This window comes from Xiphophorus couchianus, chromosome 12, assembly GCF_001444195.1.
Source record: "Xiphophorus couchianus chromosome 12, X_couchianus-1.0, whole genome shotgun sequence".
NCBI classification, from domain to species: Eukaryota; Metazoa; Chordata; class Actinopteri; order Cyprinodontiformes; family Poeciliidae; genus Xiphophorus; species Xiphophorus couchianus.
In genome coordinates, this window is record NC_040239.1 from 19,318,989 (window position 1) to 19,603,346 (window position 284,358).

The 284,358-nt window shown below is 38.4% G+C and overlaps 1 protein-coding gene, 3 long non-coding RNA genes and 1 other non-coding gene across 14 annotated transcripts; 2 read left to right on the top strand and 3 right to left on the bottom strand.

Moving 5' to 3' along the window:
• Nucleotides 1–7,417: 7,417 nt before the first annotated feature.
• Nucleotides 7,418–48,646, bottom strand: LOC114155147 (uncharacterized). 2 transcript variants are annotated; one of them, XR_003597676.1, is made up of 5 exons: nt 48,195–48,646; nt 44,170–44,177; nt 33,257–33,355; nt 11,650–11,727; nt 7,418–7,707 (listed from the first exon to the last, which is right to left on the bottom strand). It is a non-coding gene; the product is annotated as an uncharacterized LOC114155147 (long non-coding RNA). The 2 variants fall into 2 exon arrangements; XR_003597675.1 differs by lacking the exon at nt 44,170–44,177 and having other exon boundaries at nt 48,195–48,639.
• A 955-nt stretch (nt 48,647–49,601) lies between these two features.
• Nucleotides 49,602–57,906, top strand: LOC114155148 (uncharacterized). Its single transcript, XR_003597677.1, has 2 exons — nt 49,602–50,039; nt 52,223–57,906. It is a non-coding gene; the product is annotated as an uncharacterized LOC114155148 (long non-coding RNA).
• mef2cb (myocyte enhancer factor 2cb) lies at nt 56,285–139,138 on the bottom strand. 9 transcript variants are annotated; one of them, XM_028034898.1, is made up of 11 exons: nt 138,868–139,138; nt 130,046–130,155; nt 101,949–102,197; nt 88,939–89,142; nt 72,846–72,983; nt 70,460–70,637; nt 69,642–69,689; nt 63,091–63,263; nt 61,256–61,385; nt 59,440–59,575; nt 56,285–59,151 (listed from the first exon to the last, which is right to left on the bottom strand). In XM_028034898.1, exons 3-11 carry the CDS (start codon nt 102,000–102,002, stop codon nt 58,803–58,805), a joined length of 1,410 nt encoding a protein of 469 aa, XP_027890699.1. In that variant the 5' UTR covers nt 102,003–102,197; nt 130,046–130,155; nt 138,868–139,138; the 3' UTR covers nt 56,285–58,802. The 9 variants fall into 9 exon arrangements, with proteins under 9 accessions (XP_027890699.1, XP_027890697.1, XP_027890701.1 ...); XM_028034896.1 differs by having other exon boundaries at nt 70,460–70,640; XM_028034900.1 differs by lacking the exon at nt 72,846–72,983 and adding an exon at nt 73,167–73,310 and having other exon boundaries at nt 56,285–59,055; nt 138,868–139,137.
• A 34,375-nt stretch (nt 139,139–173,513) lies between these two features.
• On the bottom strand, nt 173,514–236,564 carry LOC114154158 (uncharacterized). The gene is made up of 3 exons (XR_003597506.1): nt 235,886–236,564; nt 225,936–226,038; nt 173,514–173,751 (listed from the first exon to the last, which is right to left on the bottom strand). It is a non-coding gene; the product is annotated as an uncharacterized LOC114154158 (long non-coding RNA).
• A 40,253-nt stretch (nt 236,565–276,817) lies between these two features.
• Nucleotides 276,818–276,889, top strand: trnad-guc (transfer RNA aspartic acid (anticodon GUC)). Its single transcript has one exon. It is a non-coding gene; the product is annotated as a tRNA-Asp (tRNA).
• Nucleotides 276,890–284,358: the final 7,469 nt, after the last annotated feature.

A 284,358-nucleotide genomic window follows, 5' to 3' on the forward strand; every position in this document is an offset into this window, starting at 1 on the left:
CCAGAACTTTTTCCATATTCAAAAATACGGCAATTATTTGGTGACCATACTATCCTACATTGTCAACATTATTTTCCTGTGGGTGTTTCTTCCAGTGCCATATAAATAAAAGTCAGATATTACTGTGATATCTGTTTACAAAATACTAAATTCAGTGTCAGGATCTTGTCTTTATATCCTTAATTCCTAATTATTTATCATATAACCTCAGAAGGATTTTGATTTAGCCTTGTTGAATTATATCTTCTACAGTGTATTCGTAATCAGTTCCGTATTTGTTTGTTCATGGTACATTTCATAAAAAATTTTGATTGAGCTACTTGTTAAAAGAAAAACAATTTCTTGGCTTATTGTAGAACACTAAAGCCATCTATGGTTTCCTAGATTTACCGAGAGAGTAAGCAGAAAAATAGTGTAGTTTCAGTAACCCTTCATTTTTCTTTGTGTAAACTTTGCAGACTCACTTCTGTATCTTGTCGTCTGTTGAGATCATGGGGTGGATGCAACTACTGAATCTTCCCCCAAACAAAAAAAGATAACACAAAGTCCTGCTATCTGTAGATAAAAGTGAAATAGTATGCAGTCTTGAGGGAAAGAAAAAAATTATATAAAGAGGAGGAAGGCACAGAAGGGTACAAAACATTTCTAACACATAATTGAGTTGAGAAGTTCTTCTCACTTTTACCTGAATGCAACTACCAAGGTCATGCTCATGGACAAAACAGAACATTTTAACAAAGGTGTTCTCTTACTCGATTCACATTAAACTTCAGTTTGAATGGAACATGTTTCATCAGAGGTTAAAATCATACTCTCATGCTTCACATCAGATTGCTTCACCTTGATAGTATCAATATACAGGTTTACGCAGGAAAATAAATCTGAGAAAGGAAAAGATAAATCCCCCTGCTCTGCTTCAAGAACCTGAAAAAGGAAAATAATTATAACTTTGTCCAATGTTGATTATGACTTGAGTGAGTGAACTGATCTCCGACTGTTTCTGGGAGAAGTGTGAAATGTGTAGATACCATAATGGGAAAGATTAACTTCTTGCACAACAGTTCTTTAACCTATGGAGGATTAAAGGTGTTACTGCTTGTCAGAGTCAGGTCCCTGATAAAATGTCAATACTTTAAGATTTAAATTATATAATTCAAATATATATATAGAATTTAGAATCTAAATTCTAATGTATACATAAAAACAAGTTGTTAGATTGTATGAAATGACAACTGTGAAAAAGTTATGTTCTATAATCTAAACAGTGCCTATATATTCTAAAATACTTTAGATTTGTTTTATTTTGTTTTAGCAAAAATAATGAATTCTACCACAAACTGCAAGGATTCATTCATTCATTCATTCATCAATAATTTAATTAGATTCATAGAACATGGTTTGTTTATGGCTAGCAGGTTGGGATGAAAGGCAATGCATTTTTAAAGGACAAATCCATCCACATCTATGTTTGTCTCATGTTTTAGTATTTCCCTGTCATGGACTGGATAAATGTTTAAAGAATACCTTGTTGACCACTGGGATAAACTCCAACACCACCACTATAACATGAACACGAGAAAGCAGTGTCTGATAGGAATATGCTTTCACTGTTTTAAAAGTTGGCCAAAATTAAATGATAATAGATTCTGAAGAGGTGAAGTGACCAGCACTCACATTTAAGTGGTTTCAGAACCTTCTCTTAACTTTAAATGCATTGTTTAGGCTGTGGAAGGAAGTTGGAATATACAAGTACCATAAACTCAAGGAGATTATAAAAAGCCAGATGTAGTTGTAACAAAGCAATTTGATCCTTTTAAGATATTTGCTTGAAGTCAACCTTATATCACAGAACTATGGGAAATACCCTTTTTGCTAAATCGGCTTCAGAGGTAGAAATATAAGTATGAGACCAAAGCAAAAGTTGTTGACACAAACTTATGCTCTCGTTCTTCCTTTCTTTCACAGTTGGCACGTGCTTTTGTTTAATGTGACAGATATTTTCTTTCTCAGTCGGCACACTCTGTCCATGGCTCAGCTGAAGAATCTGATTTCTGGGGTAGGAGGCAATCCTGGCCAGGCAGAACATTTGTAAAATGTTACCCCAAGAGACCTGGTTTTGAACTCCATGTACAAATGTTCCACTCTCAAAAAATTCTGTTTTTGTGCTATGCTACCACTGATACCACCATGCTGCATTTCAATGTGGTCTGGGTGAGGGTTTTATGCTCTACCCATGTCTGATCGGTTCTCCCTGGTAACTTGCATTTCTTTTCGTTGTTTTAAACATACAGTACATCTCAGGTTTATTGAAAATCTTTTATAAACAAGTTTTGTTGTTTCATATCTGGTTTAAGAAAAATCTGTTGTGACTGAAAAAGTAGTTGAAACTAGCCAGATGTACTGTTTTTATGTGAGACAACCTATGTCCACAAAAGAGAATTCTCTCTTTTTTAGATTTGTCTTTTATTCCTTGTTACTGTTTTTTCCATAATTTTTTTCCCCTATGCTTTACTGTATATTGCACTTCTTTGTACTTGAATAATCAAGCTCAGTTTTAAATGAAATCTGGCTGTTCTATATGCCTCGTTGGTGTGATTGAGATGAAGCATCGTAGCAACAAGATGATACAGTTTCCTTAGATTAGTTTTTACCTTTTGACATTGAATGACAAACTGAATTAGACATTATATTTTGGACTACAGTGGACTTCATGTATTTGGATCTAAATCTGACTATAACATATGGTTGTAGTGGCATAAACTGGTTTTATTTGAACTGAATATGAGTTGGATCTTAGAAAAACAGCTCAAAATCACACAGTTGGTTTGTTAGAAATATGTGAATAAACAAAACTCAGCTGATGAAAATTCATTGAATGAATCAAACAGAATGAAACTCAAATAAGCAGAATTAGATTGAGCTGAAACACATTCAGCTAAATTGAAGCAGAATATGTTGAACTGAATTGGGTTGAATTAAACTGAAATTAAAATGAACTAAATTCCTAAGCACATTTCTCCCGATCATTTAGTTAGCTGTTTATGAATTAAATACCTGTACTTTGTCCTAGGTGCACTACACATCTCACAGGCCATTACAACATGTAGAGACATGTGGTGACTAAAACGTTGTTGTAAATTCTTGAAGGGTCAATTTTGATCATAAATAACATCGTAATGACACAAGAAATTCATTATTTCAGCCAAATGTAAGCTGTAAAATACATTCCTTGTTGTCTACAGAAGATATACAATGGATTTTGATTGCCGATTACATATCTAAACATATCAGCAAAAACTGAATCTGCAAACTTTCATGTCTCATCACCTGAGATGTAAAAAAATATAAATACTGTATAAATACTTTTTCTTTTTTTTTTAATCCAGCCTCCTATTGTGTGACTTCATTCTACCCTTCTGTGGACATAAAAGTCAATGATATACCTCTTTTTTTCTTTATTTCTATAACTTTGTAGGGGGAAAGAAAAAGGCTTTCACCCAACTGATGTGAAGGAAGCTGAGCTTTTTTAACACTCTCCAGACACTTTGTGTTGGTGTTTGCTTTATTTTGATGGTTACCTGCAGATTTGACACTATAGCTCCGAGGCATCCTTTGTCTCCTAACAAAAGCCCCTGGCAGTTAAAACAAACATCACTGGACACCCCTGCAACACACACCAACTCACCTGTCATAGCTATAACAACCCCATCAGCATTTTGGTGCAAACATGAGGGGCAGAAATGTTCACAGAGACAGCCATCAACTTGGATCCATGTCCCATATGACCACTGACGTGTGTGAGCGCAGTTTTGTAGTGCGTATGTGTGTGCGGCTGGTGGAGGGGATAGGTGGAGACCATATTTCATCTCTGGCTGTGATCTGGTGTTCTACATTATATGATATGATGATACAGGCCCTATTAGAGGGACAGGACTGTGTGAAAAAGATGATGACTAGGCAAGTGGAAGACTGGACTGGGAACTGACATATGAGCGGGGAAGAAATTCAAGGAGGGTGGGGCTGGTGAAAGAGTGGAAGAGACGGAAAAGAATAGGTTTAAGGTTGGGGGTGAAGGAGGGCTGTAGGAAAGATTGGAAGAGTGATGCTGGTAAAGGAAATGAAGGAAGAATGAGAGATATCTATGCATGTTAAATCAAGAGGAAAAAATGGAATTAACACAAAAAAGTTGAAAAAGAGACAATGGGGAAGCACTTATTTTATTCAACTTCATAAATATAAATACAATAAATGAGCATGCAAAACTATGGTCAAGAGATGAGTTCAGTTATAGAAAAATAGCATAAAATATAGAATTGAACATTACAGATGCAACCACATCAACATGTTTCAGTTGCTTTAGTTGTTAATACTCTCTGAAATACGTTTTCTTATAGTTTGTGATTTTTGCCTGGATAAACTACAACTGTGTCAGGTGTACAATGTTGATCCAGATGCACTAATGCTTTGATCAACCTGCCAGCTTTTATCAGCTTTCATGCTCTTTCCAAAGCCAAAAGGGACCCAATTATGTCAGGCATACTGTTCTTTATGCCAGCAGTACCAAAATGTTGCTCAGGGAGGATGAAAACAACTCTCACCCAAAACATTGCTTAAATGAAAGGAAATCTTTATTTACCTGTCAAAAAATTGACTCTATAATCCCAGTCATTTCTACATGAATCATTTATTAATGAGAGAAATGTTTTTCATTGCATTTCAGGAGATTTTGTTCTGTGAAAAATAGACTTATTCCTGTTAGAGCAAGGGGAATTTTTGTTCTTTTGTATTTTCAGTTTGATCAACAATTAACAATCATTTCTGAGCGATTGACTAGTTAGTTGTAAAGTCACTTTCTGAGAACTACTTTATATACTCAGCCTTAGACAATTTTTTGCATTTTTTCGTTTTGCCTCAGAAATGGCATGTTTGAAGTCACTTCACAAGTTTTCTGTTGAATTAATGTCCCGGGATTGGGCTATGTATTTTGTAACTATAGTTTTATTTGTCTAGAACCAAAATGCAGCTCAGTTTAATGGTGTGTTGGACCATGTTGTGTTGTTAAAATACTAATTCTAATGGCATTTCAATTTAGACATGATCAAACAGGACATCCTCAAGTACTCTAATGTATTTATACCATGTTCCAATTTATTGTGCAAGTGATATTTTTTCAGATTTTTGTAAATGGTCAATGCAAATGATGTTCAGTATAAATTTCAAGTCATGAACATTTAGGGTATAAATCAAATTTTATTCAACAAACCTTCCAGTGACTACAGGATTTTTTCAAAAATAAAAAAACTCCAATGCACTGTTCCAAATTATTTTGCACAACAGGTTTTAAAAACATTTTATGGATTATAAAGAACTGCAAACGGTCATTCTTTGAATGTGCAGCATTAAGTGGTCACATGTACTAAAATTAAAAGCTATTTCAATCAAAAACATCTTAACAGACCGAGTTACATGTTAACAATAGGAGCCCTTCTTTGATATCACCTGCACAATTCTTGCATCCATTGAACTTGTGAGTTTGTGGAAAGTTTCTGCTTGAATTTCTTTGCAGGGTGTCAGAATACCTTCCCAGAGCTGCTGTTTTGATGTGAACTGAGTCCCACCCTTATAGATCTTTTGCTTGAGGAAACTCCAAAGGTTCTCCATAGGGTTGAGGTCAGAGGAGGATGGTGACCACACCATGAGTTTCTCCCCTTTTATGCCTATAGCAGCCAATGACACAGTGGTATTCCTTCCTTAACCCTTTCATGCATAGTGGTCACTACAGTGGACAGCTATCTAAAAGCCATTTTCTTGTGCTTCCTGTGGATTTTTATGTTATAAATGCACACAGACAACTGAAGTGGACACTAATGCATCAAAAAATATACCATCAACTACTGGCCATCAGCTGCAAATGCAAGAAATTATTTTTGTTAAACACAATATGGCCGACAGACAAAAAAGTATGAGAACCATCCCGGTCCCTCCTTCTACTGTAGACGACTCTTGCAAGTAAAAAAAATATTGTGACATCAGATAACCCCAAATAACAACTTTGTATTTGGACAAAATTACAATTGATCACATAAAAATATATATATATATATTTTTTTTTACAAAAAGAATTTCCTACCTTAAGAAAAAAATTTTTAAAAAATGGAAAACAAATTCTGACACAAAGGATCATAATTCATCCATGAAAGGGTTAATGATTGTCATGCATGAAGATGATTTTGCTACTGAAGGTACGGCTCTTCTTTTTGAACCACAAAAGAAAGTGATCAGTCAGAAAGTCCATATACTTTGCTGAGGTCATTTTCAGACCTTCAGGGACTCTGAAGGGGCCGACCAATGATTCTCTCCCCATGATTTCAGCCCAAAAAGGACTCCACCACCTCCTTGCTGACGTCACAGCCGTGTTGGGATGTGGTGGCCATCCACCACCAATCCACTACTGCGTCCATCTGGACCATCCAGGGTTGTACAGCAGTCATCAGTGAACAAGTCTGTTTGAAAATTAATCTTCATGTACGACTGGGCCCACTGCGACCATTTCTGCTTTTGACCACTGACTAGAGGTGACCAAATAGAAGGTTTAACAGCAAGCCTCTGGAGGATCCTCCACCTTGAGGTTTGTGGGACTCAAGAGGCACCAGCAGCTTCAAATAGCTGTTTGCTGCTTTGTAATAGCAAAGCAGCAAACAAGCTGTTCTCTTAATTCAATGAATTTGTCTAACAGAAACCTTCTTCAACATGCCTTTATCTGCACGAATCCATCTGTGCTCTGAATCAGCCACAAATCTCTTCACAGTACAATGATCACGCTTCAGTTTTTGTGAAATATCTAATGTTTTCATTCCTTTTTCAAGGCACTACACTATCTGATGCTTTATTGGCACCAGAGAGATCCTTGCTCTTTCCCATATTGCTTGAAACCTGGGCCTGTTTTAATGTGGAAAATCTTTCTTAAGTAGTTTTCCTTTAATTGAGCTCACCTGTCAAACTAATCAGCACAGGTGACTGAGATTAGTTATACAGTGACTCAAAAAGCCCTGAGACACAATACTATCTATGAGTTTAATAGAACAACAAAAAATTACATTTTTGACTCTTAAATCCAATTTGCATAATAATTCGGGATGTGGTGTAAACTGATGTACTTTGGCTTAAATTCAGTATTTTGGGTTCGTCTGACAAACCTTCTGTGTGCTCTAGATCCAACAAAAAAGTTATTTTCATCAGTCCAGAAAATTTTGCGCCGTTTTTCTTTTGGCCGATAAACATGCTCCTCTTTAGCCTATATTGTTTTTTCAACGTGTTTTTAAGGGGAATTCTTGTTGAGGCTTTACATCTCTATATCATCTTCTAATTGCCCCAGTGCTCACACCAAACTGTCCACATTTTTTGACCACTCTATGACTATCATTTTGTGAATGTAACTTTTATTTCATGGTATAGCTACAAACATTTAGCAGCACATGTATGTCATTACTTTTGGGTCTGGTGTTGTTCTATTACACTACTCAACCTATTCGTGAATCTTTTGGCTTGTAAAAATTTCCTCTCAAACAAAAGCCTTGCTTGATTGTTCGGTGATGCTGAACTGGATCAATGTCCTGCTATTTTGATGCAAAATGAGTCCAGTGAATCTCAAATCTTCCTCTTGTGGAACATCAGCCTCCTCTCTTCTTCCTTTGAATAACTCTCCACCTGAAAGAAACAATTGTTGCAAAACAAATTAGTTCTCCCTAAATAGTCCATATATTTATTTTTACTGGAACAATAACTGTTACAACTCTGTGGACAAAAATAGTGAGATCTATGGTAAATGCTATGATCAGTTCTCTTTTAGACTTTCACTCAAAGACAAAAAAAGATACGCTCTGCTCTCACGGACTTATTCATCACTGAAGTATAAGGAACATCACTTGCTGGAGAATTTCATCACACCCCAGATCACGAGCCCTGAATGAAAGAAATAACGTTAGCTGTGAGTTTCCAGGGTACTCGAAGGCAACAAAGGCCTCAGCAATATCCACTGACACTAGTCCCCCTCATATCACACTGCACTTTCCGCCCATTGTTCACTCTGCACTTCTCACATGTATTGTCTTACACGATATTCTTAGAACCTGATAAGAAACCCAGCAAAGGTTTTCTTGCAGCTGAGGACACAAGCCTGGGAGTGTCTCAGGGTTACAGCTGCTTATTATTTTCTCATTGAGAAAACTGGAAAGCTTTAAGGTCGACAGAACACTTTATTGGATCCTCTGTAAATGCGAAGTATGACATGGGTCACCTGCACCTCGAGTTGTTCCTGGTATATTTGACCCTTGTCTGCTTCTGGAGGTTTTACAGCACTATGTTCTCTGTATTAGATTTCACCATAACTAAAATAATTACAAGGACTTGCAAAAGTATTCATACCCGTTGAACTTGTATATGTTTTTTTTAACAACACAGCCAAAGATTGCTGTATTTAACTGGACTTTTTTGTTAAATATCAGCACTAAGATAATAAAAAATAAAAAAAGGCCATGGTTTTTATGTTTTATACAAATAAAGGTATAAATACTGTGGAAGGTATTTGTATTCAGCAGCTTTTTTATCTGATACACCTAAATAAAGTCTAGTATGAGCAATTACCTTCCTTCAACTACTTTGTATAAGGAGTCTGCCTCTGTGTAATCTAATCCAAGTATAAATTTAACTGTTTCGTGAAGGTCTCTGAGGTTTATTAGAGAATATTCATGAATAAACAGCATTATAAAGACCAAAGAGCACAACAGAAAAGTCAGGGATAAAGTTGTGGAGAGGTTTAAGGAAAAGTCGTGTTACAATCCAACATTCAACACATTAAACAACAGAAGCTGCCAATAGTTCTTTGCTAAATGGAGGAGCTGCAGAGTTCCACAGCTCAAGAGGGAGAATTTGTTAAAATGACAAATATCACTCATGCCCTACACAAATCTGGTGTCTTAAATAGAAATGGAGAAAGAAAAAACAAGGCAATGTTAAAATAAAGTCATGCAAAAGTCCAGTTGAAAGTTTGCCACAATTAATTTAGGGGACATAACAAATACATGGAAGAAGGTGGTCTCTGTTCAGATTAAACATTTCTGCCTACATGCAAAAAAGAAAATGTAAACTAAGACATAATGAACATGTCATTGTTAGAGATTAGGTTAGTGGTTGTAACATTGTGATTTGGGTATGCTTTTAATCAGCAATGACAGGGATGCTACTCATAGTTGATGCAAAAATTGATGGACCTAAACACATGCCAGTCCAACAATAAAACAGCAAATGTAGAGAAAGTTTACCTTCCAGCAGGACAATGGTCTTAAATGTATACCCAGGTCAACATGGAATTAGATGGTATGGTTCAAATATATTCAATGTCAAAGTGGCCCAGTCAAAGTACAGATTTATATCCAATTGACAATTTGTGGCAAAACTTGAACATTGCTGTTTATAATTGTCATCTATCCAGTCTGGCAGAGCTCAATCTCCAGATACATAAAGCTGGAAGAATCCAGCTAGAACAAACTTCCAGCAGTAATTGTGGTTAAAAGTGACTTTAGAAAGTATGGAGGGAAGCTGAATAAAAATGCAAGTCACATTTGTAAAAAAAAATCTTAAAACCCCAAAATCAATTTGCTTCCACATGCTAGTAAGATAATACACTGAATAAGTCTATTCCAAAAAATCTCAATAAAACACATTGAACATTTTGTTTCTACTGAGGTCTAAAAATTCAATATTTTTTGTAATGTATTTGTGTGGCTCTTCAGTCTAATATAATCAAATGAGTTACACAAAACAATAAGGGCATTTGAGTTGCTCAGTTAAATGGTCAAACCTTTCAGCTGTTGATTGCATCACATAGCAATAATAGAGCAGCATACAAAGCCAGGGTCTTCTTGTTTCAGCAGGGGCATAACCAATATCTTTTAGCTGATCTGACTCGTCAGACATTTGGAATGCTTTAAAAATTGATGACTCCTTTAAAGAGTGGTGTTTTAAACAAGAATTCCACAAAGTTTTTTGGAGGGAAATTCAGAAAACACAGATGCACTTTACAGGCTCTTTACATGAACCAATTTCTCTGACGTTTTAGCGGAGAGTACTGAAGTGCTGGCAGGGGGTCCCTGGGCCACAGACAGCCAAATTCAGGACAACTTACAAAGATAAAGGGAGGTGGATTCAGACATTTCAATAAAAAAAGCTACTCACAGCTGCTTAAAAACTCATGCTGCCTGCCTTCACAGTTTGTGACAGTTGATTGGAATAACAACTGCATGTGCTTTTCTAAACAAAAGCGTTTTTTTTTTTTTTTTTGCTGACTTTGCAATTTTACATCTTTGTACAGTATGGGGTGTACATGGACAGTAGAAATCTTTAAGTAAACCAGGACAAAAATAAGTGGTAGTTGAACAAATCGTACAGAAGATGCTTTAAGAAGAATTAGAAGACCAAGAAGTAAGTATGGGTAATCTGTCAATTTCTGATAATGAAGGTGAAAAAATGAGCCACATCACAAAAAAGATTTAGGCATGTCCACGTTTTGGGGGAAATATTAGGGAAGAGCAAAATCATTAGGCCATCTTGGCCTAAACATAGCCAATTTTCAATTCAAAAACTATGGGCTTGACAAGCAACTTCTACATTTAACAGGCCGAGTTACATTTTGTTTCTTATAAAAATTTCTACAATGATCATAATGAAATTAAGTTTAATTTATTCAGAAATATTTCTTTAACAGGCTTATTAGCAGGCATTACCAATGGCCATTAATTTCTCTGTAAGCTTCTTTGTTTTCACAACAATCAGTTTGGTGTATTCTCTATTTGATATTTCACAGTGTCTTACATTTGCTATCAGTATGGTTGTACTTCTTAGTAGTGTTTTACATTTTAAAGTGAAGTTACATAAAATGTCGGAAGCAGTCAAAATATTTTTGCAGCGGGAAACTCCACCACGTTATGCGATTAGCTGCTCCTAATGCTGATGTTTGTCAGCTGGTCAAAATGGGGGCATTAAAGCAGACCTAAATATAAACACCACGCCATGATATACTCAAACATGTCTCTCCAGCAAGGCCTTCCCTACCGTTCCTTTCACTTTCCATTTCTGTCTAGGCTTCTGAACCTTGGAAGGACATTTGTTGTTGTTTTATTTATTTTTTTATTTGTCTGTATAGATGGAAACAGACATGCTGGAAAACGCACAACAATGGCCTCACCAGTACCAAGAAGGCTCTATGTTTTGTATGCTTGAAGCACTGCATTATCTTCTAAGTGTCTGGCAACCAGAGCATGGTAAATTATGGATAACCCATCTTCCTTCTGAAAAACCCCTCTTTCACTTTAGGGACCAGTCACGGTTTACCTGTGTAAATGCCCTTTCTGCGTCTCCAGAGAAATGGATGGGACAGTAATATGTGGGTCAGAGGAATTCATTAGAGCTGTATTTTTTATTGTCTTCCACAATCTGCAGTTTGACAGAAACAATCGGTCTCAAACTATCCTACTGACACTGAGATATACTACTGATTGAAAAACAATGCAGCTACTGCTGGTTCACAGAAGGAAACTTCTATCTATATGACTTGAAGACCAAGAGAGTAGAGTTTTAAGAGAGACAACTCACCTTAGAAATTGCATGCATGTTCTTTATGTCTTCAGTGTTGAGGGTTTGGTCACTTAAGGCTCATGATGGTCAAGCAACCTAAAAACAAACAAAAGTCAAAAGTAGTGTTAACATGTTTCATGACCTAAGAATTGATAAATAACAAGGAATCTTCCTCTCACAGCTAAATAAAAACAGTAAGTCGGATTAAGCTGGAGTATGGTGTGCCACCGCATGGTCTCTCAGGTCTCCCTCCCTCGTTTATTCTGAGGTTACACTGAAAGAGTTTCAACTATTGTGAATTATTTACTGGATTCACCATCCAGCCCTTTAACCCTTCAGAAAATAGTCAGGTGGTGAGGGTTAAAAATATACTCCCACAGGATCCCAGTTTGGTTCTATCCATCCATGTGTGAATGTGTGTGTGTGTGTCTGTGTAGAAGTGCATGATTTAAAATGTACAAACAGCATATAGCCCAAGTCTCATGAAACAACTTCATCCCTCTGTTTTTCGCTCTCTTGCTCACTCGGTGGCACAAATAAAAACGTATCAGAGCTTCCTTTTGTGGTTACTTTCAGTGGGTCAAGCCAGCACATCCCAAACGGGATCCTGCTTAGACAACTTCTTCCGCTTTGCAGGAGTGAGAACAGCCAAGACTTTGCATGACTGCATGTCTCAGTAAATGCATGTTTATTGTGCTGTACAAACTGTTGGATCATTTCCTCAACTAAACATTGGGTCAAAAATTTTAATCAAATCTGTGGTGTAAGCGGGTGCCTCATCGTTATGTCGCCTCTCCTAGCTACCCAAACCCCATCTGAACTCTGAACCCCAACTAAAAAATAAAAAAGGATGGTCACGTGGTAAATTGCATGTAGCAAAATTGATGGGCGGGAACAAAATATGCACTTTTGATGGATTAATTGTGATAAAACAATCTCAAAGAATACATCTTCTAAATGTTGTTGCATTATCAGAAGCCAATGCTATGAAACTGGTCACATAATAATGAAAATATAAAAAGATAATTATAATGAAAGTCCTGCCATTTACACTCATTTTAAAATTTTTAAGGCACACACTCCAGTCAGAACCTGTGCCCTCGCAATGCTTTAAATTCATTCAGCATTATGCAATGTCATATGTTAAAAAATGTTTATGTTGCAAATTTGCTGATAAACTCTAATATCTATCAGGTTGTAGAAAACTAAATATATTTTACTTCATATTCACAAGTTATAAAGCACTTTAAATTTGAATATGAATTTCTTTTTTGCTCAACCTTAGGTGTGCTTGCATGCTTCTCTGTTCTGGTTCCACCTTGTTTGTCACCTAACAAGCCCTGGAAATTGGCACCATCCTCCTGCACACCATTTTCAACAAGCCCTTTAATGACCCTTCCATTAGACATTACTTTAACACATATTTATTGTTAAAAAAATAAAGAAATAACCCAGGTTTGTATTTGACCCAAGACTGGGTTAGTAAAATAACCCAGATTGGGCTGTTCTTTTGTAACCCACCAGTCTTAGGAGAGTGGTGAGAAAATTACTTTTTACCTGAGTAAATACTAAGGTGCTTCTCTTTGTGTCTGTGACACTATCAAATATAAAATATTATCATTATTAAGATGATGTCTGACAATTAGGAAAGCTTTCTCTATAAACACAGCGGACAGGTCAGTAATATGGAAAAGTAAAGAAGTCAAACACATATATATGTAACCTCAGCCACACAAAAGCAATATTAATATCATCAAGATATATGCCCTCCTCAGTGTCTACACACATACACAGGTGGACCTACATCAACTTTCCTTGGCCATGTTGCCGTGGTGTATCCCTGCATGCAGTAAGGTTGTCATGGATACACTTAGACACATCCGCCATCCCAGAAGCGGGGGGATGCTGAGTGCTTCAGAGGGGCTGGCGCCAAGGCTTTCCCCCCAAACCCTCTGCCCCCTTCTTTTTGCCCCCTTCCCCCAAAATGTATCCCAGTTTCTCCTTTTCCCTGAATACTGGCGCGTCCTTAAAACAGCTCCCATGTTGTCAGACGTGATGCCGTGGAAAACATGCATCAGAACATGACTCTTCCTTGCTCTGAAATTAGATAGATTATAATCTGACACATGATGAAAGAGTGAAGTGCCAGATACAGCCAAAATAAAAGCATGCTACAGCAAGAGGAGCTGAAGACAAACAAACATAGAGGTAGAGTACATCAGGTAAAAGCAGTGTAGTTGTAGGTAATTGTTTTAGCCTCAGGATTGTGTTTAATCCTGAACAGTATTTTTTTTTTCAGTAGAAATCTTTAGTAATTCAACAAAGAATTCACTTTGGTGGTTTCTTATGGACAACTACCCAATTTGTGCACATCTATTTAGGTGACATGTTTGCAAACTTACAAATGACACAATGAATGTAGTCATAGAGTTCAAAGGTAAATACAATAATAATAAAAATAATGATTCTAAACTATGATACATATTTTTTTAATTTAGGAAGCAAATAATTTTTTCTTTTTCCATACAAAACGTTGGTTTTATTACTACACATGAATCTATATTTTCAGTAAAAGGCACCAACCTCTTTTAGATCTTCTGTGGAAATCAAAGGGTTAATCTTCTATGACGTGCCCCCTCTTTCTTCCCTACACTCTGTTCCCTCCCTTTCATATTCTCCAGCATGGCAGCACTCACTGCCTGCACATATGCTGAGAAAAATAATCCTCTTTGATTGGAGGGCTAATTTGAAGTGTCAATTATTCTTATGCAAATGAAGGTACAGTTTCTCTTGTCTGAAATGGGTTGAGGGCACAGATGTGAGCATACGGGAGTGTGGATGTGTGCGTGCCCAAATCCCCCTGCCAAAAAAAAAGAAATACATACAATAAAAAAAAAAAAACAGCCTTCTCTTTCAACTCTTTCCTCGAGAGCTGAAATACAAAGAAAGCCTGTATAATGTGAAATGGTTATTTACATGTGAATTGTCTGCAAATGAACAGCAAACAGATCATAAATTGTGATTGCAGTATCAAAACACCATGTTACTTAAAAGACTGGACAATGCTGCCCCATTGTTGTGTCTCGTAATGTAAATCATAAAGTTGCATTGTGTAAACAGGGAAACAGCAATAGCTCTATTAATGGTATTTTGCGTGAATAAATCAATTTTGAAAGGTTCCCAATTACAGAATTGTAGAGTATTTTCTGTTCTTTTTATGCTATTCTAGAGGTTCAAGTTATGAAAGTAATCACACAATTGCCTGACTGAAGTGCTAGAACATCAAGTGCAAAAATTAATACAAACAAGAAGTGAATCATTTCATCAAGTGATTCAAATGACTTGATTGAAGAAAATCCTCAAAAAAGTATTTGACTATGCTTCTTTTATCTCACATGGCTTCTGTTCAGCAGTAGCAATCTTTCACAGGATATAATAACTATGGTTGTGCAATATCCTTCAGTTTACATTAAAATGACTTCCAGCTGTATTAGCCTGCCTCATGTTCTTTCCACCAGGATAATTTTCATCCAACCCTTAAAAAACAGTAACATATCATTGTCAATATTGTTTTTAAATAACTTAAAAAGTTCACTCCATTCCTATTTTTGATTAAAATGACCAGTTTTATTAACAAGTGCTATTGACACTTATTAATAGTTGTTCACAGCCAAACCAAACCTATTGTTACACAGCACTGTGATATGACTTCTTCCTTCTATGGTTTACGGCGCTATTGCTAACAATAACGTGCCAAAATCAAAGTTCAAAAAGTACAAATTATCCTTATAGGTCTTATGAAGAAAATACAGACTAGAGAATAATGGAGAGAAAAAGAAAAATGACTAAAGTTTGGAATCATGTTAAAGAGAAATGGGAGAAGATAAACTCAACAGGAAACATGTTTTTTTTGTACTGAATTAGCTCAACGCAAAAAAAGTGCTAACAATAACAGAACTTTGATGATGCCGGAGCTCACTATCATGAAGCTACTGCTAGCAAGAGCAGATTATGAGCCACTAATATCCTGTTTTCCATAACTTTTCCTGACAAATAAACCAAACACGCCATTTTACATGGAAAAAAAAAACAAAAAAATGCATCTTGCAAGCACAACTATGGTCTGTAGCTTACAACATGGTTTGCTTCAACTCTTGGTTACACAAGATACAAATTATTTATCCAACTCAAGTCACAGATCACAAGTTTAGTTAAATCTCCACTTGGACTTGAGTCCAAGACTAACCTAAAAAAATAAAATGGATAGCACTAGAATAAAATCAAGGATGGAGACAAACAGAGTCTGCAAACATGGTCTCCTGCTGAAGGACCCTTACAGCTGATGTGGCAGTTCAAGCAAAAAAGAAAAAGAAAAAGCCTTTTCTGGCTCAACATGGGATCAAACAACACTCTGTAGAGTCCAGTTGCAACCCAACAATGGCCTACATTCATGTTCAGCTTCAACACTTAAGCTTTTACCTCAAAGAGAGAAGAGAGAGAGGGAGAGTGAGGCTTGGAGGCTGGGCTTCTGCAGGTATGGAAGGGAGTATAGTGATATCTTAGACGATAATGATGTTCAACAGATTAGATGGTATCGACCTATCCTATGTTTGTTTTCAATTCCCAGCTTCTGGAGCTCTTCTGAGATTCACAGCCAACCCTGCAGGCACTCCTAGTCTCACGGAAACCTTGAGATATGTCAGGGAACTTTAAGTATGCGGGGAGACAGCATAAAACATTTCACATTGGTGAAAGAGTCAGCAAGAGAAATGGGTATATCTGAGGGTGTTCTATATGTTCTAAGATTGAACATGATTGAATATGATTGAAAACCAGTTATTGTCTGTTGAGCTTAAACTGAAGATGTGCTGGACTTTTAATTCACTGGTGAATGAACTCTGGTCTTTATCCTGGAAACATATCAGATCTCCACAGACACCAACAAGCCAGCTACAAAAGCTTCCATTTAAACTGAAGACTGTTTGTATAATCACTGTTTAGCTCCTGAAACTCTGTTTCTGAAGCACTGAACAGTAGCACTGGCAGTTAGTGTTTGTTTTGCACTGGCTCAGTGGTTCTGGAAGAAAATTAGTATGCAGTCAGCGATAGGAGGGCTTGTCAAGATCAGGAAGAACTCTCTACCCACCCACTGGGGAGAGTTTTACATTTATGAACAAGGTTGACAAGAAAGCTGACTAGTGTAAAGACAAGAAGCAAATAAAATGGTGAAGAACACCCTGAATATTCTTTTTCATATGAGTGCACTGAGAACACCTTCACAGACAGGCCTGCTCTCCCTCTGCCTCAACTGTCTGTTCATCTGTCAAGACATCAACTCTCCCTCTTTTCTTCCCCCCTTCCCTCGCACCCTCCATCTCCTCTACGCTTCTTGAAAAACTATATGTCATGCACGTCAAAATGCCCAGGCCAGTCCTTTTGAGGGTGTTCTGCTGGACCATGGAGCGAATAAACATCCATGTCAGGCGAGAACGATCTGGGGCCCTGCTCTCACTGAGCCTGGGTTCTCCTGGGAAACACACGGCTTGCACAATGGATAGAGGAGGCCTTTTGTTGAGTCTCTGGGAGCTGCAGGGCTAGCTCTGGATCAAACAAGGTTGGTGTAAGTGTGTGTGTGTGAGGAGTGTGGGTGCATTTTGGCTATTCTGTCCCCCTCCCCACACACACACATGCAGAAACTACAATGACACGTGCACACCTTTGCCCCCCCAATGCAGAATTAGAGGCTTTCCTCATCTCCCTAAATTCACTGTGACTAAGTAAACTCCTTCATCCTTTTGCAATCGTCACAGAGGGCACAAAGATGAATTTGAAACAGCCAGAAATAAAAAGGCGAAGAGACAAAGAGAAGAAAGGTGACACGAATCACTGTTTGGACTGATTTAAACTGGTTTAAAGTCACTCTAAAGGAGCTTTCTGTTGTACTGTAAACAGATTCTAGCTCAAAGGTTGTGGCTGGAGTCCCTCCTGGGGTCCTCTGCACGTCTCCAGGGACACATCTAATGCTTTGTGGTAGTCTGTGTTTTTGTGTAGTGCAGAAAAGTTTTATTTATTTCATACAATTTTGAGCTGTACACAGTTCAGTGTGAAAGTGTTCATACCTCCTTTCAAATTTCCTTTCACAATCGAACCACAAACTTCACTATTTTATTGTAATTGTACATGATTGACCAATACAATGTAATGCATGAATATAAAGCAGAAGTAGAAATATTCTCAGTGTAATTGAAGTAGGGACTTAGGTGAGTCTGTTGTAAAATTCAGATATGCTTTGATCTAAACCATTCCATTGAGTCCTTGTTGTACTGGAAGTCTAAAGTCTTTTGAAGCCCCTGATGGATGTCCCTGTAACATTTTCCTGTTTCTATTCCCATCAACTCTGATCAGCTTTTCCATCCCTGGGGATAATATCATTCCTAATGCACCAAGCTGCCACTACCATGTTTTAAGATGTTAAAAGATGTAGTGGCATGTGGTACTTTCTCTCTACACAAAATATTTTAAAATATAGACAAAAAGGGGCAAATTTGATGTCATCTGACTAATGCACCTACCCTCACATGTTTGCTGTGACCACTTGTTGAAAATGTGTGCCTTTATATCCACAGTGGCTTTCTTCTTGACACCTTTCCTTAAATTTCAGATTCACGGAGTGGAGAACTAACAGTTGTTCATCCAACATAATCTTCCACCTGAGTTGTTGATCTCTGCAGCTCCTCCAGAGATACCATGCACAGTGTATCTGATTAATGATGTTTCGCCTGGTCTGTCAGTTCAAATGGACAAACATATTTTGCTATGTTTCCAGTTGTGCCAGACTCTGTTTTTAGATGATTAAACGAACACTTCTCTGAAAAGCTTCATACATTAATATTATTTTAGAACATCACTGTGCTAAAAACTTTTCCATAGCTTTCTTGGCCTTCATGATGCTGTTTGTTCACTAATGTTTTCTAAAACATTAGAAAACATTAGTTTTCTAAAATCTTGTATTAAACTATACACAGACTGTTTGAATTAATTAAATGACACATGTAGGGAGCTGGTTGAACTGCATTTTATTTACCAGAAAAAAAGGAGTCTGAATAAAAATGAAAGCAATACTTTTCAGAACAAAACAGTTTTTTAATTATTTATACTTTCCCTTTTACTACATAATTATGGAGTTTTGTGTGTTGCTCTATCACATACAATACAAATAACATGAGTCAAGGTTTGAAGTTGTAAAGGAACAGAATACAAATATAGTTTCAAAAGGCATTATTTGCCATTGCACCAATCCCCCATACACTAAGCTTATCCTAAAATAAAATGTTCTGAAACATCCTTTATGTGTAAACCACACTTTGCACCAGAATGCACTTTAATGCATTTGTAGTTCTTACTGTTACCTTGCTTCTGGCTGTGTGCCTCGAGAGTGGGATTTCTCCTTAGTGACATGAACTCACATCCCCAAACTATTCAATCCCAATGACTGCACGTTCTCTGGAGCTTCCCTTTCCCAGTCACCCTATTTCCTACAGACCACCTTACTTGAATCTCCCTCTCGGGCTTTGCATTCTCCATTTCTCCCTACCTTCCCAAGCACCCCCACCCCGTCCACTTCCCCTTACCAAGCCTCTGCTTTGCTTTCAACCGCTTTCAACCCCAATTTTGGGCACAATGAAGTTGTTCTGGCTGACAGTTTGGGCAGTAGAATAAGTGTTGTTTGAGCCTGCTGTGTGGCTCTGTAGTGGCCCCATTCTCCCTCGCGCCAGCTCAGTTACTGAGAGCCTTGTTGGTGGGACACTGTGGACATCCATCCCCACACTTCCAATATGATCTCAACAATTTGTCTTACAACTGCAGCCAGGCTCACCTTCACCTTCTCTCTCTTTGATTCCCAGCACAATTATTTGGATGAATACACACAGAACCGAAATGCAAAGTTGCTTGTTGTGTCTTCTTCATAAGGAATATAAAAAGCCTTTGCCATAAATTCTGAGGGTACACAAAGACTGTAAACCCTTTCTCCTTCACATCCTAAATCCAGAATTGTGGTATCCATCTGTTGTGGTGAGGTCATTGCCAAATCAAAGCCGAGTTGGCCTGATTTACTCAGTTACTCCATGTCTTGTAGGACGTGCCAGGATGGATTGTGTATTGGGGTCGGCTGTAAAGACAAAGCCCGCAGCCCTCGCTCCTCTGTCGCTTTCAGTAAGCATCAAGCAGCTTCTCTTTACTCGCATCCCCTCGATCCCCTACATTCTCTCCAAAACCCCTCTTTCTCTCCTCTGTTTTTTTGCTCTTCTCTGTGAATTAACAAAGAAAATTAGATAATTGTGAACTACATATTCCTTCTATTTGTATTCCCTTTGTAATTTTCTCACACACAGACTTTGGACATGTGAAAGTGACTTGGAGAGGCCCTGATGGGGGGACCATATGTCCAAGCGTTGTATATCAGTCAGCTCACCCCCAGCGCTCCGCCAGACCACCATAACTTAGTTTGTCTTCAGCACAAAGTTTGGTCCAGGCTTGGCTGGGTTCATTAGGAACCTATTCTCTGGAACCAATGAAGCTTACCGGACCTCCAACAAAGGGGCTAATCAAACCCACTGCAGCATCCACCTCTCTTCTTTCCAGTCTAAAAATCTTTGCCTGTATCATTTTTGCCACCAAGCACAAACCCCCATATGCAAGTAATGTGTTGATGCCCAACAGCGGTAACACCAACAATCATATGCCCGCCATTCTTTTCTGCCCTGACAAACTGCGGCACGAAACACACACAGATAATTATGTCTCTGCCTTGCGTTCACACTTGTATTTGTTTTGTATATCTGAGTGGAGGAAAGTAGTGTCATTTTCAAACCAGATGGGCACTTTCCTGTCAGATGTGTGCTCTTTTAAATGCTATGTTTGGAATGAATGTCTGCCCACAATGTCTTGTTTGCAAATTCGAGAACATGGGTGAGCTGAAGGATGTGCTGCACTGACAATGGAGCGCCCCGGGGTGCAAAATACTTGAAATGACCTTGAACCTCAGCATTCTCCATTCCCATGGCTGCAGGGACGCTGAGTATTTCTGTGGATTTGCACATGTGTGTCTGTTTGTTAGAGAAGAGCAGCAGTAAGGTGATGAATTTGTTTGTTTGGTTTTGTATTATATTTCTCTTCAATTTGTCAATAATAATATAGAAGTATTTTAGAAGATTACAAAGGCATAAAATAATATCTTGGGTTTTCTAATGTGTATTAAAGCATTGTATTCTCTATTAAAACCTTTTAAATAATGTGATAAAAGTTACATTTCAATGTAGTGTAAGCAGCTCCATATAAACACATTTCAGACTGTTGTGTCAATGTAATGTTTCTGGGGGTTATTTTAGTTCAAAGCACAATATATTTAGGCTCTTATTGTTAAGATGAAGGGGGAAAAAACTAAAATAGCCTTACTCACAGAGTGTGATGTAGAACATTTGGTCATAGTAATCATTAAAACCAGTAATCATAACAGATAAATGTGCATCACAATCTGATTTGACCATTTTCAAAACAGGTTGTTTTTTTTATTCTTCACTAAGTTGCTTTTTCAAAGACAACATCATATTTAAATAATATCTAAGTGAGCTATGATCGTTCACATTAGCTCATGTTTGCACCCACTTCTCCTCCCTGTCACCCAGCAAGCAGAGGGGTTGTATTTGCTCACCTTGCTTTTTACAAAGAAAGCCTCTTCAAACTTACTACATCCCCTTGCGTGAACACAGGCCAGAGTAAAGAATGAAAATTTAGGCATGACCAGTAAGATGATCCTAAAGCTTGCGGATGCCCACATACAAATGCAAAACGTACACATGAAGAGAACTTGGTGGCAGGGGTTCTTTGGATAAGGGGAGAACCAGCAAGGGGTGATAAAGGCCATGCCATCAGCCTCTGCTTGGACACAAATGTCACCAGCATGACTACCTGTACACAGGGACCCAGCAGTGATATAAAACACATGCTGAAGGAATAAGATATAAAGCGGAAAGAAGATGCTCTGACCCCCCTGCAAAGATGGAGCACGGGGAAATGTGCATAATTATGAAGATAAGTGCAGACAGGGTTTTACAAGGATTCAAGCTGTTTGTTCTTAATCATTTCTGGGGTTTCTATATGATATCCAAAAGGGATCAATGTCTATGAAAATATGACACTGCTAATGTTTTGCAACCATTTCCTCTTATTACACAAAACATAATCAATATCCATGCCTGGATCGTGCAGGCCCTACATATCTATAAGATGTAGTGTTTCAGAGTCTTTAAAGTTGCATTTTCTCTCAATCTTTATGGTGTCTCTCTTCATCACTTTCATTTACTGCTGCTCATATTGAAGCTCTCAGAGGGAAGACATAGAACCAAATGTCCTCTGCACAACTAAAACGACAGAATGCATTTGAATACAGAATATATTAACTATGTATTTTATGATGCTATTTCTTGGATCATACTCTTCACACATGCCTTTCTATGTATTTCCATTTACACTTATTTTATTCTGTTTCAGACGGATGACATAGATGCAATATTGCCTATTCCTACCTGTGACCTCTTATACATTGCTAACAGTTTGCGCAGATTAATAACTTGAGACACTTATGAGATAGTGTTCAGCAGCATATTCAACATAACATCATGTAGACCAGTTTAAAGACCGTAAGAGACCGTTTTGGCCCTTTTTGCGCCAGCTTTTAGCTTCTGCATATTTTACGTCCATTGGTAATACCATGAGACAATACTTTACTGAACTACTGATGTCTTTTAGTGGAACCTATGTTCTAAAATTATGCTCTACAACTATATGTAAACCAAGTTAAACTGTAAACTTTTTTATTCTCATTTCTTATCCAAGCCACTCATGCATTAATTACCTTGTTTATATTACCTTGTATGAAATGTCTGTCTGTCTGTCTGTCCGGTAGAAAACACAAGGCAATTTTGTGCTCACAGTGCATCCCCAAAACTGTGCTGCCCTGGGAAGTGAGCCATGCTGCCCACTTTAAAAGCCTCCCAATGCTGCAATCTTTACTGTGTAACTGCCACGGCTTTCTGCTGTTTTTGCCTATGAACAACAAGAGACCCTCTGAAACCAAACATTGAAATCATGTTTCTCTTAGTAGGCCTCGTCTATGCAAACACACAAAAACTTAATACACTTTTTTTCTTCCCCACAAGCTTCTTCATTTCCTATTGTTTCCACATTTTCAGCTCCATACTGGCATCATAGCAAAGTTCCTCAGCAGAAGAGTAGTGGTTTGAGTCTGTGTTAAGGCAGAAATACTCCTGGCCTTTTCTCACAATACAGATTGCTGCTATTATCTGAAGCTATTCCTCCGGATGACAGAAAGAGAAGGAAGAAAACACGGAGGGGAAGAGGGCGAAGGAATTTCAGCCAGCTTGCTGTATGATATGCTGATAGAACCTGAGTGACAATTTCGTATGCAATTGTCAGTGTCACTCACAGATACATTGTGATGGCTGATTTCCTTCTGGCAGAGCCCACTCCTAGTGGGTGCTGTGTGGTATCACTGCATAGTTTTTCTTTTAGGTACATCAGCTGGGGACTAAATTTTGGAGATTATCTGTGGCTCTCTCTCTGTTCCTTTTCACACAGTTTCAGATATGTATACAAGTCCAGGCCAGGTCTTTTCATTGTGTCCAAACCTGGGTAATTTTAGTCAATGAGGAGAGAATTGCAGCATAAATGCAAATTCTGACTTGCGTTCCTGTACACTGAGAAATGAAATAAAATCCGTTGTGGCCACTGAGAATCCAGGATGGGAAAAAAAAATCCTTTGGTCTCTCATTTGGGCCGTGAAAAACCCCAGTAGCCATGCAGCAATGATAGCGTGCCACTGTGTGCAACTGGTACAACTAACGAGAGCAAATTTCATTCTGTTGTGAGCATCTTCTGGCCAAGTTTATTAGGCCAATAAGCAGCGTGATCGTTCCTTTTTGTTTTTTCTCCTTTCTCTTCTCTTCTTCTCCCATTCTTTTGTTGTATCATCTTTCCTTCTTCTTTCTGTCTGGCAAAGGATAGGAAATGTGATACGAATGTGGTATGACAGGTAAAACATTCTTGATGCAAAGAAAGCAGCGAACAAAGGGCAAGTGGATGGGGAAAATTAAATGGGTGGCAGGTTGGTAAAAGGCAGAATCATCAATGTAGGGATGACAGAAACAGATTGGGGGAAAACATTTAAGATAGGGAAATTTAATGGAAGACAAGGAAGTAGAAAAAAAGATACAATTGAGGAGTGACAAAAAAAGCACCTTTTGCTGTTTTGCTGTACCACTCGTTTCTTCTGCTCATCCACCTACTCTTCCTTCTCTTTCTCACAAATTCCCACTTGCTCAGACACTCTTCCAAGAAAGTCTTTCCTTTTCATTTTTACCCTCTAATTTTTTCTTGCTCCCCCACTCACGTTCCTCACTTTTTCTTGTGACCACCTCTCTGATTCGTCCCCTAATGAGAGCTGTCAGGACAATGGCTGCATTATTAAGCGTATTTGGAAAACCGGGCGGAAACAACTGCAGTTTTTCCGGAATTGTGGACCTTCCTATCTTCATCACAGATAGGCCAAAGGTTGATAATGTCTGTCCTGTGAGTAACTGCAATGATCCTGACGTGAGACTCATCCAGCTCTCTCCGCCTGTTCAGTCATAACTGTTTCTAGTAGCTGGCCATCCCTCTCATTTACATATTCATCTCCAGTAACCAAGGAAATCCCATTTGCCATAGAAGTTGGATAAAAAGGCATACAGATTCAGCAAAAGCAAAGGGGAAACACAGAAGATGTGATATGAATGTCAAAGCAAGATAATCTGCTAAATCTGATCTATTTTCAAGAATGACCTTTATAATATAGGACAAGGTTGACTTATTTATTAAAATTTTCCAATTGAGTTTAAAATGCTGCAGGCAGTAAAAATACGACTGACTGTAAGAAACAACACAAAGCTTTCTTTCAATAATGATCTCAAATAATAATAGTATCCAGTTGCGGTAGTGGCAGACATTCTGAATGAGTGGATTGAAAGCCTTTTCACTCATCCACATCCGACTGCTTTGCAGTCTGTAACGGACATATGCTATCAGTGCTATATGCAAAACACCCGCATGAATATGCGTAATTAGGTGGGACTGGTATAATTTTTCTGGGTTATGGGATGTGACATTTGTGGGGCAGGAGCATACATCAGCGTAAGCACGACTGACAAAATGCAAATCCATTTCTCTGCAAAAATCCCACTTCACACTTTGGGAAACAAAATAAGCTGTTTACCTTCCAACATTTTTCACATGCAACAGCAAACTAGAGAGCTCTGGAAAACCTGTTCAAGAATTAATTTTGTTTTTGTTTCGTTACAACCTCAAACTTCAAAAGGTTTTAGTGAGATTTTATATGAGCTCAAGACCAACACAAAGCAGTGCATAGTTGTGCGGTGGAATGGTTTTCACCATAATCACATGTAAAACTTGAAAAGCCTACTGTGTATATTCAGATCCCTTTACTCTGTTAACTCTAAATAAAAACGTCCAAAATTAAATAATATAAAAAGAAGAAAAAGAAATTAGTAAATAGAGTCCTCCTGTCTGTTATTTAATCTCACTATAAATGTAAGTCAACAAACTGCATCATGAAGCCTAGAAAGGACATTAGTAAAAGTTATGGAAGTTTAAAGCAGGACTATCCAGAAAAACACATGGCAGTGTCAGCATCATGTTGTGGGTATGCTTTTCTTCACATGGCCAGAGTTGATGGTAAGATAGACTGAGGAAAATGCAAGGCAATCTCACAATGCAACTTGTTACAGCCTAAGAAAAGATTTGACACTGAGGATGAAGTCCTTAGATATATAGCTAAACCTTTATTAGCGTTTTGACCAAAACCTTATTTCTTGTGTAAAAATAACACTGCAAATCATCCAGAATACATAATTTTCATGGTCAAAGGTAGCATCAGCATGATGGTGTGTGTAAGTTTTACTCCAACCCCAGAAAGTAAAACTAAATACTAAAAAGGGTATCCATTATTAAAACCTGTTACAGGCAATAAAAAGACTCGAGACTTTGGTAAAAATTAGTCTTCCAGCAGTACAACAGCTCTAAACTCACAGCTATGATCAGATGGCTTAGATCAAAACACATTCATATACTGGAATTGACTATTCAAAGGTATACATCCTTACAGTCAAGCATGGACAGATAATAAATACATCAATACTAAAGATTCAAGAAGCCCTTTTTTCTAAAAAGCCACAAAGCATCAAAATCATAAAGTCATTTTTATTACATGGAAATACGTTCAAGGCACAACATACACAAGGATTATTAACAAACACAGGAAATAAAAATATCAAATATTGCTTCTCAAGGAAGGATGCACAATGGTGCCAATCATCAACATCCACCACCAGCTTATATGAACAAACATATAGCAGCAAGTTAAATAGGTTTGTTTCAAATAAGCTTTGGTAATCTTTTGTCAGCTTGCACAAAATACTCTGTCCAACATCTTCAATCTTCACTGCTTTTGTTGGGTAGAGTGGTCTTCTGGCTCTTTTACATATAACTGCATCATAGGTAACAGAGTATATTGTGTGCTTTGTTTCTCTTTCATGGTATTCAGATGAACTGTACCACCAAAACGCATGCACAACAATTCACAAATGAGGGCAACAACATAGCCATGGCCACAGCGCTAAATGCATCTAGTAATAATTGTATCATATTCTTTGCAACCGTAATCATACATAGGTACATGCCAGTCCAACACAGTCACAGCCCCCTCCCTTCATCTTTTCTTCCATTCATCCTTTCATAAACTTAAGAGACACAAAAACACACGAGAAACACACCAAGACGCAGAACACACTACCATAATCCTGCACTGTGCCACACGTACTGAGGGGGTAGGACACATCCCTCATAGCACCCAGGAAATTAACTTGACATTTGATGGAAACAGGAAAAAAAAACATATTTAGGAAGGGGGAAGGAGAGAAGAAAAAAAAAGTGTACCACAGCAGACATAGCCGAAACCCATCCCCTCATTCACCCATCTCTACACCTACCCCCCTTTAAGCCCAGGGACGCATTCGGGGGGGATTTCAGCGATCTGCAATGCAGACACCACTGGGTGCCCAGGAAAAAATGAGCTTCATCTTCTGCCTGTCCTTGTCAGAATATATGCTGTCTGTCTCTCTTTGTTTGCCTTTATGGAGAATCTATTTTCATATTCTCATCACACCCCCCAGGTTTGTACATGTCTATTCGGAAGGACCTTGGAAAAAAGTGGAGGTTTAGTTAGTGTTGAGCAGATTTAAATATTCACTCCCTGTTAATTGTGTGTGAATACAACAGTTTGCAATGATAGTTTTGCCATTGCTCTTTCATCTGTTTGGTATTTTCTTGAGTCTTCCAAAATGTGATATTTTAATGTGCAGGTCTGAGGAAATATTGCACATTTAGCATCAGATTATAAAAATAATTATGATAAAATAAGCAGATATTTTTTTTATATGGCGTCATGGACAGGTCCACTCAGGTTATGCTGCACTAGCAAACATACATACAAAAAAGTAAAATGTGAGCTTCCACGAAGATTAACAATCACATCGAATGCCTATTAGTAACCTCAACAAGGAGCCTTGAACACCCGGACTGAATTCATCCCACAATTAATACATCATTATGCTCTGGTCTTAGACCTACACTGACACGCACACACACGCCTACACACCCCCATCGTGCAGAAAGACAGCAGACCAGCTAGTGTCTGTCTAAATATCCCCTGCATTAGACATGCAGGAATGCTAACATTATTATGCACAATTGTGAGCGTCTGTCTGTGTGCGCCTTCCCCCTCTTTTCTCCTCTACCACATTGTGTCTGCAGGTCTCTCTTGCCTCTGTGTGTGTGTGTGTGTGTGTGTGTGTGTGTGTGTGTGTGTGTGTGTGAGCTTGTGTGTTTAAGTGCCACGGAAAGAGGTTGGTGGGCGGTGTTTATTTAAATGTGATTTATTTCTTTTTTGTATGCAGTCTAATACAAATCACAGATTCCTGCAAGACGTTGAGACTCTCTGGGTGTTATATTGGCAACCAGCATGCACATTGATATTAGCTGGTTGTCTCAACGCTTGAATTAATTTTCTGTGAAGAATATATACTTTGTTTTTTTCTCAGTAATTTGATATTTTTTATCTCAAAATAGGCTTAGCAACACTGCGTGAATTTGTAAGGAAAAACAGTAATAAATGCTTTACCCCAGACCTATTTAAAATAATTTGCAAGCTACCTTTTGATATTCAGTCTAAAACATAAAGTGACTTTTATATTCCATGTACAAGAGTCAATCTGAAATGATGTAGCAATCCTGTGAGAGCTTTAAATTTTGATAGGTTGAGCTAGAGTAACTATCAAGGACTATGGAACAAGCATATAATTCTTTTTTAGAATGAGAGGAAAGCGACCTATGCTGTCATTACCTAATCATTGCGGTAACCTCATGAAAATGTCTGGCATGATAAAGTTGAGCTGCGACTGTCATTAGCGCGTGTCACTAATATCAGCTCGGTGTTCGTCTGGGGCGGCGCCATCAAAATATTGCATCATCCCAACGCATATGCACACACTTCTTAACTGGGTGCTGTTTGCAGGCATTGTCTGTCACATTTGCATTCACTGCATTTTAGAGTCTTCTCTGAATGGTGTGCAGTTTCTTGCATCATAATAAATAGAATTTAATTCTTAGCAAAGAATAAATAAAGAAAGCAGACATGCCGAGATCCACATTCCACGAGCATTGTGGGTAAACAGATCTAACCGGCATTCATGTGGAGGCAGTCGTCTCCAGGAGAGATGCAGAATTATATTCAAGTCCAACATCTTTATCTTTGAAGTTATGTATATTTTTGAGAAAAAAAGTCTCTAAGCATGTGCTATGTACCAAGTCCTTTGCATTCCTCGTTGCTTGTACAAACTCCCTTCCTACCACACACACCGCTATTTCTCGCCCCCGGCAATTTGCATGTATTTGCATGATTTTCAGCATGTGCATATCCTTTGTTCTGACTGTAGGATGATGCAGGAAAAAACCCTCCCTCTGGATCTCTGTTACCTACCCAAATCAAAGCTTTTTGGCTATTAGATGCAAAAAATCTTTTAGTTATGATTTCAAAAAGAAAGAACTGATTTATGGTATTATAGTGAAATGAAATGCAAAAAGAGCTGAGTTAGGTGTGGAATTGTAGAACAAGAAAAAGACATATTGTATTATCGGCATATGTGTCTGCAATAAGTTGCAAAGCATTGCTTCCAAGCATAAAATATGGAAAATATGACAAACAGGAAATAGGAAAATTACAGATGGAAACTAAATCACTCAAAAGACCCGTTCACATATCTTGCAATATTTTTCTAAATAGTTTACCTTTTCTTCATTCAAGTGCCTCTGGATTTTTTTTTTTTACAGGTTAAAATTGTTTGCTCTTGTATCATCTAATCAAACAGAAGCCTTTTAATTTACCTCCACAATACAAGTAAAAAAATTTACATCTTTTCCTTTTCACTTATTGCTTTATCATTGCAGATCAGACACTGTGCATGCATCTAACGCATATTTCAGCTCACCTTAATCCTACAGACACATTCAGATGACATTATTAATTTCTGTTAGCTAGCACTTCTGGCAGAGGGGCCAGCCTCTGTGAAGGTTTGAGGGTTTATATTCAGAACGTGGGGGCCTCATTATAAAGACTTACTCCCGACGGTACCGTAACACTAAGCAGCCATAGCACCAATAGCATGTCTGATAGATGATTACAACTGTAGCGCAGTAAAATGTAGAAAAGTATTATGAGCAAGCTATACTTTGAGGTAAACATTCTGTGTTTTTTATGGTTTTATTACTGGGCATAGCAGACTAAAGAATAATTTACAGTGAAAATACTTTTGTATTCCTTCAGTTGTGAAATTTATTACGTAATATGGTGTGTATGCATATGTATGCGCAATATGTGTAGGCATATAAAAAGGGGTTTAAAAAGTTTGAGAGATAAATAAATCCATGAGTTGTTTTTCTTTGCATTTCCACAAAGATGGTGAGATGACCTGATTTCTGGGTTCAGCTCATGCCACAGTGGGTGGGCAAGATGTTCTTGTCAAACAAAAAGCTTATCCATAACTAAATAATGTAAAATCATATATTTATGCCCTCTGAGCCTAAAACACACTGACGCTTGGGGACTTAGAGAGCGTGTGCTTTATCCCATGCAATGTTTTTTTTATATCTTTCAGATAATTTATCACCAAGATGTTCAACAACGTTTGCTTTACATGCATCTTATTGATTCAGATATAAAGTACCAAAGGTAAGAAATTTTGAAAGTATGTGCTTAGTAATATTTGACACTGTGAGCTCATCTGTGAGGGTGTCAGAAAGCCCTGGCAGGCCCCAGGTATGGGCAGTCTTTGCAAATTTTTCAGTTCTTCTAGTTTTATGGGGGCCCAGCAAAGTGCCCTCCTTCCAAATAATCAATTGGAATAAGAGAATGATGTAAACTGCTTTTAAGGAGCTTATGGTGTTTGCTTAAAATTCTAATACAGTTTACCAGGTTTAGGATTTTTAATGTATTAATGGTCTAGTCCAGTGGTTCTCAAACTTTTTTCAGTGATGTACCCCCTTAAAAATATATTTTTAGTCAAGTACCCCCTGACACGGGCAAAACATTATTAGAATAAAACAGAGGTACAGTGCTGTAAGTACCCTGTAAATACTGAATATAAAATTCAGTGCATGAACACACATTTATATTTTATCGAACTTTTTACAAAATAATTTTTCCCAAGACTTATTATGAGGAGCCTACTGATTTTTTAAAGATATTTTGAAAAGCTTCACGTACCCCCTGCAGTACCTCCACGTACCCGCAGGGGTACGTGTACCCCCATTTGAGAACCACTGGTCTAGTCTATGCAGAGGTCCTTAAATTATTTCATTCTAGCCTGAAGTGTACAAAAACAGAACAGATGCCGCCAAGTTACTCTATATTAAACAAAGATGTCTAAATAAAATCAAATGTGTTTTTGGTAAATGGAAACTATATTTATATTTTTTAAAATTGGGTAAAATGTGAGGATTTAAGTACTGTAAATGCCAATTAGAATTTACGGAGGTGTATTTGTACAAAGCGTATATGTTCTTAGTGACTTTTTGTCTCTTTATCTGATGAAAAAACAGACTTTTTGGTCTTTAGTAATATCACAATGATTATTATTATGTGTGTTATGGTTCGTCATGCCTTGTCCTTGTAATTTAAATGAGTCCCCTGAGTCACAGTGCCAAAGGTTTCTGCAGGTTTGATGCACAGAAAGCCTTGAGGATTTTATTCCTGCTTATAGTTGGACCTTTTAAGCTTATTTTTAACTGGTTAAATAAAATATCCAGTTGGTTTTCTTCGACCACAGAGCCAGCTCAGTGCCATTTTATCACTGTAAACATCTCAGACAGTGAATGTTTGATCCCCACTCAGTTTATATTATTAAAATTTTTGTAATTGAGATAAGGCGTGGGGAGATATCTTAACTACAACATCACACTATTCACATTATTCAGTATACCTGCAAGGATTGTTTTATATAACCAGTTTAATTTATTTGTTTTAAAACAATAAGTTCATCAAAGTTTTGCATATACCATAATTTTAATCAATACCAGCAGACTTGAAATAAAATATCTGAACATATTAAAAGACCAAAGCTGTTTGGGAACTGCGTGTAAAATTATACTCACAGATGTAGCAGAAAATATCAGCTGTAACTGAGGTTTTGTGTGACACAATAACTAACTAACTTAAGCTCTGTGAGGGGTGAGAAATAAAAAGTGGGAAGATTAGAGACAGAGAGCTATTTTATTATATTACAGGTCTGACTTTCTAGTACTACTTTTTGTTGGGGGTTTTTGTGTGAAATTAGGTTTAGCAAAAATTAATTTCTAAAATTTAAAAACATGCCATTCGAAAAATTTTGAGTCTGATTCCAATTGCTAACAAAACCTATTCCAGCACTCAGCTGGAACTGAGATCAAACCGGTTCATCATAGCTGTAGTTGGTACTTGTTTAAAAGGTTTGGGGGACACAAAAAGCTGGTGCAAAGCAAACAGAATCAGGTGAGCACTAGAAACCTCATCCCCAATCAAAACCACACACAGTGAGGGTTTAAAAATGCCCATGAGTAAATTATCAAATGTTATGTTATCACATTCAATATTTAAGCATCTTTCAACTTAACTAAAGAAACTGAGGAGAAAACTTAGCAAAATTACGCAAAAGACGGAGTATGAAAATAATACTAAACCCCAAAACACTAAATTGAATTAACTATTCATTTCCAAAAAAAATGGTTGGAATAAAAGGACTATCAAGTCCTGTGTTGAGCACCTTATGTTGCTCTTTAGCTCTTTAGAATAAAAATGGAACCTAAATATTGAGCAGAAAGGAAAAATAATATTTTTCAAATTAGCATTTTATCTGACTTATGTGATTCTTAAAGAAAACATGTTTGGCACAGTTCAGCTTTTAAATTATCTGACTGTGAAAGTGATTGGAAATTGAATGTTCATTTTGCTGTTCTAGCTTTGCTCCTGCTTTTAACTGATTATTGAAGACAATATCAACTCCGACTGAATATGAGCTTTAAAATCAGCCAAGTCCAATGCCTTTGTTCTGAATGTTCTGCAGAATTTTCTCTGTGGAAACGACTAGATGGCTATTTCTACTCAGTGACCTTCCCTTCTCTTCTAATTGGACCTTTTGAGAAGTTCACCAAAAGTGTAGGAGAACTGGGAGTAATTAAAGGCAGTTAAACTACAGTACACTAAACCCCAGGGGTGCTGACGTGCCACTTCATCTCATCAGCCTATAACTTTTTCTCTTCTCAGTAATTTTTAATTTCTTTAGAACTGACAGAGAATAAACTTTTGATTATTAGGACTCATAATATGTATATATATTTGTTTCCAGGTGTGTAGGTTCTATCCAATCACATTGCTGCACTTGATTATCTCAAGAGGTCACATTTAAAATAAGCAAAGCAGTAGAATCTGCTTTGCTAACATACAGTTAGCATCTTTTTTCTTTCAAATGCTTTTCTGCTCAATATATTGTTTGCTTGTGTTCTAGTTGTAAGATGCCACTTATAATTTCAGTGGAAAAGAAAAAGTAAATCTGCAGGTCTGAAGGTGGGACCTAACATTGTACACATAAAGGACACACACACATACACGCACACACACTGTGTCTTTCTATCTTCCATTCAGTTCCCATTCATCCCTATAGCCTAATACTTACACTTACTCATTACCAGTAGCTACATGCTTAATCTTAATCCTAAACTAAACTCAATTCACACTTTAGTCCTGAGCCTAACTCCTTAGCCAAAAAAGCACTTCTTCCTACGAGGCCCAAGAGCAGTATGTCCACCCAATGTAGTATTTGTTGAAAGGAATAGGCCTTACAAGTTAAGAAATGCTAAAACACAAATAGACAAATATTAATATTGGCCATCAACCACATCTTACCTCATACAGATCCAGTGGCAATCAAAATTCCTGAGATTCTGTGATTGCTTCCTCTTTCTGCATCCTGCAGCTGCCTGTTGCTCCATTTCTCCATTACTGCTGCAACAAAACACACACAAAGTTGAACAGCTTCTCCATTGCAAATCACAATTAACTTGTCTCCACTAAAAAGATTTAAAGAAGAAAGTGATAGCAGCAACTACTATGTTTATTTTGAGAAATTCAAATTTTCAATAACTTTGTGCAAATATCTCCCCAACCTTTACACTTTGCCTCAAATCAGCTATTTAAACGCAGGACTTCTGCAGAACCTGAAGAGAATGTCAAAGCTTGTTTTAATACTTACATATTCCACAAATACAAGTTTAACAGTCAACCTGGAAGGGAACAGCTGCATCACTTCTTCCTAAACTATCATACAATTATGATAAATGCCCTGTTGCCTTTTGTAGCTAACTCTTCTCCAGTATTTCTACCACAACACAAGTGACTTCCACTCTGCCTCCTATCCCAGGGGTCAGCTACCTGCAGCTCCTAAGCACATGTGGCTCCTTAGGCCTTAATAACTTTGGCCAGAACTGATGAGTGCCAAACAGGTTTTTATTTAGATAATATAAGGCTTTCTTTTTATTTTACTAGGTTTACCAAGATTTGGATGCAATATTGTTATAGAAAATCTTCAACAGAATGACACTAAAAGGACAAGGAATCAATTTTTGCTGTTCTCTCACTTGTCATTGGATCACTGGCAACGTTTATTGAAATGTAACCATTCACTCTTTGGAAAATTGTATTTCTTGTATTGCTTCAAATCCTAAAAACAGTTATTAAGTCAAATTTCTTTAATCGAAAAGCAAAACAAAAAAAGTCTACTTTGATGGTTAAAAAAAAGTTGATAAGCTATGTTCATTTGAAAGGGAAGGTATTGTGGCTTTACATTTGCATTTTTTGTTGACCAGATTAAATAAAATTTTCTTGCTATTGTTTAGATTGTACTGATTGATTTACTGTTGACTTAATGAGTTGAATATTGCTTCAGTTTTTGTGTAGTAATAAACTTTGATTTAACTTTAGATGCAACTGTTGACATTCACCCATGCCCCACTGGTTGAAGACACTAAGGTGAAACCCTGGTCACATGCCAATAACAATAAAAATAAATGACAAGGTTTGTACTCTTAAAATAACATTTGAGATTGCTTTGCTTCACATCTAAAAGAGGGTACATTTATCCTAATCTTTCAAAATCTGCAAAAATATACAGATGTAAAGCATATGCAGTTTGCTTTTCTGTCCCTGGTGATTGTCTGACTCCTCTGATATGTCAGTATCAAACTGACAGGTGCCACGTTTTATTAGAGCTCTCAGCTAACATCCATCAGGGCAAACCCACACTGGCACAAACACATTCTCAGCGTCATGTAAGTCTGTAGTCGATAACAAAGCACAACAAGAGTCGTTTAAATTAGTTGATTTGTTTTCAGGATTTTATTTCACCACACACTTGGTACAAAAATGCATCACTGGCCACACAGGATATGAATAGAGCATTGTTTTACACATCTTAAAGCATCCTTGTGGTTTTGTGCCAAATCAGTGTGCATATGTGTATTTCAAGCCCTACGGCACAGTTTAGGACACGATAGAGCGCTCCTCCCCCTTTACCTTCACTTTGTTCCCTTTGCGGCTTGTGTGGCTTGTCTCATCCTATCTCCCTCTAGCACCCATCTCTTCCTAGCGCCACACTCTTAGGATATATGTGGAAGGTGGCTGGGTTGGGGGATGGATAGTGGCGATGAGAGAAAATATGGAGATAGTGAGGGGGCAGGGGGTGCCATGGTTATTGTTTCTCTAGAATTACATAGTGCCAATGCACAAGTTGTTGTAATCAAAATTTCCTACAAACGTTAGCTGCACCGATTTATAAACATTGCATATGTTGCAATGCCCTTGCAATTGTGTGTATCTCTGAGTGTGTCACTCCTTTATACCTATAGGACAAAAGGAAGTAGGCACAGAAGAAAAGTGTCTCCTTTCTTTATAGGTAAGGTGTGTCTTCTCTATATACCCCAGGCAGCTTTCAGTGTTTCATTATCCAGAGTGAAGGCACTGTTTTGCCACCCGGCTCACCCCATGCTGCCTGCTTCATTTCCTCTCGATAATAATCCATTAGCCGACGCCGGGCTAAAACTCACAGCCGTTTAATTATTCTCAATTCTTCAGCAGCACGCCGGGCCGTACCACTCATCAGAGGGAACAGAGAGGCGATAGACTATCCGCGCATAATAAAAGGCCGACAACAGGATAACTGTACAAGGAAGGGGATAATTTCACATGCCTGCTCTGACAATTGTAGAATATAAGAAAAATAAATAAGTAACCCACAGAAATTCACATGCCAATAAATGTAATGCAGGCCATAAATATTGGCATGCACAAATTCCAAAGTTGAAATGGGAAAACAAAAAAAAAAGCACATTTTGTGTCTGTATCTCACTGAACAATGTGTTTATAGGCCCAACCCTCCTAAGCATATTAATGAAAATTAACAGATGGTAGAGGTCAGCTACAGTTTGTGTTTTGGATTTTTGTTACACAGGTAAAGAATGACACTAGGGAAGATTTTAATTTGCATCAAAGACTTAAAATCAGTCCTTCTCTCTCTTGCTGCAGTGGCATATTAAGTTTACAATAACTGCTTAATAAAAGTAAAATCTGCACAATTTGACAACATTTTTGCAGAAATGACATAAATACACAATACATCTCAGAATTTTATTATTTTTTAAAATTAAAGCTGTTTTTTATGTTTGGCTTATAGAACTGGAATAAACTGATGGGTCATGTGTGTGTATCTCTGTTTGTTTCTTCCAGGAGGCTCTGCTAGGGGACACCAGAAGGAAACTGCTTGTAATTAATTGTGGGGTGGCACCAGCTATACAAAAAGCCAGGATTTTTATTTAGGTGTGCTGCAATGTGGAATGGATAGTGGCGATGAGAGAAAACTTGAACTTTAAATAAAAAAAAAAAAAGAAAATCCAGATCCGTCTTAGAATTTTTGAAGGCTTTAAATTGGATTATTTTTAGATGCTGTATCATTATTATTATTATTATTATTATTATTATTATTATTATTATTATTATTATTATTATTGTTGTTGTTGTTGTTGTTGTGGTTGTTACTTTTATTATATATTTTTTGTTTTAGATTTTCAATAAATGTTTTTTTATTTAACTAAACAAATAATATGCTATTGATTTGTTTTCAATTATGTATACAACAAAAATCAGCTGATTTGACAAATTAGACCATGCTTTTTGTGTAATGTTCCTTTAAAAATTCTTTAATTCCTGATTTCAGATGTAAATATGTGAACCTTATATAATTTGGCAGCAGAGCCTAAATGAACTTCATATGGGGGTAAATTAGACGGACAAAACATAGAGCACTTGAATATAGATATGCACTGCAATTTATCAACGCTTACTCTTTTGCTTCTGAAATTCAAGGGGTTGGGGATGGGCCAACAAATTTGAGGAGGGGAAATTACCCACTCTCGGTACCCCCTTGGTGGTGCCGTTGGACATTACCATTGGACCTGGCAATAAATTGTCAGCTCAGATTAAAAAAAAGTCAGACCAACAAACAGAAAACCAAATATTAATAAATAAAATACCAGCTTAGATTTAACATCGTTCGTGGCAGCATTATCGTTCAATTAGTGGCAAGTGTTAGAAAACTAAACAAAGCTTGATTTGGTACACAGTGATAGTAATCAAAGGATTTAATGGATGCAAATGTGATTCTTAGCATGCAAGACTCTGGCGACCGTGACTAAAATAAAATTGCCTTTGGGACCTCGATTCTGCCTAAATACGCAAAAAAAATAAATAAATAAAAAAATTGCAATCGCTAATGTGTATGCGTGTGCATGTGTGTGCCAGCGGACATTTTAGGTCTACCCTCCCCACACTCTCACTACTGCCAAACGCCTTAAGATGGTGGCACCTTGAGGCAGAGAGACACTCATACAGAAAGCCAATCTCCTCCTCCCTTTTACCCTTTCCTCTACCTCAGGTCTTCACGACAACACAAGTCTGACTCTGTCTCCCCTCCCCTTCTCTAACCCTTGGTACCCCCCTAATAAATATTTAATTTGCCTCTCTCTAATAAGGATATTAGGCAAGTATACCCCAGCTCCTGTCATATATGCATGAGTCCTCTCTCATCAAATTTACATAAAAGGGCCAGATGCTAATGCAAGCATAGCAACGGCTCCTCACTATTCTATCTATGCACTGGTCTTGGCTCCCTGGTCCAAGCGGCTATATAATTTAATTGCCACACAGCATATATTTTTCAAATGATTCGCATTACTCTGATTGTACGCGGGCCTCTGAACAACATGATTTACAGAGACCAGAAATATGGGCTGTTCTAAATGTGCCTTTATGCATTCTCAATGTTTCCAAAGCCCCTCCTCCCATACATAACAGGCCGCTTTATGCATAACACAAAAAAGAAAATATCTCAGACAGTGAATAGAGAAGCGTTCTGTATTTATCAACCAAAAAACGTGTTGTTGACTAAACTAAGCTTGTACTGTTTAGCCTAATTACGATAAAAATGAAAGTGAATACTGCGACAGACTGGCGACCTGTCCAGGGTGTACCCCGCCTCCCGCCTGGAACGTAGCTGGAGATAGGCACCAGCAACCCTCCCGACCCCATTAGGGACAAGGGTGAACAGAAAATGGATGGATGGATGGATGAAAGTGAATACTTCCCATTTCTATTTAGTGGCAGGCACCTTGGCAATCCCTGAGTACAGATTTACCTACTGCCCTCCAGGCAATAGAAAACAGCACCTAAAAGCAATGAAATTTAGTCAAACGAACAGCACGAAAAATGTGGCTGGTTGTTGCAATTAATTGCGGATGAATAATGCAGTGACACAAAATACATTATTTACACCCTTTCATCTTCAAGGAGGAGGCACATTTCATATGCGGTGTACTCATTCGCCTCTAATGCTGTGGTGCCGACACTTGCATAATCGAAAGCCAAGCAGAAGCACAGATACTCTGGAACACAAGCTGCTGACAGCCACCTTTGTAGTTTTGGAGCGAAAAATAGCATTTGTGCACGCAGCCTTGTTATGCACAGCTGTTGTCACAATGATGCTCTATAATCATGCAGATATAAAGCTAAAAGTATATAGTACAAGTAAGATGCCGAGATAAATTTAATTTAGCAAACAGTAGACTGCATTAAATCAAACATGAATTTGCAGTTGCATAAATGTTATTTATCTTGCACATATAATCCTATATCATGTTATTTATGCAGCTATTTATATACAGTACTCATGCAAACATACATGATGGAAGACTGGTTATTTTGGCAAAATTGTAATTTTTTGTTTTTAATTAAATAGGAATAAAGAAAAACTGCTGTGTTGTTGAAGACTTTTAGCATTTTTAGGGTTAGGAACAGGGAAAGCTAAAGTAAGATCTACTCCCAAATTACACATTATGACTGTCACCAAAGCAAAATATTTTAGGTATATTTACACAAAATATTTACACAAAATATGTTTTCTCCTTTTTTGACATTACAATGCACTTCAAAAAGCAAATAGCTCAAAGTTAACACCGGAAATATGTTATGAAATTAATCCAATGCAACAGAGACATACACATATATTCAAATTCAAATCCACACAGTTCTATGTGAATAACAGAGGTTTTTAAGCATCTGCAACAGAAAACAACTGGAGCTCAGAGTGTCAGAGGTTTAAGATATTAATCGTGCACTTTTTCTGTTGTTCATGAAGACATTTCAATTCATGCAAGAGTACTGCCATTATGCCATAATGACACAAATCTTCCTAAATATGAATCTGTTACTTTGAAACACTGTCTGCTTATTATTACATCTAGAACATGTACATAAACACACTGTTAGGCATGGAGCAAAACCATGCAGTTCAGCATAACCCAGCATGCCTGCTGCTCCCCACAAGACACTCAAGTGGCCATGCATGATGTCATTAAAAAGGGCCGAGCCATGACATTCCTCATTGGATTATTGGGAGTTTATGGCTGGACGTCTGGGTACTGAGCATAGGTTAATCAGTGCACTGTCAATTGGAAATGACACCTTCTAGGTGTCTGTGCATATTTAAATACTTTACCACTCTGGTTTATAGGTAACTAACATGGAAAGGTAAAGTAAATCAAATACCAAGTGCACAAGTTTTTTACTTCATGAGCATGATAATGCGTGTGCACGATGAGCCTCAGAGACATGGGGGTGGGTGACATTCGGGGTTTCCACACAAGAACAAACACCCAACCACTCACAGGAAACCAGGAACCTGTCCCGCATCAGCAGGGACCGATGCTGCCATGCGCAAGGTGATCTCACCTACCGTTGCTGTGGCAACACCAACCAGAGGGAAAAGCCTTACTGTGTGTGCGCGCATGCGTCCGCTTCTGCATGCATGCGAGTGTGTGTGAGAGAGTGTGAATGCGCAGCAGTGATTGTGATAGAAGCTCGAGCTGAAAGAGGAGAGTGTAGAAATAGTAGGAGGGCCTTCAGGAATTCACATTGTGCCCGGTTTGTTCAAGGTTCATGCCTCGTTCATTTATGACCCTTTATCAGGGGAAATACCGAGCCGGCGGTTTCAATTATCAAAGGCCAGCATGGCTATGTTGGTACAATAACAACTCGGTGTTTTATCAGACGTATGGTGAGCAAATGAATGCTTTTCCAATTACTACAAGTTAGTCATAGTGAGACAAAGACGACATGAAAGCATAGCCGGTTCCGTGCATGCAAACTAAGATAGCGACGCGCACGGGGATGCTTTCTGCAAACATGTGCATGAAAGCTACACGTTCATCTGTGGGAAAATAGCCAAAATAAAGTCCCTCTCCTACCAGCTGGTTGTGCTGAATTCTATTAGTGATGAAGAGCTAACTCAGACTATAAGGGTCATCTGCTTATCAATGGGTGGTGGTGGCCTAGGTCTGCACTGCAGCCATGAATGCCCTGAATTCATTACCCCTAGTACACAGATGGTGTCTGGCTGCTCTGTCTCAAGTTCAAGTTCACGTCCTGGAGACACGCACACACACAAACACAGAGCGGGGCATGGCTCAGCCCAGAAAAGCAGACGTAGTTGACTGAGCCATTGTTCTCTCTCATCATCATGATTGTGAAAGCTTCACTAGCTATCCAGGATGCCTGGGTCAGTTAATCACATGGACAAACACACGAAGGAAGGGTACACGCATGCAGAGACATACATATGTAGATGCACATGGAGCCTTTTGCCCTCTCGGAAACTCCAGCAAAGTAACAAGCATGCTGTGTCAAACTGGACACAATAGTTTTAACTGTACCTGGAGACAAGCTCTAAGTGGAAAAATATTGCTATAGCAAAACAACATGAAAGAGAAACAACATATTAAAAAGAGACACAACCATGCTAAACAAATATGTCAATGAACGCCACCTGTGCTGGATCTAAGAGAGGAGTGAGTCACCGAGTAAGAGCAGATTCTGGTGTTCTATCTGTACAAGTTTCTTTTACAAATTATAATGTTGATTAGTTTGGAACACATCAAGTTCTGAGCTTCAGACCAGAAAAAAGACAATTTAAGGATCATTGTTTCCACCCCAAAAAATCTAATTATAGATAGATAGATAGATAGATAGATAGATAGATAGATAGATAGATAGATAGATAGATAGATAGATAGATAGATAGATAGATAGATAGATAGATAGATAGATAGATAGATAGATAGATAGATAGATAGATAGATAGATAGATAGATAGATAGATAGATAGATAGATAGGATTTTGTTCTACTGCAAATCGTTACATCAATATTCACAAGCAGAAACACGGCAGATGCAGGACACAGTATGTGTTACACAAATATACAGGCTTAGTATTCATTCATTCATTCATTCATTCATTCATTCATTCATTCATTCATTCATCCATCCGTCCATCCATCCATCAAAAGAAAAGCTATTTTAGTTAGCTCATGAAAAAAAAATTCAGTCATATTTCTAGGGGCAGAATATTTATGAAAAAGGAAACCTAGCACTGTGTATAATGTGATTGTAAGTCAGTAAAAAATACTTCTTGTTTATTGCAACAGAGTTGGTATACTTAATAAAAAACCTGTTTATCAGAACCACATTATTAAATCAGACATTTGAGAAACACCATGCAAAACTCTGCAAGTGAGGCTTTCAGGTTCCCTCATGCACCTCAGGATGGCATGTGGTTATACATCAAGGATTGGAATTAGGAGACTGTAGGCCTCAGGCTAGAGTCAGTTTTCTTGCCCTACCTACACAAGTTTCTTTTCGCTTTTGTAAATTAAGCTACATTTATAGTGTGTACTCAACTTTGAGGTCCATAGACCTTAGAAATATTCACACAGACTGTGAAATCATCTTTGTATTTGTCTAGTCTAAAATGTTTACAAAAAGCTTGACATCTTTCCAAGTAAGAAGGCTGACCCAAAATGTTAGATTAACAATGCCTGACCGGCCGGGCACTCAATGAAATATATCAAAGCAAAGAAGGGGTTCAGTCAATGGCACCATTGTTTTAAAAATATACAATACTGGTTAGCCACACAAAGATCCAGCAAAAATAATGCACTTCACCAGATAAATGACAATAAGGTTTTCAAAGATGAAATGTTCTTTTGAAAGATCCATTAAATTGTCCTCCCTTCCCCAAAATCTGAGGACCCCAATGCCACTGCCTCTGTAAGCCCCTTCTAAAGTCTGGCCTGGTTTCAGCTGCCAGAGACCCTTCAGTGATTCTCTGCTTGAGAGAAGCACAATTTCATTCAACTTTTTATTTATCTTTTACAGTAAATAAAACAATTATAAATACAACATTGTTGATACTAAGGTTAAAAGTGGAAAGAATGGAAAAAATGATTAGATGGTGGAAGAGTCACAGACTGCTTCCCTCCCTTCTTCTTTGACATTCACTGTGCTCCCCTCAACAGCCCTAAAACAATGCTTTCTTTCATAACGAAAGAAAACAACTTCAATCGACTTAACCAAGGATAATAAGACTTGTTTCATTCATCAGTGCTTGGCCTAAATCGAGGTCTCAGATTTCTTTCTGGCAAGATTTGCTGTATGCCGTTTCTGACATGGTTTGGAACAAAAGACACCAGTTTTGTCTGATGGTGTGAGAAAGTCTCTATGTAATAGGGGGTTTTTTTCAGCAAAGGCAGTTCTGAATTTAGCCATTCTGGGTCTTCTTGCCACAGCATACAGGAAGGACACTTTGTTGTAAAATTACAAATTTGTTGGCATGCTTCTCTTGGCCTTTTAACGTTTAAATTTTATTTTTAAAAATAAAGAAATGCATAAAAATAAACACATGAATTTTTATTCTTCCTTTAGTAAATAAGAAAGTGTGTTTGAAACATGTAATATTTGCCATGGGCCGGTACAAGGTTTTTCCAGAATGTGAACCTTGATTTACAACACAATGGTTTAACACAAAATCAAGATAACCATAGTAACATGATGGCTTTTATTTTAAACAACAAAACAATGGCAGCTTCTGTACTGACATAAACTACTGACTATAATAGGTACTGTATATCTATGTTATTTATACAGTTTGCCAGGACATATTTCCACACAGCTGATCTTGTCTTTGATGTAATTAGCCTTCTTTCAACCAGCTCACCAGCAGTGCACAGCAATAGGCTGGGGAGGGGAAGTGCTAAGGGATGAATTTAAGATGATTTTAGTCCTGGGCTAGAGCCATTGTTTCATTTGCTGCTCACAAGTTTTGAAGGTAAATTTAGCATGAATTGGCTTTAAGATTTTTAGGTTTCAGTGCACAACCATCCATCCATCCATCCATCCATCCATCCATCCATCCATCCATCCATCCATAGGGGATCTAACTCACTTTATGGAGTACACAAAAAACAAAGGAGTCATGGGATATGTGAAAAAAAAGTTGCTACTTGTACATCTGCCCAGCTTAGAGGGGGGGTTGGTTAAGAATAATAGTGCTGTTATTTTATTAGATTTTTTTCCTTCAAATAGTTGCATGTTAGTTAACTCCTTCAAAATCCAATTAAAACAGCACATGTCTCGTGTAATTATCTTTATGTTTTAAAAATTCTTGTTTGAAAATTTCACTAATACAAAAATAAAATTAATACGCCCGTAGTAAGAATTGGCTCTGTCTGTAATCTGATGCTAAGATTGTAGTGTTTTGATACTTTCTCTGGCATCATATTACTGTATTAAATGTATAAGACAAAATATTAGAGGTTCGACCAATCATACATTTCTTAACATCTTGATACCAGTAACTGGTCCTTTCCTAAAAGGTCTACAATGGAAACAACCTTTCAAGTAATTCACATGATGCAGCCTATCAATCTACCACATTAGCACAATTTTAGTGAATCCCCAAACTAAAACTGCTAGTGTAGACACGTTTATTGTAGCACTGCTTTTCTAACACCAAAAATGATGCTCCCTTTGTTAATTATGACTAAAGCAGGTTTAGTAACTTTTCAGCAAATGTGAGGTTGGCACCATCTGGCCAACCTCTGTTTCACCTGTGACATCTAATGCTTCTCTGTTCAGATTTCCATTTACTTAATTAGGACGCAGTTTATGTTGAATTTCAGACATAGTGGTGTAAGTTGTCGTTTGTTCAAATGTCCTATATATAACAATGTCTGCATTGATTCTCAAGTGGGGGCCACGCCGGATTACAGAGTTGCACCACGTCACATTCACATTCATATAAAAGCATAGTTTTTTTTTAAGCTAATGACCCAGAATCCTCATTATCAACTCAACTGGCGAGATGGGAACGCGGACAAGACCGTTACTGCTCGCGAGTTTGGAACCGCCGCGTCAGCTTGAGGCTGGGAAACCTCGCCCCTTTCTTTGGGGATGCAGATGAGTCTGGTGCACTTGACGTCTTTTCATGACCCCTGTCGCTCCCCCTCTTCCACCAATATTCCCATACCCCCCACCCACCCACACACCGCACACCAGGCCCCTCTAGGCCCTCACGACGCTGTCTGTCATAGTGGGCCCGGGCACGGCATTGCCACTTGCCCCACCGAGCGTGGGAATGGGATCGTCCAGTCGTTCACATCTCCTGCACTGCGGTTAACGGAATCAATTAAGCAGACCCGACCCAACACCCACCCACACACACACACACCAGCCTCTCCCCAATACCCCCCTCACTACCCCTCCTTCTCTACCTCCCTCCTTTCCCTAACCCTGTCCCTACGTCCTTCTCTCTTTCTCTCCATTTTTTGTCAGCTCTGTCTGTATACATCCTAATCATCACTACCATTTGGAATGCCGGTGATGTTTGCAGGCCAAACCCCAGAACGTTGAAATGAGGGTGCACGTGGATTTCTACAGTAGCCCCCAGAATGTGACTCTTCCATGCACCCAGTGGGCCTGTGCAGAAACCTCATGCATTTTAAATAACATAAATCATGCAATATTATGAAAATCAAGAGGACTATAAATATTAACATGCAATATGTGACCTGAAAAGAACCAGGGTGTGTGTGGAGGTGCGCGTGTATGTGTGTGTGTATGCATTTTAAAGTTGGACATAATGCACAAGAGAGCAGTTGTAAAATCTGACTGTCAAAGCTGCATGTTCTTCGTACAGTCCTATCAAATACACATATATTCACACTGTGGGAGAAAATACAACATAAATTACAGAACAGAGACAAAAATACAGCCAGTTTCTGTTGACATAAGTGATATTTGCAGGCTTTAGTCCGTGGGGAAATCAAAGTGTGCGTCCGTCCAAAATGTCCTCGATGAGTCTGGAAGTAGTTTTTACTTTCGGTTATCTAGCTTTATGACGAGCAGAACACTCATACAGCTAGATAACCAAAGATAACAACCCACTCCACTGTCTTCTACAGTAATCCACAATCCATGTTTCACCTTCTGGGCTCCAAAGTTTTCAATTTTTACAACTTAAGTATTCTTGGCAAAATACAGTCATATCATATCCTTTATATTCCCTTTTACTGTAGCTGCAGATGGCCAACCAGAATTGTTTAACACTCAGGAGTTAAAGGTGATAATTCTTCAAGGGAAAAAAGGATTATATATTCCCAATGTTAATGTCAAATTCACTTGACATTAACCAGTATTACTGGGTTGAAGTAGGCCTTGGAAATCGGTGGTAAAGTGCAGTCATCCTTGCACACGGGGCCCTAATTTGCAATGCAAATTGCCTCAATCCCACAAAGGCTCTTTCGCCTCTATTAAGTCGTAGTGGCAGCAGCAATAGAAGATCTTGCAAGGCCGGGTGGTGAAGAAAAATCCAGGTTTCCCGTGGAAAGCGCAATAAGCGACAGGGAATTAGGACGCAAATGTTTCGGATTGAGGAGATTATGTTTGCTTCTTTTTTCTTTCTTTTTTTTTTTTGGCAAAAGACTGCCAAGTTCTCCGTTTGCGTCCTGTTTGTTTGGGGATCGAAAACCTGCGATGACGGTCCATTCAGCAGGCTGGATTGGAAGAAAGTGGTAGTGTGCTGAAATAGGGGACAATCCCCTTCCACTGACAGAAATCGGGGGCAAAGGGCTGGCCAAAATATGGACCAGCCCGGAGGAGGTCAAAGGCCTCGCGGACCGGGAGAGTGGAACTGCGGTGATGTCACGAAAAAATTCGCAAATGCGCCCTCCTTTCAGATGCACGATCTCCTCATCCATTTACACAGATCGCGCTGCGTGGAGCGAGTCCGCCGCGCATGCAGCGAGCAGCTCCGCCGCTCCTCCTTTCTCACACACAGCAGCACAGGGAAGGAAAACGGAGAGCAAAGGAAATGCTTGTTTTCCTATTTTATGAACCGCAGCTCGGGAGCCATTCGGAAGCTTTCTTTTTCCCCCTCTCTTTTAATGGAAGATGAGAGCAGAAAATAAAGCATGACACGCGAAATAAGACAGCGACGAGCATCGCGGAGCTGCCTCCTCTGCACAGACCAGGTTTAATATCCTCAGTAGCATGATCTCCGTCTGCTTATTGCTGCTCTCCTGTTCTCTCCAGATGCAACTGTAGGAGTTAAATCGCTCTCTCTTGCTCGATTTGTGCGTCGAAAATCCGTAAGAGGCTCTTGTTGGTTTTTTTGTTTTGTTTTTGTTTTTTTCGCGACTGTCGCATCCGATGGGTAAGGTAGAGACCATATATTCTGGTCGCCTCGCACCAACTGAACCCCCCCCCCACCCCCCACCCCCCCCACCCCACCCACCACCTCCCTGCACTCTCGGATGTTAACCCCCCTCCACTTTTCCTTAGAGAAAATGCAAGTGGATGACAACTCAAATATAAGATCTTTGTAAGTGTGAGTTAGCCATCAACAATGTAGCGGGACGCGCGATGGCTCATGCGCAGGAGGAGAATGTAGCTCCACAGTACCCTGCGCTGGCTTGTGTACAACTTCTGATTCTGTTCGGACGATAAAACCCGCTCCCGCCCCCCCCCCCCCCCCCTTACACTCCACACACGCACACAGTACAGAGGTGGGGGGGGGGGAAGGAGTCTCAGGCAGTGATTGACTCGGTTTGTCTGAGTGAGTGGAATGATTAAAGCTTTAAAAAGTTTGGATTTGTGTAACCTCCACCTGTGTTGCTGTAATTTTAGACCTGACCCCTAAGTTTTTCTTCTCGTATGGCCCCGACTCTGCATTTCAATCAGGGATTCCTGTGCGCATGTTTTCAGTCACAACCATCACATCCAGTAACTCTAAGCACACTGTCTCCGCAGTAAAAATAAAAAAAATATAAAATAAAAAGTCAAAAAAATTTACATATTGTATCAAAATATATACTTGGAATAAAACTCTTTATCACTCATTTGCCTTCTTAATTTCTTTGTTTTCAGCTGTTTTTATATCCAGCACAAGCATTTTGACCTGATTATTGATGGCAACGTGTGTGAGGCCAGCTCCGGATCAGCCTGACTAACTTTTCAATGATCACCTGATTAGAATGCAAGAAGCTTTAGGCCGGGCCTTCCCACTCAGAGGCCGTGATTTAATTACAGCACAGTCGATTCTACGCACAACCTGCTGATCCCTCCAACATGCACTGAATTGAAACTGAGAAATTCCATAATGGATGCCATCTGTCAAATGGATATTTTTTTTGGTATTAAGCGCAGTAACAACGTAGCGGAGCTGTAGTTAGTGTGAGGGCTTTGTTTTTAAGAGACCGCATGACAATTTTGGTGACGTTACATGCAGACAGTAGTGGGTTCTTTTTTTTATTATTATTATTGTTTCAGCGCGGCACCGGAGCTCGTTTCATAAACAAGAGTCATTACAGATTTGCTTTGCTTTTGCATTTAAATCAGTCCGTATTGGACTCAAGCAATGTACTGATCACGTATCTCAAATTATATTTAGTCAGCCTTAACTTGAGCAACAAACAGCGCGTTTTCTATTTAAAAGAGGCGTTTTTTTAAAAAAAAACTTATAATAGTGTGACTTATTTTTATCCAACTGTTGCGAACGCAAATAATAATAATCCCATTTTAGCTCAAGCCTCCACGATAACTCATATGCAAACTTGGCAGACTGCACAGCGCATTCTGCAATAAAGTGCCATGTGACAATTATAGCCTAACTTAAATACACGATTTCAATTATAGAACAAATCTTCCCCGTCTTATATGTTAACTTCAAACGGTGTAGGGAGATGAAAGCGATCTAAAACATCGGAATTAACTTAGGCACGAACAACTTCCCCGCATTAAGCTCTAAGACAATATGAGTTACCTGTGCATACATTCTTGTACGTTTTAACTTTTTGCGCACCAGAGTGCAAGCGCATCCCTCAAACCAGCCACTAAAAGTTGAACTTACTTTCTCACGGTCCAGCCAGATGACTGCCAGGGAATCAGAAAGTGTCCAAGGCGGCAGAAGCAGAAGAACAACGACGTCCGTGTGTATCGTGGTATGATGTGTAGGTAAATGTTCCTCTTGGAGGTGGGAGGGGGGCGGGGGGAGTAACTAAAAATCCCAGGCGTTTAAACATGCCGGGTTGGTGGGTAGTTGGTCGGTTTGTTGGTTGCTTAAGAGGGGGGGGAGACTTTAAAACTGGTGCTGCCACTTTGTAACCCGCATTAGGCGGCGCGCAACGGCCGCTCTGTGCCAAAAGCATGAGCACATCCCAGGCACATGACAGACGCAGAGACCGGCAGGGGAAAAAAAGAGGGGAGGGATGAGGAGAGGGAGAGACAACTTTCCCATAAAGCAGCAAATAGAAAAGTGCATGCACAGTTGAGCTCTCAGAGAGTGTGCAAGTTTTTTTTTTTTTTTGTCTTGTTCTCTCTCACCCCCTTACCAATCCCACCACCACCACCCCCTGTTGATAATGGGGTTCGGATGAGGAGAGAAGAGGGGGGGGGGGAGAGAGGGGGGCGGTGGGTGGTGATGATGAAGGTGATGATGATGAGGAGGGGTGGGTGTAAAGTCCATCCTTCTCTGTGAGTAGAGGACGTGCTCTGAAATCCAAAACAAGTTCCCTCGGTTCTTTTGTTGCACGCACGAACTGAGGGAGCATTGTTCGGACCCCACTCCCCTTTCCTCTCCCCCCCGCCCCCCTCTGACCAGGTTGCGATCTGAGCCTCGCAGTCGGGGTGGTAATGAATTTGCTGCGGGCGCTACTCTAACACGCTTTGACAAACGGAACGCATTTATTGCGGTTTTGCAGACAAAATATGGGGGAATAATTTTGCAACGTGCAATACCAAAAAAAAAAAAAAAAAAAACTAAGTCTGTGACTAAAGTCAAAAGTAGAAAAGAAGAGAAAAAATTTTGGGAGAGACACACTTTGACTGAAGTGTACCAGAAGTCACACTACTGCAAGTGTCCTGGGAAGGATAGCCAAAGTCCAGAAATTGGACACACACTCATACACACAGTTTGAGGAAAGAGTAGACATTTTAAAAGCAATTTTCACTCAACAAAAGTTCAAATGAGGTCAGTACAATAGATTGTCCTTCTGTCGATGTTTATCTTTATAGAAAAACATGTTTACTTTTATTTTTTATTTCTAATACAACTTCTCCCGAGCTTCCTTGCAAAAAAGAATTTGTTGAATTTTCACATTTTATCCTGGAAAATACCCATGTTAATAATAATAATAATAATAATAATAATAATAATAATAATAATAATAATAATAATAATAATAAATACCAAAACAAAGAGCTAATATTGTCTCATTTTCACCCTCCCCCCTCTTCTTTGCCTAATTGCAGGCGTATCCATTAGCATCCGCCGCCTGGATTCACGTTTTAGTTAAACTGCGAGGGCACGTTCAGTGACGTAGACGAGCATATCAGCTGCGTGCAGCCATATTTAAATACATCAAGGCAATTAGCCCATCAAAATATGCAAATCCCCCTCCTTACTACATTGCCAGTGCAGCACGGCCGCAGTCGGAGGATAATTTGTACACCCACTACAGCGTGCGTGTGTTTTTTAATGACTGCCGTTTTGAAAGAGCGACCACTGCGTTTGTTTTGTTCCAACAAGAAGGCATATAAAGCGAGCGGGACGGAAAGAGGAAGGCATGAAGAAGAGAAGAAGAAATGGAACCGGGAGACTGCTGCTGCTGCTGCTGCGTGGAAAAAACGCCCATGCGTAATGAGACCATCCGCGCCGACTATTCTATCTTAATTCCTCGACGCCGTTGGCTCTGGTGTGCGTATTGTTTTTCATATTGATGCATATTCAGTGCTTAGATTTGCATTGTATATATATAAATATATATATGGCTGACCTCTTTTGCATGAATATGACTATTCAATAGTATGCAATGTGGCGGCGATTAGTTTAATTTTAACCTTATTTTTGTTATTTATCCTGAAAAAGATGGTACAAATAGTGATGTGTGGTCTTCCAATCTAAAAAAAAGCGTCTCCGTGCAAATTGACGATGCATATGCAGCATGCATGAACAAAGAGCTTCCCGGTGGCTGGATAAACAATAGAAGGGGAGCAGAGGTAGCTCTGCCTTTTCTTTAGACAGACGCAGAAAACTGCACACTCTGTGCAAAAACTAATAACCCACAAAAAGTCCCGTGGTCAGACTGTAAAAAAAAAAAACAGCAGTGACGCAGCGTTGACATTTACGATCCAATTGCTCGGGCTGTCTAAAGCGTTGCCATGCACGCGCACACGGACGCCAGGGGAAGAGCGCGCAAATCCAAGTGCGGCATTTTATGAGAGAAAAGATCCAAAATAATAATTGTGTGTGATCTTAACATTTAGTATAATTGTTATTTTTGGGTTTTTTTTTTTTTTTTTTTACTTTTCTATATTTATGTTCTTCCCTCTTTAGTTTTTTTCCTCCTTGTCCCAATCGTATCTCATTTTGCATGTTTCCAGTCTTGTCTAAATTTACAAAACGCTCCAACTTACCTCCAGTTAACAAAAATCCGACGCTTCTGTAGCTCTGACTTGTCTGCTTTTAGCGACACCGTAGATCAACTTGATATAGGCCGCTTTTGATGGATGGAGTGTAAACTTTTCCTCTTGCTGCCATAGGCAGAAGCAGTCCCCCTGTAGGTTACTCCCCTTCCTCACTGAACCTTGCTCTTCAAATGCTCAAAAGCTCAGCACCAGTGGTCAGACAGACTGGCTCACGTAAACACCTCCAGAGCCACAGGAATCTGGATAACCCCACATGTGCAAAGAAAAATAAAAGCTTGTTTCTTGTTCTCAAATATTGTAGGAGCAGCTGATTCGAATGTCGCTTTATGGGAGTTTAAATTGAGAATTTGTTGTTTTAAAGCTAAAATAATCCCAACTTCAGATTAAGGCTGAAGGGGTTGTATTTTTTCTTTTCTTTCAAATTTTCTGGAATCGCCTACACAAGTCGAAGAAAAAAGCGTAATGATGGTGACAAATATTCAAGTAAGAAAACTGAACAAAGGCAACAATGTCAATTTCATTCAGTTGTTTAGCATTGGCTTGATAATGAGAGGCAGTTCAGGTCATTAAAACTTTACTATTTTTTGTAACAAGTCATTATTATCCCGCTAAATCTAAAAAGATACCACTAACTTGCATTTAAAGGAAATAAATGAGGATGTGAGCCTCCAAACTCTGCAATAGGTGCTGACATACAGAGGCAGACGGAACTAAATTCAAATATCCGCATCGAAAACGATTTTGTTGCAAAGTTATTAACACACCTATTGTTCGAACCGAGTTATTATTCCTTAAAGATGAGAGAGTGAATTTGAAAAAAAACAAAAAAAGATAAAATGACGCACTGCTTTAACAGATGCTCGTCTGAGTTTGAGAAAAAGAAACCAGACGCTATAATTTGACGTCTATTTAGGGTTTCTTTTTAAATAATAATTGAAAAAGAGAATAGTACGTGTGCGCACATTTACATTTGTAGGCGGTTTTTAATGTCTCAGTACATGAGCCTTCGGAGTAATCTGTGACACTGGGGAGAGCGTAGGACTCAGGATGTTGTTTTTCATTAAAATAAATGGTGTACTAAAATAGTCTAACTACTCAAATACAGTCAACCGACTATATTTGAGAAGAATACCTGAGATGGAGGAAATAATGTACACGAATAACCTTCACTCCTACCACCACAAAACCACACACACCTTTAGGATAACAGTCCATGAGCAATTCCAAAAATCACATTATTATTATTATTATTATTATTATTATTATTATTATTATTATTACTACTACTACTACTAATTAGTAGAATGGAGAGTATGCTTACAAATGACTTTCAAATTATCTGGGACTCTTGTTCATATTTCACTCTCAGCTTCTTCTCTAAGCATGTCTTGCTTTTACGTCTACCGTATGAAGCGCATAAAGTTTTTTTTTTTCTTTTTTTTTTTTTTTAAGTTCTTGGGAACATGCAACGCCTCTGGACGATGAAGATGACGACCATGAGGATTAAACAGGGTCGGCGTCGATGAAAATTACTAAATGGTGAATGGTGACATCTAGTGGTAAACTTGGAGAATGCGCTCTGTGGAGGAAGAGTAGTGGTTTACCAGCTTCCACGACTCGTGCAGCTTGAATAATCCTGACTGTTGATAGAAAAAGAAGAAATATTTAATGCATTCGTGCATTCGTCGTCTTAGCCCCAATTAGTTCATGATTTTTAGCTTTAAAAAGTTCACTCTGCTCTACCAATGAAGCAAGTAGGCGGAAGGTTGGGCAAATTAATGCGATTTGGATCGAGATGGACTTTGTTAGATGCGCGCGTCTTGTTCTTTGTAACAGTTAATTTTTAATTTTCGTAGTCTCTTAATAGTCGATTGATATTTTTTCCTTTGCGTCAGTGCTCGTCTTTGATAGACTCTGATCTACTCAATCGAATCCACCCGGTCCACGAATGACTCGATTTCGTTAAATTGCAGCAGCGAATTATATACAGCTCTGATAAAAGCTGCATTTTTTTTCTTAAAAAATTAAGAAACCACTTAAAATGATCGTTTTATCCGATTTTACTTTTTATGTGTGTTTGAGTAAAATGAACATTGTTCGTTTATTCTATAAACTACTGACAACGTGCCTCCGAAATTCCAAGCAAAAAATGTAGTATTTATTTGCAGAAAATGAGAAATGGTCAAAATAACGAAAGAGATGCATTGCTTTCAGACGTCAAATAATGCGAAGGAAAAACGTTCATATTCAATTAGAAAGAACAATACTAATGTTTTAACCCAGGAAGAGTTCAGAAATCATTATTTGGAATAACCATGAGGATTTCAATGCTGTTCAGAATGTTGAGATCATTTTACATTGCATTACATACTTACATGCAAATATGACGTGGAACAATAAACTATCCATTAAAACTGCACTTGAAATTAATTAATGCAATCATTTTGTCAGTAATATTTGTTGTGATTGTACTATTTAGCTTATTGGATTTTTAGCGACTTACTTTTTGTTCATGTTTAGATTATTTAGATAAATAATGAATGTTTTTTCTTTTTCCTGTCTGTCATTTTTGCTGCTTACATCAGTCTAATAGAAACTCAAATAGGCCACCAGCTAAATCTTTGCTGCGCTGCATGCACTATGTAGCTCGATTTGAAGTTCGAACTATTATGCAAAGACTCGAAAAATCAAACTAAATTGCGACACGACGTTATTTTTTAGAGCGTTCCAGCGGTTTAATGTGACCAATGGAAACCGATAAGGATTCACCAGCGATCAACACACGAAGTATACTGTAAAGATAATAATACATAGCGCTATAGCGCTATGTATTATTATCTTTCCCTTTAAAAAAAAAACAAGATTCATGAGAAAATGAATCTGTTTATGCGCACCACTGAGCATTTAATAACACAACTGAGATAATTCCAATGAATTGCAATTTATTAGTTTACTTGACATGAAATAGGATGAATAGAAACTGATAGATTTTGTACTTTGCGTTTTGTCTTTATATGCAATGAATGAAAAAAGACTTAGATAATGTTTAAAGCAAGTGGCGTATTTCCTTGTAGACGGAATTTGTTCAACCCTTGTTTATGAAGGGATGAACAAATAGAGACAGGGTCTAACATATCTTTGTTCTGTTTTATGTCTTTATTTCTAATATTTCATGTTTTCCCTTTTTCTTGTCACTGACGTAGCTGTAAGGTCATCCCATCAATCTAATCAGTTGTCCTGATTGGCCCAAATGTATTGTAAGATCACAAATACGCCATGAAGTGACGTCAACGTTGCAGGTTTTTCATAATGAAGCTATTTTTCAGCTAGGCCCTTTATTTTTTTATTTACCTATTACGAAAAGATGACTATCGACTTAACACGGCCCTACTTTGATGATTTTTTTAGTTGATTTATTAAGTCTTTTACTGTCTTTTTTAGTGCGTTCTTTCATCGTCATCACAGCAGTTTTGAACAGTTCTCTTTATTAGGCCTATTATAATGTAAGCTCAAAAAGCGCCATCCAATGACGTCAAAAATGGCAGATTTTTCACAATAAAGCCGTAGCGCAGCGAAACCTGTGAATTTACTTAATTTGTACAAGTCAAAAAAAGTAAAAAAAAAAAAGAAAATAGGAGAAACGTATAAGTGAATATTGGCATTTTTTTTAACCTATACTGTTTTCTGACTATATTGAAGATCAAATGAGCTCTACCAGCTTCTGTGAGTTTCCATGTGGTGATGAAACTAATTCTGAATATTGAAATAAAGTGTGGATTTTACGTTTTACCACTATTTAATATTAACCATCCTAATGACAAAGGTTCACCTAAAATTTATTATATTCTAGATTTTAGGGAATTGAGAGAAAATGAGAGCTGAAGGCTCAAGTGCATCTTATTTTCATTTGGTTTTCTTTTTTAAACTTTATTTCTTGAAGGACGTCTTGGTAACATTTTCACATTATTATTAAGCAACTCTCCGGATTATGCCTGTTCTATTTTAAGCTCACAAATGAGAAATACAGTAATTTGAAAATTATAGATATCCACAATAAGAACCCATATGAGCTAACCTCATTGATTGCTTTATTTTCAGCTATGTGTTGATCATTTGCATGAGCAAAAAACAATGGGAACAAATATCGAGATGACATATATTTCCCTGTATAATCGGTTATCTTTTATGCTTTAATATTTTCATTATTTTTATTTAGAATCCAATGAGCCAATCATGGTTTGAGCAACAGTTTGAGCAACACAAACTGTGTTCACTTTTTTCCATGTACTGTTTCTTCTACCTGATGGAGAACACGTGTCTGTTCTTTGATTTGCAAGATACCTTTTTCACTAATAAAATATATAACCACTGTAATTATAAGTGTGAGAAAAAATATATACGTTTTTCATTAAATTGTTTAATGTATGTTTAAATAAAAAGAAATGCAGTCTCTCTTTCCGTTGTTGAGTGTTAAGCAGTTGACATTGTTATTCAGAAAATCCCAGAGAATACTGTCTTATTGATGTGTTGTTCTAAATGGGACGAATAACTGCTTAGACAAGCATGTATAGAAACAAATCCAACACAATAAAATCACACTGAGTCACATCAGGATAACTAGGAAAGCCAGTAACTTTACTGAAATCTCTGCAAAATACAAATAGCCTTTCCCTCAAGCAGAGGAGACTTGGACTCCATCCCCACACGTTTTTTTTATTTTTTATTTTACTACATACAGCTGAAACAAGTCCCTTGAGTTACAGAGATGTGATTTAATTTAAAACCATCTTAGTCTCAAGTGGCGACAAAGGCCAGCTTATGCCGCTGAAAGCCGCTCTCTTGCGTTCCAGAAAAAAAACAAAAAAAACAAAACAAAAAACATTACTTCCCAACTTTCTCCCATTTTTTTCAGGTTTATACAAGCTACATTGATACTAAAGACTGACTTTGAAGTATTTTTTATTTTTATTTTTTTATACCATATTACACTTTAAAAAAATCTTTTTTTTTTTTACGTTTTGAGCACAACTTAAATAAACCACAAACACAGTGGAGCAACAAAGAGTCCTGTGTAAATGCCAGGACATTTAGCATTTGTAAGTTAATACACATGGCTGTACAGGTGTATGGTCTCCCCTTTGCACTGCAGGTTACTTTATCAAAAATCAGCTGAGGTACTGCTTAGGTCAATTTTGAGGTACCGACACTTACACCAGACGTGTTCAAATAAAAAGGCAACACTACAAATTTTCTCCGTCTTTGGTAAAAATTATTAAAACTAGAGCAGGGAGTAGTGACAGGTCTGGATGAATTTCTTGATTCTGAGCAAAAACCCAATTTTATTTTGCTAATATGAACCTTTTGCAATGCAATACACAGAGAGAGGAAAGAAAAGAAGAGCGATCAAACAGAGAAACTGTTCAAGCAGATTAACAAAAAAAACCCCAAAAAACAAAAAAACCTGAAGCTACACCCAACTAACTATGATTGAAATGTGAAAAAAACAATTGTACATTTGAGCAAATTCTTTTATTATCTTTTTTTCAATGCTTGCAAAAAAGAAAATGGATGTGAAAATAAAAGTTGATTTTACAATACAGAAATGCCACTGGCTTTGGTTTCTCCACACTTTATGCTGCCTGAAACATCATATTTATTTATTTTTCCAACTGTATTTTTTTTTGTTTGTTTTTTTTTGTATTGAAGTTTTAAAAAATAAAAGAAAGAACACCGTTACAGAGGCTCTGCCCCATTTGACTACACAGACTGTATACAGTAACAACATTGTGAACCTGCATGAAATATGCACACAGAAATAGTATAACACTTAAGTGACAGCAGATACGGGAGTGGGAGGCAGAGAGAGATATGTGGCTAGTTTCATTGTTTAAAATCAAAAGAAGAAAAAGAAAATCCAAAACAACTATTTATCTAAAATTAACAAATTGTGCTTTTCCCATACCAGCATGATCAGTTTCTTCCTTTTTGCTGAACTGTCAATGGCCTCAAGTGGAAATGCATTTTGAAGACTGGAACATGAGCGGAGACCGCAAGGAGAAGAATCAGCTGAGGTTGATAAATGATAATGATGATCAATGGGAATTCATCATGATGCATTTGCAAAGTTACATTAGGTAAATATGATTCGAAAGGAAACAGTCCAGTTCGGGTGAGCTTTGTCAAACATCTAGAACACACGATTGGAGAAGACCTGAGATTTCAATATAATGTCAAAACACTGCTTTATGAGATTATTGGGATTAAATTAGATCATTTTTAAATCCCTATGATTCATCTAAATTTATACAAACGCAACCAGTTTCCCATCATATGTATTTTTGTGTGAGATGAGCAGAATACATCAAGCCTTTTATTTCTATTCATCTCCAGTTTCAGTCTTCTGACATTTTCCACAAGCACACTGTTTTTGTGATTTTTTTTTTTTTTCAGCATTCAGCATTCAGGCCCCATGTCCTCTGTGTTGCACAAATCCAGCTGGTTTCTAAAGTTAGTCTAAATACAAACCCCTTCAACAGCACTGTTCAGAGTTCAAATGAAACAAAAACCAGACAACATGTGCAACTGCACATAGAAACTTCACTAAGAAACAAACAAAAAAAAATTATTATATATATTCATATATTAGAACGCTATACACAAGCATGTTAATTTCACAGATTTTTTTTAAAGATTCTTAATATTACCATTATTATATATAATAATTAGAAATACACGTTTAAAAACAAACCTCTACAAAGATAAAACAGTTCAGCAAAGCATTGGATCTCAATCTGTTTTTCATGGCTTAGGGCGTGAAAGCCCAATCATCCCCCCAACCCTCTCTCTTTCTCTGGGTGAACTATCCCTCTTTCATTAGCAAAGCTATCAAAAACACATTCTGGCTTATAGAAACTACAAAAAGCCACAAAATGCTTTGCATTGTATTCCTTTCATATGAAAATATAAGCAAGTGTATCGTACAATTGTTGTTTTTTTGTCATTTTTTTCGTCTTTTTTTTTTTTTTTTTTGTTCATCAATACTGAGAAGTTAATACTAGAACCCGAGTTTTCATGATTACACCAATGCAGCTCTTAGATCAAAGGGTGGTCCTCACTCCGTCCTCTAACCAGAGTCCAAAAAAAAAAAAAAAAAAAAATCAACACCTAGCATTGGGTTCCTGCATGTTTACCTGTACAATCCTTCAAATGTTGCATAATAGCTTTTTCATTTATTGAGTTCATAAATCTTGAAATGTCTGGCAACTTTTTAACCCCTTGCCTGCAACACCCCTCCCCCCACCTGTTAATCCACTATTTACATAAATACGTTGAACCTGCAACATGACATCATCTAATGTTAACACGTTTTTGCAAGGGAGGACTGCGGAGAAGGAGTATAAGCAATGAAACAGATACTGTACAAATGTACTTTTTGTCCAACTCAAGTGCAAGGTGTTTTTTTCCCTCCCCTCTGGACACACTCACTCTCATGTTAATCTTTTTTTTTTATTATTCATTTTTTGTTTCTAGTTAATGATACATCACTGAGGCAAATTGTAAGTACGTTGTTTTATGAGACGGAGTACCTGACTACTTCTTTTTATATGCTGATACACATAAATACGTGTAGATATATATGCATGTGATTCTTTTATCCACACACAATACATTTTATGCATAGTTCCCCAGCATAAATCCCCCATCCAAACCAACACCCGCCCCCCCAAAATCCCATTACAACACCCTCACTGGTTTATATAATGTAAATAAGTAAAGCACACACACACGCACGCACACATTTAACAAAAATAAGTAAATAATAATAATTAAAAAGAGAAAGAAATTACAAAACATTTTTTGAAAAGGGTTGTCCCTTTTCTTTCCTTCATCTTTAAAGAGATAAAAGGAGAGAGGCTGTGGGGTCGGGTGGTGCGTGACAAGGAAATGGGAGCTGACTTTGGGGGCATCGAAATGCTGCATTGTCAGGGTCTCCGGGCAACTTGGGGCACAGCCAGGGGTGTCGGCAGAGCTATCATGTCGCCCATCCCTCTGACAACCGCACCCGTTTGATGGAGGGGCTCTCTCGCTCATCCAGGGCAGCCCGGGCCAGTCCTAGGGGCGAGTGGAACTCATTCCTGTGCTCGTCGCGGTCACTGCCCTCGTGGGAGCTGCTACAACTGCTCAGGCTATCGACAGGGGAGCGTCCCGAGTCCTGGCGGGACTGGGGGTTCTGACTGGATGGCACCCCGCCGCCGTAGCCCCCTGGTGTGCTGCTGGTGCGATCTCTAGGAGGAGAAACAGGTTCGGACTTGATGTGCAGGCTTTGAGCAGAGGGCAGGGATAGATTTGAACCCTGACATAAGTGAGAGCTAGAGCAATTTCTGTTGGAAGGAAAAAGGAAAGGCAAAGGGGTTACAGAGTTACAGAGCAAGAGACAAGGTGATTGTAAAGTCAAGTCTGTACACACAAGCATGCAGTCAGCACTCCCGCGCGCACACATGTGAAAACAGTGAGGTGTCACTTATTGTTTGACCTAACAAGTGAAGATGTAGAACAGTGAAGAAGTCTTAGCGTGGCAACTCAAACAAAAATCTCTGTTAATTGTCTATGCGTTATCATGCATTTTCCCAAAAACACAAACACCTTAACAGTAAGTTTCCTGCACTCACCCGAGCTGGCTGAGGGCTGAATGCTGCATGTTCTGAAGATGCTGTTGCTGCCAGCCACTCATGGAGCCGAGGTGCAGGGAGCTGCCACTGTTGAAGCCAGACAACGAGGACAGGTCTGCACTGTTCAGGGAATACTCTGTACACAAACATACGAGGGAGAAAAGAAAGAGTAGGATGAAAACCACAAAAACTTAAAGTTGCAAAAAGTGAGCAGCTCCGGTAGAAAATGTGAAGCCTATTCCCTGACGATTAGTAGTGCTATAGCACCCTCTGCTGTTCAAAAGTTATATTACAACTGAACATTTGGAGAGCTTCAAAGTGTAACTTAATTCTGAAAATGTAAAATATTTTATTATTATGCAATTCTAAAAATAGGAATCAAATGTCATATACACATGCACATTAAGCACATAGGTACATTTCAGAATATTATTTCTGGTTATATTGATAAATGTGTCTCATAACTTATGAAAACTTGCTTCCCAGAAAATGATAATATTACATAAAATTAACACAGTGGCACAGTTGGTAGCACTGTTGCTTTGCAGCAAGAAGGTCCTGGGTTCGATTCCCAGCCCGGGGTCTTTCTGCATGCAGTTTGCATATTCTCCTTGTGAATGCGTGGGTTCTCTCCGGGTACTCCGGCTTCCTCCCACAGTCCAAAAACATGACTATTAGGTAAATTGGACTCTCTCTCTAATTTCTCCCTAGGTGTGAGTGTGTGTGTGCATGGTTGTTTGTCCTGTCTGTCTCTGTGTTGCCCTGCGACAGACTGGCGATCTGTCCAGGGTGAACCCTGCCTCTCACCAGGAACGTTAGCTGGAGATAAGCAGCAGCAGCCCTCCCATCCCCACTAGGGACCAGGGAGTTAGAAAATGGATGGATGGAACAAAAAAAATGCCTTTTTATTTTAAAAGGTTATGTCTGCATAATCTTACTGACTGACAATTGTACAACAGGCACTTATGCCATCCACATGGAAGGTAAACTATAAACGGTCATTACTGATGAAGCTCGCTGTTCAAATAGTGCTGTATCCAGGCATATGAAGAGGACATACAATAGAAGGAATATGGCCAGAAAAAGGCACACAAGCAGCATACAGTGTTAAAGAAATGTCCTTTCAAATTTGGGGGAGATTAACAAAGTGTGGACACAGGTGTATCTATTACATGGGCAACAGCAAAGTCGTCAGAATCATTTTACTAAAGAGAAGAAGTGCTGGACTGTTGCTCAGTGTTAATCTTTTCAGATGCAAGAAAATTCTTCATTTTATTTGGAAAATCACAGCAATGCAGTCTGAATGAAAAGTGAAGAGACACATACTGCTACATGTTAGAGGTCAAAGGGGAAGTTTCCACGAGTAATAATGATTTATAGAGATGTCAAATGCTGCTTTTGGTTCAGTGAGATTTATTGAGTTCAAAGTCAATGCAACTATCTACCAAGATTTTGTGCTTCAATCTGTTGAGAACTGTTTTAGAGATGCTGATTTGATTTTCCAGCAGTTGACACATGCCCACGCCGCCTTGCGTTAATTATCATGGTACGACTGTACCCGATTCAGCACCAGATCCACCTGATTTAAACCCTGGACAGAAATTACACCTCATACATACAGTATATACATATATACACTCCTGAGTTGTTCATTCTCAGGAGATTTATATATGTATGATAAAGTTTATGTTTTTAAATTTGAGTCATTTGACTAAAGTGTAAAGTAACTTAAGTAATATTAATAATGTAAAATAAACATTATTAGATAGTGTTACTGAAAAAAACAAGAGGAGAGGGAACACAGTGAAGTACTTACCGGTACCATAAGAGGTAGAGATGGCAGATGGGTAGCCGCCCATGCCTTGTCCTGGTAAAGTGGGAGTTGCTACTGAAACCACAGGAGTGGCCAGCGACTGAGCAGACTGCGAGTTGTTAATTCTCTGGTTCTGTGACAGAAATGGAAAAAGAAACAAGACACAAGAGAAGCTTGAGAGCATGAACTGAACTTCTGTGGGAAACAAAGAAAAAAAAAGTAGCCAACATTTTATCATGTGTAATTTCTTTCTCTATGCCAGCAGACGCTGAGAGATCAGATGTGGTACCAACTTCAGGGGAAATTAATCATTTGACAAGAGGCTCGGTTGAACTCTGCCAACCCCATCATTTACCTCTCTTTTTTTATTTTACAAGGGGCTGCTGTCGCTATAGTAACACCATGGGTTTCCATAGCAACGTATGGTGCCAACTGCAAGGGAAAGCCTTTCATGGAGGGAGAGGCAGAAAACAACAGAGGTTTGATGAAAAAAGGAAGTGTCTGGTGTTTTTTGTGTGGACATTTAGAGGTTTAAAATCTGTATGGAAGTTGTTTTTAACCCTCTGGAAGCTGGTAAAAGAAACACATGAAGAGTGAAGGGAGGAGGAGATACAGCTGGGCTTGTGGCAGTAAAGTGGTTGGGTTGTTTTTACTTAAACACACCACTGGATGGCACTATGCACCCTCACAATATGTCATCAGCAGAAATAGGGGGAAAAAGTTGGCCATTATAAGTTAGGAGTTGCTCTTCTTAAACAGAGAAAAGAAAAACATATCCCACAATAAAAGGTACAGCTGTTGGTATACTAAGGCACAATGTGCTCACTTGAACTACAGAGGTGGTTTATTATAATAAAAAACGGTTTTGACTACTTTGAGGTTGTCTCGTTTTCTAAATTTGAGTGGCAATCTGACTTACCAACAGCAGGTCAACATCCTCAGACTGATGGCATTGAAAGGGGAGGGTAATACATTCAAATTAGTGCACATGATTGAGCACATTAAGGGAGCTCATAGGGATGTAACTAAGTGAGGACTGAACCAATGAAACCAAAACTAATTGGGAAAAAAAGCATATACGTAAAAGCTAGTGAACCTGTACTAACTAAAACTAAAAACAGATTGAAAAGAGATGAGGCAAAACTGCCAGATCACACAGTTTAAGTGCCGGCGCGCAGAGACACAGCGGAATCTATGGTGGGTATCTGACAAAATATCAGTCTTGGGCCAAGTTTTTGAAAAGATTTGTCAAAAAGGTAAAGATATTGTTTTGAACAGGATTTCTGCAAACTTTAGGAGGTAAATTCCTTTAGAGACTCATTTAAAATTAAGACATATGAAAAACAAGTTAAATTAATTATTTACTTACTAAAAGCAAATTCAACAAACTAAACCGACAGCAGTAATTTTCTGCCAAAAAGCAAAATAATAAATAAAATAAAATAAAATAATAAAATAAAAAAGATAAATAAAAACAAGAAAAATACAAAAACCAAAGGAAGAGCCAATAAAAACACAAGCATATATAGAAATTTTACACATTTCTAAAGGTATTTTAAGATTTTTTTTCAGAAAATCTGGATGTATTTAAGACAGTTTAGGCCCTGAACTGATTTAAAACTTGTTTAGGACTTTTTTTTTTAGCTCTCTGCAGAAACCCTGTTCCCATAACAATAAATCAATCAACCCAAGTCTGATAAGAAGAGATAAAAGCAGCAATGAGAGAAAGAAAAAGAAAATAAACAATAAGAGACCCAGATACAGGTCATATCACATACAATGGGGAAAGCAGATGAGGAGAGAAAGGATGTCAAATGAAGGATGCAGAGATTACTCACAATGGAGGGCATGTTGTTCTTGGCCCCAGGGGGGATGAGCACGCGTAGGTCGGGTTTGCGGTTGTTCATGCCCAGGTTCATGGGTGGGGGGGACTTTGCCTGCATGTTCTTGTTCATTCCACCTGAGGAAACTAGCAGGCCAGGAGAGTTGCGGTGGTTCCCGTAGCCATTTCCTGACAGAACAAAACACACATGGAAAAACATTAAAAATGCTCCTTTTCTGACCTGATATTTAACAAAAACAATTGAGGTGTTGTCTTTTTAAACCTGTTTTGAAAAGTTTAGCAAAACTCTATCCCCTGCTGACTGTCATATGCCTAATTAGGGAATACATGAATTCATTTTCTCCCTTTAGTCACTTTTAGGTGTTTCTGTCTCCTTTCCCCAACCCTATGGTAAGAATTTTATTGGGACACTTATAGTAGACAGGGACTCATAGAAAAGTGCACCCACAGACCCACAGTCAAACAGATTATCACAACAGTAACAGTCATTTGTTAGGAAGTCATATGATGAACACACCCTTTACCTCAGTCACTGTCAACAAAGACTTTATGTCTCAGTCACAACGAATTAACCTAGTAAAAACATCTAATTATGGGTCACAAGACCACAGAAGAATGAGGTCAATAAATAAATCAAAATAAAGCAGAACTAAGCCATCGTTCCGCACAAAAAAACTACTCTGTTGCTGCTTAAGATCCACTTTCTCCTACACAAGAAAAATGGTGGGGTGAAATCCTACCAACATCATTAAAAAAGTCTGAGCGTAGAGAACACTGCCAGGCAACAGAGTCTTTGTTTCTAACTTCGTACCGTGGGCTGTTTTTCCCCTTACTTCCCCATTCGATCTTCCAAAGGGGTAGAACGCAGGGCGCAGTGTGGACGTTCCCACTTGAAAGACGGGCAGGAATTATACGTTAGACATAAATGAATTTCCTAATCATATACTCCGGGGGAAAAATGAGACGCAGATGTCTTCCTGGGCAATTTCCCTCGCTGATCTTTGTTTAATTTGAGAGCGAGGTTTGTTTTTTTTTTGTTGTTGTTTGGAAATGAAAAGTCTCAAAAGCTCAATTTGAACAATTTGAAGAGTAAACGGCCGCTGGCGGTGAGAGAAAACGAGGCCGGCAAGAAAACAAGAAAAACAGCATGTCGCTCTTGGTGTGAGTGTCATTGCTGAAAAGTGTGATTTATAAGCATGTTTAAGCTTTTGTTAACATTAAGTTTTTGTGCCATTTTGTGTATGTTTTATAATAATTTTTTGTAGGCAGTTCGGCTTGTGTGTAAATCTGGAGACCTTCTTATAAATGGCACATGTAATATTTTGTAAAATGTTTCACTCCCCTTGAATCTTTCCACATTTTGTCATGTTACACAACAAGATAAAACATATTTTCTTGTGATTTAATGTACAGTTCATAAATGCTTTAACAATGAAAAGTTTATAAATTATGGAATACATTAATAATAAGCTCCAGTGAGTCGATTCTAGAGTGTAAAACCAGCACGTTTTTGGCTGTATTTCTTGACCAGCTTTGCACATATACAGATTATTGCCCATTCTTAACAGCAGAATAGCTCAAGCTTAGTCGCATTAGATAGAGAGCATCTGTGAGCATCTTGAGTCTTGCCACAGATTAGATTTAGATCTGTGCTTCCAACGGGCAAGCATACAAATATGCTTTCATTTAAAGTATTATCTTGCAGCACCTGCATTGATGTTTAGCGCTGTTGTCTTGCTGGAAAGAGAACATCCTCATCACCCTAAGATTTTCTTGCAGGAATGCCCTGTATTTAGCTCCATCCATCTTCTAATAACTTTTGCAAACTCTTCTGTTCCCACTGAATAAAAGCATTCCCACAATATGAGTTTGCCACCATCGTTTTCCTTAGCAGTGATGTAGTGTTCAGGCTGATGTGCAAAGATAGTTTTCCATCACAAAGTGGTTTTCATGAAAGTCACAAAGTACTATTTAGCTCTGATCTGAAAAGTGCACCTTTTTTTTACACTTTAGCTGTATTCCACACATGACCTGTGGAAAACTACAAACAAGACGTCTTACATCCTTTTTGTCTTTCCGCTTTAGAATGACTATATGTGAGGACTGCATGACAAAAACTTGCCCTGTTGACAGATTCTTCCACCTGAGGTGTGGATCTCTGCAGCTCCACAAGGGGTAACAAAGGTCTCTTGACTCCTTCTCTGAATAATGCTTTTCTCATCTGGCTCGCCAGTTGACGTGGACAGTAGTTGTGCCATAATCCTTTCATTTTCAGATGATGGATTGAACACTGCACTGTGAGATGTTGAAAGCTTGGAACATTTATAATCTAAAACTGCTTCAAAACTCTCCACAAGGTCATTTCTGACCTGCTGTGTTCCTTAGTCTTCGTGATGCTGTCTGTTCACAGAATAGCTGGTTTCATGCTGACATTAAATTACAGACAGGTAGTCTATTTACTAAATAGGTTACTTCTGGGACTTTATTTTGGCCAATTACTAAGGATCTCACAGATACTACACACATCGAATAAAATAAATTGAAATTTGTGGTTGGAACGTGACAAATTTACAAAGCCCTATAAGCACAAGTTGCCCAGCATGGCATAAGGGTGCTTCCAGGCCTTGCATATGATTGCACATGTGTTTTTGTGTCGGACCCCTCTTAGCCCCAATGTCTTTCTCACACTTGTAAAGAGGCAGCTGCCTCTTCAGCCCTGCCGCTTTCTCATTCTCATGGCGGGCCCTTTATGAGACTGAGTGGGTGCATGTGGAGATGGATGAATGAGACCTCACTCGCACACAAAGCACACCACGCAACACATACACATATACTTTGGTAAATAACCCAGCAGGAAGTACATCAGTGTTTCTCTACAGATGAGTAAAATAGACGCCACACTGTAGAGAGACGTTAATACACACTTTGGTCAAGAAGACATGGATTTCATCACGGTGCCAGTTAATCAGACATCTGTGTGTTCCCGCCCTGTAGAGATGGCTGCAGTCCAGTCAATTATATGCTGGATGACTGTAATCATGAGTGGCAGAGGCCAGTCCTTAAGCACTTCAAAAGTAAAATCACCGACCAATTACACTAATGAAGCAAGAACTGTGACTCAAATCTCTCTATTCTGCAGCTGTTTTGAGGGTGGTAGCATTCAACATAGACTGAATCCCTACATCAGCTGAAGACATGATATCCAGAGTTCATTTCTATCCTCCTCCTCCTACTCCTTTTATGCTACTTTGCAAACCGGAGCTGCACGCAGGCTGGCGTCACCTATTTAGAGGAAGTACCAAAATTGAATACAGCTTATCAAGTAGCCCCTGTTTTTCTGTTGCTATGTTAGACATTCAGACTGAGCACAAAATCTGATCTGAGATTGAGATAAACAGCTTCATGCTATTTCTGCTATTTATAAGTGTGCATGTGTGGGGGTCAACTTTAATTTAGCTCTATGGCTACATAGGGCATGTGTTTGACAAGGCCCCTCCAGTGTCTTCATTCACCCTTTTCTTTCCCTCTTACACACGTCGCTCACGCTCACACACACAAAAAAAGAGAGGTGTGGTTAAACTCTTGTACATTTAACTGTTACTGAACAAATTTCTGATGTCCTGTTGTGGTCTAACAGGCGTGCTCCATTCTATTCCCCATGCTCACACACTCTTCCGTTGCGGTTTGGCCAAATGTGCATTCAACCCCGAATTCTCCAACTGAACCAAGGTGTCACATTCAAGCTCACAATTTGCACAGTTGGTGCAAGGTGCTGCTCAGACCGAGGAAAGACATTGTTTAAGCAGTTGAAGGCCACTTTTTGCCAGTTACCATGTGCAGTCTACTATTCATCCAGCTCCACGTGTAACAGACTTAAGGGAGTGAATGGTGTATGATAAAGTTGGGAGGTAAGAAGAGAGATTCTTGCAGAACTTTAGTGAGGAGGGTGCTGATTGGAATGTGGATCATGGGTAATTAGTTTTGCTCATGGCAGTCGTTAGGATCTCACAAGCTGGGGCCTTAAGCCGGAGTTCTGCTCAACGGGTCTCTTACTCTCCTGTTCTGTCCCTTTCACCACCTCGTACTCTCTCCCAGCCGGCTAAGGGAATGACAGATTGAAAATATACTGCATAAATAAGCAAACATGCACATGTGCACCCCCACCGCCTGCAATATTTCCATAGAAAAGACATGATGACTAAGCCTTTCAGTGACATGCCCCATTTACACTAGACTAGAATTACCTGGGGACCTTTAGTGATTTTGAATACACCCCCACATCTGGGTTTCATGTACCATATTTGCACAAGATGAGAAAAAAGGGTGTTTTGGTTAACATTGCAAGTCAATTCTCCAAAGAATTGGTCCCAGATATGATTGAAACAGTGTTTTACAACTAGTCTTGCAAAGAAACTGAACTCTTGCAGAAAGTGCCACAAAGCGGGTGTTTACGTGCATATCTGAAAGGCATCCATCTAAAAGGTTTTGGTTTCATATAGACATATCTAAGACAGTGCAAATGTGAATTTTGCTTATTTAAACACAGTGAAAAGATCACGGGCATCAAAAGGCTCTTTATGGTGCAACAGTGTTTGAAACACCTTGACTGCCCTGCAAAAGTATTCATGCTCCTTCGAAAGTGTTGACATTTTTCAACCATATGCAATTTTATTGGGATTTTATGTGATAAACCAACACAGTTGCAAGTCTTTTGGGGTATGTCGCTAGCAGCTTTGAACAGCTAAAGATGGAAGATTTTGATTTTTCTTGGTAAAATAGCTCAAACCCATGTAGGCTGAATAGGTTTAATATGTGGTCATACATTTTCTTACCAGATTGTCAAGAAAATTTAGGTCTGGACTTTAACTGGTCCATTCTTACACACACTTTCTTCTAAATCACCTAAGCTGTGGATCTCTGTAGATCCTCCAGAGCATGGGCCTCTTGTCTGCTTCTCTGAATAATTCTCTCCATGCCATTTTGCCTGTTTAGATGGAAAGTCGCAACATAGTAATTTTGTAGCTGACCCATAGTCTTTTTGTATTTTGAATAATCATCTGAACAGTGCTCCGTAAAATGTTCAAAACTTGGGATTTAGTTTAATAACCTAACACTGCTTTAAGCATTTCCATAACTTTATTCCTGGCCCATCTGTCACATCCCTTGATCTAAATGAAATTGTTTGTTCACTAATATTCTCTAGAAAAGTTGTATTTTTGCTGAGAATAAATTAAACAGCAAGTGACTTGGGAAGGCATTCCTTGTACAATTTTATTTTAGGCATACAAGTAAAGGAGACTGAGTACTAAAGCACATTTTTTTATTTTAATTGGAATCAATAAATTGAACAGTTATTCTTCTACTTCACAATTATGCACAACTTTCTGGCGGTATGTCAAATAAAATCCCAATAAAATACATTAAAGCTTCCGGTTATAAGGTGACAAAAGGAGACAAAGTTCAAGCGGCATGAATACTTAAGAAAGGGACTGTAACTCTAATGAAGTTCGTAGGAACATCATTAAAACGGGTGACCAAGTTAGTAGAACACTTCCATCTGTGTTCCCCTACTGTTTTTCATTCGCACACATGCTTCCACCATCAGTGGATATTTATCACCGGGGTCTCCCCCCTCCAACCCTACCAAGACACTCTTTCTACCCCCCTTTACCCTCACTCAAATGAGATTTAAGAGAGTACTGAATGGAATCTTTCAGCTTCAACATGACCCTCTCTCTCCACGTTGTGTTTTTCACGGCTGCTGAGCGACGCAGAGCCCTTCACAGAGTTCCTCTGTTCCCCCCCAGTGAAGGCAACACAAAGGCTGCGTTTGAGGCACGCACTGCGGAACGCCGTCAATGGAACGTACGCCACAACAAATGGCCCTGTTGTTGCGCGCACTCGTGTTTGTTGTGTGCGACGGGTGACCAGACAGAGAGCCAGGCGTTGACCCCTGATGGCAGGGCCTTGGGAGTGTGTGTTAGACAAGGCTACCCAGCTGTGCCCGACCAACGCCCCCAATTCCCCATTTTTACACTCAGGACTGCAAGCCGTAAAATTTAACCATTGAAATGGGAGTCCCTTTCCTATAAACTTGAGCTGATCATGTCCTTGGGGGCACACTGGTGGACAAACAAAACCTCATAAGATTTCATCAACATGCTTCTCCACTGGCATTGCTTAATAAATTAAGATTTATTTTACAGAAATAATAAACTTCGTTCTTTTGAAAACGTAAAATGTAACCAGAGATTCAGGGCCTAGCTTCTGCATACGGTGCAATTTTTAGCTTCTGTTTCCCCCCCACTTGTTTTACCATTTTATAGCTGAAAGCGGGCAGGATGTGTCACAGCCGAGGCACTGAGCAAACATTCCCATATGAACTTCACGACCACTAACTTCAACACATCATGGACCAAATCTTCACTTGGGTTTGGGTTAGTGTTAGTCATGCGTTTTATGGCCCCAAGTGGGTGAGTGGGTGACATAGATGTGTGTTTGTGTGTCTGCAAGCAGACATGTGTGAGAAGAGGAGGCCATTCTTACCAGCACTGGTGCCTGCGCCAGTGGTGAGGTCAGCACCCATGAGGCCACCTGTAAGATGAAATAACGAGCAAAGCAGAGGAGAAAAAACCATTAGAGGATAGACACCCACACAGCATCCATTCCGCCTCCCTGTCTCTCCCACTTTAATCACAACGTGTGTCGGTCCGACGCGAGAAGCAAGGCTTCCTCCCACTTAAACCCTTAGCACACTGAGCAACTGGACGACACTGCGGATGCACGAAGGTGCTGTCCAAGAAAAATGACACATTATTATTTTTAAAACATGCGAGGTGGAAGAGTGGGAGGGTTGAGAATGTTTTTTGCTCTGGATGCGGTGAGCGCCAAAGCTCATATTTAGTTTGTGCTCTGCGTTTCAGACATCCAGTCGTAATGACAGGGTTGAGGGTGTGGGCAACAGCCTTTTGGGCTACAGGGACAGAAAAAGGACTTTGGACAACAATAACAAACCAACAGGCTCAACTGCTTATAAGTAGCACCAGAGTCTCACAATAAATAACTGTGGGTTGGGATTTAATATTGTTTTACATCATTTTGCTGTTACCTTTGACAAAACAGTGAAGCAGGGAATATGTGATTATATGTGGGAGGGAAAAAAAAACTCCAGCTTCATTCACCGCCTTTAGGTGGAACATTGTGGGTAGCTGTCATGAATTAAATTACACGTTTTGATGTGTCTGGCTCTATTAGCATGACAGACAAGTTCACACGCATGCTCGAAAAGACAGACAGATGGGATAACCGCATGCTTTGGGGTCGGGGGGGGTGCATGGGTGCACATGGGGCACTACCTGCGTTACCTGCACTGGGGGGTCTATGTGTCACGCCTGGAGACATGCTGTTTCTCTGTAGACCATGGTGTGCTAGTGGCAACAGATTGTGGTTGCCTAGGGACCCGCCAGGATGGCTGTAGATTAAATTGTTCTGGTTGCTTGTGGGGATAGAGACGGGCATGTCGTAGTTCGATGGGGGCACAGCCTGCTGGGAAAGAGATGAGAAAAATAAATAAAAATGACAAAGATTAGACTAAAGGTAACAACCATTCAGGTGAGTAAATGAAAGATTAGGGCTTTTAGTAAAGAGTGGATAAAAAGAGACAGAATGATGATTCAGAAACACTCCAGGAGTGCAGAATAAAGACAGAATTGCTGAAGAGTACAGATGACATAAAAAGACATCAAATTTCAAAAGGGATGAATGTGAAAAAAGAAAAAAAAAGTGGACGGGACATGTACAGAAAATTTTAAAAATCCAAACAAGAGAGCAGTAAAGAAAGAATAAGTAGGACTAGAAAAGATTGTCAACAAAGAACAAAGAATTCTCTTGTTAGTAACTCTGGCCATGGAAACCCTTTAGCATTTCGGTTTGATTTAGCATGACTTAGCATCTAAACAAAAAATTCCTAAGAATGGCATGACTGAAAACATTTTGTTTTACTTTCCCACATCTTGAGATCAGAAACGGACTCATGACTGATCTGAGTATTTTTATGGACTATTACAAAATAGCCCAAAATAAATTCTATGAGTTACCTGGATAAAGAAATGGCATTTGGCATTTTTCCTAAGAAGGCCAAAATAAAATATAATAGATTTACCTTCTAAATAGTAGTTCCTGAATGTGTTTTCTTTTAGATGAAATTAAGAATTATTTTCCTTTCTGCGTCACTGAGCCGACACCAGGTGTTTAAACGGTTGGCGCAGATCAGCCAGCAGCTCAATCAGGAACACGAGTCAAGCTAACCCGACAGCCCTGAGGCATCCAGTTTGTCATATTTATTGTGTCATTTGGCAGAACCTTGGGAGTGCCCTGGAAGTGGTTGATCCTTTATGTTAGCTTTAGGAAGTAGAAAATAGGCCTCTAAATTACTGCCATGTGTCTTCTAGTTGCGGCGGGAGTGTATCGTGAGAGCATCGGCCTGCTGTACATGGAAACCGGCTTGGTGCCTTACCATTGCCTCAACTTCTATGATATTTTTCCCTCTACATTGCTATGGACAAATATTATTCCAACATACAAACAATGGTTATTTCTACCATTTTTCATTGTGAGCTTTTGTACGCTTCACTGTAACTGCCAATCCAGTCACCCGCCCAGTCCGCCATTTCTTCCACTTTAGAGTCCTCACTGGACTTTCAGAGCTTATCATTGCCTTCTTTGTAGTGGGAGCTGTCTATGTCCCCCATTACTGGGAGCAAAGGGCCCCGTTTGTGAACTGTCTTCTAGCTGGTGCCATCCTTCCTGTTTTCACTCATCTTCCTCCCTTGCCTTTCCCCACAGCTCCCCCACCCCCTGCCAACAGTCCCCTGCAATCCAGAGGCCCAGTGCTTGGCAGCCGCTCTGACCACACGCTGAACTGCCACTTGTTGTGTGCAGAGTCCACCCTTCAACTCAGCAACCCCTGCCTTTTTTCTAACCACATCGCCTCCTGCTCCACGTGGGCTAGATATTACTGTTCTCCTCTTACTAATATGCTGTGGAATTATGTCTCTCTATGCAAGTGCCAAAGAGCTAACCATTCCAATATGGCACATTCTGAATGAGGAACAGGGGTCAGTTTAAATGGAAAAGAAGACCCTATTCTGTGGTTTGTGTCAGCTTACTTTGCAAAATTAACATCATAAATCTTGCAGACGCTACCTTGACATGTGTCCACTAAGAAGCCCTCAATAATTTCAGGTTTGTGAAGAACATGGAACATCTGCTACAGTTTCTCTGCCATGCTGCCTGCCACCTCCCCCCACCACTGCTCCCTCTAACCCCAAACCCCTGATGTTGCAGGTGACTGAGCGCTGTTTTGGTGCAGGCAGCAAAAGGACAAACACATGCACACCACACTCCCCCCGGGACACAGGCAACAGTAGTGCGGGCGGAATGAGTTCAAGGTGGGAAAGTCAGATAATTTTTTTTTTTTCTTGAGAGAAAGTCTGCAATTAATAGAGGAAAACGCCTGTGAGCTGCGGTCACTCTTCTGTCAGATTAGAGGGCTGTTCCTCAAATGTAAGCAAGCAAGTTTAAAGAACTGTAATTTCTTCATTGTAAATAAACACTGTAATCGCACTTTGAGCTTACTCTCACTCTCTTTGTGCAATTAGTCCAGTTAAAAACAACTGTGGTTAGCTGGGTTAGCTCAACAGTTGCCATTGAAAAGCTGCTGAGCGAAGGGGTTGCTCCCTCAGTACTTACAGGGATCTTATGAGTTTTTATCATGTGATCAAACTCCTCATTAATCTGTTTGTATTTCTCCTCAGTGCGTGGAGTGAGGATGAGAGCAGACTCGAGCTCCGGGCTCTCACTGCCCTTGTTCTCCTTCTTGTTCAATGCCTGGCCAGGTTCCACAATCACAGAAAAAGGAGGTGGGGGAAACATGAAGACATGAAGGTACGGAATGATGGCGGGGACATGGAGATGAAGAGACAGACACAGGGGGAGAAAAAAAACAGGGACAAGGGGAGAGAGGAAAAGAAAGGTGAGAGCAAGGCTCTGGGGTTAATGACAAGTACTTACACACAGTCTCTGTCTGCTGATCATCAGATCAATGTCCTCGTTTATTTTCCTGTACTTGTCCTCGGACTCGGGGCTGTGGCCCACCGAGTCATCTGCATCTGGGTCTGGGCTGTCACAGCCGTTTAGGCCCTTCTTTCTCAACGTCTGAAATCAGAGCAGTTGCACAACATAGTTGAAGGGGTTTTTGGGTAGGTAGCCAAGGATCCCAATTAAAATACCTTAGCCTTTATTTTTATTTTAAAAAATGAACTGTTAAAGTACATTTGTTGTTTTAAAGAACTGCTCCATGACAAGTGTATTTTTTTTTTTACCATTTTGGAAATCTCTAACCTGTTAACATTGAGAGAAAGAGCATTAGTTGTTTTTTAAACACGCTTACATTCAACTTACCATTCAGAATGGCACAGATATTTTAATCACAAGCGACAGCACAATGCCACATATAATCATAGACTTGAAGAATTAAAAATAGTACAAGACTTTGAAAAAAACCCAAAACAATAAAGAGGAGGTGTGGGGTTGTGGTATTCAATGCCTTGTAAATGTAGAAATCTTTTACTGCAATTACAGCTGCAACTACTTTATGGTATGTCTCTTTGAACTTGACACTAACATTTTTGCCCTTTCTTCTTCACAGCACAGCTCAGTCATAACGTTGATTTATTTCCCTTAGGATAATCCTGTATTTACATGGGAACCGGCTTGGTGCATTGCCTCAACTTCTATGATCTTTATTCCTTCTACATTCCCATTCCCTTGTGAAGACAAAAATCCACATACCATAATGCTGCCACCACCATGTTTCACCAATGGGGATGTTGTGGAAACCTGACTTTCTAGAGCTTTCTTTCAGCAGTAATAGATCATAGCTTGTACTTGTATAACACTTTATCAAGTGCAGAGGACCCCAAAGTGCTTTACACACAATCAGTCTTTCAGCCATTCACGCACACATGGGTGAATTACACGCCGATTGTGGTAAGACACATTGAGGCCACAGCTGTGCTGGGGCAGTCTGACATGACATGTTGTTATGCACTGGTGCCATCAGGCCCACCAGCAATCTCAAGAACCCGAGTGAGACAGACAGCATTGGGATTGAACCAGCAATCCACCGGTTATAGGACGGACTCCACCACCGTCGCCACCATCAACCAACAATAATAGCCTTATTCTCATTACTTTCCATAAAGAACAGATTTGTGGAATGCACAACTATAATAATTGCATGATTAAATTACACACAATTGGCCTCATTTCACTAATAAGGTGATGTCTGAAGGCTGTCAGTTGTACTTTAGACCTGTCAAAGTAAAGGAGGTGGATACACATGTACACTGGGGTATGGGTGGTGTAATAAACATTACAATTCATCACTTCACTTTATTAGTCTGTTACAAAAATAACAGTAACATCACAAAACTGCTACTTCAAGGCAGTATATATGTGCTATAAGGAAGGCAGTTTCTTGTTTTGGCCACCTGATGGCCACCTGCCCCTATTAGAGTGGGCAGCAAAACAGCAGAAAACCACTCACTGGCTTACCACTCCCTCTAACTGGAGGAGCAACTAAGACAAAGAAAGCTTTAAAGGAGGTGAGGGAGAGCCACATCTGTCCTTTTTTTTCTTTTAAAGAAATTGTTGACATCCTCAACAACAAAGATGAGTTTCACAGTACATTACTTTGCATGATAGCATGAGAGTCTGCCTGCCTTGCAACGATAGGTGCTGTGTTCATTTGCCTCGCAAAGTGGGGAGACAAAGACAGAGCAGGAGAGCAGAAAAGTACAGTAGCTGACAGTTACAGATCTCATCAAAGACACCCCCTCCTCCCACTCTTCTCCATCCACCCCCCTTTCCATTCCCTCTCTCCTTCTGGCTTTAATAAAGGGAGATTAGTCTACAGGAGGAATATCATGGGCCTGCTCCTGTCTGTGCAGTCGTTGCTTCGCACCGCGCTCTCCTACTTTCATCTGAAGCTCCATATCAGACAGACGTAATTAAATTTACTTTAGCACACCCTGTATTTGATGCTGATCAAGTGTGTGTATGTATGTGGGAGGGGAAAGAAGGGGAATGAATCTGTGTTTGCGTGTGCAGGGGTGGGTGTGTGAGAGTAGGTGTTTGAGTCAAGCAAAAGAAAAAAAAAAAGAAAGAAAGAAAAAGCGACCGAGCAGGAGAAAGGAAAGGAGATGGATGCTAAGATAAGTTAATCTCTGTGAACTTCTTCCTCTCATTTGTTTCTCTCCGCCAGTTCTCACTCACAGAAGCGATACAAGTGCGAGCAACTCCATCACAAGCAGCTGCAGAAATGACAGGAGTGATCTGCCTGCTTAGAAAACAAATAACAATCCAGTTATCTCTTATGTCAGCACAACAAAGGCCTGTTTAGAGTGTGGTTTTAGTGAACTTAGAGGGCCGCTTTTGTGTGTGTGTGAGATAACTGTTTGATTCTTGAAGCGTCTCGTGGCTGAGGCATCTACTGTAAGTGTGTCAACATTTGCTGGCTCTCCGAATCCTCCCTCGGCCCCTAGAGTGGAAATCTGGAATTCTGAATTTAAAAGCGTCTCTCATATCTTTTGACAGTCTTCAGGAAATCACACCAAACAAATCAGCTGAGGCGATACAGAAGACCTGCAGTGAATCAGGCCCTCTTGCTCTATTAGAGCACTCTACGCAGAAAGAACAAAGGGGTGACAGAGGTTCAGCACGCTGCATTCTTGTTTATAAGAAAAGGCGTCAGATGTAAAAAAGTTTCGATTTCTCCTGCCGAGCTTCCTCCGTGATCTTGGCAATGCATCACATCATGCTGACAAGAGCTGAACCGCTGGCCTTTCCTTGGTTCACATGAGAACACACGCAAGTACCAGTAACTTTTCTTCCCACCAGCACAGATTTCCACCTACTGCCACCAGCGTGGAGAGCACTAGGGATTCAATTCCATTCTTGGAGAAACAGCAGTGTAGCGAAGCGGGAGGACGAGAGCAAAGGCTGGGCCAAAAGTGTCACCCATATGGGGTAACTGAGCTGGCTGTCCTGCAGAGGGTTGGGCAATGGTTGCATTGGGTGTCGATGGAGTGCAGGCGGCCAGGACAGGAGTGTTACATGACTACGAAGCATGTGGCCTAGGCTTAGCTCTCCAGCAGGACTCGACATATTTAGGGTAGGGATCAAGGATGCTATGTCACCTATCCCAGTTATGCTCACCTGTTCAGTGGCATCACATCTGTTGCCAAAGACTGACAAACAGCCCAGCAACCAATAGGATCATCTGTAGCCATAAATGGACCTCTCACTCTTGTAGCCTTCTTTTGCCATCCTATGCTTTTTAATGTTATTTTCTAACTTGTTCATATGTTTTATTTATTTATCTATTTTTTTATTTTAAGGAGACTTCAATTCTTGTTAGGGGGTAAGAGTTACTTATTAATTTGACAAGGCAACAAACAAAAATAACTTATTACTTATAAGTGTATGGTCGAACAACCTCTCACTAAAATGGAGTCCTCAGGGAATGTTGGGCCAGTATTAGATTCTACAAGTATATTTTATGATAACCACTTTATGATACTGTAGTTGCATAGTATCAAAGTATTTACCCACTTTTTTATTCTAAACAGAAATGCAGCAATAGTTCAAATTGCTGCTAAAACAATGTAAAGACAGTATTCTTATACAATAGTTAAGAAAGTCACTATCAATTGGACATTTTTCTTTGATTGCCTCTGTTTGACTGGTTAAATAATGACAAATCAGATTTTTTTTTTCCTCCGGTCATTAAACACTTTTGAAAACAGTCAAAAACTGGGAACTTCCAACCAAAAGAAAACTCTCGGATGGACTATCCTGTAAACCAAAGACAGGAAGTGAACCAATGAGAGAGGCAACATGTCGAATTGTGTGTTGCTTCGCTTACTGTTCATACTTGGCAACATCTTGTAGAAGAACATCTTGGTTAGAACACCATGATAAAAGCAGAAACACCAGGTCTGTAAATATTTGGCATTCTGCCACTGCATGTTTTTTGTTGTGAACAAGCTGAGGGGGGTGTTTCTGCTTTTGGTTAGTACTAGTTTGGTTAGTGCTAGTTTTTAGTAATGCCAGATATTGGCAGATATTGTAACTGCAAGGTGCTGTAAAAATATTTTGATCCACTTTCAAAAGTGCAGTGCAAAAGTGAATCAAGCCAAAGAAAAGAGGGACATTTCTGGCAAGTCCCCAGTACTATCCTGAGAGTTTATTGTTTTTCAACTACATTAGTGTCACTAAGTATTCCTTCTAACTGCCCTCTTTTCACACCTTCTCTGCTACGTTCTCAAAAGGACAGAACAATAAGACCATATTTGACCAAAGTGTGAAATGAGAAGTAGGTGAGTAAGAAGTGAGTAGGAGAGGATGATGACTTCAGACACCAAACAAAAACCACAGAATGTGTCTAAGAATACACTGATCACGTACTTTGCTGTGTACAATATGGACAAAGTCCAGTAAATGTGCAAGATCGGGGGCCGGAAATGAGGGTTATATGGTTTAAAAAATGGCATAAAAGCTGTTTCTTCTTGCTTCGCTCAGTGTCTTTCTCCATGGCCCCTTTGGAGGCTTGCTCCTAATTAAACTCCTTCTTCATGACGCTCCCTTATGACTCCACTCACAGGGCTTGTGTGAAGCAGGCACAGCATAGACAAGGTGTCCTACATACTTGAGACGCAGCGTCTCAGTGGTATCCCGTAGCTTTGCACCTTCAGCCAAGCTGGCCTAGACTGCGGTGGTAGAAGAGAAACCATCGGACAACATTGAGAAAACTGAGTGAGGTGACCAGAGCTAGAAAGAATCAGAAGCATGCTTGTTCAGTAAATACACATATTCGCAATGTCACATGCTTTGAGTTCTGTAATGTTTTAATAACAGCAAAAAGAGCTAAATTTCATAGTTTGGGTTGTGGGTGCCAACTTAGTGTCGCTCTCAAGCAAAACAGCAGAGGGTATTTGGGTGTGAATTCTGAGTGGCCCCAGGGGGTCTGCTAGGGACAGATGACGCCTGCCCAGAGCTCCCGTCATACCAGGATCCGTCTGCTCGGCAGTCTGCCACCCTGCTCACCCTCTCTGTCCCTCTATCCGTCTTTCTGCCCCCATGTCTCAGTCTCAGTCTGCTCCTCAGTCTGTCTTGGTCTCGCCTTCGCTGTCCTGCGCCTCACATTTTCTGCACTTCAACCATTTCTCGAACAGAGTCAAAACACTGTTGGCTTGATGGGTACGTCTTTATTTCTGATCTACTCTGGCTAGTTGATGGGTTGTGTTTGGAAAGAGTTCCAGTACTGACCATTTCCCCTCTGCAGTTATCTTGGCAGTGGCTGAAGGGTCTGACATGTTCAATATTGTGTTTATGGCTATTGGTGACAGCCAGGCCAGTGAATGTTTTTCAATGTCCTCAACCCATTGACTGACAGCACCAGTGCAAAAACATGTAAGAAAAACAACCCATTGATAGAAACTCTTTTCACATGTGGTAAATGGTAAGATCGTTCCTGGAGACACTTTTGAAACAAAACCAAGACAGAGGATAAGAACTAATTATCCATGTAATGGAGTTATTAAAAGGTTTAATGGCAGGTTCATTTTAAAAGCATTAAACTTAGCCAAATTTTCACAGAACAGATGTATGAAAAACAACAATGTCTCTGTCTATAGTTGGTTGTGGTTCTATTAGCCAATCACCAATGTTTTGAATTTATCATTATTAACTCTGAGTTGGGAAGCTGTTGTTTTGAGAAATACAGTAGTTAATTCTTTAGCAAATGTGTGATGACCTAGAGGTATTTAAATAAACATATACACCGTTTAAAGACTTATCTGTAACATGAACAATGTAATCACGTTGTTAATCAATTAACAACTTAGTCTCTTTTGAAACAGTGAAATTCAAGCATTAACAAAGAGGTAATGAAGAACTTCAGGATAAAAAAATATATACTTATTTTCTTTACAACAAAAAAAACATAGGGAGTGTATAGTAAATTTCAGCTGAAATATATTACCAACCCAAAATTAAATTTTGATTAAAATCAAGGGGAAAGTTTTGAAAGACCACCAGGAGCATGCTTTATTTAACCATCTGACAAACTTCATTGAGTAAGAGCATGCTGGTAAGGTGTAATGTGGTTTAATGTTTGTAAGGTTGAGGCAAGTAAGAGAAACACTGTCTCTTCCCATTACAAATGCAATGGAGGTAAGTCTGAAGTGGAAAAGTTGTGGATTAAGAGCTTCCAGCACCGGCGTACCATAAGCACAATCAGGGTGGCCTTACCGTCAGCAGGGAAGAAGTAATAATATGTTTGAGATGTGCTTTTATTCCCTATATTTCTATTTCATTTTGGGCCTGTTTGGTCTTATTCTTACTTGCTCTATTTCTCTCTCTCTCTCTCTTGCTGTCTCACACTCTTTCTCTCTCTGGCTCACTCTTTAGGTTCTGTGCTTTTCAAAGCAAAGGGAACATCAGAGGAATCAGGCTGGCTTAGTTTATTGGAAGCAGATGGCAGACCAAAGGGAAGAGGGCCACAGTTTCATGAAGCGTAGTTTGAACATGCCAGGACCATGTCGAGGGGCATGCCCATGGATGGCGGCGGCATGGTGTGTGTATCTGCATGAGCGATTTTGGGCTAGATAGCTGATTTAGTAGGTTACCAGTCTGAGAAGTGGGACCCCTAATCACAGTGTGTCCCTGTGTGTGTGTATGTGTGTGTGTTTCTTATTATTCTTCAGTGCACCCAGTAGTCACTGGGTAAGGTCACTATTGGTTTAGCTACTTTTGAGAGATTCTGTGCCTTTTAAAGTTCCTATTTATTGTGTCTTGCTGTATTGTAATCAGAAATCTAAGGCTATTTTCTGAGTTTTCTCATGCTTGAGCAAAGTTTTGATATTTCTAGTAATTAACAACAGAGTGTATGTTCTTTCTGTCTGTAGAGAGGACTCCTAGACTGTCCTAAAAATGGAGTGAAGAAAGTAATAAGTAAAATGTTTGTAGAGGTGAGGGAAGTGAACGGTTATTCACATTTCCTCAAACTATGTCTATGCTAAAACTGATACTAAGATGAGCACACTCAAACACACACACACACAATTTTAGCTAGCCAGTACACAGCAGAATACCAGATGGTGCAGTGTTTCCCATATGGAAGACACACACACTTAGCACATGTCAGAATCCAACACTGTTTGCTGCAGCAGCATCCCAGCTTCAGGAACAAAGTGGTCATTCAGACTTGTCACTACACTGTATGACACACAATGCCAGCTCAGTGGAACTGCATAAAGAGGGCACTTGTGTGTTCACCCTTAGCCTGGCCATCTTTCATCCTCATCTACACTCCAGCTGTAAAATACTTCTCTATTCAAATGAGAACAAATCTATAAGAGCTTCTGATGAAAAGCAGAAAATTGATCGGCCAAGGGTAAAACTGTGTGTTTTCCTCTCAAGTGTAGATTTACATACTTTGTATAGGTAGTAATGGGATATGAGCAGTTTATGTCAGAGATGCTACTCCAGATGTGATACAATCATATCAATACAGCTCTAAATTACAGACTCAAAAGTGATATGTAGTGACAGTGTAGCCGAGTAACTTCAGCTGTCTTCGGATGAAGATCTCAAGTCACGTTCGAGCTGCTCTTTGTTCCTACTTTGTGGTCCCCTCCAGCATCACTAATCTTCACTTAGCGTCTTTTGTCTCTCCGTCTCTTATCGCGTGGCAACATAGCAGGAAAAGGGAGCTGGAGGGGGGCCTCGAGTAACAATGACCGGCCTGCTGACCTCTATACCATGACCTTGAGTTTCCACACTCAAGAGGGGAAAGAAAAGGGGAAGAGGTGGGAGGGTACTCCAGGCAGGGCAGGGAATGCCATCTTTAAAAATAGATCTTCATTATTCTAAAATTTTTTTCCATAAATAGTTTCAAAGCACAGGGCATCATTTCATCTTAATGACTGGCGTGAATTGTTTTAGGCTGTGCAGTGGAAAAGCCTTGCCTTTTTGGCAGCGTGGCCTCAGAAGTGGCCTGCCTTTTGCGCTGCTGCCTCACCACAGGGACCACATATTGGCACATTTCAAACAGTCTATTTTTAAAACCTCCTTTTTGTTGTTGTGTGAGTACCTCAGACTTCCGCTTTGGTATTGACCCTAAAAAACACCTCTCACAGAGATCCAAGTGGTATAATTTCTTGACTGAGGTTCTGCTTTTCTGGTCAGCGGGCATCTGATGTGGAAAAAAGTGCTGAGCCTGTAGGTCACACATATTATCTAACATCTTGTTTAACTTTTCTGTAGTCAGAAAAAGCGTACAGGCAATAAAACAGGAACTCAGTAAACGTCTGACGCCGACGCCTCCGTTTTTGTCACTTTTATCTTAACAAATGCTTGAACGTACTGACAAAGTTGAAATAACATTCTACAAATGAATCTTCTCTGTAACAAGAAGACTTTTGAAAATAACCAGTCAGGGACAGTCTCTTTGGTGAAGTATGGGAGAGAGAGAGACCACGAGAGAGAGGGAGAGGGCAACATTGGAGACAAATAATAGACTTATTTATTCAGGGGATCAAATGTTTCAAGGCACCGCAAGGTCTCATACCAAGGGCCTTCTGGATGCGGTAGCCGAGGGGCAAATCTTCTCTGTTGATCTTTGAAAAGTGAAGGGGGAAGTGAGAGGGAGAAAGACGCTGAGACAGAGGGCTGGATGAATACCCTCACACTTTGCTTACTCACTCCTCTGCCTAAACACCCCCAACCTACCCAGCCTAAAACACAAGGAGGGGGCAATTAAAAAGAAAGAGAGAGAGCGACAGAGAGAGAGGGAGAGATTGAAAGCAACCCAAGTTCTATTCTTCTATCCCTTCCTGACAAAACACAGACAGCTATATTTAGCTTCATCACATTCTATTTTTAGACCGCTTCCACTTTTTTAACGTTTATTAGAAGGAGAATACTTCAAATAAAGTGCCGCTGTTCTGGGGGTGGTACGTTTTGTGGTCATATCAATTTGTGTTGTCAGTTCTGTGACTGTGAAGCATACTTATAGGGGAGCAAATAAATCTCCATTTAAAGAGTCTATTTAAAAGTTGAAATGAGCTGGAACAGAGAGCGTTGTGCAACTCAATACCTCCACATTGTGTTCTTAAAAGTGAAATCTCATAACATTTAGTTTGTGGTGTATTTTAGCTTTGGGGTAACTTGGATAAATGTCAGTACCTTAGAGAGTGTTGAAAAAGTGAACCTCGATCTTCACCACATTTTGTCATGTTCCAATCACAAACACTTCTGTTTGCAGAAACTTCAAGAAAGGGTAGAGTGTAATGCAATATTCCAGGTATTGTTCAATTTCTCATTTGAAAAATGAAGTATGGAACAACTGCAGCTCCCCCCACCAATTGCGAACCTGTGGCAGAACTTGAGATGTTATGTTTACAGATTCAGCCTTATTAACGTTTGAGTTATTTTGCAAAAGTGAATGGAAAATGTCACTCTTTAGATGTGCATGGTACTGGGTTACCTCATAAAATGTGCACATACTTAAAGCGAAAGGTTGTTTAACAAACTACTGACTCAGTATGGCTGACTACAAATCTACAATACACATCAGATTTTAATTTGCAAAAAAGTTTAAGAGCTATTTTCTTAGTTCCAATATGTTTAGAATCATAATGACAATGAATTCAACTTGATCCAGCAGTTAGTGACTATCTGCCCCCTTCTTTTAATCACTCTGTGATGCCATGTGCAAAATCTGCCATCCAAATCTTTGTTTTTAGCAAACGGCGATACTCTTAGCTAGCCAATGCCACAAGGTTAATTTACTTAGTTCGTCAAAGTAGCTTCAGCTCTTAATCCTCGTCTCACCAGCAAAAACAAGCCGTGTTGTCGATTGCTAGTAAACACTGAGGCACTGTGAATGCCGGGACAACCACACCCCTCACCTCCACCCCATGTTACGCCACATGTGCCCTATTCTGAAACCGCAGAATGGCTGCACACAAAATTACAGTGGACAACTGAAAAGGACTGAAGATATGATATGACCCCCGCTGTTTCTCTTGGATGCTGACACATGTAAAAGTAATGGAGGATAAATTACATTCAAGTCCAAGTAATTATACAGTCTTTGAGAGCCATGAGAAGCAGCCATTCAGTGAAGCCGATCAACACAGAAAACTCCCCAAGGCTAATGTTCTCCACGCTGTTTAGAAACTAAATAAGCACACAGAATAGCATACACGCTGGAAAATATTTTCACAAGAGTGCGGCAGAACACGAGCACACTGGCAGCTCAGATGAGGAGATCACATGTCGTGTTGACTTGCAGGAATTTTATGAGAAAATAGAGAAAAGGGGACAGAATTAACAAAAAAGGCATTTTTGAGGTTACCAAGTCGATCCAAATGAGACTTTGTACTATTTTGAAAGTGTTAAAAAACCACCGCCTGTTGCAATGTGAACTGAGCTGGTGTAGATGCGCTGTCTCCTAGAAATACCTGGCTTGATGGGCTTTCTCTTTATGTTTCTTCATTTGCACTCCCCCACAGCACCGCCCCCTTCCTCACACTCTTCCCCCTTCTCCGATGGACTGTCACTGGGATGAAATCACACCTGTGCTTCTCACACGTCTTGGTACACGGGTGAAACATACGCAGGGTGAAACATGGTGAGGGAGCTTTGCTGAATCTCATTAGCCAAGCAGGTAGTCATTAACAGAATGACCTTTGGAAATAATTACCAGCCTTTCTTCCTCCATCCCTCTTTCCCTCCCTCCTTCTCTTCTAGCACTCATCTATCCCTCTGTCCCTTTCCGTTTCCATCCCTTACTCAGTAGTTCCTTCTTAGAGAAAATGTAGGCAGAAGAAATGTGGGGGAAAAAAGCTGAGGTTAGGGTGTGGGAGTCAATTCGTGCTGCTGCTGTTTAAGATTACAGGGTGATCTGAACTTTCAGATTAGGTTAATCTGCTGGGAATGGGATTGGCCAGTGGCCCTCCTCTGGCAGGCAGGTCACCTAAGTTCCAAGCTCCATGTGCTGCTCCATGTGATACTTCAGCACAGATACAGGCGTGTGCAGGTTCTGTTGGAGGTCACCACAGCACTCAGCGCAAGGTATCCATGTAGCAAACATGCAGTCAAATACACGATCTCCAACACACTAAGAGGACAATGGCTCACACTGTACAGCTGAATACAACTGATACCAGCATTACATCCATTGAGGTTGTTTTCCCAGCATAGAGGACACATGGCCCCATTTACCACAACAGGAACTAACCCTTTAGTTGCATCACAAACCTGCATTCTTTGTTTCAGCAGTAGGAAGGACAAGCACATTGTGGTGCAGGGATTTGGCAAAGCCCATCAGAGTTGTTAGATTTGGTGGTTTTTCAATCTCAGCATGATCCAGCCAACTCTGCTTTGGTTTGGGCTATGGGAGCTATCATCAGTAGAGGAAACAGAAAGGACTCTGTCAATGTGCTGTGGCAATTACTCCCCACTCCCTCCCAAACATCCCCTTCTCCCCCAGAAAAAGAAATCACCAATAACGATGGGAAGAGTGATTGTTCTTAAGTGTGAACAGCATAAGACTAAAAAAAGAGAAATGGCACTTTTATCTCATCTTTTCCAAGTACAGCTCTAATGCTCTTCACATGTCCAGGAAGCCAGTCTGGCGAACAGTGAGTATGGGAAATCTATCTATGTGTATATCTGTTTCATCTGCAGCCAGACTCAGAGTGAGACGTGGACCTGCCAGCAGGACACACTTGAACCCTCCGCCGACATCCAGAGATGATGGATCAGTGTCTGTGTTTGCTTTCATCAAGCTGTGAGAGTCGAGATGAGCTCAGGTGTCTCTTTGAACACTTATTGTTAATTAAGAGGACCTCCCCTCTTGTTTAGCCAAGGCGTGATAGCTCTACATTGAAAAGTTTAGTACAGTCACAAGAGGAGTATCAGGGAGTTAGAATATCATGGTAAAAAAAAAGAAGATCAAACAGAGTTATTAAAATATACATCTCAGTTTGTTTAAAATTTCAGAAAAATCTTTTAAACTGTTTTTTTTTATTTGTGACTTCCTTTCTAATTTCCATGGAGAATCGGCAATGCCAGAGTTGCATCCAAGGTGCTCCCCTCTTTCTCCAAACAACCATATTTTAAAGGGAGGGAGGGTATTTTGTAAAATCAACATTTTTGAGCTTTGCATCATAATGTTATTCTCTCATCAAAAACATACCTTAAGTATTGCTTTGATTCTTTCATTTATGCTTGTGAAATCCTTGAATCTCCCATGACATCTATTCTGGGGTGCCTAAGCACTTGATCATACATAGTGCCACCTATTTCCACAGAAATAGATGCAGTTTCCAGCTGAGGGAGGGGCCTTAAAGAGCGCCCCTCCCCCACAACTCGCCCACTCAGCTCCTCCAAACTAGTGTCAGTAGCAATTAGCAAACAACTCTTGGAACTGTGCAACTGCTGAGCTTATCATACAAACTACTTCTCAGTCCAACGCTCCTAGGAGTGGTTGTAAATGTCATATTGGAAAAAAGTGTTGGAAAGAACAGGAGCTTCTTAAAGAGACACAGGCCAATTTCAAGGCATCAGATTGCAAAGTCAAATTTCTTTTAAGTTATGTTTGATATATACAACATTTTTATGACATCTGAAAGTAACATAGTTACTTGATTGTGCGATAAAATGGCCTTGTGCCTAGAATATAAACGATAACGCCCCTTTAAGCTTTGAGAAAACTAAGACATGCAATTTTTCTTAGTTTGCAAACAGTGTATCATAATATGGTAATATGGACTTTTTTGTCTGTTTAAATATGAAAGACACTCCCATCAAAAAAATAACCTTTGTGGCGAGCAATACGTCCAATTTTAAAACTCACAATTGTTCTATGGTTAGCTAGTTGTTGCTTCCACATACAACTATATAAGTGTTCTTCAAGATGAAAATGTTTTCAAAATGAGTCAGCAAGACAGTTTGTCCTGTTTTTTTTCTTATATTCTAAACCTACCACTGGTTTCAAACATATATATATTTGACATATATATATTTGTTGACCCTTAGAATAAAGTAATAAAAACACACCTAGAGAAGCTGTATGGTCAATAGAAAACTGAACTCAAAAGAAAAAGAATAAAAGGAGGAAGAGAGATCAGCCCTCGAGCCTCTTGTAAACATGCTGTTGCTAGAGAGGCAGTGCAACGTTCTTAGTGCCACTCTCTCAACAACGCTAATTATCAACCAAAGACATGCTAATTACATAGAGCTTTATTGCTAATGTAGCAGGTCTCTATGCCAGCCGCCCACACTGTGAGCTCCGTTCCCCTACCTCTGCCTCTCCTCCCACTACAACTTCAGGCACAGCGGTAATACAGGGAGAATGATGCATGCAGTTCAGCATGCTGCTGAAGACAAGAGCTTGTGCAGTTCCACGTAAGAAATAACACATATTCTTATGAGGGAACGTTAGTTAATCTACAGCTCTGAATCCAGCTCTTCATTTTGTTCTTGAACTCCTCCTCATCGTCCGTTCATCTCAACAGGAAGTCTGCTCAACAAGCCTCCCACGTTCCCACATCTGTGACGTTGCTAAACAGCATCACAAACAGCTTCCAGGGAAAAATCTTGACCCTTGCTCAGACCCTCCCCCCTCCTAACCACAATAAACGTGCTAGTGTCTGCCCTGTGGCCAATCCCTTTAGCTCACCGCAGCTCAGCCTGGAGGCCTCTTCAGATCGATTTCTCCCGCAGTGAGTTGCTCAAAAAGCACACAGTCCTCTGGGGATCAAATTGTAGGTAGTGCTCCGTAGCGCTCTCCCCCACTAGGCTCTTTAGCGTCTTTCCCCTGACACGGCTGTTTACACGTTAGCCATCCGGTGCTCCCTAATGGAGACACAGTTGAGGAAAGAGCTACAAAGAACTCTCGTCACAAGCACTTGCTGAAACATGTGACAGCTCTGTTCATGGGTTCAGCAGGGGCAGCTTTATACACCGACTACACTGGCAGCGAAGAGCTGGGTGCATTAAAAACACTACTGCTCAAATGGACTCTAGCTTTTTAAAAGTATATCCTAAATTGATTAGTGTGATTTATAGAATGCATAAAGCCCTAAGCAAATTAAAATTTCAAAAGAGCTTGCTAGTATGAATTATAGGCAAGTAATAAAGCATGTCCTGCAAAAGCGAATAAATTGTCATGCTTTTCAGTACAGTCCATGATAATGCACCGCATTCATTCCCTTTGTTTTCATCATTGAGGTTAGTCATATGTTGAGTGCTTAATGTAGGAACTGCATCAACACTCTTGACATTTGACTCTACCAAATGGAAATGGCTATGGAACAATGCACTACTGAAATCAGTAACCATTTTTGAAGTTTCGCTGTAATGCAACATGTTTGTTTATGCTGGTTTTAGACTTTAAACATGACAATGCCTGATTACATGAAGAATGGTATTAGCATAAGACCAAAAATCTTCAGTGCCAAAGTACTTTTATCTACATATGTAAACTGGTTTATTTTTGTATCTGGAGTGCTCTCTGTAACAGCAAACAACTAGTCTGTCACTTACTAACTCGGCAATAAGCCTAGCAGCAGCTACATGAGAAGAAAAATATGTCCCATGCTTTTTGATCACATAGCCATCTGGATTGAGCCACTGGACCATGTGTGATATTCATTCATTACAAATCACGAATATCTATGTTCCCTTTGATGTGTACTGTGTTTTTTAAGTGCTTGTCTTCAGAAAAACAGATTTAGATAAGTATGCATGTGCTGCACATGAATTATGAACATAGCATTATCCTGCTGTATATTATTAATAAAAAACAGCCACATAGCTTCCAAAATTCCTCCACCACAAGGGAAAAATCAGGATTCATAAAATTAATTTAACAAAAGTCAAAATTTAGCTTGGATAACAAAGAAATTAAATAAAATTGTCCATGTCTGTAACTGTCTTTAACTTTGCATTGAAAAGGTGACTTTATATCCCTACTCGTTTAGATCATAGCACTGCAAGGGTAAATTAGCAGACAGGGCAAAGGGCAGAAGGAGATAAACTCTGTGTGTATTAATTCAGGTATTTTGCCCACCAGATCTGATGGAGCTCCGGAAGCAGTTGTTGCATAACAGATTCACGTTAAATCTTCAGGAGGCTGACAATGTCATTTCCTGCTTGATCCACCTGCGTTCTAGTGCCTGGGCCAACAGTTCTGTTTAACGTTGCTTTGAGCCACTTCAGTGACAAGTGTCCAGAAGAAGTCAGATCAACATCCTCCTCTTAGAGGCACATCAATGCTGACAAGACACCAAGGGCAGGGTGCAGTGATTATACACCACAGGGGACAGGCTGAGAAGTCCAGATCAATAACAGACAACCTCTTGTTTGCAGGGAAGCTTAAACAGCTAGAAGAGGCCATTTAAAGAAAAATATTTTCTTGAAATTAATGACATATTGCAGAGCTTAAAATGCTTTTTCTGAAAAAAATGATTGATATTGCTACCAAGCCCCTTGGGGAAGACCAACAAGCTATGGGAGCAATTATTTCTTGCACTCTGTTAGGTGTGAAGTCTAAAAGAGAGAAGTAAGGGTTGCTGAATGAGTCACAAGCGCAGTTACCATCTGTCTGCTTGTGTGTTTGCGTGAGCTTGCATGTCAGGGAATGTGCTGGGGTGCGCGTGTATGTGTGTGTATGTGTGTATGTGTATGTGTTTTTCTTGTAACATACCTCCACAATATCAGAGTTGGTTCTGCTCTCGTGGGGCTCGTTGTACTCAGTGTATTTAAGGAGGACCTTGTCCATGTCTGTGCTGGCATACTGGAACAGCTTGTTAGTGCTGTTGAAGATGATCAGGGCAATCTCGCAGTCACACAGCACGCTCAGCTCATATGCCTTCTTCATCAGGCCAAACTTTCGCTTTGTAAATGTCACCTGGGTGAGAGAGAAGAGAGAAAACAAAATTAGCAAGATTAAAAGAAAGCCGATTCAAGCCGAGAAGATGCGAAGATTTAAAGAAATGCAGACAGAAAAAGTAAAAAATCTTGCAATGAAAGAAATTACACTCAAATGTATTTAGCTTCTTTATTTACATATTAAAAAAATCACAGATCATGTACCAATCCTGCTGTAAAAAGGAAGTGACACTGAAAAATGACATTAGAACATCTCTTCTTTAAAAACTATCGCTCTAAGGGAAGCACCACTAAAGCCAAAGTGAAGTCTGCTGAGGGTTCAACATACCCTGACTGTAACAGTCCATCCACCATACCAGGAAAAAAAGAAAAAAAAGGAGGAACTGAAAATACTCTGTCTCAGTCAGATAACGGTAAAGACGATCACTTATTGCTTGTACATCAAAGATCACAGAGGTCTATTGTGGAACATACGGCGAGTTAAAGTTTCCATCGCCAACAAATTAAGTGTCTGGTAGAAAGAGAAAAAAGAACCTTTTCTAACTATTTTATTCAATGCGTTATTGATGCATCACAGTGGACAAATTTTTTTAATGCCTTGTCAAAGTATTAATTCCATTGTTTCACATTGGCATATGTTTAATTCTTTTGTGACAGACCAAAGCAAAGTGGAAGAAAAATGAAACAGAAGCTGGAGTTTTTATTTATTTATTTTCTTTTCATAAATAAAAACCTGAAAATGTATTTTGCAAGAGTTCTACAATTACAGCTAAAATTGTATTGGGATAGATTTCTACAACTTTTTCCAATTTACAAACTAAATTGTATTCCTCATTCACCTTTGCAAATTACATACATAGAGAGATCAGAATGTTGCATTTTTCAAGATGAAGTTTGGTCTTCTCTGACCAGAGCACCTACTCTCACATGTTGCCTCACCTACAGGACTTATGGCAAATTGTAAACAGGACTACTTGTGTTCTTCTGTTGGCATTGACTTTTGTTGGTCACTCTCAAGTGTCACTTTCTTTATTTGAATGATGGATGAAACATTGCATTAAAACAGGTTTTATTTTATAACAGTAGGGACGTGCAGTCAGGTAAGGCAGTGCCTCACCTGTCATCATGACCAGTAAGAAAGATAGATGTAAGGAGTCAAATAACAATAAGGTCATATACAATTTTAAATCATAACAATAATAATGAAAAAATAATAAAAAATATATATATTTTTAATAACATTTGCCCTTACATCAAATATTGGTTTATATTTTTTATTTTTGTACTGCTGAAAAACATGGAACTAATTAAATCTTAATTCGAGTTTTTACAGCGACTAAATGTTTCAAAGAAGATCAAAACTAGGATCTTTTTGGATATTTTGGATTTATACATCTGATAACTGTCGGTTCGTAGAACATTTGTAGATAAAAAATTTTGATGTAAAAAGTTTTAAAACTATATATTTTTTTCTTCACAGTACCCTGTACTCATCTTTCAGATACAATTCTAATAAAGAAAATTGAAGGGTCTGGTTGAAACATGATAAAATACTAAACTCTTCAATGGCAAACACTTGTGCAAGGTGCTGTATGAAACAACTAGCTAGACTGATAGAATGAGTTTGCTATTGAGAAAAATATTGTCTGCTTAAAGACGTTTGCATATGCTGCAAAAGTGGTAATCTACTCAAGATAAACAACAAGAATTGTCTCATGCAACACAGCCTCCCCCTCCTCCTGTCTCTGTCTCTTTATGTGGGTATGTAGCCACATCTGTGTATGTCTGTGTGAGCCCTTAAGATTAGTAGCCTTTGCTACAAAGGCATACAAAGTGGCCACATTGTGAAAATAGAACAGCCTCTATTCCTCCTATTGTTTGGATCAAAACTAGAGCAGTGAAAGTGAGTTAATTCCAGTGAGCTGCACCTGCTTTCGTTTCCAAACCATGTGTGCAAGCTCTTTAGTGGTACGGGGAGGAGGGAAAAAAAATGCCACTGCCAGCTTCCCTGAGCAACACTGCTTGTTGTTATTGGAATTTCTTTTTTATTTTCCTATGCGACCGTGTGTGTATTAATTACACTGGAGATCCGTCTTGACAAAGCTTTTTCTACAGTGAGGAAAATGCTGCCAGAGCCATGCCCAGCTGGTTACTAACCATCTGAGTTTGTTGATTAACTGCGTGTTTGCCTATTCTCTTCTGACATTTAAGTGGGCCAAAAAATACAAAATAAACAGTGAATGAATACATGCTCTGAATACAATAAAGAGCCTATCACTGTGAGCATAAAGACCCTTTCAAGCCTTTAAAGAAAAGGTCTCTGTTTGTTGTAAATCTCCGCCATAAACAGCCACTGTTTACAGTTTGTCTTTATAACTGTAAAATGAGACATGCTTGAAAAGATATTGACAATTTTGAATTTCCTGAAATAATATCTCCCAAGAAGCACAACGGAAACTCAATATCAAAATCTTCCTCTCACTCCATCCTGTTTTCCTTTCCTTCCCTCTTTCTTTCTCTCGTTCTTTCTTTCCACTAAGAGTGGGTATAATCTTGATATTTCTGGACCCCCCTTTGCCTCTAAGGTTGTCCCCGAGATGCCAAAGCATCATGCTGAGAAAGCTGTCAGGCAACAGGTTGAAACCGCAGACTCAGAGAGGTTTCCAGCTCCTGACAAACTTGTGTGAGCAGCGTCAGGTCATGTACCTCAGAACACTCGTTAGATTCAGTGACGACACGAGGAGAAAATGCTCCCCTGTGCTCTAAATACCATGCTGACATTTACAGTCATAACGAAATGTGAAAAACACAAACCTTATTCTCATGGCTTTAGATTAACGCACAACTTCAGACAATGTGATTAATTGTCATATCCACTATAACTTGTATCATCCACAGCTGAAACCTAAACTCCCCCAGAGGGGCCTAGAAGCCTTGCAGGGACTGAATTGCATTGCAAACTGTGCATGAGCGCGTCAATAAGACGACAAGTCTTGCAGAACATAAGGTCAAAACAGGCTGTTGGGGTACATGGCATGTAGAGTGTTGTCTTCCACTGGTGTTTTAATACAAGGGGCAGATGTAGGACACAACTATCTGCTATCATAGCTCCATTATCAACTGTTCACTCTGTCACTTACTCTACTGGCGCCATTAAAGCTTCAAAAGCTGGCATGTCGCACAATCCGAAAGGCCGTGAGGACCTAGTCTCAAAACAAAATTGACATGCTTGCTTACACTGCTCGTACTATGGCTGGCAACTTATTCATCGACATGATTCTGGAAAAGCAACCTGAGCAACAGTTAAGGAAGTGATTCTTAATGTCTCATGGATCCATGTTCATGCTCAATCCAGATACAGTCTTCACGTTATTTTTGGAGCATGTTTAGCTGAGATTCAACTGATAGTGCTAAGGGATGTTGTTAAATCTTGCGATTAATTTGTACAAAGTTCACAGCAAACTACTTATATAAAACAGAACATTTCTCTATCTTTTTTGCACATGATTAAACTGAACTGCAAAGAGAACATGCTATGTGATGAATGATCAACATGGCATATCAAAACAGAAAGGGAGAAAGCTAAGGTTATTATAATTTCTCAGCAAAAATCTACCTGGGCAAACATCCTCAGAGATGTATTTTTATTGAAAGATTTTGTATCCAGTTGTGTCAAGTCAAACTAAGCTAAGGCTAGTTTTTGATTAAAGTGGGATTTTTGTATAACCTTTGGGTATACAAACATTAGTTAGTTATTACAAAAATACAAAAAATACATAGGTAGATTTTAGAAGCTTTAAAAAATAAAATAAAATAATTCCATTAAAGTCAGGTTTTTTTGTGACTGAATGCTTAAACTTCATATACTATATTTACACTTTTGTCACATTAAAGTATCTCTTTACTTTGCACAATGCAAACAAAGAAAAATATAATTAATGAAAGGTAATATTGAAAGAGATAAAACAAATTTTATAGAGCTCTTGGCAGCTAACGTAATGCAGATAGTACAATTTTTAACTTCAGATTGTTTGACAGTTTTTTTTTTGTTTTTTGTTAAAGTTTAGTTGCTAAGATAGTATAGTGTCCTGTTGCACTTTAAGTTGGGTTCATTTAAGTTGCTTATACCTCTGTGCAAAGAAAGGTACATTATCTATTGTTGAAAGTAATTAAGTTGATCAAATATAGTTTAAAATGTTTTATAAATCTCATTAAGTTTAAGGTTAAAAATCAGATGAACCTAGCTTCATAAATAAGTGCAGGCATAAAGTGACATTTTGTTTTCTTGTAGGGAAAGAGCAAATTTTTAAATGCCACCTGGCTTTTCTCATCAGTAGTTGTACAAAACTTTTGTGGAAAACATATTTTAAACCTCTCACTTATCATCATGTCATTTTAACAGCTAAAAGATGGGAAGAATCAAATCAAATTGGTTTGAGTCTCGAATCTTGAATGCAGAACGGCATGCATGCTTTTCCCACATATCATAATTCACACGTACGCTGACTTTAACAGCGCCGCGGGAAGAGAATGAGTGTGATAATGAAAAGCCTAAACTGACCAAACAATAACAGCCACAAAAATATCACACCACACCCACATATCTCAACCTGACACATACAACCTGCTACCTCCAACACACACATATAACAAAAAACCCATCCGCGCACATTCGTAAACACACATGGTGCACGGTGGTCTGATTCCAACACACAATTTAAAAATAAAGCTAGTTGGCATGTATATGAATGTTGCCGAGATGACGAGTGGTTGGTTAAATACTTAATGTGGGATGTGCTAATTTGTGATGAATCTCATCAACAGAGTTTTTATGTTCTGATCTTTGCTGTCATGGCTTGAGAACACTTTCCCACATGTGTGGCCTGATGTGACCTTTTTGGTTTCCATGTGAGAAATCTTTTATTTGCAAATTCAAGAACACATCAGTACCCGAAGCAGCTGCTGTAAACTGTTGCTCTGACCTGTTTTTTCAGCAGCTGGTAGAGACATACAGAGGTAGGTGCACTTTATATTTACTGTTATTTGACATGTTTTCAGTGAGAGAAATAATAATAAACCAAGATGACAAAATTAAAAAAAAACATTCCCAGATGGAAACCACCCTTACGTGGTCACAACCTTTTGTCCTCGGCTCATCAATACTATTAGACACAACACTTTATTATCATCACGGAGTCTGATATGACAGTGCTTTGGGTGGTGGGAAACTGGACGGGTATAAGTGTGAGTGTAAACCTAATTGTTTCTGTTCATAGCACACTGGCAACTGGGGCGTGGTACCTTTCGTCACATACACAAAACATTACAAGTTATCAAAGCTTTTTACATTTTAGTTTTGAGCTAATGGCTCATAAAAGAAAGGTTTTAATAGAACATTTAAATATGTATTTTTGTATGTACAAGTACTAATCAGAGATTTTTGTAGACTAAACATCAAATACCCCTATTTTGTGTATTCGTATATCTAATCCTCTCACATTTCAAAACTGATCCGCAATATACGGTGGAAATAACTTTGCACAACTTTAAAGAAGTACACAATTTATTTGTTCACCCATATCCTCCTCCTCAGCTATCTTCCCAGGGGAGATTGCGACATATGCAGTTTAACACACATGCCCACGCAAATTCATTCACACACACACAGACTCACAAACACGACTTGGTAATCATTGAACCATGTTACCTTTACCTGCTGTCACCTCCCGCTTATGCTATTTTTTTTTTCCAATTATTTTTTTATTACATCTATAATTATTAAGAGATATTGTCAGAATAGACATGGACCAACCAATCTAATAATATTTAGTGATGAAAAGTGCCCTGTTTTATCTTACTGACCAGGTCACTTTTTTCAGGAAGACTTAAAAGAATTAGAGAAAAGGAGGGATATATTCTGATTCTGCACCACAAAAGAGTGAGAAAAAGACAGGAGGGACAAGGAGAGAGAGAGAAAAAGTGGGGGTGGATGCACAGGAAGCACATTTGTATGCATTTCCTCTCATAACAGGAAGAGGCCAGTGGCTTCCCCTTCACAATGGCTTCGCTTCTGCTTCCCACCTCCTGCCTTCTTCCCTGGGGGAGGAGGAGGTGAAGGAAGAGGAGGAGTGGATAGACAGGCACCCAAAAACTGCTGGTTAATAAACCAAACAGGGCCATATGAAGACAGACACACAAAACAAACTCTCTCACACACACACAAACAAAGAAATGTCAGTCACCTATGAAGAATTTGTCTCAAGACAAACACTTATCCTATTGTCACAGTAGAGCAGGAAGCCAGGGGCTTACGCAAAAGGAATAAGAGGAGTCGGGGACCTTGGCCTGAACTTTGCATCACAGCCAGAGAAGCTGTTAAGAGAGGCATTATGACAAAAGAGGCTTTGTCCCACCTCTAATATATTCTATGCTCCTTTTTCTCTTCAAAACCAGACTTATCATCCTGGTGTGTGCTTTCTTTGTACCATATGAACTGAGGGCAGTAGCCTCCTAAGAGTGTTTGATTCAGTATCTAAAATGGAAAGAAGAGTCCACCTGTTGACCAGAGAAAATGATAAAAAATTAATTTAGCCAGTTTAAGCTGGAGGTCCTAAATTGCACACCCATTCTAATTGTTTTAACCGGTAATTTGGTTTCATCGAAGATGTTTACTTGGCTATGCCCCTCTACATGTTCTTGTTTATGCTGGAAAACTACAGCTACAAAAGAATGATTAAAAATAAGTGGAATTTGCATCTCTGGGTCCAAGTTAGTGGTTGGAATGACAGAAATAACTTTGCTGCTGTTTATCTGAGGTAGGTCAACTTTCAGAGTAGGAGAGCTGACACTTCTGCATGACAAGGTGCATTTTATTCACTTTACTTCAATTAGTTCAAGCTAATAAAAATTAATCCTAAAGTTGACTTTCACACTTAAAGCATTAGCTGCTTTATTGCTCCAACAAAGTTACATTTTTAATATTTAAGCAAATAAAAAAAAGAATTAAACAGAATGAGAAAAGAAAGTGATTGAATTTTTAGTTTCTACAAAAATGGAGGAAAAGTTTTTTATTTAAACTTTTAGACAACACAAATGAGAATCTTTTCATTGTTAAATTATCTTTAAAACGTCTCCAATGAACATGTGCTCTGAAGATTTAATGAATCTGCTTTTTTTGATCAGAAGAGCAAAGGGGAAAAAGGATGTAAACTTTATGTTTTTTTCTAATGTGAACATAAAAACAACCTACGTGCAAAATGTACAAATTACTGTTTTCACTGATTTATGGCAACTTCACATCCAACCAACAGTTTAAATTACTTTGTAGTTCATGAATGTCCTGCCAATTTTACTGTATATCACTGTTAAATTTGTATTTTTAACAATGTGGGTTAGACCTCTCTTCAGGTTCACTAAACCGAGAATAAGACAATGAAAGATTTTTTACAACAGTTTTGAACTAAGTAAGAAGTTGTTTGCTTTTTCCAGTTAGGGGTATCAATTCCAAGCTGGTAACAAATGTTTTAAAAATGTTCTCAAAATAATATTGAAGTTTTATGTTTGACTCAATTTGCAGTTGTCTTAATAAAAAAATTAAATAAAATAACATAATTTTTTATAATTTGGAAAATAAAACTATGATTATTATGTCTTAAACTACATTTTAAAGAATTTCTGTTTAGTACAAAATTATTCTGGTTTCACCAGCCTAAGTATTTTGGACATTGAAATAGCTGATCAAACACAGTCAGGATTTAACGTAGCACAGATAGTCAGATGCTACCTTCAGCTGCGATGTATGGCCATATTTTCTTATGGTGATTACATTGTAGCCCAGAAGCAATTTCAAACTCCCTATTAACTGTAAATGACAATGAGAAACAACGTGGGCTGCCTTGGACACAATGGCGCCCGAGGTGGAGAGCCGTATCGTCCAGATCAAAATCGCCCAGTAATGGTGGATAATGTAATTAACGTGCAAGAATGAAACAAGCAAAAATGATTTGCAGACACAATATAAAAGAGACGCCGCGATCTTTCAGGTGAGATCCTGTAGTGGCGAGCAGATGACAGCGAGGGAGTGCCACTCGCCATGGTAGGAGAGGGAGACGACTGAAGGTGGAAAACAGGGAATTAGAAGAGGAGGAGTTCAGGGGTGAGGAGTTACCCTGTGGGCCTCATTATTTTCCTGCTGTTAATTTTTCTCACACGTTTTCTCACCCCAGCACTGTTGATTGGGAGGGAAGAATGCATTGCCGGCTGAAACAAAAAGACCCCTTTCTTTGTCTTTGCTGCTGCAGTTCACTTAGCGAGCAGTAGAGTAGAAAAGGGGAAAACAGACACAGAAGGACATGAAAACAAACTCTATTTTTTTTTTATTCTCCTCCCCAGCTAAGTGTGAGCGACTTATTTTGAGGGAGCTGAGAAATCCAGTTGTTTTACTTCCTGTCGCTGATGACCTGATCCATGTTTAACCTTTGGCCCCTGGGTCCATTCCCTTTGGAGACCACATGTCCCACACAAGGACAGAGACACACACACATACACACCCCAACAAGTCATCCTAAATTAAGCCCGCTGAGTGTACTGGCTGGAGAGGTAACACTAATTAGAGCCAATTGCAGTAAATTAGTTGATCCCCATGACGGGCTAGACAGAGAAAGATGTGTTGTAGATGTTTGCATGTAAATGAAAGCGTGTGTTTGTGAATTCAGGGTACACAAAGCCAGTAAATGTAGCATGTAAAATATGCATATGATAGAATAATCAGCTACCTCTATGTGTATGGGCACCCACACCTGTACTTGTATCTTTTACCATAGGAGCATTTGCCTGCCTATGTGTGAGCAGATCAAGAGAGTCTGCTCTCTGTTTGCAGCCCATGAGTTTATGACACAGGAGCCTCTTTCATGTGCCCGAGGCTGGGAGAGGGTATGAGTGGTCGGGCGGCTTGGAGCCAGGGTTCACACACTGCTGCCCACTGTCCGGAGCTCCGGGCAGCCAGTCAACACCAGGGAGGCCTAGCCCTTCTGCCACCGCTCTCGGGAAGTGTTTCGGGGCCCGGGGGTGGCAGTCCAAAGTGGCCGCCCAGAGAGAGCCAGGCGCCGTGCCCAGTGTGATCCTGCCACTGTGAGGAGTGCAGGAGGGGAAGGAAGGAGAGGCAGCACCGCTCTGTAGGTGGCAAGGTAGCGCTGACAGCTCCACAGAGTGGTGCCACTCCAAAGACGGTAGCGTTATGGAGTGTGTAAGAATCCAGGATGAACTGCAGTATATTTCAAAATAAGGCATGAAGCACCATTTTGCAGCTTTTTTTTAAAGCTAAAAGCTCATATTTTTTTCTCTCTCATAACTGAAGTTGGTTTTTTTTTGTGTATTGCAGGTGAAATAAGTTTTGATATGTTTGGAGGGATAGCTTAAGATTTTTTTAAAATGATGCTCTGTTAAAAGGTTATGTAGGGTTAATATCTTAACTGGACCAAATAACTCTTATTGTTATTGTCATTTAAGGTAAATCCACATTAGTTTTTTCAGTGTCATGACAACCTGTAAATTTGTGTTGGATGATTATTTTGCTAACAGATCATTTATTTTCAGTGGTGTTAGCATCCATCACTATAGTGCAATGATACCCAGGGCAGTGAGACACAGACTTTGAGCTGAGGAGGTTGTTGATTTTTTTGGGTTCTCATCAGAGTTTCTAAGGAAAAGGTAATGCATTGTTAAATGTCTTACATTTAATCACAATGATGTTTTTCATAATTAGAGTTCTTTTATGTCCACTTTGACCTTGGCCACTCTTGGACTAGCCATTAGCTTCAGTCAATGGGACCAACTTATCTGGACTTATACTAAACTTATCTGGACTTATACTAAATGAAGACGTCAAGAGAGTCACCTACTGAATGTTAGATATTTTGGCTTGTAACCTTTTAACAGAATCTCACTTCACAATTCTGAACTATCCTTTTAAGTGGACAGTAAATGTTTTAGGCACACAAAAACTGAAATATGTTATGAATGTGAGGTAGAGAGCAGTCATCTGGTGTTTATTTGGCTTAGACTTGGGACATTTCCTCAAAAAGGAAGTGAAAATATGCAAAAGCAAAGCTTCTGTTTTTTTTTTTTTTTCGTAAAGGAAGAAAATTTTAGTTTCTGTGTCTGTCTGAGTCTTGTGATGTCCTCCTCCCCTAAACAAAATGACATCATATATTTAGGCTCCAGGTTCAATAAGAGAGTGGTGCTTTCCACATAACTCGGTGAAGTCATGTCAGGAGGAGTTATTATTTCCATAAAGCAGCAGCTATTAATGATTATTATCGCTTTAAAGATCAAAACAAGAAAAATGCAGCGATTTATTGATTTTCCTTTCCGTGAACCCTTTTCTCTCTGCTCAGTTTCCTTCTCCTTCCTCCTCTCCCTGTAAATAAAGCCAAGATATCTGAGGCATCGATTCCCCTCAGGTGTCCTTCCTGTCTCCCTCTTTCCCTCCTTATCCTCAGGAGTCAGAGAGCTTGGTGCAGCTTGCAGGCATAGGCTAAGGCGGAGGTGAGGGAGAGGGCCTGAGATAACATTGAGGGAGAGTCGGTGCTGCAACACGATAGTTATAGTCCTCATGTAACATTCCTGTGACCTCCTCCTTGCTCTTGCTCTGTCTCTTGGTCCGCCTGCCTGTCTCTGTCAGTAACAGAAAACTGGCATAAGAGCAAATGCTTTTACATATAATTTTTTTCCAGTCAAACTTTATTTACCTAGATTTTTTTGTTTTCTCTTAAAGGGACAGTTTTATTTATTTATTTAAACAAAATTTTGTAAAATTTTTACCAGTAATGTGATGGATGTCATAATGTGATGAGCTTTTAGAAAATAAAATGGTCTGATAAGTTTCTGCCACCAATTTAAATATAATATGTCAAAAATGCTTAAAAATGCTAATAGTTGCTACTATAAATATGTTTAACCTGTATGACAGCTATGATGGATCCTTAACTTCTCCCAGTCAGAATTCTAACCTCTGGGGGTGTTTTTGCTGGTTTTCCAACTGGGAACGCTAACAGTTCAACATCCAACCTCAAATAAAACACTGTCTGGCTAGCCTACGAAGGCTAGCCAGACAAGTTTTAGCTTATTTTAGCAATTTTAAACAGCTAAGATGAAAAGGAGCTGTATTAGTAACAGCATATTAACTGTCTTTATATTCACAAAAGACCATTGTTAGTTTTTTGCTGTTTTTTACGCTGAACAAAATATGTGTTGCAATGCTAAACTTCCAATGTGTGAAGCTGCAGGCTGCCACTGTATGTCAAGTCTGTCTGATAAACTGGTTCTGAGTCATTAAGCATAATTTCCAAAAAGCTAGATCTGAAAAATGTGAACATTTACTCCACTCTTGACAAACTTAGAGCAAAGATTCAGCTTGAAGTTGCAGGCGCATTGACATGGACATTTCTTAGCTTAAACTACATTGACAATATTAACATTGGTCTCTTGTGAAAGAATAGGTAGTGAATAGCCACTAGTACTGAGTTTTACCCCACAGATATAAATAGTCTCAATTTGAGATGTTTTAGAATGCTACAGGAAGCTAAATTGATGACTAATTGTGAGATAGCTCTCTGGCACACTCATTGCAAAATAACATCTTTTTACTTCAGGTAAGGAACTAATTCTGATAAAAACTTCAAACCTGACTTATAATAAATCCAAACTATCCCTTAAGATATTTTTGAGCATGGGAGCATGCCTGTATGAACCCAAGCATAAAGATGCCTCAACAGCGACAGAAATGGGTCTGTGTATGTGTTTGACCTGTGATCCAGAGGCCACCTTAGCAGCGTATGGATCCAATTGGAGCTGCCAGGAAGCTGACAAAGTGTCAGTGGTCAGCCATGCCACAGGAAGTGATCGATTGTGGGCCTCAAGGGCAGGGAGAGAGCTCTGTCTCTGTCTATTTCCTGCCACAGACTATAGTGTCTACTTCTAACTCTCTGTCCACTATTAGCTCATTTTATATATCTCTCTCAAGTGATGCCAGCTGTTGTTGCAAAGTGTTTTCTATGTCAATATGTCCTTTATTAGCACTGTTGTTTAGCTTAAAGTGTTTGATATTAAATGCTCTACGTCTTGGTAATGATTCTATTCAAAACAAAAATAGAGCTACAGCATTTGTTTTCCAGCGTGTCACTTTAACTATTTGAAAAAAGAGTGGCTCTTTTTATGCTCTGCTTAATGCCAAATGTAAATTTTTCTGCCACACGTAGCTTTTGTATGCAAATAAAAAAGAAGCCACTCTTTTTTTCAAATGTTTTGTTTAGTACTGCGCATTAATTGCCTTTACTCTAAATTCCAAATGTTTGAAATTCACATTTGCAATTCTGTATTACATTTTCTTCTTGCAGAACTTCCTTGACCAGTCTAGTGTATTTCTTGGCCTTAATGATGGCATGTATTATTTGTTTGAAAGCTTTTCACAAAATAACTTAAAAAACAATCAGTTGAGATCGCTTCCTTCACCTTCACAATTACATTCCAGTTTGTGGTGGTCTAGCACATAAATTCCTAACGAAATAAACTAAAGTTTTTGGGTTTGCGATGTAAGAAAAGGTAAAAGTTTAAGAAATATGGATACTTCTGAAAGACATTAAATAAGTAGATTTCCTGCATGCACCTTTCCTTTCCCCAGTTCACATATTGCCCAGACTCCCAGAAGACCTTCATTGTTGAGGGCTATTGGGGGTGTAGGGTGTTTCTCCTTTCTTCCTCCCTCCTCCAGCCTTTTCTCTCCCCCATTCTCGTACTCATCCATCCTCCCACCCCCTCGGGACTTACCTGTCTGTTGCGTTCATCCATAATCCGCGTGATCTGAATCTTTTTCCTCCCCATCGTCCCCGTCTCTTTCTTTTTCTTCTCTTTCTGAATAACTCAAAGCTTTCTTCTTTCTTTCTCTCACTCTCTGTCTCTCCTCTTTTCTTCTTTTTGCTCTTCTTTCTCTTCACTCTTGCACTCCTGCTATCTCTTATCTAGCTTTTTTCTTCTTTCTATTTGTTCCAATCACCTCAAAGATTCCAGCATCTGTACCTGCAAGACAGAGAGGGAGGGGTAAGCAGAGAATAAGCATTAAATAAAATAAAATATGGCAAAATAGTGAGAGGGGAAAAAATATATAAAAGTAGCATCACGGCAGCCACAAGGGAGGGTGAAGAAAGACAAAGAATCTGTCAACAATGTTGTGAGAAATGCTGTGTTTTTCTCTGTCGATATCATGCAAATCAGTTTTTGCCTTTTTTTTTTTTTTTACCGAGGCACCCACTATGAGAGAAGACAGCGCTGTCAGGATCTTGCCTCGTTCTTTGACAGTGTTTTGGATGTGCCACTAACTTAAATGCTCTAATCACCAACACTGTTACATTACCTCGGCTCTGAGAAACACATTTTATGTCTCTCCCTTGAAACGGCACTGTATATTGACAGTGGAACTTGCCAGCCATGTACTTTTACTACTCTATCTGCAGTCCATATCACATCTCCCAGAGAAGCAGTTGTGAGCTACAGGATAAGTGGCAGATGTAAAAGCGGAGCCCGAGTCTTGCCACGTTCTGGCAAAACAAAGCCACAAAAAGAACAAGAAAAATGTTATGTTTCTCTGAAAGTCGCACTAGGATCAAGCGCAACTCCTGCTTGCACTTAATCCAGCTGGAGAAACTGCAAGTCAGTGACACCACCTGATTAATAGTAAAAAACTGTATTTTTTTGTGAACAGCTGAGGGTGTAGAAACCCTCACTCAGGTGGAGCGCTGCAGCTTTATGTGCAGGACTGCACCCACGAGGAAAAGAGAACTGCGCTCCAAAAACTTTGAACGGCTGTCCGTGTGCAGGGGTGTGTGTGTGTGTGCGGGCGTGTAGGCGTGTGTGTGCACTCTTGTATGAGCCTGGCTAAGCCCGAGCTCCAGAGCATCTCTCTGGAGTGCTAAAGTAGGCCAACCCAATCTATCTCGGGGAGGAGCAGAAGAACTGTTGTTGTGTTTTCTTTTGACAGTAGAGGTGATAACGTCCCTCGTTATGCAAATGAGCATCCCATTATTTAAGCTCAGTGCAATGCAGGGGAGCTGTCAGCGCCGTCACATAAGAAAAAAAAAATCTTCCATCTACCCTGCCTTTTTTTCTCTACTTTCCCCTTCTTCTCTCTTCTCTCCTTTCTGAACCACATTTCCGGCACCTGGCAGCACAAGCATCAGACATTGATGTGGAAGACGACACCACTTCACCAAAAGACATGTCAGTCTCAGTCTCTCTCTCTATCACTCTCTGTCTCTCTTTTCTCAAACACCCTTGCTCTTTTTCCTCACTCTCTCATATTCTCTCCTTTTGCATACTCCCATACATATATTCGAACATTGTAATGCGCTCTTCTTCCTTTCTTTTTTTTACTCTCCCCTAACCCGAATCCATGTATTTATTGAGTAACATGCCCAAGGGAGTACAAGGAAGATCCAAACCCCTTAGCTGTAGTGCAGGACACTGCTGTGCACTTGACCTTTTTGTGCTTGCGAGTAGGACATTGATAATGAAAGCTTGTAATGGAGACAACCAGGGATACTTTGGCTCTTAGTGACAGACCAAGGCCTGTGGCAACAGCACACAACTTTGTTCCATATGCAACAGAAAATAAAGACGTTGAAAGGACACTATAAAAACACTAATAATCTAATATTTGCCATTTTGCATTTTTAAAGTTATTTTTTAATAAGTATTTATGTATTATAAAATTATTTTTATTTAATCGTCAATGTTTTTGATAGGAAAAGAGACAACCATCTATCAAAAGACTAAACTATTCTCAAATGTGTCTGTTACATTACATACTTCTCAGTAATCAGAGGAAAAGCAATCAAACATTTCTTATACTTGCTGATCAGCTCTTTGAATGTTTCCATTGGGATTTTACTTTTTATCTTTGGTGATACGATTCATGTCCTTAAGACGGAAAACCTTCCATGCCATCACCATATATATACATATATATAAACTAAACCTACTCAAAATATATGTATGTGTGCTTAAACAGAAAAGCAATTATTATTTCTCTTCTGTTTTAAATAAGTCAGACCATGGCAATAATTTTTGCTTCTAAAGAAACACTATCACCATAATTTTTCCATATTTTACAGATCAGTCAACCAAAAACTGCCATTACATGAAAAACGAATACAATGAGGGACAATGGAGTCTAAAGAATAAAGAAATGATAGACAAAAAAAAAAGAAAAAAACTTTTAGAGATTTGGAATACACCCACCCATGGAAGTATTGAAATGCTGCGTTCGTCAGCTAACACAACGATCAAACCGAACCATTATAACAATAAAACTAAGATCCTAAATAATACTGTGGCAGCTCTAAAGAGGCTATCCAAAACATCTTAGCATTGCTCTGCGCAAACACACCCATCCATAGACAGGAAAACAAAGAGCTGCCCTCTGGTACTCAACAAAAAAGGATGTTGTCAGACAAACTAGGATTACAAGCCAGCACTAAGGCGCTTGGCACAAGACAGCCAGACAAGGATATCAATCAAGCCGGAGTACCTCAATCACAGGCTGACAGCATCATCCCCTCCCAAGTCTTTGTACTCAACATTACCCAGCCTGGGCATCACTCCAAACAAGGGAGGCATTACCTCCGTGATCCCTGCCTCCTGGCCTCCACCTCCTCCCTCTAGTTCCTCGTGCAGCTCGCTAAGCAGAGCTGAAACTCTCAATGTCAACACCCGCTGGGGCAACACCTTAGGCCTTACGTAACGTTAACACTAAGATTAAGCCTGTGTCCTGAACATTTAATCCCCGATTCTGGCTCTCAGCACCAACTAGCACTCCCCTGAGGTGAGGTTCTGCTGCCACTTAGCCCCGTATTGATGCCTCCTCGGCTCAACCAGTTTCCCCTATGCCTTTTCATCTGTGCTTCGTCTACCTCCTCCTACACAACAGGGCAACTTGCCTCCTCCCTGCCCCCCACCACCCTATCTCTCTTGCCACCAAACCCCCCACTTTTCCTCACACCCGCCCCCATCCCATATGAGAGCCAGACAGCTTCTGGTTAAGAACTGAGTGCCCACCTCCTCATCGGGCTCCTTTCCCTTTTCTTCCCTTGTGGTGGATGGAGCATCATTTAACTTAACAGATTACCACTGACTCACTAAATCCAATTTAGCCTCATAACGCCAAGATAAAAAAACTAAAGGGAATTGCAGCAAACAAGCAGTTCTTTTTGAACTTGCTCAAGACGCACAACACAGCTAGATTGTTTTTACAGGCCCCTGACACTGATACCTGACCAAAAGTGGGCCAATAAGATGAAAAAGTAGCAAATAAAATACAAACCTAAACAGTCTAACACTTTAAGCCAATTTACTAATCCCAAAGTAGAGAAAAAGGGAAAATGAAGAAGACACAAAAGAGACCGTGTACTATGTAGAGTCTAGTCTCTTTCACAACATACGGTACTTAAAGCCAGAATTTAGATGTCTTAATGTCATCACTGTGGCCTATTTCACAAAACAGTTCTGTCATAAACCCATAAACATAAGCCACGCTTTGAGCTGCCTCTGTCAGGTCCTGTATGACAAATCAAGCCAGTGCAATTTTTTGCATGTCAGATAAAATCAACCTGACATTCCAAGAGCAAAGAGGAATAAAGTTTAATTCAACAAGGTCAAACATCTCCCATTGTTCCAAGAAAACAAATGGGTGGTGTCTCCCACCAACACTGAAGAAACTTCTATTGGCTGAAGTTTACCGATCTGTTTTGTTTTGGTGTACCTCAATGCACCCCACAGTGTTTGTTAACATCTAGAAATTATTTGCATGATTCACCAATCTGCTCTGGCCCTAATGTATGTTCACGTTAAATATCCTGGTCAGGTGATAGCTATGTCACTGTCTGGAGGAAGGAAGCAGGTTCACCACTACAGAGGTCAGCTGACTTTGGGTGGTGACTACCTGGCTTGATGTCTGAGACATTATATTCGGAAAACACACCAAGGGGACGAAATAGGTATCTAAATCCATGCAAAACCATAAAATAATCCCAAACCTAGGCAGATTATTGCATTACACCAATAATTTTTTTGCCATTAACACACAGATAAATAGACAGATAAATAGACTTCTGTCAAGGGTAGATTCTTCAGTAGCAATTTTACTAAAAAAACAGAATAAAACTGAAACGTTATCACAAGCCACTTGTGCGATATCTCCCACTCTTCAGAATGGGAGACGTCTGACATAATTTATGTGCACTGCTCTATATCGATCCTGCTGACATACACTTCAGTCCTGGGTTACGGTCAGAGTTGTTGGTTTGATGTTTACAAACTCACTTGTTTGCATGATGTCAGCGATTTGATTAGTGATTTATGAATGGCCAAAGGCAGCAACGCAGAGGGAGGTCCGGAGGCTTCCAACTAATGGTATTCCTCTATTAACACAAGCCAGAAGTAGACAATTGGAGGGAGGCCGGTGTAGGCAGTTGCTGAGGTCAGAGAGCACAGTGGCATCAAGCAGACAGAAGGACAACAGTTGCTCCTCTGCTTGTTTAACATCTTTGTTCTTTGAGCTGGAGAGGTGACAATGAAAAGCTAGAAGAGTGGTGAGAGGAAAACATAGAAATTGAGTGAAGAAAGGAAAATGGAGAGAAGCATAAAGAGGGATCTTTTGAACAGGCACCATGCCTCTCCAGGGGGAGGGGAAGAGCTGTGCCCACGACCCTCCCATCTGTTAAGCAGACGGATGGAGAGATAGAGAGAGAGAGAGTGGAGATTCAGCACATAGATCTAATGAGCATTTTCTCTCTGTGTCTCAGAAGTGAAGCTGAGAGGACAATGAGAACATACATACTCAGAGCACCACAAGGCTTGATTCTAGGTCGCCTCTCTCCCAAGTGTTTAGTCACTAAAAACTAATATACAGCACATGGCGCTTTTTCACTATCTAATAGACGTTTGTAGACTGGTTTTTAATGTGGCTCCATCATTAAGGACGTACAGTAAGAAGGACTCCTTTAAATTCTATGCACAGCGAGAAAAGAAAGAGGAACTCTTAGCTTGAGTCATCCGGAAGACTAATTCATCATTTTGAAAGACAGCTGTTTTGTTTGTGAATGAGGACAGTGGGCATGACAAGAAATGTTCAAGAGCCTCAGTTCTTAGAAAAAAAAAAAACTAAAGAGATAATCTCAGCATTTAGAGAATCGCGAAATGTTGAGAACGAAACCAGCACTCTACACTTAGACATGCACTCTGTGCCCATTTCTGCTTAGGCTGCTGTTCTTAGACTCTAATTCCACATGTTATAGCAAATTGGGGAAGGTCATTTATCACGACAGAATTGGAGATGTTTTTCCAAGAAGCTACCTCTCTATGCCAGGTACATCTGCAACACATTTGGTTGTATAGTGCAGAGCATGAATCTGGTTCATGCGGTCTAGAAAAAAAGAAATAAAGCACTGGGCTTAACAGTATTGCAAAATATTCACAATGTTTGCCTGTGTTATGCACAGATTGCTGGTGTGGTTTCAGTCAATGTACACCTCTCCAAATAATAATTTCTGCCAGGTCAGTAAAAATAATAATATACATAAATGTTCTGATGACAACAGAATAGATTGGCTAAAGTTCTTATCTGCTATAATTTAAGTTGCTCTAAATTTTTAAATTACACCTCTGACTGAAGATACGGGCAAATTAAGGAACATAACTCTATCCTTGAAGTCATTTCCAAACTTATAAAGGTCAATATACATTGGCCCAATTGTCTTTCAGTTATTGAAGAGTATGGCAAGTGAAATATATATATATATATATATATATATATATATATATATATATATATATATATATATAGAGAGAGAGAGAGAGAGAGAGAGAGAGAGAGAGAGAGAGAGAGAGAGAGAGAGATTAATATAAACTGGAGTTTCAGCAAAGATAGAAGAATTCCTGAGTAAACTGGAGGTGTATAGGAGAGCCCCTCCCTTGAAATAAACTCCTTTTATCATCTTAAGGAGGAGAATGAAAGAAAATGTTGAACAGTTTTCCAATACAGCCTGACTTTCTGTAGATGCACTTCACAACAGCCTTTAGGTTTTCGCATTTTAAACATTTGTGTTTGACATGAATTTTGCTCAAGAACCCTTTTTATCGGTGGCACAGTTTTTTAAGAGTTTTGTACTTTTTCGTGTGAGAACATACTTGTTTTGACTTTCTTTTTGTATTTATTTTAGAAGTGTGGATGTGTTTGAAAGTGCAAGTGTTTGCAAGTGCAAGCATAAACACGTAAATACGTGTTTATGCTTTCAAGCTGTTACACAGCAGTACTTTATCTCCAGTAAGGTTGGATGGACATATACTGTAACAGCACAAATTAGAGGAAGGGAAGAATCGAGCAGAGGAGCGAGTCTATGGTCGGGCCGGATGAACAGAAAAACGTGTGCTGGGTCTCATTGTGTCTCTAATGTCATTACAGGCAGTGACTCCTCTATGTGGCACACCATACTCCCCATCTGTCAGAGCGAGATAGGCAGGGTGACGAATGGCTATCACTGTTACTTCTCTCAACCTCCTCCACCCCCATCCCACTTCAGTGTCTGTATCTTTTTTGAAACACAAGCAGAGGGGGGGGAGAGTGACCTGAACCTGGGCGGTTGCCCAAACGTAGGTGGACATCTATAAATCTGAATCTCAGCAGATATTAGGGCTAATTTAACATGTTAGCAGCTAAAGAGATTAGCAACATGTACATCTGGGGATTAGAACGTTTGTGGTGGATCATCTTATAATGTGTTCATTCTCTTCCTCTTTTTAACCAGTGTGTTTCTAGCACTGCTTGAATTTAGATGCTGCCGCTTGTGTGCATCTGTGTCTATGTGTGTGTGTATTTGAGGATATGTCTTCACCTGTCTCTCTCTATTAGATCACGGTTTAGTTGGATCATTAGTGAGACGGAGAAGGTTTCACATATATTCTATTTTCAATCTCCATGTGACACAGAACTGAGACACCTGTCTATTGATAAGGAGAAAAGTGAGCCAATAGTCTATGGTTGGCACACGTTTCAAACATTCTGTCAAGCCCTCATAAATGTGACTGACGTTATGGTAGGAAATTTACTGCTATAAGCAGCATCTCAAGCAACACTATATGAGCTCTCAAATTCTCATTAATGCCTGATTGTCTTGTTTCTAAAGTCAGCTTTAAATTTAGGTGGATTCTGATGTAGTTTTAGTAGCAATGCTTCCCTATTAATTCTATGGTCTAATCACTCCTTTCCATGATCTTGGAGGACAGGACAGGAAACACACACAAACAGCTGAGTGGAAGGATGTAACAGGCAGTCAGAGACAATCAGAGGTGCTAAAGGTGTTTCCTTCCTTGAATTAGTCTGATTGCAAAATAGGGAGTATCGCCAGTAGCAGAAAAAGGAAATAAACAAAAAGAAATGCACTTCCAGAATATGAAATACTTTAAGCTGTAGACATTTCTTATCAGGTATGTGTTACAAGATAGTTTTACTCAAACTTGATTCCAAATCATTAAAATTTTAACATTATCTGAAGATATTTTTTATTCTTATACCAAGAACAAGACAAGAACTAACAACTCAAAAGTTTGTTGGCTGAACCTCAATAAACCCTTTATAAAACTTCTGATTTTATTTGAATTTTTCAGAGAATGGCTAAAATACTGTGCATAATCACAATACCAAAAATAATGATAGTTAATATATTTAACTTCCAGCTAATTCTAGATAAATGTAATTTACAACAAAACTAAAAATACAATGAACAATGCTTAAGTTAATCATATTAACATTGTGAGAAATTATGCTATTTTTGTAGGTCTTACTGCCATTATTTTATGAGTGTATTTGATCAAATAAAAACGCGTTTCTATGAAGATTATAATTTCACAATGACATACTTTTAAATTCTTAAAATTTTTATATTAGTAAAAGACTATTTTAATAGAAAGCATGGCTACACTTTCAAAATGCAGCTTAATTTTAACATGTTAAGATATTCTGTAATTCACTGAGCATGTGCTGGTTTCAATTGTGGACCTTTGTAGGAGGTGGTATAAACACAGTTGAGACCAGAGGTGTGTTGTTCGTTTGGCCAGCTGTATGTTTCACTCAGCACCAGGAAAGACAGGCCTTGGGCCGTCACAGCAGCTACACAGATAGGTAGCCATCCGTCAGAGCCAGTACAGAGACAGGTGAAAGCCATCTTTCCATAACCCGGCGCTGACTTCCCCAAGGACAAAATGACTTGACATAATGCGTCAAGCGCCCCCTCCTTGTTTGAAAGGAGGCCAAGAGCTGTGAAGCTGCAGCTGCCGGACCAAAGGCAAATCGAGCAAAAGGCCACACATGAAAGCAAGGAGAAGCCAAACAAACTGGGAAATGGAGAACTAGCCAGTTCAAAAGGCATTTTGTCTCAACAGTCAGCAGCCGTCTGCTGCAACAGTGGCTCATAAGCAGGAGTGATAAACAAATAAGCGTAGATGACCGCAACTACATTAATAGCCATGAGCCAAACTGGAATAAAATGGAAGAAAAGAAAAAGAAGAAGAGGTTAAAAAGAAGAAGCAAATGCAAGCCACAATGTGGAAAGGCCCAAGAAGGCGGGAATGAATCACCCTTTGGTATATTCAGTCTTTCCATTCCAGTTGCTTTGGAAGAGACAGCAGTTAGACAACATGTAGGTATACAGCAGAGATAAAAATGAAAATCATTTCAATATTTAATTAATGCGATTGACGCTATTGAAATATTGAAGGGGTTTTGAATATGGAAGTGGTGCTGATTGTGGCAATAATCACATCTGATTTATAAACACAAATAGTTTCACCAAGTTTCACTTTTTCAACACCACAGAAGTTTCTGTCACTTCTTCCTCTCTGTCACTCCCATTTTTTAATGTCACTCTGCAGTCAGTAGGAACCACTCACTTACTTTAAATGTTAGCCTGAGCACCATAGCACCCAGGTGTAACCCGACTGCCGAAGGAACAGGAACAGAAAATGTACACCATAAGCTTCTATGCCAAAAAGACTTGAATGCAGTAGTGAGAAATTTTCCACTCCTCTAAAAGAGCAAAATCAAACCAATGCAGTGAAATTACAGCAAACTTTTCACTAATTTTACCCAGCCCCCAAAAGAACAGCCGGGAGTCATGTTGCTAAGAACACAAAGCGCTGACATATTCACCCAATTATGTCCTCTGCCGAGTATGACAATGTCTCAGGATGTTACCAATGTTCTACACTGATGGAGAGTGTGTGTATGTACATGTTTTAGTCTGAGGTTTAAAAATGAAGCCAAGGCCTCATTGCTCATGGGTCGTTAGACGCATCTCCAACAAATTCTGTTTATCCAAAAATATTCTATAGCCAAATACATTCTGATGCCATGTAAAGACAACTCTAAGAACATCCTGTTTATTAGTAAAAGAAATACATAAACAAAATTCTTAGTATTAATTCTGAAATCTTTTCTACATCACAATCATATTAGCTGAATCCAGAAAGAAGTTTCTCCAAGTAAAGTTTATATATTTCTACTGCTGTGGTACTTTCCATCTGATTTATTTTATTTGGTTAAAGCTGTTGTTCATTTGTGACCTCTCTCAAGAAAGACCTAGTGCTGAACGTTCTTGATGATGACAAAATGTATCCAAGCAGCTGTCCACACATTCGTAAAGTCAAACAGGAGTGCAAGAAGATCTCATGGACCACATAATATTAAAACTTCAGAATATTTCTTATCTAAGTGAATGCTGTCTCAAAAATTGCTACCCTGTTGACTTCCTCTGGTAAAGTAAGTCTGTGCTATTATTATGGACCATATATACGAAGTAGAGAGCTTTAAGCTTGACACCTTAAAGCCTATATGACACCTGAACATAGGCTTAAGATTCTTATTTTGAAAATGTAAAGGAAGAAGTCCTTGAGATACCCTGCTGTGTTAATGGAAATGAGTAATAAAAATGTTCGTCAAACTGGTTGACAACACTCCATTACGAAACATAAGCTTGCCTCCAGCATGATTTATGAGATTTATAAGCAGTGTGAGAATACAATTGACTAAACATTAGCCACTAACAAAAGGGCTAATGGGTTAATTCAAATTTTTAAGTGTTATGTTATTCTCTCACCAAAAACACACCTTGAGTGTTGCTCTGATTTTTTCATGCATATTTGAGAAATTATTGAATGTCCTATGGTCACCATTCAGGGGCGCCTAAATGCTTTCTCTCACCCAAAAGTTCTGGAGCTGCAGTCCAAAGCTCAGCTTCTGCCCCACAGTGTACCAATACCTCGCACCTCCCCAACACAGCTCCTTCAGACTAGTGACCACAGAAATTTGCAAACACCTGGCGGAACTGTGCAGCTGAATTTATCGTCCAAACTACTTTTCAGTCCAATACTTCTAAGAACGATTATAAACAGCATCATGGAGGAGCATTGTTGTGATGATGTCCTCAAAGGGAGCATTGAAAAGAGTGGGAGCTTCTTAAAGAGACAGGCCAATTTCAAGGCGTCAAATTAAGAAGTAAATTTTCTTTTAAGTTGTTTGATATATGCAGCATTTTTATAACAACTGAAGGTAAAATCTAGAAAGCTTATGTTAAATAATTATGTATAATGTACTGTCAGATGTATAATTATGTAATAATTTATGTATAAATATAACTGTTTATACATATCCATAACTATAATTGTTCATATACTGTATATATATATATAATTGTTTTGTAACGCTTGCTCAATTTAATTATTCTGCACTGCTTTAAGATTATTAAAAATAGAATGTGTTATTTATAAAACCTTTTTTAAGAAAAATGTTTTAAGCGTTCTCCTTTAAATTGGCCCTATTATACTTATTTGTACCAGATGGGATAGGTCAATATGCTACAAAATATCCTTATAACATTTTTTGCACAAAATCATTCTCAGATAATGACATTTCACTTGCTCAGTTCTGCCTCCTAAACCATCAAGGATGCTGCAAGTGGTTTCTGAACAGTAAGTCATGTTCAATCTGGAGATTTCCAATGAACAGTAGGGGCAGTTTTCTTCAGTGACGGTCTGTTGAAAAATCTCACCATGCACTCTTGGTAGTTTTCAAAAGAGTTTGCTATTTCATTTGCGCAAACTAAAATTTTCTTTGGCATTGTCTTTGATGTGGATGCTGTTGATCATTACAAAACGAAAACAAATGTTCCTAATAGTTTTGAGTTTGGCTACTCTGATATATACAGTATATAACCTCAAATATACAGTAAACCTACTTGAATACAAATCAATATATTTTCCTGATGCTTAAACCAAACAAAACGTTATTCTTCTATTTGCAACTTTTGGGCCACCAAAGAGCTTTTCAACCATTTATTCAAAAGCTACTTCTAAACAGCTGATTGTAACTAAAATGTAATTGGGCAACAGTTTAGCTAAATATGATGTAATACATGCCTGCTTGCTTGGGGTTCAGTACCCCACCTCTTCACCCCGCAACGTATCACCAGCAGACATCAGAGTTGAGACAATCCACTGATGATTTCATCACACCCCCACCCTTAACTCTTTTTTCCTTGCCACAGTATTCTAATCACCCTAATTAAAAGCTTTGTTCATTTAGAAATCTCTGATGACAATTTGTTTCACTCTACCCTACAGCAGTAGTAGCAGTGAGGAGAGGAAAATTAAATTTGATCTTGTGACAGCAATTATTAAATGTTCCCTCCTGGCCTCAATTAGGGCCCGCAGGCTAATGCTAACATGGCTAACCCTCAAGCAACCATTTGCAGCCTTGTTCACTGTCTCTCCACCACCATCTTTCAGTGTACATGTAGGAAGGAGTCTTTCTGCTTTTCGGTTTTGGAAGTATGGAATATCTTGTGGGCTGTTATCTGATTTGCATGCTTGCTAAAAGAAGAAGGGCGTATTTCCCTTTTTTGGGTTGACTAGTTAAATATCAGCTAGTGTAGACTAGCAGATCTATGAGGAAGTTGTGGAATTTACTAATCTTTCTTGCTGGGCTGCGTCAGCAAGTTTGGTTTCTACCATGAAACTATGATGTAAATTGATTATTTCTGAAGTCATGACCATCTTAATGTAGCAATAAAATCAAGTGATACCTCTTCCTGCCACTGGGACGCCATTACAGCTTTGCCTGGAGCCGATCTGTCGCAGCCTTGCCGAGTTGAAAAGAGTGCCGCCACTCGGCTTTCAGTCTATGCACAGTGTGTGGGTAATTTGCAGAGAAGTAGAAGGTTGCACACTTCAACAAGGATGTCCTTCATAGATTCGACCTTCTGATTTTCCTTTTTTTTCCCCTCTTCTGGTCCCTGTGCTCCACTAGGAAACCAAGTAACCTAGATCGCAGAGTAGGCAGAGAGGGGATTGTGAAAGAGAGACTAAGAGGCAGAGGAAGAGCAAAAAAACCAGTTGAGAGGGTTTGTTTTTTTCATCAGCAAATAATAGAGCTGATTATTGTGAACATTGTTTCCCTGTTGACGATGAGCATCATTAAAAAGAAATTGGTCCACTGAAATTGTTTGTTTAAGAGATGCTGGTTTATGCTTCCAGGCAATGTCCCTTCACCACAGACACACACACACACACACACGAACGCCCACCAACCAATGTAAACTTGAGATGTAAGTTGGAAGCATTACATCTACAAATTATGTTATTCTCATAATCAATTTAGATAAATTTTCCACAAACTAAAATAAAAGCAATAAAATAATTGCATTAAAAATCTTTTGCTCTAGATAGTGTCAAACTGAGTCTGCTAAAAGAAAGCATGGTGCTTATAGAGTGTTACAGTTCCCTGAGGAGAGTCAGTGGTGAACTGCATGAGGCGAAAGGTTGTGCATGGCGTGCGGAGGGCGTGTGGCGGCATACGGTACCTACAGATCAGCCTCTGTTTAGGGGAGTGGCCCCCACTAAGGCTCGAGCCAGGCCAGACCGAGTCCAAGCCTATCATTACTCATCGGCTGGGTGCCGCGCTCCTTTTTGGAGTGGTTATGGAGGGAGGGCATGGGGGGTGGGGGCGACTGGTGAACTGGTGAGGGTCTGGCAGCTCCACTGTACTCCACTCCCAGCGCCATCACAACCCGACCTCATCAAAGTGAGCGCTCGTAATTTGTCACAGAAAGCAGCCAATTAACATATGTTAGGGGAAGGAGGGAGGACAAGAAGAAGGGAGGAGAAGGAGGAGAGGGTGAGTGAAAAAAGATAGCGTGTGATTAAAGAGTCTGCACAGCTGCACAACATCAAGATGGCAAAGAGGTTTAAAAGAGACCTCAGACCCAGTAATCTGATAAAGCGTGCTGTTAGTCACCCCCCCCCCCCCCACCTCCCACCCTTTAGGAAAGAAAGAGTTGGGGAAGGAGAAAGGGTAAGATTGAAATAATAGAGACAAACAAATATTAAATTACTGCTTTGAATCTACAAGCTCTGGCAGAGTGCCTTTACTCTAAAGATGTGGCTACAATGAAGGCTGCTGTATCAACCCCCCCTCATGCCAAAGCTACTACTGTTTGACCACACTCTATTTTTAGCCCAACACTTACCATTTCTACAGGAATATGCCAACAACCTCTATTTTCCTTTTGCTCTAAACTATAGTTTCATCTCAAAATGTAAACGTGTGGTTGCACCCCTGCATTTAAACTTCTTTCTCATGAAACAAAAGGGTTTTTTTCCGCTTTTTTTGTGTTTTTGCATTTATTTTTCTGTCACAACGTCGTAGACAAGTTCCTTACATTGTGACTTGTTTGTTTGCTTTCAAATCGTGTTCCTCATGGTTGGTTTTTAAAATGCATGCGTGTGTGTGTGTGTGCGTGTCTCTACGAGCGCGCAATCTTTTACGTGTCTGTTGCTGTTGTTGTTGTTGTAGGAACATCTTGTGAAGTGAGTCGTGTGATATTTTGCCTTGTTGTTGGATACGGTGGCAGGCTGAATGCATTAGCATCGCGCACCGATGCCATTCTGTGTTCTGTCGTCTCTCAGCCACCTCTGCCTTGTCTCTCTCTCTCTCTCTTTCTCTCTCTCTCCCTGTCTCTACAGCGACTGATCACATGGACTGACAAGCGAGTTTTGGGTTTTTCGTATGCCCCACCATCCTTCGCCTGGTGGTGGATCTGGTTTCTTGGGCGAAAAAATCGTTCACTGGCAGGGAGGGATCTTTCAACAAATTTGAGAGATTTCAAAATCTCACTCAAACACTTGTGTTGCGGGGAAATCCCCTTTGCTAAAAGACAACAAAATCTAAATTATTATCCTGATTATTACAGAGGAAAAGCTCCTTCTTTGGCTGAGGAGCGCTGTATATAAATCATAAGTGTTTCTTTTTTCCTCCTCTTTCTTTTTCTGGCACTCTTATCCTTGCCATCGAGCATCCATCATCATTTATTTATTTTTTCCTATTTGGGATAGGAAGGCCCAAAGTGGGGGAGCAAAGGAGGGATGGAATATCAGTGCACGGAGGAGGCAACGGCAAGTTGCTGCAATGTAGAATTTTTCTTTTCTCATCTGCTTCACAATCTAGTGGTTCAGTGAAGGACCTGGGTGCCTCAATTCCACCCCCCCCAGCTTCCACCCTTGCCTCAACTCTCCACTCAAATCCCTCTGCTGCGAGCACAGCTGCACTGTTCACATAACCTCGCCTGCAACCCCCCTCCACCACCACCCGACACCCCCCACTCAATGATAGCAGAGCACGTCCCATCCACTAAGCAGCACAGTTTTTCCCAGTTCATGTATGCAGGAGCAACAGACAGAAGCAGAGGCTAGTGGGCACACAACATATCCCCCTTTCCTCCTTTTGGTTCTTTTCCCTCGTAATTTTTTTCTCATATCATTCAATTCCTTCCCCTTCTCCTCACCCTAAGAAAAATTCCCCGGCCTGTTGACCCCTAGAAGGCCTGAGAACATCCATGAGCACTCACACACAGGAATACTTATACACACACCCCCTTAACTCAGTCCTCTAAATACAAACTGCCCATTTTTCTCCTTACCAAGTGACCTGCATCACAGCTGTGTGTGGGAATTTGTAAGGGTTGGTGTATTAGTGGTAGTCAGGGGTGTTGCTGAATATAAACCAAGTCCAAACTGAAATGTTTGTTTTGCTCCGAACATAAAAAGATAGTTTACACATGGAAATCAATAGAAGAAAACAACAAACATTTTTCTATTTTCTTTTTTACTTTTGTTTAAGTTTTACTTAGAACAGCCTAAGTAAAAAAAAAAAAAGGATTTTTGATCTAAATTGCAGATCTTTTTTTTTATTTTAAGTCCATTAGAAACAAAAAATGGATTTTGTCTACCTTAAATCTGAATCCAGTCTGGGCATGAATCTGCATGCAATATTTGTGGCACATTTTAAAACTATACATGAGGTTACTGTGCATATGTCTATATTTCTTTTGCTGTCATTTTACTTTGAAAGAGTCTGACTTTCTTGTAATCATTTAAAATAGAACTTTGAACACTTTGCTGTATTTTTTAATTTCTTTTGTTGGAAGTTGATTTTACAGGAACTCAAATGAATGATCATGACTGAATTATTATTTAAAGTAGGTGCATGTCTGTACACATCACAATTCACACCAGGTACATTTATGGTTTGCACAAATCATGTATGCCCCATACATGTACATGTTTATATGTGCATGTGCACGTGTGAGTGTGTATGTGTGAAACGGAGAATAGGGAGAGGAGCGGCACTGGGCTTCTGTTGCACCTACTGAGCATTATCCCAAATAAACAACTCATTACACGTGTACTTAACCGAGGGGGAACCGGCGAGCTGTGCAAGCTAATCCCCATTATCGTTCCCAGCGTTTCTCTTCCGATTAGGCTACAGGGAAGAGGAGACCCACAAGGTAGGTTGCTCAGTTTAAGAGGAAGCAAGAAGGAGATAGAAGAAAGAAAAGCACCTGAGTTAACTTCCCAAGAGTACCTCCTTCCCCTACCTTTCTTCCTTCTCCCTCTGCTATTTGCTTTTTTGCTCTTACTTGTTTTCGACCACCTCTTCAGAACTGGGTCATCGGCAGTTTGTGGAGCAGCATTTTGAAGAACATGGGAAAGGGACAAAAAAAACATGTTCTTGCTATGAGAATAATCTAAGGTTTCTTTAACAAGTAGCCTGGTTATCATATTAAGCTGTCAAAAAACACATTAAAAGGAGGAGGCACAATTCCCTGCACAGAGAAAATGGTGGGGGGGAAGCACTCCTCATTTCCAGTGTAAAGAGACAGTCCACCAAGGGCAGCATAGTGCTTTGCAAAGACTCACTCTCTCTTTCTGGCCCACTCATAACATGATTATAAAGCCCCTATTATGAGGGCCAAGATGCAGAGTGTCAGTCATTTAGTTGGAGAATAATATCTTGGGCTAGGATGCAGAAAAGATGACACTCGTTTCTTTTTTTTTTATAAAAAAAAAAAGAGCTGCAGAGGAAAGAGCATCCGAGGGTGATAATGTGGCTTTAACAATTAGATGGCATGGTCGAGGAGTGGTGCCCTTTGAAGAATAGTGGGATTAACCAAGAAGACTGCCATTTGCCTGCATAATAAAGACAGAAAAGTCAGTTTGACTATTTAGTTTAATGTTTTCTCAGCTGAAAAAACATTATTCTTACTATGCTAAAGCTGTTATAGGACTTTACTTGCTGTATTAATCCAGTCTGGCCTTACCATACCAGTTGCACACCAATATGATACCTGGAAACCACAGTCTCTTCTGGAAGTGTAGATGGTTAATAGCTGTGAATATAACATATAGCAAATTTAGTTGTTTTGAATTGAAAAAAAATATTAAAATGGGGTCCATCTGGCTAGTTGTTACCCTGCTACTGCAATGAGCTTTTTTTACTTTCTTTTTTCTTCAAGTTTACAGCAACATGGGCTTTTTCTAATTTACAAAACCTAGCTTCAATGTTGTTTTGACAATCTTCTAAACATTTTAGTTTAGAAGATTTAGTTTAGAAGTTTTTAGTTTGTATGTTATATCAGGGAGTTAACTAAGGCTTTTCAGGCCTAACTTCAAGCCCCTCAATGTTTTTCGGTATTTTCTCACACTCCCAATCGGCATGCCATCCTGTTTGCTTGGCCCCTGAGAGGAGATGGGGGGGATGGAGGGGACTGCTCAAAGTGGGCCGGCAGTGGCTGGATGTGACGTGGGGGAACTGGGTCTCGACTGGAAGGGGAGGCTGGAGCCACGACAGGTATCCCCCCGCACTTCCTTGGCTATTTATAAAACCGTGAGTCCAACGCCTGGCCAAAAATAAAGACAGAGGCCATTTTTATCAGCAATGATGACAGGGGACAAATAAAGACTCCCTTTATGCTCTCCAAACACAAACACACAGGAAGCTGAAAAATACCCATGCACGTAAACAGCTGAAAGTGAAAAAGTCCTCACAAGACAATGAAACCATCTATATTGTCCTAACGTGCACACACAAACACACACACAAAGGGGACAAAAGTCAACACCAAGGCTGAACTATTTCTGTAGCAGGACTGTTTAGGAAGTGTGGGCCAGGTGCCAGTATTCTCCTCAGGATCGTCTGGCCTGTCACTGCAAATGGCGCTCTTACACGAATTCATCTCTTTCCTTCTCCCTCACTCTGTCCTCACCCTTTTTCAGTCAATTCCCTGCTCCATTGTCATATCTCTCTCCGCCAAATAAACAAGGTTGTTTGTTTTTCCACCAGGTCCAACCGCAGTGCCAGGTGAAATTATCTGCCGGCAGGATAAAGAAAGTGGCTGTTGTGAGACCACAAGCCCCCCACCTACCGACCCACCCTGCTCTGGACCGGCAAACCTTGAAGCAAAGCACTCGGACTGGAGTTTCAAACAAAGTGCCCCCCTCATTTATTATACATGCAACTGCACTGAAAATCTTCTCCAACGCCATCTCCTCTCCTCTCTCTTTCAGTTTCTCTCTCTCCATCTTCTTCACTCTCTTCTCGCCTCGTCCCTCTTCGTTTTCTATCTTTTTTTCTTTTTTTTTTCCCAGACAGAGCATCTATAAAGTATGAATAAAATTAATGACATCACGAGCTGCACTTTGGGAGAGCCACTGTAAGGAAAAAGCCATACATCAAGGGGCAGAGGGAGTCAGGCAAAAAAAAAGAAAAAAGAAAGTTTTTAGAAAAAGGAAGAAGAAAAAAAAAACAGGAGTGGGCGGTAGGCGTCGCTTAGCTCTTCCCCACCCTCAGGGTACTTTCATATCGCTGTATGCTATTGTGCTTATAAAGTTTGAATTCTAATATGCTTTTGTTGAAAAGTTTAAATATCGTCTTTTATTTATCTTTTTTTACATATTTCATCTTGCTCACTTCTATTCCTAATTTTCTTTTTTGCCTTTTTTTCCAGCTAGCTTGGTGATGTATGCGGTCTCAACGGGTCTGTGCTGCACATCATTACATAGTCTGGCCTTTGGTTGGGAATGTCACAGATGACAGTGGAAAGGAACAGTTCTGTGGACTTTGGCCGTACACCATCTGGTTAAGCTGTGTGCTCTGAAAAAAAGTGGGAACTCTGTGTATGAGCTGTTGAATATTGTTTTTTCTTTCTCCCGATGAGCCTCCCCCCTACATTCTCTGCCACCAGGGATAGTGTTAAGAGATTTACAAGAGAGTTCCCTTGGATGAGAATGGTAAATTCCCTGATATGATTTCCCGAATATCTAAAAAAGAAAGGAACATAATTAATATTCTTTCCTGGTGAGAATTCTTTTCCTGCACGGAGAAACATACGTGCAGACCTGTGCCGATGGCCGAAATTTTTGTGTTGTTTTGTTTGATGACAAAAGGGCAGATTCACACCAAAGAATGACTTAGTAAGTTTCCTGTGAATTCAGTGTGCACACAAGAGCTGCTAAAAATACTCTGTACTCTGTAACTCAAAGCTCTCAAGCAGCATGGGGAGCGGTGGTGGCAGAAGCAGCAGCAGCAGCAGCAGCAGCAGCAGCAGTAGCAGTGCCCCGGATTGTGGCAGCTGACCGAGCGTGGGCTTCAGATGGATGTGAGCGTATGTGAGGCCACGACACAGAGCTACCTCTGTGCGTCTCGCCGGACTCTTGCAAAATGACTCGGCTATGTTGCAGTTGTGACAAAGATAAATTACAGTCGTTGGAAGACGTCTCTATGTTGTTTTTTTTTCCCACCCTCCTTACTTTCTCTCTCTCTCTGTCTTTCCAGCTCTTTTAATTTTGTTGGTACTGGCTCTATTCCAAGTGTGTCCCACACCAAAAGAGGTAAAAATATCTTAGGTGTACAATTTTGGCCCTTTAATACTTAAAGGTCAGGTACAGTTCTTTGAAATACAGTATACTTTCTTTCTCATCACCCCCACATTAATTAACCCCCTGGAAATCCTCTCAACTTATTCTCAAAAAAAAAAAATGTGTGTGGTCAAAGAAATAACACTTACTCAATTAGCAGCAATTAGAGGGATTAGGATTGAAATCAGCCAATTTACGGCCCGAGGCATGAACCTGATTATTAGTATTGTGGTGTACTGAGGATTTGAAAAAAACTGGTTTCAAGTCACAAACTTTTCCATTACACAAATTCTGCCGGTTGAAGTCCACTCAATCAGATCCCAAAGACCTTTTTTTCTTCAATGACTAACACGACTCTGCTCCTCCATAACCTGCTACTTTGCGCTGTTGGTTAGCTGGCTGAGAGATGACTTCTATGCTTTTCCTTTGCTTTCCAATTTTTGGGGGCCATTAAATATTTAATATATGGTATGGAAACTGGTGCCACCCATCACTGTTAATAAGATATAATTTTAGCAAAAGTAAGAATAACTGTTGCTCTTCTTTCTTTAAAATATTCTCTCCATTAGGCTTCTTTTAAATTTATTAATTAACTACGGTATTATTAGACGAGTTTAGCTTGCCATAAGAATTTCATATCGGACCATAACTAAACGGCTGCAAACAGAGAGCCGAAGGGCAGATAATGAGAAATTCTTTTTCTACCATATGAACCAACCGCATGTACTTTCATGCATTTTTGCTTAGGAAAAACAAGATAAAGATTGGTTATTTATTCATGATCGGTTGGACTCAAAACTACTATAGCAACAGAAAAAAAAACAACATCTTGCCGTACATTTTATTTTCTTTAATCTGTTGTCATTCTTAAAAAACTGGAATCAAAATCCGTAAATCAATAACGGACAGAAAATGACTTATCGGTGCAATCGATAAAATTGTTTCCAAAAGAAAACTGTAGGATTTTCATGCTCAAGAACCATTTGAACTAATGTATAAACAATTTTGTTCTTATTTACATTTGACTTTATCATTTGAGTATAGATATCGAGGCTTTCAGTATGATGTGTTTAAACAAAGAAACCCTACCTCTGCTTTAGTCTAAATGTTTCTCTTTAACTTATCATTCACTCCCACTAATTTTGATTTTTACCTCCCAAGATTCTCACTGTCCAAATATTTCAGGGAGCTGGCCTCAAGTATGGTGAGGTGTCTCGAGCGTCTCGTTAGGTGGGCTGCAGCTGACGATATGATTGTGTGGTCAGCACTGCCGAGCGCAGACCACCCAGCAGGCAGCTGCTGTAATAATGACCAACAGTGCAGGCAGGAAACAGGAAACAGGATGAAGAAGGCAGGACGTCCTGTTCATCTAGATCGGGGTGCTAAGGATGACATCACGAAAGCATCGCTCTTTCACGAAGTGCACCTGAGCGGAGGCCGAAGGTTTTGCTGCTCAACTCCTAACTAACCTCAAACGCGTCTGTTTGTCTGTTTTCATCAGCATCAGTCTTCTCAGTCTGCCTTATCAGCCCCTCGCATTGACACTGTTTTCCAGACTGCTCCATCATCCCAGACATCAAATCATTTTCTCTTCAGTGTGAGAAGAAAGGGGAGAAAGAAAAAACAACAACAGGCTTTTTGATTTGAATATACACCAACAACAACCTCGCAAAACTAAGACAAAAAAAAAAAAAGGCACAAGCATTCTGATGCATGAACAAGATGCAAAGTCGAACACGCGCTTGCGCAGACACCCATATACACATACAGACAGACAAACACACAGAACAACAGAACACAAAGCACAGCACAGCCAGAAGTCTACTTTATGCAGAAATATTCTAAAGTGTGTTTTACAATACAATTAAACATCAAAGGCTGATATATTCCTCTGTGATCTTTAACACCCCAGCGAACACACCCATACACCCCCACTACCCCCACCCCATCCATCCACTTACAACATACAGAGAAAGTTGCTGAACGTCACTGCTAATTACTAGATAGAGATAGAAGAATGTTTTGAATTATTATGCAAAAACCAGGACATATTCAAATGTATGCATTCAACACATCCAAGAAGTGAATTGTTTATTTAGATTACTGACACTTCCTTAAGTTCTGTTTGTGTGGAGTGATTTTAGGCTTCTGTGAAGAAACGACGACTAGGTTTGTGTAAGGCAAAGATCCATGTGGAGAGAGATTTTGAATATTCTCAACATTAGAGACAAGGAGAGGAGAGTGTGTTGAAAATTAACAAATAAACACATGCTGAAGTTCAGCCGGACACTTTTCCGAGCAATTATAAAACAATACAAAAACAAATGGAAACTGCAGAATAAGAACCGTGTCTTGAGCATATGAAGAGAGAAAAAACACACATATGGTTGTAAGAAATTTCACTTGCTAACAAACAAAAATGAAAGACTTTCATTCGAAATTGAATTCAAGAGATTTATTTATATATATATATATATATATATATATATATATATATATATATATATAGATAGATAGATATATAGATATATCTATATATCTATCTATCTATCTATATATATATATATATACATATATAAAGAAAGAGGGAGAGAGAGGGAAATGTACACAGAAGAGACAACTCTCAGTTGTTTCAGGTATTTTTCTCATGATCTAGAGTAAATATAATTCTCCACAATTGACTCTCATATTACCTTTTCATTTGAGCCATAGGGCATGAAGTCCAATTACAGTTTCTCAATATCTCCCTCTAGATCTTGCCAGCCGGCAATCTGCAAATGAATGTTTAACTGTGCAAACTGTGCAAACTCCTTCCAAAATATTTGAAACCATTAGTGAAAAAAAAACTTTGAAGCACACCAAAAAGGGCGCTATTAAACTATTTGCTTTAACATAAATACATTTGATGTTTTCATTAAGAATGTTTTCACAGATCTGGTTTTCCATGATGAGGGAATCTTGAACTGAGCCTTTTGTGCTATACTGAATGTCTCTGCTCAAAGCAGCACACATAGTGGGACTTCTTCTAAAAATGGCTAACATGTTACAGTAGTCACAAGTTAACTTTCTCGTTATATTTCACTTTTCATAGGCAGCAAATTAAACTAATGAAGATCTGTCTGGTCACTGCAGATTTTGCCAAAGTTTTTTCTTTTTTTTTTTTTTAAACACATGGCAAAACCTTTCAAAAGCTGGAAATACAAAGTGTCCCTTCCCATCACTTAACTAAAGCTCCGCTGAGCCCCTGGTGTACAGCAAAGTGCCCTAACAATCGGCTCAATGCCCCAGCCAATCAGAGGGACACGTGACCTTCAAATCCCTCTCTGTGAGAAGGGTAAGAGTGTATTGTCACTGTTGGTTTTGTGAATCGGCATTCAAAATCCCAAATGATTTGTCAGGAGGTGGAAGGACTTAAGCTAAACAGGAGAAGCAACTGCAGCGCAGGCCAGATAGTGTGGGTGTCGATGCGTCCTCTGATGCAAAAAAGGGCGAGCGCACGTGTGTGTGTCTGTGTGTGTAAGGGAAGGACAGACAGGGAACCTGGTTTCGTCTTTGCACTCGCGCGTGCTTGTTCGCAGCAGACGTCTGCGTGTGGGGAGGTGTGTGTGTGTGTGTGTGTGTGTGTGTGTGTGTGTGTGTGTGTGTGTGTGTGTGAAGGGTCTCTGAGATTACAGAGCTTGGATGACAGGAGTCCTCTGTGTGTAATCGTAGGTCCACATGCGAGTGCTCACCTTCCTCTGAGCGGATTAACCTAACGCTTAATCCCAAGAGAGCAACAGGCCAGAGAGGCCACACAGAACAGCTTCATTGACAATGGTCAGGGGAGGGAAGGCCACGTGTAAGATCTTTGTGACTAAAGAGTGTATATTTTTGATAAAATTACAATTCACTACAAGAGATGACAAACTTTGGTGGGACAAAATTTAAAAAAATAGCAATTTAAGCTGACCTTTTAAAATAATGTCTCTTAGATGCAGGATACTTTAAACAGAGAGTAAGTGCCTCTTCTGTTTTTGAATTCACGGCAAGAAACAACTGTGCACTGACTGAAGGTATGTAGTGCGCATTACACAGAACCAATAAGCCGTTCCGACATGCTGCAAAATTTGTCAACTTAGGATATTTCCTTTCAAGGGTGATGTTTTACATTTCTATAAGTTTGTCAGTCAGAGTAAAAAAAATTCTAAACTTCTGTAAAAAAATTTTTTTTGAAAAACTGTTTTCTTTTACTTTAAGTATTTACTAAATTATATTGAGCATAAAATTGCAGGTAAAATTCCCACCGTATTTCCTCACATTTTTCTCACAACGTTAAAATATAAGAAAATGTACTTAGATATCAACTTTCCTCACAGTCTTAGATTTAAACGTAGCATAAGATATTTCTGTATGGAGCCCGTACACTTCGAAAATGAAACAAAGAGTGCAGGGGGTTTAATTCAACTCTGAGGTGGCAACCTGTGAAAGTTGGCACAAGTTAATTATATTGTCCTTATTAATCCTCTCACTGCAACAGGTTCAGTTGTGCCACAGGAGACTCAACTGTGCTCACCTTGTAAATATATCACACTCCTTGTAGTGGTTACAGTAAGTCAGTCTCAATCACAAAGTCACAGAAAATGAATTGTTAGCTCAGCCTGAACATCAGTAACACTCTCCAAAAGGACTGATTTACAAAACTGTTCTGTGTGGCTCTGCATAAATTAACACCCAAGTAAGTCTATCAAACTGTGTCCTGCTGCAATATGAAAATCCTTTTGTTGTAATAAAATAATTTAAGGAGAGTTTCTAGCTATATCATATTTGCACTTTAATCCATGAATTGTGGCATGGCATGCTTGCATGTGTATAAAAAGATAGAAATATGCACAATACGCTGAAAATTTCAAGCCTACTTGCCAATTTTTCCACTTGGTCTAAAAGTTTATTTAATATTTTGTTATATATATATACTCCATCTACGCCTATAGAACTGTTATATATATTATATAGTTGTGTATAATATTTTTAGGAGCGCGCTTCATTTCACTTTATGTGGCTTTGTGTATGTGGACTCTACAAGGCTGAACAAGGTCACCACAACAGTAACATTAACAATGACATGAAATGAAACTCATTTGGCCTCTTTCTAATAGAGCATAACCAGCTATTTGATGTCACCTTGTAATGATAGTACAGAGTTGACACCGGCGGAGGTCACAACAAATCGATACGCGCAGTTAATGTACTTTGTTGACGAGCTGCGCGCGTCAAAATAGAGCCGCTAACTTTGCCCTTAGAAATAAAGATCTCTATATGTAAATGACGCTGCACTTCTTGGGTGAGTGAGTGCCAAGTGTTAACGCGGCGGGTACTTACTTTTGTTTGGTATGAAATCTTCTTCGGGATGAAAGAAACAACAAGCGGGTCCGCCGGTTGTTTGGCCCGGCTGTTTGACAGGAAGAGTGAAGCCGCTGCCTGACGAGGGGGGACGGAGTTCGCTGAGACGCACTTAAAATCCAGGAGCGCAACTTAGCAGAAGACGGCGCCGGGTAAGAAAAAAAAGTAACGTACAGTACGTGGTAGGAGTCTGTATAATATCAAACCAAACTACTCTCTCTCTCTGTGTGTCTCTCTCTCGTTCGGTCTCTCTCTCTCTCTCTCTTACTCTGTGCTCTGTGTGTGCGTCTCCCCCCACCCTCTCTGTGATCGGACAGTATCTTCTCTGGAGGCGGTGAGGACGCTTCGCCTGTTCCCTCCAAGAGGTGCCGGTGAGAGGAGCGGGACTCGGTGTTAGAGGTGGAGGGAGGTGCCAGTGAAGTGCGGGATGTCTGGGAGCCTGACACTGGTGTTGAGAGCGCTGTTTCTGTCTTTCCCTCAAATCCAGACCGAATGTTTGCCTGAAACCTTTCTACTCTCCCACCCTGTGCGAGAAGCAATAATCATTCCCCCCCTTCTCCTTTTTTTGACTCCTGAAAGGGGGCGGTCTCACATTTCCCCACACTACTTTAATGAACGAGGCATGGTTTCTTAATTCTTTATTATCACGGCAGTCCCGACAGAGTGGACACACGATTAACTGCTCCGAGAGGACCACTAAAGGAAGATGATGGGCTCATGTCTATTTAACTAATGAACCAACAGAGAGCGCGTCTGCAGTCTATTTTTAAAAAGCCGCCGAAGTTGTAGTGCTCATTGTGGGAAACTTAGTTGTTGTTTTTTACCCCATTCATCGGAAATCAACCATAATTTGCTAAACAGCAAAAAAAAAAAAAAAAAAAAAGGTTTCTGGACTTTTATATGCCTGTTAAATTAAGAGTGCTGTAAAAGTGTGTTTTTAATGATATAAGCCGTTATTTAAACTTAAACAAAACATTACTTTGTAAATCCAGTAACATTCATTAATAATATCAATAGATCCATCTGAAGTAAGTACTTAGTTTTGATGATAAATCCTTCTTACATGTTTTATTTGTATGCAGACGTCGGTTTAGCCAAATTCTCATTTATTATGCACTGTACAAAATAAGTTTCAGAGGGTATTAAACGTTACCAATGGAAATCACCAGAAACTTTAATCAAGTGTGTTTGTTTATAAATGCAATGTTCAATAATGGTTTAGATAGGCTCTGTGTTGGAACAAAAATTTAATTGGGTGTCCGGCTAGTTTAGTGATGGCACTAATTTTGAAGTCAAAATTGTAGTCCAACCAACTTCAACCTGGAAATAGTTGTTGCTTAACTTATGCATTGGTTTCCAAAAAAACATGTACATCTCTACTCTTAAGAACAGATTGTATAAGCTTACAGCATTTCAATAATACAATGTGTTTTTAATAGTTAGGCAACAGTTATAATGCCTGAACAAACAAGATGAATATATTAATTTCAATAAATGTTAGAATTTTTGAGCATGTACATTTCAAAAATTGAAGTTTGACAACTTTATTGGCAAACTTACATAACTTGAGCCCTAAAATGCTGATGAAAATCTACCCAAAGACAATATTTGCCAATTCTAACAACTGGTTTTGTTAGTGCAGGGGGAAAAAAAAAACATCTCTTTCTGGGACTTCAGAAGAAAAGTAAAGTATTGTACTAAATGATTTGGCGTTTAACACAGAGACTGAAAAGTCAAATCCTCTGGTATATCTTAAGGAAAATTATTCTCGTTGGATATAGAAAGACTGTTCATTCTCAGGTTTTCGTTCCATCTATCCAAGTCTTAGCTATTTCATACAGATAAACCTTCACAGCAGACAGTAAGTAAGCAACTCTTTATCCATCCAGCCAAATGATTTCCAAACATCCACTCTATTAGTGTCAATTAGAACAGTAAGCTTGCCACTTGAGATAAGACAGACAGTGCAGTGGCTTTGTGCAGAAATATGTATCCCATAGAATTTGTTAAATACCTAGATTTATTATAATAGTTTTATTATTCTCATTCAGTAGTGATTGTATATGAGAGGAAACAATAATAGATTTTGATCATATGTTTGGGTAAGAATGTCAATTTTTGTTTATTGCCACATATAGGCTTTACAAATCCAAACTGCATTTTTAAAAAAATAGCATACATCATGACACAATACAGTTAAAGTTTCTGGTGATGTTTGACAAGAACATGTATTGTGCTGTGTTTTTCACACATGTCCTGATTTTAGATTTTCATAATGCCAAAAACAAACACTGTTGGTCCTGTATAGAATTATTCAGTGTAGCCTTGTCCAGTCTAGGTATAGATGTTGAACTAGAGCTCATCCAAGGCTCTTGGATGAGCTCTAGTTCATCCAAGCCTTCATCATTGTTTGTCAACTGCAGTGTTCAGCAATAATATATTACAAGGCGTATTCTGTGAATAAAAAAGGGGTTGTCCACTTCCTAACAACTGGAGATGACCATAAGCAGACTACAAGTTTTTATGCTGCCCCCCCTCCCCCCCCCCCACACACACAGTATACCATGTTTATATTACGAATATTCACTATATTTGCAGTTGCTGGTTCAGTGTGTAATGTCTCCTGTAAAATATATCTGTGATACCCTGGTTTCACTTGAGTTTAGTATTGTATTTTTGCTGTATCAATTCATACTCTGAAATCTACACCAAACAGTTAAGTCCTTCCCATAAGCCTAATGCACAAAATATGAGTCCCTCTTTGCCTTTTTGTGGAGTGTAAGCTGCAATCTTGCCACGTAGTTATTCAAGTTAGGAAATGTGGGGAACAAGGGTTAATAAATAAATCAAGCTGGCTAATATGTTTGACGGATGGACATTACAGCATGTAACTGAAGCCGCTGGTGTCTGATAACTCTGTGTGCCACCTTCACATCACATGACCCTTTAATCTTTAATAGCATTTCCTCTGGACCCTGGTCCTCCATGATAATCAATAAGGAGTAGTCTGTTAGACACCCTGAGTTCATAATGTGAACATGTCAGATATCAATAGCAAGTGAAACAATGAGTACACAGTTTTTACAACCTCTGCAGACACTTTTTCCCCCCCTTCAGACCTCTGTTTCGACTGTGCGTAGACATGCTAAGGGATACATCAACATGCATAGGTGTTTGTTTTTTTTTGGTTATACCACATTCAGCGTTCCTTCGTCTTCTGTCTTGCTCTCTACACTGTCTGCCAGCAGCTCATTGGAGAGGTCCTTTCTGCACTGCAATGCTTGAGGTTGTCATTTAATGGCACCTGGAAAGAGAAACAAAGTGCAGAGACATGACGAGAGGAAGTAGGAACCTTCCAGTGAATCTGTGAATATACTTTAAAATATTTTTCTCTTGAAATATGTGTGTGTGTGTGTGTGTGTGTGTGTGTATGTATGTATAATGCAGGCGTCTGAATAAATTGGAGGCTATGGATTGAATACATTTGAATGGTGTAAAATCATTAAAACAATGTGATCGTTAGCTCATGCATATTCATATAGGGGCACATAACTGTAAAACTACAATGAAGGCATACATCCAGCTTTATCAGTGCTCTTACTCTTAATCCAAAGCAGGGAAGTCCCACTGCATATTTAATATTCAAGAACACTGTAGATCCATGACCAAATCAAAATCTTATTGTACTGTGTATTTCAATGTGTATTACTTTTGCTACTAAGCTGAGATATCTGTAAAAACTTTGACACATATGTGGTTACAAACAGTTGTGGATTAAAGCGATAGTTAAATTTTATTTTTTAAGTGAGATTGTGTATAATAGTTATAAGCACTTAAAATCAATCCTGCAGTCAATAATTCTTTTGACATCTTCAAATAGCACACATCAAGATTAGTTAGAAGTTATCAGCCTGCCCAACAGGAACCAAAACCAATTAAATATTTATTGTGTAGAATCAAGTTTAATCTCAAAAATGTCATTGTGGTTTATGCAAATGCTTTTTTTTCTGAAAAATTTACCGGTTGTCACATTTGATTTGCATTGAGCAGTTATTTACAGATAAGCCAATGATTATTTACATTAGCAATGGAGGTTGAAGGCATTCTACCACCATTGATTTCCTTTGTGAAACACATACTAAAAGGGGACATTCAAAACATTTCTGATGAGTCTGATACAAAAGTAAAGCAGTGCAGGATCAAGATGAAATAGCAGATTAACTCAGAGATATTTTATTGATTTTTATACTATGTTGCCTTTCAGTCAAGTAGTTACTCTCAGGGGTTTGGGGGGAATCTTTATTTGTTCAGTTGCTAGTAACTGTTTCACAAAGAAGGATCAATGGTAGCATACAGACTCCCGACTCCATTTCTCGTGTCAGTAAGCAATTCGAAGATGACAATAGTTTACAAGTTAATGAGATAGCATTTGCATAAACCACCATGACGTGTTTAAGATTGAAGCTGGTTCAAGAGCTGTTTTAAGAAGTTTGCACTGGTCCTGGCCCCTCTCTTACTCTGTGTAGGCTTTTGCCTCCTTGTCCATATAATCAGGATTCATATGAAATGACGACAATTAGAGAGGTATCTACTCCAGGTGAGACATTAACTCCTTATAATTTGTTAACAAAACCTTCCCTAAAAAGTTCTGAATTATCCCTTTGAATTTTGTATACTATGTCAAACTATTTTTAATAGTTTTTTTCCACCTGAAACTTTCTTGGCCCAGATCTTCCTTCCCTCCTACTCCTATAAGGCTGCGCTTAACATACAGAGGAGGGAGTGTGAGAGTGTGTTCAAGTGTGGGTTTGACAGTCGCATCAAAGCCCGATGGGGGAAAATAAAATTTGTTTTACAGTTTGCCAACACAATTATGCAATTACAATATGTCACAGCATGTACACGCACTCCTCAGGCCATCAGTTAATGTAGTTTACTGTGAGGTTTGGCATGTAAAGAGAACAGGGGAAACTGCAACTGGATGTTAAGTCAGACACATAAGTGCGGTTTGCTGATATTGATCTTGCTTGGATTGTTTCTTAAGCCTCTCCTGGCAGTCACTTTACAGCCTGTGTCACACACAGATGCTCTGACACACACACTCAAACAGACGCGGAGTGGTTCATCTAAAAATGCGTGTTTTTGGTAACAGAGAAACAGGGAGAGAGAGAGGAGGAGAGAGGGAAAGGAATGCCTCTCTTCAAGCAAAAGATAAACACAAACACATTTCCAGGGCAAACAGGAACAGCCCGGGCTCAGTGCAATCTGTTGTCGATCACGCTCACGTGAAAATACAATCTGCCTGTCACAGTCGATGATGTTGTCAAGCACTCTGCCTCGCCGCTCCTGAGAATTAGCCGGCTATTACAGAGGCTCTGGGAGATGAGCGGAGTATTTGTTGTATGTCGGATATGTCTGAGGATGCTCCCAGCTTTACTTGGTATTTACAGGTTTCAGTCACTGTTTCCTGCGCTTGTTTCCCTAATGAATTTTGGAGACGTTTGGTGTTTTGACAGTAGATTGATGCTACATGATGTGATGACCAAAGCCTTCACGGTGGGGACAAAAAGACCTGCAGGCCATTTTACCTCACAGGCTCAGCTGAGAAGCTATAGATTTCCCTTTTGCACATGGGTTTGAATATTGTTGCATGCTTTCTTTCTTACTTTTAGAAGATATATGTGTCTGAGGGACATGAGGAGAGATAATATTTTTAGTCAAGTGTCTGCATATTATTCAGTGTAAAAGCATGTGTAAAACAAATTTTATTCCTAAAATTTTATTCTTGAGCTTAATGAAAATGTATCATTTTTGGTTTAATATTTTCAATTTAATTATGTAGTTCTTAATTTTGTGCAAGGATGAAACACTTTTTGATTGAATTGTCTTTTATCCATCCTGTTAAATTTAGCATACATATTCAGGACATGCTCAACCCAAACATCTGGAGAGATATCCCCACTTTAGGAGTCACGTCACACTTTGCAGAGGAGAGAGAATTCCTTTTCTCTGCTTTTTCTAATTTTATTAGCTTGCAAAGCCATGTATTTAATACGATTTCAAGCTCCTTATTAATAAGATTGATAAGAAAACTCAGAGGGTAACATCACCAGTAATTATGCTGCTAGAAATTCTACCACTGTAAATTATAATTAGAGGAGGAAAGGTGATAAAAATGTATTTTGATTCACTCAAGTCATGGAAGCACACTTTGCTAATATTAAATGTACGAAACAACAACATTTGTGATCCACTGATTTTCTTTTTTTCTTCCTATTAAAAAAAAGCCAGAGATATTTTTCTATCAATGTGGTATTTATATCTAAAAAAAACTATGAATTTAATGTTCTATATTAATTTTTATTTAAAAACAAAGAAGCAATACAGCTATGTTGTATTTGTTATTTTTTTCTTTTTTTTTTCTTTTTCACCACAAGATAATTTACCTAACCAAACGTGCATTATTAAAGTAAGTAATTTTTTTGCTAAACAATTAGACATAATTGTTACCATGACTCCAGGACAAATAGCAATAACCGATTGTTATCTATTTTGATAAAAAGCTCAAGGTATGTCACACTTCCACAGCATGATAACCTTGAGCAAAAAAACACCATCATTTTTAATACTGCCACAAACAAAAATGCATAACATACATTCTTGCTAAAAAAAAAATACGTTATTAAAAATGTAGAATAAATTTCAGCTAATTTTATTTACAGTCCTGAGGTGATAATTGCATAGAATATTACACAGTTTTGCCTTTCTGCTCTTTATACAGTAACATTGGGAAAGAAATTAGCTAATTGTAGGTGGTTATTTAGTTGTGCTTTCTGTTCCTGTAGCCAGCCTGAAGTGAGCCGGCAGCTGATTCATTCAGCCAGCTGACCACCAGTGCATTACATGTTGCACGTCTGCTACCAGGTGCGATTTTAAAACAGTAACATAATATCATAAAAGTGAGATAGCCAGAGCTCCATGACTGTCCATGATTTAAACATTTTCAAAATTTGTAAACTGTTTTCCTTCTAAGGAATAGAAAAGTGTAGAAGTTGCCTTCATTCAGCCAGCTGACCACCAGTGCACAACAACATGAGAAAAAGAGGGCGGATCCACAGGACCTAAAGCTCCTTAAAGTCTGGGATCTGGGAAACCTCTGGATACTCTTGCAGTTTCTCTGGCTTCTCATTAAAAGGACCTAATCAAAGGAAATCAGAAAATCTTAATGGCATCAAAACATTAACTCTCTTAATTCTAGTCCATGCTTACTTTCCAAACAGATGCATTACTCCATGATGAATATATATTACAACTTTAACTTAAAAACAGCCCATTTAGAGAATTTAAGTGTTTCTTACTTAGATTATGCAAAAAAGAACCCCTAAAGCAAATCCCCTGAAAAGTACATTTTTTTCTAGTTTGATTTTTGTCATCAAAATCACAGACAGTTACACCAAACGTCATAAAACCCAATGATGACAGATCATGTAAAGAGTTCAAGTATAAACTTGAACACAATAACAACAAGGTCAGGAGGACTTCTAAACTGCAATGGCCACAAGGTAGGCTCTCTCCAAGCTGTGTCACATGGGATTTGCATGTGTTGTATTTAACAAACAGTGTTCGGTCTGTACACCTTTTCTGCATTATGGATGAATCACAAGATCAACAACAAGCTCTGCTTTTGTTGCGCCCGGGGCTCCAGTTACAACATCAGAACAGCTCTTTGGTCCTGTGACCATGCAGACAGCCTCAGATGAAGCTCTGCCGGGTAAACTGTTGGTCAGGCCTGTTGCTTTTTTTTTTTTTTCTTGCTTTTTTTTCACACCATCATATGAATGCGTGTTTGTACATTCACACACCAAAACATCATTCTTACTTGACTCTAACAGTAGGAAATTTTCCTCTTAATTTTTATAATTTCAATCAAATAAACACTTAACATCTGGATATTTTGAAGAAAACAGAACAAAAAAAAAGGTTGGAATTCATATTTCATTAAACACCTGCAGAGTGACTACATATCAATCTGGTTTCTAATCACAGCTCTTTAATTTCATATATAGTATTAATGTGCCTACTGTATGACAGGTGCCATGGGGGAACCATCTGCTACAGATTAAATACACACTCACACTGCAGTTAAGTGTGCAGCCTGTAGGGGAGGTCTGCTCCCTTCTCAAACAGAATGAAACATCTCTGTTTAGTGTTAACTTGGAGGTATCCCTCGTGCAAAAATAAATCAGTAACTTAAACCATGCATTAACAGCATTTTAGCAATGCAGTTTAGCAGAATTATCATCTCTAAAAACAAGTCATTTTAAATAGAGATTAAATACTTGTTGAAATTATCCTTCATACTGCATTCTAATTATTTTCATTTTAATTTACTTGAGATGTTTTCATCCTAATCCCTGACATTGTTGTTTCTCTAACCTCTCTTTCTGTTCCTAAATCTTCTGTCATGCTTTCAGTCTGTATATATCAAGGGCTAAGCACTCTTTTTGTCTCCTCTAGATTGCTTTGAGAGAGAGAAAAAAACTTACTTTCTGTTAATGATTTTTCCTCCGCTTTGAATGGTTGGGAAATAATTTGGTATGAGCCGCTCCGGAGCAGGCACAGTTATTTCATTGTTCTTGCTGCCCTTTCTCTAATTGTGCTTAGCAAGGGGAGATGCTGGCATTCCTTTTGTTTTTTTGGTCTCAGTTCAAGGAGTGCCCACTAGAATTTCCTGAAGTTGTGTAAAAAAAACTGCACATGTCAAAGTGTAGGGAGTGCAGAAATGGGAGCGAGATTATATTTGCACAGATAGATGATGAGTTAAGATGCATAATTATCCTATTGAAGTTTGTTTCAAAGTTCAATTTTCTAGCACACACACTAGTCACTGACGATGTTCATTGTCCCTCACTCTTGTTCATATTGTGCTTTGAGACTTTATCAATAATGTAGTTCCGTACCTATTGACTGGCCAAACGACCAAGAAACATTGGTTTCCATTGCATTCTTTACCAAGTACAACATTTGGCAGGGAGAATTTAGGGTTATTTATTGTATGGGTTTGCCTTCTATGGATTGAATATGCTCTCACTCTGACTGCATATGGTTAATATAATTTGGGACAGTGGGAGTTTCAGAGTGCCTAGTTTCTAACGTTGGTCAGTCATAATGTAACACGTAAATGCTAAGATCTAAGTTTACCTGGATGAACATTTGCATTTCAAAACTGTTGAAATAGTTCAAACTAACCCAATCTATGTTTCAGTTTAACTGGTAAGAGTTTAATTGGTAAGAACAAAAATAGACCATCACTATATTGCGCCTTCTTGGGGGATGGGGAATAGGAGGCAGTCTGTTTTATGATCAACACAACTACAAATGTGAAGGTATGGGATATGTATTCTTTATAAGGAGTAAAGTGCTTTTGAGGGCCCCCTGCTAGCATGGAGGGCACAAACTCAATTATATCATTGGCTAGCTCTGGACAAGAGCACTGTAACTGCAGATTTACCCTGCATCCATCTCAGTTTTTTCTTTTGGAGTGATGTGATCTTTGAAGATTGACTCTGCATTTGCTTCTGCGTCCATGAAAAACAGGATTGGTTCTAATTTTGATAGTTGGTTTTGCAGAGGAGATGAGCACAAAGCTGCCATGCAGACGCAGTGTAAATGCTCTCATTGACTACAGTGGGTGCACATTTACTGCAGAGTCTGTTCCGTGGCAGAGCGGAGACGCAGGCAGTGTAAATTCGGGGTTAGACTCTTGTTGCTAAAACTGGAGAACTGGCAGTTTTGTGATATTATTTCATGGTAACTATTAAATGTAGTTTGTTTTAACCACACTGAAAACTGCTACCTTGTGCTAGCCGTATATGCACTACTTCAGATTTTTTAAGAGTTTTCAGTACATGTATATGTTATTTTGTCCTATAAAATATTCAAATCTGACTCAGTTTATAGAACCAAAGAAACAAGTTCTAGCCACATTAAACTAGTAATTAGGTAGAAGTTGTGCACTGAGTAACATTTTTTCAATGGACAACAGTGTTCAGAAATCTGTCTGGCATAGCATCTATCTATCTTTCCTCCTTTTATTATTTCTCTGTGCCACAGAAAGGTTTCTAGTTTTCACTGTTTCAAAATCCTTTACTCACAATGACTTGGCATATGTTCTTCCTGCAGCTGTTGACCTCTGCCAATTCTACGGACAATTAAAGATCATTTGGTGTGGATACACAATTTCTCCCACACAAGCATCAGATAACATCTCGCAGAGAAGAAAAGGGAGCGCAGAGGAATAAATGTGTCTAAATGAGGAATCCCCAGCTCATGTGTGCGATTGTGGGGCCTATAGCGGCCACGGGCTCCGGCTTGTGCTACATGGTGGAGCTTGGCAGACGAGCGGCACCGTCTAAAGCTCTTTGTGCCTTCAGGATCACCCTCGACTCATTCTTATTCATACATGATCAGAGGGGAAGCAGGCAATTGAGATTAGCCGCAGATCAAAAGAGCCGCCTAGCTCCAGCGCTTGTGTTTTGTAGATTCAGGCGGCCCCAGCACACAAGCAATGTATCGCGGCAGCGGAGCGTCATACTGTTTTCTGGCCTCAGCTCCGCTCAGAGGGGCTAGAAGGAAAAGGAGTTATCATACAGGAGGACATAACGCTGCTGGAAATCTCCCAGAGTTAAATAACAAAGGGAAGAGCAAATAAAAAAGGCATAATGTGAGCAAAATTACTCACTGTTTCTGTAAGCCATTAATGCATCACAACACCATGCTTTCCATACCACTGCTATCAAAACTGCTCCCATATGTGCAATAAGTCATGGTACAGTTGTAATTTGTTTAAAATTGAATGACTGACTGAATTCAATCAAATACACTTTTTCCAATGACGAAAACATTGTAACCACAAAGCATCTGGATTAACTTCATCTATAATACAATCAACTGAAACAGCAAATTAAACAACTGCTTAAACATTCACTTTCTTGCAATTAAATTAGTGTGAGTAGAAAATAGATATAACATCAAATTTCTTTAGGAATTTAACTGAGTTACACTTGGTGAGCATACCAACTAATAATAATTGGATACACACATTATATCACTCTTCCGCTACCAATAAAAATAAATTGGCACCCTGCTCAATTTTCTACCTTGCTACATCAATAACTAAAAACAAGAATTAAACCAGTTGCAGAGCTTGAAAGCAAGCTGACAGGATGAGGTTACTTTCAAAGGCAAAAAGGCAACAGTGTGAGAGCATTCACCACCCTACAGAGAAAGAAAACAACGTGTTTCCTCGACCATCAAAGCCAGGGAATTCAGAGCTGGTAAAGCTAATATGTGAGAGCTAAGCAGTTCCCGTAAACTGGGTCAAAGTTTCTAAGGTTCTAAATTTTTGGGAATTAGTGGTTCTCCATGAGGAAAGCAAATGAGAAAATGATATACTGTGAGTTCTACTTGTATGAGTTGGCAAAATTGGTTTGGTATGGTTTGGTGTAATAAGGAGAATGAAACAGTTTTAAACCTAACAAAACTCTAAGTGAATTAATGTTTTTGTTCCTCTCACTAACTTTTCAAAGTCTTATGCAAAATATATATTTGGCACAAAACAAAAAGAGAAAAAGATTGGAGACTTCTGTTTTGTGTGGTCATTTGCAAAACAAACTACATATATGAAAGTAGCCTAAAGTTCATAAGTGAAACTTTCTCCAAATTATTGCTTCCACCTTAGTTGAAATCAACTGTTTTTCCTGTCAATCTGGTGAGATAAAATCTACTTTAGTTTTGGAATAAAATAACAGAAAAACATCGAAAGAAATTTTAGAACTTTTTGAACAGAGTTGAACCAATATCAAAATCACAGCTTAATCTGTTACACATGTTTTGAACCAGTCTGCCATGTATGGCCTAACATCCTGGAGGGTACAGGGTTTTCCACTGACAGAATGACATTCAGACAAGATGGGGGGGGGAAAGGAAAGGAATAGATTGTTCTGTGAAAACTCACCCGTGCCTTTTCTCTGCTTCCCCAGGAAGTTACACCCTGCAGAACCAGCTGAGGCCCAAACGTTTAAAAAAGTAGAGAAAACCTGTTTGAAAATCTAAACAACAATAAAGACTGTAAAAAAAATAATTACAGAAAAAAAGAGAGAAAAATTAGTTTAAGTTCGATGTCCTGCATGAATTAAAGCCAGACCAGCTGGCTTTGAAAAGAAACCCCTATTTGGGTTGTGTGTTTGCCCCCGATCTCTGCCTGGACTGAAATCAGGTCTGCTTCTTTCCGACCACCCTGTGCCACTGTCCCAGCTAAGTGCACCTGCCCCTATCAGTCTTGCATAAATTTAGCCTTCCGACGGATCAGTGTCACTTGTCGGCACTGGCATATGTGCCCTCCCAAGAATCCTGCAACCTTCACATGGGCAAAAAAAGACTACCTTTGTCCCTTCACATGCAAAGACTCATGCCTGCATGTGCGACTTTGTAAACAAAGCTCCTAATTCTAAAGATTAGTATGCATGCTTCATGTATCTTACAGAAAATCTCTTCATCCTGTGAGCAAGCATTCTACATAGATGCTCTACTATAATAAGTAAAATAACTTGTTTGAATATGAGTAAATATTAAAGTAAACATTTTATTTGTGTCAAATATGATGATCTAGGATGTTCCTGCTCCAGAACAGGATAAAAATAAATGCATTTGGATGTGACAAATAATCCTGCCCCTTTCATAACCGGAGTCAGTGTACTCTATGTGAATCATAAATAAATTAACCACTGGAAGAAATTACTGAGCATGATAGCATCTTGACAAATATCAAAATACCAGGTGCACTGGTATACACCTATAATTTAGTAATTATAAGCTCATTTATCTGAGTATATCCATGACTAAAATCCGCCCACACTCCTGCTTTTTCTAAGCACCATAATGCTCAGAAAATGTTGTTTTGTCATTATTGCCAGATAAAAATCGTGTTTCCTTCCAAAGAAAAACTTTGGTTTCCCTAAGCTGCTGGCATAGTGACTTTAAGCCATTTTTCCATCCTAATGACACATTCAGTAGAGTGCAAGAATCAGCAGGCTTAAATCACAACATCTTCTGTGCACATTTGTGTGTTAGCTAAAATTGTTGTGGGGGTGGCACAGAGGTAATTGTAATTTTATCAAATAATTTCCAGTCACGCTCAAGTTATCTGTTGCCAAAATCTCTTGTATATAATGACACAGTACAACTAAATTAGTATGTCATATGTCCCTCTTAAATAGGTTGACTGTCTTAAGTGGAGATTGATGATATTAAGGAAAGATGAGCAGAATATAGATTAGTATTTTCCCAGAAAATATCCAAAAGTGTTGATCTAGAATGAGGGCGAATGACGCAGTGGCCACAGGATGATCGGTATTCACACTTGACAGTGGAATTTTGTTTGTATTGATCCACTTGTATTGCTTACATGTTTCTGGGCAAAGATAATAAACTAATCAGTTTTTTAGGCCAAATTCTATTACCATTACTACCTTTACTCCTGCAGCATGCACTAGCCAGTTAATGTTTGCCCTTTCTGGTATTTTTGTGACCTCATGCTGGACAGGAATTGAGTAATTTTTTGGACAGGAATTGGGCGGGAAGTGGATCGATGGTCACAGTTTATTTAATCTTGTTAGGCTTAAAAAAGGAGGTATTTGGTGTGCTGATGAGACAAAGTAGCAGAAATCTTGTGTATGTAGTGGTTATCCATTTTGAGGAAAAACAATGGATAACCTGAAATCAAATGAGAGATCTGTGCCAGATGAGAATCAACTCTAATAACATATATGAAAGATAACATGTTGTGTCGATGTCAGTGGCTGACTTCTAAGGAAGCAGCTGACTGAACTGACTGAGTGACGATGCACAGAGTTCAGTGGGCAAAAACATCAAACCTCGTAGCTGCATGGTTATTGAGTAATGTTATAGATGACGGACCTCTGTTTGAATTTTTTAACATTTGAGAGAAGAAAGTGATTCATCAAAACCCTTTTGTCGAGAGAAACATATTTCTGTCCATCCATCCATTTTCTGTTCACCCTAATGTCCCTAACGGGGTCGGGAGGGTTGCTGGTGTCTATCTCCAGCTACGTTCCAGGCGGGAGGCGGGGTTCATCCTGAACAGGTCGCCAGTCTGTCGCAGGGCAACACAGAGACATACAGGACAAACAACCATTCACACACACACACACACCCCTAGGGAGAATTTAGATAGACCAATTAACCTAACAGTCATGTTTTTGGACTGTGGGAGGAAGCCGGAGTACCCGGAGAGAACCCACGCATGCACAGGGAGAACATGCAAACTCCATGCAGAAAGACCCCGGCCGGGAATCGAACCCAGGACCTTCTTGCTGCAAGGCAACAGTGCTACCAACTGCGCCACTGTGCAGCCTTTGAAACATATTTCTGTTTCATTGTAAATTTCTCCATAGTATCTCCCTTATTTCCTTAAACCCTGGTGCTTTGCATAGGTTGTGTGTGTTCTTTTATCAAAATCAGATGGCCTTTAAGAGATAAATAATAATAATAATAATAATAATAATAATAGTAATAAAATTATAGAAACTTTAACCTTTGGACCTTAATTTAATACTACCAGTTCATTTGTCTTTCAAAGATTGGGAGGATGACCTGAAAAATGACCTCCAATGACATTTACTAGCATATTCAGCAACATCATCAACTCCATTGCTACTGAAGGAGAGGCTATAAATAACCACAAATGCTTAATATTTTCTGAGAACTAAGGGTGGTTGTGGTGTTTTAAAGGAGGTCAGTAAAAACCTCATGTACCTCAAGCCACAAGCAGAGCCTGATCAGAGGTTTAAAACCAAGTATCACAGGTCTTAGATAATTGCCAAGGGAAATACAAAGTCAAACATTTCAAACAGCAATAGCCAAACAAAAAAAAAGAAGCCTTGTGAAAAATGTTCATGATCAGCAATGCTGATTATGTGTAATTATTTCTGACTATATTCATGTATATTTAGGTCTGCTTAGGATAAATCCTAAGACTGTGACACAACTGATGTGTTTTGGTAAAGGGTCAAGACTGGATGGAAATATTTTAAAGACTAAAGACAATTCCTCTCACTGACGTTCTGATCAGGAGCAGAATTGGGGTAAACATAATATCTGCAAATATTGCAGGCTGAAATTTTTTGAAAAAGATAAGGAGAGAATTGGGATGTTGCTGATCAGTTTATTATATCTTGCAATAATTTGAAAGACACACTTCACAGACCTTTCAGTATGTCTTAAACTCAGTAATGAAACTAATATTCATGCATGGTGGATTTTTGTGCTGATGCAAAAAGGATCACAATAAAAGTATAAAAAAGACTGTGTATGGACCTATATTTATATATATAGGGATAAGAATGACTGGATGCAGTTCCAGATTGGGTGTAGAAGTGAAAATCATGTCAAGCTGATAGTCCTTATTCTCTGTTTTTACTGCCACCAACTTTCTGTCACCCAAGTCTCTCTAGGTGATCCAGTCACAGAACAATAACAGGCCTAGTTGAGATCACTGGTAGTAAACTTTTACTCTTTATGGTTTGTGTTTGGTATATCACCATAACAAAGCATATCTTCTTATTAATTGCAATGTGAGGTGATTATGGGACACTTAAAAGTTGGATTGTACAATGAACACAAATTTAGCAAACCATGCATTCCTATAGAGGTTTTTTTCTGCTCACCATTGTGTCACAACTCCTGTGTGCATCACTGTTAAATTGACCCTGAATGTGTGCACTCTGCATATAAAGAAGAGGTATTATGTAAAATCTATGTATTGTGTGTATTAGATTTACAGCAATGTAACACGATTGTACTAGCAACATAATACTGCTGAGCTCTCATTGGATGATTACCTGCAGTCAACATGGATTGCAGGTAAACTGAGTTTTTGTGGAAACTTAAAATATAATTTTAATAAAATATTGCATTTTGGAAACACAAAAACTAGTAAAATGTTTACTTTTAAAGTTACACTAATTATCAAACACATAGAACAGAAAAACAAATAAAAGGCCTAGAGTATGTTTGTAAGACAGAAAAAAATAGATGGTTTTTGAGAGATGGAAATTGAAAGATAAAAACAAAATCCCAAACAAATCAATATAGAAACTTGGTAAAAAAAAAAAAAAATGCTTGGTATGCCATAAGGTTTCAATAATTTTTATCACAGTAGAACCTTTTTTTTTTTATTGTGTCCAAACAGTACAATGAATGGTTTGAACAGACTTCAGTATGTCTGCCCACCTCTCTTCTCCATACAAGGTCGCTCTGTGTGTGTTCAGCTTCAGAGAATGATGAGAGGCTGCGGCACACAATCACCACCAAGCACATACCTTTCTACCCCACAGTCCAGACACAGACCTATGGGCTACATGTTTATCAGACATCTCAAGGTGAGATAGCTGATTTATGACCCCTGCTTATAAGGCTCTAAACTGAGTGTCCATCATCAAGTGATGAAAAAGAACTAACCTCAATGCAGAACTAAGAATTCTATGTATATGGATAAATAGGGTTTCTGGTCCTATCATCATGTCCTCAGAAAATTAAGAATTTTTGACCCAAATGGTCCTGGGGTGCTTCATCTGGATGAGCTTGGTCAGTTTTCAGTGACAAGAATGGATGAAGCAGAGCAGAAGGAGGGTTTGAAGACACTGAAACAAGAACAGGGAGCATGAGAGAGCTCGAGACTAGGAGAGCGAGCTACACACCTCCATCCAAAAACAATATTTTAAGTGAAACCTTACCCTTTCCATCTGGCTCTTTTGAAGGGTGGATTATGACTAGTGGCATGGCCGGGTTTTTAGCCTACACTGTTCCTTCTGTAAGACCAGAATGACATTTTTCCATAAGGATAATTGTAAAGGTCATAATTGTGATAACTGTCACTACTGCTGAGAGTTCCAAATATTTATATAATGCAAGCCATGTCAAGGTAAAATTAGGTTAAAGATATTTTCAAATGGAAAGGAAATATATTTCCATATATTTTGTCAAATTTTGTATTTTTGAAGAAAATTAGCTGCCACTCCTATGAAAAGCACATCTTTTGTGCTTAGGTTCCCTGTATGGTCATTCTTTCTGGAACAGGAGAAAGAAAGAAAGCATTTTCAGGTGGCCATGGTAACAAAATGAAGCAATTTCCTTTTCTCTTTCTTCTCTGTATTTGCCCTAACTTCCACATAAATCTCCTTCACCTTCTCTTCACTTAGTTTCCTGTGGACTGAGTGCAAATTGAGATATATAGTATGTTTTCCTCCTTTAGATGTGGCAAATAAATATTATATGTAAAGAAAGTTATTGAAACAATAAACCCTTTGGTGCTTTCTTTGTGTAATATCATGAATGGTAACAGAGGATATCCTCACATCTCTTCCTTTATGTTCATCCTGAGAATCAATATGGCCAAAGGCGTCATCTTTAATGTGGGCAGTTCAATTGAAATGTCAGACCCATATCTGCAAATTAGGAGAAACCTCAAAGCTATTCAAAAGCATAAAAGCAGAGAAAAGTGGGGAACAGAATGACTTCTTGATTAGCAACATTTCAAAGGCTTCAGCTAGCAGTTTGGACCAAACTCAAAGTATCACAATTGAGCACTTGATTAATATTCACGCTTTAAGTAATATTAATCATTGACATGGTGCAATCGCATCATTCAGTTAAATCTTAGTAGTGTCATCTTCCTTCTCCTACTGTCCCTTGAGTGTTTTCACTCCTCTGTAAATCCCTGACTGGTGTTGCAACTTTTAAACCCAAAAAGAATGAGTTTCTGATGACGTTTGAAACCAGCTTAGCTCTAGTTCACATTGTACAAATTCAATAATAGCCATATTATCAAAGCCTATAGTCCTTAGAATGCAGTAAGGACAATTTTGTTTTTAATATTTTTAACATTATTTTAATCTTTATGTGAACCTAGATGCCTCAATGCTGCTGTTACACCTGAATTTTCCCACTGTAGGAGAACAAAGGAGATTTATGTTCTATAGTACTAAAATCCAGTGTACAAAGTACAGTGGTTGTGCTTCCTAACCTGGCAAATATACTCTGATTTTAGGTTTAGGGATCATCTTTGAATAGCTTAGATCCACAAATACTTGAAACCCTTCTCAAAAATGCTTATAATGGCCCATTTCAATAGTTCAAACACCAAATATACCTCAATAAGCATTAATACATACAGTGAAAAGCACTACCGCCAAAGCCAATGTAGATATCTTCACTCTGAAGTTATCTTAAATGACTACCGCCCAGCTTCACTACTAACCCCAGTCATTATAAAATGCTTTAAGAGGGTCATCCTAAAACACATCAAGTATAACCTTCCTGCTGGTCTGGACAGGCACCAGTTTGCCTATAGAAGGAATCGGTCCACAGAGGATGCTGTGTCCTTAGCTTTGCACACAGCCCTGACACACCTGGAGCATCCTGACACTTATGTCAGGATGATATTCGTCAACTTTAATTCAGCATTAAATACCATCATCCAGGAGAAGCTGATGGTGAAGCTCCACCAGCTTTCATCATCAGTGTGCCTTTGGATCAGGGACTTTCTCAATAACGGACCTCAGATGGTGAAAATAGGGGACTGAACATCATACGCTATGGCTTGTAATAGAGGCATACCACAGGGCTTTGTGCTTAGTACTGTTCTTTTCAATCAATCAATCAATCAATCAATCAATCAATCAATCAAGTTTATTTGCATAGCACATTTCAGCAATAAGGTATCATTTTATATCATAAAATATATGATTTTGTGTTTTTATATCATAAAAACCTATAAAGTCACAGACGACACCACAGAGTCAACAATTACTCTGTTCACCCACAACTGTGCAGCCATCCACTCCTCTAACAGGGTTCTAAAGTTTGCAGGTGATACCAAAACCTCAACCTCCCTGAACAGGAAGTCTCAGAGGACAGTGCACCCAACAATCACGACTCGCAGGGAGGTAATGAAGTCATTAAGTGCATGGACAACGTCAAATTCCTGAGCATCCACCTCATCTCAAACCTGGGAAGAGGTGGTCGCTGAACACCTCTCTTCTAACGAGAAAGGCCCAACAAAGACTCATCTTTCTCTAGAAACTGAAAAGAGCTGGACTTCCTTCTCAGTTGCTCAAAAGATTCCATAGAGCCATGACTGAGAGCATCCTCTGCCTTGGTATGACTGTAGGTACAGCAGTTGCACAGTCCAGGCCAAAAAGATTTGGCCCGGATGGTAAAAACTGCCCAGTGGATTGTGGAGAGCCAGTTACCCAACCTGAACCAGACTGCAAAGGAAGGTCAGTCGTATTGCTGCTGATCCCATTCATCCAGGACAGAAACTGTTTGTACTGCTGCCGTCTGGGAAACAGTACAGGTACATAGGGAGCACAACCACATGGCTAAGGAACAGCTTTTCCCAGGAGCTGTGAAATCCATCTGTCCACCTTCCATCCCCTCTGCAAACACACTCACACCCATTTGCTGCACCATAAGGACTGATTAAGACTTATTTATCCACGTACCTATTTATCATCAAGGACTCTGTTCCAATTTTGTTATCTAGCTTGTCTAGAAACATAGTGAGAAATAAAAAATCTTATATCTTAAGTCTTTGATCTTGGGGTCTACAGCAAATTATGTATAGAATTTTTTTTTGTGAACTTTAAGAATGAAAAAAAACTATTTTATTATTTCAAGAATGATTATGTGGGATAAAATCATGCAAATATATATTTATTTCAAGCAATTAAAAACAAACCTGACTGATGCGAGCAGCTATGTTCTCACAAGCCAAAAGTCATGCAAGCAGATTAGTTTTCATTTGTAAAGGAATCTTCAAAGTCAGTTACCTTGGATACGGAAACTTATTATTTCTTATTCAGTTCAGTGTTTAGGAAACAGAAGTAATAGCTTGAAAGTTTTAATATGATATTTCTAGTAGCTGACACATAAATTGAATCACAAACAAAGCAAAATAAGATTTGGTCTGAACTTTCAGTCCCCTTCTTCAAAATATTTTTCATTATTTTGAATGTGTATGTAGATTTCAAGAAGATATTGTTTGTATTTGCACTTGGTAAATTAATCTAACTGAGATAGTTCAGTCCTAGATGAAAGCCTTCACTGCTCATGTCGAATGTATGGCATGAGAGAGTAGAGTTAAACAGCCACAGACAGCAGCCCATAGCAGCCCACTGTACTCCTGAGGGAGTACAGTGCTATGGTGCCCAGGGAAAACAAAGTCTCAGGCCAGAGGTTTAGGGTGTTGCCCAGGCTCCCCTGTCAACTGCACTTACTCTGACAGAACACAACTCAGACTCAGACCGCAGAGATAGAAAACGTCTCACTGTGTAATGGAAAAAAAGTGATATGTCAGTTGTTTCACTGTGGCCATGGTATTCCAGGTTTGCCACGCAAGCATCGCGGCTGAAGTCATTACTTTGCTAAAGACAACAAAATGTCAAGAAACCTAGTTTAGGATATTATTTGATGAGGAATCACAAAAAAGTTTAAATCCTTGAATAATGTTGTGTTGTTTTTTTATATATATATATATAAAATGGTCACACTGTATACCATAAAGAATCCTCATTTAGCCATTTTGCTGAATTATGACTAAGGTGTAAAATGTTAAAATAGTTTACATTTGCTAGCGCTCTTTAAATTTCCCTGCTTTACATAGGAAAGAGATTCAAAACTGTTTTGTATAAATCTTACTAGAAATAAAGTGAAAATGAAACAATATTACATTCACTATACAATTTTGATACTTTTTCCTGAAGAAAAAAAAAAACTAACCTGAATTTGAAACAGCATGTATTTCAGTAAAACAAGTATCTCATACATTATACAGATTTGCTTTAATTGGCTGTAATCAACAAATTAAAAGAAGACTAATAGAAAATATGTCTGTCTGTAATTAATTTATATAACCGCTTTTAGTTAGTAAATGGAGTGACTGATAAAAATGAATATTTTAATAATATTCTAATTTACTGAGTAACTAATGCAAATGGAGCCTGACCATGTATTGTAAACAGTATGTTAATGTAAGATGATTTATTTTATTCTTTTTTAATATATAACAACTTCATTTAAAATGAGGACATTTCATTTAAAGAGGGGGAACTAATTGACATCGATACATGAATGTAACAAGAAAAATGTAAGTGTTGGAGCAGCTGTGAAAATATGCAGCTGTGAAGGATCAAATCTGGATGGATTACTTTTTACTTCCTATACTATTTAGTCTACTTATTGATGTGATGCTCTATACTTTTTTTTAAAACATTGTCTGATTTTGTAGTTTTTTGTCTATTGCGACATACTATTTGTTAGAAAGCTGACCACACACATTATAAATTATTATGACTAACCTTAACTACAGTATGTGGCGGACTGCCACATACTGTAAATGTGGCAGTCCGCCAGGGTCTCACCTTCACTTACATCAGATTCAGACTTCCAAAAAGAGTGAGCAAAGTGGTATAACTTTTTTGATGCATGTGGACTGTTCCTCTAGTTTAAAGGCATTTGCAGATGCTGTGAACCCTTTTTATTTGCAAGAATATCCAATATTGCAGAAAAACAACAGTTCCCTTCGCAATATGTCTCCTTCTCTTCGCAATAGAGAAGGAGACATAGACTCCTTGTCTATGTCTTGGGGTCTAGGTATAAAATTTTCAGCACAGCTCATGACCACATTGACATGATAATTAACTTTTATGAGTTAAACCTGTGTTAATTTGCAGCAGTACTGATTATTCAGGAAGTTAAGAAGTAGTTAAAATTTGATTTAAAATTAGATAGACAAATCTAATTGTGTTTTTTTCATACCATAGAAAATACATTTTTGCACACCCCTCAATTACTGAATAAATTCAAGCTTACTCCCACCTTCCCCCCACAGTCTACCTATACTCTGGTCATGCTATAAGTGTCCTTTTTAAATGAAGCCATTTAACCCTCCGCTATAAAGGAATGAAGTATTGCAGCCAGTGCAGGGCATTGTGGCTACCATTAAAATACATTAAAGAATATTCTTTTCTCATATGTACATGATTACTAAGTTAGTATTTCTGTAAATATGTCTACACAAGCATCTTTACAAAAGTAAGCTGCACATACTGGGGAAGAGTCAAGAGCCTTCCATGTCAATAATGAGAGGCCCACTGCAGAACATCCAACAATATACATAGACAGTTATGCACAAATTCATGTGAACCACACTGCACTGCACAATGTGCACAATTAAGCATCAAGGCACAATCTTTGTACAAGTTCAGAGAAAGAAATGGTCCGAGCGAGACTTGTCATCCACCTGTCAGGGGCAGTGATAATTTCAAAGTGTTCCCTCTGTGGCCTCTTCCATACGCCCTCCGTGTTCAACGCTGTTGAATAATCATTTAAATGTCTCCTAATCAGCCCCTTTGCCATTTTCAATTACACCTTTCTAACCTTACATTTGTGTAATTTTCTAATCTAGATGAGGCGTGGGGCTGTCACATGTGCCAGAAGAATGCAGCAAAGTACCAGCAAAGACGGATAAATGAATCCACACAGAGGGCTATGTATGCTCCATATAGCATGCCGCTGCTGATGAAATATGGCGGCTTCCGGTACTTTGAAGTATAAGCAGTTAAAATTTCCACTGTATATGAATGCATTAATAATTTGCCATGAGATTTAACGTTGCTCTGGATAAGACAAACGGACTTGCTGTTCTAATCTTACATGTTATTTGTGCAGCAGCAGTTCTAATTCACTTCAGTATTGATTTTCGCAAGTCCAGAACTCTCTACCTTTGTGTAGAGCCACCAAGGGGGTAAAAGCATTTTCAAAGGGCAGCTTTTGGTTGAGCCATGTTTCTGGTAGTGCTGCTCTGAGCAGATGAATGTGGAGTGCAAGTATAACCCGAGTCGTCACCCATTACTGTGTTTTAGGTTAAAGTGCCCAACTGCCCACCACTCTCCTAACTGAAAAAAGCACCTAAAAGGACAGTGAATGATGCAAGGTACCCCCTGCTACTTTTTTTCATTTTCCTCTTTTTTATACTCATTTATTTATTTTATTTCTGGCACCACAATTCAAGAGCTTCATGTGTTCACACTTTATGCTCATGTTTTCTTTATCCTTACTTTGTTGCCTGATTTTATTTGCAAGGGATTTTGTTGTAGTTAAATGTGACAATAAATGTGAACAAAAGTTTCATGACCCCCCACCTCCTCTCACAGATTTTAGTTTTGCTTTCCAGGAAAAAGGTTTACATATTAATTATATTAGTCGTTCACAATTTTTTTTTTTTTTTTAATCACAAACCATTTATTTGTTATATTGTTTTTTGTTTTTCTTATTTTTAAAACTGGTTGGAAAGTAACAAAGCAAAATAGCTTTGTGTCTGTGTCATGTTAAAAGATTTAATGAAGAAATAAAGACAAAAAAAACTTACAATATCCCATGGGAGCACAGGGAGCCAGAGCAAAGCAAAAACAAAAATCTAGAACACAAAGTCGGCAGGAAAATTCAGGGAAGTAACAAGGTTTAACAGGAATTAATAGGAGGAACCGGCAGTGAGGAACTGAGAATGAGTTGTAAATATACTGGGGAGGTCAATTACTGAACAAGAAACAGATGATTGATTAGAAATGGGCTGCAGCTGTGAGGGGAGAGAGCAGGAGGCAGGCTGAAGAGAGAGAGAGAGAGAGAGAGAGAGAGAGCAGGAGGCAGGCTGAAGAGAGAGAGAGAGAGAGAGAGAGAGCAGGAGGCAGGCTGAAGAGAGAGAGAGAGAGAGAGAGAGAGAGAGCAGGAGGCAGGCTGAAGAGAGAGAGAGAGAGAGAGAGAGAGAGCAGGAGGCAGGCTGAAGAGAGAGAGAGAGAGAGAGAGAGAGAGCAGGAGGCAGGCTGAAGAGAGAGAGAGAGAGAGAGAGAGAGCAGGAGGCAGGCTGAAGAGAGAGAGAGAGAGAGAGAGAGAGCAGGAGGCAGGCTGAAGAGAGAGAGAGAGAGAGAGAGAGAGAGCAGGAGGCAGGCTGAAGAGAGAGAGAGAGAGAGAGAGAGAGAGCAGGGGTTGAGGGAGAGTACACAGGGGACTAGGAAATAAATTTAACAATGAAGAATAACTAGATCTAAGAAACTTAAACTAGAGTACAAAGAGTAGCTAGAGACAAGAAATAAACTAGAATCACCTAGAAGAACTGAACTGAACAGAAACAAGGCTGCTCAAAGAAAGAGACTAAGGAACACAAAATAAAAAAAACCCTCAAAAGAACTCAGCTTGTGGTTCTCTTAACCATGAATCAGAGCTTCAAAGTGACAAAGAACATGTTTCTTTTTCATTTTCAAGTAAACATGACTGACTCAGTAGATGTTTACCTGTGGAAAACTTACCCATATTTGGACAGTTCACTGATGACTAAAATCCCTCCATGATATTGAGTGTTGATTCATATATATAACTAGTTTTGCTTTATGCTATACAAGTCCAATTCAATAAAATAAAATATTAATAGCAAAATTAATTTACTTACTCACTCAGTCATGTTTTATTACACAGAGATATATCTTCAATTGTTTCTGCTCGTTTTGATGATTATAGTTTACAGTAAAAGAAAATCCCTACATTCAGTTCCTCTAGAAATTAGTATGGCAAACAAGGCCCATAAAAAAATGTTTTAGGACTTGACACACTGGACCAACAACAACACATGACATTAATCTACCATGCTAACGCCACAAGCAGGAAAAACTGAGAAAAATGAACTTAAGCAAACATATGGTGTTATATCCAGATTGTGTGAAGTGATATATCAAAAATAAAATTGACAGCTTCATGACTGTTTATGATTGTTTATAAGCCTCAAAGCCTTAAAAGCTGAGCACATGCTTGCTATCTGAACTTTTACAGCTGTGACATGAGTACTTATGTCTTGTCAAAATAGAGATATTCAAAAAAGAACTTAATGATACTAAACAAATCACTACAATTTATTTGTTTTAGAATGATTTGATCTTTTTTGAGGAAACTTGACACTTCTTTCATTCCTCATTAAAGTAACATGAGCCTAAAACAAAAAACAGCTGTTGTTGTAAACCTACTTATTGTATTTCTTTCTTTAGTCAGTGTCTGTATATTCCTTTGAAAGTGGTTACATCTTTTTCTGTCCTCTGAAGTCCATTTCCTTGTGAGTTTGATTAAATTCCAAGGAAGAAGGTTGGCTTCAGCTCAGCAACACAGATCTGACAATTTAATAAGGCAAAATACTGAAAGCAGCAGTTGTTTTGTAGCCATCTGCTTGTTTTTTAAACAAATGCTTGATATGATATGCATTCACATTTTTGTTATCGCTTAGAATTGTGATATTTTTGAGGTAGAAGTGTTTCATATTCAAACAGCAGATTTAAAGATTTGATTATTAAAAAAATATTTTTTTTTAGTGCCATTTTTTATCAGTCTCATTTACAAATAGAAAAACCTCAAAGATTATGCTCCAGCTAAAATGTTTCCCTTCCTTTGCCTCTACTCAGATAATGTCTACATGCAAAAATGTGTTTTGATGAATAATCCTTCCTTTCATCAGATCCCTACGTAAAACAACTTTTTGATTGAGGACAAGTATAGCTTTCCAACTGGACCTCTGACTCAAAGAGACTCTTAAACAAAAAGAAATTCAACACCTCAGCATCAGATTCCTCACCACAGCAGAGGGAAACGGTATGGGACAGAGTCACTGAGTGCACTATATATAGAGGCTGTAAGAAGAAAACACATTCACTATTGTGAAGATCTTTCTTATCACAATCCAATGAAAATGATCCTATTTTAATAATGAGAATAGCCACTGTAATTAGAGCTGATGAAAAATTACGAGGCCCGCATGATTTTCTTTAAATATATGGAACCACTTTTAGAAAAATCCTGAAGCAACAAGATTCTGCTTCAGGGTTCTAATCTTTTCTTTGTTCCAGAACTTGAAAACAGCTAAAGACAAACAAGATTTTTATTTTCTTTCTTCTCTCACTCTTTCTTTCTGAACTGTACATAACTTTTTACCTGCTCCGGTGTACAGTAGAGGTCATTCACATGAAAAAAGAAACTTTTTCTTTCTTCCTTTTCTTTAGTTGTGGTAAAATCTGTTTCTGATTTTCACTTAACATCATCCTGCCTAACATAACGCTTCGCTTCAGTCACATTTGTCCAAAACACATTGCTTCAAAAGTCCTGTGACTTATTCAATTGCAATTGAATAAAGGCTGACCATGCTTTCAGGTTGATTTCTAGATTAAGGCTTAATTTCTTGTCAATCCTTTGAAACAAGCTGTACTTGTACTTACGTAGTTTTATAACGTGTACTGCTGTATGTAATAACTTTTTTTGTTTGAATATCACTTTTGACTTTTTCACAATTTCTCTAAATGCTGCGTGCTCTTAACCCTGACTGAACTTGCTGTGATATCTAATCCTGAGATGATTAGTGAACGTCTTGAATTACATTCTCTAGGCAAAAATCTTTCTAACTTTGAAAGGTAGACTCCAAATTGCTTAAAATTGCTTAACAACCACTGATAGTCTGATATGGTAGAAAAAAACGGTTCTCTAAGTTGATTGCTTTTCTTTTCACATTCACATTGTGCTAAGGCACACATTTTATGAAGGCAGACACGCTTTCAGATGGTTATTTAATCAAATGCATTGGAAGAAACGCACTTGACTTTAACCTATGCTCACTTCCAGTTAAAGCAGGGTTGGTTTTGTAATACAGTTTTGTCAGCTGCTTTATTTTGGGTCAGAAATTTGGACATAAGACTTAGGGGATAAACACATTTAACGATTTGTGTAAGCATTATCCAAAATTATCATTGCTGTCTTGGCCAATACCTAATATTCACTGATAATATCACAGTCACATGACTAAATACAACATGATCAGCCCACGCAAATTTAATAAAACTTTACTGGATTGTGATCCCACAGCACACATATTCTGAGACAGCTCTATGTTTGGTCATTAGAATATCAGGTTGCTTGAAAGAAGTCAAGTAAGCAAAGACATCCATTAATATAAAATATGTTATCCATCTATCCTCGGCACTTGCTGTTATACTAGCAGATTTGCGGGGGAATGGGATCGTCATAAAGCGAAGTTAATCGATGCACAAAAGGGGAGAACATGCAAAGTACATGCAGAAAGACCCCATGCTGGGTTTTGAACCCGAGACCTTTTTTCTGCAAGGCAATAGTTCATTCAACTGTGTCACCATGCAGCCAAAAATCAAAGGATCAACACAAATTGTAACATAGTCACACTGGCTACGGGTGTGTGTGTGTGTGTGTGTGCATGTATGTGTCGTCAAAATAACAAGCAATATTTTTGGAGAGACTTTTCTTTGAGTATCAAAACTAAACTGAGCCGTCTGAAATACCAGGAGAGGAAGCCGCCACAAATCACACAATATAATCTTTATGTCTGAAGACAGCTGTACTAAATCCTTAATTGAAAGTGGGATTCAGATGTACCATGAATGATCAGCTTTACAAGTTTACAGGGACACAGAAACGGGAAGTAATCCACTGGAGCTGTTTTATGTGCTCAAGCATAGCAGGGCACGTTTATGCTTTTCCAGTAATTTAAAATGACACTAAAACAGCAAAACTAATGTTTAACACTGACATGTGGAGGCTGAATATTGTTCCTTACATAAATTTTCCTTTGCCGAGTAGTCATAGTGACTCATCAAGCAACTCAGTCTCCTGCTGGTACACACAAAACCTGTCAAATGGAGAGTTTTTCTTTTAAATCCATATGTTCTTATGGGTTACATGCATTTCTATTCATTGGCAATATAATGTTTAGTATTTCATTCAGTCAAAGAAAAAAATATGAATTTATGTGCAAAGCCTCTAATGTGTTTGAATTATGGATTTTCAATTTCTGGTTTCTTTTTTTAATATGAACCATGCCATGCAGTCACTACAGTATGTAAACCAAACAAACTCATGTGAACTAATGAAGTTTTTCCAAAGCTGCTATTGAAGCAAAAGGTGGCTGGGAAAAAACAGGTTGTTATCATGTTTAATCGTTTTGGTTGTCTACTTTTTCATTTTGTGAAATGTTATTTTATAGAGTATTATGAAAAAAGTAAAAAAGAAAACAAGATCTTGCAGCTGAGGATTTCATGCTATGTGTTTATATTTATGACAACAAATACATAGAAATGACATACAAGATGGATGATGAGTTATTTTTGTACATTATCCCTTCATAGAAACTACAATAATACACTGCTAATAGCACTCTTCAATGTAGAAGTTGTTACAAAATGGAAAAGACTCAAGCTTCTTTCATTATCATTGAGTTATTTTTAAAACTGATGTAAAAGAGAGAGCAGACATGTGAGTATTTTAAATAAAATTGTATTATCTGAGCTATCTTGGGCCTTGCCAAGGTGTTAATTTGTTGAGCCTTCCAGTGATTGAAATTTAAAGCAAACAGGATCATCAAAATGGCCACATGATCTCTTTGCTATGAAAGATGTTGAATTTGGAAATGTTGGAACTTTTAGAACTGTCAGAGTTAAAGATCTACGTCTTCCGGGAAAGCACATAACGTCTGTGGTTTTAGAAATGCTAGCAGCCCTAATGGTTCTTGTCACAAAGATAAGTTGCTAAAGAAACATTAGTGTTTTTACGTTGCTTTATTATAGTTTCTTCAGTAAAATCTAAATCAGCAAGTTAAAGTATAATGAAAAGCTTTTTAACTACAGTATATATTTTAAAAAAAATATTAAAATTAAAAATTAAAAATGGAACAAAATTAAATATGTTCCAATAGCCTTCCAAATGTGTATCTTGAATGTTTGACATCCGAAATCATTTGAGTTGTGCTGTAAGGGTTGACTTTATAATTAGTGTCTATCATGGTTGCCAAATTTGCTTAAAAGTTGTCCAAATGGAATTTAGACAAATGATTTACTAGTAGCGTTGAAACCATAACCACTATCAGTTTTATTTTATTCTTCTTCATTGAGAGATTTGAAAATATGATTCGTAAAATAATTGTTCAAATTTATGAAAGGCCATATATCTGAAGGATTTTATTTGCAGAACCTTAGGGTTTAGTGGAGTTTTAGTTTTAGGCTTCAGTGTTGCATGTAAACACACACAAACCTTCAACACAGAAAAACTAGCAGACGTAGTTAAACTCATCTGCCTCTAATCGCTTCAGTAAAACTTCATTTTTGAGCGTAAAGTGGTGGTTCGGAATGCCACTGCAGCTGATAAGGCTTTGTGTTGCATTATTTTTCTAGGGGACTGGTACAACACAACTAAGAGACTTTATTGATTCAAATTAATTAATCCACTTACAGAGGAAGGGGATTCTGCAGCTCTGGCGTGACTTAAATAGTCCACACAAATTAAACTGCATATTTGTTGCCTTTAATGATATTCCACAAGTAATTGAATCGCAGGAATTTTTTTCAAAATATGTTACATTAGCATGCAAAAACCTGGTGTTTTAGTAGTGGATAACCCAAATAAATTTGATATTAATTAATTTTTGATACGGTACAAGCCTGTTTAGTGTGATTGTAATTACCATTTCTGCTGTGAAGTAATAGGGACTGGATATTAAGGGGGAAGAGAAGATAAAGCCAATACATATTTATATGTGAGATCTCAGTAAGCAATGCACAGGACATAAAACAAAAGGTAAAATAAAGTTAAAATGCATACACTTTTCTTCAAACTACACAATAGTTAGCATTAAAACAATCTTTCAAGATGCATTCCTTGTATTGAATTTTTTTTTTTGCAATGGCATAAAATTTGTATGATATAGAAGGTCCATATTGCTGCTGTTTCCTTTTTTCCCCTTCCTAATACTTTATGATAGGCATACCACAACACTCCACACTAATCCCAGCAGGAAAAGCATAGATTACACATTACGTGCTTGGGCAGATGCTTTTACATGCACGCAATTAAGAATGCTACCTCTCATGTCAAAACTAAATATGTTAAAATAGTAGACATGTTGGAAGAGTTGGTATGACATAATGACTCATTTCTTGTTTACAAAGTGAAGTTGGAGGTATATTTGATTAAGCATGCATAATGGAAATTAATAATTAAATTTTTGCTGCACATGCTAAAGAGGGTAGTTGAGTGTAAGTAAATGTGTTTCAAGTCTCTAACTTTTTAAATATGATCATTCTTATATTACAGCAGCAGTTTTGTCACTCACAGAAACACTTACATTTCAACAAATAATCAATAACATAAAGGTCGTATTATGAAATGTTTACATTTAGATGTTGAATCTCTTTTTTTTTAATCTCTGGAAAAGAAATGGATTTGACTTTAGTTAAAAAAAATGTGTCTGTTAACTGAAGAAAAGTCTTATCACCTTTTGCTCAGTAAGCCACTTCTTGTAGCCATCAACTAGTCTCTTCCATAGTTCAGAGGAAAGTTCATCCCACTCCTCACCTCCCTTTCAGCAGTGAGATGTTTGAAAGATTTCTATCACAAACAACCTGCTTAAAATCACCACACAGAATGTCAGTGAGATCAGAATGAGGGCTTTGACTCGGCCGAGGGCTTCCACTGTTTCCTCTCAGCTGGGCCTATGTTGCATTACTGGTGTCTTTTGGGTCACTGTCATGTTGCAGGATAGAGTACTGCTTTGCCTTTTCTTTTTTTTTTTTTTTTTGGCTTTACAGATGGTCTAGTATTTTCTAGAAGCACCCTGTCACACATGGTAGAATTCATGCTGATTTCTATGTTGATGAGCTGGATAGGTCAAAGCAAAGAGTCTCCAAACTATGACACTTTAATCTCTATGTGACATAGTTGGTATGATGTTCTTTTCCTGAAATGCTGCATTTGGTCAATGCAATGTCCTCTGTTACAGAGTTCACAAAATTCAGCTTTAGACTCATCTGTAAAAAAACAATGGTCTGTGTCTTTGTTCTCGACATCCAATTTCAAACTGGCCTTTGGATTTTTCTTAGAGAGCAAATGCTTCTTTTGTCCATCCATACCATGAAAGCTGACTCTTTGTAAATCTACAAGCATGTACTTTCACATCAACAGTAGCAAGAGTTTTCTGTATGTCCGTTGATGACATTTTAAGCATTTTCAAGACTATTTTCGGCATCTTGCAGTTGGCTCTCAAGATCAGCTTACTTGGATGGCGAGACCTGGGTATGTCAGCAGTTGTTGCCCCTCCACTTGTTGACTATTTCCCAGACAGTTGATTGGCTGGTTTTAAGTTGATTTATGACCTCTTAATTCATTACCAGATTCATATACTACATCAATCTTCTTTCTGAAGACTTGAGAATATTCTTTGGATCTTACCATGATGTTCACTTTTGTATACAAAGTAAGGAGCACCCCAAACTGAATGTGAATGGCCAAGACAAAACCAGGAACAAGAATCACTGGGGATCTTTAGAGATTATGAAAAGTTTGGATTCTAAGCTTTCTAATGATGTCAAACAAACACATGGAAACCAAAAATTAAAAGAGGATGATATGTCTATTTGAATGATGGCTATCTGGAAACCAGATTAATAAAACAGTTACTAGATGCAGTTGGCCGGTGTGGCTTGTGCTACTGCTCATCGCCTCGTTACCATCATCTCACACTCAGCACAGTCGCAGCAGTGCAACCTGAGGCCGGGGAGACGTAGATCTGCCTGCCAATTGCATGAAATGTAACATAATAGTGTTCTGAAAACAAAAAAAGTTCTGAGACTCACCCCAAGAAAATTTTAAATATTCTTGCAGACATGAATGCCTTTGATCATACAAATAGTTTTCTTTTCAGTGGTATCTTTATGGTGGATGCTGTTATGCTTTGGTGATGCCAGTGAGCCATGGGTTTTGCTTCAAACTTTTAGAGTGGATAAATTTCAGAATGCTGGTTTGATGTTTCCATGTGGTGATTTTTTAAACAATGGTGTCGAAGCTCCATTTCTGTTTTATTTCCTAATACGCTTCACTCTCCGACAAATAACAGTGTTATTGTCAGTGTTACAGTGCCATCGATTGGCCTGGCATACCTGCTACTTAATTTTCTAAGGTGCTGCATCATGTTGTGTGCACAAACATTTTTTTCTTAGTATTTTACAAAAATATACCGAGCCCATCTCTGTGTGTACAGTGCCTTACTCTGTACACAAGCGTAATTCAAATACAAAGCTTATTTTTAAACCTTTCAAAATGCTATTTAAAGCATAGAGGCTTTCTTCATAAGTCCAACCAGAATATTTAGCTTTTTTTTTTTCTCAGAAATTAGAAGTCTTATATATTGTGTCTGTTTTTGCTTTGGTGACTTGTTCCTATTTTTCTAATGATGCGTTACAAATGTTCGAGGTTTAAAATAGACAAACCTTCTTGAAATTGCTGAATAATGATGTCATTGATCAATGTCACTGGCATAGTGTCTCATCTGTTCTTAAATATCCTTTGATATTGAGATGCATTGTGTGTTTTGAGATCTTTTAGTCTACTTCATACTGTCATAAAGGTTCTGTGTAAGTGGTTTCTTAATTCTTTATGTTTAGAGGTAATCATGCCTGCTAGTGAAACGGAACCAAAATGTCGAGCTAAACACAATTAATTCAGGGGCTGAAGTTACGGTTAAGGTTCTTTTGGATATATTATTTTTCTTTATGAGAAGGACATTGATTTTTAATTCACTCTGTATATTTGTAGTTCATTTGCATGTTGGTCTGGAGCAATGAATTATGGCAAAAAAAATTTAACAAGGGAAATATTTTTTCTCAGCAGCGCTGCTTTTTCATTATATCTAATTTTTTTGTTTTAGCAAAAACGTAAGATAACAATGACATCACAAGAGAAGCAACAAGAGCATCTCTCCATTCAAAGATCAACTACCCTCTCTATCCTTTTTGCCTTTTAAAAGGAAGACTAATGAAAGACAACTTTTTTCAGCTCCCTAGAGAGTGAAAGAACATTTTTCAGATTGAAAACTTCCTGGTGATGTCTTGCTTGGCTTGTGAAACGTTATAATTACTGCTGGGGGTCTCCTCCTGCTCTGTTTGCAGGGGGGCTGAGCAGCGTTTGCCTGCGCTCCAGGGTTCTCCCCCAGTTCAGCACACTTGGGCCCATCTAATTAGAGTCTCTGCCACATCTCCTCACTGCTGTCTCCACGCACAGCTGGGGACAACCCCCAAATCAAGCTGCGGTGCACAAACACTCACCAACCCATATTCTGTGAGCAACAACAGGCAAGCGCTGTCGCTACAATCTGAACATTAGCTCCTCCACTCTCTTTCTTATCCATCTCCTACCACGTTCTGTTAACACCACCTCCGTTCTCTCTTCGCCATCCGTCTTCTATGCTCTGCTTTGTTCTCCCTGTTCTCCTCACCAAGCTCAGGCACAACATCTACAAAGAGCCCCACATAGGAAGATGAGAGGGAGCGGAGTGAAGAGGGTTCAGATGTTGCACAGGGCTTGTGTGTTCGCATGTGCGCTTGTGTTTCCGTGTTTGTGAAACTCTGAAAAGTGTGAGGCGGCAGGAGATCGCCAGGGTAGTGAGAGTCGGTAGTACACCCAGAGGCGCATGGAAAGAACAGAGAGAACACTTGCCCCCCCATCAAGAGCAGTTGTTCAAACCCCCGAGGCAAGGTGATGCAGGAATGGGGGAAGCAACAAAGGGCAGAGAAGGTGGCAGGAAAAGCTGCACTCCTTTGCTTTTCTGTTTCACCTGTTTCACCCTCACAGTCTCTTCAGACTCTCCCCCAACAATTTCTTTATACCCAGTGGGGTCACGAAGACTGGTGGAGAAGATTTTTTTCTTTTTTTATTATTATTATTTTTTTTTTCTTTTCCACACATCCTCTTCTCAGATAAAGTTTCGAAAACAGGAGTTTTCTCAACTCTCTGAGACACTTGCAAATATAACATGTTAGGCATCGGTCTCAAAATATCTCACATTTTCTAGATAGATAGATAGATAGATAGATAGATAGATAGATAGATAGATAGATAGATAGATAGATAGATAGATAGATAGATAGATAGATAGATAGATAGATACTGTAGACAGATAGACAGACAGACAGACAGACAGACAGACTGGGGACCTGGTTGTTTCTCCATATGATCTTGCACCTGGAAATTTGAGGGAAGTGACCATATTTACCCGGTATTTTCTCAGTTCTGCTCTGGTTTTCCCTCCATTCCGCTCTCACTCTTTTGCACGTGTTGAGGACACACACCTGCAGTCAGCCTCTAACCACATGCCACGCTTCAGTAATCTGCTGACTCCCTCTGATTTACAGCTATATGTCTGGTGAGTAGCCAAAGACCTTTGACAGCCTAGTAACTTTACACTGAACACCATTTATTAAACTTACTCGCCTACACTTTGCAGCAGTTCCAAATGGAGAGAGGCTAACAGCTTGTGTTATGACTTGGTTTTCTAGCTGAAATGCTGTTTTTTGGTGAAGTGTGAATTAGGGACAGGAATGCTGCAAAATACCACACCTAAATACATATGGTATAGAATATCTTTATACACACATTTCTACATGTCTTCCTGAATTCACTTTCCATACCCAATTCATCCTGTCCAGGGGTGCAGCCAGCACTAATCTGTCATAGAGCAAAAGAATGATTATCGGTGAAGTGCGGCTCATTTGGTAAGAAATCCAGATTGGACCGTTTTCCATTGATTGGCTGATCAAATACTAAAAAAAACCAATCAAAAAACAATTGTTTCTTTTTTATCATTATTAAATATTATTAAATAGATGCATAAAATCTAAGGGACAGTTTCATCAATATGGGTTATATTTCAAATGAAAACATTTGTCTCTATTGTAATTCAATTTTCATGATTATGTTTGAAAGATACTAACAAACAAAAATCTGAGAAGAAGAACACTTTCTGTCAAGAAAGTGTTCTTGACAGACTCTGTCTAATACTCAGACGGAGTATTATTCATACTCCATCTGAATAATATAATGAGAAGAGGGAACATAGATTTTACTCCAGCCTTATAGTGCTTCTATGATAGATCTTTTAGAAACTGAGTCTTGAAACACTGGTAACATCCCTGACCGAAGGTTTGCTTTCTTGGCTACTCAGAACAGCCAGACAGGCTATTCTATAAATAAATCCTTGTGGTCTAAAACCATTTCCATTTCACAAATAGTGAGGCTAAGATCACTCTAGGGAGCCATTGGAAATGCTGGAAAATGTTCAAGGACATTCCCCAGTTTTATTTCAGTTAACAATGGGGTTGCTTGGATTTTGTATTGATATGAACATCATCACAACTTAAAATTTCCCAGCTCTGGGGCTAATAAAGAATTTTTTATCTTATCTTGACTTAGGGACCTTATTGCCCTTATTTTCTTTTAGGTTTCCAGTCCCTTTAGTTTGTGGCAGAAGTGTTTCAATCAGAATTTCTGCATATTTCATAGATTATTTAATGCAAACACCACAATCTAGATCATCAGTCTAAAAAAAAGTTTAAATGTTAATTTCTGAAAAAAAGCTTAGGCGAAATCCGCCAATCACCTCATCATGCTCCTCCGTTCAGCGCCAGTCCTAAGTAACATTAGCCATCCTGTGTTACTTCTGTGTGTCGCTATTTTACTGATTTAGTCTACATCTTTTTATATCACATTCTCAGAGCATGACAAACAATGAATAAATCTCATGTAGAAATTTTGGGGTGAAGTAAGATGTTTTTGTGTAACACGTTAGCCAAACACTTCAGTCTAATAATCACAGGTTACACAGATTGCTCTGTGAAAGTTTGCAACACTAGGTGGTGAAAGAGAAAAACAAAGGTGGGTTATTTTATCCTTTTGGGCTTTTATGTTCTGAGTGTTATGAAAAATGCTGGAACTGCAAATTTTCTTAGTCTTTTAGAAATCTTAGAGTTACGCTAGGGGTGTACATCTTTCAGGGAATACCCAGACAACCTGCTGTTTTGGGTAATGTTAGTTCCAATACCTGCAACTGCTAGTATAAGATACTAAGGAAAATTTAAGTGTCTGTTTTTAATCACTTGGCCTTGTTTTAAAACATTAAAGGAACAGCTCCTATTTCAGGTACAAGGTCAAAATTAGCCTCTTTTATTCAGAAATAAGTAAATATGTAAATAATGTAATCAGTCAAAACTAGTGATAGCATGTAAAAGCTCCAAAATTCTCCTTTTTCACCAGTGGGCCTTTAAATGCAAAACCTCTGAAGAGGAAGAAAAGTGTCTGATGGAGCCCTGTGTCAACTATAATATTAATGAAACTTTGCTTGCATTGCAGCCTAAGAATCACATAAATACAGGACAGGTTCTGTTCAATGACATTGTAAAAAGTTTAAAAAGAAATGTGTGTGCAATTGTTAAATTATTTAAAACACAGAAATGCGTTGTACTTTTAGAATCATATGTACAGTCTTATAATTATCAGTAACTCTTAAAAGGGAAAATTTAAAAAAGTAATTTATGATCTGAAATTCAACCATGTTGCCATAGCTGAAAACGGCAAGGTCTTGTTGTTTACAAACTGTCAAGCAGCACTGAGCACGGCTATGTTGCTCTGCCTATAACACATTAACATTGAAGTCATAGAATTAAAGAAATCCATACATTCAGCACATTTTAGTCTTGACTCTTATTAAAGGAGATCTCTGCTGCTGGTTTGCCGATTTCCTCCCCCTAAACTTGCTTTTTGGCAGAATGACCTCCTGAGAAATACAAGGTTCCTCAGACAGTTGAGCTACGTTCACAAGCTGCTAGACATGCGTTCAAAAATCCCTCTCCTGGTTTCCCCTCTGGAGGCTTCAGAATTCTCGAGAGATGAGTATTTGTGTCTTTGTCCAACAACAGACTATATAATGAAAATATGTTTTCATAGGCTAGTGTACCCTTAAGAATATATATGAGCTAATAATTTGACAAGGTAGGTTGAGGTAGGTAGAAAGTGAAAAAAAAAGTCATAGTGACTTTTTCAATCTTTTAAAAGTTTAAATTAATCACCATCTTAAAATTAGTATTTTTTCTTATAAGGAGAAGGGCAGAAACAGCAGATGTATGCGTTATAATACACAATCTTAAATGTGCTCTTGAGCTCTTCATATAAAGATGTGTGAACACATTAAGCAGCGCGGCAAAATCTGTGTTTTTCATCCGTGTGCACGTTGGAAAGTGAGACCAAGAGATTGTCAAACAAAACAAGACCTACATGGCCTCCCATCTAAAAGAGAGCGAGAGTAATAACTGCGAAAGCAGGAGGATGTGGGAGGCGAGCGGGTGGGTGAGGGGTTAAAAGGAGCCCATCTAAACTAATTTTGAAAATCTGAACTTCTTTTCTTAAGTCAGCATTTCAAATCAGAGCGTGTCCTCTCTCATTTAATGCATCATTTTGCAAAGTGATAAATTTGTGAATTAGACATACATCCTTTTTGCTTTTAAGATACTGGGGCCTCATAAGTGAGCGAGCAGCTAAGTGTGGAGGATTTAAGAGTGTTTTGCCGTGTCAAACATTAAAACCCACAGGGAGAGCATCAGCACAATTAGTCTAGGGTGAAGGCAAGAGAGAGAGGGAGAGAAAAAAAAAAGTCACAGACAAAATCGGGATCTTAAGAGCAGCAGCGTTATTCGTCTGTACAGTAACGTGGTTATCTGTCGCGGGTGATCCTTTTAAACGCTTCGTTTGCAGGGATAAAAGCAGAGCTGAGGAAATAAACTTAGTTCTGCTTCCAATCTGCAAATCCTTGGTGGTCATGGAAGATGATCCCAATTTGCTTCTGAGCAGCACTGTCAGATCTCACAATAATAAATAATTTAAGACTTTAAGCAGCAATTATGCTTGATAAATGTGGAAAGCCTGTCGACCACTGCTCACCAAAGCTAAACAATGCTAAGGTTCCTGCAGAAATACACCCGTCACTGCAAATGTCATAAGCAATGCATCATGTGGAAAGGTTAGTCATAAAAATTCCAATTTATCAACAGATTTTGTCTCTTATTCAAGTGCAGTTGTCCTTAACATTAAGAACAGTTTAAAGATGTTTATATTTATTTGCTCTTCTGTGTCGCGATTTGGCCTAAAAAATCAAAAACAAAAATGATTTGCCACAATGATCACAGCTCTAGAAAGATCTTTGAATTACTATTTAAAAATTACACAATTTCCTAAATGTTGTTTATTGAAATATGATTTTTGAGTAGGTCATTTTTTTAAAGTTGTGCTTCAGAAAAAAAACCGAACCATTTGGAAATAGGGTTATATGAAATTAATAAAAAATGTACTGACAAACTGATATGCCAATCCCTGATATTGTATAAACCACTATGGATCACTGTTTATAGCTGTTTGTTTAGAATAATTTTAGGTCTGAATAACGTTGTAGCTTCCAAAAACACTACTGAAGAAACTGATGATAATTATTAATTCGTGCAAGACAAATCAGCTTTCCACTGTCGTCTCTTACAGCTTACAATATACATATACAGTATATTCCCCACAAAGAATTTTTTAAATTAAAAAAATATATAATTCTTATGCTTTGTTTAAAGATATTTTGCACATATTTACCAAAGAATCTCTGTAAATGTGGAAATGGATGTACTTTAAGGGATTTACATGTCAGGGGATGCATACAGCCAATTCAATGGAACAAAACTACTTAAAAAAAACCATCATTAGCAGAACTAACATTAAACCTTAGCATTCAGGGAGGTAGGGCTGTCTGACTTTAGAAAGTATTCTTTCTATGATGTGGTTTGCTCTCTCAGGAGCTGTTTGCCTGTTTTATAGACTATTGTTTGGCCTCAGTTTTGACCAAGTGTACATGCCAAGTGTCCTCCACAGCAAACCAACTACTGAAATGGGTCTCCTAATGTTGAACAATTACACAATTCAGTCATGAAGGATAGGAAATTACTCTCTACTATTTAAAATGTTTGTTGCTTTTACTTCTTTGTGTAATCAGAATAATGTTTCTTTGAATGCGTGATTTGTAAACCTCCCCCCAGATCACCATTAATTACTTTTTTCTAAAGAAAATACTGACTGCTTGGCCTCACTATTTCTTACAGAGTGGTAATATTTAGTTCCAAAACATAAGCTATTAAGCCTGTTAAAAACAGCACACCCGTGCTTATTTTTAGATGGGTAAAATCTGCTCGGGGGAAACAATGCCAAAGAGCACCATTCACAGACACAGCTACACTCATGAAAAGAAGCTGACTTGTTTGTTTGTTGGCACAAGTAGCTATTTACCTAGAAGAGTCGCCGTGTCCATTTGGGTTAGATGGTTCTGTGGCCACCGGAATCCAGTTCGTGAATACCTGCATTCAACCACTGGTGCGGAAGGCAAGGCTGTGAGGCCACGGACAAGCAGGAGCCACTGGTCACCACAGATTGAAAATGGTGGCCTCACGCTGTTTGCTCCTCGGCCGCCTCCTCTCCTGTATGACCACCGCTGTGTTTTCTCATGTGTGGATCAGAAACAGGAGCAAATACGAAGTGATGTGTGCCATCTTGCAGGAACTAAGATGCATGTTTATCTTATTTTATTAAGTTTTTCCAGCTTGTATATGTTTGCCAAACTTCTGACAAACTCAATTTAAAAGATATGTTCTTATTTTTACTTTTGCTTCTTTTTTTTTTTATTAATATATGAGGCATATTCTGATACAGTAAAAGAAACTGTCTCCATGTTTATGAAGTTAAAGGAATCTTAAGTAAATTTTGAATTGTCTATTTTTCTCCTCAGATTTAAAATAATATATTTATTTGGTTTAATAAATTAATTAATAAATGTTTGATAAAAACATTAGATATAAAAAATAAGATCTATCAAAGCAAGCAGTTTTAATTGCTAAGCATCCCTCTAATAAATCTTTCAGACAAATTAATTTGTGTGAAATGTATAATATTCAAAAGCAAGACTAAGTTTATCTTTTAGAAAGACATTTTATCATAATTAATTGCTGATTGCCTTGTAAAGGTGGGTGGCAAGTCTGTGATGTGAGCTTTTTCTTTATACAGTCAACTCTTAATATCACTATTTCCTTACATGACTACACAGCTTGTGAATAAAACAGACATAACAGAGCATTTCCCCTTTAACTTGGAATAAACCACTTGTTATTTTTAAAACCACCTGGTTCATTGTTGCTTCCTCCTTCTCACCAGCTGAGTAAAAAACCTTAATAGCAACTTCAAACAGGTTAAAATCATTCAGTACAACTGAAATAAGTATTGCTTAAGGCAGACAAGAATGTCTGCCTTAAGTAAAAAGCCCCATTGTTTTGGCTGCACTGTTGAACATAAGGGTACCTTCAACTACACTGCTAACATTACAAATTAAACAGACTAACTAAACATAGTACATGTGCAATAAGGTAATTTGCTTAAATCTCCTGATAGTTACTAGAGGCAGAGAACTACTTGTGTCTCAAACATGACTAAAAAGAAGTTTGACTTTCCCATTTAACATTTTGAAGTTAGGCCTTTGTCTCCTGCTCTTTCAGACACTCTATCTACAGCCCATGATCACAAGAATATTTCTCCTTTAAGCCATTTACAAAGTACTCTGGCGCGTTGCACTAACAAGTCGTTCCTACGATGAGTTCAGCAGATGTGCTGTTCCACCAAGTATCCACTTTTTGCTGCATGCCGCTGGTCTGCAGGAGACGAGTGGTGGAGTAGCCAGGAAGGGGTGCTCTGTGAGGCAGAGGCTCGTCTTGGAGACTGGCAGCTCCGAGAAGGAGCTTTGCAGAAAAGGCAGTGCTTAGTGACAGCAAGCATTTATGCACCCCAAATGACTGACGCAAGAGATTAAAAACATCCTCAGACATACATTGACAATCAAAGCAATACTCCGGGCTTTTTTTTTTTTGCTTACTTCAAAAATGTAAGATTTAAGAATGATGCAAAACTGACCTACCAGCACAGATGCTTGATATGGATGGAGACTTTGTGTACTGATAAATTAAAATCTCTTTAAATTGGTAAATGTCAGGAGTGTGATACAAAGCATCATACTTTTGGCAAAACTAATAAAAGCCACTGTTTAGTCTTTCTTATTGATCTGATAGTAATCAGGACCACATCAATCCCGTCTGTTTTATTTTTTGTTGTTTTTTTACTTATTGAACTTTGCAAAAAGTAAAAGGTGTCTTCAAAGAGCTTGACCCAAATCCTGGTTTTAATTGCTGAGAATAGAAAATAAATGTATTTCACAGGCCAAGAAAACAGAAATCAGTCTACATCCATAATATTTATTTACAGTAGATTTTTAACAAGGAAAATGTTAAAAGAAAACATTTTTCTTGTCTTCTTTGAAATGTAAAGAAGACAACTCACACATTTACATACATACAAGTTCCATATCCCTTTCATTATTATTGTATTGTTAGTTTGTTACAGAGCACACAGAAAAATCACAATCACAATAAAATTAGCTTTATTTGTTTGCTGTTTTGAAAAATGTATTTGTATTTGAAAAATGTACTCAAGACGTTTGACTCGTGTAACAATAAAATTGTACACAAATGCTTTATTCTACCCATCTTTGCAGCTTTCCAGCACTTTTAATTCTTCAAGATCTATTCCTGTCAGATTGCCAGAAATAAAATGTATTTTTGCAGAAACTATTGCAAGAATATAAAACAGTACATACTTACAGTAAGAGTTTGCATCATCAGTTTGAATAAAAACTAATACTAACAAAGACAGTGTCTGCAAGTTGCTTATGTCTTAAAACTATAGCACAGAAATCCCAACATAAAAAACTTGGTAGAGAATAGAAAGTCATACATACATGGTGTCATACTCACACCATAGATCCGTTGAAATAATCTTTTATTCTCTGTTACTCCTTTTCCCAAATGCTAGAGTTTGTCTGAGCTGGAAAAAATATTTTGTTGTGTTTTTTCTTGGTGGCTGTAATAAGCTTATAATATATATATATATATATATATATATATAACTTGTATTTTTAAAAATTGTATATATATATATATATATGTATATATATATTTTTTTTTCTTTGAAAGTGGATGGTTCATTTCTCAGATGCATACAATTTCCTGTCTTCGCTGTTAGGATGGCTAGTAATGCTGAATGACAGATACTGCAGGACAGCGCCAGAGCCCACTCTGTCACCAAGGAGATGACGTTATGGGTGAGCAGCTGTCAGACCACTGGATAGCCACCATTGTGGACAAAAAAACGCTCACCATAACCAGACGCTGCTAGCATTTCCACCAATTAAGAGTTGGGAGCTGGGTGCCTGTCGTAGGAGGACAGCAGTGAACGGAGCAACAGAACCCATCAGTGTCAGACATGGGGCTATGACCACAGAGGAACACCAGAGTTTCTGAAAAAGAAGTGGAGTAGAGAGAGAAGTAACAACAGAAAAAGAGAAAATGAAAAAAGCTTTAACACCCCACAACTGATAGAAAAGGAAACTTGAATATCTTGTCTTAAGATGTAATGGGGGAAAAGGGGGAAATTTTAAAAGTTGTACCATAAAGCTGTATGATTTCTCTTTTATTTTTCAAGTATAATATTACCCTATCAATTGTTGTAGAATTTTAGTAATTAATGACAAAAAAACTTACTGTATAATTATGAAAATAAAAAAATAATTGAATAAAACCTCCAAACACTCTGATGTCTGCAATTTTATAAATTGGTGTGTTGCTAGTAGGTTTTATACCAAGGTAAATGTTTGAGAAATACTGTTAATGGAAAATGCTTTGTCTGCTTTGTAGTGTTACTTGTTTTTTTTGCCAAAACCCTATAGCAAGGCAAGGACTCTTCTCTTTGTGCTTGTCGTTGGAGTAATATCCTAAAAATGCTTTTGTCTTTTTTGACCAAAGAAGGTGACACTGGCTCTACTCTGGTCATGTCACCTTGCAGTTTCGAACTTTCAGCACCAGCTCACAGTTTTGATACTCAGCCATGATTGTTCAGGTAAGGCAGTGCAAAGGAGGGAAAAGACTAAAATTGTGTGCCAGGTTAGGAAGAGAAAAATGTATGAGTTTGGACTGATTTTGACACAACTGTTTAAAAAATTTGATTTTGGATTATATTGAAATATCAGTGGGGATTAACTTTTAATATCCAATAATTATTAAAGACTGCATTAGACATGTGTTTTTGAAACTAGACAGACAGACAGACACTTTAAACACAAAGAGACCTGTTTGTCTTATGAACTGTTCCTCAAAGGAAAGTAATGTGTGTACCCTTGTGTAAGTGTATACCCTATTGTTTGACAATTAAGCACAGCGCATGGGCCTGTAATTATACCTCCACAATAGCGGGTTCTCAGTAGAGAGCTTGAAATAGCATTGTAAGGTTCCGGTCTGAGCTTTCAAACTACCAACAGCCTAGCAGACTATAAAATGGCAAAGAGGAGAGAATAGATTCAGAGAGGCTGCTATCATTTTACTGCTTGTGGATTGGCGGGGGCCACTGCCATTGTCCGGTAACTTCCTGATTAGCACTGTGGTGCATGGTTTATGAATCCAGCATGCCGCGCTAAGAAGCCTATTGTTCAAGGCATGTCTGTCGTAAAGAATGATTAGAAGCGAGAAGAGAAAGAGACAAAGAAAATAAGATAAAAGCAGTCTAAAAGTGACACAACAGAAAAAAAAAGAAATATCCAAAGCAAAGTGAGACTCCATATCTACGGTCCCAATGTATAGCAATTTCACAACCACAAATATACCCATAATGGTATCCTAATTTCCTAAGTAAGCCACTTGGCTAGGTGACTAACTAGCCAGCAAATAGAAGGAATAATATCATTATATCATATGCAATATGATGAAATCCCAGAGGTGGGCAGACTGCCTGAGCAGCTGGCTGAGGAGGATGGTGTGTCTGCACACATAGGGGTGCGCCTGTAAGTGTGTGTGTGAAGATTCTGTTTAAAAAAAAAAAGGGGGGGGGGTGGGAAGGCATAAGAAAGGTGTACAATGGTCGCGCATGTTCTTGTGAGCGTCATCATTGACTTTGGCTCTGTAGCAAGCTCCCGGGCAAGGCTTTACCTGGGACCTAATCAGTCAGTGAGCTTCAGCACCTCCTGGGACCTCCCAGCTGGAGGGCTGTGATCGCGCATAAGTGTGTGTGTATGCTTGAGTTGGATAGAATCAGAGAGAGGAACAGAAAAGGAACGAAAGCAAGACAGAAGGAGAGGGAGTCTAAAGGGACTCAGAGGATGGCTCTGCCGAACAGAACGACCCTCTGGGAAGCAGATGAACCTGCCTTCTCAATTTCAGTGCCCAGGGCTCTCTCTGACTGGCCATTGTCAAGGTGATCTCCTGTCCTGCAATACACACCTAAACAGGTACACACATATGCATAGAAAACGTAGTTGTCCATGAATGTTAAACTATCATAAAAAAAGATTACACTATTTTTTTTTTTATATTGATGTCAAGGAGACGGTTGTCATGCTTTTACGCAAGCTTGCAGAAACATCACAACTGTGGTGGAACACGGCAAAAAATGTCATTTGCTTTGTTTTCGTTGGTATATCACCAAATTTTTGCAAGAAATGGCTTGCACAAATGAACCAGCAACCACTGCTTCGTTATTGCTTGTGATAAAATGCAAAGCACTTTCCTTCAGTAGGCTTAGCAAACCCAGACGTAAGTTCTTTGCAATAAAAAGTGCCTGGACCTTTGCCATGTTGAACTGCAACAGCCTGCTGGGTTTCTGTCTGTGGGGGTGAGCACGGGTTCAGGGAGAAACCAGGCACACGATCTATCTGCCAGTCCACAAATCTCTGAATGACCAACATCCACCAGGAGAATCACTTTACACGGTGAAAAAGAGGTGATGAGGTGGAGAAAAGGGAGACCATAACGAAAAAAGAATGGTGAGCTGCAGAGAAAACAGAGCAGGTTGCCATGACAAGGAAAGCACGAAATAAAACACAAACAAAGTCTGGTGGCACCAGGGCTGTGATCTGTAAGAGTAGTGACAGCTTCCCTGGCAAACCTGGCACACTTTGCTGAACAGGTCTTCTGGACAGAAACGTTTCTCTGCTTTTCTCATTTACTTTTTTGTGGGATGAGTGCGACTGGACTCTAGGTGGTGGGAAAGATGACATGTAAAATGTTTGGAATTAGTGTTTTCTTCTACTTATTGTGTATAAGCTGCTTATTGTCCATAATTATTGTCCCTGGCAGGAGATGACTGCCTGCTTTTTCAGCAAACACAACTTTTCTCAGTAATAATAAATATAGTGGTAACAGCAAAGGTCTATAACTCAGCTTTGAATGAAGATAGCTCAGAAGGAAAACCTCAACAACCATTTGGCAACTGACTGACTGGCTGGCCCATGTGTCTCTGCGTTGCCCAATGACGGACAAGTGACGTGTCCAGGGTGTACCCAGCCTCTTCCCCATTGACTGCTGGAGATGGGCACATGGAGGGATGCTCTGTAAGGCCCCAGTAGTAAAAGATTCAGACTGAAAATTCACCTTGTGAACAATTTCATTATTAGAAGCAGGTGACTTACAACATGGCTCCTTGCATGATTAGTCCTGAAAGCTGCACTATCTCCTCACACAATCATTGCTAGCTATTGCAGAGCAGGTAGGACATGGTAACCCTACTGCATTAAAGGTGATTAAACTGATTATCACATTTCCAAAAGAGGTGAGGAATGTAAGTGATCCAACAATGATAGGGGTTCTCAAATATTTTACGATTCCACAGTTCAAACCTTTGCTAATAGGTATTAATGTGGTACCGTTAATTCTGCTACCAGCTGATAAGTTTCTTTATAAAACATGTATTTGCATGTTGATGTTTTTTATTTGTGCCCTGTCTTAATTATTAGTTGTTTTCTAATGATCTAGATCAGTCTCCTCTATTTATTGTGCAATTAATTCTGGTTAGTCCTTACTTTTATTTCTGATTATTTGTTTACTTCCTTGCTCCTCTCCTGCCATTTTTCTCTCTTTCTCTCGGTCTCTCTCTTCAATCCATCTGTCTCTCCTCCCAGCTGCACCCTGTTCTAATCAGCCACCTGTTTTTCGTTCAGTAGTCAAGCTCCCCAGTATTTAAGCTACTTACCTTCAGTCATTCCTTGTTGGATCCTTCTGTTGCTCACCTCAGTCTTGTATGTTTGATTTTTCTCTGTAACATGCTCTGGCCACCACGTGTCTTCTCTATAAGTAGATTTGTTCTTTCTTCCTTTTTAATGAATATTCACTTCAACAAAGATCTCTGTGCCTGGGTCCTTTGCAAACCAAGCATGACATACGTCCCGTCAAAATCATATTTGGGATACTGGTGTTCACATTATAGAGGATAGAGACTGTTTTGGGTCTGAAATCTGCAGTGGTTGGAGACACCACATGCTCACTTGTGAGATGTTGTAGAACTAGGCTATAATAAAACAAGAGCTTCTTTTTGAATAATAAAGTTCAGATTTTACATCTTTTTCACTGTTTTACACTCCAATGTTGGAAAGGTGGTGAGAGCTAAAGATTAATAGATAGTATACTTTCTCTCAAAGATTGTCCAGCAGACATTTTACAGCAAAAATGTACTAGGAAACATAACTAACACATGGCCAAGCTCTTTGAAGAGAACTGATTTATTCATTATCTATATTCACACATTTTGAAGAGGCTTAATGCTCATTCAAAGCATTGCTGCATATTTGCTCATATGTACATTAGATTAGCACTGTAGATCCCGTGCTTCAATCAGATCTCGTCCTCCAACTCACAGATGGGCCTGCTGGATAATGCTGGGAAGGCAGTAACTGCTCAGGAGGACCAGACAGGCTGTGGAGGTCCTGGCAAAGGATAGCTGGCTGTTTGTAATGGGGGGAAAGCAAAGATGATATAAGATTTATTGAACCAACACAGCAGAGCAAATGAACAACAAATGAACAGAGCTCAGCGAAGAATAAAATAACACAGTGGAGAGAAGGCATCCACAAACAGCAGTAAAAGCAATCCTTTATCGATCTGAAGCAGTAAGCCTGCCAGCTACGCTGCCTTCCTCTTTCCAGGAAGACTCGGCACATACAGGATTGACCTTAAGGCATCCTGCTCTACTTTGTTTGTGTAGTGTGTGTGTTTGTATGTGTACATAAACACTAATGCATGTCATGTAACACATACATATCATGATGGAAAAGTCATTCTACATTAAATTGCTGTGTTACATCAAAATATGATAAAAGCCAGTATGACTCTTGGTTTTCCGAAATCTGCTGTACAGTATTACTGAAATGAGCAATCTCCATAATTTATTATATGAAGAAGACACTCGCAAGCTATTTTTAACTACATTGAATAGCCATCATTGGGCAGGCATGCACATGTGTTGGTTTACACTCAGTGCAATCCTGATTGCATGTGAATTAAGTGGGGGAGGCTTGAAATGTCGCAGTGCACACTGTGACTCAGTTAACCACCTGGAATACATGACACCATGTCTCACTTGGTAAAGACAGGACATCCCTAGCACTGGGAACTGGGTTAAGGCTGAAATATTCATGCTCCAGACTATGCATCACACAAACATAGACTCATATGCACCATCATTGCACATGATCATACTGGAACTGAACAGGGAACTGGAACTCGGTTGGACCAGGTAAGCTTGCTTGTTTACTTGAGAGCATAGGTTTGTCCATGTGTATGTGCTACAATCTGTTTTCAGGAGTCGATGTAGCAAAAAAATGGGCTGAATAACACATGGATTTTAAGTGGGGTGCAAAGTTTTAACATACAATTTCCAAATTTGCCCTGAGCAATTACTGTTTTTCGACCAAATGTAACATTTTTAGCGACTTTGAATTCCCTATTGTCTTTTTCCGAAAGACACAAAAACATAGCTAAAAATATTAATCACATTTTCTCCTCTCACTTTTCAATTTAGTTAATGTAAATGGAAATAAAATGCTGAAATCAGAAATGTTTCTAGAACAACTTCACTGATGCCTAAGGAGCATGAAGAGGGTCAAAAATCTAAGGCGAAGAGTCCGGCAATACTTGAAGTGCTAACAAACAACTTTATGAGTTGACCAATGAGTTTTTGCTTGTGATACTGATTAAGGAAGAGGAATCCTAGAATTTGGCCTTTTTAAATCTTCTATTTATTTTATTTTCTACTTAAAAGTGAGCCAAAAACTGAGTTGTTTTGCAGAACCATTACTTTGGAGTAAAATTATGCTGTTTATAACAAATTTTTTAACTTAAACATTTTTTTAGATACGTGTTAGATGTGTAAATAAATCCTATAAATACAGCTGCTTAAGAACATCCTCATGCTTTTATAGTTTATCATAAAAATTTACCAGCTTTTTGGCGTAATCTATTTTCACATAAAACTTTTTAGAGTGTTGATGATATGGTTTGGTTATTATTTTTAGTCATAATTAGACCATCTCGTTTCGTTTGCTGCTAAGATCATCACATCATATATGCACGTCAGTCTGCACTTTCACTAATGCCTTCACCTATAATAAGAAAGTGGGTTTACAACAAAGTTTGAATAACACCATCGACTGTACCGCCACATGCTTACATTATGCAGAAAGACTTTTTAAACATCTTGTTGTTTCACCTCGCCAGCCTCTCTGCATGTTCAACACTGTAAACAGATGTTATTGTTGTACAGGAATAAAGTTTTCTGCTTCCCAAACGCCGCGGTGGAACAGAAAGAATCAGACTCAGCACTGTTCCTACGTCTGCTTTACACCCACCGCGCACACATACCACACGCATGCACAGGCACACACACGACGAACACTGCCGCGGCGCAGCGACACAAACAAACACACTAAAAATACAAACTACGCATATCCAAACACTCGCACTCCTTAATGAGCTAGCACTTTTAAGAAAAGACTCCACCACAACTCTGTACCACACACTGATACCTTGAGGAGAACTTGCGATCGGAAGAGACGAACAGAAGAAAGAGGCACTCTGGGATATGAAAGGGGGAGAGAGAAAGAGGAGGTGAGAGGAGAAATCAAAAAACGCCTGGAGAGAGGGAGGAGAGCAGGAAGAGGAAAGTGTTGCACCTCGCTCCATATATCTCTAAGGAAGATGATAGAGAGGATAGAAAGAAGGGTGGGGGATGTTGGGGGAGTTGGAGCACAGGGTGTCTAGGTTGGCACTGTTGGTGGAGGAGGGGTGGTTCGCTGTCGCTCTTGGCAAACAAACAGGTGAGTAAATAGACTCATGGGCAAAAAAAGAGTGGTGAAGGTAGCGGAGTTATGGGGGGCTAAGGAGTGTTACCCAGATGCTGCAAATCTGGGGGAAACTCAGCTGTTAGGGTTCCATCTAGAAACTCAGGCCCTACATGATGAGGAGACTGTAGCTGTCTTGTTTACACGCAGATATCTCGTACCCTGCCCCCCACCTTCAATCCTTGCTTCACTCTCCCATCAGCGGCACTTCCCCCCGCTGTCTTCAAACATCCATAACAACCGTCTTTTCCATCCTCCTACCCTCGCTCACCCACTCCCATCTTCCTGAGCCCCGCAGGCCCCTAACCTAGCTCACATCTCCCTTTTTCCTTACGCCCTCCCTCCTCTCCTCCAGCCTTCTTCACCACCCTCAAACCCCATTCTATGTCTATCTGTCTCGCTTTCTCTCGTTCACTCCCTCTTTTCACTCCCATCCGCTGATCATATCCCTTGGGTATATGCGGTGCTGTTTGGCTGATGAGGGGGAGGATATCGCTGCCAGTGCTTTGATCCTATGAAAGCTGATATCCAGAACAGAGCTACAGATCCCGCCACTGGGCACCCTGGTATTTGAACGACATGACTCTGTGTAAAGACTCAGTGAGGAGGCCGTTTCCCTACAGCCTGCCAGCTGGGAACACAAAGTCTAGACAGGTGAAGCTGCCTGGGATGGGGCTGACCATATGAAGAAAATACCACAACCTGGCAAACACAGTTCATTGGCATCGAATTGGATGTTCACTCAGTGTAGATGAGACTTCAACTTTCTGCCTCTAATAACATTTACTGATGAATGAAATGACGCTAAAAAATTTTTTGCTTTGAATGATTAAGAAAAAAAACCTGCATTTCAAGTGGAAGGAATGGGCTTCCACAGATATTAGGTTTCTCAGTTTATTAACGTGGAAAATATCACAGTTTTCTAGTGTCAAACTATTAGCTCAATCATGACAAATAAAAATCTGAAACTACTACTCGATCCAAAACAGAGAAGCAACCATTTCCACACTATGCAATTTCAACTTATCAGCTAAAACAGCAATGGAAAACACTAACAGGTTTCTTTTACCTAACCAGTACTGTGCAGCATCATGTGGAGGGTGTGAAAGGTGGTGCTGTGTTAAGTTTTAAGCCCTGGGAATACCTTCATTTTGGAAACCAGTCTGTGCTTACTGATGACACAGCGTGGGAGACAGTAGCAACCAACAAACATTCAGCAAGAGAACATTACTCAGCTCAATAACAGATCATTTTCTTTATTGGATTAAAAAAAGGAAAAAAAAATATTTGCAAAGAACTAACATGTCCATACAATGAATACGATTTTAAATAGTGTTGCTTTAGGAAAAAAAAAAAAAAACAAGAAAGCATGATGGCACATATTAGTGCAGGACTTAGGTTTATAGTTTATTTACTAAAGCTCACTGATCTAAAATTAACTTTAGCGCAATGACACACAATAATTATATATTAAGGGAGTCTAATGGAAAAAAAATCATCTTTCGACAGACTTCTATAAGTATCTAGCTGGTTACATCAAAGCAATTGTGAAGAAAATAAACAATTAGCAATGGCCTGGGAATTAGTTCATAAATAATGTATTTCTCTTTTCTCTTAGAAAATAAGTTCTGCAATGAGTAACCTTATATAGATCTAAAAGTTTCATGCTGCGAATTGACACAGAACATATTAGCCTTTCCCCCACAGGCCATCACAAAGAGAGAATAAAAGAATGCCAATGACACTTTTGCAGAAAAAAAGCCACTCAACCATTATGTTTCAAGATATACGCTCGCATTATAAGTTGTGTTATAATTGAGAAAAGGAAAGACGGATAATTGAAAGAAAAACAAGAAAAACTAAGGAAATACAGTTTGCTTTCAGTATTTTTTCCCTTTGGCGTACTCTTAGAAAAAAACTTTTTGCTTATTCAAAACAAAAACAAAAAAAGCAAATGTATGCTATATGGTTTTGTGTGGTGTTAAGAGGGGGATGGTAAGAAAAAAGAGCAGAAAGGAAAAAAGTTTCCCGGCTGTCCATCAGTAAGTTATCAGAGTGTTATCTGTGCCAGACGCCCACCATCCTTAGCGGCGATACTGAGACAGCGTCCAGGACCTCAGGATGCCGCGGGAAACTCAGCAGGACACCGGGAGAGGTGTGACAACGTCACTGGATGCAGCAGGCATGGAACGCTGAACACACATGTGCATCCACTCACACAAATACTTAAACACACAGTGGATACACACATCCACAAACACTGCAAAGACACAAAGACGACATACTGACACCATCTGATATTGTTAAACTATGCGCCCACACAAAACAGAGACTTGAAATACTGTAAAAAAGATAACTGTGAACTTTTTTATATATGGCCATTAATTAAAGTTTCTTAAAAACTATTTCTAAATAGGAGCATATTAAAGATTAAATGCATACATTGTGAAAGCTATATGGATTTCAGAACTATATATAATGACTAAATAAAAATATAAAGCAAACAATTTGAATTTCGTAGTTTAAGATCCTTTATATTAAAATACAGTTAAAATTATGTTGGAGATTTTTTGGTATTATCATTTTATTTTCTTACTCTAGTTCACATTAAGTCTATAGATCTTTGTGATTTTCTGTTTAAAGTGTTCTCTTCTTTAAATGACCTGGAGGTCACTAATACCTATCAAATTACATTCTTTGTTATCTAACAGGCAGAAAGCTGGACAGAAAAAGGACAAGGAGAAAGAAGGGACGAGGAGAGACTTGTTCAAGCTACCCACAGGCAGTATTATGATCAAGAAGCAAACAGAGAGAGCTGGTCCAAAACCCGCGTGGAAAAAAAACAGATACAGCATGTTGTTCAATATTTGGAAGACTTGCTGACTGTCTGCTCAAATATTGCCCCGTGGCTGTTGGGCATGAGTGAGGAACAGTGTGGCAGTGAGACTGACAGTGAGATCTCTGTCCGGAGCCAACACTCTGTTTATCCGTCTGTCTGTCTGTCTGTTTATCTGACTGTCAAATTATCCCTCTTAGCAAACACCTCACCATGAGCCGAATGTAAATACCATCGTCAATGTTGGTCACATGAGCCAGCTCGTTGGGCTGCTCCTGGAATATCAGAGCCAAACCTCTTTTAAAGGAAGCATGCTTGGTTGTAGCTATAACAGTCCTTTTGTGAGCAAGTTTTGGGAGAATTTGTTATTTTGTCAGTGATTTGTTGAGTGAATTACATATTTTGGACTAATGTGCAATGCAGGTACACTATTTAGAAACTTTGGGTTCCAAACAAGTCAAGCACCGTTTCGACCGTTCATACCTCCGTTAAATAAAACATGTACTCATCTGTTAGCTTTTCATTGTAGTTAAGTATTTTCATGAAGTATGAAGATAGTCATAATACCTACTTACTCTTGTAGGGTCATGGTGAGGAGTAGCAATGGGGGGAGCTTACACACCAGCTCCCTTTCAGTTTTCATATATATAATAAAAGTGTTACTATGACTCAAATCCCAGACCGGTAACCCAAATAAAACATTTTGTTTTACTCGTTACAGTTACAGCCTTCAATAAGCTCATGTCTTTATCAAACTGGTCATGGGGAAAACATAATCGAAATGCATTCAGTGATGTTCTTGGTGTTCCCATTAGCTAACTCCTTAATTACATCAAGGGTTTGTTTACTTCAGTCACGTTGTGGTAGTATTAACCTTTTAAAAGGTATCTAACAAGCATCCACACAGTAGTTACATTCCATGTTGAAGGTATATGGTGTGGATGGATAGGGTGTAAATACCATAAATCCTTAATAACACCATTACAATGCATTCATTTGAGGGTATGGTTCTGCAGGTTCGTTGTCTTTATTTTCCTGCTCTGGGTCAGACTCTTGCTCCAATATGTAAGTTTGGATGGACAAGTCTTCCTTTGTTGACGTCTTTAATGAACTTTGGAATAAAAAGTTTCTCTGCTGGTAGATAATTTTATCATTGCTATTAAATTACAAAAATGGCCAAATGAGGTGGAGTGGAGCTCTACGTGACCTGGAGGAGGTTGGGGCATGAAATGTCTTGTTCGCATTAAAAAGAATAAAAAAGAATCGTTGCTCTAAAACATGCCTCAGAAAAGGAGTAAACTAGGGGTCTGTAGAGCATTCAGTAATAAATTCAGACCAAAGCATTGTAGTTCTACTTTGTATTGACCAGATGTGAATGATTTACATCTGAAAAGGGAGGATTTAAAAGCATAATACGTCCACTTTAACACAATTCTACATGTAAGTTTGTATTTTGTCAATTGTCTAGGCTTTGTGTTAAGCTGTTTTTGCTTAACTAGTCAAATGAATTTAAGTTGTTTTCACTTGGTAAAGGATTGAAGCACCACAGAATATGTATTTGGTGCACAATCAATACATTTATTTTTAATGCTTTTTTACTTGATAATTGATGTACAGCTTAGATGTATATAACACGTAAAGCAAAGAGGGGTATACGTTATTTCATCTCATCAAGGATTTTGTAATTCTAAGTCTTTTCTGGAGATTGGATACAATGTACATACAGCTACAAACCCAAAAACAAAAATATTTGTCTATGATTTTGTTTGGTATAGTTTGAAGAATGACCTAAAGCAAAGTTGTAAAACTACAGAGTTATGTATAGTACCACCTTAAAACAATTCCAATACTACAGTGGGTCAATGAAATACTAAGCAAAAGTCCTTAATAACACAGGTTCACAAGTGTGTTTGTGTGCATCTGTGTGTTTGCTTCATGTTAGTGCTTGGTCTTACCTGAAAATTGCTTGTTTGCCTATCATTTCCCCCTCATGACACAGTGTATAACATAGAAAAAATTACGCAAGTTTGTCCTGTGAGTGACAGAAGCTTTCATTAAAATCAGATCATCCTCGATGAAAATATCCTCTGTTGAAAATCTGATTCCGTGCGGATTATACAGCAAATATACAGCTCAACATAAACAGCTGCATATCAGAGCACTGACGCAGGAACACACGCATCGTTGTCAAAATGATCTCTCTTTAAATCAAGAAACCTACCCCGGTGTCTCTCTCTTTTCAGCTTTAGACAGGAATGTTTTTTAATTTACAGCATGCCACAATCCATTTTAAATGGCTTTAAAAGGGACTGCCATGCATTTAACACATGTGTTCAAGGAATGTTAAAGGATCTGGCAGCATATGTGTAGTTGGTCGAGGTTTTTAGTGCCTAAAGAATCAGGACAATGCACCAAAAAAAGTGTCTTGCAGACGTATTTATAGCCCTTAAATCTTTTCACTTCTGTCATATTATAATCAGAAACTTTTGTGTTTTATTACTGTCACATTTTATACACAAACACAACAATTTCCAAAATTTTGAATGTCATAAAAAGCACAGCTCAGTCCACCGATACCAATGGCAAGGAGACATTTAATCACTGAAGCTGTCAACACGTCCATGTAACTCTGGAGGACCAGCAGTGATCCAAAATAAAGGTGGGATAATCTGTCAAGAGAACAGCTAAGTTGTGAACTCCACAAGCCTGGCCTCCGTGTAGAAAAGCAATTGTTAATAGAAAGCAATAAAAGGTTGCTGATGTTCACTACTAACCAAATCATGGACACATGTAAAAGACATTTCTTTGGTCTGATGAGAGTTCAATGAAACTTTTCTCTCTTACGCAAAATACTAGCTGTGGTGCAAAACCAAAAGTACATTGCTGTGGTTATGCCTTTCTATAGTAGGGATATGAAAGCCAATCCGAGTTAATGGGAAGATTAATGGAGATAAATGCAGGGCAATCTTGCCAAGAAACCTGTTAGAAACCACAAAAGAATTAGGACTCGGGTAAAGGTTCACCTTTCAGAAGAACGACTCCAAACATGCATCCAGAGCTACGCTGGCAATCGTTTTCATGCATGTGGTGGAATGGCACTTAAAAAGTTCAAACTTAAAGGGGGTTAAGTCAACTCTTACTATATTTATATCATGTTATGTTATTCCCTCATCAAAAACATAACTGAAGTGTTGTTTTGATTAATTCATACATGTTTGAGAAATCCTTAAATCTCCCAGGAGAGGAATTCAGGGGTGCCTAAATGTTTGGGCCCACAAAGGGACGCCTATTTCCACAAAGCTCCTCCTTAGAGCAGCACATTCCCCTCTCAGCTCCACCAGACTAGTTGCAACAGCAATTTAGCAAACACTTGGTGGAACTGTGAGTCTGCTGAGCTTATTAAACGAACTACTTCTCACTCCATCCCTTCAAAGAATAGTTGCTCACAGCACAATGAAAAGCATTACAATGATGCACTAAAGACAGTGTTGGGAAGTGTAGGAGATTCTTAGGACAATGTCAGATTATGAAGTCAACTTTTAAGTCATGTTTGATATATATACATTTTTTAACAACTGAAGGTAACATAATTACTTTATTGTGCTATAAAATGGTAAATGTGCTATAATACCCAGAAAATTCAATAGTATGCTTTCACATGACCTCACATAGCAGTACTGTGAGGTCACATACAGTGGTCCAGAGATGGTGGACAGGCAGTGTTGAGGATCTGCCCATGTTTTGTGCAGTTTAAAGATGCTCCAATCATTGTAATAAAGAAAAAGGAAGGGCTCATGACCGAGTGACGAGGTTGTCATTCATAAATATGAAACATGTAAAAAGCTCATAGGACAGTAAAAAGTTGATTTTAAATCTTCGTCATCTTAAATCTATGCATCCGTCTGTCTCATATGGAGTTCATCTGGACTTTTCAGGGCACCCCGGCCCTTACTTGTAATATTGAGTCAGTAGACTAGGCTCTAAAGGTAATCAACCTCAATCATCAACAACCCAAGCTCAAATTAGAGGCATATTGTCAATCAAAGCAGAGGATGAAGCTAAAGGAAGAATAACAAAGATGGTCAAAATGTGCAGAGGCCATGTTGGCCTGTCAACTGTATGTATGAGCCTGGAGGAGCGTTTACTGGTGTAACAATGATCAGAGGTGATCAGTGGAAATGGACCCTAAATGATCAAGGTAAGATGTGTACCCCGTTTGTTACAACTGCTAGCTCCATGAATCTTCACTGACAAAACAGTATGTGAAAAACATACAGTATGTGAAAAATCTGGCTTGCTAGCCTCTTCTCTATTTATTTTACTTAGGATGTAAGTAAATATTTCTTCTTTATTGTTTCTGTCACTAAAAATAACAACAGATTTCCATGGCTGCTTTAATATAGTGTGTAAACCAGGCTGTGAAAGCTTAAAACATTCTCCATGCAGCAAGAAGTACATGCTGCACAGATTTCAGTCCTCGTCATTTAAGTAATTGATAATTTTCCTTTGTTAAAACCTAAATTCATGTAAAAGTATCTCCAAATTTTGGATTGAGCACAGTTTAAATGACGTAGGACAATGCAGTTTTTCAGAGGATGCCAATATCCAACTGAGATGATGATTGAGATATCGCTAGTGGAAATCTCTTGGAATTATTGCTGAACTCTAACTACGGGAATTATAATTTCAACAGCACAAAGCATGCTTTTGTGCATAAAAAACACGGTCTCAATACACTTGTCATATCGACAAAAGACAAAAGTCAGCATTCTTACAGTAGGGGAAGTAGATTTCCATTCAAATTGAGGAAGATGACACATTTGTTACATAGCTGTGTTATCAACTCACAGGATCCACTGAAAGAGAACACATTTCCTGCCATCTGCTCTCAGTTCAGGACTGACAGCAAGATGATCACAGAAGGTAAACAGAGAAAAAAGGAAGACTAGCATGAGCCACGGAGACAGACCTTTGACTCAGACTTGAGGCCCCATGCCACCCAGACTGTATGCCAACGTGCTGAAAACTGGCAAAGAGAGAGGACCAGTGTGCGACCACTTCATAGGAATGAGCAGGATGTTTGGACACAGCGCTGTACTTAACAAACACCACTGGAGCCTCAATCCTTCACTGCTACCATGTCTACACTATTGCTTCAGACAAAATATATGGATGTGTATGAGTGTGCATGTGCACTGGGCTCCTAGTATGTACATCAACAGACTCTATTTACTGGTGAGCCCAACGGCAGGGCTTGTCTGTCAGTATCTGTACATGATCATGTTTGACTATGTGTCTGAATGTGTAAATATATAAAAAATATATAGATTTGGTCATGCAAATGTGTGTCTGCATATGTTTATTTATGTGCGTGCGTGTGTGTGTGCAAATGATTGAAGAGCAGAAAGATGCCGTGTGGAAAACTGGTTCTGCTCAGAGCTGCTGTAGTCTCGACCTGTGCGGCTGCCAAAGAAAACTGTGGTCGGAAGAGTCTGCTAATAGAGCATGAGGCATGTCACCTGAAACTAGAATCATCTAAAACCCAGAAACCACAGCAGGCAGGCATCTCTGCGGTCCTCTATTGAAGGGCCGCCAGAGGCCCTGGGTGTGTGCCACCCTCCCACCGAAGTTCTCCTATTAGCTAGGCCTCTTCCGTTCGCGTGCCTAGCTGCACCATGGGACACCTAGTCATGTTAGATCCACTATTAACGCCTTTTCCAGTGTCTGAGCTCACCTCACCGCAATTTCCTTGGGGCCAGACCTGGCAAGATCCTGGTGAGGCACATATCTCCACATTCATACCACAGATTACCACATTTACAACTTCTATGTATAGTATACCTCTTTTGTTCAGACTTCTAGCTTCTAGCTCAGAAGATCGCTTTTGTTGTAAAACATATGAAAACTTGGTTAAAGTGCGGAATACATTCACCAAGCCCTTTATTAGGGACACCTGCACAGATGGTTGCCAAAACAAAAACCAAATCTGTCAATGATATGGAATCAAGTCAAGGCATTTTGATTACTTACTGAAGTCCAAAATGAGCCAGAGTGGGGAATAGAGTGGAGTTAAGTGACTGAACATTATACGACTGCTGGTGTCAGATGGGCTGATCTGAGTATTGTACAAATTGCTGATCTACTGAAATTCATCTGAATTTCATGCACAACCCTTTTTCAGATTTAGGCATAATTGTTTGAAAAAGATCCATTGAATGGTTGTTGTGTGTATGTAAATACCTTGTTGATATCAGAAATAAGAGGAAAATGGGAAGCCTAGTTTGAGTTGATAGAAGGATAACACCACAACACATAGAGGGTATACAAATAAAGGTTCTGAATAGACACTTCTGTTTGGTAAAAGCAGGAAAGTGAGCCTACGATTTAGACAGGTTCATCCATCATTCTTTTCAAAAATGTTCCTTGTTCTGATAAATCTTCACTTCATCTGGAATAGTTGGATGGTAGGACAAAAAAATTGGCATAAACAATATTAGACGCTAACTCTGTAACGAAATAAAATGAGGATATTTTATTACCACACTTTGGATGACTAAGTACCAAGTGAGCATCATTTAGGTGTGACAGCTAAAACTATTATTGTTGCCAACCGTGCCCAACTCTCTGACCACATTGTAACCATCTCCTATTGGTAACTTCCAGCAGGGTAATGCACCATGTCATATAACTTAAATCATCTCAAACTGATTCCTTGAACATGACAAGAACTATCTCCAGTGGCCAATACTGGCCACTGGAGATAAAACCTTATGTTTTTGGATATCAATCCAAGAGCCCTGGTTTTGGATGTGACGGAACAGCAGATTTCCATCATGAATGGCTAGCCTACAAATGTGCAAGAAATGCAATCATCACAATATGGACTAAAATCTTGTGGAATTCATGCCATGAGGACTTAAGGCAGTTCTGAAGACATTGGGGGTGGGGCAATATGGTAGTAGTAAGCTTTACCTAATAAAGTGGCCAATGAATACACTTATCAAATCAAGTGCTTATGTTTCAGCTTCATTCCGCAGCGTCACTAAAACTTCAGGTTCTTCTTTTCTGTCACGCTCCGAGTTGATCTGTTGAGGAATGCCCAAGTTTCCTGGGTTTTGACAATAGAAATTGCCACTTTCCTTACCTTCTATCAACGCACAGAAATCACACTTTCCTTGGCGAACCTTTCTCAGAGCCAGAAATGCACACATCTCATCTTAGCACAGGTGCAATAAAATGTATCCCCGCTGCAACAGTAGCAATTTGGTGACAGGCTGTGGGTGGCGGGGAAGACGAATCGTGTCAATGGCAACCATTAAAAGGACCACACACTCTCCAGTCACTGGCAAGACATGATGGATGATTATCTCAAGGTGTGACAGGTGCTGCGATGGTGGGGGAGCACTTGCTTTATCCTTCTCCGTTCTGCCCCTCTCTCTCTCTCTTCGTCTTTCCCCACCTCTCTCACTGTATCTTGGTCAATGCTTTAACACCCCACTAACATGACTCTATTGACACACTCCAGATAGCGTCTGGAGCCTAATGAGTGTCTGAGTGCCTCTCCTTCTTTCCCTCTCTCTCTGTTTCTTTTTCCTCTGTGCTCCTCATCTCCCTGTTATCCTCTTTTCACTGTCAGAGCCGTACAGTCAATTCTATCTCACACACAAAGCCATTAGAGCTTGGTTGGCTGCTCACACAAACGCATACATACGTATACAATTCAAAACACGCTACCCACAAATAGAACAATATTAATCCCCATATATTAGCCTTTTTGTTAGCAGTTTGGCCTTTGTCGATATTCACACCAGAGTCTGTTGAAGCAACAACTTTTTTTCCCCAGTTCTCTTACAAAGCAGGACGTTTTTGAGGTCTTTTACGTCTGACCTCAGACAAAAATAAATCAGTGTGTACTCAATCTTCCTTAGTCACAAAGAGTCAGGGACTTTCCCAAACAAAAAAACCTTAATATTTAGGAAGGAAAAGAGAATGACCATCCTAAACACGTATCCACCCCCAGCTTTTTATTTTTTTTTATTATTTTTTTTTGTTATGAATAACATTACTTGATCATTTCTTGTTTGGCTATTTCTGGCTGCATGCTTAGAATCCTGTAACGAGGATTCTCATGGTCACACAGAGACAAAAATATATGCACAAATCAGGCATAAAATTATGACCACTGAATAACACAGATCAAGGTCCCATATATCAAGCAGTATATGTCAGTAACTGGTTTTGTCTACACAGCAGATGTATAAGAAGTTAGAAAAATAGGCAAAGGTAAATATTTGAGTAACTTTGACATGCGTTCAAATTACGATGGCTAAAACCCCCCCCAGCAATTTCTAAAACTGCAGCTCTTGTGTGGTGTTCCAGGCATGCAGTAATTAAATAAATATTTAATTTTGTTAAGTAATTAACAAATTATTTAGCATTTATTTTGTTTAATAAACAAAACTAAATAATATTTTGTTTATTTAATTTTCTGCACGTATCATTTACTCTTTTTTCATCTCTGTCATTGTGATCGTTAGTGATCGTTGCCAGGAAACACCTGCATTTAAATTTTATTAATTCAAATATGCAGTGGATCACTGAACCTTGGACAACTGTGATGCGATTTGGATTTTATATGACGCAATATAAAATCAAACCACCACGTCTAAAAATTAAGGACAGTTTTAAATATCAATTTCCTCATTTTAAATTTACATTTTCTAATTCAAACTGCTCTAAGATCTATTCATCCACTCAGCCCTAGTTGAAGATTGGAAGACAGCCATCCCCTCTGAGGCTGCCAACAGTGGTCTCACAGTCTTTGGCCATGTGGCACCGTGCCTCGCTCGATTTCTCTGCCAGTGTTCTAGACACGTTCTCTTCACTCGGTGAAAGGACTGAAAATCTTGTCATACATGTAAAACTATCCAACATACAATCTCACACCTTTAGTTTGAACAGCGGAGGTCTCTGTTAGGGAAATTTAAACCGGACATATTTTGCCAGGGCAGAGTTAGCATCTTGCCTCTACCTCCTGTTTCTAAAATTGATTAAAAAAAAATAAAATAAAATAAAAACAAGACAAACTGAGTCTTTGATTTTTAAAACTTACACAAAACTTTTGGGTTAATTAATACAGATATTCAAACTTTTAGTTGTTGCAGAGAGCTTCTTTTTGGCCAGTTGAACAATTAACTTGGTTCATGTACAAATCGAAACATGGAAGATGATCTAAAAAATTCTTGCGGTTTCTGTTGTTCCTCTTGTTTTATCCTTTTTGCAGGGCAGCATATTTGTAATAGTTTTGCTGTTAAACTGATGGTTCCAATTTTTATAAGACCAACGCAACCAATCACAGAGCAGCATTTTACGCGGCCATGGATCAACAAGACATTAATCAACAAGAGGAAAGTGAGTAATTCTAGGTAGCTGGTGCACCACTTATGTGTGTAGTAATCTTTTAAATTAATTTCAGTGAAACCTGATTCTGTCTCTACCTTTAATTATTTACTGTAAATCAGGGTAAAAGTGCTACAAATGTATGTGAGTTCCCCCAAAACATATTACATGCAATATGTACATGCAAACCATTATTTACATGTATCTATACCTTACGCTTTCTGATATGTCTAAATATACATCTGTTTAACACAGTGTTTTTTAAGGGCATAAAAATGCAAAATAAGTAATAACTAAACCAGCTATGCATCTGTCAGTCTCAACTTTAAAGTTGGGCTGAAATAAACAAATGTTTGTAACCTCCAATTCCACGGCAAACGCTGAAGTAATTGCAACGCCCTATTTTGAAAAAAACAGAAAGAAAGAAAACAGACATTAATAAATAAATAAAAAGCAGAAATATGAGAACAGCCAATTAACATGAAGAGAATACCAAAAATAACACAAATAAATACAATACGTTCATTAGTCAATGTTGAATAATGGCTTTTAAGAAAAAGAAAGTGTTAATCCCCAGACAATAAGATTCTTCTGATACCTTCATTAAAGACTTCTTCCCTGCACTGCATGCTAATGAGATGTCTTAGTCATATTATTATTTGGGGAGAGAATATTTCAGATTCGGAATCTCTTGAGCAAGAGCAGTGAGTGTTTTATAGCACAGACACAAATGTATGGCTGAAGTGGTGCAAGTGGGAAATGACCCCTTTTTGCAAACATGTCTATGCCAATTTTTCATCGTGAGAAAATATGTTTTTAATTTAACCTGACTTTGATAATCTTTTTGATGATTGATATTTTATACATTAAGTTTTAATTGAGTAAAATGTAAAATCAAAAGATAAAAATGACTTAGTGAACAGAAAGTCCTTCATTGCTACTTGCTAGCTGGATTTAAGCCATAAGGACAGACTGTGAAATAAGCAGGGCCCCCTGTCTACCCACTACACATCCGACCCTTCCCTCTAGGCTGATGGTATCTCCTGCACTGTATCAATTTCACTGTTACTGCCCAAATTTCCAGGCTCTGTGAAATGGCCCAAATAGCGTTACAAATGGTGAGAGATAAAAGGGTTAAACTAATTGCAGTTAGATAGCAATAAAAAGTGATTCTTTTTATTCTTTGTCTACTATGCAAAGACGGCTGCACTGTATCCCCAGTAATGCTTAGGCTGATTAAACTTTTCTCTTGTCTGTTTCATTATTAAATAAAAAGTACAGCCATGTAATTCCCAGTGCTGTTGCCTATCTCAGAAGGCAGAGAATCTGACACGCTAAATCTGAATTATCACACTTACAGTATTGACTTGAATTCAAAAGATACAGACCTATAAAGGCAGGATTAATAAACACTGCCGTGTTTTGGTCTTTTTTTTTTTTTTTTACTGATAAATTTATACTATGAAAAGTTTGTCCTAGGACATGTATAGTGCCTTTCAAAGAGTGTTCATATACCTTCAAATATTCATTATGAGTTTATGTAGTTGTAATACTTTTATTTCTCTTTATGTGAATTTAGATTTAAGATTTACAGTTAGCAGAATTTACATGGATAATCCTCTAAATTATTGTGTCAAAATGCATCATTTCCAAAAATGACAAAATTTTAGTTTGTTATAAATTAAATGTAAAAATTGAATACTGTGTGTAAATTGCCTACAACCATTTGTAAATTAAAGTAAGGCTGGTTTGCCTGTGGATAAACAAAGCCAGGAAAGCCTTAACAACCTCTGCTACGCACTGTGCCAGTGCTGTCGGTGTTTTTGTAATGCCAAAGCAAAAAAAAAAAAATCCATTATGTCAAAACTCATTTCCTGCATGAGAAAACTAAACAGGACCTGTATAAAGAGGGAAGAAAAGCAGGGTTAGAAAAATTGGTTCAGCTTCTGTCACTGTGCAGTAATAAGTCTAAGACATGAACAGGGGTTGTTTAGATAAACATCCAGGTATCTGATGTCTGACTCATACTCATTAGTGTCTGTAGGAGCAAAATGTAGATGGAAGAGCATACTGGTTCAGATCTGGACAACTTACATTTATGTTTATCATATAAGACAAAAATATTGTATATTACTTATTAGTTTACGTTTTCATATACACCTCAGAATAAAAAGTAATTCTGTTCAGAGATTGTAAAAGTTCCTTCATTATGTCTTACAACTCAGCAACGTATCACCAATAAAACTATTGCAAGCCTGTTGCAAAATGCAAAAGTTTGGTCCACCTAAGAAACATAATTCTTGTGTATGTGTGGAGTTAAAATCGACATAATAACATTGTAGCCCACATTTTCAGTTGGATTTGTCTCACATTGCTAATATCAGCTAAAACAAGGGATATATCGGACCAACTGTGAGCTTTCCACCTCCAGGATTTATTGTTAGAGTATAAGAAATTTCTGTCCAATAAATTCTAATAACCTCTCTTCAAAAAAATCCAAGTAATCCCTTTAAATTTTCTAAGTGTTGCTCTGGCCAGAAAGGCAGTTCTGTTATCCTTGCACACTTCACAGAGGCCATTGGTGCCATGCTGGCGTATACATACAGTTCATACCAAAAAGGGCCTTTAAGGTGTTCAGGTAGATATACATTACTAATTGTGTCTTAATACCTTCAACCATAAACTATAAAACTACAGATCACCCTATTACTGGATATTTTCTGCATTTGTCAAAAGGTGGTCTTACTAGGGGGCTGCACAGTGGCGCAGTTGGTAGCACTGTTGCCTTGCAGCAAGAAGGTCCTGGGTTCGATTCCCGGCCGGGGTCTTTCTGCATGGAGTTTGCATGTTCTCCCTGTGCATGCGTGGGTTCTCTCCGGGTACTCCGGCTTCCTCCCACAGTCCAAAAACATGACTGTTAGGTTAATTGGTCTATCTAAATTCTCCCTAGGTGTGAGTGTGTGTGTGAATGGTTGTTTGTCCTGTATGTCTTTGTGTTGCCCTGCGACAGCCTGGCGACCTGTCCAGGGTGTACCCCGCCTCCCGCCCGGAACGTAGCTGGAGATAGGCACCAGCAACCCTCCCGACCCCATTAGGGTCAAGGGTGAACAGAAAATGGATGGATGGATGGATGGTCTTACTAGACTAGTGATGATTTTCATAGGAAGTTATTTAAACTCCTGCTGTAAATAGATAATCCGGGAAAGTGAAAATGCTATACAACATTGTTTCTGATCACATTTTGTGATCAGAAACACAGCACAGAAGATCTACTTTGAAGATCTTCTGTGCTGCATTTTTTCATTTCATGTATTTACTTGAAGATAGCAATAAGAAAGAATGAACTCTGTTTTCATTCTCAATGTGAATCAAGAGGTTCTGCAGCTGAAATAAATCTCTGGAAAGAGTTGATTATATTGAACTGGAGAAACAACTTTTGTTAAGTTAAAGCTGCTAAAAAAAACTCAGAAGAAATAGGAGTCTGTCTTGAAACACTGATCGCAATGATACTTTTGGCCTTGGAATAAATAGAGGAAGAGGGTTGGGGGGGGAGCAGTGGGAAATTTGGGCTTTCTCAGAGCTTAAAACTTTTTTTACTTATTGTTCCTTCAAAAATCCTGAACTGTTCCTTTAATGATGCTGAAGTCTTAACTCCAGGCAGACATAAAAAAGGAGCTGTCACATTATAAACATTTTAAGAACTTACCCACCTCAAATAAACTTTTCGATAGTTCTCCAAACAGAACTAATGACCTTGAAAGGAGAGCAAATTAGCAAACATACAGAGCCATCTGTGTGCCCCGCAGGCAGGCAAATTATTCCGTCTTTGCCAAGGTAGTCTAATGAAGCTCGTACATTTTACATGCAAATCTCTGCCTAATCTTACTCTTCTCCCTGCCAATGTCTCCAGCAAATAAATATATAAAACCCAATTATGATTTAATTAATAGAAATCTACCGTTCCATGGAATTGCTACTTTGGCTCGGCCGACTTCAGGAAATGGCCGTATTAGTTGCACCGTTAAACCACCGCGTGGCTTCTCAGTGAAGCCTCATCAGCTCTTGCTCTTCAAACAGCCCCCCTGGGCAGGAGGAAAGGCATCCTGAGGTATAAGTACCACAAACTCACCGACCCTTAAAGTCAGAGCAGGAAAAACCACAGAGATGGCGCTGTCATTTGCGTGCTCTTTCCCTCTTCCCTCCCCCTCGGTCTTGCTTTTTATTGTCAATGTGAAAAGACGCTTTAAGTTACAATTACTGTAGTGACATCCAGACCGCTCTTAATCTGCATCACTCTGTGTGTGTTTGTGCGAGAATGTGTCCGCCCTCTCATTCTCTGTCAAGATGAAGAAAGCAGACATGCTTCATTAGTCTCCCAATGGCAAGGTGTTATTAGAGCAGCCAAAGTCCTAGACACAGCCATTGCCTCCTATACTATCACACAGACGGCAGCTTCACAAGAACCTATATGCGCTCGGCAATTTAAAACTTTGTTTTTATGTCCTGAGTCACTCAGTGCAAGAAAAGTCTGACTGCCTATTTCAATCTATGTGACTCACTCGCCAAATCAGATGCCAGCTAGGGAGCTCCCACAGAGCTTGTTGGTTTCCACCTCATATGAGTCAATCAGCCATTTGTTCCAGGTCCAGTTTTTTAACAACACAAATGTCCCTCAGATTAGCCGTGGTCCCGCTCTGTTAAAAACTGCATTTAGACATGAAAATGACAAGCAGTTCCAGCAAGCACAACAGCCCCTGTGAATCTACAGTCCCTTGCAAAAGCATTCACACCTCTTGAGCTTTTGACAATTTTGCTATGTAGAAAGACACAAACTTCAGCGTACTTTATTACAATATTTTTGTGATAGGAAAACCCCGATGTAGTGCATGACTATGATTTTCTGATCTTCTCTACCATTACCAGAACAGCTGTTTTATCAGTTTCACACAGATGCACTACTGGCCTCAGAAGGTTGTGCACTAGATTTTAGGGGTAAATACTGTAGATAAATGGGGTTGGATACAAATCGTAGCTGTAGACTCCAGAAATCTGACTTTTTTCACATTTAGTTAGTTTCACCAAGTCTTATGCAAAAGGCCTTCCCTATTACATTAGCTTTAACTAACATAAATATCATATACCATATATGATAATTGTTAAACCATGAACATTTATAACATTTATGACCAAAAAGTTGTTTTCGACAAAGAACTCTTTAATAAAAATCAAATGGATACATGTCAAACTTTTCCTTAATGTAATTATCTTTTTGTTACATTTTAACTTCTTTTGAAATGACTGAATTCTCGTCTGTTTTCCAAGAAGTACACAGCAGACCTTGAGTAACCTGAATCAACTAGCAGCATGACAGGGTTTGACAAATAGAAGAATCTCTTTTTATTAGATCTGGTAAACTGTGGCAGCTTTGTTCAGCTGAGCTCTCAACACTGAATTAAATGAAGAGAATCAGAGACTGGTGGGCTGCAAACAGAGACACAGAGTCAGAGCAAAGACGATTGCTTGAATGGAATCATAGACAAGACTCCCTTGTTTTAAGTTTTGATAAAACATTTTATGTAGTTAGAACTTTAATCAACCAATTTTTCTTTTCTAATTACTTACATACAGTTATCCTGCGATGGACTGGCGACCTGTCCAGGGTGAACCCCACCTCTCGCCCGTTGACAGCTGGAGATAGTGACCAGCACCCCTCCCCGTCCCAATGGCATAAGGGTGTAAAGACAATGGACAGATGGACATTTGGATGGACAGTTATTATTTTCTACATTCATTGTCCACTTTTTATGATTCTTCATCTTTCTATAAAACATTTGTGTTTTATTTTGAATACGATTTGAAAACTGTGCATACTTCTCTCAGCTCACATCTATGTGCCAGTTTATGTTGACTTGTCAAATAAATTCCTGATAAAATATATTGAAGTTTGTATTTACGGTGTGATATCATTTAAAACAGTTGAAAGTGAGAGGAAATGTCAGCGCTGCATACAAAACGCTTCCTAGTTTGCTCACTGGAAGTCATCCAACGGAGGGCCTGAGATCTGACTGCTCTTGGGTCCCCACTGATAGGAGGTTGCATGCAAGCCTAGCACCACTGAGTTGACCTTTGTTGTCCCAGTTAAGCGTCTGACCATTAAAGGACATACCTTTGTAATCCTGTTACCTTTTTCTGTTCACCACCCTGACCTAACGCTGCTTTCAGAACCTCTGACCCGCTGCCCAAGTGCCTGTGCTTACCCTCACTGGCTCGGAGAAGGAGATAATGACCTAAGCAATAGAGCCCTGTACAGGAAAGCGCATTATTATCTGCTATTGAATTATTATGTGTCACGTGGAGATACATGACATCCTAAAACTTTATGTTGTAAGATAGGATTCATCTCTGTCAGACAATAAAAGCTTTCACTTTAAAACACCTTGGGTGCTGCTCTGGATACCTTCTTCCAGTAAACAGAGTGTTGACATGAAGACATTTTTTCTCTTTCTCTTCTGTTTGTGGGAATTTATTTTCTTCTTTTCAACAATTTTTGCCACTCCCTCCCAATTCTCCCTTTCTCTCCTCTCTGAATTATCCCTCTTTAAGTCTGACAAGGTGTGTAATCTGCCTTTTACTCTCCCTTTCCTTTCTGTCACCTCCTTTACTTTCTTCCCCTCTGCTTCAAGTAAGGGATCCAGTGACTGATATGGAGAGATTTTCCTGGGACCGTGCGGATTGCAGAGTAACTATCTGGGCCTTTCAATCTCTCTGCTGCTGAGGGCGATAGCAGGATCCTAATGGGCCTGTTCTATCAGCAAGCGGCTGGTGCCTGCTCTAGAGAGAGACAAGGGGAAAGAGCCTGAGAAAGAGAGTGATTTGGTGTGTATATGTGTGTGTGAGACTGATCGTTCTGACGCCTCCATCTGATAGCGCTGGAGAGGTCCCTTGTCAAATGATACAGCACAGGCTCCTGTCGTTCTTCCTTGCTGTTTTTCTTTCTCTGCTTGTCTTCTTAGTCATTTTTATTTTTTTCTCCAATTGTAGGCCTTTCTTTTTTTCCCTTTTGTGTACATTTATTCTTTCAAATTCATCCTTCCTACTTATTTTCTTTTTTACTTTCCTATCTTTAACGTTCCTAACGTTCTAACTTAAGTTAATTTCCCTTGTTTGTCTTTTTAATTACGGTTCCTTGTCAGTAAATTAAAATGTTTGTTATTCAAACTTTAAAAAGTATGAATAACTTAATTCTTACTGAATTAATTATTCTTACAGAATAAAAGATAATCGCATCTTTTTTGTAATGTCTGTAAAGGTTGATTTAATTGTAATGGTTGGTGCTGTACTGTACTTTGGGGCTGTTGTCTCTCAATACTAGGTCAGGTGAGTTTGTCTGACAATCCGGCACAGTGTTACCATAGTCAATAACATTTTGGGTTGTTTTTTTTTGCACTTTTGGCAATATGGGCAGAAAATAAAATCTGTGTCTCCATGTACCTTGTTAGCAGATGAAAACACAAAGTGCTCTAAAAATTCCTGGAAAATGATTGTGCTAGCTTTGGGCTTGACAAAACACTGTGGACGTTCACCAGCAGCTGACATAAAGTACAAAATTTTGTTTCACATAAAGGAAACTAAACAACAGCCCAGTTCTTGTTCCGCTTAGTCCAGGTTGCAGATCATTGTCATTTTCTCCGGTTCAGGGATGGCTTAACACCAGGAATGTGACAGCTGCAGGCCATGTTTTGTCTCTTTGTAGTGGCTGTTGAAGTAATGACTTTAGTTGCAGTTTGCATTGTTGGCAAACAGAAATGGGATTTACCTTACAATTCTCTCAGGGCTTTATTCATCCATATCACTTTTTGGAGGACACTGTTGTCTTCCACACAACATCCCATTCTAATTCTTCCACAGTCTCTGCTCGACCCTCAGGAAGACCATGGCAAATGGCAATGCGGGAGTGGGGGGTTGTCCCGTCAGATCATTAGTTCCCGTAACCACACACAAAATAAAACCTTGTAAGCGCATGCAGGGTCAGTGTGAACCAGCCAGACCGTGCACAGGGTTAAAAGCTTGTGGAGTCCGAATGTCTAAAGACCCATCTCTTCAGACCATGGGAGGGTTAAACAAACACTTTGCTAAGAGCCAACTTCTTTAGAAATGACTTACCCTTCTTGTGGGCGCTATCACTGACTAGTGGCAGGACAAATGTCAAACCAGCCATCATCACATTTCATTGTTACTTTGTATATTTCTTTTTTATTTGGCTAATGTCAAATTTTGGTATTAATTAGCTGAAAGCCATAATCATATAAATTAACAAATATTCATTTATATTACTGTAATATAGTTTTAATGTAAACTTCAATTTTAAATAGAACATTTAAAAAAAAATAAAATTAAACATTGTTTAAATATACTTGCACTTTTTCAGTTATTATGATCATTTGCTCAAACACCACCTGCTCAACAAGACATTTTAATTAGGTCTGAGTCAACATTCATGAGGACTACAAACACTGACAACCAGCAATACAAAATAAACAGAGGCTTCATCCCAAACATTAAATTCACCCGACAAATTTAACATTTTAGCTTTTTAATGCTGCGGATTTTAAATATGCTATCTGTATCCCTGCTACAGTGCACAGACAGCCACTTATCCCCCTATAAACACCTTCCACCCACTCTTTCTGTTCTCACTTTGCAGCAATTATTAGGAGCTAATAGATTTGCAGTGTTGCCATTCAGTGATCCAATTACTAGGATCTCCATTAGCAATTAACTTCTAGCTAAAAATAACAATAATGCCAATTACATGCACACTTAATCACATAATCAACATATTCTGTCACTACACAGTTATTGTGATTACCTCTATGTTACATGAATTGCCTCGCCAGAGGGACGAGAGCACACATCAATGACAATTTTGATTACATGAGAATTACAAATGCAACAACGTATGCTGGGATAATGAGTGGGCCAGAGAGGCCATTCTCTGGTTCCTAAATTGATTTCTGTGGAGGACAAAAGAAGACTGGGTTTGGGTTTTTCTAAGTGGATGGACTGTAAATTAATTGTGAGCACTAAGCTGACAAATGTTCATTAAGCAGCATGTTCACATTTCTCTGATTTTTGCACACGTCGTAAACAGACTGGGAATGTGTGGCGCTTTTGTTGTTGCCAAAATCTGAGATACAAAACGGTTTGAAGAATGTTATCCAAAATTCTCTAAGGAAAGTTGAAAGCTTCAGTTTATTTTACAGAGCCACACATCTGCCATCTTACTATTTTCAATATTAAAAAGATTATGGTTAAGCTTACATATGTAGAGTAGTTCGCAAAAGTATTCATAATACTTGAACTTTTTTATGTCCTGTTATGTTCCAAACATAAAATTATGTGTTTTTTTGTTTGGATTTTATATGTTAGACCAACACATCTCAATTAAAGATAACATAAATGAGATAAGTAGCCAAGAACCACAACTCTTGGTGGAGATGTATTTCAATTAATTAACTATTTGTTATGCATTTCACAATTCTGACCTTACGAGAATGGTTAGAATAAAACCACTGTTAACAAAATCCAACTAGACGTCCCATTTAAGTTTGAAGCACATGTTGGGAATATGCAGAGCAAAGTTGAACTTTTTGGGCCACATGCAACATGCTAGATATAGCAAAAAAGAGAAAAAAAACTACAGTGTACATCACTCTTAATATCATTCAGCTGTGAAACATGGTAATGGCAGCACCATGCTGTGTGGATGCCTTTCTTCATCAGGGACAGGAAAATTGGTGAGAGTTGATGGCAAGATATACAGAACAAATTAGAGGTCAACACTAGTAAAAAAAAAAACAAACTTAAAATTAAACCAAAATATACTTATGCAGCGAAATTAGAATACGTGTTAGACTCCTGATCTAAATCCCATAAGGATTCTGTGGCAAGTCTTGAGAATTACTGTCTACAGAGTTAATTTATACTTAAGAGTGGGCATACAGCAAATTTACCAAAAAAAAAAAATAAATAAATCCTCCATCATTCAAAGTTTATCAAAAAAAATAGTTAATCATTTGATTTCCAAAGATCTCCATTTGTAAATTTGGTTTCATTAAGTATTACTACAAACTCCTGCTTTGTTTTCCCATGTTCGCATGTTTAAAAAGGATATCCCTCAGAGAGCAGTTTGAAACTAATCTGATCCAGCAGGGGACTTTCCCTGTCCTTCCAACAATTTGGAATCTGACCATGGCTGGTGATAGGGGGACCTGGTACTGAATAACTAACAAGATGTGGGTCTACCGTAAGGTGATAGGTCAATGTACAGTCCAAAAAGAACCCTTGACTGAAATGTAGCTCACCAAGTTAATCATTATCACATTTGATCTGCAAATACTTTTTCTTAAAATTAAAATTTACAACAGTTAAAAACAGTGAGAAAATTATCTGTAGAAATGTTTCTAAAACTGCTTGTCAAAGGCTTAGCACTACCTCTAGAGACAGAGACAGGGGCCATCATCCTTTGATGCCTTTTAGGGGAATGGAAAATAGTCTTTAGACAAAACAAAACTGTTTGCATACTTTTGTGCTCTATAATGTAATGTGGGGTGTGTCTGTATGCGTGTGCTTGTAGATGTGTCTGCATGTGTCACTCTGCAAAATATTAAATGACATCAGCCAGCCCCCAAAGATTATGAGAGTCTACATGGTGTCTAGTGTCTCTGCAGTAAGGACCAACAGGTGTGATCTATTGTTAGTTTCATGCTGATGGAAGAAGTGTTCATAACCATACATGGCTAAGAGTATTTGTGCAAAGAGACACATGGCCCCATTATCCAGCTACACACCTCCCATCACTTTTCTCACCTTCTGTCATTAACTGTATGAGATCAAAGCAGGATCTATTGACCTCATTGTTGGTGTTGGGTAGAAAGATACTTAACCAGAGGAGCAGACTCTTGTCTACTAAAAGTGTAGCTTTTTGCCCAGCTCTAAATATCCAGCAAAAAGTCAGACAGAAAACCTTCAAAGAAACCACAGAGAGTTTGAAAACATGTGCTCAGATATGTGGAGATGCAGCCAAAGGAATTCCAAGTGGCAAGCTTTAAATTCCAGCATCCAGTTCAGCCTATAGCCAGACTGGTTGATGGTTGCATCTGTCCTAGTGGTCAAACCGTTTGTCGAGCTGCTGGAATGTAAGCTTGTGATGACATCCATTGTGATCTCATGCACAAAAAATTCTTTGTCAGTCAATTTGTGTAAAAATATTGCGTTAGACTCTCCTTATTCAATTATTTTAGTTACTTAGTCCACCAAATATATACCTTTTAATTACCTAGAGTTTGATATTGACGTCATATTAGAGCTGTAATGAGAGATATTTATCATGAAAGTAAATCCTTTCTTGTGAAGCGTTATCCAAGAAGTGTATAAAGGACAAAACACGTTGGATCTGGGTGATGTACATGAATTGTGTTATTTGACGATTTGATAATGTGATCCGGAATAGAATGACTGGGATCCCATAATGAATTACTATCATTACGTATTATAGCACGTAAGAACAAACCAGATATGCTTTTAGTACAAGTGTTAATCCTTTTTAGAACCAGATGTTTCTACAAAGGTTAAGGATTTTTCTTTTTTTGACTGTTTTGAGATAAAAATAAATAAATAAATAAATATCCACTAATCACATTAGTCCAGGTTCAGTTTTTGGTGCTTTTTTTTCAGTCCGCACCCAATTTTACTCCAAGGTAAATTCAATTTGTAGAACACCTGCTCAAGTCTAGTACTCTAGAGCTCTAGTACTTACACTTCTCTAAAAAAAATCCTTGTTGTAACCCATGTGACCCACCGTTGGTATGCTGTTGTTACAGCATGTGAAGCAATGCAGACAAGCGGACTGTGTGACTGATGAGGAAGCAGATATTGCTGGAGTAAATGAGGTGGCAGAGGGCTGGAGAATGATGTTTGAGCAACAACAGCGGTAGTTAGTACGGCTCTGAGCAAGTCTGGCCTTTTGGAATAATTCAAACAAAAGAAGCGTCGAGCCTTTTCTGTGAAGAAGCAAAGTGGACTCTATAAAAGGCTCGTAGCTGGTCCTGTCAGCTTTACCCTCATGGAGGGTCTTTTTCTCACATTGCTGACCTGTGTTGTCAACACTCTGTTACTCAATGAGTGTTTATTAATAGGCTATGAAAAAATACTTGTATGTATATACGTTTACAAAGGCTGTGCCATGGGCTTCAATTTCACAATTGGATAAATGCTTGCATGGATTCGTATATGTTTGCCTTATTTGTTGGCATATTGGCCTTAGTCAAAAGATGTCACTCATTATGAATGACAGCTGCTAGTATTTTTTAATTTGTCCATTTGGAATTCTTTGCTTTACCTAAATATAAAACGGACAACTTCCATCTATGACACTGGGCTGATTCAGTTTTGTTACCCAAGCAAAATGTGAAGAATGGAGGTATTTAGTAATGACTCTAATGACGTTGAGGTATTTATTGCAGTTATTACATTGCAGCCACCTTATCCATCTACTCTGAAATCACCACGTGAACTCAGTTGATAGGATTTTAAAGAGGGAGGTGGAAACCTTTAGAAGTTCCCACAAAAATCAAGAGAATTTCCCATTTGTCTGAAAGCACGCAGGTTTGTTTCACCTCATGTAGTTTTGGGAGTTGGCCTAAAACATCATTTTTAAGTTCCAGTATCTAATAAAAAATCTGTCCGTGGGCTGGTTATTTTGCCGTGTGCTCAGAACTATGAACTAATAACTGTTATTTCCCATGCATAACTTAAAAGTTAAGCTATTATAAGCAATGCATTATTGTAAGGTATGAACAAACACAACCAAATCCAAACGTCTGCTACTTAAATGTCTGTAGCACCTGTGAGAGATTTAAAATGATCACAGAAAAAGCATTGTTCGGGGCTGCCTCATTGTCAAATTAACTAAAGATATACTGTGTGATGTTTGAGAAGATGGAAGGAGAAGAGGATAGATTAGGTTACTACATCTTGACAGACAAAACAAGAAAAAAATAAATAAATAATTAAATATATATATGTGGGGGGGCAGAGGGGATGTGTGTGTGTGTGTGTGTGTGCTACAGAAAGTAGGCTATTGTCCACTATTTTAGACAAGCTGGAAAATCCCACAGAAGCTGTTAGGATGGCTGAGTGAATAAAGAGGAACACAAGTCCCAGAGGAATTCAAACTTCCCTGAGGGAGAATTGTAGATTGTTGCCCTCGGGCTTAATTCTTTATATAGGAAATACACTATCAGAAGTGTACTGTAGTAACCACAGACATGATGTTTCCATTGTGATCACATGGAAAGGGATGACTTGTTGGTTTGAAGGGTTAGAGTTTGGCTGGAATGCATTTCTCCACCGTGCAATGTTTCTTTAATAACCTTTTCATTTCATACAGTTGAAGTCTTTAATAAACAGGTTAAACAATCTCCAAAAGTAGGAACACAGCCCACATTGTCCACCAGACTTTCTATTTCCTGAAGACATATATATGACAACCTTTAATTATTGCGGTCACTTGATTTTTAGCGGTATTAGGGCAATGATACGCTTCCAAAATGCCTTAAAAGTTAGTTTTGGCCTGGTTGTCATGTCTTGTGGTTTAAAGTCAGGTTGCAGACGTAGTGCATTATTAATAAAAATATACACACGATCCAAACCATATCGTTTATCCAGGAGAAAAAAAATGACATTCTTCTATTTTATTAATGTGTCCATTTCAAAATTTGACCTGCTGTGAAATACATGATATATAGTTACAGGAAAAAGTAGCTGACCCCTTACAGATTTTGTTTATGCTTTAATTTTTGTAACGCCTGTGTCAAATTATTAATCAAATTATAATATCAGACAAAGATAACCTCAATAAATTAAAGTTTCTGAGACTCTGATTTTACTATTTGAGTAAAAACATAAATCCACAACAACCCGGTTTTGACAAAAGGTACCCCAAAATATTAACTTTTTTGGATGATCTGAAACAGTAAAGAGTAACAAAAACAGAAGCAATGTGTAAAGAGACAAACACGTTTTTATGGCATTGTGGCTAAAATGGAGTACAACAAAATCTATTGCATTGAGTTTTTTGTCAACAGCGTGTCTGCAAACATAAGTAATGATTTTTTTGCAAGTATGTTTTTTTTTTCTTTTTTAACTCTTTTTTTTTTTTTTTTTTCCCAGAAAGAGGGTCTTGTAGCTCTGCTGTTGTCTGACCACAGGAATTTGACCATGCAGTGCCGGCCTCTCTTATGTGGCCGTCCACAACAACCTCATGCATTCCAAAGGGCACAAACATGTTGACCAAATGGGAGTCATCAATCCAGCCTATTCCAGCAACCCGCTTTTAAACATCCATACTGTTTTTCACTTGTTTTAGCAAAGCACCTGCCCAGCAGGACAAGATGGTTCTCATTATGCTGGTGTATTATTCAATATTCTATTTTCCATGTTTCACTGGGTGCCTCATGAAAGTATTCAGGTTCCGCAGCCTTTTTCAAATTTTGTTAGAGTGCAGCTACTGCGATTTAACGTTACAGATGTTAAACCACTGTCATCAAATCTTTGAAAAGATATACGCTGCGCAAAAAGCAGTGAAGTGAAAGAAACATTTTACATTGTATTCACAATTTGTTTTGCAGATAAAATGTTTTAAAGTCTGGCAGAAATTTTATTTAGCTCTACCAATGTCAATACTCACAACCTTTCACTGCAAATCCTTTGGGATATTTCAGATCTGATCATTTTGCTCTGACAGTTCAGACAGATGAGATGGGGAGTGTCTGTGAACAGAAACTTTGACTAGACCATTCTAGCAATAAATATTCTTTGATCTAACATTCCGTTAAGTCTAAATTTATGATAAGGGTTGTTGGCCTGCTAGACCATAAACCATCTCCCCATTTCAAGTATTTTGCAGTCTTCAGGTTTTCTTCCAGCTTTACCCTACATTTACTGGAATCCGTAATTTTTCAACTCAGACTAACTTCCCTGCACTTGCAAAAGTTTAATGCCATTTATTGACCCCAGAGGAGTTTTGAAGCATGGGATATTGTTTTATAACTGCTGTTTTATAACTACTATAAACTGCTTCAAGCCTCTCCACAGCTTTATTGCTATCCTGCCTCAAGTGTTACTTTGTCTTTTAGTTAACTTCTGTTTGCTAACAAATATCTCAGGAACACAGGTTGCCTCTGACCCTTAATGGATGGCCTGTGAAGACAATTATTTGCACTAAATGGATGCCATGCAAAACTGTGTACCATTTACTTTTTACCTCACGATTTTAAATTTTATTAAAGATTTGGTGAAATTAAGAATAAAAGCCGGTTGAATTTTTCTGATAGTTTCATTGATAGATTTAAGGTTTTTTGTGGCAAACTCGGCCCTGAAACAATCTCCACTGCAACACCAGCCACCTCAGACACTGTCACAACAATCATTCTCTGAGTGCAGATGATAGTTTGCTCTACAGTAATAATACTAATATGTCTGCAATGATGCTGATTAAGGTTGCTGGGTAGGGTCAGCCTTCTCCTATCAGTGAGCATCAGGATCCTGATCCTGTGATGAGTCTCGCATCAGGGCGTCTCAGGCCCACCATTCCCATTCTTCTTTCAGTTTGATAGCTAATCAATGAGGAGCCTGAAGGGGGACCAGCTGAGTTCAGACGAAAGGATTCTAATTGAATCTGACAATAATTTTCACATATTTCTCTTGCCCTGTCTCAGATGCCATTAGCGACATCACTGTGATAATAGTTGCCATGACAGCATGAGCAATGCTCATTAATGACCCGGCTGGTGGTAATGTTCTGGGCCATATTTCTCTTTCCTTGTTCTTCTTTTGTATTTTTTTTATCACTACTTAACCAAACATCTAGAAGACAATATTAATGGAAGTGAATCATATGAACAATAACATATTTTTATTGAGAGGAATTTCTTCTTTGTTCAAAGTTTTTAATCTTTTTTTTTTACATAAGTAAATGTAGGTGAATATGAACTTTCATTTGATGTTTTTGAATTTTTGCCATTTGTTTAACTAAAAGGATTAAGGGTATTTTCTTGCTGCCTATAAAAGCCACCAGCCATAAACTCCACAGCAAAGTAGAACATGTGGACATAAAAACCTCAACAAGAAAACTATTCTTATACTCCAGGCGCAACAGACCAAAGTCAACGCGGCGCAAGCATCTGTTGTGGAGAGGCTTGCGTTTGCGGGGAGGAATGGATTCACTCATTGTCGCAGACAATTTCCCAACAGACTCAGAAGGACAAACACCTCAAACCCCCCCCAACAATCTTACTCCCAATTTTTTTTTTTTTTACTAAGGACAAACATTTCTGGAGGGGGCTGTGCTCGTCTGTGCTCGCTGTAAACACAAGTGTCAGGAACCAATGTCATATGCGAATGGTGTGGGACTTCCGGCACGGAGGGCCAAGAAGGTAACCACAGAGGCAGTCTGTGGGAAGAAGCAGGCAGCTGTATGCAAGATGCACAAACGTGCATGCTCGCACATACCGCACATGGTGGGGTGCTCATGCTAGCACACAAGGTCAAAGACACACATGTAATCTGCTTCAAGTCAAATAACGGTAGCCATAATTCATCTTAAGACATATAAAACTGTAGTTTTGTATGGATTAGAAGTTAGACTTTGAGACAAGGAAGAATTATCAGTAACAGGCAAAAAGGGATACCAGTAAAAGGAAATTACCCACGTAATTATGCACACACCCGTGTGTGTTTTGGGAGGACAAAACACACACACACACAATAAAACTACACCTGATGTGTAGTACAAACCAGTAGCAAAGATGGTCATTGAACCAGCTGTTGGTCGCTTTGGCTTTGCGGGCATTTTCTGCTGGGAAATGAAGTAATTATCTCAGTAAGGTTTGTCGACAAAAGGGTGCATGAAAAACTCTAAAATTTACTGGTAGATAACTGCTTTGACTGTGAATTTCAGAGAACAAAATGGACCAATACTAGCAGTACCTCTCCACTCTGGGACCTTGATGTTAAAATAAAATGCTAACTCTACTTTCACCTGAGAAGACGACTTTGGACCATGGAGCACAGAAAACCTTTGCAGGTGTTTTTAGTAAATTAGTTGGTTGGAGTGTGACACCATGAGTTTCCAATATTAAATGTTTTCATATTATTCTACAGACACTGAACTTTAGGATTTCATTATCTCTGAGCTATCATCATCAAAATTGCAAGAAATAAAAGCTTGAAATATTTCATTTTGCATGTACTGAATCACTATGACATGAGTTTCACTTTATGAAATGAGTGACAAAAAACTTTTTCAGAAAATGTAATTTTTTTCAGATGTACCTATACTGAATCAAAATACAATTTGAAGCAGATGGAATCACCAATGTGAGACCCTTCATATGATTACGCTGTTCAAATGTTTCTACTTATCAACAGGTTAGTGACCATAAAAACTGCCATGATTCTTCTTGTATTCAATGATTAATATCGACTCTCCATGGAAAGTTTCACGAAGCAGACACAAACGAGAGGTGATAGAAGGATATTTTGCTGCTTGAGTGGATGCACATTTGAACCCCTTTGTTACAGCAGGGAAAGAATAGGAAAAAAAAAAAACATTTTGAAGTTGGCTGACAGATTCCATTGGTCCTGAGGCTGTTTGACGTGCTGCATCTTGGCAAATTAAGGTTAAGGCAAGGTAGATGAAATCTATCAGAGCTTGACTCCGGCTCATCAGATGGAACGAGTAGCTTCAGGGCATAGCTTGTTTCAGTCTCGTCATTACACACAGGCATGCCATGTCTGAGAACAGCCGTGCTATAATCTACATACACACACACGCACATGCAGTCAAGCCCACTTGTAAATAAAGCCCATTGCACCTTCATTTTGTGTACACTTACATTGGTAACAAATTTCAGTGGAACAAATTCAGCTATATTAATTTAAAGACGTCTGTGCAGAATAAGCCAAAATGCAAAACTGATAAATGTTTTGCAGCATTTAATTGCGGAAAGAATAAATGGTGTTAAAACAATTACAATTATTTATCAATGTACATTCAATTTTCTCACACAGTGTGAACTTCAGTTGCAAAGATAAAATGGAGATGTAACCATAGTAGATGTGAAAAAGATGTTTCTGTAGAACAATAGAGGAAGAGAATTAAGCCACATAACAGCAAATAACTTGTTTCCGTTGTAATAACTATTAGTCATCTTAAAAAGCTGACTAAAATTTTGGGATCCGTGTGTTTGTGCTATCCTGTCAAATCTTCTTCCCTCTAATACTTTTTTGGACGTCATTCAAATAACAAAGTCACTGAACACATAAGAGATTCAAGATGAAAAACTCTGATCTCTCCGGAAGTGTTTCAACACTCCTGCCTCTTTGCAGAACAGCTGGACAGCCAGGGCTGAGAGGGGGAAGGGGGATTCCAGTCAGAGCCTTTAAACACTCATCAGTTCAGATTGAAAACCAGACAGACAGCCAGACAAACAAACAGACGTTCACACTCTTTCCACTCACCCCACCACAACCTCCAGTATTACAGAGAACACACTTCCTCATAGTGTGCTGGCTTCAGAACCACAACACACCACACTGTCCCTCACTCCTAAGCCACTGATGCCACGCCCTGAATGAAATTAATGCTCTTTGCTGCAGTCATGTTTTAGTTAGACAGCCTTTTAAGACTAGTGCCTTTCTTTTTAATTCTTCTTGAGTTTTGGTGAGCTACACGCAAGTCTGATGTAAACTAATTGTTAAAGCACAGCTTAAGGCTCTTTTGTCCTAACTGGTTACGGAGAACAAGCTGCTTCCAGAACTGTGCATGATGACAGAATGAGGACAAGAACAGAATAAAGGCTTGCTAAGTGCCAGTTACATAATGTTGTCTTCAAGAATGTAGACCTGTTCATTTTGCACCTTATGGTAAGCCATTTAGAACTAAAATTTGTAGTTTGAGACTTGGCGTGCAATATTGATATGAGTCTAATACAACACACAAAACATTTTTTTTTTTTTAAGGAGAGCTTAACATGTTGAAATAACTTTTTTTAGTAACAACCCACGGTCCAATGACTGCTGGAGATAAGCACCACAGCTCATAAGGGAGATTGTTTGTATTGACAAGTCAGCTATTAATTGTGCAGTCTCCAAATATGGCCTTCATGGAAAAGTGGCAAAAAGAAAGCCATTGTTCAAAGAGATCCATCCAGCAACCAGGTACACATATTATTCTAGTTCAGCCGCTATGTGTAAACTTGATGAGTCTGTAAAGCAGAGCAGTATGCCGGACCAAAAGACACACACAGAGAACTCATGCATTCTGTTTGACTGTCTTTTGTTTAAGTGAGCAAATTAAATATCAGGGCCAAGACAGGAGCAGCACAGTCAGTTAATTATGTCTAATAAATCTTGGTCCAAATTGCCCTCCAGGGGTGGAAACGGCTGCCGGGGGACGGAGGAACCAAAGTGGCACTTTGGTATTTGTTATTCTACCTTTAACAGATTACGCACGCTGACTTGTCATCCCTCATCCGATTGGGCAAGTGAAGTGAAGGGAGAACGTCAACATGCCGGCGGTCACTGTTTCTGTTTACCTCGCTGTAGCCCTGGGGGTAACACGCACTAATCAGCATCCAGCAAAATGCTCTGTAATTGGCCATGTTTACTCTGTTTTAGCATGATTGCATGCCTGATTGGATTGTTGTATCCCATTGGAGGAAATAAAGGGTCTCCCACTTACTGTATTGAAATTTTGTGTGTGCGTGGGGGTGGGTGTGTGTGTGTAACTTTAAACTTGCCTGTGTGTGTTGAAAAGCACGCATTTTTATTGATGTAGTGAAAGGTATTTATTTGTGAGCTTTTACGAATCCCTCCATTTTGAGGATATCTGATCTAGTTTTGTCAACTTATTAAAAAAGCCACTAAAGTATTTTTACATTGACAGTAAGAACTGAATAACTGGGTTCCTCTTTTGTCTGCTTTCATAAACGCTATCTCAGCTTAACTCCATGCAAAATACATGAAGTTGACCACAGAAATGTTTCACAAATCTAAAGGAGAAAAATCCCCACAGAAAGATGGTGAGGTGCATAAATATTCAGATCATTGGCCTGTGAGGCCTGTCCGCTGCAGTAAACCCAGAACAGTCAATCCTTTGTGCAGAGTAAAAAGAAACTTGATAAATGTTCACCACATACAGTGGCTCACTAGTGCTTGGGTTTGGAGTCAAAATTCTGAGGAGAGATAGGTATGTGCTTTGTTGTTTCTGGAGAAAACACAATTTCAGAATTCAAAAAGGACTCGGGATTTTAAAATTTGGATGGGACGTTTCATTTGTATTAAGCTACTAGGAAATGGGTGAGCATAAATGGAAAAGCTAAAATATAAAAAAGTGGTCTTACCTTGTTTAGAAAGAAAAATTAAGTAATATATTAACTTTAAACTTATTCTGCTGTAAATTTTTAAGTAATTTTAATTAATTTTTAAAGAAAAACTGGAAAACAAAAAGTAGTTTCAAAAGATCTCTGGAGAGTTTTAAACACAGTGGTTCACAAGGGCTTCTGAATGATTTACACCCAACACCTTGTTTTTAGACAAAACTGATATGTGTCTTCAGGGTATTTTTTAGACAGACTGTTAACATTTCATTTGAGAGCGCTGTGAAAGAAAAAAAAAACATATATTTCGAACTGCACCTATCCAGAGGCTGTCAATGTTTCAATTGGGAACTATGTGAAGGGATAGACTGGGCTATAACCCAGGTGGGATATTGCCGTGAGGTAAACTGGCAGCAAACCAATGATGGAGAGATGTCATGGATATGATTTAGAGGTTGGTTTTAGAGGTGCAGTGAGAAACCTAGACAAATTCATGCGGATCTTGAGAGGGACATAACTGCCGTGGTTTTGAACCAAGAGAACTAGAAATCAGATCAATGAGTAACTTGAGGCCTACAATGGAAATAAAAATAGACTGTTGGTATCATCTGCTGTGAAATGTGCCCCTTCTTCCATAGTGGATGTGTTGTATAATTTTTACTGATAGATTTCTGCCTTTTACTCTGAAAAAGGCAGAACAATGCTTGAGGATGTATATCTTGTAGTGGTGTCTGCTAGTGAAAAAAGTATAAAGTTATGACACTTAAATGATTACTTAAAAGTAATTAGTTGAGTATTTTTAAAGTGATAAAACTCCAAAAGAGGCAAAGACCAATGTGAACTTGAATTGTTTTCACACATTTGCATCTCCTTTAAATTATTGTCAAGTTTTTAGTGGGCAGTTATTTCCATGGAAAGTGAATTTAAATGAACGCCGAAGGTGGCTCACCTTTTATCATCTTCCAGTCTGAAGACCAATTTTTTCTAGAGTAACTGCATGGTGGAAGAGTACTGTGGTGTAAAAAGCAAAAGCATTAGAGTGCTAATTTTGAAGAGTTGTACACTGTCTCATTTTGTTATCAGGTATAATGGATCCCAGAAATTCACCACAACTGTCCTCTACTGTCCCCGAATATCCAGGAATAGTTGAGATCCCCAGTAAAATACTTATATCTGCCTATTTTAATAGTTCAATATACCTTACGCATTAATATACACAGTCGAAGTCATCTTGACACAACTAATATATCTTGGCTTACCCAATCAGCACCAGTTGGCTTCTCTGGATTATCTGCATCATAAAAGCTTGCCAGTAGCATCAAGTACCACTGCATCTAAGTATTTCAGCTTTATAAGCTGCAGTTTAAAAAAAAAATGTTTAAGCTACGCTCTGAGGAAAAATCCACGAAAAGGTGTATTTTCCACAAATAATTTGGAGCTACATTTCACAGAAAAATCTACGAATAGGTGAATCTACCAAAACTGAATAGAGAATTCCACTGTTTTTACTCTCTTTATATATTCTGCTAAAGTATGTGTTTCATACAGGAAGATCATTGGTAGTGCAATTCCTTATAGAATTTAAATATTCAGGAAAATCCCTTTAAATGAATTTGTGCCGAAAGCAACAAAGATCTTTGCTTTCAGGCTGGCGTTGGAGAGTACTTACAGTCATTATTGGCCTCATTCAAATATCTCTTAGAGACTTCTGAATACCTGAGGTGTAGTTTGGTGGTTACTTAAAATTTTTTTTATTTCTGCTGGCTTTCTTTGTTGTGTTAATTGTCCCCTGAGCTACAGAAATCAGCTAAGGAGTCTGTACTTAAGATTTTCAGTATTACTTAATTTCTTCAATCAAATCTATGCTGCTGGACTGCTATTTTTTCCCTATTTTTATATTGAGTTACATGTTCAATTAAATTATTTATCAAAGCAAAAGACAACACAGGAATGAGAGAAACACAGTAAGCCACAGGTTCTACGAATCTGTCTGAATCTCCTTCATGAGAAGTGCAGAGCCGCACTCAGGGCCCTGTTAACACTCCACGCATTCAGTCAGTCCCGTGTACCAAGCTTGCTCCTTAAACAGTTGTTAAAACGTACGTTTTTGCAATGTCAACAGCCTGAGAACAACCCTTCAGGGACTGCCTCTGCACTGTATGCTTAGTAGAACCTCAATGCAGGCTAAAATAGGAGGGAGAAAAAATCTAACAGGGAGAGAGAAAAAAAGAAATAAAACTAGGTGTTTGAAAAGAAAGCAATGAGAGAGGAATAACTTCATCCAGAGCCTTCAGCCACAAGCTCTCCTCCGATTCCTCCTCCTTCCTTCTCCAAGAGTCTGGTTCATGAAGGGTCTGATTGAGAGACAGACTGATCCAACAGAACCATTCAACCCACCCGCTCATACACCCCTGACCTGCTGTCTAAACCCCATAAATTAGACAACCAACATCCCAGGAGCAAGGTTTAGATTACCAGTACCTGTGAAACCTTGGCAGGCCTCATCACCCTGAATGGAAATGCTGCACAAATAAAAGCAGACTGGTCTGTCTGCACTCTCTCTACCCACAGATGGATGGTGAAAGGTAACATGAACCTCTACGGCAGCACAGTGACTGCAGGAGTAGTTTGTGGATTTCCCCTCTGGACCCTGGAGATCTGAGGATCTTGCTTTATTTTTATTATAAATGTTTTTTTGGGGGGCTGGGGGTTGTACACCCTATGGAAAGCCTGGGCTGTCTGAAGAGTTTTCATTGTTTGCCTGATTCCAAAAGAACAAAGAGAGCAAGAGAGGAAGAAGCATAAGAGAAGAGTGAGAATGAGGATGTGAGAAAAATCAAAATAACGAAAGAGAGAGGCCACCAACTGGGGGCTTCGTTTTGATTAGGAAACAAGGGATTAGTCCCAAGGCCTCTTTTTAGTCTTTCGGTGAGAAACTGCTCAGACATTATCCAGATGCCATCTAGAGGTGTGGGACAGTTTGCATAATTTACCCCTTTTTTTGGAAGCAACATGTCCTAAAACGTCCAGCAAAATTATCTTTCACTTACCAGCCATGTGAAACTACTTGAATTCACCCTAGCAACTAGTGCAACATCAAACACAGGCATGCTTAGCTTCACAAGCGCACACACACACACACTCATTTTGTTATTGTCTTTCATGAATAACACAGTTGAAAGACCTCGTAGTCAACCAGACACAGAGCAGGTGAGATCACTAGACGGGGTGTGTACCTGGGCACGCTTTTAGCCATCGGTCACATATATGGAAAACTGCGACGAAGAGCAAAGGCAGGGGGTAGATTAGTGCATACCCCACAGCGTGATCAACAAGACAAAAATAAATATATAAAACATTTATTGTGTACATAATGGAGCAGACTCGAAATTGCTCCCACTGGGCACCTAGAAATGGCCACCACTTAAATGTTTGAAATCTAGTACTTTCAGCAACTCTTTCATGTTAATATATTTTTTTTCTCCCTTTTTGTGGAAATGATGAAGGGGAAATGTAATTCATCTGTGGCTGCGTGAAGACCAGCTTCCTCCCCTTTCCCAACATAAGGTGTCGGAAATAAGAGAAATGATTATGAAAGAAAGAAGAGCGGAGGAGAAACTTAATGGGAGGAAATCGTTTAGACTTTTCAGTCATTTTAATGTCCATGTGTCTGTTTGAAATCATCCGGGAGGGATTCAACCTATGAGTCCTGTCAGAAGAAGTGGGTTTATTTTATTGCTTGCTGAAGTAGGAAAACGGCATTTCGGAACATTTTAAACGAGCACATTAGTTTGGAAATATATTTTTTCACAGTGGTTAATTCTAAAAATCCTTTTTTTACAAATCAATTCTACTGAAATATTGCGATTATAATTTAACAAGATGTTGGTTCAGTAACATTTTTTTCATTTGTAGTGTAATGTGTCTGCTGACACATCTGTAATGGCAGTTGGTGTTTACATGGGTTGGATTATGAATGGACACAGGATATCAACTAACTAAAAGTTAAAAATTGTCTGAAGGCTTTTGGTTGAAAATGTTTCTGTTCTGGTGCGAGAATAATTTGTGTCGACCTTTAGCTAGTTCATGCTATAATGTTAGACTCATCAATAATATACCTGGAGTGTTGCTTTGATTCTTTCATGAATGTGTGAAGAATACTTGGATCTCCCGTAGAAACCATTCGGGGGTGCCTAAACACTTGCTTATTCAAAGCTCCATCTATTTCCACAAATTGATTTTCATAAATTTATTCTCATGAAATGTATTCTCATAAATGTATTGTCATACATTTATTTTATGAGAAAAAATTTGGCAACATTATTCTCATGAAATATTTTTTATTTGAGTAATATCAATCTAAAGATTTGATAGAGTAAATATTTGTTCTAAAGAAGTAAATCTTCAACATTGTAATTTTGAATGATCATACTATCATTCAAAATAATAATTAAAAAATGTTGTCAAACCTTAATTTGTTTACATAGAAATATTAAAACATACCTGAATAAAATGCATGCAAATTATTACAGCACTTCCATTTGTTACAGTCCAACAGGCTCATTTTATCAGTCCTGTATGTAAAACCAAATATTTTGATTTGGAAGGAGAACAGATCATGCTGACGTAAAATTGAAGTGACTAGAAAAAGAGATTGTGGGGATACTCCCTTCCTCAAATAGATTGCATGAGCGTATTATTTCACAAAACACTGTAAAGTTGAAGAAAATAGACAATCTGGAACAATTTTATTACAGCTTCTTTCACAGATACCCTGAAACCTTCCTTTTGCACATTAAGCACGACAGCCTGAAGTCAAAACCTGAACTGCTGCCTCTGCCTGTTCACCCAGCCCGAGGCCCTGTGTCTTCTAAAGACCTGTTTGTTCACAAGCAGAGCACAGCAGGTGTCTGAGCAAAGTGTAAGGTGGAACTGAAGCTCCTATTGCCGCTGTGAGACTCATTTATTGAAAGGCTTTCAGTTCCAATGCTACGCTTTCAGGACGCAGCTTCTTATCAAGCACTAGTGTAAAATGCTAGCAGTGGAACACCATCAGAAAAATAGATAGCAGAATATCTAACAGGAGAGTTTAATTTCACGCGACAACAGCGGGCAAAGAATTGTGCAGCGTTGCACCATTACGCTACATCTGCTTTTTTTTAAGTCCCCTTCCACCTAAGTGTGTTCAATGTTTCAACACAACCTTTGCCAATAATAAAGTGGAAGCCAATCAAATCAAACAGACCGGATTTTAACTGAGTAATTTGGGATGTGTGTAATCGTTAACCTTGGCTCAGTGTAGGAAGTTAATGAATCAAATCAATACCTCTCTCTACTGATCCATAATTATTTGAAAAGAGATGAAAAATTAAACAGGCTGAGCCTATGAGGTTATCATGCCATGCAATTAGTCCGCCGGAGGGAGATTATGTTACCTAGATACCATTGGGGAAGTGTAATTTCTCTTGCAGATGGAGTTTTTTTTTTTTTTTTTAATGAAGAGTGCAATTACCTAAATAGGTCAGCCAAAGACACACTGCTGCTGTTACTGTTGCTGCTACATGCAGCTTCTCAGGGTACCTGAGAGAAAGCTCCTGATAGCTCTAGAAAAAAAAACAAAAGAAAACACTTTCTGCAACTGTTGCGACCTCCTCCTTTACTACCTCCCTTCTTTCTTTTTATTCTTCACTCCCCTCTCCGACTGATCCTCTGTGGATTTCAAATGTTGCTTTTTTGATGTTTTCGTTACTCATCTGGTTATTAACTAAATGTTCACACACTATAAAAACCAACTATTATTCTCAAACCAATAAAAATGTTGTGATATATGTGCAAATATTTTGTTTGGTTAATGTCTAATCAATAGCTTTGAGTATGCATGTTTTTTTTGTTTTTTTTTTTAAATATCGTAGTGTAAAAGCTAAAACATCTATAAATAAGGTAGTTCAATTGCAATGAATTTTAAAATTTCTACATCTAAAAAGTGTTTCATTCTAACTAATTATATTGATCATCTAGTTTGTCCTCTTTAGTTAAGCAAATAAGTACAAACTGGTTTGTGAAGTAAGTTATAAAACCAAGTTGCACTGCCTACCAACTCGTCAAACAAGTTCAAGCATAAAGTATTTCTGAAAATGTTTTAAAATCTATTGTTAGGAAACGGCACATACATTTTTTTTTACCGATTATCACAGATAAGCAGTTCTGTTTATTTGAATTAACTGCCTCTGGGTTATAGAGGTCAGCTTACTTAAACATTTAACTTTAGCATCAATGTTAATTTAGTTGAGAGATAAAAATATTTTTGTTAATCTCTCCTAACGTGGTTGCATGTAAATGTTTTTTTCTCCTTATAACCACAACTAAAATGTGTGGGGTTAAATTTCTCAGCTTTTAGAAAGTCAAACTTTTCTGTTTACACTGTGGTTAAACTACAGCTGGATGTAATTTTTTGGTGTAACACAAATTTTATCAATTCACAACAAGTTTTTATATCAGTCCATAACTCTTGATGAGATTCTAAATTTTATACATCACACAACCTACCATTCTCTGCTGAAAAGCCAAACAAATAGTTAAATTAACAGTTCACTAAACTGCTTTATGGTATTTTTTTATTAACATGTTCTGTTAGGATTTGTTGCCAAAATTAAGTTGATGGTGTTTTTAGAAATTGTCTGTTGTTATCTACCAATAAAATGTTTACACTCTTTTAGGCTAATTTTTAATGCCCTCCAGATTTCTTTATTACAGTTTGCATTTAAACTTTTGCCATACAGTGGTTCTGGAGGAATTTCACTTTCTCCTTAATGTCTATTGAATTGGGCAACATTTTGTGAGTGTATAATGTGCATCATCTTCTTCAAATTAGAATTATTTTCTCACATTTCTTTTTTTTTTTTTTTTACATCTTTAAAGCACTCGCAGCTGCTGACTGAATCGGTACTCGTGTTGCAATATGATGCCAAGCAAACACAAATTTTGTTTTATTTTTCATAGCAATTTTATCTGATATTTTTCAGTATTTACTAACTCTAAGAGACAGGTTTAATCAGAAAAGATTTAATATGTGGGAGAAGATATAATTCAGACAATGGCCTGGAGAAGCAGAGAAATGATTGGCATAACAAGAAGCACTATAATTTCCCTGGAGTGTATGATTTCTCATAAATCACATAGAAGGTGGTTAAGAGTAAATAAAGACATAACATTAGAATAATTGACTTGTTGAAAGTTTGCTGTTGTGCTCGTGTGAAATTGCCATAACCGCTTTCATTTTATGTTTATATTTTGCCATGCAGTTGCAATTAGGGGAAACGTATAATATCCACTGAACTCAGCGGGGCACTAATCCTGAAAAGTAGGTAACAGAGAGCAGGTACTTAATGAAACACAACTCTGTGCGCAGGGCGTTGATCATAATGAATGCTGTTCGGTGTAAGAAGAAAGCGAACCAAAGAATGCACCTGAATGGACCTGGAAGAGTGCAACAAATAAATGTATTTATTTATTTATTTTTTCTTTTGCTAAGTCTGATCCAAAACCGATCCTGTCTAAGTAGGTGGTAATCTCTGCATGCGCCATGTGATTGAAAGGGAGGTTTGGCACGCGTTTTCTCCTCTCAATACCGAACGGCCGACCTCATGAACCACCAAATGGTGCCTGTTTCAGGTTTTCAATGTGGCAGGTGCCTTGATCACGATTCAACCAATTTGTCAACATGTGCTGTTTTCCTGAAACTTGGCAGAGACACCTCGACGCATTCCAAGTTGAAATTCAGATGATCGGATTCCAAAGCTGCAGTTCTTCTCTCTCTCATTTTTTTTTATTTTTTATCCGAAACATCACCCCTTTATTGTTGTGCTGACCTGCACTTTAAAAAAGTACACATCACAAACCCACAGGGGAGAGAATCACGTGATACTTCAGGTGTAGCGAGACACAATTTGATCCGGAGCTCTAAAGACGGCATCCGTGTACTCATCCTGTCTCTTTTGATCGACAGGCTCTGCCCAACCCTCCCACACAGCGACACGTAGGAAATATGTTTCAGGGAATGACACTTGCATACCCTCTTACACTTAATCATTGTCAATCACTCTGCTCGCTTGGCTCGTTGGGTAATAGGAACAGATCCAACATCACATCCCCTCCAATCTGTTTGGCTCTCGTACGGGAGGTGCATGCTGTTTTCATGCCTGTGTGGGATGGCTTCAAGCTGTTTTCTTATCAAAAGGCCCATTCAAACATTCTCTTTGAGAGGCATTGCAAACCTCAGATCTTGCAGCCTCCGTTCAACCACATGTCTTGATTTAAGAGGCCAGAATCAGATTTGCTGCCACGAAGAGCTGTCACTGTTAAAGAATGGGACGTGATTTATCAGCCTCAACCACACACACACAAACACACGCGCGTACACGCACGCGCGCAGGTCTGATAACCAGAGAGAGAGAGCCTTTGTTGGCATATATGAAAGTGAAGATGCACACATGTACCAACTGGTCACCCTTTTTCACATAAATACCCTAAAAACACGTGTTCAAAGACCTCACTTATGTGCCTGTGGTTCGATCAGTGCTTTGCTTTTACACAAACAGAGCGCATCATGACCCCGGTTCTCTTACGGTGCAAAGTCCGACCACATGCTTTTTACAGACTGCAGCTACATCACCTTCCACCCCAGGATCCTCTCTAAACGTTCTCTTTTAAACCCTCCACTAACAGTTTCATCATTGATTTTGTGTTGTTGTTTTTTTTCCCTCCCTCCTCAGGTTGTGCACAGGCAAACACAGCTGAACTCTACCACCCGGTGTCCCACTGTGTCTCCCTCAGGGTGCTCTCATCACAAAACAGCTCCAGAGCTTCTTGGAGTAGAACACCCTCAGCCGTGTAGGCCACTGAAAGGCAAAGGTGACAGAATCAAGCTTCTTCTTTTTCTTCACACTTTCAAAATGTGTTTCTACAGTTGAAGGTTAGAGCGCTGCTACCTCTCCAAACAAGTCATGTTTCTCAATCCCTTTTCTCACTTTTTATTCCATCATTTCTTTTATTTCTTTGTGTATTATTATCTTCCTCAAGTTTGCTTGATGACTCTTCTATCGTGATCCCTTTTTCACTCTCCTTGTCATTTTATGCTTGCGTTTTCTTTCTCCTTTTTTTGTTTTTGTTAATGGGTGCAGTGTAGTGTGTTGCAAAACAGTTAATTACAGTTACTGCAATGTACAATGTATTTATTGGGATTTTTAATGAACTGCAAACAAAAATTAACACCAAATTGTGAAGCGGAACGAAATTTATGGGTTTTTTTGTTGTTTTTTTTCTTATCTGATGTACATGTGAATCCTGCTCTTTTTACTTTGACACCCTAAATAAAATATAGTTCAACTTACGCAATGAGTTTTACTTTAAATACTAGCCACAGAGGTTTGGAAAAGAAATTTAGGAAAGGAATAGAATCATGAAGACCAAGAAACAAAACAGAAAGTTCAACAACATTGTGGGGATGTTTACAGCAGCTATAAATATTCTTATCACTTTGTCTGAAAGAATATGGCACAACCATAGATCGGCAAAAACACAACTAAACTCACAGGCCCAAAATGGGGGGCAATACTCAAAAACGTATTGAGTATTGAGTTTTGCCCCCTTTTGGGTTGTAGAGATCCAAAGCTAAGATGGAAGACTCCTTTGAAAGGACAACTATTAATAATTTAATATACAAATCTGGCTTTTTTTCTCCTTTTCTTTAACATGAAAGTCAGAGTAGATTTAACAATGAATGGAGAATAACGAAGCAAAATCCTGGAAGAAAATCTGTTGGAAGCTGCAAAACGTTTTTGATGTTTTCTTGACAAAGCAATCAAAAGTTTCATATCCCATGGAGATTGAGGTTGTCACACCACAAAATGTATAAAAGCTCAACAGGTTTGAATAATTTAGCAAAGCACTAAATAGTGGTATTAGCAGTGTACATAGTCATTACAGAATGTTCCTGAGTGGATGATGAAAAGACTAAACTTGACTGAAAAGTGTAAACCTTGCCTGCTCTCCTTGTCCCTGTTAGCTCAGCCATTTTTGGGCGGTCAGGCCGTCTTGCCACAATCACATGCTGGCGCCACAATTGCTAAGCCCCAACTGCAAGCCTTTCACTGTGTAATGAATACATCCAGAAATAAACTTTAACCGCTCATGCCCCACTGCTTGCCCCCTGTGCGTATATGTACAGAAGCGAGGCCGGAATGGTGTTTGTGTTTGTTGCTCAGCATCACGGCACATTCACCTGGCCCAGGATGTCGTGTGGTAGCCATGTGGTTCTGGTTCAACACAGAACCAGTCAGTGAGAGGAAAGGTGACCACTGACCGCTGTCACTATTGGCGGGACCTCTTGGTCAAGGAACGTCTGGTGGGTTTGCTGCAAGTGTTGTTTGTCTGTACTTCAAAATTGTATTTTACTTCGTGTTTACTTGTCTTGTTTAAGAGACATGTATAAGCTCTTGGTATGTGCCAGAGATGCATACATATGGGCCCAAGCTGAGTATTTTTCTGTGTACTGAGTAAATGTCTTTTGAGGTTTTCAATTCTGTCTGGGTGTCTGTATGAATTTACAGTTTGTTGCCCACAGGAGATAAATATACCTGCACAGAATCCACAGGCTTGAGTCTTGATTGTGCAATGGGTGGTCAGATCAGAGCAGTAATTTTCCACATCTACATTCAGCCCTCTTGAGTCCACCTTGCAGGGTGTTTCTATGAACCTAAGTGTTTGTGATGCTTTTCCATCTCGTCCATTGTGCAATAACTTTGAAACAACAAAAGTTTTCTCCTGGAATATTCGCTTGGTGTTTCATCCCATCATCTCATCTGTGCATAAACAAAAACAACTATAATTCCGTATTTACTTTGCATTTGCATCTGTAATAAATGAAACCAATTAAGACATACTTCTAAATTAGAGAGGAGGCAATCCTAATTTTCTCCTTAAGTGCGGTTTCCACGGCAATGAGAGCCCTCTGCAGGGGGTAGAGAATGGAGGCGTTGGGTGGGAACACACGCTGCAGGGACAAACCGAGTGCAAGAGCCTCCTGCACTCATGGGTAAGACTTTGTGAGCAGGCACTTATTTCTTCCTCCCTGACTCTCTCAGACGTAAAACTATGTAGTGAAGGATTGATTTGAACACACTTCTCAACTTAAAAATGGAGGAGTGTGTGTTCGCATATGACTCTATTCAGAAAAAGTAAATACCACTCAAGCATTCTGAGGCATTCATTTTCCAGCCCAATCTTTATTTTTTATTGTGCAGCTCATGAAAGCATCTATGTTAATGTTAATCTCATTGTTGTCAGTTTGATGAAGTAAAGGATTGTTTAGTGATTCACACAATGAATCTCAAAGCCTATAACGTGTCATACTGTCTGTGTGACACTCAGAGATGTCGCCTAATTCGTGTAGGTTTCTTATTATTTTCCTGTGAATGAATTTGTCCCCAGGCAAATGTGACTATGACAGCTTCCTCAAACTGTTAACAGGGGGAAGTATTTATGGTTCCAGTCAGAATATTAGGGAACTTGGCCGTATGTCATAATTTCTTGTCAAGTCTGGTTGGATTCTCCCTTTTTTTGTCTGATTATAACAGCATGTTATTTTAAACGGACAAATTGTATGCAGCTGCGCAACAGAATGTACAAATACGCATGCACAATGTCTTCAATTTCAAGACAGTCGGTTCACTAAAGAAATTCCATTTCATCTATGATTTTTTTATTTTGCAAGATAACAGCAAAATGATCAAATTTAAGCAGTTTACACACAATGTTGTAAAATTCTGACGGAGGAAAAAAAGTGCAAAAATTGGTGTGTATGAGTATTTATTTACTCACATTAGCGGTGTCTTTAGTTTGGAATGGTGAGATTTCAAGAAAAACTTTTATTTATTGCAAAGCAACTATAGATATTCATTAAAGCTCATGTGACAGTTTTGAGATTCATTTACCGCATTTTAACTCATAATTACTGCCTTTGAAGATCTCTTTAACTGCTTGTGTTGTATTTTCCTTATTGTTAACTTTGCATCGGAGTATTAGCAACTCAATAAAATAAATAAATCTAGTAGGTTTTAAAAATACCACATTCACTTAAGAGTAAATGGAGGTTTTACAGCTTTTCAGTTTCTGACACACACAACATCGAATTTATGTCATATTTCAGTCATGGTGATGTTTACAATATGATGCGAATCAAAACTATTTGATTTAAAATGTGTCTCACTTAAAATAATAAAATCAATGTTTTAAAACCTAGCTATATATTTTTCTTTGGACTGTATTTTCTTTTCTCTTGAAATTCTTTTTTTGATTTGTATTCCTCTTTTGTCTCTGAAAAGGTTTACAATGTAAAGAAAACATTGCATTTTTTTACTTAGATTCATAAATAATTTTTGACACAGTTCTATTTATAATAGACTCTCCGATTCCGAAAATTTGAAGTGTTTCTAAATAAAGCAAAATTTGATTAGCAGCTAAATTAGTTTATCAGCACTTAATTTTAAAGTGTCACAACACATGTGATTCTTTTAAAAAAGGGAAGCGTCCTGACTTATGAAATATTTTTCTGTTAAGGAGAACTGAAGGGAAGTTCAAATATCCAGTACAACTTTTCTTTTTTTTTTCCATTTTTTTCTCCGAAGAGTTTTTGCGGCGCTAGTGGCTCGTATTTTTTTTTCTACAGTAGGCAGACAGGAAGGAGGGTGAGGAGAGGGGGGAAGACATGCGGTAAAGGTCGTCAGGACTGGGAGTCGAACCCGCGACGTCCGCGTCGAGGACTAAGGCCTCCAAACGTGGGGCGTGCTAACCCCCTGCGCCACCACAGCACGCCCCAATATCCAGTACAACTTTGATAGTGGTGTTAAATCAAAATATGTATTGATCTGTTTTAAAATATTCCAATATGAACGTAGATGCACCATAGTTACACTATAGCAAAATGAAATCTTATTGAAATAGAATTTTTAAAATGTAATTCCAACAGTTAAACATATGTATTGTACACAGTTATTGCACACAAAATTATTATTTGCAAGTACTCATCTTGGGTATTTTTATTTGTTCATCAGGAAATTGCATTGCATAAGAACAACAACAAAAAAAAATATTTTAAAACACAAACGTTGGCTTACACAATCATGGGGAAGACTGCTGACTTCACAGTTCTCCAAACAACTCTCCACGAGGAGGGTAAGCCACAAACGGTTAATTCTGAAGATGCCGGCTGTTTACCCAGTGATGTGTTCAATCATAATAGACAGTTAAGTTGAAGAAAAAAATCCAGTATAAGATGGACCACAAGAAAAAGGGAAACCAGAGTCTTGAGATGATTGAGAAGCATGCTTTGTTACGCCACTCCTCAACCAGAGACAACATCAGAAACAACTTGCCTGAGCTTGGAAGAAAATCAGCTGATCTGTCCTTAATCCAAAGTTATTTGAAAAGGGGACTTTAGATGCTGAGCAACAGTGCAGTCCAATTTCTTTAAGAAATCAAGAACTCAGAGTGTTGCACACAAGTCAGGTTGCTTGAGTTAGAGATGTTCCCACAGGGAATATATATATAATATATATATAATATGGGGAACCATGTCTGCTATTGTTGGTCCTCTGGCTTTTATCAAACTCGAAAGGCAGCACAGACGTCTATTACATACATATTTTAGACCATTTGATAAACCTCTTTGCTGATAAGCTTCACGGAACTGATGTTTTTATTTTCCAGCAGGACTTGCCACCTTCCCGCACTCCTAAGAGTACCAATACCTGTCTTAACAACCATGGAATCACAGACTGGATCTTAACCTGGTCTGACCAAAATCCCATAGAAGAGGAAGATGAGAGACACAAGAGTCAACAGTGCAGACTAGCAGAAGGCTGTGTGTGTTGTGAATCTGTCTGTGGTATGAATCTGCATAACACTGGATTTTCCCTTTATAAATTTAATTATTGATTAAATTACCTTTAAATAATCCCTGAGGCAGATCTAAAAATCAATGTTGGTAAGTTTTTGTACAAATTTTCTACTTCTTCAACTCAGTGGAACTTTTTTTCTGTAAACAATTAAAACTTTCCCCCTGCTGTGATACGTTTAGTTCTTCTTAGTCTTGCTGGTTAGCTCTTTTGCTAAAAGATTAAAAGGAAAGGAAGAATATAAAATATGACATTCAAGCCAGAACGGCGCATCTGACATTGACGTCTTGTAGTTTGAAAATGTCAGAAAAAGCCCTGTCGCTCAGACACAACAATTGATACGGAAACACTGAAGTGTTCAGGAAGGCACATGGATGGAGAAGCAGAGGAAGAGAAAGAGGTGAGAGGGGAGAAGAATATGGATGAAAAGGAAAGAAAAACTGAGCACACAGGCCTTCTTCAGAACATTATGTATTGAGTACCATCGTTTCAGGTTCATCTCTCATTACTCCTGGGTGCTCTCTCAAGCCTAGCAGAGATGGATTTTGCTACACAAAGAAAGGAATAATCACCCTTTTCTCCTCCTCTTCCTTTCCCTGGTAAACACACCCAACACAGGCGTGTGCGAGCAAAGACACACAACATACACATTTGCATGCACAAACATACGCACGCCCTCTCCCAGTCTGTTGTTTTTGCTGAGACGCTGGCATACATGCACTGTGAGCGAGCGTGAGCTTTGTGTGACTGTGAGCTGCTGAGTGTGGCACTCGTTCCCTCCCTGCATGCCAAGGGACTCGTCAATTATCTCCCCAAACGCATCTAGTCCTCGGGGGGAAAAAGGCGGTGAGGGAGACGTCCCTGTTTTTGAGGGAACCTGGAGTTTGCAACATTCACTTGAGTGACAATACATTCACGCTCTAATTCTAGGCTAGCAGATGTAATGTTTTTTTTTTCTTTTCTTCCCTCTTTCTTTTTTCTTTCCCTTTGTCTCAATCATTCAGGATCTCCTTGTACTTCTCATCATTTCAACTACGAGAAGTTGGAGCTCCTAAAGGCTTTAGTCAGTGTGGGTGTGTGTGTGTGTGTGTTTTTGGTAGTCACAAGTGAATTCTGACTGCGTGCGTGTGTGTGTATGTGTGGCCTTGCATTTGATACAACAAATACTACGCTGTGGGGACCGACTGCTCCTTTGGTCCCGTAAGAAGAGGTGCTGTTTTGGGGTTTTGGGATAAGGTTTAGGACTAAGGTGTGAATTCAATTTTCATTATGTTTTACTGTGAATGGTTATGCTTGGGGTTATGTTAGGCTAAAGAAACAAATGAAAAATGAACAGAAATTAAAGAAAAGTCCCTGTGAAGATAGAAATATGTACTGCGTGTGGGCGGGTGTGCGTGTGTGTGTGTGTGTGTGTGTGTGCCTGCATGCTTCACATTAACTGGTGTATGCTTATAGTTTGATCTTTTTTATCTAATGCAGGCAAGGTGGTACTCCCTTCAGAGTTAGTTTTTTTCCCTAAGAAAGTCTCTGTTTGGAAAAAAAAAAACAAACAAAAGAAAAATAACAATTTTATCATATTCATGTAATTAATTGTGCAAAGATTAGCATTTTCTCTTTTCAAGCATGAAACACAGACAGGGATCCCTTATTTAAATAATTTAAAAAATCACATCAAACCTTTCATAAATTCAAAGTACTAAAATAATATGACAGGAATATCCAGAGAGCATTCTAATGATTGGTTGACATTTTTAACAAATTGCACTCTATTGTGTAAAACAATAATTTAAAACCTATACATATATTTAGATCTCAAATAAATATATTCTCACAGAGTTCCTATATGTCAGTAATGATTCAATAATGATAATGATTCAAAAAGTTACTATATAATTATATTATATAAATTATTTGTATGCAGAGAAATATTTTTTAGTAACTAGTATTTTTTTGACTCGATTAATATTACTTCACATTATCAGAAAATTTTAATATTACTCTAGACAAATTAAAAAGACTTTTTAACACATCAATGATAACCTACTGAATAGAATCTCCATGTACTGTACAGTAGATGCACAAAGGTTTTCCATCAGGTTTCCTATTGTATCAACAAGGTATGGCTTGGAGGGGATCTACCTGTGACTCTGCTGAAGTGTAAAAGAAGCCACCTTCATTTCGTCTGCATTGCTAGGTGTGGTGTCTCTCATCTTCCTTTTGACAACGCAGCATAGTTTCATAATAGGGTTTATGACAAGTGAGTGGCCAGACAAACAGAGAGGCATTCAGTCAGATACTGGTACTATTGGCAGTGTGGTCAGGTGACAAGTCCTGCTGAGAAATGAAGTCAGAAATGCTTGTTTCCTGAAAGACGGCTGCACTGACTTGATAAGACCCAGTGGTCCAACAGGAGCAGAATTCCTGGAAACTTCACACTGGATCTAATGCAGCTTTTATTGTATACTACTCCATTCTTCCTCCAGTCTTTGAAACTTTGATTTCCAGTGAAGGGAAAAATTTACTCTCATCTGAAAAGAGGACTTTAGACTACTAAGTCTTTTACTCCATAGCCTATATAAAACTCTAACATTAACATTGTATCTGGTTCAAAAGTTTCATTTGCAGGTCGTGTTCTGGATATATCTGTGTTTGGTACCTCTTCAAATCCAACTGTAGACCGCAACTTGGGAATTTGCGCCACAACACTTGAATGGGTTTTCCTTCACAATCCTTACAATGGTACAGCTTTGTTGTTTTCAACCCCCTGTCCTTCCACACTTTTTCTTTCCACTGAATTACCATTAATATGCTTCAATTGAGCACTTTATGAAAAGTCTGCTTTTTAGCAATGGCCTCTTGTGTTTTACGTTCTTTATGTGGAAGGTATTACTGTAATTTCCAGTCGATTGAGTACACATGAGCCACATACACTAACTTTGAAAAGAAAAACAAAAAGGCCACACTTCTCTATAAGCCGCAATGCTCAAAAATGTATTACAAAAAATGTTTTTTCTAAATAGTTCCTGTAACATGGCTACTTAAAAAAATAAGCAGCCAGGAAAAATCATAGTGCACAGGTGAAAGATGAAGACACCAATCAAAGACCAGTAATGTCATCTTCTTCAACGTCAGAATTGAACAGCCTCACACACACTTACTCACCCCTTCTTTCATTGTTGCTTGAAATGTCTCTTTCGTCTTGAGGAAAATTTGCTCTTGAGTTGGGCTGTCCTGTTCATCATACAGCAGTCCAGTCTTTTGAAACCTGTTGGTAAAGAGTCCAATAATTAACCGTATGGCGATGTTCTAAGTGTGTGAAAAAAGTAGCAGCATCTAGTCCCGAAATTACGGTAGCAATTATCTGGTCAAATGTCAAGTCTGTTACTGTTGCAAAACATTTTTAAATTCAAAAGCCTTCATTTTATTGGTCTTATTTCATCCTCTAAAATCTTTTGAAAAAAATTTAAGTTTGAATTTTCACTTGCTCTAAGGCAACCATAAAATCTAAAAAGAAATAAATACTCAAAATGTATGTACAGAGTTTCAGAGTTTCACTTTTTAACTCAAAGATTAATGAATGTACTTTTCTGTGACTTTGTTATTCAATGAGATGCACCTTTATGCCATAAGTCAACAAGCAGAGAGGTTGAGTGTCTTCTAATGTATAAAGAAAACTCCTCTGCCCTGTTTGTCTTGCTTCGTTGATTCAGTATATCTGAGTGCCGAGGCTGCAAGGCTACTTCCACCTGGTTAAATTAAAGAGAATATGAATAATAGATGGAGGGAATGACACTTCCGTCGCCAGGGGTAATGAAAGACTGACTCTCAGCTCTGTCTTGTCATTTCTCTGACTCACCGAGAGCGCTAATAAAGATGACACTTGACAGCTAACGAGACCCATCACAGAGGCGGACGTGCACTCATACACACTGGAAAGAGACCAAGGGATGGCGCATGGTGATATATATACAGAACATACAGGAAAAGAAGCACATCTAACCTCGAAGCAGAAACGTAAACTTTGTCCGGTTTTTAAATCCAGTTTAGAAAGTCAACATCAGCTCATCGCTCAGGGATTTCAATGGTACATTTGGAAATACAGAAAGCAAACAGAAAGACGGAAATTTGCAGCGATTTAACAGCAGGGGGAAGAAGTTATCGACAAATTTCAAGTAGGTCGGCGAGGGCCAAATAGTGTGTTTGAGCAGATTGAGTTCACCTCCGGCCTCCGCCACAGAGTGCCTGAAGAGTGGGTGTGCCATTGTTTACCGTCCACCATGCGGGTAAACAATAAACAATGAGAAGATTGAGGGGTTGCCAGCTCCTCACCCTCATGTTGCCAATTTGGGAACTCAAACACGCCCCCCTCCCCCTCCAACCCAAAACGCCTCTCCGCCCTTCTTGCACCGCCTACTCCCTGTGTCCCTCACTCCCCCTGTTTTGCTACCTCCCTTGTTCAAATTCATCCACAGGCTCCAGAAACCCCAAAGGGCGGTCTGCCCACGCTGCCCTCCAAGAAACCACGAGATGGGTGTGGTTCCGCTTGCAACAGGGAAGCCATTTATTTTGGGCGCATCTCTGCTGACTGACTGGAAAGTTGGCTGCACGCTCCACAGGCCGAGGCCCCGCCAGTCCTGTGGGCTATCAGTGCCTGACCTGCTCTTCCCCCATTTGACCCACTCTACTCCTCAACATACATAGACACACACACACACACCCACGCACCTCAGTCCTCCCTAGAGAACCATATACACCAAGGTGATGCAAAAAGACAGTAGTATAAGAATAGAATAACATCAAAAGGGAAATATATATATATGGAAGATAAAGAAATTATATTGAGCTGAAGACATTTCAGCTTTAAAATAACAGAAAGATGTTGATATTCCCAGACTTATTTCAATTTATGGTTTAATTCAAAAGAAGCTCTCTAGCTACACATATACTCACTCAAAGTATATCAAAAGTCTTTTTTTTTGTGGCATGGAAATGGAAATGTTTTAAATTGAAACTAAACTTCATTTAAATTCATAATGAAAAGGGAAATTTTAATCCAATAAAGCACCCATTAAAGGTCAGGAACAAAGTACGTCCATGCTCTGTTGCAATTCTGGTTGCAAGTCATCAATTAATTATATATACTGGCTATTGTTCTCAGAGGAACAATAAGTAGTAGATAAAAAACGTGCATTAATGTTTTGTAATTGAAAATTAACTTTAAATCATACAGATCCAGTCAAGAGAAAGTCATCTATCACTTCTGTCCTCTGTGTTTGTGCATGTGGAAACAAGCCTGCAGACAAATTGCAGGCAGCTGCAGCATGCAAACTGTCAAATTTTATTCAATTATTTGGACAAACAAAAACTTAACTAAACTTAAAAAATGTCAAACTTTGACAAATGTGCTGTTTTTAGGTTTTATGTGTTATGTTTGTCCAATGTGATCTAAATTATATTGGAGAAATGTAGTTTGCCCTTAAAAGAATTAGCCAAACAAATCTGAAAAGCTAGGCAAAAAAAAGAATTTTTTAAATGATTATTTTTGGTTCTATGTTTTTAGAAATCTATAAAACATTTCACTGCAAGCTTATTAAACAGAAGTGCATCAGATTTGGCTAAAAATATATTTAAACAACATTTTTTAAGTAAAGAAAATTGCTTTTTCAATCAAAAAAAAATTATATTCTCCACAACACTTAAGTAAAAATGTAACAATTAAGATTTTTTTTGTCACATCTTTTTTCATTGTCTCAGATACTTTATTTCTAAATTCCATTTTGTGTGTCCTCTGAATTCATCAAAATACCTCAAATTCTCTGAAAATATTTTTAAAAATCTGAGTAATTTCTAAACTTTCTTCAATCAACATTTATGTTTTTCATGTTAACTGTTCAGCAAACAGACTAATTTCAATATTTAAAGCTTGATATTATAAGAACTGTGAAAAGATTCAGATTTCTTTCTTTTCCTTTTTTTCAAATCAAAACTCCTTCGGATGCTTTCAACAAAACAAATCAGATATTGCGGTTTGGTGATGATGGCGGTTGTTATGACCCGAAAGGTACATTTTGTGTGACTTATAAGAACACAAGGAGTGTTTAAACTGCACCTACCTAATTTAAAACTAAATTACAGATTCTCCTTTTTTGTAGCAGAATATCTAAAGAATACACAACGTGTACATTATGCACCTGACACAGCAGTATATACAGTATATGTGCATATCACTGTATTATTGTCCCCTTTGGGAAAATTTTCTTTCAGCAAATTCAGAAAATTTCCTTTCCTTGTGAAAACAGTGAATGGAAAAGAAATACGTTTTTTTTTTTTTTTAAATATTGATTTCTTAGAAATACCTGCATCAAAAATAACTGCATAATTAAGTAAAATTGTTGCCTAAGTACATTAGAACATAAAAAAATATATACAGGGCACTCACTGTAAAAACATCTAATATGGCTGTGGCATTTTTATCGTTATAAAGTTGTTGTCATTAATTCTTAGCCATCTACCTACCATCTAACAAGAACATCTGTCCAGATTCCAAATCATATTGATAAAAAAAACACTATTTCAACAATCAGGCATTACCAAAACAGGTTGAACTAAATCTTTTTTTTCTGCTTCATATGACACAGGAGTCTACGAGAAAACTGTGCTGTAAGGTGTTCTTTATCTCCTCTCTTTCTCCCCAGGGTTCCCATATTGCTTCTGAGATGTCTGTGGGTTCCTTTGCTTTGGCGTGGCACGCTGACATTCCCTCCACACCCACACGGGCAGCCAATGTGCCAATTAGTGGCCTTCTCCGCAGGGGTGTATGGGAGGTGCAGAACACAGAGGAACGAGAAATGGCGGAGAGAGGCCGGGGGAGAGAGAGCACGTTTGAGCGTCTCTGGATGCAACTGTGTATATGTAACAAGGCCTCAGACCTCAGACATTCCTTTCGCTTTGGCCTAGGGTACAATTAAAAGGGATGTCCCTCCCCTGGCTCCCCTCCTTAGCGGACCACATCAACGGAAGTTCTGGCCTAGCTGGAGGCTCTAATGATGGGAGAGAGACCAGGTCGCGACCCTGGTGTGCCACCTCAGCGTCACACCCTTCCTGTTTAGGTCCAGACGAGTTTCATGCCAGGAAAAAAAAAAGAGGGAGGGAAAGGGTACAGAGAATAAAGAAAGTGTTTTGACTTTTAGAACATCTGGAAATCTTGCAGGGAGTGATAGAGACACGCTGCCATAATGGCTGCTACCCCAAAAGAGGCTGATTTTGCATCAGTAGCGGTGCTGCACAACCTGTCATAACAAGAATGACTTTGTGCTGATTTTGCTGAAAATTAACTTACTGCTTGTGGTTTCAACTAACTAGATGATAAAGTAGGTGCAAGAAAAACTAAGCAAAAGAGGATAAAATAGGCTTTACAGAACTTATGGGTGTCTGGTTGTTTGTAAGATGGGACCGGGGTCCTCCTCCCTGCATCAGACATACAACGCTGATGGAGAGGCTTGGATAATGACATGTCTGTCTGCCATGCCTCTAGATTTTGCTCTCCCATTCTTGTGAGTGAGTTACAGCATAGGATATGTGTGTGGGTGGTAAAATGTGTGTATGTGGTGTGAACCCTGTATCTGGCTTTGTATGTGAATGGCATACAAGCGGGATGGTCATGCATATGTGTGTGTGTGTCGAGACGTTTGCGTATGTGTGTGCATGGTGGGGTGTGTGTATGTGTGTGTGTGACAGGGGTCCCCGCAGATTATAGCTGATGATGAGCGTCTCCTCTCAGCTTGGGAAACCTGTAATTGTCACCCTGCTCAAGTAGGGGAGATGGGAGCAAAAACACATCACACTGATAACCAGCAGTCCAGCCAACCTGCAAAAAGAGGGGAGAAGTAGAAAGATGTGCAACAAAATGAAAAAAAAAATGTCAAAGATAAAGAAATAGAAGTTAATGAAAATATGCATCAAATGTTACAATCTGCAAACTGAAAAAAATGTATCTTCTTTGATTTGGGCAACAACAATATCTACAGTGTGAATTCAAGCGAGTGTGTGTACGTAATATACCTCTGAGGAAAGGATAAAAAAAAAAAAAAAACACAGTTTGTCTGATGCGGGACTTGATACTTATTCAGTGATGATAGTCATTACATTGTTAGTGCCTGACTGACCAATAACACACGGATTGTTTTCCTGTCACTGAGTTGAGCTGAATGCTGCACCTGAGATCTATTGAGAATATTCACACCCCTGAAAATCTTTCCCATGCATTTACTAGAATAATTGCAAAATAGAAGAAAATGTGATGGCTTTTAAAATCACCTCACAAATGCAAATCTGACAGTTGTGGTGTAAAGATCATACTTTTGAAAGAAAATAAAAAAATCAAGAGAAATTTAAATCAAAGGCCTCAGAGGTTCTTAAGAGAAAATGTATGAACAAACACCATCACGACAATCAAGAAACAGAAGTTTAAAGCAAGGTTAGGTTTGTCAAACAATATCTCATGCTTTGAACAACAGACTGTTCAATCTGTCATCCAGAAATGAGTGAAGGAGCCAATGGTAACTCTTAAGGAGCTGCAGAGATCCAAAATTCAGACACCAAGATATTTTTTATATATATTGATGGATGGAGATACAAGACTATCTGGAAGAAAACCTTCCAAAAGCTGCTAAAAACAAGAGACTGGGGCAGAGGGTCACCTTAATACACAGCTCTAATGGAATGGTTTAGATTAAAGCTTATATGTGTAACATAGCTTAAGCAAAATCCCTGATCCAATTGAATATTAATAATCCAACACATTTCACATTCCAACTTTATCTGACTGAGCTTCAGTTGTTTTGCAAGAAAGTATAAACAAAATGTCAGTCTCTAGTTACACAAAGCTGGTAGAGACATACTTAAAAAAACTTGCAACTGTAATTTCAGCAAAAGTTGGTTCTGTAAAGTATAGACTGCGGGGGGAGAAATACTGATGCAAAACAAATTTTTTAGATTCATATTTGTAGAAAAGATTGAAAAACATGTATTTTTGCATCTACCATATAATCATCCAGTACTTTGTGTTACTCTGTCACATTTAAGCGCTTTAAATTACATCTGTTTGGCATGTGACAAAATGTGAAAATGATCCGGGTTAAAAATGATACACTTAAAAGGCATTATAACTGTCCATTGTTGCAACCATTTTTAAAAGTAAAAGGGTTAAATACTACAAAAAAAACTGCACTTTAGCTCATAATTTCCTTCCAAATTATTTATTCTCAAATAACAAATGCTAAACTTTTTTTGTTTTCAAAATTACTCACACAAACATCTTCATCGTGTACCTAATGAGTTTATCTTAATTGTGGTTCAATCCGACTTTATTTTACCTCATTTGCATTCTGAAGAAATACCATTGTGTTTCTTGTGTTGTCCTACTTTGGTAAACTGAGACAAAATTCAGACTTTTTTTTTTTTTTTAACTGTAATGCTCCACGGTTTCTCATTAAGTTCCATTAATCTATATGCCCTCCACATTGGCCTGACACCACCCGGCTTTTGCAGAAAACTAAAGTGACACTGGCTCCGCTGGCAAGGTTGGGAGGCCGTGAGGTCACAGCAATGATGGCACTAGCTGTCGACCGGTGAAATGTGGAGCCCGTGGGCGGTGGGTGCTAGGTGCCTGTAAGTGGTAAGTAAAGGGAGTGTGCCGGGGGAAGTGAGACATTCATTAGGAGAGCCAAGCTGACGCTGTCAGCCCCGCCATTGCTTGCTTCTGAGGAGCTTGCTCAGGAACACACCATCCTCTGCTGCAACCAGACCGGGCTCTACACCGACATGCCTTTGACATCCAGGTTTCGGTGTGCATAAGTGTATGAAAGTAGTTGAAAGGGACACTGGTGTTTTATGCTATGGAATGCAGTGACAAAAATGTGTTGTTTTTTTCTATTTTAGTCATGGAAGCATAAGATATTGCAACCAAAACCACCGCTGTAGGCAGGGAAACAAAAGATGATTTCATTATAAAATGGTCAAGTTAAAGTTCGTAGCTCAATTAAGGCCTCACTTGAATCAATAGCTGAGGCCTTGTGCTTTTCCAACCACCTTTATAACAAACGAGGCAACAATTTTCCCTCAGTTATCTTGCATGCTTGTGAAAACAGAACCCTATTTTATTGGGTCTCTAATGCGATGAGTGGGGCCAGAAGTCAATTGCTGTGTACTCATTCTACCTCTCTGCCTGAAAAGACTTGTTAACACGTTCAAATAATGAGCTGCAGCTAACAACAGTGCAGCACTAGATCCTTTCGTCTCACAAAAGGGAAAACACGTTCTATTCTCTTTAATCATTTCTGCAAAACACTGTCACTTATATTTGATTAAAATTGAATACAGAGGTGAAGGACATTGGGAATGTGTAACTTACAGCTTTAATGGTGTCCTAACCTTTTGCTGTTAATATAATAACAAAAGTGGCATCCACTAACAAATTACTAGGTATTGTACTATAATTAAAATTCATTAATACTGTTTACTAAACCAGTATATTAATACAAGCCAGTTTAAAGGTTAGATACATTTTATGGTTACTTATGTGAGGCATGAAATAAACAAAACATGCCTTCACTTGTCCAATAAAAAATTGAAGCGAAATAAAGATGGTAATGCTGTAAAAAAACAGCCTTTAACATCCAGAGCTCTAATAACAACTAGCTGTTGCCAGAAGAAGCTCTCATGCTCTCCGAATTGTATTTACATCATTATATACTACCTGTGTGAAGTAGCTTACAATTCCTGGGCTAAAAATATAAATCTGGTTTATCTTATTTTTGCACATGCCTTTGCAGCTAATTTGCAGGTGTGTTTTCTGTTTGTGTCGGCTAGTTAGCATTGCACTGAAAATGTGCAACAGAAAAAGAGAGTGAGGTGTTTTCCTTATGCAAAATATACAAATTGGAAAACCTTTTATACATCTGTGGCCTGAGCAACATGCATTTCCCCAGATACACGGAAACTTTAAACTTATTGCCCAAATAAAATAAAATAAAACTAATATATAAATACAACCTTAGAAACACATATCAGTATGGATATAAACACATCTCAAACAAGATAAACAACCAAAACACACAGACTCTTATAGTTTGTTTTAGTAATTATTTCATAATGCAGAAAGAACAAATGTCTGTCAGATTTAAATTTTCTAAAATGCATTTAAAATCTGAAGCAATACAACATTTTTACCCCCTTTTCAAACTACCTTTTGGCCCTGCCTATAATATTTCAGGTATATTTTTTAATATCCTCTTGTTCCCTCAGTCAGTTGGAATCCAGTCAAGATTCCTGTAATATACCTGCTGTGCCAGTTGGTGGCAATAATGTCAACAACAGCTACATTGATGTCCAAAAAAAGGAGAAACTAAGCATTGCAAAAGTAGCACTAAGCTTAAGAGTCTTCCAAAACTAAGTATTGTATTCTTTAACATTGTTAATATCTCCAGTTTATTCAGATCTAAACTGGAGATAGCTAGTGGACAGGATAACAATCAGTGAAATAAAGATCCAAAGTCAGGAGGTGGCCCTAAATTTGCAATTATGATAAGTCGAAACACAAAGAAAGAAAATTATGAGCATGGATGAAAATTCGCCTGAATGAAGAGAACACCACAAGCTCAAGAATAAAACAAAAGTGATATTGAGAGTAACAACAAAAGACAGACTGAGGAAGTGTGTGTGTGAGTGTGTGAGACTAGGGACACCAGGAAAATATTATCGGAGGACACACGCAAAAACACTGCACTTGATCTACACGACCAACCAAGTCCACCAGCGCACAAAACCAACAAAATTCACCTGAATCACACACATATAGCACGCAGAAACAGCAGCGTTGCACCGCACAATCTGACAATCAGCTCCTGATCCACACCAATATGCAATGTGAGCGCGATGCGCCCAAAAGCAGGACATCAGAAACAGTCGAGGTCCAACGCCAACAATGCAACACACCAGCCCCGGTCCGGAAGAGTTTAACAGCGGCTATCTTTTAGCTAACATTACCTGTATCCAACAGCTTATTACTCAACTCTACGGAGCCCCTAAGGGGACATGGAGAGGAAAAAAAAAGGAAATAAATCCCGACTTATTATCTCGAGATCCCGACTTATTATCCCGACTTATTATCTCGAGATCCCGCGACATTTCTGAAAAATCGCGAGTTACTTTTTTTGGGGGGAAAGGCATGTTTTTATGCGGTAAACGTGGGGGAGTGTGTCTACATTGATTATGGAGGACGACTTATATCATTTTCTGCGGACCAGAGATGTCCCAGAGGAGGATATCATGCACATGCAATTTAGCGTACATCCATCGGTAACCGTGAAGCTGTCCAGAGGACTGTAGCTGGTTATTAATGAATTCTACCAAAACTGCCAAGTCGGAAAAGGACTTGCGCCGAATGAGTCCTCGCGCTCTGAAAACTCTCTTCAGATGTCTCTCACTAATACTAAATCCATGTCTGCTGTCAAGCACTGATTTAATGTGTTTATACTCAAGCCCAAGCTCGAAATAAAAATCTATATATCTACCCCATGGGTGGGTGTCCTCCATCACTGTGATTAGGTCGTTATGTACTGATGTCGGGATCTCGAGATAATAAGTCGAGATCTCGAGATAATAAGTCGGGATTTCTTTCCTTTTTTTTCTCTCCATGTCCCCTTAGGGGCTCCGTACAACTCAGTCTGTTAGTTCGGGGGGAAAACTGCGCAAAGTTCTTTGCGATTTGCACACACTGGAGTAGCTCTGCACAGGTGTAAACCCAGCGCGCTCATGTTGCGTTTAATGGCGGCTCGGAAAAAACAGGTTACGTCGTGTTATCAACGGAACAGTTAAAAAAAGGGACAGAAGGCGCAGATATGGGAAGTGCGGAAGCCCCTACTGTATCAAATCGATATAGGAATAACAGAAAGTTGGCCATTTTAAGGTAAAATCAGCAAGCAGCTGTTAGTCCAGGCGGTCACGGCTGACTCTGTGCCATGCCGCCTGTCCTGCAACACACGCAGTTAAACACACAGCATATTTCTTACACTTATCATTAAACAATAATAAGAAAGGAAAACAAAGCCTACCGATACGGTTCCCAGATCCAGGTCCTGTTGCTCTGTGACATCCATACAAAGAGTAAGTGACAACATTTGCTTTCTACTCTTTCTGGCAAACGTTTCGACAAGATTTAACTGTTTAAAAGTCCATTTGCTTATTTTTAGTTAACTTCACTATACAGTGACACTTAGCTTCTGGAAAAAGCACCAGCCGGCAAATTAACAACAGTAAACTAACCAATTTCATTTACGTGGGCCCCCTCGTGAATTCCTACCGATAGCACTGTTAGCACCAGCAAAGCTATAGCATTAGCATGTCCCATAGTCACAAATTTAGCCTGTTTATAAGAAATATATAGACATGTTTCATGCAAGTTAGTGAGAGGTGATGTAAGGGAAAAGCCAATAAAACAGAATGAACTTTCACTGCTAGAGTAAAGTGACTCTTTATCAACAATACAAAGGAAACGTGTAGCATCGGGCCTGTTAGCACTACAAACAAAGCATTGGGGAATTTAATTCGTTCAGATTATTTTCTGTAGAAGCTCAGACAGTCAAGTTCAGGCAGACAATTTTTTTTTTCCCTTTGGGATACAGTCACTTATTACACAGACAGGAGACCTTACTGAACTTTGGATCCAAGGTTGTTTTTTTTTTTGTTGTTGTTGTTGAAAATATAGTCTTTAGCAAGATCAAGAGGTTCATGCCCAAGTCCTCTGGAACCAAAGAAGAGGTGAAGCAAATTATGCTGGTGCACATAGAGTTTTGTAGCTCTGTTATGTCATGGGGATTTCAGCTATAAAACCCCACTTTCCAGGGAGCTGTCATATAAATGGGTTAATACTATGCATTCTGGGATTTAGAGTTTAGACCAGTTTCTATTGTTCTCTGTGTGTAGTTCAGTCGTTGTTCTCCATCCATGGCTGAAGAAGTTGATGATCAGTTTAGCTTTACTGCTAATCACAATCTCCATCGTAATAGCGAAGTTGAAAAAAAAAATATAAACAATTTTCAAAGTTATTTGGGAACAGAAATCAGTTGATTGCTTACTCTATTGCCTCTACTTTTTTAAGTCACCTAGCATTCGCTTGTGTTTTATTTAATATCAATTTAAATACAGCTGTTCTGAATTCTGTTGGAAGCTATCAATGAACAAACACCACCATGACCGCGTTGTAAATAAGTTTAATGCAGGTTTAGCTTAAATAACAATATCCCAATCTCTGAAAGTTTCAATTTAAGAGTATGACTGCATACCTGTCAAGTCTCCCCAAAAGAGTATAAAGATACCCAAGGAACCCCAGGAGAGAATACATTTTTATTTTTTGCACTCCTAGACTCTCAAAATACACACAAACTTATTTAAGGGCTAAGAAGGGGATTTTGATATCTCTCCTTTAAAGGATATATCAAACATGCATGAAAAAACACACCAGGTATGTTTTTCATGAGGGAATAACATTATTTCAAGACTCACACAGAGAGAAAGTAGCTATTAGAAATAAAAAGCTATCTGACAAATAATCTGTGGCGTTTGGACCTCGGCAGAAGGAATGGAGCTGGTAACCGCCGTCAGAGAGGATGAGCCGCTGTGGATAAGGATTAGAGACGTCTTCCCCCCGGGCTGGACACTGGTGGCAGAGAGGATGCCACTGGTGGCAGTGTAGAGTGGACGTTGGACTTTATGAAGAAAGCAAAGCCTGATGATTGGAGAAGATGAGGAGAAGACCAGCGCATGATAAGGTGATTGGCTGGGCAGGTGAGATGAAGAGTCTTCCTGTTAGAATTTACGCCGAGGCTTCATAATACAATGTAAAGCTGAGAAAAGAAGATTTTACATACAGTAATAGTGCCTCTTTAATACACCTCTCTTCTCTTTTGCTCTTGTTAATTACTGGCTATGATGTCACAATCTAACTGCACTCAAAACAGAATCCTTGTAAAAAATGTAAAAAAACAAGCAAAATGTCCTATTTTGTTTATTTATATGGTTCATAGAAATTATCATTTAATTTAATTTACAAAACTTGGCTGCAAGGTGGTAAATTCCATAGTAAGAAATCTGATGTATTCCTTTTAGAAGCTCAATTTTTCATTTTGATTTGAAAAAATTACAAATGTTTAAATAATTAAATTATGTAATTCAAAAAAACCCCAGCAGAAATCTTGTGACAAAACAAATTTAAATGTGTGATTTATCTTGACCATTTTCAAAAACACTCCTGAGGAAAATTTGGAGAGCTTTTTGTCATTCCACCTCAGTGCTTAATTACCTAAATGAACTCATTATGTATTTCCCGAGCTAATTAAAATCTTTTTCCAAGGTCAAGTCTGACAAAGATTTACAGTGACCACAGTGTGCAGATGGGAGACAAGAAAAGACAAAACAAAATTGTTAAAAAAAAGATCCGATTGTAAAATTATATCTACAATCGCATTGTAAATATAATTCTATATTATATTTACAATGCAATTGTAATTGCAACTCTTTTAAATTTTTAGAGTTTTAATACACGTAACAGGACATATTATTTTTAACTTACTACTGTGTTGACAAAATACACCTTTAATATTGGAATACTTTAAACTGATTTGAGGCTATTTATTGGCAACATACATCATGATGCGTGAGCTCTCATGTTCCTCAAAGATTGAGAAAAATTGTCAAGATCAGTGAATTGATATTGAGAGCTTATCTCAAAACGGTTCAAAACACCCATTCCACTTATGTTTTGTCCATGATATTTAGCCACAACTGGGACTTTTATTTTTTTCAGTGTCTGAGCCAAATGAAGGAGAGAGTGTTTGTTTAAATAACATTTCTCCAATTGAACCGATCAGAAGTTGGCAAGTCTCTGAATAAGAGTATTTCCACATTTCGCTTTGCTCTAGCGGGGGAAATCCCGCAAGCCACAGTGGTAGTTCAGCAGAACCAAACGATAGTCCAGCTCGGAGAATATACTCAGATGATATCGTTTTTTTTAAATTGAAGGTAAAGCTGAAATGATTCATTTTCCTCTGCTTCCTTGCTGGCAAGCACATACAGAAGGAGCTGGACGGAACAGGATGGAACAATTAAGAATGAAACTTTTCACAATCTTTGGGGAGATCGCCTTGGCAGTTTAAGCAGAAGTTTGATTGACATTATTCGATGCTCAATGCAAAACAACCAGGGCCGGAGTACAGTAGGCCTGGGCCGAAGGGGCATGGGTCGGGCCAGGCCGGGTCCTGCTGTGCAAAAAGGCCTTTAAATTGGCCTTAAATAACTTGTGAGGGCCAAACAAATGATCTTGCAAGAAAATTACAATACAATGTAATACAATACAAGAAAATACAATGTCCTAGTCGCATAGTTATTCAGAAATATGGAGGGCTGGTGCTCATGAGCAACTGAGTAATAATGCTCGTCAGAACTGAAGCAAATATTAAAACATTTGACCTAAATTCTACCAAATGTTCTTGCTTGTTTTTGTTTGCATCAGAAGTCATCCAGCAGTTTTCTTTTTATGAAAGACTGTAAAGACATCCATTCACAATGTGTTTTAAATTAAACGGTATATTTTAGTTATGTTTGGGTAATTGTAGCTTTGGACAGGTCGATGTAGGTGGATAAGCCTACACTTTAGAGAATATGCAGGTGAATCTGCAGAGTCAAGGGGTATTAAATTTCTTCCACCATCAAACAACTATTTGCAGAAATCAGTAATGCATTGATATTAAAAAAACAGTTTATTTACCTGCTATTGTTTTGTGGAATATTGTATATATGTGTGTTTGCTTCTTTGCAAGCAACTTGGGCCTGCTTTTCCCATCTCTTACGTGGCTCTGCTCAACTCCTGTTCTCGCGTACCATTGGGAAGGACAAGTCCTGGCTGTCCTGGCTCTTGACAGAGGAGATAAATCACTTAGCACACCGGAGGATAGCCTTCCAGTCGGCAAGCTGGGAACTTCATTATCCCGCCCCTGCCACACATTACCATGCAGATTGTCACTGATTGGGCTGGCTCCGTGGCGTATGCAGCCTACTTCTGTCACCGCCAGAGGAGCCTCAGATGTGTCTCAGTTTTGAGAGGGGAAGAGCAAGAAAAAATATCAGTAAATGGAGTGATAAAAAATATGGAAAGGTGGAAGTGAGACATACTGCTAAAATTGGGAGATTTTTAGAGGAAGTGGGGAATTTGTACTAATTTCACCCGAGTTCAGGCATATTTAGCATAAACAGTTTTAGTACAAAATAGTTTCTGCTGACACTGCAAAGCTCTGTTAAGTGAGGCAAGCATACTTCTGTGTAAATTGCGCTGTGATGTAGTTTCCCCTAGCAGACAGGCCCAGGAAAACCACAATTTCTACTCGCATTATTTTACGTCAACATTATTTTTTATGTTAACACCCTGCATGTTGGGAAACAGAATCATTTTCTTTCAGTTTTTGTGTGCGTGGCTTGAAAGAACTCACATACACACACGCACTCACGCTTTTACACAGATGAGCACAAAAACGAGGAAGATTAAGTAAATGTTTTTAATGCTAAAAGAAAAGGAAAAGTTTTACTGTGAGGTGGAATTTCATATGTGAGCAGTTATGTATAAGATTAGCATTTAGATGGTAATATATTACTCAGTAATCATTGTAGCATTCTTGTTAAATATACTGGTTATTAAGCCATACTTCGTCTCTCTTACAAACGTCTCAGCCCAGTCAGGCAACTCTGCCAGCTTCAGGGTCATCAGCCATGAGCTACTGTTAAGTGATCTTTCTCTTCTTTAATCCTGGAACATCTCAGGGTGATGGAGCAGCCATGGGGATGTCTCCTGCCAGATCCCTGCACATTTTTCAAGGTTTATTGTTCCTTTTAGAACTCAATCTTCTCATGCAGCCAGTTATACCCCTCAGATTTGGGTTGTTACTCCCTTAAAGATCACCATATATATATATATATATATATATATATATATATATATATATACAGGTAAAAGCCAGTAAATTAGAATATTTTGAAAAACTTGATTTATTTCAGTAATTGCATTCAAAAGGTGTAACTTGTACATCATATTTATTCATTGCACACAGACTGATGCATTCAAATGTTTATTTCATTTAATTTTGATGATTTGAAGTGGCAACAAATGAAAATCCAAAATTCCGTGTGTCACAAAATTAGAATATTGTGTAAGGGTTAAATTTTGAAGACACCTGGTGCCACAAACTAATCAGCTGATTAACTCAAAACACCTGCAAAGGGCTTTAAATGGTCTCTCAGTCCAGTTCTGAAGCCTACACAAACATGGGGAAGACTTCAGATTTGACAGCTGTCCAAAAGGCGACCATCGACACATTGCACAAGGAGGGAAAGACACAAAAGGTTATTGCTGAAGAGGCTGGCTGTTCTCAGAGCTCTGTGTCCAAACACATTAATAGAGAGGCAAAGGGAAGGAAAAACTGTGGTCAGAAAAAGTGTACAAGCGATAGGGATCACCGCGCCCTAGTCAAGATTGTGAAAAAAAACCCATTCAAAAATGTGGGGGAGATTCACAAGGAGTGGACAGCTGCTGGAGTCAGTGCTTCAAGATCCACCACCAAGAGACGCTTGAAAGACATGGGTTTCAACTGCCGCATACCTCGTGTCAAGCCACTGTTGACCAAGAAACAGCGCGAAAAGCGTCTCACCTGGGCTAAGGAAAAAAAGAGCTGGACTGCTGCTGAGTGGTCCAAAGTCATGTTTTCTGACGAAAGCAAATTTTGCATTTCCTTTGGAAATCGAGGTCCCAGAGTCTGGAGGAAGACGGGAGAGGCACAGGATCCACGTTGCCTGAAGTCTAGTGTAAAGTTTCCACCATCAGTGATGGTTTGGGGTGCCATGTCATCTGCTGGTGTCGGTCCACTCTGTTTCCTGAGATCCAGGGTCAACGCAGCCGTCTACCAGCAAGTTTTAGAGCACTTCATGCTTCCTGCTGCTGACCTGCTCTATGGAGATGGAGATTTCAGGTTCCAACAGGACTTGGCGCCTGCACACAGCGCAAAATCTACCCGTGCCTGGTTTACGGACCATGGTATTTCTGTTCTAAATTGGCCAGCCAACTCCCCTGACCTTAGCCCCATAGAAAATCTGTGGGGTATTGTGAAAAGGAAGATGCAGAATGCCAGACCCAAAAACGCAGAAGAGTTGAAGGCCACTATCAGAGCAACCTGGGCTCTCATAACACCTGAGCAGTGCCAGAAACTCATCGACTTCATGCCACGCCGCATTAATGCAGTAATTGAGGCAAAAGGAGCTCCAACCAAGTATTGAGTATTGTACATGCTCATATTTTTCATTTTCATACTTTTCAGTTGGCCAACATTTCTAAAAAATCCCTTTTTTGTATTAGCCTTAAGTAATATTCTAATTTTGTGACACACGGAATTTTGGATTTTCATTTGTTGCCACTTCAAATCATCAAAATTAAATGAAATAAACATTTGAATGCATCAGTCTGTGTGCAATGAATAAATATAATGTACAAGTTACACCTTTTGAATGCAATTACTGTAATAAATCAAGTTTTTCAAAATATTCTAATTTACTGGCTTTTACCTGTATATATATATATATATTTTTTTACAGTATAGAGTGTGTCAAAAATATGAGCTGTATACTCCGGAAGAAGTGGGATTTTTTTTGTCAGCAACCACAAAGGTGATCCTTTCTTTCCTCACAGTCTTCTTGACAGAAAGGCTGTGGGAATTGACTTGTTTGAGCTTTACCTGAACCTGGGAGAACAAGGTGGATGAGGAGGAATTCAAGAACAAAACCTTAAAGCTGGTGGGGGAACAGATTCCTAAGCATAGGGCAGGTGCAGCCAGACAATGGAGAGAAGATTTGATTTTCTTGGCTGATTGAATGTGCTCCAAATCATCGCGGAAGGTTCCACACTGTCAACATAGCTGATATGTTCTGGTAATTTGTGTTGAAGTACAATTTAACCTACAGATAACCAGTCATGTTTATAGCCACCATCGAGAAGGCGGCTTTCCCTGGTGTATTCAACAGGACAATGCTTTTAAACTTACTGGGAAACTCCTTCTCTAACTAGTTCTCCACATTTCTAATGGGACACAGTGACAGGTTTCCATGTAAACTGCTACAATCAGGTTATTTAAAATTTTGCTATTTGGTCCAAGTTCTAATATAGCTCTGTCACATTTAGCTTAACTGCTTGACTTTAAACCACTTTGTGGGCAACATCTTAAGTTTTTATTGTAGCCATAAGTGCAGTTAATCCCACAATTATTCATACAACCTGGTAGATGTAGGTTTAACCTCTCTTTTAATCTTACTAATATGTTTTTTGTGACTGGAGTTAATCTTAGAATTGAGCATGGCCAAGCTAGAGTCCTCACTTGAATCTGACAAGGAATCTGTGGAGGGATCAAAAGCTTGGGGTTACGGCAAAGAGATCTTCCAACCTGAAAGACAGGGGCATCATTGCCAAAGATAAGTGATAAAATTACCAGTGTAAATTGCAAAAATAGTGTAAAACTATGAGAAGGTTTTGTTTGCTGTAAAGCCTGAAATGCTTTTTTCACTAATTATTGAGAAGAGACTATATAATACGTATAAAGATTCCCTATAATCTTTTTCAAATAAAAACTAACTTCTTGGTTGAAAAGAAGTTATTTTAAATCTAAATCTAGCATGGCCCAGGTGTACGATTAATTTCAGCCTGAGCTGTACTTGCCCTCCTGCATCTCTTGTACTTGCATCTCTTTCCAATTGATAAAGAGTCCAGCCTCCCCAAAACCTCGACTCCTTGGGAGCAACCTCAAACAGGATTAGGCAGCTACAGAGGGCAAATGGATGGATACTAATAGTAATTAACAACATTTAAACACAGGTCACTTTGACAGGATGTTCATAATTTAATGTGACACTTCTTCCCACTGGGAAAGCTTCTTCACTCCATTTAAGTCATGCTGCTTCCTCACTGCTCATCATTACTTCTAGCCGGTTCATGCACCAGTGGACCGGTCAGGATTGAATCCAGAGAGACAAGCAAGTCAAACTCAGAATGCAAAAATACAGACAGATATGTGAAAAGAGAAGGCAAAACACAATGAAAAATAAAATCTCATTGGATAGAGGAATTGTGAGAATCATAAGCATATAAATTGCATGCTTCTTCTTAATATTAATTTACCTTTAATGTTCAACATGTGCTTTTGAATAATTGACGTTTATCTTAAAATAGACATAGGTAAAGTATGCAGGTTCTATGGTCACAGAGCATAGTAGGAATCAATACATCTCTTCCATGTGTTGCAAACATGCACAATATGTATGCATTATCAGTGCAAATGTTTGTTTTAAAACTATCCCTAAGATCTATAGGTGGATCATTGCATTTCTTTAACTTGATCACACTAATTGTCATATCTTGATTATTAAATATGTACTGGGGGAAAATCATTGGGGAAGAATGTAAAAAATAGAAATAGTTTATGCAAAAAAATATGGAAATGTATTGTCCAAGTAAACACAGATAAATAAATAAAAATAATGGAAATAATTCAACTTGAATTATTGGATATTTACATTATATAGGAAAGCCTTTCTGACTGAAAAAACAAACAAAAAAGAACTTGAAATGTTATTAGATGTGTTAGAGTGAACAACACCGTAGCAAAAAAAGATGGACCGTCAGGCAGTGGTTGTCAAGGACGACACTGTGTTATCACCTGGAGGGTGAGGAGGGTGTAATAAGTGGGCAGAGGGTTCCAGGTGTTTATGACAGAAATAAAAATGACATCTGAAATTAACTAACCTTTCATTCCACACTTCTTAACCATGGTGCGCAAATGAAACTGAGAGGGGAATCTGAATCCTTCACCTCTCAACCTCCAGTTCTCGCCACTGTCAGCAGATGTCAGTTAACGTCACTGCTGTTTTTCTCTTTTCAACGTTTTCTCCGCAGCACTTACCCCTCATGATAATTTCATCAGGTATAAGCAGAAGAGGGGTGTGAATAACAACCTAGATCTATCCCTTCTACTTTGACCTACGCTTTGTTTTTTCTCTCCCTCTCTCTTCATCTTTTACATGCCCTCTTGGTTTCCCTCCCAACACCACCCCCAGTCCAGGTCTGATGTGTCAGAGGGTCCCCAGGGTGCGTGTGGGCTAATTAGGGTGAGGCAGATCGGAGGGAAACACAGGTGTTAGCCAGACCATGCTTGCTGTACAGAGTAATGACTGCACAGAAGCCCCTCCATCCCACCGCCCTCCCCCAAGGTAATTTGTTGTTGCTCTGTATAACCATGCATCTCTGTGCTCCACTTCTGTTTGCTTTTCATTAATTCGTTTTATGCGGTTGTTTGTTAGCATTATTTATGGGCCACACAAATATTCCAAACCATTAGCTGGAGACAAAACAATGACTTTGCCACTGTGGTCTTTTCTCTCATCCACCAGGACTGGAATCATTGATGTGTCTTTATCAGGTCAAGGTGGTCTACTGGTGTGTAGGCGTGTGTGGCCGTGTGCATGTGTGTGTATGCTGGTGTCTATAGATACAGCCATGTTAGCTCAGATGACCTGTAGGTTGTGTTAAAATGTTTCTATAAATTTATTTGCAGATGACTTTTAGAACCTTAATGAAAAGGCAAAGCAAAAGACCTTTCTTTGGCTTCTTTCTTTGAATGATTAAGTCGACTTGGTTTTAAGTATTGGCTTGACCTCTAATCTAATTGATCATCAGTGATATGTTTTGGACAAACAAGTTTAATCGTTGGAGAGCCGCCTCACAGCTGTTCCAATCGAAAGAAATATTTGACAAACATTTTGGTACCAGATACCATAGCACACCTTCAGTGTGCTTCAGGGCTATTTTGAAAGCCAAAGATGGGAACCAATACATTAGGCAAGTGGTCATTAAGTTAGGCTTGAGTGGTGGATGATTAGGAGGAATTTAATCTTATTTTAAATAAAACAAAATTGCACTAACCTGTGACACTGATGTCACAGCATCTGCTACAGTGACTATACCATGAACTCATCACTTATATTTAAAACCATCACTTTTTATCATAATCCCTCTTATTATATGATTAGAATACTTCAGAAGAAATTCTTTTGCTAAAAATATATGTAATAAAACATTCAAGTAATAAGTAAAACGCTCTAGTTCCCATTTACTTTGCGAGTCTTAACTGGCTTAATTAAAATGTTTTATTAAGTGTCAAAAGCACCTGCAGGGCTTACCTTGAAAAACCAGACAAAAGTGCACTTATTGGCATAAAAGGGATAATGGTGGAACAGAGCAGTTGCTGCCTGACATTGATTTAAAAAAAACAAAAAAAAAAAACTTCTGCAGCTGACACAGGTGAGTGCCACCAAGTTCCATTGCACAGATGATTGGATTGTGAACTAACTGATCACTCCTTCATTTGCACTCTTTCACCCTGAGGTTGGAAGTGTGACACAAGGCGTTTGTTCATTTTACCACTGCTTATGTCAGTTGTTTTTTTCTAATCAGCACTGCCGGTGTGTAAGTAGTGCAGGTGTGGCTCAGAGGAGTTGTAATGCTGAGGATCTGTGAAATTACTCTTGTTCTGTGGTTAAGATGAGAAACACCAGAGAGGAATTGTGAAAGCTGAGGTTAACAGATTGTTAGTCGTAAGAACTTTTTAAGATTAGAGTTTCTTCTTTACAAAGCAGATGCAGCAAAAAATGTTTGGCTTTTTCTTTTTTTTTTTACACTTTTGTGACTTTTTGAATTATCTTATGAATGGCTTTTCTCTAACGTGAATGTTTACCTTATATGCCAGTTAATACTGAGAAAAAAGACTGTTTCAGTTTATCGAAAACTGCCCTCAATAGTTCAGAATTTTTTATTTTATCATAAAAAGATAAATATCTCATTGCATCAACATGAAATATGTCACATTTTGATTGTGTTTTTTTAAGATATGTTTTATTCAGTAAAAGGCTGCAGATTAGCCTTTGAAAATGTCTCAACAAAACATTCATATAAAAGTAAAATAAGCAGTTTGCTTCATTTGACAGTGTGCTTCATTTTTTATGTGTAGCAAATTTTATTTGTTTTACAAATTTTGCTGACATTTTTTTAACTCACAAATCTGAAAAGTTAACTTGAGTAACATATTTTCAGTGTTGGTCACAAGTAATAGCTATGTACCCAAGTAACTCAAATGTAATGTCTTGTCCTGTCTCAGTAAAACGCTATTGAAATAATCTGTCTAAAAGTTTATTTTTAAATAATGTAGTTGAATAGAAAAACGAAAAGTATTTTTGTGCTTAAATTTTTTTCTAAGAGCATTTCACAACATCCATACATAGTGTAAAATGCCGTCAAGACAGACCTCTCAGATTTAATAATTAAAATTCAGTGGAATTGCCAATGACAGCGAAGTCAACTTGAGAAAAAAGGTGGCACTTTGGTGTCTTTGTGTTCTCTCCAGTGGTCTGACTGGAGGTGAGAAACAATGGAGATATCATATGTCAAGAACAATCACATACACATATGGCACTCTGAATAGTGTTGTTCTTGATAATTAAAAATTATGACTGACAAAGTTTTCACATTTAACCTGTAAGTCTGCAGGAGTCTTTCTAATTGGCAGCTACTCGTGTAGTCAGATGTGCATGTACAATAAAAGTAATGATTACTGAGCTCTTTGACAAACATAGACTACTTGGAACTTCATTTAGGACTGGCCATAGAATGGATGAGGCCTTAAGCAAATTGGATTCACTTAAGGCCCCTTCTTCCTGTGAAAAGGGACCTTAACACGACTAGCAGCGTTTCAATACAAATTTTGAATCTATAAGAAAGCGTCAAGTTTAATTAGCTAAGTTTAAAACAATCACAAGTAAATAATTACTATTTGTTCAGATGAAATTGTGAATAAACCGAGCTGAAACCAATGGAAAAGATTAAAATTGTAACATCAGATTATAACTACAGATTTTATTCTTTAATATTCTTCTGTATCTTTCTCATTTTCTTAAGAGTGCCACTCAAAGAAACAAACAAACTGTGAATATGTATATTGTACAGTAGTTTTCAATAACTAATTCAAAACTGATATATCTACATTTCACATGCAGGTCAATGCCTGTGATCAAAAATAGTATGTGTCATGAAAGGCCCTTGTAATATTGATGATACCTAATGATAAAGATAATTATGTCTGGTCTGCTGAACCACTAAAGTGGTGGTCAAAGTGGAACAGCCTTTCTCTTCATGCCTTTAAGCCACTTGAGCGACCAGAGATCTTGCTTTATTCGCTTAGAGAGCCCCTATTATCCCCTTATCAGCAACTAGGAACCTAGACCCACTTTCAACAGTATGATGATGATAAAAGGGAGATCATTTTGGTTGTTCTGCTGTCTTAACAGTAGATAGTTATTACTGGACACATGGTTTAACATTTTACTGAAACAGTAATGAAGCTCAACGGTTCCTAGGTTTTTCTATTTAACATTGAGTAAAATAGAGAAGAATTTGTTTTAGGGTTTTTCCATTCCATAATCCAGAGTTCAATGTAAAGAGGCCTCATTTTAAAGCCTTTTAGGGCCTCATTCATTTTTATGAGTGTTTTTCTTGTCAGCTCTAATTCTTGTCTCTCCAGCTCCCCTAAAACTATCAAAAAGTCTTTATTTTCTTTTTCAAATGTAAAAAAAACCCTGAGACTCTCTAGGTGAGGCCTCAAAGACACCTTACAAAATATTCCTTTAGTGGGTTGTGCCTAATGTTTACTTGGCATGTACCAGTGCCCAGAGGCAGCTGCTTTGATTCCTTCTCTGACATCAGTGCTGTCTTGAGCTGCAAGAAGAAACCCTCTATGCCCACAATTAATTTCCGCCAGAGCTGTAATATTCCCCTGGCATATGCGTGAGACTGGCAGCAACCAAAGAATCTGTAGGCTCTGGGCTCAGTCCTTAATGGACATTTATGCCAGCAGAAATTGGTCTCAGCTCTTCATAACCCTGAACGGCATAACACACGTATGGAAAATGAAGTCTAGGCTCTTTGTTCAAGAGTTGTAATGGTATGTTAATATGAGTAATTACTCACTAACAGGACCCTAATTGTTAAAATCTATTATGAAAAGGAAAGGAGAAGAATCAAGTGGCATTTCATTGGGTTTTGTTTTTGATAGAAACAGTCCTCAACAGTTATCCTCAAACAGTAATTTTTACTGTACAGTTTTTCCTTTTCCTGACTGTCATTTTGCTGCTGCAACACAAAAAGGCAGAGATTTGCTTTTTTGATTTAGATGAAATCTCATTGACTATGTTTATGATTTCTCCCAAAATTATAAATTGTGACTATGTGACATAGTCATAGAAATGTGACTATATCACATAGTCACAGAGCTATGGTATAACTATTTTACAGTTCTAGTAGTTCTCAGATTTTACTTAGCTATCATTTAGTTTTTTTCTTTATAAAAAAAAAGTTTTCTAGACAAAAACTAAGACAACAAATTTGTCTGTAAAAATAATACTATCAAAGAAGAGTAAGAACAAGATTGCATACAAGTTTCCAAAACTTTCAATAACACTCGAAAGTCCATTTTGATTTAACACGAGTGTCCTTTTTTAACCAGACAAGCTAGAGGGATCTGAATACTTGCTTACTAGATACACAATATTTGATGTGATGGAAAAGTGCAGTCTGTGACAGACTGGCGACCTGTCCAGGGTGTACCCCTCCTCACCCGAAACGTTGAAAGGATTGGTCATATCACATAAAATAATGCTTTTGAATGTGCATCTTGAGAAAGGTTTGGACTCCACATAGAAAAGCCACTCTCAATTTACAAAATAAGGAGCAAAATATTTTGCATGTTGTAGTTTGCAACTGCTGCAAAACAGCAGCCAACATAGTCAGCCAACAGTCACAAATTGTAGAGCAACAACAAATATCAGGAATGGAGTTTTCTTAATCGCACCTATACTGATTATTTTAAAAATGACCAAAACAAACAGATCCATTTATAATCAGAACCTACCAATAGCAAATTAATCTTGTGCTTTTCACATAACTACAAATTCTAGGTGAGTGTTGCCCACATGTACAACTGTTTCTCACTTAAAATGGTGTCAGGTCTCTGTCTACTCTTCCTGCTCTTTAATAATGACCATGTGCTTCTGTGTATCACATTGTCAAAATTTATTAACTCTGATTTGGTAATGACCTTTATGAGAAGCTATGTATGGAATATGAGAATGTTAACAGTTGCTCATTTGAGTCTCCTTTGTGCTTTGAACAGTAGACACAGTGTCAAAGATTTCAAACTCAGACTAAAGTGGAAACTTGGGTGTGATTTCAGAAATACCAAGAAATAACACACCAAATAAGAGGCTACCAAATGGGTTGTGCTAATGAAATAATCATTGTACTGCAGGGTTTTTTGTTTTGTTTTTACTGCAGTGAAAAGATAGTTATCAAGAAGGCACAGTCTGTATTACTTGTGAGTAATAGAGAAAGATGTTTGTTTTAAGGCCAAAAAGTTCTTAGATTATTTGGCTCACCTTATGGTGCCATTCTCACCCTTGATAGACAAGTAATAAATAAAATACATTTGTCTTAATTCTTTTTGAGAAAACCTTTAAAAAAAAATCAGCAGAGCTATATTCAAGGTCCATAACCAGATTCAAAAAAGTAACTCAGTGAATTGTTGAACTAAAGTCATGGAGCTATAACCAAAGTAATCTATCTGTATTTCAAACATAGCACACTTAAATAAGTTTAACTTGTTTTTTTTACTTGTTGAAGTCACAAAAACTGCTTTTTTGATGCAATGTAACAGGGCTTAGTGAATTCAACAACCCAAATTGTTCCTTTGCAAAGTCCCATATCAGGTTGCTCAAAACTTTATTCTGTGAAGTAACTTAAGTAGCATGGCTGTTTTCATAAAGATGTTTTTGGTGCAAAAGTAGTTGTGGCTTGTAACTAAGAAGCTGTAAGCTAAGAAGTCATAGAGAAAAATTTTGATTTTTTCAGTCTTTCACAAATACAAAACATCAGTTACGCCTCTTTAAATTCTAGACACAAGTTGTATTCTTTGAGTCACACTTTCAAAAAAATCTTACACTTACAGTTTTGCCCCAAATGATTCAAAACAAATGGTGCAAAACAAATCCACATACCTGTGTCAGAAAAAAAGAAAACATTGTGAATTATTATTATTAACTTAATTAGTGGGAGAGGTAGTCATCATAAAGACATGAGTTTTACTCCACTGGGGTACTAGTAATATAACTTCCAAAATGCCAAATCAAATGATGATCCTGAACAAACGCTGAAGAAGACATGAGAGAAGAAAGACAACTGTTCCAAACTAAAAGGTACATTTTCACTTTCCATTTGAAGTATTACCGTCAGGGTTCACATTACAATCACAAACATTTTGCTTACAGAAGTTTGCAGAAAAGCACAAATTTCAAATTTTACACAAGTCAGACTTTGGACTAAATTGGACTCTAAGGTATGGGTTCTGCCTTAGAGAACTGCAGCAATACTTGATCACCTTTTTTTTTTTAAATGAAAAATAATACTTTGTTTTATGAATTTAAAAAGTAATAAATAATCATAAAACAATTAATGAAATTAGGTAAATCATTGGACTGATCCTCAAATGTTTTCTTTACTCAAACAAATTAATTAATTATCAGGATTTATTAAGTTAAAATACAGTGTTTATGTAGGACTTCAGACAGTTTTTCAAGTTTTTTCTACACACCCAACAGGCCAACAAACACTGTCGCACCAAACAGATTCACTCCCCCCATTTAAATGTGATCAAACAAATTACAGAACACATTTTTCACGGGCTACATCCTTTAACAGAGACATCATGCAAGCTGAAGCCAGAAAGAAAAATATATGCCAAAATATGTCTCCTTTAGGAAAAAGCTGTGTGAAGTCCTGTCTATCTCTCAGTCAGTAAGGGCCTGGGAGGTTTAGCTGTCTCTCAAAGCTCCCTGAAGAACGTTTTGCTAGTTAGGGCAAAGGAAATATGATTACTTGTGCTTTTATCCTTCACATTCAAATGTACTGTGCCACAGGGGAGGCGAGTGAAACCATAACATGCTTTGGAAATCCATGATGTGCTTAGAATTCTCTGCCTTTATCATAGGCGTAAGAACCGGGGGGGCTGGGAGGGATGTGCCCCCCTAAAATATTGGAGGCAGGCGCATTTGTCCCCCCCTAATAATTTCACCGCAGTTGCAAAAAATATTTGCTTTTGTAATCTTCCGCTCTTGTGCTTTTATTTTGAAAGGGCACCACAGCGCCTTCAGGATAGCTCTTCCTCCCTCTTGCCCCCTCCCCTCTCTGAACTGCTCAGAGTGCCTAAAGGCAGGAGGAGGCAAAGGGAGTCAGAACCTCTGTATGAATGAGGTAAACGGTCTGTCGGGACTGTTGCCATGAATATCGCTTGTTTATTACATCTTGTTGTCAGTTTACTTTCATAAATAGAACCAAATGAGCCATTTATTTGTGGTTTAAAGTGTAATGTCACTGTGAGCAATGGCCACACAACACCTGAACATACTCGACCACTTAACATGTGTATTATATTATATTAGATATTCAGGAGAATTGCTAGCGTAGTGGTGCTGGTGAAGAGACTGAGGAAGCTCTGGTGAGGTCTTCATTTAGTTTATTGAGTATTAACCGTTTTTAATTTTTAAATAAACTAAACTATTTTATTAGGAGAAGAGCAGGTCAGGGAAGACAGAGGAGAGCCAGGTGGAGAAAATGAAATGACAGGAGAAAAAAACATTTAGGCTTTTTTGCAAGTTTGTGTTTTTCAACCTTTTGAGACCCATGGCTCATGTTTGACTGGAAAGTGAAAAATGAAGCTACTGAATGCAGAGCTGGAAAGTGAGACTGAGTTATCAGTGAGAAGCTAAAGTGTCTGTTAGATGTAAAAAGCATAACTTTTAATTATATTTGTAGGGCAAACTGTTGCACTGATGTAGAGAGTTATTCAAGAACAAAGCAAATTTTTTAGGTTTTATTTTTGTTGGTCATACTACTGTACTGAGTTTAAAACTGCTGAGTCCCATTTTACTGGGTATTTTTTTTATTTTAGAAAGAGGCAGGATCAGTTCAATTGCCAGTCAACTTTTATCAATGCATTTTTGACCAACAGTCAAATGTATTTTGACCAATAAAATATATCAGAATCTGGTGGATAGCTTGTGTGTACTGCCAGAGTATTGATCTTGCTAATTGTGAGGCAAATGATAAAGTGAGTTTTCATCCTGGCAGTCATTTTGCTTGATGAAAGACTGAAGCCATTTTGTTCAAAAGGAAATGGAAGAAGTTGTATTTGGGGCAGTTTGTTTCCTTGAGATGATAAACACACAATCAATAAATCAATTAATCGCATGATGCTGATCTTTCAGATTGTGTTCTTGCATTGTTATTTTGCCATTACCATTATATTACTTAAAAATGGTCTCAAAACAGCAATATTATCTTTTATCGCAATAACTTCTGGAACAATTTATCGTCCATCAAAATTTGTTATTGTGACAGGCCTACACACATATGACATATTGTATAGTTAATTTATTACCAGAGATTGCATAGTTACTTTGAAAAAGTAACTTGATTACTCAATGAAAAATTCATGCATCAGCTAAAAAATGTGCATCTTTTTTCCCTCCATTGTTTAGATTTGTGTTGCTGGTGTTACACGACACCAGCGGAGCTACGTTTCCCTGGGAAACAAAGCTCCCCAAGGAAAAAGAAGAAAGCAACAACACATGTTTACTAAAAAAAATTACAAATATAGTAACACACAGTAGCTTGGATATGTAACTTTAATCTGATTATTGGATTGTAAGTAGTAGCGCGTTAGTTTACGCATTACAAGATTAGATTAGAGTAAAGCATTGATAACAACATTGTTTGACATTTCTCCTCAAGCTATTTACGCATCTGTCAGGTTTCCGATATGTGTCCCCCCCCCAATGATAAACTTGTTCCTACGCCCTTAGCCTTTATCACCACACGGGTCTCTTTTCTAGTTATTTTTTTCAGTACAGTGCCCATTCCTCTCATCCTAATCATTCATTTTGCATAAGACTCAGCTTGGCAGAATTCATATCAAAACCTGTTGATGCCACGTTTATGCAGGGGTAGCTCTAGAGCTTAATGTTGGACTTTGTCCATGGAGCAGCAAAGAAAGTTAATAAAAACAAATAAGGTTATAGTTGAATACTTGTCTTCTTTTTTTTTTTTTAAACACTGTTTGTTTAAAAATGCATAGCCTGGTCAATGCCACTGGTAACATATATGTAAAAGACAAACATCTTGAGTTTGGCTGGTGCTCTGACAGTTTGCAGCCCAGTGTCCTCACTGTTGCCTCCCACCATGCCCCTTAAAGAGCAAGAGTTCATGGGAATGACCAATGGGAATCATTGCTCAGCTACTTCCCACAGCCAAGAGGCAGCTGTAATGCTTTAACCCCCTTCCTCATATGAGTTCTTAAACACACACACTCACAAACTTTCTAAAACACAATGGAATTTGTAGGTACTAACATTTGTGCAGATATGAGCAGACACATTCCGCAGTAGTACAGCTCCTCCCAGTCGTGCTGTGATGCGGCTTTTGAATTGATGGTGTTACTGCTGCAGTGTCCTAGATTGCCCATGAACATTCATCACTGGACCCTCCATGGCAAGCTGGGGCCACTGGCCGTCACTCAAACCCCATCCCATAACACTGGAGAGGTACTGATAAAACAAACAACACCCTGCTGAATCACATTGACCCTCCGAGTCTGCATATTACTCTCTGCCATCTCTGCACCCCCTCACTTAAACAATCTCTTTTTATTTGCTTTTGCTCTAACCCCGTCACCCCTTTTTGTGCCTCAGTATTCTCTGTAATGATTAACTCTACTGTACTTTCACCTCATTCAAAGTGATGCCAAGCATCTTCCATTTTCCACTTTTCTTTATCTGTTTCATGATGCTATTAGATAAAAAGGATTTGAATAGGTGCAGTTACTGAATGGGTTGATTGAGCTGGAAATGGTAAAAAAAGAAAATGAGTATATTGGAAGAGAGTAAGTGAAGGATATGAAAGGGAAGAAAAAAAGAGAACTGCGAGAGCCCATAAGTAGCAAAGTAAAAGCCCAAAGTAATCTTTGGGGAAAGAAGGGTAAAGATGCAGCTCCTTGTTCTGTGATCAATGCTAATCCTTAGACTGATCCCTGTATGTTTATATGACATGCTGGTAATTCCTGGTGTATAGTTGGTAGACCTTTCAAAGGCAATGTGCCAAAACCAAATCAAAACTTGGCTTGAATCATTAAGTATATTGTTTATATAGCTGCTGACACTTCAGCCCATATTAGATCATCTTTTGTTTCGGTGATCAACATGTGTTAACAATTAACTGAAAGTCCTGGCCGACCACAGACCGGGGGATTGAAGTGAAATCAAAGTTTTATGCCACTGGTGAACCTCAGGAGGTGGTTGTAAGGCTATAAAATATGATAAATTGTAAGAGTTCATAGAGAATTGTGAAACCTGGGAACACAGTAGAAAGCAAAGTCAGCAAAATAGTTTAAGGCCATGTACAGAGCAGCGATACACTGTATAATCCTCAAGTCTTTGTATGATGTGAAAAGTAGATTCTGATGAAAATCATATTTAAATTACAATATTTATTTGGAAAGCTTGCATGAACTGGTGAAGTCACAATAGGATAAATCCCCAGCAGATGATGGCTGTAGCAACCACAGCCCTTTTATTTCTCAATCAGTATGTATGTCAGTTTTGGTTCACCACCAGCTCGAATAGTGTATGTACTGTGGTCAAGAGTGTGAATATCACAAGGTTCTTACTTGTTTCAACTTTTTTAGATTTTTTCTTTACTTTTTTTAAGGATCATCTGATAAGACTTTCAGCAATTAGTCAGATAATTATTACCCATAATATTAAGGAAGCAGGTCATGTCTTGAGTTACATTTTCAGCTTAGAGCATTAGACACCCGGAGGTGAGTTAATTTTGATCAGGGCAGATATCTTTCTAGTGTTGCATGATAATAAATAACATTATTATTATTGGGTCATTGCTGCAACTTTTATGTGGGAATTGTATTGATGCTGTAGCTGTGGAGCCTATGTTGTTGATTTCACACTCCTAAAAATATCTGTGGCAGCCTGGATAAGCTGGTTATCAAATTATGTATGCTACAGTGTTAAATGTGTAGGAACACCATGCTGGAGCATTATTTATCTTTGTTACATAAGGCAAGTACAGAATTATGTGTCAAGGATATAATTCAAATGTTTATTTTTGCCACAACGCTGAAGATTTTTATCTACTTATGAAAATTATGATTGTATTTGATAATGGAAAATAATATAGATGTATTTTTAAGGATGCAAAGCTACATGGTCAAAAGTTGTTGAGGTAGCAAACTAATCAGACTGACAGGGTTTAAAAGGAATTAATCTAACTAAAATCTTAAATGGCAATTGTATTTTGCATTGGCTGCTATACTCCTAATTGCACTGACTGAGCAATTGGAGTTGTGTAGTTTTTACATGTTTGTGCAATATTGTGAAACCATTGAGGTACCAGTGAAGAGTTATCAAATAAATTTGTAATTGAATTTGTTTCTGACTGTGTTTAAAAAATTTAACATTTTGAGTCAATTCAGCACTGTTTTGAAACATTTGAAACACTGGACAATAGGCATGAATACGTATATGCTGAGTCCTACTTACATCGCCGCCATCTTGAAAGTGGCAGTGGAGAGAGCGTGCTGCGTGGACTAGTTTCAGCCGTTTTACAGTACAAAGTGGACCTGCCTTTACCTTTCACAGGTAAGAATTGAAGATAATAATAACGTAAATTTACGAGCAGAATTTCTTGACTTTGTTTCCATTTCCGTGGTGAAACAAACTTCTAAACAGAGAAATATTTCCTTTGTAACTAAATTGCCCCAGTTTTCTTAGCTTAGCTAACTTTTTTAATACTGTAGTTTTTCTAAGGAGGGAGAGGCCATGAGAAACCTATAATGGCCGCTTTTTGTTTATTATTGCCATGGTTACCTATTATTGCCATGGTTACCTACAAGTCACTGTTTGTCTGTGGTCAAACATGGTTACTTTAAGGTATGTCAGTTGTCTGTAAGATGTTTCTTATAATTTATGTAGATTAAAATTATTTGTTTGATATAACAGTGAATCTGAAGTTTACTTAAAGTACATTAATCCAGAGAGCAGCGCGGAGACGCGGGGGATTTCATCAGGACAGGTCCATAAAGATCAGAGCTGGAGCTGTTTTCTTCAGACTTCTGTTTTGCCTTTCATCTCCACAATGTGTGTGTTTAGATGCTAAGTCAATGCCCCCATATGGTGAAGATATGTTTTTTTTTCTGATCGTGAATGAATCAGGAATGTATTTTCTATTACACTGTTAGATCATTTTTATCATTCGCTTTAACCTGTGACTAACCAGATGTCTCAGAAATCCCAGTCACCGAACTGCTCCCAGCTTGACCAGCAGACTGAACCCCTGCTTGTGCTCTGTGTTGCCAGTATAATATAAATAAATTTGTAATGTACTGTACACTTTTCTTCCTTTCACTTTTTGTGTATTTTAAGTGAAATATCTCAATTTGAAGTATTAGGGTATTATGACAGTTTATGTAAAGAAATTAAAAATAGTTTAGTTTGTTGGATTTCGTTCACACTGCTGTCTATAGCACAATTGACATATTACACTGTAATAAATATTTTTTAAAAGTAAAAATATGTAGCTAAAGTTTGACAACTATTATCAAAGTTTGTCTTTTGAAAAAAATGCCTAAAAATTTAAATGAAGTTACCTTTTTTTATTCATATCTTGAAATAGCAAATGCACATTGAATTATGGAATTGTGCTCATATGTTTATAAATACACCACTGTAGGGGTGTGTGTGTGTGTGTGTTCATCAATAAAAATGATTTATCATAATCAGCTGTATCAAATATAATTATTGTGCCCCAAAACAATTAAATAATCACATCAAAAAGTCTGAAACGTTGTCCGTAGAGATTTTTTTTCATTCCTATTTATAATAGTGTGTGAGAGAGAATGTGACATTCATTAACTTAAAATACTTTGCAGAACGGCACTTTACGAAGTTCGGCCCATTTATTTGTATTAGCTAGATGGCAGATAAGCCACTTTCAATATGGCAGAAGCTATACCGTATCGCAACAACGGGCAAGCAATAAGTTCCGGTTCAAAAGCACTGTTGTCCAATCAGCGATCTTTCAGGTCTCCAACTGGGACATACCCTTTCTGTTTTGTTAATATTGGAGCATTTTTGTAAGTTGTAATTGTGCTTTGTTAATGTTGTGTTTTTGAATTTTTAATTGTGCTTCGTTAATGTTGTGTTTTTGTAATTTGTAATTGTGCTTTCTTAATGTTGTGTTTTTGCATTTGTAGAAGTGGTTTGTACTCAGGGCCACCGTAGTATTGGTTAGGAAGTGACAAAAGAGGAGCGGTACATCCTTAAAAAAATACTACCTCACATATATCTTTTGGTCACGTTGTACATAATTTTGTTTCAGTATATAGTTTAATATATATACGTTTCTGAATAAATCACTTGCTACTTGTTAGATCTGAAAAACTTTGTGGCATACCTATGCATTTACAAAAAAAACTCAGAAGAACTGGTTCTTGAGGGCTTTCAATTAATTGAAAAAGAAAATATACAAAAGTGTTTACAGCAGTAGCTCCTTCAATGTCTAATCAGAAATGAGACGAGGACAAGTACAGAAAGAGAAAGATTAAACACAGAATGAACGTATACGGAGAGAACATGAAGGCAAGACTAAACACAGAAACCTTGGGTCAGGTGTAGCTTCAAAAAAGATGGAAGTTTAAAAATTGAACGTCTTAATTGTGAATAAATGTGTCTCCTAATTATGTTTTCTATCATTAAAATTTCAAATTAACTTGAACGCATCATCTGATTTTATGTTTAAGTTGACATTCAGAGTTTTATAAATATTAAAGTGAATAAATGATTCAAGCTAGCAAACTTAAATTCACAAAATTGGTAGAAAATATGGAGAAGAGGAAAGAGACAGAATGTGAGAGATTCTGCCTTGTTGAGGCAATCTAATCTAATCACTAATCACATTAACGCACCACACTCAGCCAGTGCTGGGGATGAAACAACTGCTATTGTTTCTGTGGCTTAGAATCCACTCATTGTTCTTATACAGAAGTATTTTGTCACTATAGCTGTTAAAAACAAAGATTCCCTGATGGGATCAGGAGGAGCTATTGAGAAGTACTGGTTTTGCAGTTTACTTAAAAGATTTCTCATCTTTTTAGAGCTGGAAGAAATTGTAAATGAATAGACAATACAGAGAGACTGAAAATGAAAAGAGTAAAAGCTTGTTGTTGCTGACAGGGAAGATCTGAGTCAAAGTAAGAGAGGATAAAATCTGAGAACTGGGAAGCTGACAGTATTGAGGAGCTTATGTGCTGAGGGGGGAACAATGTAATACCCATATACAACGGAATGCCTTAAGATGTTAAATTTGAGAAATCAAACAAGTTTTGATTACATAAACCACATTTTAATCACCTGAGTGGTAGCTGGTTTTTGGCATTTTAAATAGTTATTTCTAAATCAATTTAACTTAAAATATTACAAATGTACAACTTTCAAAATGAGTCAAGGAAAACATTTCTGTTGACAAGAAATTCATGTCAGTTGTCATTAACAACCAAACTAACCCACATATACACAGAATTGGTCACTGTAATAAACTAGAATTGCAACATAAATATGTATGATACATTTGAAGAAAAGAAGATGCAAAAAAAAAAACATGCAATCCAGCTAAAGTCCATTAGCTTTTAGGTAGCACATTGTTGTATTTCTTCATATTGATTTCTTTAAATCTTACTTAAATAGACAAATACATCTGGTGTGAATTTATAAGCTCATTAGAAATCCTACTTCTACTAAGAAATTTTCTTTGGCACTTTGTTTGCTACCTGGATCAATCACATAGTTTTAGTAGTCATCCTGATCTTTATGGGAGATTTAAGCGTGACTTGCATCATTCCTATTATGTTCCTCCTCCTTCTGTTTACTTGGTCCTTCTTTGCCATCTATGAAGCAAGAGCTGCCACTTCTAACTCCTAATGTTGTTTGGCAGAACAAAAGCTTCAGGGCTTCTGCTAACAATCCTGCTCTAGGATGTTCGGGGGTATGTGAGTTGAGCTGTGCTGGAGGTAATATCACTGTTCTCATCAGTGGGTTCTTATGTCAGGTGGTGTGTATGTGGAGATGAGGATGATTCTTTTGTTTGCTGTGCATATTGCTCTCCATACACTCACTCCTCCTGTCTCTGCCCATGCCTGTCCTGCTCCTTCTTTGGCTTTTTTTTTTTTTTTACTTTCTGTCAATGCATCCCTCCTCCCCCTCATATTCTCATATTCTTTGTTTGACATCTTGCTTTGAGTTGTTGTTTTTCTCTCTTTTTCTCCTCCTTTCTTTTGCACTTTCTCCGCTTCTTCTTGTGTCTCTTTGATGCCCTTATGGTTGGTTGAATGACTGAAGCCATAAGGCTGTTCCACCCACACTCACATACTATGCAGAGCTGTCCTGTGCTGTGTTGCTGATTTTCCTGCCCAGTCTGCATAAAAAGAGAAAGCAGTGTGACTCAGATGCTAAGGTGGGTGGTATTGGCCCAGGTGGGTGGTTAAATAGGCTAACTGAAGCTTCTCCAGCGCACTCACTTTTACACAGGAGATGCTCTGATAAGTTGCTAAAACAAGGCAAATTGGAGATGTGAACAGCTTTCAAATGTGATTTACAGTTCAAAGAATGTTGCCGCTATATCTCTGGGTTGTTTTGGAGTCAAACCAAAGCTTTTGATTTGATTTACTGGGACGACTGCTACGTGCTGTGATAGCTCCTTTAGCCTCAGAGTCAAAACGACATTAGCAGATCAGCATTATCATAATCATCCAAAGCCATGCAGCCTTCTGAGTTATTTTCATCTTTTCTGCATCGCACTGAATGGATATTTACAAATTAAATATGGGATTTTATTAAATGTTTTAAATTACTGTTGAGGCGCTAAAGCTATTTTACAAAATTTCTATCCAAGTTGTATTAAACACAGAGTTCTTATGAGTTACATTTCTTGGTTCAATTTTAAATTTTAAATAATTTTCATTTTAAAAAAAGTGTTTTACACATTCTTAAAATATAACAGAATGATAACACAGATAAAATGATGTGTTTGTAAGCCACAATGCTGCTAGACAATGATACCCCTCCCTTTTACTTTTAAGGTTTTAAATATCCCCCTAAGTAACTGATTTAGGTTTTTACTCTTAGCAGTGGTAATTCTCCCATTCAGGCTAAAGGGAATAAGTCTCATTATGTGGGCATGGAAAATCTGCAGCTTATCTATAAAGGTGCTTAACTTTACTTAGTATGTAATACTGGGAGACACTACCTAAGGGTTATCATTCAAATACTTTTTAAACACATAAACAGGATTCAAAATTTGAATTTCCAACTTAATGCTGAAGAAAATAAATAAAAAGACACCAGATGAATGAACTAAAGAGAAGAAAATACTGAGCAAATAAATTATAGAGCAATTTTCAACACAGTCCTTTTGAAAGGTATTGATAATACAGAAGATTGGCAATGATTCATGTCTGTGATGCATTTTGATACATGTTTTTGCTTCAATTCATTGCAAATTTCACATATAAAGGCCAAAAAGGGGAGCATAAGAAAATATTGATGATAATTTAAATAATGTTTCTTTTATTCTATGAGAAGCAAAAACAAAAATTATATAGCTAATTACTGAGCTTCATTCTATGACTCAAGTCACACAGCTTGGGCTGAGTCTTGCAAAGTGAAGGTTTACACGCATAAGCTGTGAGCAACATGGCCAAGAATATGCATTGTATTTACATTTGTTCATGGAAAATGTGGCTTTGAGTTCTTTAAATCTGAAAGAAGTACATTTTACATATAAAGACATAGTTTGCCGCCCACTCCTTCATTCTCACTTACAGTCGAGAAGAAACGGCTTGTTTCCAGAGGATTAAGAGCTTTTCAATCAAAAACCTAAATTCAGGCTTTGCTATTTGAAGGAGAAAGCAGTTTATTCATAAAAAATGCTATAGGCAAGCTAACAAATTAACAAAGCAAAGAGCAAGGCATAACATTGATGCAAACAGTTTTATTTCAAACTCTTTTGCTAAACCTTAATAATTGTAAAATTTCAAATTAAAATAAAATGTCCATATGCAAATAACAATGAATCCCCTTTATTGCAAATACATTTTTAAAATCAGATTAAAAATAAGTTATCAGTAAAACTGTTTATATTTATAAAAGTATCCAGAGAGCATAGTTATTAAATGCCTGAACCACATTAGCTGTCTGATTTCATTTTTTTGAAATGAGCTTCTTATGAACGGTGGTCTTCTTAGCGATAGAAAGGAGGAGCTTGATCCCCTGCCATAGACTGCTGATCCTAAATGACTTGGGCATTTGATTGAAGTGATTCCTGGACATCTCCACTTGGAAGATTTTAAGACTGGAGGGACTTTATTGTATAGTCTTTTCTGGTGTGGGAGCACTCCCCCGGAGTGAACTGTGAAAGTGTCACCTGGGAGCAAGATGTCCCAGTTTCTGTTCTTGAAACCGTTGCCACTGAAAACTGATTTTGGACGAGAGAAAGACAACTGATGGATGGAAGGAATCACCAAAGTGGGTTCACAGGACTTGTCTACTGTCCGTTCTATAGCTTGTGTATCATCACTCATATCTATCAGTGAGTCCCCTGACTACTACTGGAACAGGCACTAATGACTTTTAGGCCACAGGTAACAGAAAATGCATGTACAATGAAGTGACTTCAAAAAGCTGAGTAGATTTAATGTGCCTGCATCAAATAAAAATCCCTCTGTAAAAAATCTTTCTAAAATGGTATAAAAATAAAGACAGAGAGTCTTTAGTGAATATTGATGAAATTAAAAATAAACAGAAATTGTGTTTTGGAAACCCAATATGTAAAGAATTTAGAGGTGGTTGTTGACTAATTTGTTAAATTAACATTAACCTAACAACATGTAAAGTTCTGCTTCTCTAAGCATTTTTCAAAGATCTTGCTATAATCTTGGTTCACATATATCTTATTTTATCTTAAACAACATTATTGTTTGAGAAAGACATCACTGCTACTACTGTCTAACACCCGTAGCCATCTGTTGGGAGCTCGTAGAGGAGCCATGATGGCCCTCCATTTGAATGGTAATTGAGCTTGAAATGCTCTTAATAACAATTGTCCGGGCCTAATCAGGAGCTAGAGCACCGTGACAACCCTAAGCAGCCAAGACATTGAAGCACACAGAACAGATGAACCGAAACATTTTTCTCCTGCTCATTACCAATTACATATATGTACAAGCAAATACAAATACAAGCCACTATTCTTCACAGTTTATAATAGCTCATAAAATAGAGGCCTAAAACAAATGGGCTCCTTATTCAGGTTTCATTGTATATATATGAAGACTGGCCAAATGCAGCAGTCTTGCAATACATGAGACTTGCCCTACTTTTCTAATTGGTCATGTAATAAACTTGCATTTCAATTTATTTGTAATGATCAAATGAATCTTAGCTGCCATGACAATGAACACATCCTCAGGGAACGAGTTCCATGTGTTATTAATGGGTGTAAAATGATTTGTAGGTACTAATACGGCATAGTGTGTGGAGGGGCCTGTGTTCGCCATGACAGCTGCCCCAGGAGACCACAGGGAACGTAAGAGGTACTTGTCAACAGCAGGCTAGAGACAAAAGGCAGGCGTCTTCTTAGTCGGCAGGGGCTGGTGTCTGGGATCAGAGGGCGTGATTTCCTGTCCGATGCGCCTGCTGAGGTTCCAGAAAACCTCAACTCTCTGCACCTGTCAGGCGCTGCGGGGTGGTGGCTTGACGGTGTCACACTCGTAGCACAAGAGAACGCCTCTCTCCTGAGGTGTACACGTATAGTAATCATCACGGCTTCCATTTCAGATGTATAATCAGTCGTTCAATCTGGCAGGAGCACTGTGTTTATGCCTGTATGTTGCATTGTGTTGGCGCTGAAGAGGCTATGTGCTTGGGGTTTGGAAGTGTAATTGCCTCACAAAGTGAACTGAGTCATGAGGAAATGAGCATCCTCAGAGAAAAATCTGTCTTACAAAGTAAGTCATACACAACAACCAGATTCTGCTGCTGAAGCATTACTTATTCCCTCTCAACTTCCCTCTGCTATTCATTTCCCAGTCTATTCAACCTAAAGTGTGTGGGTGCTGCTAACTCACCCAGGCTGGATGTGTAACCTGCTCAGCAGTAGCTAAATGTTACTCTGGGGAAATAGCTTCAAAAGAGCAATACCATGCATCACAGAGACCACATTTAAATACCAAATATTGCCCATTCATTTTCCCCTCACTAGTCATGGAGGAAAGCACAGCACTGTGTTTAGCACAGGCCAGAGGGATTTGAGCAGACAAACAGATGGGACCTGTGAAAAGGTATGGATAAGGTACAAATGTAGGAATGGGAATCCCCTGAGAGCGTTCTCCTCATTCTGGCACCCACTTTCATGGTGTGTTTAGCGGCCTAGTATATAATTTATGAATAGATCCAGAGACTGATTGTATGAAGCTCGAAGTGTGCTATGTTCTACGTGCTAATACTTAGGTAGAGGTTTTTTTTTTTTTGGATCAGCATATTTTAGTGTTTAAAACATAAAATTACTCTACAACATGCTTCCTACTCTGCAATTGACGGATGTTATTCCTTCGCTCTTAGATAACTATTTTAAAAAATAAGACTCAGCTCAAAAGAAATTAATAGAAGACTTTGATCTTCAAAGAAATATGTGCAGGTGCATCTCAATATCTAATAATATAGTACACACTAATTTATGACACACTGCTATTAGTTCAGTTAATTTTGATGACATCTAACAAACCTACAGTTCAGTGTCTCAGACAATTATGTAAGACAAGTGAAATAGGATTTTTGATAAAGGAATGTTGTGACCTTTGGAGACAAACCAAAGCTTTTGATTTGATTCATCATTTGATTCAGCAGCCCTTGATTCGTCAAGGACTGCTGATGTTCTTGACAAGGGTAAGAGACAAAAAGTCATTAACGAAGAATCTCGCTGTTCACCGAATGCTTGAGTCCCTGCACAGTATGGGAAAGTTAAGTAGAAGGAAAACGTCAAAATTTGTATTTTAGATAAACATACGTTTTGCGTCAGTTCTTGAAATCAAGGTCCCAGAGTCTGGAGGAAAAGCAGAGAGGGAGATAACTAAGTTTATTCATCAGTAAAGCTACAAAGGACCAATACCTGGTATAAGGACAGTGGTATTACTGTGCTTAACTGTCCAACAAACTGGCTTGAACAAAGTACATTGAGAACCTATACAGTTCTCAATACATAAGTGATCCAGCAATACAGATGAGCTGAATCCCAACACAGGCTTCTACCAAAACAACCTGGGCCTTCTTAACAGGTATACCACAGGTTGATCACCTTCATATACCTTTTTGATTAATTGGAAAAGGGACTTAACCAAATATGGATCACAGTCATTGATAACTGTGATGAAGATGGAAATACGTTTAATAAGGGTCACATTTATGTGTTAAAAAAATCTATTTATTTTTTGTTTTCTGAGAAACGTAAATTTATGGTAGCTTTAGCTGCAAGTCATCGCTATCAGAATAAAAAATACATAATAATTATATAACTGTGTAACGAATCCATTGATATACAAGTTTCACATTTTTATTAAATCAGTGAAATAAATTAACTGTTCAATATTATTCTTATTCACTGAGATGTATCTTTATTTCCTATTAGCAATAATAGCAATCAGCACTCCTATTTAAAGACTTCTCAGGACTGCATAGTTCTGACAAAACACATGTGGGAGCAGAGCTGACAAATCTGGAGACAACATAGGCACTTTGACCTTCCCCCGGCATGCCGCCTACAGCCTCCGAACCCACTCAACATGATGGGTGTCTGTGCATTTCTACTGAAATCATAATTGCGCCTCCTGACCAAGTGCAAGAAGACATCTTCTTAAGGACCTTTTCTCTATGCATCTCCGTAAGAAGCGACAGAACAAGAGTACTTATCCTCATCTGTGAATCCAGCCCCTGAGGTCCCTTGCTTTCATCGAAAATGTAATGAGACAATGTTAACTCAATTTTCAGAAATTTACGAGAAAATGAAAAAGGCCTTTCTGTGGGATTAGAGAACGCCACTACCATTTAATTTTTGCTTGTTGAGCCCCGATATGGGTTGATAAAATGTGGCTTTGATACTTAAAAATGTCAAATTTCTATCGAAATACACTAATGTCTCTTTGAACGCACACACACCGTAGCTGTTCCTCTCCATTATCTCTGCCTTTTAGGTCTTGGAGGGGTTCTTTTGCATGCCCTGACATTTACACAGCTTTCCATGAATGCACTTTAACTCACACACGTCCACTCAAATGCTACACTAGATCACAGTGTTAATCTGTGTCACAATGCCCTCTGAAAGGATAGGGCACCTTTCAAAGAAAAAAAGAAAAATACCTCTGCCACAAAGGACAGTTTGTGGCAAAAGCACATGTCTAGGTTGAGGTCACGGTGAACTGTGTCACTGTGAGCCAGGAAAACGGATGAGGTGAGTCTATTATGCCAAATTCTGGTTACAGTACATGAACATAGTGGCTGTCTGCTTCCACTGAATCAGTAGCCCTTGCACTCACCTGCAGAGAATGAGAGGGAGAAAAAGCTTTAGTTGTATCCCTTTATCCTCCTTTCATCACACTTTTGAGCATTCGTCTATCAACTGCCACAACATATATATTTATTACTAATGAATGTCTCATTCACAAGTGTGCACAAAGGGCATGAATGACCCTTTGGTTGACAGACACCAACAGTCATTATAATATTTGGTCTCTCCTGCATGGAAAAGTGTTACCATGGTTGATCTAAACATTTGCCCAATAGAAAGGTCAACTTTATTCAAATTATTTCATTGTTATCATGTTTCAGGGGTTTGAGATGAGCGCACCACATGGCCCATGTTGATAGAAATAGCTTGGAGGAGGCAGCTGCTGATTTGAGGCTTCTTGGAGGTCAACCATATCATCATGTCTTTCTTACATGATGCCAGGACAGTGACATTAAGCTGCAGGCCTCAGGGCCAAACAAGTACCATGCTATTTCTTTGGTGTACCTTTCTCTTTTCCTTCTGTATTTCAAAATTACAGAGGGCATCAGTCAATGTAGGCCCATTATTAATATTGCTGAATGAGACCATTGTGAGGCAGAGATTGTGACTTGATTTTTAGACTTGTACTCAAGTTGCACCTATGATACAATAACAAGAACTTCAGACTTAGTATAACTCTAACAGAGTCGTGCTTTAAGACTCAGTCTTTGTTACATAATCAGAAATTAAAGACAAACAGTAAGCTTCATAGCCATGATTGCGTGTGCATAAACTCCTTTGAAAGTGTGAGCTTGTTGTGGTTGCAAATGAATCTTGGGCTTTTCAGAATAAATTACCTTAATTTCTCTCTGATATGTTGTTGTTTTGCGGTTTAGCATGAGGCATGACTTTTTCAGTATAATATAAAAGTGTTTTCTGTTGCTTTTAGATCAAAATTCAACATTTGCAACTTTGTAAATTGAAATGAACGTTAGAAGTTTAAAAGTAATGTGTTCTACTGAAGAACAAAAAGCAAATTATTTAATTTCAGAACCAACAATGCAGCTACAGACAAACAAGATGAGAATATTTGTTTTAATCATTAGATGTGAGGCTTGCCTTGGACTTGGAAAAAAATACTAAAGATCTGCTTGTAGTGTATGAAATATTTTTCTGCTTCAAGTTATGTGGCTATGATTAGAAAAGTCTTCACAGTCTCCTTGGTAACATTCTTTCTTCATTCACCTCAATCAAAGAAATTATCAGTCTAATTACATCAACATAAACACACGAATAAGCAATTGCGCATTTGATCTTAGATGATTCAAAGTTGTCACTGATGAACAACACAAAACAGTAATTGGTAAGGAGAAATTTATATTTATGTAAGTGTTGGGGTATATTAGGTAACAAGGGTTTTAATATTATATTTTTAATTAAAGAGGTTTTAAAAAATATTGCAAACCCAATTCTTTTATTAACCTAAATGAATATATAATTTCAGCAAAAGCTACTGATTTTGAGATTTTCACAGCAGTCCACATTTATTCACACCCTTTGAAATTATTACGATATGATAAAAAAATCACAGTTTCACGTTAACATAGTATTATGATTAGAGCTCTACAATATATTATTCTTTTTCTTTAGCATGCTTTGATGTGAATGCAGAGACGATTTGCTCCCTAAATGTTAGCTGAATTGTGAGCTGGTCTTCACCCTTTGCCATGACCGGTTGCTGCCAGAGCCATCGCTCGAAAGAACAATTACGATAAACGTAAATTTAATTGGAATTTCAAATTAAACTATCACCATAGTGTTTTAGTCAAAGTTAACTTTAATTATCTATAGAAACTGTTTTCAGAATACATGTGATGCTGAAATTTTATTCACTCCTGCATGACTTTTGCAATTTTAGCAAATACAATTAAGCTACTCTGATAAAGTTTACATGTAATAGGATAAATGTGTTTCCACTGCTTTAGACAAGTTTTGCTTACAGTTGCCGTCTCTCTGCTTATGGTAGTTAAAGTATTCCCATGCAGTGGACTTTACTGTTTTAGACTGGGCAGGGAGAGACAGCAGCTAGCAATGGCACTTCCGGTGGCAGCTGCCGGAAGATGCCACTCTCATGAATTCAGCTTGGCCATGGGCCACCACACAAATGGATTGACGAAAACCGCAAGGTCCGGCAATTTCTCCAGCATCAAACCCAGTGCTGCCAAGAAACTAGTCATCAAGAACTTCAGAGAAAAACCTGAAGTTCTGGACTTGCCATGCAGAGATGCATTCTAAAATGCTTTGTAAGCTGTACTAGCTTATTTTTAATTGACTTTGTATTTTTATGGCAATTGATAACATTTTTTTCGGTCCTTCTTCCTCTCTTACCAAGTTTTTATTGTAAAAAAAAATGAAGCTGCTTTACTTTAAAAGTTTTGTCTATTTAAGGGGTTTACTGTACAGCACAATTCTGTTTTTAAATATGTTTGGTGAAAAAAATGTAATTGAAATTTAATTGGTATCCAAATGTATCTGCATAATTTTGATCTTATCAAAGCTATTTGTATTCCAGCATGCACATTCTTTTTAGCAACTAAATATATATTCACTGTATACTGTAAAAATTGAACTTTTCTGACATGATCATACTGCAGTAAAAGAAGAATTTATTTTAAAGCTTTGAACCATTGCTACTACTTTAATCAGGTTTACATGTGAATTTGGAAAGTAACTATCAACATGCAAAATAAATGAAACACTTCGTAGGTTGACTGGCAACTCAATCTCTAAAGTTTCCAATCTGAGCTTTAACACATTATTACAATCACCTACACACCCCCCTGTCCTTTCTCATAAGTAAATAACTGAAGTGACACCACCGGAAAAGCATGCACTTTACCGCTGACACTGTAAGGGGGATTTGGTCCTGTGGAGATATAAATACCTGCCGAATCATGAGATACTTACCACTGAGAGATGAAGGAGAGGCCAATCAGCTGAATAATGGCCATAGTTTTTACACCGTAGCTGCAAGTACTGGTTGCCATCAGTAGTAATGTCCACCTTGAAAAACCCTAAGTGTGCTGTTTGATCAATGCTGGCTGATGGGAAGGGGAAAATCAAGCCCATAAATGGGCCTTTGGATGCTAAAAGAGGAGTGAGACCTGAGGGACTGAGCCTTGAAACGTATGGTGAGAGGTATATCGATGGCTGAATTCCGAGAACCGGAGGTGTTTGACCTTTTAACACTTTCCGCTATTGCAAATGCATGTGCTGTAAGGTTCGACGAGAGCTGGCAAAAACTTGGCAGAAGTGATAAGCTTTACACGTCTAATGTATGTGTTCGTTGCCTTTGTCTACTTGTTAACATCTTAATGGAAAAATAAACAACTCACACCTCCTGAAATCTGTTGAAGTATTTGTATATTGGGACGGGCAATATGGCAATATTATATTGTGAAGGAAAGACCGAGTTGATGATTTTACAAAAATTGGATAATCTAAAAAGCAAATTCTATGTCCTCTTTGTCTATACTATTGCTCTTTGTTTCCCTGACTTTCAAATATTACCATTTTGTAGACGTAACAAAATGGTAAAGCTTAATATTAACGTTTAGTTTCCATTATCAGTTTAAAATGAAATTACAATAAAAGCACTGTGGTTACTGTGGTAATAGGGTTTTTGGACTTTCTATCAAGAGCACCATCTGAAACACTTCATGTCATATAGTTTAAAAGGCAGTACTATGAAATAGTAAGAAAATGAATCTGACTTTCTGAAATTGACAAATGTTTAAAAAATTATTCTCATATTTTCGGGCATTTAGAAAACATTAAAAACAAAAATCTGGCAGTCCTAACACTTATAGGAGGAAACATTGAGTTACATTTAACCTTCAGGAGACCAGACTTTTTTTTCTGTTCATGCAATGTACAGTATGTATGATCTGACTTCAACCTTATTTCATAGCCAATGGAAGCAGCTCTCTACTTAAAAAAACAACACAGTCTTTTTGCTGGCTGTTGGTATTACAGGGCTGTAATTTGTCACTGACATAATATGACATAAATAAATAAATTCTGTTTGTACAAGAATCAATATGTGTCTGAGTGAAATGCTGAAGAAATAATATTACTGCTACTGAAACTATTAACAAAAAACTCTTAAAATTTTGTGCTGTGGTTAAACTGACAACCTTAATGAATTTGCACCCAATAATCAACGAATGCACTTTTTATATTCTTATATCCCTATTTACTTGAGTGTTGATGTCATTGTTTACCTTTGAAGTTAGATTAAAATTTCTAAGTACGGTATTTTAAAATAGCATACTAGAAGTTTTAAGGGTGTCTTAAATGCTAATTCTACATTGTCCATCTTTAATGCAAATGGAACTACATTTTAGTTACACTCGTGATTGTGTTAGGAGCAAATTTACATACATTAATGTGCATGATGAGAGACAGTTGTGCCTTTATGTCTTTTAGATGCTGTTTCAGCAGTTGAAAAGTTCATCGTCTTAAATACAGGAAACACCACAGCCTCTTAAAGCTGACAGGAACAAAAGAAAAGCAAAGAGAGGGGAAACACAAAAAGAGATAAGTAGCAGCAAAGTTTCTCTGAGCAAAGAAGAAGGCATGTTTCTGTGTCACTGTTTTCCCTTTTCATGGCAAAGGGAGCAGAGCCAAGGTCGAACATGTCAGTGTGAGTCAAGCCTGAAAGTGTGAAGACTCCAATTAGACATAGCCTCGGGTCTGACTCCAAAAGACAAGGATAACACACACCCCTCTGTGAAAATGTGCCAAACAACGCATAGTGCAAACACATACACACACACACGCACACCCCTTCATGTCCCTGTTTTACATGAAATGCATGTTGATACCACAGCTGTTTGCACCCCATCCATCATCTCGAGCAGGCAACAGGCAGAATTATTAACAAGCAAAATCTGTCATGCCCTATTAGCGCAATAAGGAACCTGCTAAGGCAAGTAAACAATTTATTAATGTATGTCTGATGTATCTAATTATTGTGTGCTTGAAAAAGACCAAATATTTAAAATTTCACAGTCTATTTGCACTTAATCGAACATGTTGCTTGTGAGAAAAGCACAGCACTGATAAGTTAATGAGTATACAGCATGTTAAAGTTTACATCTATTTTGTTCTTAACTCGCATGTAATGACATTACATCATCATAGATTTTCTTTTCTTGACTCAATGAGCTAATGAAAGTAAAAGCTACAGGAAAAGAAACTAACATATTTGTGCTAAACAAAATTAGATAGTGACTCAGTACCGCATTGTAAAGGAAAAGAAACCTGTATCATTCAAGGACCTGAACTGTAGTGTATTCAAGATTTTGTTAGTCCCTTTTAAGGTATGCAATTATGTTTTTTCTTTAAGTCTAAACAGCATGTATGGGTTCATGTCCTGATGAGCTCCCCAATGCTACTCTATAAAAAGGAGCAAGGGTAATTTGAATAACTTTTAGCATTTACATATCTCTTTGAAAATCCTTTTGCAATCATTTTACAGCCGCATGCAGTTAAAGAGAGGTAAATTTGGCATGCTGAAAGCATAAAGATCCAAAAGTTCAAAATGTTACATAAGTGAAGAGCAGAGTTGGATATGATTTTTCTTTTTTGTTTTTTTCATCTGCATTTTTAAAAATTATGACAGCATAGAGAACAAACAGGAAATACATTGACCACCATTTTAACGTAAATTCCTTGTTTAATTCTATGTCTAACTGTTGTATTTAATTTTCTGCTCAACTGACAGTATGTTAAGTTGCAGTTGGACATTTATGCATCAACATGCTTTGGAAATAGACAGTTTTGTGTAAATGTTCAATGCTGAGTTTTAAAATCTAACAACCTTCTCACCTTCTGCATAAGAGAGTTATTCTTTTGTTTTTCAACTGAGCCAAGTGTGTCCAAAGTGCAGCCTAGGCACCATTTGTGACCCTCAGTCCAAGGGCTGCAAAAACTCAGCCCTTGGACTGAGTTTCTGCTATTCAAAATTACGGTAATACAAATTTGACCCGTCCAGCACAGGTGGTTGATGAAAAATGTTAAGTACAACAGAAATTATTTGTCTTTCTGTAACCAATCTTTTATTATAAGTAGAACCACATATATCCAGATAATTTTACTAAAAAGCTGACTTTTGTGCACCCAGATCAGTTTTTTCCCCAAAATTATTAAACTTGGCTAGTTATAGAAATGTTATAGAAGCCATTTTGAAAGAAAGTGACCAAAATTATGCTCTTATTCTGAGAATAAATTTGGTCAAGCAATCCCAAAACAATTTGAAAAGTAGATGCCTTTCTTTTAATACAGCAAACGTGCAAAATCATTTTTACATTTTGGATACACAATGAAATATTTCCCTTACAAGTAATAAATTAGTCTATTTTAGCTGCTTGGTTTTAGATTTTATTACTACTATTCTTTTCTTGACTCAGTGATTTTAGCCCACATGGAAAACAGTTTGAACACCTCTGAACTAAAGTGTCGTGGTAATTTTGCACTGTTGCAATGTTCCCATTTAAACTTTGTGAAAATACCTTTCTTTAAGGTGTTTTATTTATTTACTCATTTTTGTCATAGGTGTCATGATCTTTGGTCTTTTGTATTATGTTAACTTTGTGTATTTAAGTGAAGTGGAATTTCTGTTGGTTTTAGTTACTCACTCTATAAAGTTACCGCTGTGCTTTTGCTGTGTTTGTGTCCTTCACAACCACAGTAAGCTATAATGACAGATAGAAAAAAATGTTGGGAGTACCAGAACTGTGTCAGAAACATCTTTTAACAGCAGCAAGACATATAACTCACTTAACTGAATTACTCGCTAGAAACAACATCAAGCTAAATGTAAACATCACTTGACACATGAGAAAAACTTTGGACACCGCTGATTTAAATCTTTATAGAAGCATTAGCATTTGCATTAGCATTAGCGATAATGCCATGACATGTACAGCATAAGCAAAGCCCCATGAAAAAGCAGTGTGAGAAAATCTCATAAATGAAACATGGAAATGTAGGATGGTTAGTTATTCCCCCTCTTGTGTACAGTTAGCTCTGTCAGGGGTGCAGATGACCCAAAACCAGAGATTGTCCCTGTCGTCTACCTCCGGGGACCTGCTTTGGTCTGACCTAATTTACACCCATTGATCTATTTCCAAGCCATCAAATGTGACCTCTCAGCCACTTTCCTCTACTACATAACTGCATGGAAGGACTTGAAAGGTGCCTTGCTGTGTTGATGTTTTAACTGATCTATGATAATGTTTTTTTTTAACCGTACAGTCACTGTTAGATGTACAAGTAAGTGATTCACATTCATCCTTTTAAAAACAAGCTTACTTTGCTGCATTGAGCTAATTTCTTTACATGTAGTTTGTGATTGGTGGAAAATGATATGCTACATTTAGAAAAAGATTTGCATGATTAGCCAGTGTCTGGATTAAATATGGTTAAGCATTTTTGAAAAGAACCTCTCATTCTCCTGAAAAGATGTTATTGCTTGAATCTGTGGTTAAAGTAATCACATTTTAAGGAGAGTTTACTATAATATTTTAGTTTTTATTCTTGTCTTGTCGTACGCCAAATAGTCGTAACCTTTGAAACCCATACATTTTCTTATCAGTGTAACCTAAAGTAAATTAAATATATATGTTGTTCTTTTTGAATCTGTTGCTGAAAAAAGTTTGCAGATGAAAATGAAAAAAAAAAAAAACAACATCACATAAAGTGAAATTAATAACACTATTGTGTGGTGCTAATTTTAAAGTTATTCATTATTTAACGTCATCAAAGTTTCTCATTTTAAGAAGCGGCAGCCACAGCTGCGTCGTCATTATCATCAGAGTCACTAATGGGATCATTGTTGCCATCATCAGGTGAGCAAGCAACTCTGATTGCTCTGCAGCACATGGGATGGTTGTTGTGACCAGTTCAGAAACAAAGAATGCAACTCTATCCATCTGTCCATCCATGCATTCCTCCATCTGGAAAGGGAGAAAAGCAAAGATGAGCTTCGAGAGCAGAGGCATAAATCACTGGAGGCCTCAGACCAGTCTGTGTAGTCCCACCCAGCCCTCTCCTGTCCAGGCAGCATCTCAGTTAGACTGAGTGGCCCTGCTCCAGCTTGTTGAATAATGAATTAGAGGCTGATATCCTGTGACGGAGACTGGGAGAGAGCACTTCCTCTCTGGGCCAGAGTGGGGCTTGAATACCCGTGAATAATACATGGCCAAAAGTGGGTCTACTGAAATGACTCAATACCAGGAGTCAAGTGAGAGATTATTTTTCCACAGTTATGAAAATATTGCCGCCTTTGTAAAACAATAGGAGAGGCAAGAAGATGATTGCATGTCATAGGCTCATAGTTACTGTGATATGTGAAAATGTTATCAAATTTACTCCATAATATGGCTCATTATGTTAGCTACTAATACGCCTGTCCAAAGGCATGCCTGCAGAGGGATGGACAGATAAAGTTGCAATCCATTGAGCATAAAAGCAAGGGCTAATGTACCTCTGTGTTTAAAAGATTTTTTCCTGCTGAAAGTAGACTTTAGAGATGCCTTTTTTATCAACGTGATGCAGTAAATTTCTGATCAGTTTTTCAGTGATCCATCTTGTGAATCTGGTTTCTTTGCCTGAATTTGGAAGCAATAAATTTAGGGACCTGGAAGGTGAACCTCTACCCCAGCCTCAAACCATTTGCAATATCTTATAATTGCTCTTATCCCCTTATGATGAGCTTAGTCAAACATCATAACAACTCTGAACTGTTTTCAGGGAGATGGATTATGATAGTCTTTTGCCACACATAGCATATTTAAGTCTTCTTGTTCAACTTTGATCCGTCCTGATGAGAGGCATTCATGTTCTGTCACCTACATGGCCTGTGGCAAACTTTCTATAAGATTTTTTTAATGGCTTTCCTTTAAATATAAATGTTTTGATTGTTGTTGTTTTGTGTTTTTCTGTGTTCTACATTGAGAATTGGTTAATTCAACGTGTATTTGGAAACCATCATATCACCTCTTCTACATAGAGAGAAAAAAAAGTTGAAGAAAAATTAGGATATACTTTTTTCACTTAGCTGTTAATTTACACATTAAAAATGGAGTTCAGCCTCCCACAGGACAAACCATCGCTCCCCGCTCACCCCCCCATTTGTCACTAGGCCAACTCAACCCTCCAAGAAAGCTGGAAACCGCAGGCTCTTGCTGAGCCCCCAGCTCTCCCAGCTAACCACTAATCCACGTGTTTGATATATTAGACGCTCTGCCTGGATTTATTCTGTAGGGATGTGTTGTCCCTTCTTCTGCCAAGTTCTCTTCTTTTCCTTTACTGTCTCTTTTGCTTGTGCTCTTTCTTGCTCCTACTGCAGTCCAGAGGATTAGGCCACAGTCCATGGGATTTGCCTAATTGTGTTTAATTAGGGTTGGGTCAGGCCAGAGTCAAAAACTGTAGGCTGTTAGACTTCAAGAAAAGAGACAGAGTAGAGAGAAACCCTCCAGATATGTGGCTGGCAGGGTTCTAGACAGGTAAGAAAGAATGAGAAAAAGAAAGGGAAGGGTAGATACTTAATCTAGATTGAGAGCAAGAAGAAGGAGATAAAGATAGAGGGCATAGGGAAGAGGAAAAGAGAAATCAGTAAGGTGATGACAGTGTCTGTGTTGGATTCCCCCAAGGAGTAATCGATTACCACGCGCCTTGTTGTTCCCCTGACCTCTGTTTCCCCGTACTTTTCTCTGTGACACCATACTGGGGAGAGCTGTAACTCACTGTGCCCTTGGTTGGAGCTTTAAGAGGACTGTGGGTCAGGAAAGCTTCCTTCCAGGATGATGCACTGCATCCCAGCTGGAATAACTTTGTTATTAAAGAGCAGTACCAGTAGGCAGCTCTATGCGCTTCTCTTTGTAGGGGCCACAGTGGCTTGTTAAGATATCCATGTATCTAGAACTTTTTACCATTCCATCATGTTACAAGCCAAGCCAAGCCAATTTAGTTTATAAGCACTTTAAAACAACAAGACAGATTAAAGGGCTGAACATACATTATATAAAAGCATCGTACACAAGTACAAGCAAACATCCACAGAATGTGGTTTCATTTGTTCTCCTCGTTAGTATAGTGGTGAGTATCCCCGCCTGTCACGTGGGAGACCGGGGTTCGATTCCCCGACGGGGAGTGAAGTTTGTTTCAGGTCCCCCTTGAAAATGAGATCTAGATCTCAACGGGGTTTACCTGATTAAATAAAGGAATAATAAATAAAAAATAAAAAAAAAATTGGAAATATGTGATAGACTTAAGAGAAAGTAGAGCCTAATTCTGAAGACAAATAAAAAGAAGTCATGGTTTTTAAGTATTTTTGGGCAATCTTTTTACTTTGTACAGCTAGATATATTTTTCTCATTCTTCTTTTAAAAATGCTTAAACTGAATATTTGGCAAATGTTTCAAATTTGCCAAATATTCTCTGATGTATTCTTGTCTGGAGTCTACCTGCACCCTTCTATTACATTGATATGCCTTGAACCACTTCATTTATGCTCTGACAGGACGCTGTTGTCCTCCTGGAAGATGACCTGCCAGCTTGATCTGAATTCTTTTGTGACCTGTAACAGGTTTTCTTCCAGGATTGCTCTATGTTTGGCTCTATTCATCTTCCCATTAACTCTGACTATACCTGCTGAATGAAAGATACCCAAGAGCAGGATGTTTCCTCGTGAAAACAGAGTGTTCAGTGAGGTGGGTGTTAGTTCTCCTCCATACATAGAATTTATGACCACAAAGTAAATTTTGGTCTCATCTGATCTGAGAACCTTCTTCTATATATTTGTTGTGTTCCCTACAACATTTTACGCATACTTTAAATATTACTTTCATTTAACAATGGGTTTCTTCTCGCCACTCTTACATTACGCAACTTTTGTGAAGTGTACAACTAATAGTTGTCCATAAACAGATTATCCCACCTGATGAATGGACCTCTGCAGCTCATCCAGGGTGACTATGGGTTGCTTAGCCACCTCCATGATTAAAGGGGCAGTATTTTGTAAAAGCTATAAAAGCATATATTGAACATGACTCAGCACAAATTTTACTTTGTAATTTAACGGCTTGAAATTTGGCCTCTGTTTCTTTAAGTGTAAAAAGTTTTGAAAACCATGTTTCTTTTTCCTTCAACTTTGCATATCAGACATTTGTTTTTTTTTTATTTGCACTGAGTGAGGTGTGTTGGAAAAAATATTATGTTTTACCATATATGGTCTGACTGGATACTGTGATGTTGTGCTAATGCCAAAATCGATCCTGTTATGTTGTCATAGATACAGTGAAAAGAACATTTTCTCTATGAAAACTAATTACTTATTGCTGTATAAAACACCAAGGTTCACAAACTCAGATAAAACAGAACTTGTCATGTTAGACACTGGGACATCTGCTTTCCCAAACAACATGTATTCATTCACTTTAAGTAATAAGCTTTCATTATGATATTAGGGGTTTTATTAAATCTTTTTTGGAAGAGGTAAATGTTACTCCTACATTTAGAGCTGAAAACACACACTTTCACTTTACACACAAAGGCATTGTCATCGAGAGTCTCTAAGAAAGCACAGAGCCTCCAAAATTCCAGTTGTTGATGCAAGCACAAAGCCTGTCATCGTGAAGCCACTATAAAGGGAATTCCAGAGCCAATAAAGGAACACAGATGGAGCAGTAGCTGCATATAAAATTTAATTAAATGTGGCTGCTGACTGTTGTCTCGTTGTGATGTGAAATACAGTCTTCAAGTTAAAGATTTTTACAGACAATTGTTCATATTTCTACAGAGTAAACTAAAGAGGTACCTGACACTGGCAGTCCTTTTTAAGTTTAGGGTTTAGAAGTAAAGTTCTAGATGTGTTTGAATAGTACAGGAGTGTAAGATATAATGAGAACCAGTCTTGTTTCTTCAGTTTCTTCAGTCTGCACAAATGCGGCAGACTAGTACAACTCTTGATACTTTCATGTCTGTCATATTATGTGTATTGATTCAGCACAATAGAAAGATGGCCACCAAAAGCGAATGCAAAAAGCATCAATTTACTCAAAAGCTCCCACAACTACTTAATACCTCTTAATCACAGTGACCCATAACAGCATGCACTGCACTTCACTTGGCTCAAAAACGGTTCACTGTGCAATTATTTAAATTACAGCTGAACAAAAGCAATAGTTGGAAATGCTGAAATTAAGTAATTACTGGGGTAGCTAATGCCGGGACCAAATGCCACGAGCCAAGAGATTAAGTAAAGGTCTCGTATCCATAGTAACCCTCCTAAAGCAAAGTAATATTTATGTAATATGTACCAATGTGATCAGAAAGAGATGCAATAGAAAATTTTATTTATTTATTTATTTAATTTCTTTGCCTAATAAATTAAGAGAACTTCTCATCCCCCTTAAGGCTATTTATTCACACAAGTATCACAATATATTGGAAGCTTACCATCTAATCACTTTTAGAATTAACCTGGGAGTAGTGAAGGTCACCTTAGATGTCCATGACCTTCTTTGATGCCTGCAAGTGCATCATAAAGAAGAAATGAAGGAAACTCGCTCAAAAGTGGAGGCCAGAGATGGAGAAAAAGAATGAAGCTTTATTATTCATCACATGGCTGGCAGGGCAAACTGGTGAACACAATATATCCATTTGCATCAGCCTAACAAGTTAGTTCTCTGTCATCTCTGTCATTAAGTATTGAGCTCTGTGAATCAGCTCTGGTCACATTAGGAATCCGTGCATCCACAGGACTATCCATTTCACTGGATTTGTTCCAGCTGCTGTTTTATTTGTTATAATATAATCAACAATCATTAAATTGCATTGTACAGTTCTGTGAAAAAGTTTCTACCTTCTTACAGGTTTCTTCTTTATGGTTTTGACACTACTAAATGTTTCAGATCATCAAGCAAATGTCCACTTCATAAAAAGGTAACCCTAGTCAAAGCAAAATGCAGTTTTAGATTCATTCTTCAAGGAAAAACAAATACCCTGCTGACCCTATGTCAAAAAGTTGTTGCCCTCATCTTAATAACTGGGTTTGTCTTGTAGTTATAACTGCACAGCCTTTAATAAATAAAATAATTATTTGTAAACTGCATTTTTTCATTTACAAGATAGTATTTGTCTGATACTAAAGGACTTCAGAACCTTATTGGTATTAGGCCTAACACATATCTCCTTTTCCAAACCCTGTGTAATAATAAATGTGTAATATGTACTCTCTCACTAGGGTCTATGAAAATATCTGCATTCACTCCAGATTTTTCTGACAGTGTTAAGTATGTGTGTAGCAGCAGGAACAATATTAGTTCCAGACAGAGGGTGGCGCCACACAGTCAGGAGATGAGAAAAACAACAAGATCAGAGTTTGATCAGAGGAAGAAAAACAATGTGTATTTTGATGAAAAAAGTGATGAGAGAGCATGTTTTCCAGCTAATAAAAACACAGCAATTAATGTTTTCATTGAGTCATTGCTCAATGAAAACAACGATTAAAAATTGCAATGCTATTCTGATCATAAATCCACCATTTCCTTGTTTTCTTATTCTCCTTTTCAGTAGACAGTGTGTACACCTCCATATTATTGTCCTTTCCTAGGTTGTCGGGAAAACTGCATATCTCTGAGTGAAATGCATCATTCAGTAGCGCAAAAAGAGCAAACAGAGCACATGCTGATGATAAAGGTCAAGCAGCTAATATTTAGTAAGACCGATTTAAAACTGTTTAATTTAGATAAGATGATTTTACTATGCAACCACTTTTTATTTGATCCTCTGGGTTCAGTAAAGTCTGATCAGCTTTTGTTATTCAAGATGGTGGTCTGTGAAGAGTTATGGGGTCCTTATAGTTTCTTCTGTAAACCAACAAAGTAGGTCACAAGTTTTGACTGAATGCTTTGTTAAAACTGCCCAATGTCTGTCCAAACAGCAGAAACCTAGTTGAAGAAACAGTTCAGCATGTTTTCTGAATGTAATAGAGAAAAGGCGAGGATATTTACCCCAGCAGGTGGAATGAAGCCAGACATTGTTTTTCCAAAATGGCACACCTTATACCAATGAATGAATTTTTTCAGTAGATGTGTCGTGTAGACTCTGTGAAGCAAAAATGGGGCACAGCAAGACTCAAATTAAAGAGAGGCGCAAGAGTGGGATGTGTGCACATAACACTGAGGCAGGTTGCCTAGTCACAGCGGAACACTGCGCTGCATTCTGGTCCCAGAGAGTGCCGTGGATGTGCTGACTCAGCCAAACCCCTCAGCTGCAGGCTGCAATTGGCCCCCAGGAGCACAGTGTCTGACCCATATACCTAGGTACTGTGGAGTAAGAGCATAAATTAAGTTTCCCAGAACTTTACTTCTAGTTGAGTTTACACTTCTGGTGACATTATGCCTTCGTGTACAAGCTTTAATAATCTTGCCTATGATACAAACAGAATGAATCATGCATGAATCATTAGCCTTAGAGAACTTGAAAAAGCTTCAACTGTCCATTTGTTTGTACAACTTCAAGGCTAATTTCCCATTTAGTTACAAACATGTAATGTGTCAGTCTTTTCCTTTGTTCTCTTCAAATTTAAAATACATCTAATTCAGACGCTGGTCAATTAGCCATCATCGACGACACATATAGGGTTATAAGCTTTGTGATACCCAGAGACTACTAGCTTGTGGCATCAAGCTGCATGACCATCACTTCCCATTAACCTTTTCCATAGAGCTGGAAGAAAACTGCAAACATATAAGACCTCAAGACTTTATATTTAGAGGTGTGCTCCTGATTTTCTGCTCATCTGTCTTTGTTCTTCCTTGAGAGGTAGTGCTTGCAGGCTACCAGTTACCTGGCAACAGATACTTCTTATTTTTGTGGGCTTTTATAGATATGTACAGTACAGAGCAAGCATTTTTAACCACTCGTAACTTCTTTCTACTCTGCTTCGAAGGTGCCAGACTTTCAAAGTGGTCTTGATCAATAGCTTTACATGTGGAGTCATATATTCAAAGGTTTTTCTTTAGATTTTAGATGCTTTTACACTCATGTACACAGCAGTTCTTTTTGGATGCTGGGCAGCCTATCTGATAGGCTGCCCAGCATCCTATGAAATATGTAAATTTTCTGTCTTTTTGAGTCAGTGCATGGCTTAGGTGAGATTTTGACCTATTCCTCCACAGAAAAGTTGTCACTTTTTGAAGTTGCACTGGGATGTTTTTTAAGGCACTCTGATCTTCAGTTATCTAAGTGTTACATTATTATTGAGTAACTTATTCTGTGACATTTCTGTTGTTTAAAGTAAAAGTTGCCTTTTGTATGCATTCCTTTCAATCTAGACTTATTTGAACAATCCAGCATGTTTAGGTATATCAGTCTTTTTTATGGCTTTGTCTAAACAGATGGGATAATTCTGATTGATAGAAATAATATAATGCAGTCCAATTACATTATTATGAGACAGAAATGTACATTTGTTCTGCTTAGAATAAATATCTGGTCTCTATCTAAATCATTTCAATGGCTCAGATCTAGTTAGAGGAAAAGATCAACTACATCCTTAGTGTTTTTGATCAAAATCTACCACTTTAACAAAAAATTACTGAGTGTGATAATCTGTTTCGCAAATAAAAAAACAAAAACTGCTCAATAAACAAAATGACACTTTACCAACAATAAAGAGCAGCTTGGTGACTTTCTCAGAGGTATGAAAGCTTCTGTGTATTTTAATTTTTCTTTCCACTCTGGCACTGATGCAAACCCCAAAGAAAATGGACATCTGGACTATGTAAAGGAAACTTTGTCTTAATTGTTAAAACTAACACTGTGTCACCTGTACTATGTTCTTCTTGCATTTAAGTCCTTGCAGCAGCAGCCAGCTCTATTTCGTTGTCAAATACAGGAAGGTATAGATGAGAAAAAACACCATAAACCTATATCAGCAGAGAGAAAAAAAGACAGGACACTTGGCAATATTAATAGTAACAGACCCATGACAGTGAACAGAAAGGATTTTGTGTGTGCTGCCTTTTATTTCAGCCACCCTCCCATATAACCCACAACCTCCAGCTTCTTTCCTGCCCAGCATCCTATGAAATATGCACAAGCCAAACAGAGGTGGAGTTGATGCGCAGACCTTCCTCCTCTATGACTAACCACTACACGTCTAATACCATTACTTATTTACAATGTATGCTGTGTGAGTGCCAGAGTGGCCACTCATGATCCCCCCCCCACACACCCAAGCACACATTTCTTCCTCACATAAACACAAAAAGGGGCACTTTAATGTCACCTTGTTTACTTTTCAAACACCAAAAGATGAGCAATCATTTAATTTGTTTCATTGCCTCCATTAAATACACAGTGAAATGAACTTAAAATGTTTATTGATAAATGGATTGATTGAGTGTGTCCATGTGTATGAATCACCTCTACCTGATTTATTATAAATAATATATTGACAGGCCCTCGTGGAGCCGTCTTCAATGTTTGAGCTTTGAAGTTTGGTTTCTTAGAGGAAAATATGTAAATGAAAGTGCGACGATTCTTTGTTGAGAAGCAAACAAAGCCATATGAGTGGATAAGATTTCCTCCCCACAACACAATACAGAATCCAGTTAAGTCTAGTTAAATACTCTCACCATAGCCCTGCATACATCTTAAACTGACTACAAGATTTTCCACAAAGCTTGCCAGAAGACATCAAATTGAATTACTGTTCCTTATCAAATCAATATATTTAAAAAAGAAAACATCAGATTTTGGAGTTAGAAATCTTAAAATATAGAAATGATAAAAAAACAACAACCTTTCACTATTTTTTGAAACGATATGACAAATTTTAAGACATTTTTATATGAATAAACCTGTTGAGCCATACATAAAAGAAGCAGCGCTACTATAAATGGATAATGACAAATTGGCTGGAACTGTAGAGAATGATTTCCTATTGCTGTAAACAGAAAGACATTGATAAAAGGAATGCATTGAATAGATGCGTGGCAGCTAATGACCAACACATGAAAACGATGGAGTGAACAATTGCTTTCCTCAAAGATCTTCGTTGCAGTAAAAGTCGGTGAGTTTGTGAACATTAAACACAGTGGGTGAAGAGACCAGATTTCTTGTCCACCAAAATTATTTGAAATTCTTTTGCCTTAGAGGTATAGAGATATTTAACAATCTGAACCAAGGTTGCAATGGTTAAACAAACAGCCCAGGACTAAGGAAAATGAATCCAACACAGTCCATCCAATAGTAACAACAAATATTTGCGGTAACTATGAATGTTGTTTGTGCGATAATGTTTATAAGTACCGTTGTACAACATTAGGTAACCGTTTATCCTTTAAATATGTATTAATTTATGACAAAAATAACTCGACTTACACACCCAAACACAATTGAAGCGGAACAATTGTAATGATGCTATTTGCCCTCAGAAGTGTGTTAACCCTAAAGCTGAAAGGATATTCTTCCTTCACACACTTGTTAATAAAGTCATATTTGTGATAGAAGCCATGTAGGGCATACTTTGCACCAACTCTTGAGTGTTTCAGCTTGAGACCATCACTCGCATGTCTCTGGATACCATCATACGTAGAGCTTTATGGGCCA

What these genes read in the sequence shown, in the direction of transcription:
- mef2cb (XM_028034901.1), bottom strand. Translation starts at nt 102,002, where the DNA reads ATGGGGAGGAAAAAGATTCAGATCACGCGGATTATGGATGAACGCAAC. An exon ending in TAAAAACTCATAAGATCCCT is followed by an intron (nt 70,638 to 72,845) that starts GTAAGTACTGAG and finishes CTTTCCCAGCAG; the next exon opens with GCTGTGCCCCCATCGAACTA. An exon ending in TGGCGCAGGCACCAGTGCTG is followed by an intron (nt 63,264 to 69,641) that starts GTAAGAATGGCC and finishes TTGTTCTGTCAG; the next exon opens with GAAATGGCTACGGGAACCAC.